We start from the raw sequence: 288,358 nt of genomic DNA on the forward strand, positions 1-288,358 counted from the left end.
TGCCTCAGTCTTCAGCATCCTGGATTTACAGGAATGCACCACCACACCTGGCACTTCTAATTCATTAATGCTTTGACCTGCCTGTGGTTTAGATTTGTTCTGTTTTTTTTTTTTCACAGTGGTAAAATTTCATGTAATAAAATGTAAAAATCAGATCTGGCCTAGGAACTCATACCTGTAATCCCAGAATTTAGGAGGCTGAAGGAGAAAGATGGGAAGTTTGAGACCAGTCTGGCCAGATTAGCAAGTTGCACACCACCTTGAGCTTCATAATGGACCCCTGTCTCCAAAAATATATACAGAAAAATTCACTCTGCCCTACAGGTCTTCTCTTAGCAAGGCCACATTAAACTGACTCTGGCTGCTAGTCTTATGACACCAAGCTAACTAACTTCTCAACAACAACAACAAAAAATTGAATTTTGAATTCTTAGGACTTCACTTACTAACAACAACAGATTTTTAGATTTCTAGGAATGTTCAGGCACTTTGTGTTTACTGAATTGTTTTGACATACCAGCTGTTTTCAATCAGGCCTAATCTATACATTTATCATATATACTATCAATATTTTTAAATGCTACAAAAAATTAGATATTACCATAAGTCAAATTTCTTTTTAGAAAAAATGTGATTGTAAAGAGCAGAGGATATTTGAATATGTAAATCTGACATTGGACTCCAAACACATTAATCTTCTTATAGAAATTTAGAAGGTCTTGCCTGATGTTGCTAGATTTTACTGGTTGACCTTTAGTTCTAAGGAAGTCTTATTTTCCCAATATTTAGCCATGTTTTGCCAAATGATGTTTTTGTTGGGACTTGCATATAATATGGAACAGGACAGAAATAGTCAGGCCCATTCTTTCTAGGCTGCACATGGCCTTCTTGAAGGTCTTCCATTTTAGGAACAGCTGATAAATTTCTGTTTTTCTGTAATCCTTTATACCACTTTCATTCTCAACGTATTTCCAAATTAGAGAAAGACACATTGAAATTATGTTCTTTATGACATTTTCATATTTTTCTTTTACTGGTGACATTAATAGACATCTTAAACCCTTATAGGCTTCTTAATGTTTTAAGAAACTGAAAAATGATCCCAAACTTTCATTTTGAAAGCTTTGTTTGAATTTTAGGGGTAAAGCAAATACACTTCTTTTAGCAGAGTTATACGCTCTGTGTGTGTGTGTGTTTGTGTGTGTGTGTTTGTGTGTGTGTGTGTGTGTTTGTGTGTGTGATTTAACAGATTCTATTTTCATCCTCTTCAAGTGAATAAATGTGCATCTTCCCAAAAACAAAGAAGCTTATAGACTGAATAGAATCATCCAGAATTTATATTCATACTGTCTCTTGAGTTCACAGATAAGACGAGTCAAGTCTGTATTATTTCATGTTTTTGTGGTTTTACTAATATCATTTTAGACCATTTGAAAAGACAACATCACACTCCATTTCCTAAAGATCCAAGTACATAATAAGTAGGAGTAACACTTTCCTTGCTGCAATGTACTACAACCATTAATAAAATGTGGTAGTACGACTGCTGCTGCTTAGATCTGACAGCATCTGCACTACAGTGGAAGGAACCAACGTAAGTGTTGTCAAGATTTCCCCCTACAGGACATCTCAGTGATAACCTCTAAGTCAGGAAGTACAGTTTCAGGATTTAATCCATCTCATAGAGCCATCAAGGGAATAACCCTGCGATGCTTGTTTGTGTGGTATGCTCAAGCTAATTCTGCAGTCATTAGTTTCAATTACATTGTAATCTTTGGGAAGGAGGGCTTTAGGTTGATGTAGAATCTCTGCTGATCTCACCCTGGACTTGTGAGAGTCAGCATTCACATATGCTTTCGTGTCACCTTCTCTACTATGCTTATTAGAAAACCCAGTGGGTTTTTTTTCTATTCAGTAATTTGCCGTGTTTAAGTTATTTGTCTCTCTAATGCACTTGTAAATGTTCTCTGTCATCAAGATAACACAATTGTGTGTCCTTTTTTTAATTAATTTTTTTTTAAATAATGGTGTGCTATAGTCTTCATCTTCGTTACCTGAATGTTTACAGAGCATGGTGCTGTGGTCTAAATTGTGTCCCCTCAATATTCATATGTTGAAAGTGCAAGTCAGCATCTCAAAATGTGACTGCATTTGGAGACAGGGCCATAAAGAAGTAATTAGTCATTCAGATGTTCCCTAACCCAGTTGGTTCAATTGTTCTTGTAAGACAAAGACATTTGGGCATGCAAAAGATATATCTGAGGTGCAGGTTCAGAAAGGGAACATTACATGAGGACATAGCAAGATAAAAAAAACAATCTGCACGACAAGAGAAGAGGCCTCAGAAGCAACCAAATTTGCCAATTCCTTGATCTAGGACTTCCAGCCTCCAGATCTACGAGGAAAATAATTTCTGAGTTTTTGTTGTTGTGGTGGTGGGAGTAGGGGTAGGGGGTTGTTTCATTTTGTTTGTTACACAGTCTGTGATATTGTTATGATGGCCTTTGCAAATTGATGTACATGTTCACAATATTTGTGATGTTCACAGTTAATCCAGACCAAATCACAACTGATCCATATGTGCGGCAGTTTGAATGAGTAGTGTCCCCTATAGCCCCAGCATTTGAACACTTGATTCTTGGTCAGTGACACCATTTGAGATTATTTTTGTGGTGCAGCCTTGCTGGGGGAAGCATATCACTGGGGGCGGGCATTGAGATTCAAAGCCTCAAGCTACTTCCAGTTTGTTCTCTCTGCTCTGGGCTCACGGTTGAAGTGTGAGAGAGCAGCTTTCTGTTCTCATGCTTCCATTCCTGCCACTTGATGCCATGACTCCTCCTCCACACCACTGTGGACTGTAAGCCCAAATGACCTTGGCCTTCTATAAGTTGCTCTCTTCACGGTGATTTAACACAGCACCAGGAATGTAACTAATACAATAGGCAAAGTAAAAAAATGGACCTGCTAATGCTCACAATTTCAATAGAAGTGATACAGGGATGGGTGTTCCATTCTTGTAAACCAGAAACCATGGCTGTTGATATCAGTCAGGAAAGAAAAAAAAATCAGTCAAAGAACTAAAGAATGTACTATACTTTCCAGACCGTAAGACACACTCTCCCCCACCCCCAAAAAGTGAGGTGGGATTAGGGTGCGCCTTGTGGTCTGACTGCTGTTTTACTGTTTTTCTTGTTTTACTGCTCTAAAAACTGGGTGTGTCTTATGCTCAGGGGCGTCTTATAGTCTGAAAAATATAGTATAACCTATATCATATTCATTTCACACAAAGCTATGTCATTTTCAATCTCTGTTTAAGGCTACCACGTGAGTTTGGGTTTCCCCTTCCTCAACCTTCGGTACCGATGACAGAAAATATAGACAACTTGTTGCCTAGGAGTTAAGACTTTTTATGCTTGGAAGGTACCTAGGCAAAGCAAGACCTTTGGCCATCCCAGAGGTTATTCCTGGGATGCTGAACAAACATGGGTAGTTGTATGAGGTTTACTTTATAATGACTGTTGGTTGTTCATATGTTCTGTGTATTCTTATGTACGTATACTAGTTTTCAAAATACTTATATTTTAGAAAAAATATCATCTAACTTATAACCCCTGTATAATTCAAGATAAAAATGATCCTAGGCTATAAAATAAATGGAAAGAAATCAGATTTCTGGATGTTTTACATATAGTTGATTTCTCTTTAGAACAAAGGGGGGGGCTAGAAGATGGAGTCTGGGAAGGTCTAACTAATATTAAAGCTGTTTGGGAAGGCCATATGGATCTACTAGTATTATAACCTTCCTAAAAATATATTTGTTGAAATACATTTAAACAAATGGCTTCCTGTGCAAAAGTTGCACAAGACTAAACCAGTCAACCTTCCAGCAGGGATGGAGGTGAGGCTCTTGAGACCCCACTCCTAGCTAAAGAGCTGTTGGCAATCAACAGCTAGCTGCTAAGGGAGGGAGGGTCACTTTTTATTAAGGTATCTGGCACCTAGTAGGATGCCTATGCTTCAGTGGATGACCCTAAACCCATAAGCACATGGACAGCACTGATTGGATTTAGTTGATTAAAAAAAGAAGACATTAAGTTGGGAGGGGGATTGTAAAGGAGTATCTAGAAAGAGTTCAAGGAGAAATGGGGATAAGTGTGATTTAAAAAAATACATTGTATGTATGTATGTTTATGAAATTCTCAAAGACTACATACATAATTTTAAGTGACTTTGGATTTCATGGTGCCCCATCTTTCTAGTGCCTTAGACATCTATACAGGTGATCCAATATTTCCCCAGGTGAATGGCATCACATTATAAGACATTCCTTATATATGCCCAAGTCCACATATTCTGTTGCTTTATATGACTCTTGCAGGTAGAATTATTGGTTTTGTTAAAGAAAATTTAATGATCCTTGTAAGGTAGATTTTATTCAGGACCATGCCTATAAGCATAAGAACAATAAACAGATTTTGCCCTGAAGTGGATTGTATTCAACTCTGACTACAGTGTGAACAAGTTGGACTATATTGCTCAGAAATAATGTAGGGTCAGAGCATAGAAAAACTACTAAGCCAGGGGCTGGTGATGTTATCAGTGGGTAAAGGTGGCTATTGCTAAGCATGATGACTTGAATTTGATCCCCAGGACTCACATGACAGAACAGAGCTAACTCCCAAGAGTTATCCTCAGGCCTCTGCAGAGGGAAGTGTGGACACACACACATGCATGTATACACACACACACACACACACACACACACACACACACACACACACAAATAAGTGGAAAACAGGAAAGAAAAACTACTAACAGACATTAGAGGTAAAAGAGGATTCTGGGTAATTATTGAAGATGGACCATCTGGGGATGATGGAGGATGACAAACTCCATCAGATAGTGAAGGGAATAAGGTAGTGAGACTGGTGACTTTCTTCTAGTAAGGAAACATTACAGGGGGCCTAAGCAGAAGATTCAGACCATAAATGAACCTTAGCTTGTCAATTAAATTTTTGAATGAGAGGGGGATAGTGAAACATCATCTCACTTTGTAGCTCAGGCTGGCCTGGAACTCTCTCTGCAGCCCAGGCTGGCTTCAAAGTTGCAGGAATTTCCCTCATTCCAGCCTCTTGAGCACTAGGACTGCAGGTGTGAACCACTCTGCCTGGCTTCAGCGATGGATCTGTCACTTACTTCCCACTGCACTTTATGATTCCACTTACTGATCACAGATCAGAATTCAATATGTACTACGTGTATCCCGACACTGGGCTAAACTTATAAGAAGAATTATGCCTTGTTCACTTCTGCACCATCAGCGCTTTGTGGCTGTCATTTGGTAAATGCTTGCTAAATGAATAATGAGCTTTTATTGGGACTATCTATCAAAATTACCCATTTCTCATAGCCTCTTCCTTGCAACTACACTGAAAGCCTGGATATGTTGGCTGAATCCTAGGGCTTGGCTCTGTCTAGCTCACATTTGCTTTCTGAGCAGGATGAGCATAACCTTCACCCTGCAAGAGATAGCTGGTACAAAATTCATTCCTTTAGGCTATATTTATTGACTGTCCACTACATGTCCTCACCTGTGCCTGGAGTACCAAGAAGCAAAAGCTAAATTGAAAGTATAATCAAATGCTGGATTTCTGGCAGGGGAAAAAATCATTCTGCATGACTCATTTAGTAAGGTTTCTGCATTGATGGTTTCTGGAAATGACTGTTTGGTATCATCTTTTCGAGTCAAGCAGAGCTGAAATTTGTGAGTCTGATCAATGCTTGGAAATGTTCGAATTGCAGAGGCATCATGCTGACCCCTCCGACCTCCATAATTCTCTTTGCTGGTAACAAGAATGGATGCGCCTCAGTCAGGAAGCCTATTATAGAAGGCTAGAGTTAAAGAAAAATGGCAGCAAAAGAATAATGACATTAAGCTGTACAAAAACTATTCAAGATAAAGAAGTTACGCTATTAGAGTTGAGATAGGATAGATATTGAATCTCATTCGGAAATCTAGACCCAACAAGACAGGAAAGACACTTACTTCAAACGAGATGAATGCAGATGGCCAAGTCACTAGGAATGTAACATGTATAGAACTCACTATTCTCATGATTGTCACATGGTTCTCCCTGCTGTCTGTCGTTTGTTTTATACGTGTGTAATAAAATAAAAATATTTTTTTAAAAAACTATTCATAGGCCACCAGACTGGATTAGGACTTGTCTAGACAGGTCAGGAAAAAAAAAAGCAGTCTTAGCTTTCGGTGGTAGGGGAGGCCTAACTATCTACACCTCTACACCTAGAAATGAACAGACTTTTAAGCTTCTGCTTTATTTCTGCCCCATAATTGGGCTTTCATGACCCTGCACACAGTGTCAAAGGTTTAGAAGCTCCTCTATGACCAGCGTTTCCGTCAAGAACAGAATCATTTCTACCTCATTTCAACACAAAAGCATTTGTACTATTTGGTTTTGTTTCTTGGGGGTGGAAGTTGTTTGGGTTTTGTTTGTTTGTTTGTTTTGTTTGTTTGTTTGTTTGTTTGTTGAGACAAGGTTTCTCTGTGTTAGCCTTGGCTGTCCTGGACTCACTCTGTAGACCAGACTGGCCTCAAACTCACAGCGATCCACTTGCCTCTGCCTCTCAAGTGCTGGGATTAAAGGAGTGTGCCACCATACCTGGCCCGTTTGTGGTATTTGAACAGCTTGTGGTATCATCAGTAGGGATAGAAAAAGGGATGTAGATATTGCTTTTAGAAATGCCCCAATTCCATACCACAGAAAGAGGCCACCAAGCAGCTGTTACTCCTGCCAATCAGAGAAGCCACCACCCTAGCAGCCTATTGCCAGAGTGCGTCATGCCCACAACTACGGAGTGGACATAAGACCTAGTTCTGTCCCAGTTAGTTCATCTCCAAAGTCAAGTCTTTTCTTTCTGTTTTTCAAAAGAGAGGGTGGATTTTACCCTGGAACCAAATTTTAGCCCACTTTGGTATTACTGAGGCCTCAATTTTTTTATTCAAAACAACAGTTCTTGACAATGACTTCCACTGTGCTTGTATAAGCTTGTACTCTTCCCAGGAAGAGGAGTGTCCCTCTTGCTCCACGTCCTCAACAGCATGTGCCATCACTATCGTTTTTTATCTTAGCCATTCTCTCAGGTGTAAGACGGAATCTCAAGTGATTTTGATTTCCTTTCCCTGATGGCTAAAGATGTTGGACATTTTGTTAAGTCCATCTCGGCCGTTATGGATTCTTCTGTTGAGAATTCTGTTAGACTCTGGACCTTGTTTGATAAACTGGATTTTTTGTGTGTTCATGTCTAATTCCTTGAGTTCTTTATATATTTTAGGTAGTAGCCTTCTGTCAGATATAGGGTTGGTAAAGATCTTTACCCATTCTGTAGTGGGTTGTGTTGTCCTATTGACAATGGGCTTCCTCTTGCAGAAGCTTTTCAATTTCATGAGGTTCCTTTCTTTCATTGTTGATCTTAGACCCTGAGCTGTATTTGGGAGTGGGGGGGTGCACACAATGACAGAACAACCAATACTCCTCTTACTGGTGTGAGTGCTAACTTGTACAACCATCCTGGAAATCACTCTGGAGGTGTCTCAGAAAACTGGGAATTGTTCTGCCTCAAAACCCAGCTATATCCCTCCTGGGCATAAACACATTGAAAGTGGGGAACTTTGACTCCCTGTTCAGATGGAGGCTATGGACAGCTCATTGTCCACGAGGGTGGAGGGTGCCAGGGAGAGGGGGGACTGACACTGACATGAACTCTGGTGCCAGAGATTTGATCAGTTCCCCTTGGCAGAGCACAGTGGCCTTGCTGGCACACAGAGGAAGGGTGCTATCCTGATGAAACCTGAAAGGCTGAAGTCAGATGGTGGAGGAAGATTTCCCCCCCCCAAATTCCAGACCAAGGTCTAGGGGAGGGGAATTAGGCAGAAGAGGGATTGAGGGAGGGTGGTAAAATGTGAGATAAAGCAAGGGATAGTAATCTGGATGTAATGTGAATACATGATAATAAATAAGTTTTGTAAAGAAGTGAGAACACAGACAATCTTAAATGAAAGTCTCTCACAAAACAATTTCTACATTCTTTTGACAATTATTGAGAACTAACAGGATTATTTAAATTTTTCTCTTTTGAGTGTCCTGTATGCAGTAGTATCAATTAACTGTACCTTGTCTAAGAACTAACCATAACAATTTCTTTTATGGAAGCTGTAAAATGAAATACCCATCTTACTCAAAATGCATTGGTTTTCTTCCATTTTAATGTTTCTTTTTGAATATGTAAAGTGAAATATTTTAGTATTAAAAGCCAACAAGACAAGAAGGAAAGCCTTCTGTAGCCCTAGTATTCTCCAGAAGACAAACCCAGATGGTCAGTATTCTGCTTCAACTTCCCAGATTGTGTGCTCCAAGTTCCTTCATGTCCCTTCCCCATTGTCAAGAACTGGGGTTTGGAATAAAAAAGTTGAGGCCCCAGTCCCACCAAACTGGGGTTAAATGTGGTCCCAGGCTGACCACATTGTTCTCTCGTTTTTATCCATTGGTATTACTTTGAGATCCTTGTGGTTAGCCATAGGGGACCCTGGGAACCGAACTCGAGGCTTTGGGTTCTTCTGCTAGAACATTCCATGTTCTTAACCGCTAAACCATCTCTCCAGTCGGAGGACCATGCCCACAAAATGAGCCTTTATCCTCATTAGGGGCTGGACCAGAAACAAAAGGCAGCTTCTCAGTGCCAACTTTACACCTTGCTTGCACTCACATGCAGCCCTGCAGCCATGTGGGGAAGCTGACCTGAGGAGGGCTCACCCAGGACCAACAGCACAGCTCTTTCCCTCTTACTACCTTCAATAGAGTTTCTTTGTTTGATTATATTATGGATGTCTATTCTTTTCTGCTTCTTTTATGCTTTTAGCCTGTAGATTTGGCCTTTCCTGATTATCATATGTACTGTGGAATCATTTGTCTTTGTCACATTCTTCCAATTCCTCTGCCTTGTCTTCAAGCTCGATATCATTGATGTAGTCTATTTTTAAAAGTTTATACAGAATATTTTTATTTAGTTTACTGTGTTTCCCCCTAAATACAAGATTGGTTTTTCTTTTTTCAGCAGTTCTAGTTTATTGTTGATTTCTCTTTCCTAGCATCTTCCTTATTTTGTTCAGCTATTTCTGTCTTTGAATTGACTTTTCTGTGTTGTTAGTCCGAAATGTTATCTAATTCACTCTTACTAAATGCTGTTAGTGTAGGGTTAATCGTTTTTGGATTAGATTTTGTGTTTCTTATGTTACTGCATTGGGATTTATGCATCTGTTTTTATTTTGTTACTTGCTTTGTTACTATCAGCTGTATTCCTTCAGTTGCAATGTTCAATTGGGACTTGGATCTAGTCGAATACAGGGTGTAGTTTGGAAAATAATTCCTCAGTCCAGGATCTCAGTGTCCCTGGTGTAAACTCTATATTATTCTCTGAGTTTAATATTACCCACAGATGTTCTGTATTATCACTGTGCAATTGTCATACTAGTCAATTAATAATGGTGGTCTCTTTAACTTTAATAACTATTGGAGGAAAACATCTAAGGATAATATTGAGGATGCAAAAAACTTTAGTTAATAAGATTAAGAGTCGGGGCTGGATAGCTGGTTCAGCAGTTTAAGAGAGTATACTGCTTTTGCAGAGGACCTGAGTTCAGTTCCAAGAGCTTATGGCTTGCAGCTAACAACTGAATGTAACTGCAGCTCCAGAGAATTCAATGCCTCTGGCCTCCAAGAACACCTGCACTCATGTGAACATACCCACACACATACGCATACTTCAAAATAAAATAAATCTTTAGTGGGAAGGAAGAAGTGTGAATAAAGGTAAGAATTATTAGATACACTTCAAAAGAAAAAGTGAAGGCGGGTAGTAACGTAGCTAGGAAAGGAAGGCTTGGATACTGTTACAGTTTATAGGTTTTGAAACCGTTCAAGCTGAGGAGGATTATAATCAAGAAGTAAACTGAAGAGGGATAAATATATAAGAGAAACAAAATGTGTAGGAATAAGAGGGGTATCCACTAATTAAAACAGTCACATTTTAGACCCAGTTAGCCTTGTGGTTGACTTTTAATTGGGGCACATTACTTGAGTGGTGTGCCATCAAGGGTTCCTGTGATCCTTCTGTATGTTGGCCCCTTTAGTTTTTCTGAAGTTATTTGAACCCTCATATATTATGCTTTTATGCCCATCAGGACAAAACAAAGCACCTACTCTGATTGGCCTGAAGTAGCTTAGCGAGAACACCAAGCGGCAGCTCAGGGGGGTTGGGGTCATCATGCTGGGCATGCTGGGCATGCTGAACCTGGGGGTATTCAACAGTTCTCTAGAAACCCCATACTACAGTTCTGTGGCTGTGCTAGGAAACTACCTGGGTCGCCAGATTCACATTCTACACATCCACAGACCAGAGGAGTGTTGGGGTTAAATTCACCTCCAACCACACAATTCATGATTTCTAGGGATGGTCCTTGGGAATCTGTGGAGAGAAAAGAAGATAGAATAGAAAGTTAGATAACGGAGCTTGACATTGTATGGTGTTTATAAACATGTTTTTGTTTTGATCCCAAGTGTGAACTGGGGAACAGATTTGTGAGAGAGCAGATGATGCTTATCTACTAGAAGACAAATCACCCTGTGGGGGAGGGGGAGCTTAGTTTTTGCCAGCTGAAACACATCTTAGTACAGACTCTGAGTGGTGACGTATATATGAGCCCAAAAGAGGAGGCTGGGACTTTTGGGGTCTTGGTATTGCTTGACTGTTCATTGCTCCACTTCAAGATGCTCCTAGAGAGACAACTCCAGAGAATACTCCAGGGCTCCAGGTTCAGCTGCTGTTCCAGGTTCCAGCAGCAACTTTGGTTGAATTGCTGGTCTGTTGAAATCCTGCCAATGATGCCAGGGGAATCCCTCCCAGGAACTGAGTCCAAAAAGGTCTACCTCTCTTGTTCCCATTAACTTCTTCTCTCCTGTCTAGGGTAGGTGGGTTGGAAAAGAGGTGTAAGAATTAAAGAACCCTGAATAAAGTAAGTTTGGAAAAGGGAGAAGCCTACAACACTGTACTCAGCAAGCAGAGGCAGGGGAATCATGTGTTCAAGGCTAGCCTGAATGACTTAGTGGGACCCTGTCTCAAAAAAAAATGGCCAGGATTGTGGCTCAGAAGTTGAGTGGATGCCAGCCATGAAGCATTCTCAAGGGTCTTAGTTCTCACCCTAGTAAAGAAAGTTTACCAAGGAATTAAAACAATTTATAAAACACCCTTGGGGCTTGTCATCACGTTGTTGGATTTGGGCAATTGCTCTGTTAAAGCAAGAAACATACTAGTGTTTGCTGGATTTAAGTGCAGCTGTTTCCTGGCAAAATCCTTCACTGTCACAGCACCTAGGGACTCTCAGGGTTAGGGTAGACCTCGGTGTTTAAGTGATGCAGCCTTCTGTCCCTGTCATTATTTTTCTTCATTAATTTATTTATTCATTTTACATCCCAATCCCAGCCCTCCCTTCCTCCTCTCCTCCAAGTCTCACCCTCACACCCCTTCCTTCTTCCCCCCTCCCCTTTTACTCAGTGAAGAGGAGACTCCCCATGGGTATCAACCCACCCTGGCACATCAAGTCACAGCAGGACTAAGTGTACCCTCTCCCAGTGAGGCCAGACAAGGCAGCCCAGCTAGGGGAAAGGGATCCAGAGGCAGGCAACAGAGTCAGAGATAGACCCTACTCACATTGTTAGGGGCCCACATGATGACCATGCTACACAACTACTACACATGTGTAGGGGGTCTAGGTCCAGCCCATGCATGCTCTTCAGTTGGTGCTTCAGTCTCTGTGAGCCCTCATGGGCCCAGGTTAGGTTACTCTGTAGGTCTTCTTCTGGTGTCCTTGGTCTCCCCGGCTCCCTCTTTCCTCCCTCCCACTCTTCCACAAGACTTGCCAAGCTCAGGCTATTGTTTGGCTGTGGGTCTCTGCATCTATTTCCATCAGCTTCTGGATGAAGCCTCTCAGAGGATAGTTATCCTGTCTACAAGCATAGCAGAGTATCTTTAATAGTGTCAGGGTTTGACTCTCTCCCATTGGATTGGTGTCAAATTGAGCCAGTCATTAGTTGGCCACTCTATCAATCTAGGTTCCATATTTATCCCTGCACACCTTGTAGGTAGGATAAATTTTGGGTCAAAAGTTTTGTGGTTGGGTTGGTGTCCTCTCCTTCCCCTGGAAGTCCTGCCTGGCTACAGGAGGTTGCCACTTTAGGCTCTCCCACTTAGTTTCCTCCTTCCATCCACCTCTGTTGTCTATTTTATTTCTTATTCTGAGTGAAATTCAAGTATCTTCCCTTGGGTGCTCTCTGTTACTTAGCTTCTTTGGGTCTGTGGAGTGTAGCATGGTTATCCTGTAATATATGGTTAATATCCACTTATAAGTGAGTATATATTATGCATGTCTTTCAAGAGCTGGGATACCTTGGTCAGGATGATGTTTTCTAGTTTCATCCATTTGCCTACAAATTTCATGATGTCCTTGTTTTTAAAAGCTGAGTCATATTCCATTCTGTAAATGTGCTACAGTTTCTTTATCCATTCTTCAGTTGAGGGGCATCTAGATTGTTTCCAGATTCCGGGTATTATGAATAAAGCTGCTATGGACATAGTTGAGCATATGTCCTTGTTGTGTGGTGGAGCATCTTTCAGGTATATGCCCAGGAGTGGTATAGCTGGGTCTTGATGTATAAATATTCCCAATTTCCTAAGAAAGCACCAGATTGATTTCCAAAGTGGTTTTTACAAGTTTGCTCTCCCACCAGCAATGGAAGAGCGTTCCCCTTTCTCCACATCCTCTCCGGCATGTGCTGTCACTTGATTTTTTTTTTATCTTAGCAAGTCTGACAGGTGTAAGATGGAATCTCAGAGTTGTTTTGATTTGCATTTCCCTGATTACTAAGGACATTGAATATTTGTTTAAGTGCTTGTTGGCCACTTGAGATTTCTCTGTTGAGGATTCTGTTTAGTTCTGTACTCCATTTTTAAATTGGATTACTTGGTTTGTTGTTGTTTAATTTCTTGAATTCATTATATATTTTGGATATTAACCCTCTGTTAGATGTACAGTTGGTGAAGGTCTTTTTCCCAATCTGTAGACTGCTGTTTTGTTCTGTTGACAGTGCCTTTGCCTTACAGAAGCTTTTCAGTTTCATGAGGTCCCATTTATTAATTGTTGACCTTAGAGCCTGAGCTACTGGTGTTCTGTTCAGGAAGTTGTCTCCTGTGCCAATGTGTTCAAGGCTCTTCCCTGTTTTCTCTTCTAATAGATTTAGTGTTTCTGGTTTAATGTTGAAGTCTTTGACCTACTTGGACTTTAGTTTTATGCAGGGTGATTAACTATGGATCTATTGGCATTTTTTCTGCATGTAGACCTCCAGTGAGACAAGCACCATTTGTTGAAGATGATTTATTTTTTTCCCCTCTGTATGATTTTGGCTTCTTTGTCAAAAATCAAGTGTCCTTAGGTGTATGAGTTTATTTCTAAGACTTAAACTCTATCCCATTGATTGACTTGTTTTTATGCCAATGCCATACAATTTTTATTACTATTGCTCTGTAGCACAAGCTTGAAATCAGGGGTGGTGAAACTTCCAGATGTTCCCTTATTGTACAGGATTGTATTCTCTATCCTGGGTTTTTATTTTTCTGAGAATTGCCTTTTCAAGGTCTGTAAAGAATTGTGTTGGAATTTTGATAAGGAATGCATTGAATCTGTAGATTGTTTTTGGTAAGGTAGCCATTTTTATTATGTTAATAGAACTGATTTGCAAATACTTTATTATTTTTATATCAATGGTCATGAGGAAAATTGCTCTGAAAAAAATTTTTGTGAGTCTTAATGTAGTTTAAATATAAGGGTGACTGGAGCCTCATTGAATGAGTTTGGAAATGTTCCTTCTGTTTCTATTTTGTGAAATAGTTTGAGGCGTGTTGGTGTTAGCTCTTTTTGTTTGTTTGTTTGTTTGTTTTTCAAGACATGTGTAACCTTGGCTGTCCTGGACTCCCTTTGTAGACGAGGCTGGCCTTAAACTCAGGTCGATCCTCCTACCTCTGCTTCCCGAGTGCTGGGATTAAAGGTGTGAGCCACCATGTCTAGCCTGCTATTAGCTCTTATTTTAAAGTCTGGGAGAATTCTACACTGAAACCATTGGACCTGGGCTTCTTTTGCTTGGGAGACTTAATGACTGCTTCTGTTTCCTTAGGAGTCATAGGACAGTTCAAATTGTTTACTTGATCTTGATTTAACTTTGGTAAGTGGTATATATCAAGAAAAATTCCCATTTCATTTAGATTTTCCCAATTTTGTGGAATACAGGCTTTTGACATAAGACCTAATGATTCTTTGGATTTCTTCAGTGTCTGTTGTTAAGTTCCCCCTTTCATGTCTGATTTTGTTAATTTGAGTACCATCTCCCGCCTTTTAGTTAGTTTGGCTAAAGGTTTATCTATCTTGTTGATTTTCTCAAAGAACCATCTCTTGCTTTCATTGATTCTTTATATTGTTCTCTTTCCTTCTGATTCATTGATTTCAGCCCTAAATTTTATTATTTCCTGTTGTCTACTCCTCTTGGGTGAGTTTATTTCTTTTTGTTCTAGAGCTTTCAGGTGAAATGTTAAATCACTAGGATGAGATTTCTCCAATGTCTTTATAAAGACACTTAGTGCTATGAACTTCCCCCTTAGCACTGCTTTCACTGTGTTCCATAAGTTTGGGTACATTGTGCTTTCATTATCATTGAATTCTAAAAAGCCTTTAATTTCTTACGTTATTTCTTTCCTGACCCAGTGGTCATTGAATAGAAAGTTTTGGGGTTTTTTTTTAATTGCTTCCATTTCCATTTTTAGGTCTTGAACTGTTTTATTCATTTCCTTGACCTGTTTGATTATATTTTCCTATATTTCTTTAAGGGACTTACTCATTTCCTCTTTAAAGACATCATCATTATAAGATTGGATTTAAAGTCATCTTGTGCTTTGGCTGTGTTAGGATAGTCATGATTTGCTTGTAGTAAGCTAGCTGGCCTCTGAGATTGCCATATTGCTCTGGGTCTTATTGATTGTGTTCTTATGCTGGCCTTTAGCCATCTGGTTGTCCCTGTTGTCAGCTGGATGTTCCTGCTGCTGGCAGGACTCCTCAGGGAGGCAGACAGAGCTGTAAGCCTGAGAGTGGAGCTCGGGGAACAGCATGAGATTCAGGGCTTGGTGGGGAAAGGGTATATCCTGAATGTTCCTGAGACCTAGCAGGCTTCCTTGTGATGTCAGGCAGAGATGGGCATGCAGTGTGAATGATGGAGCTCAGGGGACAGTGCCCAGCTCACCTCTGCTGGCTGTGTCCCAGGTGGACCTGACAGGCAGGAGATTGGGGGTAGGGGTAGGGAATGTGTATCCTGGATGTTCCCGGGCCCAGCAGGCTTCCTCGGAAAGGCAGGGAGAGCCATGGCCAGACCATGGAGCTCAGGAAATAGCACAGCTTTCCTCTGCCGGCTATGCCCCGGGTGGACATAGAAGACAGAGGATTGACTGGTAGGGGTCTAACCTGGATGCTCCTAAGACCCAGAATGCCTCCTTGGGAAGGCAGGTGAGAGCTGTGGGCTAGACCATGGAGCTCAGGGAACAGCCAGCTCACCTCTCTGTCCCTGTCATTCTTATCTGAAGTTTTAGAAACTGAGTTTTGGGCACTTTAGAAAAAGATCTTAATGTGTATCTCATCCCATTAATGATTAAGGAGAATCACAATATGCTTTACTTTGTTTTTCACTAATACAGAACGTCTTTGGGAAAATTTGGGCATATTATCTGTTACTGTGATCTTTACTCATTGCCAAAGCCATCATTCAAGAGGCCTTTCTGCTTCTGGATGTTTTATAAATTTTTAATCAAATAAAATGTATACCAATTTTTAAAATGCTCTATTGCATTCTTTTTTAAAAGTGCTAGCTAGAAGCCGGACACAGTAGTATATGCCTATAATCCCAACACTTCCAGAGGCAGAGACAGGGGCAGGCAGATCTCTGTGAGTTCGAGGCCAGCCTGGTCTGCAAAGCAAGTCAAGAACAGCCAAGGCAGAGAAACCTTGTCTTGAAAAACCAAAAGAAAGGACTTGCAGGTTTTTCTGAGATCAAGAAGAAACTAGTAACTAGAAAGCAATGTACAGTTTCCATTGTAACGTTTATCTCCTAAAAATCCATTTGCTTAAGAGACAATAAATATGTGAATTAATCAGTGGAAGGAAATGAGAAGTGGCGGTATGCTGCTGTTGGCAGATATGGAGAACAGGAATTTCGACAGTTGTAGTTTTTAGAAGCAGGGTTTCTCTATGTAATATCCCTGGCTGTCCTGGAGCTCACTTTGTAGACCAGGCTAACCTTGGACTCACAGAGACTCGCCTGCCTCTACCTCTAAGTGCTGGGATTAAAGGCGTGTGCCACCACTGCCCAGCAACTTTAGACATTTTAAGTCTTGGGGTTTTATTCAGTACCTTGGCATTTCCATATGTATTTATTGATGAAATAAAGATCTCAAAATCAACCACAGTTTTAAATCTATTCCTTATCATCAAGATAGACGTGGAAGGTGGAGAGAGGGTGGAGAAGACACCAGAACTCATAGACTTTGGACAAAGAAGACGCAAAGCCAAATGTAGTGGCTCATATTTGTAGTCTGAGCTATGCAAAGGGAGGCTAATGTAGGGGGATCATTAGTTTGATTGCAATGTAGTCTACATAGAGAGTTAGTTGTTGGACAGCCTGAGATAAATAGCAAGAGTCGGCCTCAGAAACCAGAGAGCTCAAAGATGACCGTTGCACTTTTGATAAAGCCACTTAGCATTTTACAAACTACTTCGTAAATTCTCTTTGCTCCCAGGGAGCTCACGTTACGAGCGCCTCTAATATGCTTTTGACTGCTGTAAAAGCACACTTTCTCTCAGTATGAGACCAGGGCCCAGAGAGATGGAATATTTTGGAGAAGGACTCCATAGCTGATTAATGGCTGAGCTGGGGCCAGAGACGGGATCTTTCCACCAAAGTATCATTATGCCTATAAGCAAATAAGGCCTGGTGAGAGCATGCCACAGGTGTACAGGCCTTTCCTTTCCCTACAGGCTAAATTGGTACAAACCCAGGAACAGCTAGCACTCACTGTTCCAGCTCAGGCTTGGTGTTCTGTCACCTGGGAGCTTATGTCATGATGCTTTAGAACTTTTGTGTGTGGGTTTTTTTTTTTTTTTTTTTTTGGCTATTGCTTTTCTTTGTTTTAGTTAAAGAGCCAAGCATTTAAAAGTTATGGAAAGTTTCAATGTTAATAGCTGCTCAAAACCCTGCCCGAAGAGTCCCAGCTCCTGACCAGATGTTCTTCAAGATTTTTGGCAGTACTGAGGCCTATGTGCCTTCTGGGAGTAAGTGACCTGAGAATGTTGGCAAGCTGTCTGATAAAACCAGTCCCCTCTTCCTTCTATCCCATGTCCTCTGACTCCAGTGGGGGTGCCGGGGGTGGCGGGGAGGGGGAGGGTGGACATGGGAGTGTGCTAGAGAGAAGAAAATAATCTCACAACTGTCTTGTTTTCCTTAAAGGAACTGGTCAATTCTCCACTGGGGAATTCAGAAAGATGAGTTGCTTCCCCAGGCACTCGGGCCAGAGTTCCGAGAATGATGGATTATTTCCTGAATGCTCCAATTACCTACATGTGTACTTTAATGTCTACAGAAAAACGTAGTAGTGTAAAACGCAATCTTATCACTCCTTTCAGGGAAGGAAGTAGCTGACGGCCTGCGGATCCTCCACTCTCCTGCTCCTCCACTCCCAGTCCCCCCCCAGTCTCATCCCCAGCTCTGTAGCAGACTCCCTGCTATGGACTCCAGTTTCTCTCGGACCACACCAGCACCAACAGACCACAAATATCTTCTCCTCCAACCCCCAACTACGATTCCATTAGCTCAGCCTCTGACGCCAGCAGGAGGCATTCCCTGTCAACGCACTGGCTGAGCAGGCCAGGGAAACAGGCAAACTAACTGAAGACCTTCACTACCCCTCCTTCCCTCCTCCCCTCCTCCAAATGCATCCCGGAAGTCCCATCCCTAGTTCAGCAACAGAGCACTTGCTCCCTACATACAGCCTTCCTCCCCAACAGACCTTCCCCCTCCTAACCTCTCTCCCCCACTTGTTTTATCCCAGCACCCAACTCCAGTAGTCACCTCCTGATAACTCGCAGGCTGCTCCTACAGGGCAGCAAATACGCTGACCATAGATCTCTCCTCTCTTTCTGTTCCTCCAGATCCAACCCCCCCAGTCTCATCCCACTGCTCTAGCAGGCCTTCTGGGTGACTTCTTTTCACTGTCTACCTCCATTCTAAGGAGACTAAACAAGCAGATTCTGGTTGAACACTCTGTTTTGTCCCTCCTGTGAAAGCCCTGCGGACCCCCAGCCTATTCCTGTTCTTAACTGTCAAGTCCCAATACCCAGAAACACATTTTATCTGGAACCTTCAGTGGCCACACCTGTCAGGTCCACAGAAAATTTCCTAATAAGCAATGCACAGCCATGGCTAAGAGACTTGCTTTGTGTTTAAGTATTTAGTCAAATCTGAACAAAGTTCCATGAGGTGCCAAGAAAATGTATTATCTTGTGTTTAGGTAAAATGTTTGGTCAGTATCTGTTAGGCCCATTTGGTTTATAATAGCTGTTGGCTCCAGCATTTCTGTTTTGTTTTTTATTGGATAACCAATATATTTGTGAAAGTTCGGTACCAAAGTCTCTCACTATCAGTGTATGAAGGTCAATACGTAACTTAAGCTGTAGTGGTGTTATCTTTTACAAAGTAGGGTGCCCTTGTGTTTGGGGCATAGATGTTAAGAGTTGCAATGTTCTTTTGGTAGATTTTCTTTGTTGAGTATGTAGTGCCCTCCCCTATCTCTTCTGGTTAGTTTGGGTTTAAATTCTATTTTGTCACATTAAAATGGATACACGCGCATGCAATTATTTATTCCCTCGACAATTAAGCCAGTCAACATCCCTGCACTTGTGAAGCTTGTGTCTTCAAGGGGAGACGCAAACTAGCAGCAAAATCAAAGAAGTAGCTATATCGTTTGCTGATTCACTTTTTTGCCATGGCAATCACAAGTGTAAGTGGTGAAAAGAACATCGGGGTTAAAATGGAGAGGTCAAGAGCCCGTGGGAAGTTGAATAAGGACTTAGAGATGGGTATCTTTGCTGGGTAGGCAAGGCGTTAGGTGTGGGGGAGCAGAGCAAACCTGCAGCTGTACCTTGATAACTGCATCTGAGGGGCAGAATGCCCCGTTGTGGCTAAATATCCCTGAAGCTGCAGTTAGATGCTTCCCAATCCATCACCCATGCATATAAACAAAAAGGGATCTGTGACCTCAAAACATCTGGCGTCAGTCCAGACAGCCCTCCTTTTTTGTGGGGACCGTGGGAGGAAATATTCTAAAAGGGAGATCCGGTCCACCAAGATTCAAGATAGAAAAGGGGCACCCTGCCCTATGTATATGCCAGCATCCCATAAATATTCAAATATTATCGTAAATATTTTAAAAACATGAAACGCTAGAATTTAGAACATATACAAGGTTGCTTCCTGCCTTGGGGCAGCCACTCTAATCTCTCTTTGCAGTGTTTGTTTGGTGAGCTTTGCTAAATAATCTTCTGTTCAAAATATCTGTCTCTTGGCTGAATTAGTTTTTCAAGAAGACAAAAACTGAGAGACCCCATAACATTGCTAGATTATTTCGAGTTTCCAGAAGTGAAATAAAGGCTGGAGCAAGACATGTTGGGATGGAAATGTGAAATACTAGACACTGTGGCTAAAGTTCCACTGAAAACCCGGAGAAAGTAAATTTTGGTTTAAGACAGGAGGAAATAAACCCATCACTTATACATCTGATGGCTATTTGTATACATTTATACAAATAGTCATTTATGTTTCATCTTCAAGGAATTGAACCCAGGGACTATTGTTTACCAGACAAGTGCTCTGTCACCGAGCTACGTTTCCAGTTCTGTGATGTTTTAATTTTACTCTTTTTGTTTATCTATCTATCTATCTATCTATCTATCTATCTAATTTATTGGGGAAGGGCATATGCCATATATGTGGAAGTCAGAAGACAACCTACAGGTGTCCAAACCCGCACAGCTTTGCAATTGACCTGACAATGATGGCAGGAAATAAAGAGACAACAGAAACGACAGGTGCTCTCATGGAGATGAACCAGCAGCTTGGAAACTCAATTCGTGTTTAGTATGTACAGCTGAACAGGAAGGTGGGCTAGCTACTCTCAATGGGGGGGGGCACTACAGAGGAGCAGTCTCGGGCTGCAGTCATCTTCAGGGAGGAAGCTGTTGAGACTTCCTGTGCTCACTGTCAACAACTGTGCTCAGACCTGAGGAAGACTCTACCATTTCACTTGAACAGGACCCAGGAAGGCCTTGCCAATCCCATGGGTCTGAGACAGTGGTGTCCTTGACATGGTCCTTCCTGTTTGTATCATGAATGATCACTCCTACAGGGTTACACAGCTCCCCACATAGAAGTCATTTCTTTCTTTCTATCATGTGGACTCTGCGGCTGAAATGCAGATCAGGCTTGTCAAGAAGTGCTTTTATCTGCTGAACCATCTTGACAGCCTTGTGCTAGATATTTGAAAAAGAATAATTGGGCTGTTCTATGGAGGGGGGGAAAATTAAAGAAAACCAAGGGCAGAGGCTAGAAAGATGGCTCAACAGTTAAGAGAGTTTGATGCTCTTCCAGAGGACCAGAGTTCAGTTCCCAGATGTTGGGTGACAGATTTTTTTCTGAGGAACCACAATAAAACACACACAGACACACAGACACACATTCGCACACACATGCACAAAGGCACACACACACATGCATACAGGCACACACACACATATGCACACAGGCACACACACAGACACACAGACACACACATGCACACAGGCACACACATACACACAGGCACACACATACACAGACAGACAGACAGACACACACACATAACACACACACACACACACACACACACACACACACACACACACACACACACGCCACTACTAACTCCAGAGAGAGAGAGAACCCAGGTCAGACTGAAGTAATGATTGCAGCAAACTCCACCTTTGTGAACTGCCGAGGGTTTGGGGAGGTTAGTGACAGGAGTGTGGCTATAGGTTACTAGCAGGATGACTCAGAGAAGCAGCTTCAGCACGGACATGGCTACCCCACCCAACACAGGCAATGACTCACAAGAGCCACGCCTACCCTGGACAGAGCTCTGCAGGCAGTCTATAAGTCTGAAAATGTCTTCTCTCTAAGCTCAGCTGGTCAATCTTCTCTCCCAGCAGGGCTCTACTCCTTTTATAAAACTGGGGAGAAAACTTTAAGAATCTGGCAAGTCTCCATTTTCTGGCATATTTGATGTGTTATTTATTTCAGGAGTTTCAAGAGCCCTCCTCCTTCCCAGAGGGAAAGTTTCAACTAAGAGACAAGCGCTGTAGAACACCAGCACCTAAATCTAAATGGACCTCTCAAAATGGGCTGCAGCTCCAGCTCTAGGGGATCGATTTAGCTCATGCTTTCTTCCAGCTTCTATGGGTACATGCATGTGTACACACACACACACACACACACACACACACACACACACACACACTGCATACACACACACACACTACACACACACACACACACTACACGCACACACACTGCATACACACACACTACATACACACTACACACACACACAGTACACGCACACACACTACACACACACACACTACATACACACTACACACGGGCACACACACACACACACACACACACACACAACATACACAGAAGTAAAAATAAAAATAAAATCAAGGGCAAGACAAGGGACCCAGTTGACGGGTTCTTGCGATCATTCAAAGGTGATTTGTGTTTGCTTGTAGCAAAGTGCTAGCCATTGATTAGCATGGTGAAAAAAATGGTTACATTCTGGATAAGTTCTTCAAAGGCAGAAGAACCATCAGGGCTTGCCAGCAAACTAGAGGTGTAAGGGCGAAACAAGTACAAAAATATGACTTCCTCTGTAACTCCAGTGAAATCTCAAGTTTTCTAGAGGAACAGAACTGAAACTGATAGGAATACACACACACATACACACACGCGCGCGCGCGCACTCAGAATCACCTAGGAGACAAGTGGCTGGCCGATGTTAGATTATGTTAGCCTATAAGGCTATTTGCACAGAGTTATCTATAGTAGACTGATTACAATGGAAAAGACCTACCCTGAATGTGGGCAGTACCATTCCTTAGGCTTCTGTCTTAGATTGCATAAGAAAAAGAAAGCTAGCTGAGCCTGAGCATCCATCACTGTCTGCTTCCTGCCTGTGAACACCATGTGGCCAACTGCCTCCTGTACCTGCCACTCTACTCTCCCTGCCGCAAGGAACTGTATCTCCAGAACTATAAGTCAAAATAACCTTTACTCCTCCTCTAAGGTACTTAGAGGTACTAAGGTTGTTAGAGTAGTTTATCACAGCCCAAGGAAAAATTAGTTAATATAGGTATCTGGATAGCATGTTGCCTGTGACACATTTTAGTGGAAAGATTCAAAAAAAAAAATTCTGTAGCAAGCCTCTGAATAGGCCCACAAGAGGCAGCCCACAAGATAATTAGCTACTTGATTGCCTAGACTCTTGTAACCCGTGCAGGTAAACACCGAAATGCCTGCATAATAACTTTAGCCAAGTCACAGGTTTTGTACTTCATCATTTAAACATCGTTTCACCAAAGGTTTAAAAAAAAAAGGACTTCTGATTCTCATTATGCTATTTTACAATCTCTGGTATGAATATATATAACCTAAGTGGAGTATGAGATTCTTCAAATAACTTATCCACGAAATGTAAATCCATCATTAAAACACCAGATGTTAAGCAACAGCCTTAGGATTTGGGATGCTGATTAACACTAACCAGATGCATTTATATGCTACGGACATAAGACATAAAGCAGCCGCAGTGTGCACGTATCCTGTTACATTCTCTTTGCTAAAATATTTAAATACAAGATTAACTTCGGTTGGTATTCTAGTTTGCTTTCTATTGCTATGATAAACATCACCAAAAGCAACTTGGGGGAGGAAAGTTTTATTGGACTTAAATATCCTGAGGGAAGTCAGGGCAGGACCTTGAGGCAGCAACCACAACGGAGGCCATGCCAAAGCACTGCTCCTTGCCTTGCTCTCAGAGCCTGATCAGTTCGCTTGCTTATACAAGGCAGGACCACCTGCCCAGGGATGGCACCACCTCCAGTGCTATGCGCTCTGCTACGTCAGTCAGTAATCAAGAAAATGACGCTAAAGACCTGCTCACGGGCCAATGTGACAGAAACACTTTCTCAGTTGAGGTTCCCTCCTCGAAGATGACCCCAGTTTGTTTCCAATTGAAAAAAAAAAAAGTAAAAATAAAGTTGGCTTCTCTGTAAACTTTGAGAGATGCCCTGGTTTTACACCCAAGTGTCTTAAATTCTTGCTGGGAGAGCATGGTCCCATTAGCTAGCCAGGCCTACATTCTCTTCTTTGTGCCAATCTAAGGTCACAGAGATCTCTGAGAGAACTTTTTTTTGAGATTTATTTCTTTATTATTATGTACATAGTGTTGTTCCTGCTTGTACACCTGGTCACATTATAGGTGCTTGGGAGCCACCATGTGGTTGCTGGGAATTGAACTCAGGACCTCTCTCTGGAAGAGCAGTCAGGGCTCTGAACCTCTGAGCCATCTCTCCAGGCCCTCTGAGTGAACTTTCAAGTGCTCCTTTTCTTTTCTTTCCTTTTCTTATTGGTCTTTTTGAGACAGTGTCTCACTTTGTAGCCTAGGCTGGCCTAAAAAGTGTACTCCTCCTGCCTCAGCCCCCCTGAGTACTGGGATTACAGCATGGGATAGCATGCCTGGTCCAAATGCTCTTTCCCTGTGCCAGTGTTCCACCTCAACCCTGTGCCCATCAGGATCGGGGATTGTTTTACAGTTTCATTGGCAAGATCTAGAATGACCACCACCAGGGCATGCGGGCAGCACGCCTTAAGTACCTCTGTTCACAGATGTGGCTTTGTTTCCATGGCAACATTGAGAACCCCCCTAGGAAGCAGCTGCTGATGCAAGTGCATGAATGGCTTCCTTGAGCACAGTCTTTCTGTTCTGCTGCTCAAAGAGTGGCCTATCAGGTGTAATGGCAGCCTATGGTTTTCATTACAGCTGGATGTCTTTGAGCTCAGGATTGAGGAGAAGTTCTTGTTTGGTTGGTTGGTTTTGGTTTTTTCCACACAGGGTTTCTCTGTGTAACAGCCTTGGCTGTCCTGGAACTTGCTTTGTAGATCAGGCTGGTCTTGAACTCACAGAGATCCGCCTGCCTCTGCCTCTCCAAGTACTGGGATTAAAGGCCTGCACCACTACTGCCTTGCAGAGGAGAGGTTCTTTATGTTTGTCTTATAGTCTTCCTCCTCTTCATTTACTTCTCTCTTTCGCCGTTTCCTGTGTTGACAGGACATGCAAACTGGTTGGAGGTTTTCCATTTGGCTGTCTGAGCAAGCTCTGCCAAGTATAGAAGCAGAGACCGGCTAGTCTGGCTCAAACACACTTCCGACACTGTGACGCTGAGTATGTGACGATTCAAAACTATCTAATGTCCTTCAGGCAGGCACTGAGGGGCCCTGCCCCTATCAGAGGTCTAGGGGAGGGGAATAAGCAAAAGAGGGAGGGAGAGAGGGAGGGTGGGAACGGGAAGATCAGAGGGAGGAGATAACAATCCAGAGATAAAGTGAATGAATTATAATAAAATATACATTAAAATAAAATAGGGTTTTTTTTTTTAAAGAAAGAAAACGTTAAGAGCCTGATGCCTCCTTTGCCTATGTACAGCCTGAAGGCCGGAGGGACTAAGCCAAGGAAAGAGGCCAAGAGGAAGTGAGTAATTATTACCTTGTTAACCACAATGCTAGAGAGCATAACCCAGGCCCAAGAACTACGCTCTCTGGGGATGGCTAAACAAGTTGTGACTCTATGGAGCCCTTTCTGTTTCAGCACAAGACGCAGCACAAAGCACTGCTCCAACCCGTTATGGGGATAGAGAAGGCAGACTGCTGGAGAAACTGCCATTGCTGAGGGCCGACCAGAAAATCCTGACTGCTGCTTGTGAGCTGGAGGACTGTCCAATCTTGTTGTAGCTCTTCATTGTCTTATATTATACACTTTTAAAAATACAATTCTTTTTTTTTTTTACCTTAAAATAACATTTATTTATTTGTATGTGCAGGGGACAGGTTGGGGGGCGCGTAGAGTATGTTTGAAGGTCAGAGGGCAGCTTGCAGGAGTCAGCGCTCTTTCTTCCACCATGTGGGTCCCAGGCATTGAACTCAGGCCCTCCGGCTTGGCAGCAAGCGCCTTTACCCACTGAGCCATCTCACCAGCCCTATATCTATTGTTGCTTATTTGTGTTAAGTGAATATGGAAAGCTACTGAAAACCCCTTTTTGTCCTTTCTCTCTTCCTTTGTACTTTATTAGGTCTTTTCCAGCAGAACAGACTAGTCCTCAATTTTTAACCACTCCTATTTCCTTTCTTTCTTCTGCAGTTCTCTCTAGGCCTCCAGGGACCAATATTGCTACAAAGGCTCAGAGTCGTGCCCATAACCCCACTTATTATTTAAGCAGTTTTCTGAGACTAGGATGCTCTGGGACCCTCTGGCCTCTGAGTTGGGTCCTAACCCTCTGACAGGCTTTCACTGAATTCTTCTGCTGTGGAAAAGACCTTGCTCCTATCTTCCCATTTCCCTCCTGTAAATGGACCAACAACTCAAGACTTTCCCAAGCCTACAGCTTGCTCCATCCACACTTGCTCTGAAGAGGACATCATTGTGCTTCAAGATGCCCAAATGGTCATACTAGCCACCCAATTCCTGGCCGTTCAGAAGCTTAGCCATTACGAGCACAGTTCCCTCCGGCCTGGCTAAATCGAACAATTCTAAGGCTGACTACTAGGAATTTCTCCATCTATACATGCTTTCAGCTTTGCAAAATGTTTCCTTATTCTCTGTGTCATGACTTTGTCCCAGTAGGTCCATGAAATGCCAGCCGAGGCTTGTTCCTGCTTAAGTGGAGTATAGTGACAAAAGATATTGAACATGTCCCCATTTAATACTATTCTTCAGTTTCAGGATTATATTGGAGATGAATACTGATTTCAGTTAATACAATTTCTACTGTTAGGGGTGGCCAAGATGGCTCAGCAGATAAAGGGGTTTGCCATCAAACCTGGTGATTTGAGTTCAATTTCCAGGACCCACAGGGTGGCAAGAGAGAACCAATCCTGGCAAATTGCCCTCTGACCTCTGCACATTGTCTGTGGTATTCCCCCACTCCACATAAATAAAAAAATTCAAAAATATATAGTAATATACTCTGATTCCCAAAAACAATATATTTTAACCTTTCTTGGTTTTTACTATCTTTGAAAAGTTTGTGAAATGTATTTTAATCAAATTGACCCTCCCAGCTCTTTTTAGATCCACCGCTCCTTCCATCCCCACCTAGTTTTTTTTTTTTTAATCAATCAAGGCCAATTTGTGCCCCTCATAAACTCTTGGAAGTGTGCCCTTTCACTGCAGTGTTGTCAACTTACCAGGGGCCAGAGCCTCAAAGAAAGTGCCTGCTCACTCTTGCGCTTTCTTTCTCTCTCTGCACCTACCAATTGCTAATAGCTCCCCATTAAGAATAGACCTTCATGTTCTTCTCCCCTCCTGCTCGGGACTTTTGTCTGGATTGAGCATGCACGGGTCCTGTGTGTGCTTGCTCTCCCCCACAACGTCTGTGAGTTCATATGTGCAACTGGCATGCTGGATCTGAGAGGCAGTGTTTTTCTGTAGTCGTCCACTGCCTGTGGTTCTTACAATCATTCTGCTCCTTCTTCTGCTAAGATCCCTGATCCTTACAGGGAGAGCGTGTGTGAGATAGATCTCCTACAGCCTCTCAGTGTCTGCATCTTGACCTATTGCAGGTCTCTGTTGATTTCTATCTACTGCAGAAAGCAGCTTCTCTGATGAGTGTTGAGAGATGTACTAAGCAACAGAGTCTGTTTAATGCTACATCATTTTAGCTGAATAACAGTAATAGCATGCTTAATATAAGATGTTTGAAAAATATAGTTTGTCTCAGCAATGAGGCTGCCTTAAAGATCTGCCCTTTTCAGCTGGGCGTGGTGGCGCACACCTTTAATCCCAGCACTCAGGAGGCAGAGGCAGGCAGATCTCTGTGAGTTCGAGGCCAGCCTGGTCTACAAAGCAAGTCCAGGACAGCCAAGGCTACACAGAGAGACCCTGTTCTCTGTGAATTTGAGGCCAGCCTAGTCTACAAAGCAAGTCCAGGACAGCCAAGGCTACACACAGAGAGAGACCTTGTCTTGAAAAAAAATCTGCTCTGCCAAGGACAGCAGACCACATTGACTTCTTCAGCCCTTCCTTGAGCCTCTAAATAAAGTGTTTTGACTCAAGAAGAAGAAGAAGAGGAAGAGGAAGAAGAAGAAGAAGAAGAAGAAGAAGAAGAAGAAGAAGAAGAAGAAGAAGAAGAAGAAGAAGAAGAAGAAAGAAGAAGAAGAAAACAGAAAAATATAAGATAGGACAAGGAAGAAAAATTCAATTCCCTGAAATCTACCATTTTGCATAAGCATTGTTTCCTTCCAGACTTTTCTAATGGCATACATAATAGCTGCAGTAATAACTGGCAATATTTAGTGATACTTACTATGAAGCACTACAGTAAGGAGTTTGTATTTATTATCTAATAAACCCCTATGCAGCACATAGCAGCATTGTTCTCCTTATTAAAACTGATGAAATGAGGCACAGAGCATTGAAGCTGCTTAACAAAATTTGCACAGCTGACGTTAGAATTTGATTGCAGGAAACGTGTGTGTGTACCATGTGCTATAAATGTTTGCTATCTATTTCTCCCTGCAGTAAGGTAGGCAGATGACGTCCAATTTGTCTTGAAAATATTCACTTCGTCTTCCTCGTCACACACATTCTGGTTCAGCAGAAGTACAGGCTCTTGGACATGTTTTTCCTTTAGGAAGTGGAGTAGAATCTGCAAATGTGCCTCATGGTATACAGAAAAGGGGAGATGGGAAGAAAATTAGGGGGGGGGCAGATGAGAACATCCGTGAGTTGGAGAAAGCCAGGACCAGACAGAGCAGACCACAGTAGGCCTATGTCCTCTTCCACCCTATAATTTGCTGTAAACAGTTTGGATAGACGTTCACCTATCTTGTGTTTATTAGAACTCTAACACTGACCAAGTGACCAGAAGTCATCTATCTGCTGGTCTCAGAGAATACAGACTAGCACTAGGAGACCAACCATGGCTTAGCTGACAGCGATGACAGCAATGTTCTTCTCTCCATGGCTAGCCCCAGTAGAACTGACGATCGTCTAAGAGACTTCTGCGAAAGCTTTACATCCCCACCTGGTGACCCAGGTGACTCCCAAAAGACATTTCTGTATGTCTCGTTGGGGATATGAGGTTCAGAGTCCGCAGAGAATAGGAAACCCTTCGTGGCTGGGTGGGACAGGTGAAAATCACCACTAACACCGTATATAAAGCCTAAAAGTATGGGAAGAGTTAGGTGGACAACCCATGGAAGGGGAGAAGGGGTTCACAAAGATGCAGAAGTAAATGGCAGAAGTAACTGAGCTTGGGTAGGGCATAAAGTACTGTGATCAATCTATCGCAGGTCATGTGCACACCAGTAAGAAGTTTGGAATGGAATCTATTACTGCCAGAAAAAGAGAGAAAGGGCGCTAGGTGGATACGAAAAAGCAGGTAGCTATTATTAGGATTGTCCACTCTTGGTAGTTTTCATTTGAGAGCTGTAGCAAGCACCCACACGCTCTTTCTCCAAGAAGTACATCTCTTTCAAAGAGGCAGGAGACTGAGAGACATGCTATACAGGCATGCTGTAACCCTCACCCTGGGCCAAGCCAACTAAACCTCAGTAAACCCTTAGTCCAAACCAGGGAAAGTAGATTCCATCCAGATGGTTTGTAATCAGAAATCCTAATCGGTCTCAGTCGCTTTCAGAAATGGAAAATCTAATAGCGGTGGGAAAGCTATGTTTTGTCAGAACTCATGGAAAAGGAAAGACATCAGGAGTGCAAAGAAAAGATGAGTAACTATGGAGAGACAAAAGGCCACATGGAGCAAGGGGATTAAAAGCAACAGACCTACCTTGGTTCCTGATGACTTCCTAGTTTGGGGCTTTAGTCCCTCCCAAAGTATGACTTTTCCTGCTGACCTTGTGTTCCATGAAGCTCCTGGCTGAAGCAAGGCGTGGTGGCACACACCCTTAATTCCAGCACTGGGGAGGCTGAGGCAGGCAGATCGCTGTGAGTTTGAGGCCAGCCTGGTCTACAAAGCGAGTGCAGGACAGCCAAGGCTACACAGAGAGACCTTGTCTTGAAAAAGTTAAAAAAAAGAAAGAAAGAAAGAAAGAAAGAAAAGAAAAGAAAAGGAAAAATAGAAAAGCCATGAAGCTCCTGGCACCTTACAACTTTATAGTGAAGTTAGCTCAAATAGGTTTCTGCTAACAATCCCCCTGCAACCTCGATGCAGATACTACAGTGTCTAGTCATCAGAGCAAATGAAGTCACTGTGCTTGTTTTTCCAGGTGAGGAAACAAAAGGCTTCTGGAGGGCTTTGGTGGCTGTGTATGCCCAATGTGCTCTGCTATCTTGGAAACTCACAGATCGCAACTGGTTCTAAGTCTGAAAAATATTTTGGTGTAATCTCTGGGTTTCTTTCAAGATCGTTGAATTGAAAACCCATTTACAGCCTCAGGAATGGGCATTTTCTTTTTCTTCCTAATAACACTCCATGACAATAAGCAGGCTCGGTAGGAGCCTTCTCGGTACTCCCACAGCCCACCTGGGACCCTCGGGCTCTTCTAACACTACAGTATTCCCATTAGGTTGAAGTTTCCGTGTGTTCACACATTGTGGCCAGTGACCTTCCTACATCAAGTGCTCAATAAATACACACTGAATGAAACCAGGAATGGTGAGTACATGTTTGTACTCACACCTGGGAGACCGAGACAAGAGGATCGCCACAAGTTCGAATCCAGCCTTGCTATAGATCAAGATGGAGGGAAGGTAAAAAGGAAGGAAGGGGGAAGATAAATACATACTGAGTGAATAACATTATAAATAGGTGCAAACCTGTCACTCCAGGAATCAGGAGGCTGAAAAAAAAAAGAAGACTGGGAATATGAGATCAGTGGTGGCTGCTTAGTGGGTTCAAGGCCAAGCTGAACTACAGGTTAAGATTTTATTTTTTTCCCCTGACTGATAACATCCTGTGTGAAACTTCCACACGGCAGTGTTAGCACCATGAAGAATAATGCCTATTAGTTCACAGTACAGAATTCACACATAGGATCACTGGGATCACCTCTGTCACTAATGACAGAGCTGTGTGATATTAGGAAAGTTATTCCCTATTTGAAAACATAACAAGTCCGATTATACTGTTTCTGTGGTGGAAATGTGTTGCTTTATGACGTCTTCGACCTCTCTTCCTTTGGCCATATCTTTACTTATGAGTCTACATTTTCTCAAAGCAGATACCAGAAAACCAGAAACCTGCATTGTCAGCTTTCTTCGTCACTGGATAACAAGCTTAGCCCAAAGAGTCTGCCAGACATCTGAACTCAATTGTGACTTGGAAAACGATTCCCTACCACAGCTTCCCATGTGTTTGCATAGGTCCTATGTAACTGGAATTTAATATAAAGATCTGGAGTCTCTGGAGACTGTGGCTGTCTGTGGAGTCTTAAAACCAACTTCCTGGGTTACTAAGGGAGGAATGTACTATGAAACATCCTTGAGTAGGTGGCATGAAGGAGGAGGGGGAAGGCACATTTCCAAAGCATACCAAACATCAGCTTTGATGACAGTCCTACCACAACTCTGAGTTCAACTCAGATGCCCCACTGAAGCACCATCAGGCCAGACACTAACTGCAGTGGCATCCATGCTTATAAGAAGGACTGCTGGTATAATCTTTTCAGTGTACTTGTTTATCTTAGAGAACGAAAAGCAATGAAAGCTGGTGTCATTTCAGCACAAAACACAGACTAGGTCCTTGTTATGTGTTCAGCATTGCTCTAGGCACTCTCCTGTACATTATCTTTAATCACTGACTTACCCTGACCTTTGTACCATCTGTGCAGTAGATGCTGGCAACATACAGGGAGAACAGCGTGTTCTCTTTAAAAAGATGCAGGGAGGAGATGGATGCTCGCTTCATATTTGTTGACCTTATCTTCCACTCAGACTTATTAAAGTTACCTTTCACGAACAAGATATATGAGATGAGTTGTCTGCGGAAACAGACCTTTTGTGTGTTGTATTAGACAGGATATCATTACAGTGTCTATAAAAAAAGAAAAGAAAAGAAAAAAGACTGAAAATAACGGTGGCTTGAACAAAATGGGGGTTGATTGTTCTTACAAGTAATGGTCTAAGCTGCAATGGCAGCTCCATTCTTTGAGGTTGTCATGGTGCCAGGCAGCTTCTGTCCTTCTCTTCCGTGGGTCTCTAAAGTAGTCTTGCTTACCTTTGTGTTAGATTGGCTCCTGCTTATCTTCCCTTCAGTCAACAAGACAGTGGAAAGAGGACAGAATGGACTTGTGCCTTTCTTTAAAAACACAGTTTGTGGCACTTTCTTTAGTGTTATTTTCCCCCTTCCTTCTATAATGACCTCTTTCTCTTTCCCCAATTACCCCCACCACCATTTTTTTTCTGTAGCCCCTTTTATATTATTTGTATCCTGCCATTCCCCTCTCTAGCACATTCTCTCCCACCCCCGCCCCCGTACTGTGGTCCCTTTTTATTTTCCTGAACCAGAATTCCAACCTGCATCCTACTTATCCCTACATCCACAGATAAGTATAGCGCCCAACCCTCACCAAAGAAGCTTCTCTTTGCAATGGACAAAGACAAGTACTAAAATCCACACTTAGCCAACATGCAAAGAACAAGTGATTTGTGATGGTGGTGGGCAACTACAAAAACTACATCTACAACACAACTCCTGGGCCTTAGGTCCAGGGAACATTTCAGAAAAGAAAGAATCTAAGAGCCAGGGACCAGGAACTCTGTTGTGAAATTGTGTCTCCTAGCCATGACAGGGAAAGTTCAGCCATGATACCTCCACACTGACTAAACAAGACCCGAACGATGACAACACCAATAGACATGCTAACATGGGACCTCGCCCTAGGCAAGTAAGGGATGCTGAGGTTATCCAATATGATGTGGTCATTCCTGAAATCACGTACGGAAACAATATTGAGAGGACTAAGAAGTTTGGATTTATGTATTTATGTGCATGTGCGCACATGCACACATTAGAAAGAGGGCATGGGAGGAGTTGGAGGAAGGTGAAGAAATAGAGGGAAATTATATAATTATATTTTAAAAATTATAAAGTAGCTCCCCAATGGCCCATATCAATTCTGTTTGCCTTTCATTGGTAAGTCTTATCTTTCCCTCTATATTTGTTGCATCACTATACCTAGCTATAAGGAAGGATGAAAAATGTCTTTATACTGTGCATCTATATGTCAGCTAGGTATATTACTGTGAGGGAGAAGGAAATAACAGATTTGGAATAGCATCCAGTGGTTTCTGCCACAGGTACCAATTCAACAAGTTCTAAGAAGTGATATTGCCAGGGACCTAGAGATCAGACTAGAATATCTTCTGACTTTTGTAGAAGAGCCCAAGGGAATCCCTAAAGCATCAACCACATGATACCAATCTACAAAGAAATTAAGCTTCAACTACATTGATCATACGGTTATTTCATAGTGACTAAAAATCTACCGAGAGAGATCTGTTAATTGCCAAGTGTGAAGCAAGCTAACGCATTTAAATACTTGGAAGAAACACACTTGGAGTAGAGGTGGGTAAATCATATCAGTAACACATGGTTATGATCACTGATCACATCACCCAACTTCCTTTGTTTATTACTGTACAATGGAAGTAGCATTTGAGATTTCCTATATACTCATTTTCTGGACAAAATGAGCCTAACAATGAATCCATGGGTTCTGTTAATATAGCAAGTAAGTTTCCCAACATGGCTCCTTGCTCTAGTAAAGCAGTATCCTGGGATTTTGCCCAGTGGGAGCTATGACAGCTGTAGCCTTTTACCTATTCATTCATTGAACCAATACTTGTTAAGTATCTACTATAGGCCAGATGTTGTACTAATCACTGGTCTCTTATATGATAGGATAACTTACAAATTTTCACCTACAAAAGTGAAGCTGTTTCTCAAAATGATCATCAGAAGCGTGGGCTATGTGGCTGAGGGTGTGGCTCAGTGGTAATGTGGATACTTAGTATGTATGAAGACCTGTGCTCCATCCTAGCACCAAAACAACCATGACTTCCTCTGAGATTTGGCATAAAAAGAGAGCTCTATCAGTGTGGTGGCATTAACCCATCACAACCACAAAGTACATCTCACAACCCATAATGATCAAGCAAAGTGAAGTAACCTAAATATTACCCTCTTCATAGCCATTAAAAATCTGAAAGCTATTCCATAGCTCTAAATGACTTGTTAGAATAAATAAATGCACTCAAAAAAGCCATTTAAAAATTATGCACAGTTGCAGCCCAGACAAGATAAGATGGCATTTTACAGCATCCAATTTAGGAGATTTATCTAATGAGTTTAATGCAGCCAGCAAGTGAAAAAAAAATCTATTTCTTCTGCATAAGTGAAAAAAATGGGGACAATTATCTCACCAACTCTAAAACTGTATACATATTTAGAATATTCTACCTTCATTACTGCTGGCTAGCTGCTCTGCCTCAGCACTCAACTGTACTCTTTCTCTTTTCTTTCATGTTTGCTATGATTTAATCCTGAGGCTCACGTAAGGGCATCCTTAGTGTGGTGGTTTGAATAAGAATGGCTCCTATAGGCTCATATATTTGAATGCTTCATCATCATAAAGTGGAGCTACTTAAGAAGGATGAGGAGATATGGCCTTGCTAGAATGGGTGTGGCCTTCTTCAAGGAAATGTGTCACTAGGGGTGAGTGGACTTTGAGATTTCAAAATCCAAGCCAGGCCCAGTGTATCTCTCTTCCTGCTTCCTGTGAATCAGGATGTAGAACTCAGCTATGTCTTCAGCACCATGTCTACCTGCACGCCACCATGTTCCCTGCCATGATGACAATGGGCTAAACCTCTGAACCTGTAAGCCAGCCCCAATTAAGGGGCTTTCTTTTATATGAATTGCTATGATCATGATGTTTCTTCATAGCAATAGAACACTGACTAAGACATACAATATTCTAATTTTAGTAATGACAACAATGTGTAGAAAAACTATTTCAGTAAATTTATGGTCAGATAGTTTTCATATCATTTATACTCCTTTCTTTCATTCTCACTTAGGAAAACTTAGAGAGATTTAATTAAACGTTATTTTCCAGAACAGATCCATATTCCTTCTCACAATGAGATGGGTAAGGGATAACTTTATTTGTTCTAAGCATGTTCTTGCATATGAGGTATGTTAACAATGAAACGATTTAATGTATTTAAATGAAAACTGTACAAACAGAACACTACACGGATTGATAGAGTTACTAGAAGTCACTATCTTTTACTACTTAATTTTACTTGGGATCGAGTTCTTAACTTTGCCAATTATGTAAATGAAAATATGGTCAGGTGTGTTGTCATGTGCCTGATATCCTGACATGCAGCAAACAGAGGCAGAAGGATCACTGTGAATTCTGAGCCAGGCTAGGCTAAATAGCAAGACCTTTTCTCATAAAAAAAAAAAAGAACAAGAAAAACATTGCTTACTCAAGCAAGCAGGGATAATAGTGGTTTTGTCAAAAAATAAATGAGGTTATACACACACACACACACACACAGAGAGAGAGAGAGAGAGAGAGAGAGAGAGAGAGAGAGAGAGAGAGAGAGAGAGAGAGAACATGGTGATATGTGCTTTAAAATATTAGCTATTCTTAAGTGGGGTTTACTACCAATGGCATTCTAGTCAACTCTCCAATTTAAAGCAATGCAGAAATTGCCATTCATACAGAATAGGAAGCAGAATGCCTCTGTGGGCCACTGGGAACTAATATATAGGTTAGGGAAATGCTTTCCACCTTCCATTTACCTTTTCCAACTATTCTATAGTTGCACCACAAATCTATGAGGAGCTATTGTTATCAGCCCATGTAACAATGAGGAAAACTGAGCCATGGGGCACTTCATCCACATAGCTAGAAAATATTGGGAGCATGTTTTCAGTTCCGAAGTGTTGGCTAGTTTTGTGTCAACCTGACTCAAATTAGAGTCCTCTGGGAAGATAGAACCTCAACTGAGGAAATACTTCCACCAAATTAACCTGTAGGCAAGTCTATGGGGGCAATTTTCTTGATTAATGATTGGTGTCAGGATCCAGCTCACTGTAGGTGGTACCTGGGTTCTATAAGAAAGCAGTGATGTATTTACACAATAGGATAGTACTCAGCTATTAAGAAAAAGGGCATCAAAAAAAGAACAAGGGTATCATGAAATTTGCAGACAAATAGATGGAACTAGAAAAGATCATCCTGAGTGAGATAACTCAGACCTAGAAAGACCACATGGTATATACTCACTTAGCCATTTAGTACAGGATAAATATACAATTTACAAACCCAAAGAAGCTAAGTAACAAGGAGAGCCCAAGGGAGGATGCTTGAATCTCACTAAAAAGGAGAAATAGAATAGACAGAGGAAGTGCGTGGAGATAGGGAATAGAATAGGAGAGGGAGTGCTGAGGGAAATGAGGGTGGGGACCAGATGCAAGGAGAGCATGTCAGAGAGGACAGAGGGCTTGCAGAGAGAAAAGAAACTGTGGGTAGGAGCGTCTCTGAGACAAGCTGGAGACCTGTGACAGGGAGGATATGTGGGTTACTCTAGCTGAGTTCCCTACTATCAGCAGACACGGAGACTGAAGAGGGCACCCTCTAACCAGACAGGACTCCCAGTAGAGAGAGGGGAACACCAACCCACCCACAAAAATTTCAACCCCAAATTTACCCAGCCTACAAGATGTGCAGGGATAAAGAAAGAGCAGAGATTGAGAGAATGTCCAACCAATCCCTGGCCATACTATGAGAGAAAACCAACCCCTGGCACTATTAACAACATTCTAGTATGCTTGTGGATGGGAGGCTAACATAGTTGTCCTCTGAGAGGTTCCAGCCAGCAGTGGATGAAAACCAGATGCTGAGACTCACAGCCAAAACACTGGGCGGAGCACAGGGAGCCTTGTGGAAGAGTTGGGGGAAAGATAGGGGGACTTGGAGGTGACAGGAGCTCCACAAGAAGACCAAAAGAGCCAACTAACCTGGGCCCAGGGTCTTGCAGAGACTGAAGCACCAACCAAGACCATGCATGGACTGAACCTAGGCTCCCTACACAGATGTAGCTGATGGACAGCTCAGGCTTCATGTAAGTTCCCTAGTAAGGGGAACTGCGGCTGTCTCTGACAGGAACTGTTTTCTGCTTTTCAGTCACTTTCCCCTGGCAAAGCTGCCTTGCTGGGCCAGAGTAGAAGAGCATGCACTCAGTCCTGGTGCAACATGATATACTGCAGGGCTGGGGGTGGCTCCCCTTTTCTGAAGGGTAGGGGCAGGGAGAGGGGGGAAGAAGGAGGAAGAGAGTCCAGGAGGAGAGGAGGGAGGGTGTATGTATGACTAGGATGTAAAGTGAATACATAAATTAATAAAAATATTAAATACTAAAAAAAAAAATAAAAAATAAAGCAGGCTGAGGTAACCATGAGGGGCAAGCCAGTAAGAAGCATTCTTTCTTGCTTCGAGCCTCTGCTCCTGCTTGAGTTTCTTGCCCTGACTTCACTCACTAACGGGGATGTATAAGGCAAGTCTACCCTTTCCTCCTTAAGTTGCTTTTGGCCACGGTGTTTCATCACAGCAAGGGAAAAGAAAAAACTAGGACAAAGTCCGATGCCAAAGGCTAGTCTGTGGCAGCCCTGTGCAGATCTGGTAACATCAAGCCCCCACCAGTGAAGCATTATTTTTTTCACGCCTCAGCAATCCCTGTGGCTTCTGGAGCCTCCCGTTCTCAGCATGCTCTCTAGTGCTGGCTCCTCAGCACCCCACCTCAGCCCACACTCTCCTCCCTTCCCTCCCTTCCCTCTCATTCCGTCTTCTCCTTCCACCCTTCTGAGAAGTAAAATTAAGTCTTTTTTTTTTTTTTTTTTTTTTTTTTTTTTGTTCTTGTGAAGAGAAATATCGTGAGGGGAAAAGAGAAGTGCACAGAAAGGCATATTTATCATTTTTATGTAATTTATCTTGATAGGATCTTAAAAAACTTTTTATAATTAGTAATTATAAAAACAATACATGCTTACTTCCTCCCCCAAGATATAAAATAATAAGTGAAAATATTGTCTCAATCATCTTCTTTAATCCTACTTTCTAGAGGGAAATTCAGCCAGTTGTTGAATACGTGTCCTTGGAATATCAATGGGCAGATTTCCCTTCCTCTGGAGCTGGGAAGCTTCCAGTTCTGCCTATGGTGTCTGTAGTCTCCAGGGTCACTAGCTCTTTCTTGACTTGGAGAACCTCATGTCCTGGTGAACTATTTTTCCTGTTTCAATATTTTCTCCTTTCACTGAAACACCTTCATTTCTACTCAAACCATTCACAACAGGTAGTTTTGCAATTGACAGACATTACTGAAAGCTTAGAAGAAGGGATGGGGGGCAATACCACGGAGATACCCAAACCATCTCCTTTTGATATTTAATTTCCTTCTCCTTAAAATATTTTATCAATTCTCTAATGGAAAATTTCCACTTTTTACCCTGATTCCCAACTTCCCAGGGTCCCAATGTCCACATCACAAGAGACTTAACAAGGTATTTTCCATTAATAATGGATTCTTCTCCCTAATGGTATGCTATTATTAGGCTCTATTATTACAAGTACAAACATTCAGCCCACAATGTACGGAGAGGTTTTTGCTTCATTTTCATTTTAGAAAATGGAATTACAATGCACTCAATCTTCTGCAAACCGCTTCTTTCATTAAGCCGTCATTATTGATTATCTACACCAGTTCACACCGCTGCCTTCTTCTAAATGCATAGTTGAGCCATAATAATGCTCGGTACCTCCTATAGTGGTGGGTATTTCAGTCATAACCATTCTTCCGCATTACAGACAACACTGCAATAAATACCTTCTTACACAAAGTTTTGCACAATTACCTGGTTATTTGGGCAGAGATGTTTCCTAGAGGGGGCATAACTGTGACAAAGATGATATGCAGATCATGCCTACCTGATGGACCCCCATAAAGGGCATACCTATATATATTTCCATTTACAGTGTCTGGGGGGGTGTCTCTTTTGCTGTGTTCTTTCCAACATTAGATAGCACTGTTTTTTTTCAGCATTACTTTGTATTTCTTTGATTATGAAAGCAATTGAATCGTATTTTATGTTACTGGCCATTTGTGTTAATTATTTGTCAATTGCCTCTAGTGATTTTCCACTAATTCCTTGCCATTTGTGTTCCCTTATGTAGTTCAGACTTCCAAACCAGGCTTAAAACACAATTCCACCACTTGAGTTTTCAGGACACCTGAGATGGTCTATATTACTCAATATATTTCTAACATTGTTACTATGAAAAAGAAGTTAGTCTTGCTAAAATAATTAATACAATGGAGAACCCAAAGGAATGCCAATATAGTTGTTTCTCAAGATTTTGGAAAGTACCAGTAACCGCTTAGTGTGACTTATGCATGCTTTGCTAAAGTTAAAATCACAGACGCAGGGAGAGTGAGCTGGTGGTTCACTTTAGTGGTGGGGGATTTGCTTGGTCCTCAGTTCTGTCCCTAGCATCCAAAGAAGAAAGAGGAAGCACACCTGGCATATGACATACAACTGGATTATACACACCTAGGGTATGATGTACAACTGGATTATAGTGTGATCCTTTGATGTTGATTAACCTTGGGCATATCTCAGAAGCCTGGGGCCCATCTGCCTTGCCGTATGCCCTAGACACAAATTTCAGCCTATGGTTTGGGCTCCTTTAACATGCTTTCGTAAAAAAAAAAAAACTGGATTCTATGACTCAAGGAGGTCACAGGTGCTGGCTTGCTCCTTTAACCTGTCCTAAGACTCATCTTTTCCTTTCCCCTTCCCCAAGGAGGTTATAGGTGACAACATAATTCCTACGAAACCATATGGTCTGAGACGGGTCTGCAAAAGGAAGGAGCCTTCCAGCTTGGAGCGAGGGCCTCAAACAAGCTGGAGCTGGCCCAGGATCAGCTGGAGACCAGGAAGTCTAAAACCCAGGGGGGAAATCATTATGATGGAAAAGACATCTGCAGAAAGCTCTCTGCTGCAATGAATGTTAAGCAAGAAGGGGGAGAAGTGTTTAAGTTGCTATGGTGCAGCATCTTTCCAGTTCTGTTTCTATACATGATTTCTCATCTCATACAAGAGACTGCTTTTTTTTTTTTTTTTTTTTTTTACTTTTGGAAATCTTTACTGTGATTCTCCAGGTTCTGAGAAAGCCCTCCACATTTTCTAGCTTTTGAACAGTAATTACAGAAAAATGAACACTGTTTTGAGACCAGTTTAAGCTGGCCTTGAACTCAGATCCTCCTGCCTTGGCCTTTTAAGTGCTGGGATTACAGAATTGTGCCACTAGGCCCAATTCAACACTATTGTTTTAAGAAGAACATGTTTTTCCTGGGCTAACCAGGGCTATCGAGTAAGCTTGTGTATCAGCAAACATACAAACGAATCAAAACTAACCAAACAACAAAAAAATAAGTCTTTGCTCTCCACGTTACCACTGTCAACCTGCTGCATAGTTAGGTATTCAGAGTAGAGAGGAGCGGTCTTTACATTTTAATGGCTTCAAGCAAGAAAGATATATTAGTTAAGTAAGGTTACCATGGCAAAATACCATCCATCAGGACTGGGTTAAATAATAGACAGCTATTTTCTCACATACCTGAAGACTACAAGTCTAAGGTCCACGTCCATACTATGAAGGTTATCTTCCTGATCTACAGATTGTCACATTCTCACTGTATCCTCAAATGGGGACACAGGGCTGAGAGATTTGTTGTTGTTGTTGTTGTTGTTGCATGGCAGGAGAAAGCCTGATGAGATTGTTTACTTCCGTCATGCAAAAAGCGGAAGGTGCAATTGAGGAGCATAGTGATTTCATTAAGATCTCTAAGCAAAGTGTGAAAGTCTGTTCTCTTTTCCTTAATGCTTATTGCAAAACATAGAAAGAGACCAATTGAGAGACAAACTGTCAAACCACAAACAGAGCAGCACTTCTGGGTCTTTGTCTCCAGAAGTGAAAGAGAGCTAAAATGTAAGAAAAAAAAATGGCCTCTAAGCACTGTTAAGGAACATGTGACATAGAGGAAAAGAGGAAGGCGCCATTTGGCAGCAGTTAATGTTAAGTCCCAGAAGGATAGAAGGACTTGAGTGGTAGTCAGTCCCTATGTGCCTAGATGGTCCTTCAGGAAGCATAAGGCCTCCATCCCTCATCCATCTCAAATACTAAGCGGGGGAAAAAAAGAATCCTCTCTAACAGATCTGTGGGCAAGAATTTTCTTTCAAGAAATTGAACCCTGGCTAAATCTAACGGAATATTCAAAAAGGATTGGGGAAAGTTATTTAAGCAGAAACACAGCACGGACCAAGAAAGGGCAAAATTAAAGAAGGCCACTCTTTAAGGTCTCCATGCTAAGTCTCCTTACCATGATGGTAGTGATGGCAACATATGAGCAGATCCCTTGTGTTCTTTTTTCTTTTTAAAAAAACTGTTTGTTTGTTTGTTTGTTCACTTTACATCCTGATTGTAGCCCCCTCCCTCCTCTCTGCCCAGTCTCTCTTCCCTCCCTTTTCCCCCTCCCCTCCTTTCCTGTTCCTCAGAGAAGGGGTGCTCCTGCTCATCAAGTCCCATCAGGACTGAGCGGGTCCTCTTCCCCTGTGGCCTGGCAAGGCAGACCCGTCTCAGGGAAGTCATCAAAAAGCTGTCAACAGAGCCCCTGTTGGAGAGAGCCCCTGTTCTTCCCTTTTCTCTTTTTATTATGGCTCAAATGTGTGTTTAGAATGAGCCAGTTAGATTCAGTTGTGATCAGCGGTTCTCAGCCCTCCTAATGCTGCGACCCTTTAATACAGTCCCTCATGTTGTCGTGGCCCTCAACCACAAGATTATTTTCGTTCCTACTTCATAACTGCAATTGTGCTGCTGTTAGAAATCATGGTGTAAGTAGCCATATTTTCTGATGCTTTTAGGAGACCTGTGTGAAAGGGTCGTTTGACCTTCCCCGTGGGATCGCGACCCACAGGTTGAGAACCACCGGTTTAGACGATCCCAGTACTTTTGGTACCATTCATAACTAGGAGCCAGCCAAACACATGCCTTCCTCTCTCCATCACACCTCAGTCAGATTTTAACATTGGACACACCACTGTTCTAGAACTTCTCCTCAAGCCTGTTTGACCGGGTGCTTGTTGGCCATGACACCCACACTAAAGTCATCTGTCTTCCCCATGTCTGACTCAGTGGTCAGTGGCGAATTTAATGATGGTGTAGATTGTTTCTCCTGAGCTTGTGCCTGCCCGGATATTTGATCTGCCCCTGAAACTCTAGGGTCTTAGGTCACTGGAAGGTAGGTGACATGTGGATGTATTCTTTTTGTAGCTATGGATACCTTTCAGCACTGCCTTCTTGGCCCTCAATGCCTTTGTTTTGGTTTTGATTGGGGGGGGTGTGTGATAGGAGTTTCCTTCTTCATTTTAGGCCTGGAACTCTCTATATAAACCTGCCTGGGTCCAAATGCACAGAGAACTATCTGCGTCTGCCTCCTGGTATATTTATTATTTGATATTTGGTTTTTGCTTTTTGGATTATTTGTTTGTTTTGGCTTTTGGTTTTCAAGACAGGGTCTTTCTGTGTAGCCTAGGCTGTCCTGGACTCACTTTGTAGACCAGGCTGGCCTCGAACTCACAGAGATCTGCCTGCCTCTACCTCCCGAGTGCTGGGATTAAAGGTGTACGCCACCACTGCCCGGCTCTTGATATTTGTATTTGTATTCTATTTAGAGGTGTGTGTGTGTGTGTGTGTGTGTGTGTGTGTGTGTGTGTGTGTGTGTGTTTAATGTACATGTGGGTGCCCACAGAATCCAGAGATCCCAAGGAGCTGGAGCTACAGACAATTGAAAGCTCTTTGACATGGTTTTTGGAAATTGAACTCTGGGCCTCTGGAAGCACACCAGGTGTTCTTGACCACTGAGCATTTCTCTAGTCCGCTTACGTAGTTTTTCCTGCCTGTAAACGGTCTGAGAAGAATTTCACCAGCTCCACCTGGACCTGATTTAGAGGCTGAGATTCTAGACTTTCAGTAGATTTCTGTGGTGGATGAGATTTTAGGGCATGTTGGGAAGAAATCAATGCATTTGGCATGTGCAAGGGACATGAAGTCTGGGGGTAGATAGCTGTGGAAAGGCTTGCATGCCCACCTCCCATGATCTCCACCTCCTGGAATTCACACTCTAGGGTCATCTTCCTCCAGTTGAGTGTGTGTGGGACCTGTGACTCCATTTTAGCCCACAGAATACAGTGGGATTCTGGGATGCCGGTTCTGTGACTATGTTATATAAACTTGTGAAGTGCTACAACTAGGAGACTTTCTTCTTAGCAGACTTTGATAAAGTGAGTGGTCATGTGGCCCTATAACAGTAAGTACAGTGGTTAGTGTTGTCAGATTAACTGTTCTCTGGTGCCCAGATATTTGGTCCAATATTATTTTGAATGTGTTTGTAACAGTGTTCTAGGTGAGGTGGACAACTAAATCAATGGAATTTGAGTCAAGAAGTGTATGTTGTATAATATGGGTGAAGGCCTGACTGAAACTAAAGACTGGACTTCCCTGAGCTAGCCTGAACTTTGCCAGGAGACAGCCTCTGACCACGAACTGCAATAGCAGCTTTTTCCTGAGTCACCTTGTGTCAACCCCACCCTGCAGGTTTTGAACTTGCTAAGTTCACAGCCACATGAACCAATTTCTTAAAAACCAGATCCTCAAGTCAAAGCTATCTACGTCAAATTCTTAGCTGTGCTTCTCAGCAGAATACTACATAGTACAGAACAGAGAGGGGAGCAATCTCGGAAGTATTTTCTTACTCACTTGAGCCTCAAAGGAGATACTTGCCCTGAACAACAACTTAACTTCAGCCTTACAGAGAACCCACCTAAGCCATTATAAATGCTTGTTGGTTTAAGTTTCTATGTTTGGGCCAATGGTGTTGTGATATTCCAGGAATTGAACCCAGGGCATTGGCATACCAAGTAAATACTCGGACACTGGGCTGTGTAAGCCGCCTTTGCACCCACAGTAATACACAGTATATTGATAGTTCAAGAGAGTTTTGGACAGTCTTGACTGTGCATACATGGTTGATCCTCCTCCAAAATGGCTCTTCTGCCTTCAAGTAATTCAGCCCTTTGTAATGTCTCCTTAGCAGAAGCATGCTACGGAGACATGGAAGCATTGTAGCATCATAGAAAGACGCTCACCAGGCCTGCTGATGCAAGCATGGAGTCCTGGCTACTTGGGTGGCTGAGACAAGAAGACAAATCCAAAGTCATCCTGGGCTCCAGACTGAGTTCAAGGCCAATTGTGGCCATTCAGTGAGACCCTGTCTCAAACAAATGAAAACTGAATGACAAGGGCCCAGCCATGTGAGGGCCTAAGGAAAGTACCTTTGAGAAACAGGAAACAGTGCAAAGATTACATGGCAGTTGAATTGATGATGTGTGAGGAAATAACCAAAAAAAAGATAGTGTGGTAGGAACAACTGTGAGAACAGGATGGATGGTAAGAGATGGTGTGTATTCATTTGTTCAAGCTACTCTGACCAAGTACCACAAACTGTGGGCTTTATAGAAGTGTATACTCTTACAGTTCCAAAAATTCCAAGTCTGACTGAAGAAGAGGTAGGGCTGGTTCCTTCTGAAAGATGTGAGGAAGCATCTTTTTACAAACCTTAAGCTTTTGATCTTTGTTTTTATTTTCATGTGGTGTGTGTGTGTGTGTGTGTGTGTGTGTGTGTGTGTGTGTGTGTGTGTGTGTGTGTGTGCCTGCTTGTGTCCAAATGTCCGCTTCTTACATTTGGGAGCCCACCTTCCAAAGTCTGACCCTTCTACCTTAACTATATCTGCAACAATCACATTTCCAAATGAGATCACTTTTTGAAGCACCAAGAGTTAGGATTTGAACATGACGTTTTGGAGGACACAAGTTAATGCCCAGTGCAAGGCTGGTCTGCCATCTCTGATGAAGACCAGAGGAGGCCTCAGAGACCAGGGGAAAGGGTTGGCTGTTCTCTGAACGTAATGAGAAATAATCAAAGAGCCTCAAGTCAGACAAGGGCCATGATCTGATTTGTTTGAAAAGGGTCATACTGGCTGCCGGGTTAGATTGTGAGACAAAACAGCACCGTATGCTGCATGACTCATATTGCTGCCCTGCGAGAGATGGGAATTCTCGTCAGAACAGCCATTTCCCGGACCTGAGGGTTTGGGTTTCATTGTTTATCATTAGTTCACAGGGAAAAACAAATTTAGCTGTCAAACGAGAAGATGAACACATCCTGACGACCACATATAAACTATTGTCCCTCTTCAATGTTTACTTTGAAAATATGAATGTAATATAAGATCTTGGTAAAAAATATTTCAAATGACACCAAGAGACTAAACATAAAACACTAGGCCCTGCAGTCCCAGCCCTGCTCCATCCCCAGCTCAAGACAGGTTTCACTCAGTGGAGATCCCTTATTCATCTTTATGCATTTTATTAGAGCAGTATCCACCGTAATATGCTAACAGTATGCTAACTGTCAAACTTCATCCAGACAGACTCCTGCTTTCTTCTTTCTATGCCATGGAAACACTTAGGATGGAGAGGAACCCTGAACTGCAAGATTAGTAGAAGAAATACCCCCGGAGGGCTGGAGTGGAGTCCAGCGGTTGGAGGCCTTCCCTAGTATATACACCAAGCCCAGCCACATTAAAAAATCTCACTAAAGAATATCAAAACCACCATGTTGTAATTTCTGTTATTTCCTGCCTCTGAGATGTGGAGACAATCACAAGCAGGAAAGTCTCATCCCCTCATATTTTCCTGATTCCATGGGGTTATCATATAACTCAAGTGTGTGTGTGTAGTAAAACATTAGTATACATATACAGACAACCCTCTGCTCCCAAGATACACGTAGACGCATGTGCTGGTATCCACTTACATGGGGAGTTTTTGTTTTGTAATACAGGACTAACAGGAGGAGTGTCACTTAATGACAGACAGGTAGCTGGAGTGCAATTGACTTTGACAGGCCAAGGGATGGCTAAGGTGAATCTTGAAGGGCTTTGAAAGCTGTGGCCCAGTGGGAGATGAAACAGGAGGGACATCACAAATGCATCCCTGTAAGTAACCATAGGAGACAGCCTGCTTTGGTGGTGCCGATGGCATATTCCGAGTCTCAGAAACAGAACTTCTCAGGAAACATGCTCATGGGAGAGGACTATCTAAGATGGGTGAGAAAACAGCTTGCAGGAGCTTCCAAGCACACACAGTTTTGGGGAAGTTGAATTTTTCTTCACTATAAATAACTATTGGTTTATGTCGTTTGAAATCGTCTGTGGTTTAGAGTGTCACCAGGGTATGGGTCTGATTTTTTTTTTTCCTTCATTGCTTTCCACATCCCTACCACAGTATATGGCTACAAGTCAGTATTTAATAAATGTTGGTTAAATAAACCAATTCTTGCCCACACATTATCATTTTGGGGCAGTAATTTTTAGTAATCGTTTCATTATCCAGTGTGGTGGTTTGAATAACCCCATAAACTCATATATTTCAATACTTTGTCCCCAGTTGGTGAAACTGCTTGGGATATATTAGGAGGTGTGGCCTTGTTATAGAAGGCATGTCACTGGGGGGCAGCCTTCAAGTTTCAAAAGCCTTACACCATTCCCAGTTAGCTGTCTCTGCTTGTGCCTGTGGAACCAAGATGTGTTACGTCAGTGCCATGCCTGGCTGCATGTTGCCTCGTCTGCCTGCTGCACGCTCCCTGCCATGGTGGTTATGGACTTGAACCCTCTGAAACTATAAGCCATAATCAACTCTTCTTCTGTAAGTTGCCTTGATCATAGTGTCTCTTCACGGCAACAGAAAAGTAGCTTAAGGCAGCCCTGAACACACATGATGCTTGGATAGCAATGCTTTATTACGCCCTAGAACACACAGGCTACTCAGATATTGACTGTCTCTAGAAGAGCATGTCCTGAAGACCCACTCCCCCATCATTGGGAGGCACAGTATTATTAAGATGGCCTAGTTTGGAAGTCTTCAGGTCACGGAGGGTGTGCTCTTGAAGAGGACAGTGGACTCAAGTGCCAGCTTTTCTCTCTTCTGCCTCTTGTTCCTTTGTTCACTGTGTAAGCATCCTTGTGCTGCCACATGATCTCCCACCATTACCACCCAGCAACCCAACCGAAGGTCCAAAAGTAATAGGTCTGCCTGATTTTGGACTCGCACCTCCAAAACTGTAAGTCAATATAAACAATTTCTAAGTTAATTGCCTCAGAAGCTTTATAAAAGTGATAGAATGCTGCCATATACGTACATGCATACACACTATCTTTTCAGCCTTCACAACCAAATAAGGAATGGTGATGCTCACATAGGTAATTTGCAAGGTCAAGTTTTCATATACAATTTTGACTTGATAATGCCAACACCCCAATGAGGCCAAGTATTCCTTTTAAAGATTTAAAAGTTATTTGTGTGTGCATGTGTTTTAGGGAAGCATGTACATGTGAGTGCAAGTGCGCTACAGACTCAAAGAGGTGTCTGGCAGATCTCCTGAAGCTGAGCTTAGAGGTAGTTGTGAGCTACCCAATGCGGGTGCCAGGAAACAAACCGGGGTCCTCTGCAAGAGCAGCATATACTCTTAACCTCTGAGCCATCTCTCCAACCCTTCACCTACTTTATAGGTAGTTAGTGGGTCCAGAGAGATCAAAGCTTAAGATAAAATCACCTGATGACTAAGTAAAAGAGCAAAATATACCCTTCGTCACTGACAAAGGATTGTGCTAAGAAGGCAGTAATCAGGTCGAGGTTGGTCCTGCTACCATGAGCCACTACTGGCCTCTGTGCACACCTACACTCATACTTGCGCACACACACCCCAAAACAAAAAAAAAACAAAAGCAAAAAAACCTAACAAGACATAGTAGGCATCTTGATGAGACAGAATCTTGCTCTATAGTCCAGGTTAGGCTTAAACTCAAGTCCTCTGCTAAAATTACAGTAATGCATCACCACACCTGACTCTGAAGTCTTTTCATAAGAAAATCATATATTTGATTGTGTACGATAAAGTGTCTAATAAACCAAGAGTTATGACTGAATTGAGCATCCCCAGAACTCAGCTATAGATCTGAATTTACTACTTTTTGCACTACCCACCTTTCAGTTACCTCTGGACAGACCGTAGGCACATCAGGATCATGACTGCACTGACATCTGGTGGCCGTTCTCAGGTTTTTCTCTGGGCACACCTATACCAAATGATGGATCAGTCCAATTTGTATCAGAGTCCTACACTAAAAGCCCTGCAGGCTCCTCACTTTCTTCTTTTATCGAGAGGTAATCATGTTAGAAGTAGGAACGGCGGTAGTGTGGAAAGCACCACTGGTGAGTTGATAAATAATGTCAGGAAGCAAAATACTGTAATTCCAGTACTCAAGAGAGGTAGGAGCAGTTCAATGTCACTCTTGCCTAAGTGGCAAGTTTGAAACCAGCCTGGGCCACGTGAGACCCCGTCTCATAAAACAAAACAAAACAAAATGGTGAGACTTCAAGTTCTTAAAAAGATATTTATTTTATGCATGTATGTGTGGGTGTTTGTATGTGTGTGCATCTGTAGGTCAGGACAATCTGTTGGAATCAATTGTCTTTTTCTACCGTGTGGGAAAACCCAGGGGCTTGAATTTGCGTCTTCAAGCTTGGTGACTGATGCTTTTCTTTATTTCACCAGCCTAGGATTTCAGGCTTATAAGACTTATTTTTATGCAGAGAAGTCCTTCCTGAAATGATACCAGGTAAGGCCAAGGATAGTAACGTTCATGGTAGGAACAAAATGCCAACAGGTATTGTACAGACATTTTCAAATATCACAATGGAGAACTTTTTAAAAGATATTTTGCTTTTGTGTGTATGTGCTACATTAGTACAATGTGCTGGGTTGAGTAAGAATGCCTCCCCCATAGGGAGTGGTACAGATTAAGAGGTGCTGGAGGAAGTGCGTTACTACAGGTGAGCTTTGTGGTTTCAAAAAAGCCCAAGCCAAGCTCAGCGTCTCTCTCTGCCTATGGATCAGGGTGTAGCTGTCAGTCCTGCCGCAGTGCCTGTCTGCGTGCCACCGCGCTCCTGCCACGAATATAACGGACTAAAGCTCTGAAGCTGTAAGCCCGCCCCAATTAAATGCTCTCTTTCAGGAGAGTTGCTATGGTCATGGTGTCTCTTCACAGCAACAGAACAGTGACTAAGATAATTAAATGCTCTCTTTCAGGAGAGTTGCTATGGTCATGGTGTCTCTTCACAGCAACAGAACAGTGACTAAGATAATTAAATGCTCTCTTTCAGGAGAGTTGCTATGGTCATGGTGTCTCTTCACAGCAACAGAACAGTGACTAAGATGGTATAGATACCTACAGTGTCCAGAGAGTATTGTATCCCCCAGAAACTGGAGTGCCAGGGGGTCATGAGCCACTGACATGGGTGCTATGAATCAAATTTTGGCCTTTGCAAGAGCAATGAAATGTCTTAATCCCTGGGCCTTCTCTTCAGCTTCATCACGAGAAAATCTTAAAATAAAACCGGGATGCATGTAAACTGCCTTACAGGTAGTGTCTAGTAGAAAGAGGGAAGGGAAGGAGTCAGCTGCAGGCAAAAGAGAAAGAACAACCATACTTCAAAGTATAGCCTTCCTTTGTTTTCTAGGTTTCATACAGGTGTGGGAATGACTGTTGCATCCCAATCACTTTTCCATGCCTCATCTCACCTGAATTTACATAATTTCTCACCAAAGGCATTTTATTGTTAACATACCATAAACAGGCTACTAAAAAGGGTGGTTCAGATTGACTGGAGAACACTGTTCAACACTTTCAACAGTATTTATTTTTAAATTGTGTGTGTGTGTGTGTGTGTGTGTGTGTGTGTGTGCGTGTGTTGGAACTTGTGCACACAAGTGCTGGTGCCCAGGGATATACCAGAGGCATGGGATTGGAGTTCCAGGTGATTGTGAGCTGCCTGAAGTGGGCGCAGGAACAGAATCAGAATCAAATCCAGGTCCTTAGCAAGAGCAGCACATGCTCTCAATTACCAAGCGACCTTTCAAACCCTGGAGGAAGATTTTAATCACCCATCCTGCTCCTCACTTGAAACAATGATAAGCAATAAGTCGGCCAGAGTTTATGATGCCACACCATGAAGAACTCAGAGAAAAATGCAGCTCCTAGCTCATGTCATCAGGAAAGTATTACAAATCCGCACAGCATGGGAGCAGCCAGAGTAGACGCGGTATCCGGGTATCTGCAATGCCTCAGAAATATCAGGTGTACTCCATTTGTCTCCTTATGGTAAAAATCACTACTGTAGCTCAGGATACAGCTCAGTAGTAGACATTTCGCTAAGAATATTCAAGGTCTTAGATTCCATCCTAAGAAGCGGGGTGGGGGTAGGGGGTGGGGGTGGGGCGGGGCAGAGCATACCACTGAATCTCTTAAGTTTGATAATTAGTATTTCACAAACTTTTTGTGTATGTGCGGTTTTCAAGACAGGGTTTCTGTGTAGCCCTGGCTGTCCTGGACTCGCTTTGTAGACCAGGCTGGCCTCTGCCTTTCGAGTGCTGGGATTAAAGGAATGTGCCACCATGCCTGGCCCACAAGCATTTCAAAAGAAGTGAGCCTGTACTAAGAAGAGACTTGATACCCTATGAGCATATACAGGGGGAGGAGGTCCCCCTCAGTCACAGTCATAGGGGAGGGGAGTAAGGGGAAAATGGGAGGGAGGGAGGAATGGGAGGATACAAGGGATGGGATAACCACTGAGATGTAATATGAATAAATTAATAAAATATATTTTTTTTAAAACGTGAGCCTGATAGTGGTTCTCAGTTGCTTTTAAAAGTTGTTTTAGATTTGTTTTCTTTTTTGAATGTTTTTTTCATGCATGGACGTATGTGCACCACGTATGTGCCTGGTGCGTGCAGAGGCCAGAAGAGATCAGCAGATCCCCTGAGGCTGGAGTTGAGATGGTTGTGAGCCATCCTGTGGGTGCTGGGAATTGAACCCCGGGCCCTCTGCAAGAGCAACAAGTATTCTAAACCACTGAGCCATCTCTTCAGACCCCCCCCTTGACTTTTGAAACTATTCCCCAAACCACACACCCTGCCCTCACATTTTTTAGGACCCAAAATCAACACTCAAGAAGAGGTCTTCAAAAACATACCAGTATCAAGTTGGATAAGGCTGTGCTTTATTACATGCATAATTACAAATCTGTGCTAAGTGAGAATGTAGAAAGCAATGGCAACCTAGGTTTAAGCCACACAGAGAAAGGGCTGGACAATCCCGTTAACCCTTCTGCTAATGTCCATTCCATTTCCTGGAACGTGATTGTTTCCACTTCTTCCAAGTTGCATAGCACTCCTTTGTCAAAGTGCTTTCCATTCATTGTCTCAGTTTATCCTCACAACAACCCTGTGAGGTAGGTAGGGCAATTTACACTATCCCCATTTTGCAGATGGGAACACCGAGGCACAGAGCGGTTAAGATCTTGAGGCTAGTTAGTAGAAGCATAGGGAATACAAACCAGGTCACCGAACTCCCCAATCATTTTTCCCTTTTCACACTATGTCACTATACGTGACCAGGGAGCAGAAGGAAGTGAGCAGTAAGCCGCAGCTTTGGATCAGGCTGTGTCCATAAGCAGGTGAGGATAAAGCTAGAGAAGCATGGCTGGAGGGTTGGCAACACTCTGGTAAATGACTGCTCTGAACAGCTCAGCGCCAAGCCTCCCGCGGAAACTCAGACTGTATTAGCTTTGGTTGAAGCTCATTTCTGGATGCCAAGCTACTACAGGTATCTGTGCGTTAGCTTCATCTGAACTTTGACCAACTCTTAGGAATTCAAATGTCCAGTCAGACAGATTTTCTTTGGCTACTGCGACTGAAGCCAGCCCTACAAATGAGCTTCCTACAGAGAAATTCACATGGTGCCCATGGGCTGGATCCTGGCCCTTCTGATCCTCCCAGCTTCAATGGCTCACCCAATAGCTGGTATATTTCCCATGGCCAGAAATGAATGGGCAGAGGTATAAACAGAAGGTTGGCCTTGGTCAAATCAAGAAGAGTCATCAAATCATGACAGTATAGTCACCCCCTGGTGACAATGACCAAGAAGATGCTGTCAGGCCCGATTCCTTTCTGGCCTGTACCTGGGTAGCAGCATAGCTTCAAAAGACAAGTTTAGAGAATAAAATATTAAACATATAATTTTATCTTGAATGGAATACAGTTTAATCATCACACAGTCCCAAAGGACCAAATATACAGTTAAAAAAAAAACGTAAATACTTATATAAAGAGCTGAGTACTAAAAAGGCAGGACAATGGGGAAGAAAGGAAAGTAAAAGGTGAGAAAGTGAATGGAGGGGAAAGGATTATATATTCTGAGGTACCCTCTACTTGACGGCAAGGCTGAACACTTCTAATTTGATTTAAAAAAAAAAATCACAGGTCCCGTTTTCTTCCCCATTTCACAGAATGACATTTTTCTCATTAAATCTTAAACTTCCCCATATTCCAGCACATTCTGACTACTATATAATACAGCTAAAGCCCTCGGCACTCCCAGCAAGGGTTGCTGGCTGTAGCTCCTCACTGTGGAGTGCACAACCGACCATGGCCTCTCCTCAACTGAGGAGTTTCCATTCTCTGTCCTCAGGATCATCCTCTCCCTACCCACCAAAGTCCACATTCAAACAACATGCTCAGAAAAATGGGGAGGAGTTGAACTTAGGATATATATGGTAGGGGGAGTGACAAAAGAGGCAGGGGGCAGAGGCAGATTACCTTTCTGCCTTCTACGTACCAGTACACAATTTCTCCTCAAAAGGCCAAACATTAGTCAGGGCATTCATTTGACAAGTGTGCACATGCAGGCCAAAGACCCTTTGGTAGTAACTTAGAGGTAGGAATTTTTGACTGTAAGGTTGGGCTGGACTGGGTAACCTGATAGGCCCCATGGGAGAGAGGGAGGGAGAGAGAGAGAGGGAGGAAGGGAGGGGAGAAAGGGGAGGAGGGGAGGGGGGGCAGGACAGACTCCACGTATCTCGTCCTTCTTGGAGGATTTGGCAAAATCATAGCAACATCATGGAAAAAGCTCCTTTTCTCCCCTTCACCTCACCCTCGCTTTGCCTAGAAGCAGATGCTCGAGAATGAGGCTGTGGCCAGCGTATGTACAGGGAGTGGCTTGAAACTGTTAACACACACAGTTCCAAGAACCTCTCTCCTTGGAACACATGACTGAAAGTGAAGCAGAGCCCAGTAATTGCCCTCTCATCTCCAAATGCACACAGCTCCTGAGCTGCAATGGGAGAAAACAGGGGATCTTCAAGACAGAATACGGACATGGTAGGGAGGCTGAAAACAAAAATGGCCAAACGTTTCTCATCTAGGCATTCAGATGGTCTGTTCTTCCTCGAGTAAATGTCTTAGGTTGACCCTCTCCACAAGACTAGATCCATAAGACTAGACCGTCCTTAAGCCAAACAGTGTTTTGAGGCTCTGGTTCGTTTGGGAAACCTGGACTTGCGGATGATTTGCCTTTCTCTCCCTTTGTGGCACATAGTTACTTCTGCCTACCTTATGTTAGGGTGGACTGGGAAATGGGATGGCTTTCTTCATGCTATCAGGCACCACCCATATCTTGTTAAGCAGGTCTCTTCTACTGTCATCTTTTTCAATGCCTCTCCCCTTCCCCTAAAGGGAATCCCAGACAATCCCAGAGGTGGTTGCAAAGATTAAGGTTTTAGAACAACAATGTTGAGCCCGCACATTCAGAGACTGATCTTTTTAGAGAGGCCCCCTGTTCTTCCTATAAAGAGTTTAGATTTAGACTTTAGTGCCAAAACAATTGGCCTGTGTTGCAGTTAAACCAGCAAATTAATTGTTTGCTCTGCCAGATGGCCAATTCAGAGTAGCATCAATTTCAGCTAATGCAGCAGAGGCGCTCTGTTCTGTGGACTACATCACTCTGCAGCCGGGCTGAGCCAGGGCCAGGGACCAGAGAGAAGAGGGCATTATAATTTGGCTGTTTCTAACCAAATATCATAGTAGAAATGCTCTTTAACGGCTATTATTTCACAGTGCCAGTCCCCTGTTTGCTATCTCCAATTGAGCTCACTATGCAATCTCCTATTATGGCCTTTTATTAATGGTGTAAAGATATACATTTTAGCAGTTACGAGTGCTACAGATCCACGAACTCCCTGCATGGCTAGACTTCCTCCAGTTGTATTTCCCTGGAAAATGCACACTCTTGAGGCATTTACTGGTGTTCTTCTGTAAACATTTTCCTTACACCAGGCTACTTTCCTTTTCCAGTACCAAAATAAACTTGTCTCAACTCATTTGAAAACTCTTAAATTATCCAGTATTTTACCATTGAGGTATGTAGTCATTTGAAGCTACTGACAGACTTTCCTATATTGTTTTCCTTGGTTTTTTGATTTTACTGTTTTCCTTTGAGGAATATCTAACTGATAGAATGGAATGACAATGACAAGGAGGACTTTCCTTTGACCCAAGACAAGAACCACTATGTGTCCAGGCACTAGGCTAGCAGTCTCGTAGAGCACTCCAGTCAGAACTAGCCAACCTTTGAGCTAAACCATAGGATTGGACATCCAATGGACACCACACACTACCGCTATTTCTAGCGGACAAGCTACAAGGATTCCTGAGAAACTAAGGTGAATGAATGGTATTTCTAAGGAGTGAGGTATCAAAGGAATATTGCCAATTAGCTGGAGGGCCCATTGGTGCTTAACATCTAGACAGTATCCATTTGCACAGTGTTATCCGATTTCTTAGATTCTCTGAAGTAGCACCTTAACACTGGCTCATCTGCGTACAAGGAAGAAAACAAAACAAAACAAAATGAAAAAAAAACAAAAAAACAAGAGACACAAAGGCAAACAAGATACTCTCCATGTCACTGCTGCTCTATGAGATGGGACCAAACTTTCCCTTGCCATCAAGTACCAGACACAGGAATGTTTCCTGTTTCACAAGGCTTACAGAGGGAAGATCACTAGTGAAAGGTACTGACTGGACCTGAACTATACAGACAAGAACTTTGATCTCCACACAATACTCTGGGTGGTCAAGCAGAGTCTCATGTGATACCAAGAACGCAGTGGTGCAGAAGGAAGAAGACACAAAGTCACAGAGCCACGATTATGATACCATGTGCCCTGAAAGCATTCCTTTTCATTAAAATGCCAGAGCAATATACTTAAAAGGAGGAACTCTGGTGGCTACCTTGATATAGTAAAGATTAAAAAAAAAAAAAAAAAAAAGCAAATGATACCTTGGCTCCTCAGCCCTAGACAACAAAGGAATTTCTGATTTTGGAACGATTAAAAACTGGGGGGTAAGAAAAAAAAAGTCCTTGACTTGGGGAATCAACAACTTTTAAAATGAGGTACACTGAGTTGCTTGGGAGGCGTGGGTTACACGTGGGAATGTGCCAAGTGTCACTGAGCCTGGACTAGAAGGATAGTAGGAAGTAGCAGGAACAGACCTGTAAGATGAGCAAGGCTGAACCCAACACTGTGGTCTCATTGCCATGGGCATCTGAGACTGAAACAGAGGCACAGCAGGAGCAACGGGACCACATGGCAAACCAAAAGGCTGGGCGGCACCCCTAGTCCACGTGCTGTGAGACTGCTGAGCCTTGCCTTCCAATCTAACTAGCCCTAGTCGGTATTTTTGTTCTTAGGAATGTTCAAGCATACTGCTCCATCCTAAAGAGGATTCAGTGCTGACAAGAAAGGCAAAGAGAATGGAGGGAGAATCATTGCACATGGAGAAAAATGATAGAAAATGAAAGCGTGCTCAGAATGCTGGTGGTGGCTCTTTACTTCCACCAGGGCTTTCTATAATGTGAGATTTGTTTTAACTGCCACCGATGTGGTAGGAGATTGAGTCAGGCACCTTTTGAACTGGGTACAAGCACCTTTGGTGTCATCAGGCCTCATCCATACTAGGTTTTTAGGATGGCTCTGCACTTTAGTTGGATCGCTACCTCAGGGTAGTTGCAGTTACCGATCCTGTTCCAGTCCCTGCCATGCACATGGAAGCACCTCAGGCCTACCACATGCTCACAGGAACAGTGGCCTGTTCTGCCCACTCTACATTGGGCGGACGGTCCAGTTAGTTTAGTACTGGTGCTCTGTTCAAAGGACCGCATCAGGACACTGATGCAGCTGCGATGATGCCCTGCTTTGCCAGCATTCAGCCCAGACTCAGTGCCATATACTATTCTTATTCCAGAAGCCTAAAGCACCATCATCCATGAAGGTGGCATCTGGGTAAGAGATTTCCTTAGGACCTCACAAAAATGTGAAATCCCTGGTCACCGACTTTTGCTCAGAACTTGACTTATCTTCATTTCAAGAAAACCGGAAGAAAGAATTCCTAGCTATAACAATTTCCTAACCACGTCCTCGTCTACCAGCTAGCATTTGCCATTTGGAGGAGTAGCCTTTCTGCAGCCAAGGAGAAAGCTCTCGAACTCAACTTTGTGTACTTCAGAAGACCAAGACTGGCAGGCTCTCAAGGGCAACCCCCAACTTCACTTGGAGGAGATTTACCAAAGCAGCACTGTCTTCTAACGAGAAGGTAAACGTAACAAAACTAATAACGCTAAATACTGTAACAGGAGTAAGAATTTAAGTGAATCTTCACAGTCTAGAAAATGCCATTGCTATGTCCTTCTGACTTTCCTTTCTGTGGCTTGAAAGGTAAAGCCCCTTAGTTCACACTTCATGTCCCACCAATGACGGTTAGAGTCCCCCCTTCACATATGACTTTTTTCATACGTTTCCTTCAGGCTATATGTCAGAATAGTTGGAATTTTTCTTGCATAGTTTTCAGTGATTGCATATTGGCTAACAATTAATTTTAAATTAAAACAAAATTGAAAAAGAAGAAACAATTAAATCATAGCAATCTTGTTTACTCTTCCGTGAACCCTTCCTAATGCAGTATCACATAAGCCTTACTGTATTTTCTCCTAGAGAGATTAATTTCCAGAAATTATGTAGTGCAACTGATTAACTTGTAGGAAACAGACAACACACTAATATGACTTCACCATCCAAATATGGGAAATATGTTTTGGGTACCCAGTTAGTAAAATATATCCACAGTCCACAATGCTCTTGCTTTATATCCAAAACAACCCAATGATTCTAGTTGAAGAGAATGGAGTCAGGATCTTGGTTGGCCATCTGTGCTATATGCTTTAACACATCCTTTTTGGTAATGATTCCAAGTAAGCGCCTGAAAGACAAACACATAAAAGAAAACCAAAATAAATGTACAAGGAAGATAGTGTTCTTAACGAAAAGTGATAGTTGTTCTCCTTAATCCTTCTCAACTTTGTCTTTCAACAACTGTCAGTTCTTGAAAAAAAATAATGAGCTAACTGTAGGATGTGGGTGTGTGTGGGTGTGTGGGTGTGTGGGTGTGTGGGTGTGTGGGTGTGTGGGTGTTGGTGTGGGTGTATTCACACCCTAGACAAATGGAGCAATGCATGCATCCCTAAATACATTGTCACCTCTCCACCTAGGTCTCAGGTCCCATATTTTTCCCCAGTTTAAATATTGCTCTCCACACCTATGACTCTTATCTCCTGGCTGAAGCCTTTTTCAAATGCTCTCTGAACCCCCAACATCCCTGGTCCTGTGAGGCAGCTGAGCCCTTGCCCTGCTCCCAGAAACAACATGCTCTGTCCAGGCTCTCCACAGCCCTTGCTCTTTTGGCTTTTGCCCTATGATCACGTGTGTGGCCCTGCCTTCCCTGTAACTGTGCACACTGCTCAAGGACAGGGAAAGGCTTATTCGCTTTCACTTCTCCCTGGAATCTCATCAACTCTTATATAAGTTAGGGATTTCAGCAAATGCTGAACATGTACCTATTGGAGAAGGTCTACTTACTGATTTAGCTCTTGTAAGATATTTATTATGTCGTGTCCAGAGTTTAGAAGCACGAGAATTTCTGAGAGAGTTGTTAGGTTACAGCAATAAACATAACAAAGCCCTCCAACCCCTTGCCTCAGCCTGCACTCTTTCCCAGTAGTAATAGCAGGGAAAACATATATTCCAGGAAGAAAAGTGTCTTGGGCTTGGAAATTCAAAGACTTAGGATTAAAACCTACCCCTAGCATCCATTTAGCCAGGGGCCCTTGTAGAGGCCATTAGACCTCACTGAAAGAGCTATTTTTGTCCTCAAGTAATAACAAAGGGATGATAAGGAGCAAGTACAATACTGTTCCTTTCTTTTGAAGGCAGAGGCTCATGTAGACCAGGCTAGCTTACACTCACTACATAGCTGAGGGTGGCCTTAAACAACGGATTTTCGTGCTTCTACTTCCCAAGTGCTAGGACTACAGGCATGTGCCCCACCCTGGAGAGCAGTCTCCTGTAACCAAGGTTTTGGTTCCTCAAGATCAACCATAGTCTGAAACCACAGAACACTACAATAGGATATTTTAAGAGGAGGGGAACTCTGCAGTCACAAAACTTTTATGACATCATTTAGTTATATTTGCTCTCCCTGACAATTACTGTTTTTACTTACTGAGTCTGACTTATAAATTAAGCTTTCTCATAGGTGTGTGAATATACCGTAAAAGAAAACAAAACAGTATATATAAAGATCAGTATACATAAAGCGACAGTTTCAGGCTTCCAGTGGTGATCTTAGAAGGCCTGCCAAGGGTGGGAGGCATCACTGTACTATACATTTCTGGTGCCATCCCAATTTCAGCAATGCCTGTGCACAAGAGCAGTGTCTTTCTTGGTTTGGAAACCGAGTTACTGATACCGTCCAACCAGAAGTTTGCACCTCTCAAACACACCCTCTGCCCCAAGGGCCCTTGAATCACACATCTACCTGCTTCCTGGAGCTTCTTCAGAGGGGCCTAAAAGCGTTTGTTTAGATCTGGGCTCTCCATTTTCCCTCTCCATTCAGTGCCTCCCTCACTCCACACTCCCTTCAGGCCAGGGTGCTCACCCGTTGTGTGTGACCAGGCACTGGCGCAGTCCCAGCTTGCGGAAGATATCCACGACGATCTCCATTGGTGTAAGGTCTGTCACAGTGAAGGGGCTGAGATCCAGAATGTTCCGAAGCTTCAGGGTAGGGGGAGTGTATGGCGGCATCGGAGGTGAGTGCTCAGTGAAGTAAATGATGGACGTGCTCACAACCCCATCCTGCTTCTTGCGAGCATTTTCTGGGCAAAGAGAAGAAAAGGCCAAGCTGAAGTGCTAGCTTGCCATTCAGCCCTTTGACCAGATCCCCTCCCATCTCTCTCTTCCCTCCGCCTCCCTGACATCATGCCCATCCATCAAGTTGCTTTATCCCTTTTTCTGAAATCCTTACCAATTGAAATAATCAGATCTCTTCGAAGAACAAAGCCCACGAGTCTCTGCGACTCTCGGGACACTACCACTGGGAAGCCACTGTAAGTGGTTTCACTGATTATGGTCTCTACATCTTCCACAGTCATACTGTCCTGAGTAAGGACAGTCAACAAGGGATCATTTCTCCGGGGCTTCATCACATCCATTGCCAGAGTCTTATGAGCGAATTCTTCTTTGGCTTCAAGAAAGGGGTATCCATTGAGACGAATATGGGCATCATAAATGCCCTCTCGCCCAAGAGCATCTGCCACCCACTTGCTTGTCATGGCTGCAGCCATGAGAGGCACGATATATTCCAGGCCACCAGTCAGTTCAAACATTATGACAACAAGAGAAACAGTCATCCGAGTCACCCCACCTACAAAGACGACAGGGAAGAAAGCACAGGAGTCATTACGATTGTCTGCCTGCTGCGGGTCCAACTGAGAAAAGCACAAGGAATGAGGCTACCCCAGGGTCTCACCAACAATTGCACAGATCCAGATTGCATTAAAGCAAGGCTGCACAGTAGGCATGACTTAGATTTCTCAAAAAAAAAAAAATACAAAAACAGCCTTCTAGTTTAAAAAAAACTCATTGCTTTCCCCCTGTAATGCAATACATGCTCATTATAGAAAATTTAGCTATCTATAAGCAGAATACAAATTTAAAGTTTTTTCCTAATAAAAAACCATGTATTTTTATATATAAGCACAGTAAATTTTTCAAGTTTTTATTCTAATACAAAATCATTACATATGTGAACTCATATTATGTTTAGTTCCTTAGCATAGTTTTCTCCTATTGTATATTTGGAATATTTGACATTATTACCTGTGTAAAATTATATTAACAAAAAACTTAAGGGGTAGGGGCAGCAACATAGCTCCATTGGTAAGCACAAAGGCTACTTGTTGCCAAGTCTGATAAACTAAGTTTGATCTCCATGGCCTAGGCTTCCCCTTCTCCCACCATAAAATAAATATAAGAAAAAAATTAAGTATCACATTGAAAGATGCTAAACATATTGGCGGCCATGTGGCACAGGCCTAAATTTCGTTACTCAAGAGGTGGAGGCAAAAGGATCAATCGCAAGTGCCAGAAGAACTTAGTAAGATTCTGTCTTCAAAATAAAAAATAAAATGAAGGCTAGGAATAGAGCTCAGTGGTAGGAAGCTTGCCTAGTAAGTAGGATATCTTGGGTTTGATCATTAGCATTATACACTTACACACACAAAAATAGGTTAGACATAACAGCATCGTGCTTAAGGGCTGTATAATATAATATACAGATCAAGCATAATTTATCTTACAAGTCACTTAAGGTTCACATTTAAGTTGCTTTTTATTGGCCAGCACGGGGACAGGTTTGATGTACAGACAAGGTCTTACTATGTAGGTTAGGCAGGCCCAGAAGTTGAGATCCTCCTGGCTTAGCCTCCCAAGGGCTGACTACACACATGTGCCACCACACCTGAACAATTTTTGTTCTTATAAATAATACTGTGATACACATTCTGATGCAGCTATCTATGTCCAGATTTCTGATGACTTCCCCTATATGAGAGATTAGAATGACCTTTCTCAAACTGTTTGAGAAATAGTGAACCGATACAAAATGGCTAATCATGAAAAAAAGATAAACAAAACAAAACAAAAAACGATTCTGCAGTCTACTGTGTTTATTACTCTTCATTTGTATGTCACTGGCAGGGTGACTTCTTTGAGGCCAATGCAAGCACTACTCACCTAAGCAGGCTGCGGCCCCAACCATGGCATAAAGGCCAGGCGTGATGCAATCAGCTCCCTGGCTGCACCAGCTATTGAAGATGCCCCAATCATGGTGGTAATAAGCCAGCTGCTCCATTCCAACGCCCAAAAGACGGCCAGCTATAGCACCAACAGCCATGCTGGGGATAAAGAGGCCAGAAGGAATCTGCAAAGAGAAAGTGAGAGGGGCTTAGTGAGAAATGATGTGGTGCTTAGCATACGGTAGGGTAGAGGACTGACCCTCTGCGAAGCAAACAGGCCAACGACAATTTAACTATGCACTACGCTACCAAGTGGCTGCAAAGATCTGTGTAACACTACAGGGACTAGAGGTTCTCTGGAACGTGCAGGCAAGGATGACTTCAAAGGAGCTTACCCTGATTCGGGGTCCATCAGGCAAGAGCCTGAACTCTCCAGACCAACACAAAACTGGAGGCAGAAATTAGGCCTTTCCCAAAGAAAAAGGAAAATAGATGGAATTTCTTATATATTCAGACATTTCCCCCAGTTCTGAATTTTTATTAGTAACAATCTACCATTCATTGACTATTATGTTCTCTGAAGGATGGTCTACCTATAAGACTTTATAGATGCTCTACAATAACCCCAGGAGTTAGACATTATTATTACAAAATGGCAGACCCCATGGCTCAGAGAGGTTAAGTCATTTACCCAAGGTCAAGAGTTAGTGAGTATTAGCACTAGGGTGTAAATAGAATGCTCATAATGTCTGGATGTGGTGGCATACACCTTTAATCTCAGGCAGATCAATGTGAGTTCAAGGCCAGTTGGGTCTACAAAGCATGCCCAGGACAGCCAGGGCTACACAGAGAAACCCTGTCTCAAAAAACGATATATATACACACTTAGATATTGCATCCTAACCCATCATTAACTCAAAACCAAGATGGTACAGGAAGTTTCCATCTACCTTCTAACAGCACAATAGAAAGTTAAACAACATTTTAAAATGAGGTAGTAGTTATAGCTGCATGCTTAACCAAAAAAGGGAATATGCATCTACCTTCCTGTTTTGTTTCTTCAGTCCTGGGAATTATTAATATTAAAGGAAGGAAATGATAGTAAACACGATTAGAACACCTTATGGGTGTGTATATGACATTAGAATGCAACTGAAGTTGGTTATGTCTGAAGAGCTATAGATTCCCTTTAAATAAAACAATGAAACAATGTTGGAATTAACCCAAGAAGCACCAGAAACTTTTCAAGATCTCCATCCTGTCCCTGGTTCAAGTATCTTTCTATGGAGAAGAGGGAGAATGTTTTGGTAGTAGGGCTAGGGCTCTAAGAAAAGAAAAACCTAGGATGAAGAAAGCAAATGCTTTAACCGATTTTCCATTTTTTGCTTTTTCTAAAACGTGGAAATTGTAATAGGTATTAAAGGTAAGGAATAGCACCCTAAGATCAGCTTGAAGTGAGACACAATGAATATACATATTCATTAAGTACAGAATAATATTTGGATATATGTATACAACAGAGAATGATCAATCCAGGATAATTACCATATCTATCAGTTGAATAGTTATTATATCTTTGTCTTAGGAACAGTAAAAATCCACTCTTCTTTTTGAAATATGCAATAAATTATTGGTATTGTCACTTTGCTTTGCTATCGGGCACTAGACTTATTCCTTGGATAATTCTAGTCTCAGCATGTCCAAGATCAACTTCTGTAGCTTCTATATGTAAGAATGTGCTTGGAATTTTTGTGATTATTGTGATGCATGAATGTGTGTGTGTGTGTGTGTATGTGTGTGTGTGTGTGTGTGTGTGTGTGTGTGTGTGTGTAGGTCAGAAGACAGCTTTCAGAAGTTGGTTCTTGCCTTTTACCATGTGGGTTCTGGGCAATGAACTCAGACTTACAGGTGTGGTGGCAAGTACCATGATTGCAGAGCCATCTCACTGATCAGTGTTGGCTGCTTTTGATAGTTTAAATATTTTCATATTAACCTGTGAAATGGATTCTGCTCATTAACAAGTAAGCAGTGATACTAACTGTAAAAAAAAAAAAAAAGGTCGCTTAGCTGTGCTGGGTTGAACTCGGAAGATGCTAAAAATTAAACTGTGGTCAAGATGGTAAAGCATTGGTAACCTTGTGGAGTTCAAGCCAACATTGTGCTTCTTCGACTAACTCTAACGTGAACCCTAGAAAGACTAACAGCGATTGTGCTTTGATAGAAAATGCTCTAGCATTAACACCTCACTAACCTTTTTATGAGGGAAACGTTGTTTTGCTTTGTTTTTTAAACTCATTGGAGAGGCTTGCACTTGCCCTAAATATAGATTATCATTGTCCACAGTTATTATTGCTCACCAAGCCATGAGAACATCTGGGGGCAAAGAGGCTTCTGGGGAAATATGACACCACCCGAACCACCAAGATTGTAGGCTACTTTGGCTTTGTCCTCCAAAGCCCACATCCATATAGAACATTCACATAGAATTCACCCACAGAATTTCTCACCTTCATGCCAAAGGTGAATATAGTAATGACTATTTTCAGTATGAGTGTCAACGCCAGCTGCCACATGGCACTGTAGACTCCCGCGCCAGCAGGTCGGTCAGGCAGCTCACCGCCTTTGCTTGTGTTGAAATGGTTCTCGTAATCACAGAGCTTGGAGGAGTCCAGAAGGCCACAGTCATTGAATAGCTCAGAAATGAGCTCACTTGTGCTCATCCGGGTATATTCATTGGGGAAAGCCAAGATGGCAGTGATGGCTGTCACAATGAGTACCTCAACGACAGGATACTTGCCCAACTGTGTGGTTTTACGCTTCCGACACCAGGCAATGTTTGTGCGGATAAATAGAGCTCCCCAAAGGCCACCGAATATGCCTAGCACAATGAATGGCACAAGCTCAAAAAGATGCCATGGGGTGTGAAACTCCACATAAAATAGAACTAAGCGGCTGTTTCCAAATGGATTGATGGAGCGGAGTGTGAACGCTGCCACCAGAGCAGCAAAGAATGAACGCCATAGGGTTTTGAGAGGAAAATAGTAGCTGACCTGCAAGAAAGCAAACTTAGTCAGTACACCAGAACTGTTCCAAATGAAATGCTGGGGCCCCTGACATTATAGTCAAGGTTGAAACCTTTCCAGAAATTTCTGGTTACATGTCAAAAGACCAAGTTGAGCAGAACACCCAGGAACTACAACATACATAGATACTGGACAAAATTTTCTAATACAAAGGCATACACATGCTCTACAGACAGGAGTCATTACCTCTTCCAGACTGAACAATACTCCACCAATAGGTGCCCCAAAGGCTACAGATACGCCAGCAGCTGCTGCAGCTGATAAGACCTACAACCCAAAATGCAAAGTCAGCAATAGAATAATATGGCTTTCTTACATTCAATCACATTTTTAAAGAGATGTAGATAGGCACTAAAAATAACAAATGGCTGACCACTTTCACATAAGCAACATTAAATGGGCTCAGTGGGATGGAGATATATATATATTTGGTTCTCCGAGACACAGTTTCTCTGTTATAGAGTCCTGGCTGTCCTGGACTCGCTTTGTAGACCAGGCTGGCCTCGAACTCACAGAGATCTGCCTGATTCTGCTTTCCAGATGCTGGGATTAAAGCTGTGCACCACCATGCCCGGCTTAGTGGGTTATATTTAAGTGTGTGTGTGTGTGTGTGTGTGTGTGTGTGTGTGTGTGTGTGGTGTGTGTGTGTGTGTGTGTGTGTGTGTGTGTGTGTGTGTGTGTGTATTCAATAATCAAAGAAAAAGATACCATCAAATTGAGAAGGAGTGAGTGGGGCATATGGGAGAGGTTGGAGAATGGAAAGGGAAGAGGGGAAGTGGTAAGTGGTGTAATTATATTTTAAATAAAAATCTTAAGAGAAAAAAACAAACTTTACATGTTTTATATCATAAAACGTGAGGTTCAATTTGTATTTACTTGGAGAGCAAATACTGTATGCTAGATGTTGAATACATACACGGTTCATATGTTTAAACAAATTTTAAAAATGCCCATTACTTTGTGAGTGAGGCATGTGCTTAATTCTAAACCGAGGCCCCACTGACAATCCTTCCAGAGCACTAACTAACCTTGAGTTTGGAGACCAAGATAAAGTGCTTTGCAGTGAGGTGTCTCACCAGCATACTTTTCCATTTCTTTTATTTTTTGAAATTATAATTACACCATTTCACCTTTCCCTTTCCTCTCTCCAAAACCTCCCATAATACTCTTCCTTGCTCTCCTTCAAAGTTATGGCCTCTCTTTTCCACTAATTCTTATTATATGCATATACGTCTATGTACATCCCTATATATTCCTAAGTATAACCTGCTAACCCTGCATAATGTTACTTGTATATATGTTTTCTGAGCTGGCTGCGTGGTATTGGATAAGCAATTGGTGTGTTCTTCCCCAGGGTAGACTATTTCTCCCGCTTCTCAGCATTCCTGAGTTGTATGTCGTTCTTTGTGTAGGGCTGAGGCTTCACGGGCTTTCTCCCTAGGACATTTTAGGAAACATTTTAATGAGATATTACAGAAGGCTCTAATTATATCAAAAGCAACATTACGGTTTAGAATTGCCCACACACTGTAGCCTACTCCGGTCTCAATGGCCTAAAGAAACATAAATAGGGAGAGAACTGGATTTGTAAAGGCAAAGAAGACAGGTGGCAAGGAAAGGGGCGGGAATAAAGCGTCATCAGGAAAGAGGGACCAAAGAGGGGAAAGATAACAAGCGGTGTTCAGAGAGGATAGCCTTGTGTGTGGAAGCATGGGCGTGGAAAATGTGCAGGACACACACTAGTGATGCACACAGACTAGAATGAACAGGAACAAGTCACCTCCTTGAACACCAGCAACTGTGGAGGCAGATGACTGAGAAGCATATCTTAGAGGTAAAATTGAGCAAAATTGAGATTTTTGAAGAATAAAATATTTCTTGGCAAAGTGAGTGGGCTAGTTTCTCTAGGACTGGCAGACCAACTAGGGAAATTAAGGAGGGGACTGAGTGAAACCTTTGTTGCCTAACCCTTGAAGAGTGAGGGCTTTTTTATTTTTAATATTTTTATTTAATTTGAATTAATGTGCATTGGTGTGAGAGTGTCAGATCTTGGAGTTACAGACAGTTGTAAGCTGCCATGTGGGTGCTGGGAATCAAACCTGGGTCCTTTAGGAAGAGCAGGCAGTGCTCTTAACCTCTGAGCCATCTCTCCAGCCCCCCCCCCTTTTTTTTTAAAGCCATAGCTCAAAAGACAGTCATTTGAGAAGGACGGAAAGCCGAAATCCAACTTGTGAAAGGAGATTTCATAGGATCTGCTTAAGATGAAATAGGAGGGGGAAATCTTGAGTTTCATATTACACAGTGGAATCTCTGCATCCCCTCTCTGCACTCAGCCCTGCTCTGTTTCCACCCATCTGCTCATTGTGAGGAGGCAGCTAGTCACAAACAGGTTGTGCTGCTTTTGAGAGTCACAAGATAAGATAACTTTCACAAGCCCCCAGGCTTAGGCCCCAGCAGCCCAGAAGAAACACTAGGGATATCTATGTTATAAAAAACAGGCCGACCATCCAGATGTTCATGAGAGAGAAATCCAGAGAAATGTTTGGCAAGTTTCAGACAAACGTTTCAACTTTTTATAAGGAATCGAGTTTCAAATTCAACTCGTTCCAGGAACTGTTCTCACTTAATACTCAAACTTTATTCCATACTTAAAACTTCAGCATTTTCAGTGGCTAACCTTTCTGTCTGTTTGTTTGTTTGCTGTTTTCAGGAGCACCCACTGGGTTCCAGTTTTACAAGAGGTGCTTTTTAATGAAATGATCTCGGCCTTGACCTAGTCCATCTGTGATCTTTAGGCCCTTCGAGGTCAATAAAGCAAAAACCGTTGCTTCCTTAGGTCCTTGATTATTAGCAAAATAAAAGTAATCAATGACTTGAAACATTTAAAAAATATTCTTCCACCTCAAAATAGTACACATTAACATATGGATAATTTGAGCAAAGAGTAGTGATGCTACAGTGGAAACAATTTAGCTGCATTGAATCAAGAGGCAGGCAGAGAGAGGTCTACCCCACGGAGGGACTGATTCAAGTGACATTTAGTGGCAAGAAAAGATGAAAACCTCTGCCATCTGAAATACACTGTTTATATCTACTCTTCCATAGCAAGTTGCTCAAGGTCTATTATTTTCTGTAACCTCTTTTTTAAGAGGTAACACATATAAATATAATAAAAAGTTCAAGCCCTCACTTCTCCTTTCCTTCTGCTTTATTTTCCCACCAACCAGAAGTACATGCTTTTCACAAGTTTAGAAAAAACCTCATTTCCAGATCTTTTGAGGTTTTGTGTATGTTCATCTTCATGCATACAGGTATGCATATGTGAGTCCAGGCACATGTATGTGCAAGGGGAGGTCAGGCAGCAACATGGAGTACTGTTCCTCAGGCACTGTCCACTTTGTTTTTTGACAAAGTGTCTTCTCATTGGCCCGGTACCAGCCAAGCCGACAAGACTGGCTGGCCAATGAGTGCAGAGATCAGCCTGTCTCCACCTCCCCAGCACTGAGATTACAAATCAGTACCACTTTTTAAAAAATGGGTTCTAGGCCCTCGTGTTTGCAAGGTAACTACTTTATCAACTAAGGCATCACCCCAGCCCTAGATATTTTCTTTATGTGCACAGCAACACATTTTAAACAATTACTCAAATTATCCCATAAACAACAGTCACAGACTAGCTGTGGTGGTCTGTTGTTAGGAGTCCATGTCAATATAACTAGGGCCATCTCATTCTTTTAAGTGGCTGCAGTTTTCTATGATAATGCACAGAACACATTTTTTAATCAAGCCCCCATTTAATGACATTTTGTTAATTTCAGACTTTTGCAATGTTAATACGTTTGTCTTGAGCATCCCTAGACACTTGCGCGCACACACATGCTAGGATGGCTATAAGACGGACTCCTAGAACTGAGCTTCTGGACCCAAAAGCTATTTGAATGTACATGAGTGAAATCCCTCAAATTCTAACCCCTGAGATTGTAGTACTTCTGCTCCTGAGGGGAGAAAAAACAATTAAGGCCACGTGTCATTACCTCTCGGCGCTTGGCTTCATTCTTCCTGTATTTGTTGAAGCAGTGGCACAGGATGTTCCCACAGCAGCAAGCCACGTGCACTAGGGGGCCCTCTTTGCCCAGGCTCAAGCCAGATGACACGGCCAGCACCAAAGTGATAGTTTTGATGATAAGGGTCCACTTGCCCAAATAGCCCCTAATAATAAAACCACTCAGGATCGTTTTGATCTGCAGGCCAAACACAGTGATTGATTACAGACAAAATAAAGAAACAGGGCCAAACAGCTCAAATCTGCACCTCTTACAAGGACTAGGTAACTCCTCAACAAGGGACATATACACACTTGTCCCAAGAGGGACCTCGCTATGGGAGGGACTAGGAAAGCCAGAGGTATTCTGCAAACTTCCACAGACTTTGGGAGAATCAAGGGCTGTGTGGCAGCTGGGACAAGTCTATTGGCAGGAGGAGAGCATGTGAATGGGGGAGCACGAGCAGCAGAGGAGGACCGGGTATACCCTCTGGTTATAAAATGTTCTGAGGATTAAGGTCAGTGTTCAAGAAACAACCTGAAAGAGCAGATGTAGCCTGGCGAATTTGCCAGAGAAAGTTGTGACTATTACTCCATCAGAGAGCAGACAGGAGCAAGGTCATCTTGATAACCCAAATAGGTAGCAATGGGGTTGGGGCCACCAACTCCCCTCTTCTAGCCCAAATCCTGGGACCCAGGCAGACAAAAGACTCAAAGGAAAGTTGAGATGGACTGTAGATGCCCTTGGGCTCTGACCCTGGTTAATAGAGATGAAGTAAATATGTGAGACTACACAGAAGGTGTTGGCAATACACGCTTTATCCTGCACTCACCTCAGGGATTCCAGACCCACAGGCATACGGTGCAAACGCCTTGACAAGAGAAACGGCAAGGAAAGCAAACAGGAGAGCCCACAGGACGTACATGAAATAATTGACGATGTAGGCAAAGGCTCCCTGGAAAAGGACACAAAGACAGATGGTGTTTTGGTGTAGATACCTGGGTGGGGAACACAGCTCTTCTCAATGACATTTTATCAGGAGAGTGGGCCGGGAGGAAAAAGAACAACTGTAAATTGCTTAAACATATCGTTGGAGGCCATTCATCAGGGAAAGTACTGAAACATCCATTAGGCCCCTTGGGACTGAAAAAATCACATGCCTTGCTGCAATCAAAGGAGTCTGAGAGTTCATATGCTGGAAAGGAAAACTGAAAACCTTCAAACACAATTCCCTTTTGCCTTTGAAACCTCTTACTACATGGCACTGGATGGCGTGGACCAGCAGTTCTTAGTTCCTCATGTTGTGGTGACCCCAAACCATGAAATTATCTTTGTTTCTACTTCCTAACTGTAAGTTTGTTACTGTTGTGAAGCGTAATGTAAATACAATTTCAACATTTCACGTTTCAGCATTCCATTATGCTTACCTAGCTGGTATGCCGATGGTCTTAGGCAATCCCCATGAAAGGGTCATTTGACCCCTAGAGGGGTCTTGACCCACAGGTTGAGAACCTGCGGCCTAGACCTTGCTATGTAAACTGGGCTGACCTGAAGGTCACAGAGATTCAACTGCCTCTAGCCTGAGGCAAAGACCAGGAGGCCACATTCAGAAGGCTCCTTTAGTTTGCAATGCAGGATCCTGACATACAACCCTGTCTGGCCTCTGCCTCCCAAGTACTGGGACAACACACTAAAAACCACTACTAACTGGTCACAATTTGCTTTTTGTTATTAGTGTTTTTGCCAAGTTTGCTGTCAAATACATAGGATTCTATGTCAAGTTAAACAAAGAGTTACAATAGCCTCCCCAGTTTCTGGACTGGGTGAACCCTGAGTACATATTTGAAGTGATAGCAAGCTTCAACGTTCCATCACCCTGACCTGTCTTAGTGTTAAATTCTCACAGATGATAGTAACTAAAAGTCCTAAACACTACTTTTCGTAATAATCGTTGACTCTGTATGGTTAGGGTAAGTAGCATGATATTTGGGGGGAGGGGTCATTTTGTGTCAGTTTTTAATTCTGAAGATTTAACCCTGGGTTTCACACATGCTCGACCACTGAGCTATATTCCCAGCCTTTGTGTTTGTTTATTTGAGTTGTCTTTATCGTTGCTTTGAGACAGGGTCTCATGTCTTGATATCACTATGTAGCAGAGGGCATCCTTGAAACTGTTAATCCTCCACTTCCCAAGTGCTAGACTTATAGGTATGAGCTACCATGTCCAGCTCTAGGACTTGCGCACCTGGGTGGGTATGTAACATGTCAGTGCAAGTGCCAGTGGAGGCCAGAATGTGGCATTAGAGCCCCTGGGGCTGGAGTTACAGGCAGTTATGAGCTGCTGGATGTGAGTGATGAGACTCAAACTTTGGTATTCTAGAAGAACAGCAAGTACTCCTAACAGCAGAACCAGCACTCGAGCCCAAAAGCCTTGATGCACAATGAAATGATTACTACTGTCACAGAAATTTACAGTCACCCTCCATGATTATGCCTCTTGGAATGAATAGTAAATTTTCAGTGCTTAGTATTCTCTCTGTTGTTGTTTCAAGACCCCAAAAGCCTTGATGCACAATGAAATGATTACTACTGTCACAGAAATTTACAGTCACCCTCCATGATTATGCCTCTTGGAATGAATAGTAAATTTTCAGTGCTTAGTATTCTCTCTGTTGTTGTTTCAAGACAGGGTTTCTCTGTGTAGCTTTGGCTGTCCTGGACTTCCTTTGTAGACCAGGCTGGCCTCGAACTCACAGAGATCCACTTGCCTCTGCCTCCTGAGTGCGGGAGTGTAGTCTCGCCAACTACAGTTCTTACGTGGTACATTAGATCTCTAAAACTTATTCATCCCACCTAATTACCAATGTATACATTTGGCTCCCTTCTCACCATTTCTTACCCCTCCCGTTCCTGAGCAACCACCATTATAGACTGTTAAGCCTTTAACATATTCCACATGTAATGATTACATCTTAGAGAGATTGCTACCACAGACACAGCAAAAAGGATGTGTGAGTAGAAGCTATCTGATCCTGATAAGTCCAGGTTCTCCAAAGAAAAGAGAATAACTATTTTCATATGGACAGACTATACTTTTGATGAGAATGAAGCGTAACACCTAGGAAATTTAGTTTTGAGAACAAAGTGATCCATTAACATTAAATATTACAAAAACCAAAAAAAACATTAAATATTACATAGTGATGCACTACCAAAAAGCAATACTGATCACCAGGGGTTATAGTTCAGATGATGCAGAATCCAGAGCTCAGTGGACTTCTGACTTTGCAAAACCTGAAAACTATGAGAATGTAAAGGCCTAGACAGGGAAAATCAGGACTTGACGGTTTTCTAAATCGTGAATTTGACACAACTTTTTCATGATCTTAGGTGCTCGGAGAACAATTATTTCTTTGTCCTTTAAGAAGAGCTTGTGAACAAATGGACTCCAGAAGTAGGAAACAAAGAGTAAAAGGCAGTGAAAAGAAAAAATAACAGAAACTGGACAGAGGAAGAGAGCAGGAGGCCAAAGTGTTGGCAAGAGAAGGCGTCTTAAAGCTTCACAGACTATTTCCCCAGGCAATGATTCCATTCATAAAAAGAGCCAAAGAAATCTGTTGTTTGAGCAAATCTCAAGCTCTGCTTTACAAGGAACTCTTGGAACAGACCCCTTATAAAGGGCTAGTTATACAGGAACAGCACAAGGGAGCATCTTACATCATCAGAAAATGGCAGCTGTCTGTCCTTCTTCCTTCTCTCCCTCCTGCTTTGGGTTATCATTTTGTATGTAGTGTTACAGAAACGAAAGGGGCTGGTGATGTTGGTCATGGGTAGAGTTCACCTATTATATTCAATGCCCTAGGCTCAACCTTCAGCACCAGAAATGCAGAAACACACCAACAAAAACAGGGAAATAAGTTCTATGAGTTTTAGCTATATCAACTTCCTGTACTATTGTTATGCAAACTGTTAACCATAGGAGAGGCCAGATGAAGGGTAAAAATTTTTGATTATGCAACTGCCTTAAAAATAAGTGGCTAGTGCCACTGGCAGTGACACATCCCTATAATCCTAGCACTTGGAGAGGCAGAGACAGGTTTGATCTCTGTGAGTTCGAGGCCTGCCTGGTCTACAAAGTGAATCCAGGCCAGCCAAGGCTACACAGGAAAACCCTGTCTCGAAAAACCAAAACAAACAAACAAACAAAAAATAAGTGGCTGTCAACATTGCGTAGTGGTTAAAGGTGCCTACTGCCAAGCCTGAAGACCTGAGTTCAAATTCCAGAACACACATGACAGGAGAGAACCATCTGCAAACTGTCTGACCTCCACACATATGCCATGCACACATGTACCCACATACATACACATACGCTATATGAATTTATTTTATAAAGTGCTTCCTGGAGCTGGAGAGACTACTCAGTGGTTAGGACGTGCTGCTCTTGCCCAGGGCCTGGGCTTAACTCCCAGTCCCCTCATCAAGACAGCTTTCAGTCATCCGCAACTCCAAGTGCACAGGATCCAATGTCTTCTTCTGGCCTCTGTGGGTACCAGGCACACCTGCTACACATATACATGTGTAGACAAAACATCCATTTGCATAAAATAAAAAGAACTAAAATTTAAAAAAAATCAAAGCAACTGCTTCCTCCAAAACAAGAGAAACATATATTCTTCCTCTCTCTCTCTCTCTCTCTCTCTCTCTCTCTCTCTCTCTCTCTCTCTCCAAGTTGAAAGACTTTGTAAACTTGTTTGTTTGTTTGTTTGTTTGTTTTTTACCAAGATCTTCCAAATACATAAATAATGATGTTAGGGTAGAAGGTGGAAGCACTCAGGAACAAAGGCAAAACAAAATTTTGTTTCTGCTTATAAGCAAAACAAAACCCAGTGAAGAGTATGACAGCTCAAAGGTCTAATTCCAGGATTAGAGGGAGGCCAAGATAGGATTCCTCGGAGCTCTAGACTAGACGAGGCCAAAGAATGTGGCTCTGTTTCAAACAAATAAAAAGCTATGGAGCTACCCAACAAGCTGAGGCAGGAAGATCACAAATTTGAGGCCAGCAAGTCAACTTAACAAGATCCTATCTCAAAACAATTTTAATTTAATTAACTTGTTTGTTTGTACATTTATTGTTTTCTTGAGACAGGGTCTTACTATGTACCCCTAACTGCCCTCAAATTTGTAGTGACCCTCCTTTTGACTGACTTTCAAATACTAGGAGTATGGGCATGAGCCACTAAAACCAGCTCAAAAAAGTGTAATGGTTTTTCAGGGTGAACAAGACTGACAACACAGGTTCAGTCCCCAGGATGTACATAGTAAAAGAAGATAACTGATTCCCATAACCTCTGACCTACACACATATGCTGGGGTGGACACACACACACACACACACACACACACACACACACACAATAAATAAATAAAGAAAGAAAGAAAGAAAGAAAGAAATAAAGTGATTTTAAAATTTTTTAATGTTTGCTTTTGCTTTTTGTTGTAAAATGTTTGTTTTGTTTTATTGTTTGTTTATTTTTGAGGCAAAGTCTCATATAGCCCACGCTGCTCAACAATGTAGCCAAGAGTGACATTGAACTCCTGATTCCCCTGCCTCCACTTTCCAAGTGTGTCCAACCAAGCCTGGCTGTCATAATACAGATGTAACTCCGTTGTAGAGTACTTGTCTAGCATAGGCAAGGCCCAGAGCTCAATCTTTTTTTTTTTTCGAGACAGTGTTTCTCTGTGTAGCCTTGGCTGTCCTAGACTTACTCACTTTGTAGACCAGGCTGGCCTCGAACTCACAGAGATCCACCTGCCTTTGCCTCCCTGAGTGCTGGGATTAAAGGTATGTGCCACCACACCCAGCTCAGAATTCAATCTTGAGTACACAAGATAAAGAAGAAAAATTGCATAGGGGAGGGGAATAAGGGGAAAATGGGAGGGAGGGAAGAATGGGAGGATACAAGGGATGGGATAACCATTGAGATGTAACAAGAATAAATTAATAAAAAAGGAAAAAAAAGAAGAAAAATTGACATTCCATTTTAAAATCATTGTCTATGGAGGTAGAAAGATGGCTCAGTGGTTAGGAACACTTGTTGCTTTTGCAGATGAGCAGGGTTTGATTCCCATCTATCTATCTGTAACTCCAGTCCCAGGAGATCCAAAGCATTCTTCTGATCTCCAGGAGCACCTGGCACACATGTGCTGCATATACACACATGCAGGCAAAACACTCAAACACAGAAATTAAATAAATCTAAAGAATGTTTAAAAGCATTGTTTATACTTAATTAAACAAATTATTCCAAACATTCAGGAAGAATCGGTGTGCTGTGAAGTTCTATATAAGTTATAGGTCTGTACACATTATAAATCCTAGAATTTACTATATTGCAGTTTGAGAAGCTTACATGTCTTAGGGTTTCTATTGCTACGATGGAACACTATGGCCAAAAAGCAAGTTGGGGAGGAAAGGGTCTATTTGGCCTACACTTCCATATCATTGTTCATCACTGAAGGAAGTCAGGACAGGAACTCAAACAGGGCAGGAACCTGGAGGCAGGAGCTGATGCAGAGGCCATGGAGGGGTGCTGCTTACTGCCTTGCTCCCCATAGCTTGCTCAGCCTGCTTTCTTATAGAACCCAGGACCACCAGCCGAGGGACAGAACCACCCACAATGGGCCAGGCCCTCCCACATCAATTGCTAATTAAGAACTGCCTTACAGAGATCTAACTTTCACACAAACTCTGGTGCCCCATATTTGAACATGTCCCTTGGATGGAGATGCCTGGTGGCACTCAGAGGAAAGATAATAGGTCACCAAGGAGAAACTTGATACCCTATGAGCATATACAGGGAGAGGTAATCCCCCTCAGACACAGACATAGGGGAGGGGAGGGGAGTAGGGGGGAAGTGGGAGGAAGGGAGGAATGGGAGGATACATGGGATGGGCTAACAACTGAGATGACTTGCCTTCAGCCAGATCTTATAGAGGAAGTTTTTTTTTCTGACTGAGGCTGCCTCCTCTCAGATGACTAGAGCTAGTGTCAATATGACAAAAAAAAAAACAAAACAAAACAAAAAACTAGTCAGTACTCTATACATAAGTCTCTGCTCCCCAAGCCAATATATATAGCTATATATGGGTATAAAATCTCTTTACTTCTGACTTTATTATTTTCCTATCCTTTTCAATTGACTTATTATGGGATATGTGTGTATGCTACCTCAAAATTTTGTGAACAAGGTGGATGATAAAATTATTTTAAATTTATTTTTAATTGACTTATCATGATTATACATGTTTATAAGGTATAGGATGATACTTTGATACATGTACATATAATGTCTAGTGATCAAATCAGGATAATTAGCATTTTCACTTACTTAACTATTTCATATTTCTTTATGTTTGAAGCCTCCTAACTCCCTCCACTGCTTTATAAAATAACTAAGAAGGGGATATGGCTTACTATTAGAGGACTTACCTAGCATGCACAAGGCCTTGGACTCAGTACTCAGAACCTCAATCAATCATTAGCTGTTGTAGGGTACAGTTATAGTACTGTTGCTGTTTGAACTGTAGAATCTCTTCCTCCTCTCTGTTTGCTATTCATTACACAACTTCTCTGTGCCCCTCGTTCTCAGGTTCTAGCGACCTTTACTCTACTCTTTACCTCTATGCAATCAGACGAAAGACAAAACTGAAGAGCGCAAACATATATTCTGGTCTTTTTTCTACCTCACCATCAATATGGATGAATAGGAAGGGGCTTCAAGAGGGTACCCGTTTCTGCTGCTGGGCCTGGGAAATAAAAGGTTTTCTTGTTTTGTGTGCTTCTTCTGTGGGAGAGATCTAACATATAGCCAAGTACTGAAAGATCGGAAAGAAGCTGAAACATAAAATTATGATTGTTGAAAAATACTTGCTTAGACACTAATGGATATACTGAGAAAACTGCAAGAGAGACTGGGCAATTTTACTCCCTGGATCTCTGTTGTGCTGACATGAAGCATATCGTACCTTCTGCTTATTCTAATTCAGTTCCCAGGGATAAACAACTTCGAGTTTTTATGTGGTAGACATATTTTAAACCATTCCATGATCTTTTGTTAGAACTTACATCTTACCTGCTGTCTGCCTCTGACATTTCTATCAAAATCGTCACAGAAAGACAATCTTAGGTACACTATGTACTAATGGCTAGGAACTAGAAGAAATATAAGACTTCTTTAAAACAAACCAAACTTTTAAATATAAGCAGAAAATGCTTCCAACATGTCATAAGAGATAGAAATACGGCTGAACTGAAACCACAAAAGAAGGCAGCTGGTTCCACTTTCCTTTCCATGAAAGAAAATAGAGGAAGACTTCATAATTGCCAGGAGTGCAGTACAAAATTGCAATAAATACAAGGATAAAATTTGGTGGTACAGAAGTCAGCACTGCACATACCTGATCTGTGTTGATGATAAGCTGGGACCAGCTATTCCACTCTGGACATTTGTCTCTGTCTTCAAAGGTAACGTGTTCAGAGTTCCAGCAACAGTGCTCGTGGTTAAACCAGAATCCCCCTGTGCAGATCCCTTCTTTTAAGTCTGTCATCCAGTGAGCAGAGATGTCTATCAGGCCAGCCAAGGAACCTGATTTAGTGGGGGAAGGGAGAGAAAGCCAAAGTTAAACTCCACTTCTGGAACTCTCTCTTTGGTAATTAGAACAACCTTTATCCCCCAAAGTGAGAGGAAATAAACTGAAGTGACCAGGAAATACATACTTTCCTATTCCTCCTCTCCCTTGAACTTCTTTCTGATTGTTACCTTGCTTGATATTTCACTTACTGTCTACATTAGCACCAGTGTTGGCCTGAAGGGATGCTTAAAAGTGCATACTACTCTTGCAGATGACCCGAGTTCAATTCCCAGCACCCGCATTGTGTAACTCCAGCTCTAGAAATGCTTCTTGGCTCCAAGGGCACCTTTGCTCACATATACAGACCCACACAGAGAGACACAAACGCATATACATGATGAAAAACACAAATAAATTCCAGTAGCTGCAAAATATGTATACTGGGAGGAACCAGGGAGAAAGCAAATTATTTAGGGGAGAGGGAGGAGTTTGGTCTTGAAACTCACTTGACATAATGAAGGGATTGCCGATGTGTAATTCAGGAATGGCACTCCATAAAGGAAGCAATTTGTTTAAGATTATGTGACTTGCTAGGCATGGACTCTGATAGTTCAAGGCCAGGCTGGTCTACTTAGCATGCCAGCTAGCGTTAAATAACGAGACTCCATCTCAAACCAAAATAGCAGCTAAAACAAAAAGATTATGTGACTCTCCCTATATACATCAGGCTGAGTAAATATAAACTGCCCACACTGTCGACTCTACAACAGTTACAGAGGGAAGCTGATGACAATTATGGGTGACAGGCTAATCCTAGACAGCACCATGAACAAGAAGAACTTGCATAGTGGCAGGGTGACGACATCACATTTATAGCAGCATAGAGTGTTATGGACAAAGACGGCTGGAAGGAACCGGAGACACTTTGGGTGCTTACTAAGCCTAGGGTATGAATGCACCAAAATTGTCTCAGTATAAAAGAGTAAGCATCTACAGAATACTCCTTAAAGAAAGTGATGAGAAAGTCCACAAAATAAAAATTGGGACCATAAGTACTATGACTGGTAAGCTGATAAAAGCTAAGGTAGTTAATATACTTTACTCCTGGTTGTCACGTGTTACTTAAATGAAGAAGCTCTGGCCAAGGGAAATTCAATGGCCCAGAATTGTGCTTCAGAGAAATGGAAAAGCTGTTATAAATCTCACAGCCCCTGAATCCCCAGACTGTTCCATTCAGACACACTGTTTCTGTTATGGGTCTCTAATGTTTAAAAACAAAATACCCTCTGTGTGCAAAAGGAAAAGAGTCATTGATCACCTAATGAAACACATTAAACAGCTGAGGCTATTGCACCTACATTCTGTCTGGTGAGAACAACCATGCCACGTGTGTGTTTTGCTGGTACGTGCTGCAAATGTTCCCACCTACTTCAATGCTCTAGTCAAGTCGAGCATTTTCTGACAGCTAGTTTTGGCCACTCGAGCCGCCAGATTTCTGTTCCAAATACATTACATTTACTGCCTGGATTCACAAAATTAACAAGGCCTTAGGGGTTCATACTTTGTTCTATCCTCTGGTTGTTTCATAAGTGCATTTTGTATTTTATCCAGCACTGCTAGCTTCAGCCCTGTGTTCCCTTCTACTTCTCCATCTCCCACGTCTCACAGATGGCCCTTTCTTCTCTAGCTATAAGTTTTATTAATCTTCCCTACCTCAAAGAAGAGAGTGTCCTTGCCCTACCATTTCAAGGCTTTGTTTTCTTCCTTTCTTTCCAATAACAATCAAACCTCGAAATCTGGCTCCCAACAGATAGCTGAGGTTTCTTTGCGAGTGCCGCTAAGTTCCTAATCGCCAGATTTATGACCTTTCTTCCTCTATGTTCTTTCCATTGCTTTCTCTATAATACTGGGCATTATAGACGATCCAATCTAATATTAAGCAAGCCCAAACTGTGGTCTCTCTCCTGGAAGCGCCAGAAGGCACAGTTGAGTAATCTCAACCATGGGCTTACAACTTGAGGGCCAAGTCTTGCCCTCCTTTTTTATTTCAGTCAGTAAAGATGTCACAGTGACAGCCAGAGTCATTTGTTTCCCTACGATATACAGCTACTTTGGTGCCACAAAAGCAGAGTGGAGTGGATGCTACAGATTTAATTCATGACTCCTAAAATATTTAGGATTATTTATCCCCTTTAATAAAAAAAAGTTTAGGTAATTCTTTTTTGTTTACATTTTTATTTTATCTATTATTTGTGTGTACACTCATATGTCCATGCAGACTCATACATGGAGGTCAGAGGACAACCTTTGGGAGTGGGCTCTCTCCTTCCACCATGAGTTGCAGGGATCAAAGAAAGGTTGTGTCAGGCTTGTAGAGCAAGCTCTGTCTCCTAGCAACTCTTAGAAGGTCAGGATGGATGAACCATTACGTGTTTAAGATAGTCATTTTCTATTCCATGGCTCATGGTAAGAACAGCATCAACAACAAGGCACCACGCCAATTGCGTTATCTCATGTAATTCTCAAAGAAAGCATGTAGTAACTCCATTTTACAGATCACTCACCAAAGTCTGCAGGAGTTAAGAAACTTGCCCATAGCCACAACAACAACAACGAAAAAACAAAAACAAACAAACAAAACAGAAGCAGGGCAGGGATTTAAATCTCGACACTTGGAAACTAGCCTGTGCTGTGAAGTGTGATCTTATACCATCTTCTCCAGCTTTCCAACTAATGTCCTTTTAATCAAGAATCCAGAGCTTCCTAGGTACCATCTTTAATGCTACATGGGTACCTTTTATTTATTTATTTATTTATTTATTTATTTATTTATTTATTTATTTATTTATTGGTCTCTTTGCCTGGTATCCCTGGCTTTCTGCTTCCCATATAGGAGAGCAAGTTTAGATTGGAACTTGTTGTAAGCTCTATCTGCAGAAAGTATACAATCATACACTCTTTGTGTGTGTGTGTGTGTATTTTGTGTGTGTCTATTGAGCATCCCTAACCTGAAATGTTCTATGATCCTTAACTTTTTAAGCATTGACGTGAAGGTACATGTAGAAAATACTACATCTGACCTCATGTGAAAGGATGTTAGTCAAAATATACGCAGAAAGATGTGCAGTGACTAAAACCTATTATTTGGCTCTGGGAGGCTGAGACAGGAGTGACTTTGAGGTCAGCCTGAGTATCATTAAGTCAAATGAGACCCTCCTTCAAAATAAAAAAATACAAGTGAATTTAACATGTAAAAATACCTTCAAGCTAGGTATTATATATATAATATAAATATCATATGTACATGATATATGTATATATATATGAAGTAAATTTTGTGTTTAGATTTGAGTCCTTTCCCCCAACTATTTCATTATATAATATGCTAACATTTCAAATATGCCTGGCTCTAGTCATTTTTTACATTTATTTATTCAGTGTGAGCACCTGTGTGCGCCCCCCACCCCCACCCGCACTCCATATCTGTGTTTTGTCCTGGTGCATGTGTGAAGGTCAGAGGACAATTTGTATAATGGTGAAAGGCTAACTTATAAAAATTGGTCCGCTCCCTCCATTATGCAGTCCTTGGAACCAAATTGGGGCTTGGCAGCAAGCACCTTTATCCAGCGAGTGATCGTACCAGCATTTTGGATAAGGGATAGTCAACCTATAATGTTTAGAGTGGCCAGAAAATGTTGATGGAGCTTATAGGAAAAGATGCTACTATAATACCCTTCAGAAACCATGAAAGAATGTGATACATTTCTGAGAGTAGGAGCCACACCTTAATATGCTTGCCTATAACCACCATGAAAGCGGACAAAAAATTTAAGAGACAGTATTAGCTATTTGGTAGTGGGTTTGCTAGTTATTGTAATATCAGCACTCAGGAGGGTGAGGCAGGTCACAGTGCCACCTAGTCCGGATTGTACAGTGAGTTCAAGAACAACCTGGGCTAAATAATAGACCTTGTCTTAAGAAGAACAAGGGCACCAGGTGCAGTGGCGCACACCTTTAATCCCAGCATTCGGGAGGCAGAGGCAGGTAGATCATCTGTGAATTTGAGGCCAGGGTAGCCAAGGCTACACAGAGAAACCGTGTGTTGAAAAACAAACAAACAAGCAAACAAACAAGAACACTAAAAAGAAGAACTGGGCTGGAGGAGTGACTCAGGGGTAGAAAGCTTGATTGCATGCACATTATTTAGTCTTGGGTTTTATTCCAAGAGCTTCAGAAAAAATAAAAGAACAACAAAAACTGCTATAAAATGTCTCAGGAAGTTATCACGGCATTTTCTAAACCCTATACAGAATATGGTAAAAAAAAAAAAAATGTGCCAACAACAAAAGCACTCTTCCACAGAAGCACAAAAAAACTGTACTGGCTTCCACTTTAAAATCATCGTGACATCTTACAGCATACAAACTGAGCTGAGACGACGTGTTTCTTCTTTGATTGGAGGAAGCTGATGCAGGCATTCGTTAGAACTCATTGACAGATGGAGTTACCCTGTGACTCCAAAAGGTTCACCAGGAATTCATTTCAGATGGGAGAACATAGCACTTGACGTCATTCAGAGGGGTACATTACAATTCTGGGAGAATAATTTTTAAAAACTACTGGAGGGATGATTGGAGGAGCCAGAGCGGTCAAGGGCACCATAAGAAAACCTACAGGCAAGGGATGGGATAACCACTGAGATGTAACAAGAATAAATTAATAAAAAATTTTTTAAAAAAGAAAAGAAAAAGAAAACCTACAGAATCCACTAACCTGGACCCATAGGGGATCAGAGAGACTGAACCGCCAACCAGAGAGCGTACATGAGCCGGACCTAGGCCCATATATAACAGATGTGCAGCTTGGTCTTCAGGTGGGACTCTTAGCAGGAGCAGGGGATGTCTCTGACTCTGTTGCCTGCCTTTGGATCCCTTTCCCCTAACTGGACAGCTTTGTCAAACCTCAATAGGAGAAGATGTGCCTACTCTTATTGCAACTTGATATGCCAAGGCTGGTGTATATCCATGGGAGGCCTGCCCTCTTCTGAGGAGAAAGGAAGGCGGGGGAGATTGGTGGGGAGGGGGTGAGAGGAAGAACCGGAAGGAGAGGAGGGAGAGGAAACTGTAGTCAGGCTGTAAATTTAAAAACAAAACAAGAACTATAGTTTACTATACCTGATAAAAGTCCAATAAGGAGCATTAACAGCCAGCCAGAAAAAGCATCGCTCACACTGTGGATTAAGGCCCATGTCGACTCTTTGCTTTTATTGGTGATCTAGGAAAAAAAATAAGAAAACATTTATATACTCTACACATATCTTTCCTTCATTTCAAAAGTGTACAGCAGGAAAATGCAAACTATCTGGGAAGAGATAGTAATTGAGAATTGGTTAACTGAACCAGTTTACAAAGACTTATTGAACTCTCAATTTATAGTAATGTCCAAGGTACTGTTGACCTGTTTTGTGTATTACAGGGGCCTTTTTGTGCCCCCAGATAATAGCTGTGTCAAGAAGAGTTGATTCACAGCAAAAAAAAAAAAAAAACTTGATTGTTTTGCAAACAATAAACAAAAGACAACCAATCTGAGGGGTGATTTGACATTTACTATCCCTGGCTGTGATTATGTCAGGAAATTCCTAAGCTTTGATTGCACAAAACTCTAAAGGTGCAATGATCACAGATACTAAGTGAAAGTGCCACCTTCATTTTCAGAATCCGGCAAGTGTATCTGAGAGTACCGGCATGAACACGAAGTTTGACTGTTTAGGTTTTACCCTTGTCAACGTAAATCCACAGTGTTCATAATTTTATTCTGTTTTATTTTAGCTTTATTTTCTTATATTTAGTGAGTGAATGACTCTCTCTCTCTCTCTCTCTCTCTCTCTCTCTCTCTGTGTGTGTGTGTGTGTGTGTGTGCACACGTGTGTGTGTGTGCGTGTGTGTGAACATGAGCATGTGCACACACACAGGTGCATATGTGAAGGTCAGCCAACAACTTGCTCAAGTCTGTTTTCTCCTTCTCCCATGTGGGTTTCAGAGATCAGACTCAGATCATCAGGCCTGGCAACAAGTACTTCTTTACACTTTTCCAACTTACTGGGCCATGTCCATATTTTTAAAATCAATATTCTGCCAGTAGAGTTACTGATGCCTCCCCTTTTTTCTACCACTATTTCTTATATTCAGAATGGCCTTATCTCACCTTCACTGAGGCAACATCCTAAATAAGAACAAATTATAAAATATCAAGAGGAACTTTAAAACATTATTATGAGGGCCAACACAATGGCCCAGTGGCATGTGCACTCGTGCGTGTACACGCAGGCACACACATACTACACTACACTATACTAAATTACAAGATTACAAAACAGAATATGAAGATAGAAGACCGAGCCAGGTGGTGGTAGTGCACATCTTTAATCTCAGCATTCAGGAGGCCAGCATACAAAGCAAGTTCCAGGACAGCAAGGGCTGTTACAAAGAGAAATCCTTTCTGGGAAGGAAAGAAGGAAGGGAGGGAGAGCAAATGGAGTGAAATTAGTTGGGAGGCTTTGGTTAAACCTGTGAACAACTTAAGTTCGAGGTCAACCTGGCTAACAGTGAAACCCTGTTTCCAAATAAAAAGTGAAGAGGGCTTACATTACACCTCACCAAAAGAGGACTGCCAAGCATTAGCGAAGCCCTGGCTTCAGAAACCAGTACTGCATTCCCTACCACCACCACCACCACCAAAAAAGGGACATTTTCAAAACCTGTACCTGGGACAACCTTACTCTGGGGTTTGTGTGGTTGTGAGACTACCTGGCAGAATCTGAAAAAGGCTTAAAAATGAAGAAAAAATAGGGCTGTGCATAGTTGGCCCTGGGTTTGCTCACAACCATCAAACACACAAACTGAAAATAATCTCTGCCTGACTCTTACAGAGGTTTGTCTGTCTCTGACAGGAAGAAATCATGAACTCTCTAGAGAATGGGGTTGTGTTAGGCAGAAACTTAAGGGGGAAAAAAAACCTATTAATGTGCCCCAAAGATGTAATTTGCCAGAGGGTCAACCTGTTGAGAGTATAAGGGCAGGAGCAGGGCATTAACCTTTTCAATAAGTTCTCTACTGCTGCTCCCACATAAACTAGAAATAGTGATTGTCTAATCTGAATGATACTGGGCAAGTTCAAACCCAAGGCTCTGGACAATGGTAGAAAAACATCTGTAAGTCCAGCACTTGGGAGTATGGGAGGAAGAGTTCTGCAAGCTTGTGACTAGCCTGGGCTATACAGCAAGACTCTGTCTCACACACACACAAAAAAGCAAAGGATTCTCAGCATGTGTGATAGCACATGCCTATAATCTCAGCATTCAGGAGACTGAGGCAGGAGGATAAAGAATTCTAGCTGTTTAGATGATCTACCCAGTGAATTCCAGGCTAGCCTGAATAAAATCTCAATAAAACAACAAATAATAACAACAAGAGAAGAATCAAAAGCTCTTGGCACACAGCTCTGAGAAAATTTCCGGTACTTTGAAAAGAGAGGTGAAGAAATTCTTTTGTCAAGCTACACCATAGCTCTAAATAGCTATCACATTAATTTGATGTCTTGGATATGACTTTGATCAGTCTTGTGGTTTTATTGGTACTAAATGCACAAATTTACTTTAGTTTTACTGTTTAACAAGCACTATCATTACACAGAGGTGAACTAATTTTCTCCAATACAGTCTAGGGTTGGGGTGATTTGGTTTTCATTCCTTTGAAAGAAACTCATTTACTTTCCTTGATTTTTAGAGATCCTGCTTTAAGAGAAAAAAATAAATAAAAAAGGAGATGAGATGGGAGAAGAAAAACTTGAACATTTATTTTCACTTATGCAGAGGCAGGTGTATCTATTTCAGAACTGGGAATGCCCCTTTCAACAACATTCTACAGGAAAATAAATCATTAGAAACAACTTTTTAAAAAAGATTTATTATTGTGTACACAGTGCTCTGGCTGCATGTACACTTGCAGGCCAAACGAGGGCACCAGATCTCATTATAGATGGCTGTGAGCCACCATATGGTTGCTGGGAATTGAACTCAGGACCTCTGGAGGAGAAGTCAGTGCCCTTAACCTCTGAGCCATCTCTCCAGCCCCTAGACACAACTTTTAAAATCAAGGATGAAAATTATATACAAAATATCTTTTAAAATAGAAATCTATATTACAAAATGACGTCAGGTGTGGTGGCTTTCCTCTGTTCTCAATCCACCACTGGGGAGGCAAAAGGGCATCCAGGAGTTTGGGGTCAGTGGAGGCTACATAACTGAGTTCCAGGCCAGCCTAAGTCACAAAGTAAAACTTATTTTAAAAATTAAAAATTAAGAAAGAAAAAAGAAAAGAAGAAAGAAACCCTATCTTGCCAATAGAAGCCAGATTCCCTCAGCTCTGGGGCTGAGGAAAGGAAAGTGTAGAGCACATTTATCAATGTAACTCCCCATCCCCACATTTTCTAACAGTTACCCATGTCCCATCATTGCCTTACCTCTCGGTGCCTATCTCGGTCTCGAGACTTCTCTCTCACCCAATCAATTGTGTTGAAATCATCGTAGGTCCCTACCCCAGGGATTGGCTCCTCCAAGAAGTCCATGATCCTATTTGAAGAGCTTATGCCACCACCATTGTATGACTTGTTCCCTGTATTGAAGAACAAGACAGATAATCTGAGTACATCCGACAGCCAACGTTTTTAATACTCCCAGAAAATATCCAGTGACTACAGACTGGGTGTGGTGATGACGCCATCCAATCACCTACTGGGAATATCCATCCCGTTCACATGTTTCTGTGACCTAGGCTCAAATGAGGAATAGCTAAGGCACTGTGAATGGACAGGGACCCAGGACAGTAATAGTATAAAGAGAAATAACAGAAGCTGAATGAAGTGGAATGAAAAAAAAGCTATCTACAGAACAAAAGACAGGAAGGAGCCTGGAGCAGTTTAGGCATTTCAGTTCATGGAAAGGGATGAAAGGCTCCAAGGCCCTTGCAAATGTATCACATAAGAACCATCTTATATTTTGTAATGCAGTAATTCAATCCTATAAGGTAGCTTTTACAGAGTTGAAGACTTGAAAGAAAGAATGCTAGCCACTTCAAGAGTTAAGCTGGTTGGAATGTACACATTTCCCTCTAGTAGAGAGAATGCTTTGATCTCCAATACAATGGGCTGGTAGAAACTTTTTCACAGTATGTTCGAAAGTCGAATATTTACAAGTAGAGATTCAGACTACAATGCATGGCTTAGCAATGAGTGGTCCATCGTTGATCCTTCAACTAAACAACATCCGAGTATGCTCACTGTGCAAGCTTCTTAGTCTGCTTGGCATTTGGTTTTTCTGTTCCTGTTACTTACGTGTGCATATGCTTTATCTGCCTTTTCTAGACTAGCAGCTCTTCAATGGTTCCTCTATATTGAATTCATCATAGCCTTCCCTGAAATGTCTTTTTTTTTCCTTTGAGTCATCTTACTGTTACCCAGGCAGGCCTAGAACTTGTGACTGCCCTATCTTAGCCTCCTGAGTAGCTGGTTTTACAAGAATGTGTCACCATCTCTTACTCTCCACACTGCCTTAGCACATATGTGATAGTCAGTAAACATCAGATGATCCAAAATGCATTCAACAAATGGCAAGGATGAGGGAATATGTAAACTAAGCAGTTGTACTGACACATGGTAAGTATTGCTTATAAACTTGCTCAAAATATTTTGGCAACATCATCTGATGGAACGCTATTTTGCTAGTAAACTAAAAATGTAAAAACTGCACTGAGGAATCCATATAAACGCACACAGGGAGAGCGCAGAGTAACTCCATCCTGTAACCCACACAGTCAAATCTCAAGCTTGCAGCAGCAATCTTGTCGGGGGCAAGGCTTCATCCAGACTCGTTGGTACCGAACTCCTCTTCAGGAAAGGTCCAGGTTGGCCTCAGCTCACACAGGCTCTCTGTCATCTCCCTGCCCAAGTCAGCTAGACAACTTAAGCACTCTCGAGGTGTAAGTTTAAATGAACAAGATGAACGGAGCCCCTTTTACTAACTGGAAGTCTGTGGAATGCCTAATTCGGGCCACTTTTTACAAGCAGTTCACAGGTTTGAGAGGAAAAGCTCAGGAGAGTCCTACTCGCCGCTGCTGCCCGCTGCTGGGTGAGTCACTGAAGTGACAGGGAGGGGGGCGAGCAAGTTAATCTTAAAACCTCAAACCAAAGTCCTTTCCCTATCTCCTCTTGTACCTGGCTGTAAAATGGATGTCTGCTGAATCACCACCCAAGCCCTTCCCTAGCCTGTCAGTGTCCGAGTGAGAAAGATGAAAGCTGCTGTGTTTGAGAGCTTGGACAGGGGAAGGCAGCTATGAAGCAAGGGCAGAAAGAAAAGAAAAGCCATGTGGGAAGGAGGGAACTGACTCAGGCTGTCCCCCTTCGCAAGGGAAATGCTGACATGAACACAGGGCACAAACTGCCTCCTTGGAGCAGGTTACTGCTTCCATTGAATTTCTAGTTTCAGAGTTCTCTCTCCTTTCCGGAAGAAGAAGGGGGAAAAAAAAAAAGGACAGGATTCTGTGAAAGATTCTAAGAAGCATCAGATGACTGTCTTACGTTACATTACATATCAAATGAGCTCCTCCACCACCCCCAGCTTTAAGGCAAAATGAAGATACAGCAGCGTCCTGGCAGGAAAAAGAGAATCCTATTACATCACTAGGTAACATGAGCACCACCGCATCCTCCTTTGTCGTCTGTCTCCAGCTAGAGACGCAATTATCAGGCCCCTAGCACAGGGCAGGCAGTGATTAGAATCCTACTACAGACTGCTTGCAATTCTCCAGATCCCCTGCTCCCGGAGCATGCTTCAGTCCTGGGCTGGGCTCAGTCTGCTTACCTTCGGTCACAGTTTTCTTTTTTTCTGCCTCAAGGAAGAAATAACCTTGGCAGCCCGCATTTGCTCATTTAGGTGGAGGTGCTTTTACAGAAAGAGGCCCGCTCTGGGGTGCTTTAGAAGGGCACTTGCTGCTTTCCCTGCTTTTCACAGCAACACACGCCGCCACCTAAAGAGCCACCAGTGCACCCGGTTGGTCAGGGTGTGATGTCACCGTTGAGATCACGTGACCAGACCCTTGGACCGGCCTTGGAGAAAGGAAGATTTTCTAACCCAGCACAGAAGCCTTAAAGATGTAGTCTCATCTAAGCAAATGCCATCAAATGGGGGGGGGGGGCGCTGTGTCAGCTGAGAAAATTAGGGTCAAGACAAGTTTTACACTTCATACCTCATTTAGCAGAAAAGAACCAGGCGTCAAAGGAGAAATGTCCAAAAACTTTAGAATTACTCATTTAAAAAGGGGACAAAGGCAAATACAGAAAAGTATCTTTTTAATGCACCACTGATGTGGGCTTAGTGGCATATGCCTGTAGCACCTGGGGAGGCAAGTGAGTTTGCAATTGACTTGGGTGAGATAGCAAGACCCTGTCTCAAATAAAAATAAAAATAAAAATAAAAATAAAAATAAATGAATTAAAACTCACGGCAATAACATGCATAAAACCTCACAGGCGTAATGCTAAAAGATTCCAGACATAAAACAGCTCATATTCCTGAACCCAATTATGAGGAAGCCTAAATTTTAGGGTATACATGATTGTGTTACAAGCAGAAGGAAGAAAACGACAAAAAATAAAAAATAAAGACAGGATTTACTAGACAAAGGTGCAGTCTGTGAAGAACATGTGCAGGTCATTTGGTGGGGGGAGGTTCTGGTGACAAGTGATCATCTTTCAATTATTCTTTAAAGCACACACATATGTATTGTGTGTCCTTTTATATGTGTCCATGATGACTAAAGAAAACTGTAGAAGCAGGTGCACTGGCACATACCTGAAGTCCCAAATCACTTTGTGAGGCTGAGGACTTGAGTTAGGATTCTGGGTCAGTTTGGACAACATAGCAAGACCCTGTTTCAAAAATAACATTGTTTTGGGATAGGGGAGGTAACTCAGTGGGTAAGAATGCATGTTTCACAAGCGTGCGGACCTGATTGTAAACCCTCAGCATCCACGTAAAAAGCGGCATGTGGCTGTGCATGCTTGTAGATTTAGCCTAGAGGACCAGAGCAAATGGATCCCAGGAGCTACAGTCCAGCCAGCTTAGCTGAAATAAGCTTCACGTTAAGTAAAACCCAGTCTCAAAGGGAACAAAGCAAACATGAACAGAGGATGTCACTTGATAGCCTTCTTCTGACTTCCATGTGCGGTGTGTGTATGCCTGTGTGTGCGTGTATGTGTGTGTGTTCATGTGTATGTACACGCATGCACACACATACCTACACATACAAAAACAGAGAGTTGTTTGGGGGCCAGACATGTACTTCCGAGGTAGAATCCATGTTTGGCATGCCTGAGGCCCTTAGTTAAATCCTCAGTACCATTTTTTTTAATTTCAACAAAAAGTAAATTGCATATCAAATTACCATGAAAGAGATTTTAAAAAAAAATACAGCCTTTCATGTGGCCCAGGCTGACTCTCTAACTTCCTATGTAGCTAAGAATGGCCTTAAACTTCTAATCTTCCTGCTCTACTTCCTTAGTACTCAAGTTACAGAGTGCTGGGATTACAGATATATGCTACCACACCCAATTTTACATTATACTGGGGATTAAACCCAGGGCATCATGCACACTAGGCACTCCACCAACTGAACGATATCACCGGCCCCAAAGTTAGTTCCTGAAAGCCTGGAGTACAAGCAAGAAGAGCTGTGGAGCACTTGTCTGGCAGGCCATAGATTCAATACCCAGGACTGAAAAAAAGGTCAGGGCAAGCAACACATAACTGCAGTTCTCATACTCGGGGGTGGGGGGTGGGGGCCTACGGCAGAAGGATTGCTGCAAATTTGAGGGCAGTCTGAGCTATGTGGTGAGGTCATGTCAAGGAAGAAAGAAGGGAAGAAAGAGAGATGGGGAGAAAAAGAAGGAAAGAAAGAAAGAAAGAGAGAGAGAGAAAGAAAGAAAGAAAGAAAGAAAGAAAGAAAGAAAGGGAAGGGGAGAGGGAGGAAGGGAGAATGGTGCAGAGGAAGATGGGGGAGGGATAGACAAAGTTGGGAAGGAAGGCCGATAGGAAGTAGGTAGGTGGAGAAGGAGGAGCCAGGGGTCTCTTAGTCTAGTGTTCTCAAAGAAAGCAGCATGCTCTGTGATCATTAACCCAACCTGGCCGAGTAGCTACTGCAGCCCCAACAATACACTCACTACTACAGTTCCATGACCGGAAAGGCTTTCCCTTCTCTGGCCCTATTCCGAAGGCTATTTTTAAGCAGGTCTTAATTAATTGTGCAGTAAGGCCAGTCCAGCAAAGAAGAATGAAATTGTCATCTCCCAGCTCCGTAAGTGAATCAGCAGGCCAGGCACCATTTAACATTAACCCAGTTACAGGGCACTCCAATCATCAGACCCTACGTGTAGTGCTTTGAAATGGTATTACTCTGCTCAGTTCTTTAGGCTCAATGCAGCCTGAAATGTTAGTGCAGCAAAAACCTTATGACGTGCAAGGCACTGCGTGAGGTTTACACTCTTTTACTTCATCACAATCGTACCTTGATGAGCTAACAGAGCATTAATGAACAGAATTCAAATGGGGTGGAAATTCCTCTTAAGTGGCAAGTAGTTAGAGCACTGCAAAAAGCCAACAGTCATCTGTAAGCCCAGGGTGACCCTGTACACAACTAAATGTTTAGTTTATCCGATTAAAGGGAAATTTTATGCCCAGCCTCAAAGGCCTCCCACAAGTTAATCCTTATTAATCATAATTTTACCGGTAGCAGCTGAAGACCACTGACCACCACCTGTGTTATTAAACAGGACTTATGTTTTTTTTTTTATAGAATTTCACATTTCAGCAGACAGAGAATATAGCAGCTAAGTTAGCAAAGAGAACATATCTGGAGCACTGGAGTAGTTTATATTTCTCCATCGTCTGCATAGTTATTAACAACTTTAACAATTTTTTCATGATGTTCACAGGTTTTACAAAAGGCACAGGCAGCACTTCACAGTGGGAACTTGCTTCCAAGTGAAGCTCTTTCTTTTGAATACTAGAGGGTTAGTAGGCATGGTGTAGTTTTCATGCTGAAATGAGATTTAATTACAATTTAGATTAAGAAATGAGTCACCAGGTTCAGTTTAACGTGCTGAACATTTAAAAAAAAAATTCTTTTCTTGCCTCTACTCCCTTCTCTGCCAGGTTTGTAATCTCTAACATATGTTCCTCATAAGGACTGCTCGGTGAAGATCAATCAAAAGTATGGAAATAACACACAATGCTTAGCAATTTTGATGTGTCATATGATTAAAAACACAATACAGTAAATATTTAGAGGCAAGCAGAGCTTTTTTTTTTTCCTGGAACATAGATCTAGCCAGATCATTTGGTAGCTTCAAAGTTGTGACTCCTGCTGTGATGTTTTGAAAACTTTTCAGCAATGGTGACCTTTTAAAAGAACGTTCAGTGCAAGTGTGGACAAGGGACTTATAAATATTCCTCAGAAGGTTCAGAATAGGAAGGACAGCACATTTAAGATGTGGTCATGATGATGGCAATGGTAGCTCGCACTCTGTCACTAACTACCTGCTGCATCTGAGCTGACAAACACCTGAGGCTGCTGCGCATACCACCCTGCTGGCTGACTCTCTCCTAAGTGGTTTTAATCTGCTGCACAGAGGAAACTCAAAGCTTGCGGTTCAAAGGGGGCAGCAGGAGCACCTAGCAAGGTATAATTAAGGCAGCAAAGTGCAAATGCATTTTTAAAAACAGTGAGTTAACCTAAGGTATCCATATACTTACAAGAAGGTGGCTTAAATTAAATAATCTACATTCCAGATTAGGGGAGAAAGGTGGGTCTAGATTTTTGCCTCAAATAAGAACCTTCAAAGACTAATTTGCATTGCCTGAGTCTGGAGAAAACATAAAGTAAGCCAATCAGAAAAAAAAGGGAGTGAAGTTTGAAACAGCTGTCTCTGTCAGTTATATTTAGGTCTGAAGACTCGGGGATGGTCTTTAGAAACACTGCCTGAATAAGGAGCCACACAAAGAAATCACTGAACCCGCTTTTTGCTATGGAAAGCCTTTCGCAGGCTTCCCCTCCCAACAAAAATCTCCTTGTGTTTAAAACGAGAAAGCCTCTTACAGTGCAAGAATATAAATTCTGTTTTGGAATCCCTAACCAACATGCCATTAGAAAGTTACCTGGGGGGCTGAGCAGTAACTGATTAAGTGAACTAGTTAAACACTAACAAAAACACAAGAGGGGAGGGGGGAAACCCTCTTGTGTAGACCTTGAAGAGTTGTTTCAGTAACATCACAGGCTGTAGAAGGGCTAACGTCTTCCACTATCAAAACAGCACACAAAGAAATGGAACAGATTATTGGTATGTGTCAAAGAACTTGGAAACAGTCCTTTTTTTAAAAAGTGTCTTTTCTGGTTTGTTGGGATATGTTATATTTCTATAAAGGTACGGCTCCTTCTACAGATATAAATTCAGCGTGGTCATTTAAAGGACTCCCATTCAACAGTAAAGTCTTTACTTACCAGGAGATTGGGATAGTTGTGAGGGCATCCTATTGGGACTCTAGGTGAGAAAAGTATGGGAGAATGGATAAGGATCCAGAGGGTCCTAGAAACCTACCAGAAGAACATTATGACGGGCAGATCTGGGCCCAGGGGTCCTGCTCAAACTATGGCACCAGCCAAAGACAATACAGGCCATAAACTTCGAACCCCTACCCAGATCTAGCCAATGGGCAGGACATTCTTCACAGTTGAGTGGAGAGCGGGGACTGACTTTCACATGAACTCTGGTGCCTCATATTTGACCACATCCCCTTGATGGGGAGGCCTGGTGGCACTCAGAGGAAGGCTAGCAGGCTACCAAGAAGAGACTCGATACTCTATGAGCATATACAGGGGGAAGAGGTCCCCCTCAGTCACAGTCATAGGGGAGGGGAGAAGGGGGAAAATAGGAGGGAGGGAGGAACGGGATGATACAAGGGATGGGATAACCATTGAGATGTAATATGAATAAATTAATAAAAAAGAAAAAAGGGGGAAAATGGAGGCCCTAGCATGGGCCACTTGTCACTTCCACACTGACTTCCTTTTTCAATTCCTGCACTGGCTCTTCCACTCAAGACCTGTCCATAACATACTTTCTGTCACATTTCACTTCATCTCCATGCTTCAGAACCTATTACAGGTACAGCCCGCTCCATCAGTCAACTTCTGTGGTACCTTTTCATCTGCCATGCATCTTGCTTCCCATTTTGTTTTTCCACTTACCAAACTCAGTGGCCAAAAGCATATGTCAGCCAACTGGGCCTTGCATGTAAATCCTGAGGAGTACAGCTAAATACATAATACTCTGAAATACTTAGATGGACCTTGCAATACTTATGCAGGGTGGTTCTCTTGCTGTGCATCTGTACATGTGATCCTCATTGTTAAATATGAAAATGCCATAACCTCTTTCTAGATAACCTCTTTCCCAGTGAGTCCCCCTCACCATCCCTGGGAAACTCCTATGTTTTCCCACAGCCAAGAAGCTGGCATCGATAGACAGCACATCAGTACCAAATCCAACAAGCAATCTGACTCTTTTGCAGTGTCCTCTTTTGATTTGAATACCACCCCTGTCCTCACTTCGTGCAGGAATCCTCAGCTTTGGCTGAGTCACAGTGCAGATTACAAGTGTCAAGTATTTATGACATGGGAAAGACAAGGCAGACGAAACTGTGAAGAAAAACAGACAAGAAAAAGAGTGACGGCCATAAAGAGATAACGGAACTGCAACATCTCCTGTATGTACTACCTAACCGCAAGGATCGCTGAGAATCATGGGAAGAAACTGAGAATGCAAAGCATAGCAGAAAGGAATAGGGGACGCCTGGAGACAAGCAGGACTCTAAATTCTGGTACTTCTACCCTCATTCTTTGTTTCCGCTGGATGCAGCCAATTCCCCCAAATTCCCCGAAACGTTAGACGCTTGTTAGGGTTTGCGTGTTCTCTAGCCCCTGCTCCTGATATCTGCTCTAATCTGGAAGTACCTGACCCGACATGGTTTCACTAACAGTAGAGCCAGGGTGCTAATTGCTAAAGTTAGAGAAAACAACACGAGGATTGCTATCTGCATTCTTCTACCTAGTGGAATGCCACATAAACTAGAGCCGAGCCGGAAATTACGGAGCTTGACTACTAACCCAGGGCAGCACACATGTGAGACAAGTATTCTACCAGGGAAGCCCAGTTTTCCTTAGTTTGAGACCATATCTCACTGGGCTGCTGAGGGTGACTCTGAACTCCTTTTGCTAGCGCCAGCAGTTTGTACCTAGTCCTGCCTCAGCTTCCTCGGGCGTTGGAGATTACAGGCCTGCTGCACTAGACCTGTTACAAACACTACCCTGTTTCACCACTTGTTCTTTATCCATTCATTGCCAAAGTGGGGCTGACGTAAGGATGGGTAATGTAGTAGACAGGGAGAAACTGTCTTAGCACTACAAACCACGATGCTACCAACTCATCCGGGTAGCACGACTCTGCCTAGTACCTTGTAACTAAGTCTATACTGAGCTTTTTTCTTTCAAGATTCAAAAAATAAAAATAAAAAATAAAAAAATAAGGGCAAGAGATTGCCAATGAATTCTATAATGGGGGAAAATACCTCAAGAGACCCTTCCTAGGTCCATGGGAAGAATGTGATATCATGTACAGGAAAAAGGAGTATTAAACACCAGAATTGGTGATACAGGTCAGTATCAGAGCACTTACGCTAGCATATATACAAGACCCTGGATCCAGTCCCCAGTACCACAAAAACAAAGAGACCAACAAGCTAGTCATGTTGGCATGCTGCTGTCACCTTAGCATTTAGGAGGAAGAAGCAGTTCAAGGCCAGACTCAGCTACATAGCAAGTTCCATACCAGCGTGTACTATATGAGGCCCTATCTCAAAAGCAAAACATAAGCAAACAAGACAAGACAAAAAGTCACATATATAGCTCATCTAAGAATTACTCTTAGAGCCAGATCTACTTGTACATACAATACATGTGTTACTCACTACAGTGCTGCCTAGGGTAGTACAAGCCTGGGAACAAGGAAAGTGTCCCATCTCATGGGACTGATGTGCTTTGGGACACAAAAGATCCTCCAGATACATTATGTGACTAAAACGTGTCTGAAAAGCCTACATAGGACTCAGTGTGATAACTCTGGCCTATAGTCCTAGCACTTAGAAGGCTGATGCAAAGGGCTATTATGAGTTGAGGCTAGCCTAGGATACATAGAGATACCTTGTCTCAAAAAAAAATCATAGAGTATGTTTCTTTTTAAAATGTATGTCTGGCCTAGGGATGCAGATGAGTGCCTCATGTACTTAAGGCCCTGACTTTGGTCACTATTACCATGGGATAAAAATAAGAAAAAGAGAGCCCAGCACTATGATGCACGCCCTGTTAATAATCCCAGCATTTGGGAGGCTGAGGCAGGAGAATTGCCACAAGTTTTAGATTAAGACCCTTTCTTAAAAATTAGAGAGATAAGCTGGGCATGGTGGCACTTCTTTAATCCCAGCAGAGAGCAGGCAAATCTCTGTGAGTTCGAGGCCAGCCTGGTCTGTAAAGTGAGGTTAGGCGAGCCAAGGCTACACAGAGAAACCCTGCCTCAAAAACAAAACAAAACAAAATCAGAGACACTGAGAAAGTCAGGGACAGTCAATCAGTATATAGGCACGACTAGATACAGAAAGAACTGAATGGAGGGGGTCACATTTCATCCCTGTTAGCAGTTCTATCTGGAGTAGGAAGAAGAGGAGAGCTTCTGCATGGTATTAAAACAGGTTTTATTTTTGTTGAATATATATATATATATATTCATATGAATTTATTTATTTTAAGTGCTGGGAGATGGAAACCCATGGCCTTGTACACACTAGACAAGTGTTCTACCTACCACTGAGCTACTCGAGCAACTCTTCCAGAGTCCACAGAAATGATTTAAAGGAAAAAACTAGCCAGGTGGTGGCGCACGCCTTTAATCCCAGCACTCAGGAGGCAGAGGCAGGTAGATCGCTGTGAGTTCGAGGCCAGCCTGGTTTACAAAATGAGTCCAGGACATCCAGGGCTACACAGAGAAACCCTGTCTCGAAAAAACAAAACACAAAATAAAAGCAAGAAAAATAGTAACACAGAAGAATAGAGACAGGAGCTACAGCTACATGATAACACAGCATACTACAGTATGCGTTGTGAGGGCCTACGGACCAGCAGTGATTTCTGCCCCCAAGAAATATGCCGTTTGTGTCCCTGAGCAGTACAATACCCTTTTCCGTTACCGTTGAGCAGGAACTGAACAAGGGAAGGTGGGCAATTATCTCACAAATGTTAGTCCTACTAAAGGATTGCAACAGTAGATTCACTGTTCATAAATAAATCGGAGGCTGGGGGCTAAATACAAATGATGGAGGGTCTGCCCAGCACCCCGACATTCCCAGCTTCAATGCACTGGACTGAAAAACAAATCATCTAGAAGTAATGTCTTGTGCTTAGATTTCAAGTACCCCAGACAGTAAGGCATGACGACAGCCACGAGTTCAAAGGCAGCCTTGTCTACATAGTGAAAGTGTGGCTAATCTGGGCATAGGGTGAGACATGGTGTCAAAAAACCCAAAACTCAACTTAATAAAAATAATAAAAACATAGAACTTTCACAATCAGTTTTACTAATTAAACAGTTTAGAAACTCTTTTTTGTTTTGTTTTGTTTTGTTTTGTTTTGTTTTTCGAGACAGGGTTTCTCTGTGTAGCCTTGACTGTCCTGGGCTCGCTTTGTAAACCAGGCTGGCCTCACAATGATCCTCCTGCCTCTGCCTCCCAAGTGCTGGCATTAAAGGCATGCGCCACCACCACCCGGCTCAGTTTAGAAACTCTCATTCCTATCTTTCGAATAAGAAAAGGCTAGAAAATACAAAAATCAATTATTTTTTTTTCCTGGACCCATCAGACAAATAAGGCCCCAGAAGAAACTGCCACTCTGAAGTCTGAAGAGAGAGCTGATCTAAAGACTCCCAGCTGAGATCCGCTTACCTGGAATATACCGGAGTAGGGCCATGAGAACAGCAGCTACAACAGTGAAAGGCAGAGATGCTCAAATGGTGCCGTGAACGAATGACCTGCTAGAGCTGTGAGCACTAGCATCCGTCTGAGAAAGCCACCGTCCCCGGAGGAGTCCCACACCAAAGTGCTGCTTCCAGAATCTTCACCAAGTAAGTTCTCCCAGTGAAGATCTCCCAGTGAAGATCCCTCCCCTTGACTAGGGGAGGGAGGAGTAAGCCTTGTGAAACATGCCCGGAGGTCTCCTCACAACAAACAAATATGCTCCAGGGAAAAAGACTTTGCCTGAGCTTGATTCCTGGGTGGGGGAAGGGCATTCCTCCTGCTCCAGCCCCTAAGCTTTCAGTTTCACCTGAGGGGGAACACATCAAGGCCAGGGCTTCAAGGAAGTAGATTGTGAATTCGAGAGGGCAGAGAAGGTAGGAAAAATCACTTGGAGAACTTGTGAAGGTCACAGCACAAGACACAGTCCTGGTAAAACACCAAGGATTAATCCACCTGTGATGCTGCCTTGTCCCTCAGCTTTTAGCACTACACCATCATGGCTCTGGTACCCTAAGAGGAAATTATAGTTGAAAGAGTTGCAAGACACATCATCTCTAGGGGAGCTAGATGTAGGCAAACCCAGAGTCAAAAAGGGAAAAAAAAAAAAAACAAATTCACCATAGAAATTCAACCCCTGTTGATGCCTAGTTATCCCAAATAACAACTCAATGCCTAGCTACTTTACCATAAATATACAAAATTAAACTATAGCACAGCAATGGGAAAAAAGAGCTGAACTCTACTCCCCTCCCCCAGAGAAATTAGACATCATACTTTCATCTAAACTATGGGTAAACAACTCTCCAAATAAATTTTTAGATTTTTTCAAGTAAGCTAGGCATGGTGGGAGAAGCATGGAATCCTAGGACTTGGGGGGCAGAAGGCTACGGAGTTCAATGCAAGCCACAGTCACATAGTAAGTTTGCAGCCATTAGAGGGCATTTGTATGAGATTGACTCTCAATATTACACACATGCGTAGCTACTTAAGTGACAGGAAAGAACGTATCAATATCATAGGAGGGGCTAGGCATGCTCTTCTGAATCCCAGCTACTTAAGAGGCTGAGGCAGGAGGATCGGAGGTTTGAGATTGACAGAAATTACACAGTGAGTTAAGTTAAATGTCAGCCTGAATGACTTAGTAAGATTGGTCTCAAAATAAGGAACAAAAGGTGCTAGGGAGAGAGAGCTGAGACAGGAGAGTTGCTTGATTGGCATGTATGAGTCACTGGCTTCAGTCCCTAGTATCAGATAAGTAATAAACACATTTTTAAGCAGATACAATTCAATAGCACAGCGATTGCCTAGCATGTATGAGATCCTGGTGTTCTGTCCCAAGTACTTCAAAAGTACACACACACACACACAGACACACACACACACACAGAGGGAGGAGGGAAGGGAGATTTTAAGGCAGTGTTAGAGGGGAATTTATATCATTAAATTTAGAGCCTCTGTTAGAAACAGAAGCCAGGCGTGGTGCTTCACCCTTGAAATCTCGGTACTGGAGAGATTGAGGCAAGAAGAGGGCCACAGGTTCAAGGCCAGACTGAGCTCTGCAAAGAGACCCTAACTCAAAATAAAAACAACAGTAAAAATACAGAGCAAATGTTTGTTGCCATTATAACCTGATCTCAAAGCTTATGTGGAAAAGGAAAACACCTAGAACAGTGAGCCAACAGAGTACTGAAGATAAACCAAGCTCAAAGACTCACAGTAACCAGTTTTAACATTTACTGTAAAGTTATAGGTAATCAAAACAAGGTGACTTTTTTTTGACATTAAAAAGATCAAACTCGGGGATCAAAAGAAATGATGCAGAGATCAAAGGAACAGAATACAGAGCCCAGAAAGACTCATAGATATAGTAGTCTAATTTGTGATGAAGGTAGACAGGCAACTGAATCAATGGCTAAGAGATTGTTTTCAACAACCTGTACTGCAAAGACTGGGCACACATAAACCACACACAGCTGTACTTGGTTTCCCAGGTACACTGAAAAAGGTAGGAAAAATTATATATCCTGTTAGCATCAACCTGGGCTATATAGAGAGACACTGAGTCAAGGAAAAAAAGATGTCACAAACATTAATTCAAACCTTATAACAAACCTAAATGAAAGATGTAAAACTTCCAGGAGCTAACACAGAAGAAAACCAACAATAGTCAGGGGTTTAATAATTTGTTTTTACCTACAACACCAATAGTATTATCTACAAAATAAGTAATAAAGATGAACAATAAAAATAGATTATATTGCCAGGTGTGGTGTTACATGCCTGTAATCCCAGCACTTGGGAGGCAGAGGCAGGTGGATCACTGTGAGTTCGAGGCCAGCCTGGTCTACAAAGTGAGTCTAGGACAGCCAAGGCCACACAGAGAGACCCTGTCTCAAAAAACAAAACAAACCAAAAAAAGGATTACATTAAAATTTGCAGCCTACAGGGTAATGTAAGGGTGCAAAAAGCTTAGCTTTGATCCCTCATATGACAATAAAAATGTTTTTAATTTTTCCTTTTCAAACACTATTGGAAAAAAAATAATACTTTTTTAAAGCCATGGACTTGAAAAACATGTTATCTAATAAAAAGGAGTGGTAGTCACAGTACAAAGAGCCCTGGAGCCTCAACCCTAGATAAGGCAACAGGGAGATGCTGAAAGCAGACGGCATGATGCTCCCTAGAGAAAAGCCCTGGAAAGGGTTATCCAATGCCAAGTAGTCATATGCATACAGGTAACAGGTGACATACAGACTGAACAGATTGTAACTATGTATTAGGAATACACACACACACACACACACACACACACACAGGGGAGGGAGAGATATATCAAAGTATAAAAAAAGCCATGAATTTCAGAGTTGATAGGGGTATGGGGGGATTAGAGAGAGGAAAAGGATGAGTGAACTCGTCTGATTATAATTTTAAAAATATAAACATTTTTATAAAAATTGCTGTGGGATAGTTCACATTGCATGAAACAATTAAAAAAAAAAAAGCAAACTACTGCAAGGCAAACCTCAATGGTAAGAAAAGAACCTGCAGTCCAGACAAGGAAGCAGGTAAGCTGGCTGCAGACCTTCACCTCTCATTCTGCTCTTCCAAATCCAATCCCTCAGCCCCATCCCCAACTCTGCAACAGAATACCTGCTGAAACCTCCTTTCCCACCCAGCCCTACAGCCTGCAGAGCACACAGATCTTCCCCTCCCAGCATTCCTCTCCCCAGTCATTGCTCTATCCCAGCCCCCAACTCCAGCAGGCTAATTACTACATGCCTGCAAGCAAGAAAGTGTATGACAGAGCTTTAGTTCTCCTCTGTGCTCTCAGCAATGCTGCAGTCCTGCTGTGAGCTCTCCTCACTCTGGAACGCCATCCCCAGGAGACTGACTAAGCTGGTCCTTGTGGAACACCCTGCTTTCCTCCTTCTTGGGAAGACCCTCCACAGCCACGAGCCTCTCCTCATTCCTAAGTCTCAGGGGAGCAATACCCAGAAATGCATTTCACCCCAAACCCCAATGCCCACACCTATCTGGACCCTAGGAGATATTCCCACAGGCAACACACAGACAGAAAGCATACTCTCCTAGGAACCAGAGAAGAAACAGAAACCAAGGAACAAGACACTCACCTAACAACGACAAGACTAGACATCAGCACCTAGAATTACATTCTTCCCAAGCCCAGATGCCTACATGCCACGATGAAAACACAATCAATAATAGTCAAGACAGTGTGTCTCCACCAGAGCCCAGCAACCCTACCAGAGCAGGCCCTGAGTGTTCCAACATAGCTAAAGTACAAGAAAAAAAAGACCTTAAAACAGCCTTTATGAATGTGGTAAAAATCCCTTAAGAGGAATAAATCCCTTAAAGAAATGTAGGAAAGCTAGGCATGGTGGCGCATGCCTGTAATCCCAACACTGAGGGAGGCAGAGGCAGGCAGATCTCTGTAAGTCCAAGGCCAGCCTGATCTACAAAGAGAGTAGAGAACAGCCAAGGCTACACAGAGAGAGACCCTGTCTCAAAAAACAAAAACAAAACAAAAGAAACAAACAAAATAAGAAATCCAGGAAAACACACACACACACACACACACACACACACACACACACACACACACCCCAACAAAACAACAACAAAACAGTGGAAGGAAATGAATAAAACCACTCAAGACCTGAAAGTGAATATAGAATCAACAACAACAACCTTAATGAAATCTGGAAATGAAAGTTTTAGAAACTCTGACAGGAAGCACAGAGGCAAGCTTCACCAATAGACTACAAGAGACGAAAGAGAGAATCTGAGGCATTGTAGAAACAGTAGAAGAAATGGATGTCTCTGTCAAAGAAAATATAAGGGCTATAGAGAAGGCTCAGAGGTTAAGAGCACTGTCTGCTCTTCCAGAGGTCCTGAGTTCAATTCCCAACAACCACATGGTGGCTCATAACCATCTATAATATGATCTGGTGCCCTCTTCTGGCCTGCAAGTATGCACACAGGCAGAGCACTCATATACATTAAATAAATAAATAAAATCTTAAAATAAAAAAGAAAAGAAAATGTAAAACCTAAAAACTCCTAGCACAAAACATGCAAGAAATCTGGGACACTATGAGAAGACCAAATCTAAGAATAATGGGGATATAGGAAGAAAACCCAGGTCAAAGTCCAGAAAACATTTTCAACAAAATCACAGAAGAAAACTTCCATAACCTAAAACAGAAGATGTCTCTATAAATGTACAAGAAGCACACAGAACACCAAACAGACTGGACCAAAAAAGAAGTCCCCTTAACAATAATAATCCAAACACTGAACGTACAGAACAAAGAAAAGAATATTAAAAGTTACAAGGGGGAAAGATCAAGTAACATATAAAGGCAGACCTATTAGAAATACACTCAACTTCTTGATGGAGATTCTAAAAGCCAGAAGAGCTTGAACAGATGTGTTACAGGCACTAAGGATCACAGATGCCAGCCAGCCAAGACCACTAAACTCAGCAAAGCTTTTGCTAACAATATATGGAGAAAACAAGGCATTCCATAATAAAACCATATTTAAGCAATATCTGTCTACAAATCTAGTACAACAGAAGGTGCTTCTTAGAAAGTAAACTCCAACCTAAAGGGGTTAACTGCATCTAAGAAAACACACGGAATAAATAATCTCAGACAAGAAAAGAGGAGAGAGACACAAAGAGACAGACAGACAGACACAGAGACAGAGAGACATATAAGACAGATAGACACAGAGACAAAGACACAGAGACAGAGATAGAAACAGACACACACACACACAGAGACAGAGAGAGAGAGAGAGACAGACAGACAGACAGAGACAGAGACAGAGACAGAGACAGAGACACAGAGAGACAGACAGAGAGACAGAGACAGGAGACAGAGACAGAGACAGAGAGACAACAAAATAACAAGGATATCAACAATTGAATATCAATCATTGAAATCTTTCAAAATCACTGCTCCCCTAATAAAAAGACAAAGACTAGAAACACACCATAACATTAAGGATACACACTACCTTAGGGTTAAAAAATGGGAAAAAGATACTCTAAGCAAAAGAACCCAAGAAGCAAGATGGTGTATCCATTTTTAATATCTGACAAAATAGAATTCAAAGAAAAATGAATTAGAAAACATAGCAAAGGGCACTAATTCCTAACAAAATAAAAATCCTCCAAGAGGACATTGCAACTCATAACATCTATGCCACAAATACAGGGGCACTCAAGTTCATAAAAGAAACACTTCTACATCTTAAATCACATATTGGCCCTCACATACTGAGGGTGGGAGACTTTAATACCCTACTCTTGCCAGTAACAGGCTTCCAGACAAAGCCTAAACAGATAATTGTTGGAGCTAAATGATGTTATAAACAAAATGTACCTAACATGTTTACAGACTATTTCACCCAATCACAAAAGAATATACCTGCTCATCAGCACCTTTTGAAAATTTCTCCAAAATTGACCACATGCTCAGACACAAAGCAAGTCTCAGTAGATACAAGGAAAGGACACCCTGTATCCTATCTCACCACCATGGATTAAAGCTGGATTCCAACAATAGAAAGCTTACACAACTCATGAAAACTGATCAACTCTCTACTGAATGAACAATGGGTCAAGACAGAAATGAAGAAAGAAATTAAAGACTTTCTAGAATTGAGTAAAAAATGAGTAGACACCATACTCAAACTTATGGGACACAATGAACATGGTTCTAAGAGGCAAGTTCATAGCACTAAGTGCCTACAAAAAACAAACAAACAAAACTAGAGAGATCTCATATTAGCTAATTAACAGCACTGCTGAAAGTTTTGGAATAAAAAGAAGAAATCACTCCCAAAATGAGTAAACAGCATAAAATAGTCAAACTCAGGGCTGAAATCAATAAAACAAACAAAACACAAAGAATCAATGAAACAGAGAGTTGGTTATTTGAGAAAATAAATAATAGCATTAGGAAAGAGAAATACAATTAATAATTATGGAGGGATGGGGAGGCTGAAATGGGAGGTTCAGATAGGTGTGGGGCAGGGAGACTAGAAAGGGAATGTGGGGAGAAATAGCTAAAATTAAGGGCCAGCTGAGGGGTAGTAGTTAAACCTAATATAGTAGAAGCTTCCTAAAACACACACATATATGAAGATGATCTAAATGAAATTGCCAAATAATAGAGAAGACAAAGTGCTAACTGGCCATCTCTTGTCACCAAATGAAGCTTCCAGTAATGGGACTGGGTTACATCTAATTGAGTTATTGGCCAAAGGATCCCATGGGAATCCTCAAACAACCCAGGCTATTGCCAAGACAATAGATTGCTTTCCACAAGCTGACAGCAAGGCCGCATTGCTGAAGAAAACACCTACACAACCCATTGAATATGAAGAGGTTGAACTGGTGCCTACCTAGAGCCCCAATGTCCCAGTGTCTTTGGTACAGGAAGGTAGTCTGCCCACCATAAAAAAAAAAAAAAGAAATGCAAATATCAACCCAACCACAAAATCTTTGATCTACAATGGAGCAGTGTCTGCAAGACATGCTAGGGCAATTAATGGTGGTACAGAGCTCATGGGAGTAATCAACCAAAGTCTTATTTAACTTAAGGCCCACTGTACAAGATAGAAGCCATATTGATGCTGCTTTGGTAACCAACAACCTGAGACTAGATAGCCCAGGGACCTACAGTAAAGCCAAATACTACTGGTCAAACAAACAAATAAGATTTGGCAAAAAAAAAAAATGACCCCTAATAACATTCTGCTTATACTTATAGATCAGTGCCCTGCTCAGCCATCATCAGAGAAGCTTCCTCCTGCAACAGATGGGAACAAATACATAGATCCACAGCCAGACAGTATATAGGATAGGGGACTTTGGAACATTAAGCTCTGAAATGTGTCCTCTGAAAATGAGCCCCACCCTCATGGCTCAGGTCTTGTTATGTTGCCCAGGCTAGCCTTGATTCTCATGACTTAACCCTCTTGCGTGTTGGGATATCAGGCATACACCAGTACACCCAGAAGCATTGGTGAATCTCAACTTCATAAGTCAAAAAAGCCAGTCAAGATAGGTTACATGGTACATGTGATTCCAATTACATGACAGCAAAACAACAATGACAACAACAATGACAACAACAACAACAACAACAAATTCTAGAAGCTTAGAGTGTAAGGGGTAGAATAGGTAAAGTACAAGAGGCTAATTTGTGTGAAACTGTTCTTCAGGATAGCGTATTATGAATACATATCAATGTGCATTTGTCCAGCTCACAGAAATTCAGCTCAAAGAATTCTGTGTGTGGCTTCATGTATGCCATTTTGAGAATTATTAAAATGTTTGAGGATCCCAGGATGGGATGGAGTAAGAAACAAAAGAATCTATCTACATCACAAGTTTGTGAAATAGCATCACTAAGGGGGATTAAGAGAGGATGGTTCTGACTTAAGTGAGTGTAGAAACGAATAGAACCTCTAAGACCAAAGACAAAAGGATTGGTGTGTAAATCCTGTTGGTTGTAAGGTTGTTCCGCATGGTGGGTACTTGTTAATAATTCTGAAACCACTATACGTTTATACTAGAAAAGGAGAGCTAAGTAATGAATGACAGATAATGCAAGGTGGGCTTCTCACTGTCAGAGTAAAAGACTATAGGCAAGCAAAGGTGGAAGGCTAAAATATCTGTGTGGTAATAGATTTTTAAAAAGTAGAGACAAGAATCAGCTTGGTCTCATGTTCAGCTTAATAAATATAGACTAGATAAAGGTGATTACACACACACATATACACTTTATGCCAGCAGACACATTATGTATTCAGTCGGCCTTGGTAGAATGCTAGGTACAGTGGTACATACCTATAACCCCAGCCTCTCCACACCCTGTCTCAAAAAATAATGCCTTTGTGGAAATGGGCATAGCTAATGCCCTGTCTTTGTTTCTAATTCAGGGCTAGAATGAAAGGAAAACAGGCTCCTTGACAGATAGCTAGGATGTATTTCCTGCCTTGGTACTAGAGCAGCAAAATAATAACAGAGCAGATTAGTGTCAAAAAGTAAGAGGGGGGCTGGAGAGATGGCTCAGTGGTTAAGGGCACTGCCTGCTCCTCCAGAGGTCCTGAGTTCAATTCCCAGAAACCACATGGTGGCTCACAACCATCTATGATGTTATCTGATGCCCTCTTCTGCAAATAAAGCACTCATATACAATAAATACAAGTGGTCAGAACATTCTCCACAGTAGAGTGGAGAGTGGGATATGACTTTCTCACATACTCTGGTGCCTCACATTTGACCATGTCCCCTGGAGGGGGAGACCTGGTGGCACTCAGAGGAAGGACAGCAGGTTACCAAGAAGAGACTTGATACCCTATGAGCATATAAAGGGGGAGGAGGTCCCCCTCAGGAACTGTCATAGGGGAGGAGAGTAAGGGGAAAATGGGAGGGAGGGAAGAATGGGAGGAGACAAGGGATGGGATAACCATTGAGATGTAACATGAATAAATTAATAAAAAAATAAAAAAGTAAGAGGTACTAAAGACAACCCCACAGTGACAGAAGAAACACTGTCGACTCAATGACAAAACTGGAACAACTTAAGAAACAAAATTAAGTAGGAGTAGGTGAGACCCCAAAGTATAAAACAGTGCAAATACAAATATAACTGAATGGGAGAAACAGTGCAAACACAGATATAAATGAATGGGTGAGAGTAGACAAAACTCCCATGTATAATATAACAATCTCAAGAAGGTGGGCATGATTCTTGTGCCCTTAAGTAAGGGCTTTTCACTCCTTTCTGAGGAGTGCAGAGTGGAAAGGAAGGAAAAACAGTAACTGTAAATGCAGAAACCTGAGGAAAATCAGTCAGGTGACCAAAGTTATCATCAACAATATGTCATGCTGATGGCCCCACAGCTTAATCATGAGAAAACATCAGATAAATTTCATTTGGTGGCATTTTATAAAATACCTGACCACTGCTCAAAACTGTTAGGGTCATGGGAAATGGGAGAAATCCAAGGATGTGTCACAACTAAGCGGAGCCTTAAGGGGACATGATGCCTTTGTGTAAGTGATAACCTGGATGAGATATGAGGTAAACACTAAATAAACTTTGATAAAGAAATGGAAGAAACACTAGTGGATATGAATTCTGGAATCTGCCCATTTTCCTTATGAAGTACAGGGAGCGTCTAAGCCTGTCAATATCATCATAGCTATCATAAAGCCTGGCCTGGGAGGTTATATCTATAACCCAGGACTTGGGAAGTTACGGCAAGAGGGCTGCACTGGGTTCGAGGGCAGCCTATACCACATAGTAAGTACCAGCCCAGCCTGGGCCACAAAGTGAGACCCTGTATCAATACTACCAAACCAAAAAACAACAAAGAAAAAAAGAAAGAAAGAGAGAGAGAGAGAGAGAGAGAGAGAGAGGAAGGAAGGAAGGAAGGAAGGAAGGAAGGAAGGAAGGAAGGAAGAAAGAAAGAAAGAAAAAGATTTAGTATTTCAAGCTGATGTGGTTTTTGGCCCCAAGGTACTTTTGACTCTGGCCTTTTCTTTTCAGCTCACAAAAGCACCAATAACCTCCGGTTTTCCCAGACCAAGTGTTTAGCAGAGTTCCGTACAATTGCTCATAGCAGATAGCTTGGGGAGCCCAACTAAGGGCTGCTTTTCAGACAGTCTTCCCATGAAGCTTAGGCCAGCCTAGGCTCCACTATTGTCTTCTCTGCCCTGAATTCTTTACAGTTTGGAAGAACCAAACAGCACTGCTGTGTCGGTCTCCTTGGTGGATTTCAAGCCCTGTTATGCTTTTCATTCTATCACATTTGACTATTACAGTTATTTTCTGCTCCAACACATTAGGAAGTGGCCCTGAGACACAGTAGGTGGTATGGGAGAGCACAGCCTTCTCCATAACCAGCCTCTAAAGTTACCCCTGATTCTTTTCTAGCTCACCCCCAGCACCTCATTGTGCTTTTTAATTTCCCTTTTGCAATTTCTCGAGAGCCCACTATCCCTTCCTCTTGCTTCCTGTTGTCTTCACCAAGCCTTCTGATCTTTTGCCCAGAATGTTAAAGCAGTAAAAATTTCGCCATCCCCAAATTTGCCCTCAATTTGCCCTCTGCACTGTCAATTTTCCCAAACACAAATCCGATCATATCACTCCTCCGCTTTTAAGTCGTCTGTTGGTGCTTTGGCTCCAAGATCAGATCACAAAGTGTACACAACATTACGCCATCTAGACTTCTGGCTAGCTCCCCTGCTCTGTACCTGCTGTGCCCCCCTGCTCTTTTGACTGCCACCATCCACCCACATACCTTACCCTGGGAGGCTTAGACCTCAAAAAGACAGACTCACACTCTGGGATTCAGTGGCACTATGAGACAATATAATGCTAACCTTCTCTGTGAATGGGTACTCCATAAACACTGATGGGCGGATGGATGAGAGAATAAATGAACATAGTGCCGCCCTTGCCCAGGCAAGTGCGAACAGACGGATGACGAGAAGAGCTCTGAATGTTTTCCTGTACCTAAAACTCACTTTTCCCCCTTCCTTCTCCCTGAGTGTTAGGGTTCTTTTTTTTTTCCTAATGTACAGACTATCTCAGATGCATCTAGTTTTGCCATGCATCTAGTCATTCTTCAGAAATCAGTTCCTACACAGCTATCTGCAAAACAAGAACCACTCTTCCTAACTTGTAAGTTCCATGGAACTTACTTTTTAGTCCACGCTACCATGCCCAGTACAAAATATAGCATTTTATGTATAATTTCACCACAATGTTTCAGTGACTTGTCTTTTCTTCTATTAATGGTTTCTTTACTAGGAAATCCTATGTGAAGACATTATATAGGGACACAACAACTTTAAAAACAAAGTAAGAGAAATGCATCACTACAGAATAGACACAGTTTTGCATGTGCCTCATAAAAAGAAGCCTCTTAGAATATCGAGTCTCTTCTTGGTAACTTGCTATCCTTCCTCTGAGTGCCACCAGGCCTCCCCATCCAGGGGATGTGGTCAGAAAAGGGGCACCAGAGTTCGTGTGAGAGTCAGATCTCACTCTCCACTCAACAGTGGAGAATATCGTGTTTGTCGGCTAGGTCTTGGTAGAGCATATATAGGGGGAGGAGGTCTCCCTCAATCACAGACATAGGGGAGGGGAGAAGGGGGGGAAGTGGGAGGGAGGGAAGAATTGGAGGAAACAGGAGAAGGGCTAACAATCAAGATGTAATATGAATAAATTAATAAAAAAAGAAGCCTCTTTACTTTGTGGACAGATATTAATAAACTGAAAGCAATAAACCTTCTAAGAAACTATTGTAGAGTAGTAGAGGACTGCTTAGTTTAAAACACATTGCATTATCACAGGCAATGCCAAAAATCTTAGCCGGCTTCTGTTTTCTAGCCCATGAAATGGAAACAATGAGCAATTACTTACCCTGATTATGTACTACCAGCAAAATGAACCCACAAAGGTACTTGGTGAAAATGCCATAAGCAACCAATTTTTTACTAGAAGCAATGATTGATAGGTGATTTTTTGGTTTGGCCGGAAGGCATATATAAAGGCCCCATTAGTAAAGCCAGTTACTGCTATAACTAACATGCTGTACATGCTTTAAGATGCATGTGCAGGGCTGGAGAGATGGCTCAGCGGTTGAGAGCACTGTCCGCTCCTCCACAGGTCCTGAGTTCAATTCCCAGCAATCACATGGTGACTCACAACCATCTATAATGTGATCTGATGCCGTCTTCTGGCCTGTAGGTCTGTATGCAGGCAGACCACTGTATACATAATAATAAATACATTAAAAAAGATGCATGTGCATACAAGTGACATACAAATATACTTTCCTTTTTAGAAGTGTGCTAATAAGAAAAAACACAAAAGCTGGGTGCAGTGGCACACTCAGGGCAGCAGAGGCAGGAGGATCACTGTGCATTCCAGTCCAGCCTGGTCTACAAAGCAAGTCCAGGATAGTCAAGGCCACACAGAGAAACCCTGTCTTGAAAACAACAACAACAAAACCCCACAAAATATAGAGGCACAAATACCTCTCTTTTATGAACTTTAAATTCATAGGCTATCTTTTAAGGTACCATTCCTACTCAAATTTCTTGTCATTCTCGCTTTTGCTTTCATCTTGATTTTTGAGACAAGATCTTCTTATGTAGCTTGAACTGACTCTGCAGCCCAGGTTGGTCCTGAACACTCCATCCTCCCGCCTCAGCCTCCAAAGTGGTAGGATAACCAGCGCTGAGTGACACATCCTGCCTGTTGGTATCCTTTTGAACCCATGGTTTTATTAGCTTTCTCTTCACTTTCTTCCCTTTTGGGAGGAGGGGAGATCGGCTATTTTAGACAAGATCTCATTAGTGGATCTTAGTGGACCTAGAACTTACTATGTACACTAAGCTAGTCTTAAATTTCTGGCAATCCTCCTGCCTCTGCCTCTCAAGTGCTAGGATTACAGACATGTATCCCCCACACATGAAAACTATTTTCATACTCCTATGTTCTTTCCAACTTTGTCATGTCTTCAGAGTCCTTCCATGTCATTCTTTAAAAAAAAAAGTGTTGGGTGTATTTTTTTTTCAAGATAGGGTTTCTGTGTCACCTTGGCTGTCCTGGACTCTCTTTGTAGATCAGGTTAGCCTCGAACTCACAGCGATCCGCCTGCCTCTACCTTCTCTAGTGCTGGGACTATTGGCATGTGCCACCACACCTGGCAGTGCATTATTTTTTAATGTGTGTGGGTCTTTAGCTGTATGTAGGACTGGTGCCAACAGAGGCCAGAAGAGGGCATCAGATTCTGTGAAAATGGAGTTACAGATAGTTGTAAGCTGCCAGGTTGGTGCTGAAAACTGAAACCAGATCCTCTGCAGAACAGCAAGTACTTGTAATCACTATGTCACTCCTCTAGCCTTGGTGGATTTTATTTTGTGTTTGTTTTGCTTTTGTTGGCATTTGAAATAGGGTCTTCCTATATAGCTTGCTCTCTGACATTGAACTAGTGATCCTCTTGGCTCAACTTCCTGAGTGCTGGGATGACAGTTATATGTACCCTCATGCCCATCTGACTAACTAAAGTGTAATTCCAAGCCTGACCTTGAACTCTTGATCTTCCTGATCTATAGCCTCCAGAGTGATAGGACGACAGGTATATATTACTATAAAAAGGGAAAAGGGAACTGGGCATTTTGGCCTGGTGATAACATGCTTGTTCAGCATGCATGAGGCCCTAAGTTCAATCCTCAATACTACACACAAATAGATAAACTGTCATTCTCCACTTATCTTCGATAATTTGGTTAATTTCCATCCACTCCAGTATGTATCATAATAGATAATTCACTATGTAATAGGTATTCTATGAGATTTCTACATCCACACATTCTTATAGCTATAGATTCTATTAATGAAATAAAGATTGAAAATATCTGTAAAATGCCAGGCATCTTGGCACATACCTCAGCTACATAGTGAGCTCAAGGCCAGCCTTAACTATATGAGATTCTTTTTCTGAGACAGGGCTTCTCTGTGTAAGCCTGACTGTCCTGGAACTTGCTCTGTAGACCAGGCTAAATTTGAACTCTGAGATCTGCCTGCCTCTCTGTCTTGAGTGCTGGGATTAAAGACGTGCAACGTCATGCCTGGCTGACTATATGAGACTCTTTTTCAACACAATAAAACAAAACAAAACATCTTTAAAAAACAAAAAAAACAAAACTCTACCCATGTCTGGGGAGATGGATCAGTGATTAAGACACCCTGTTCTTGCAGAAGACCCAGTTTCAAGTCCCAGCACCCACATGGAGGCTCACAGCCATACATAATTCCAGTTCCAGGAGATCTAACACCCTCTTCTGGTCTCTCTATGTCTCCCTCAAGCTAGCTGTCTTATATGGAAATAATGCCACCTACAGTGGGCTAGGCTCTCTCACATCAATCATTAATCAAGAGAATTCCTCACAGATACGGTCACAGGCCATCTGATCAGGTAAGTCTTCAACTGAGGTCCTCCCTTCCCTGGTGGCTCTAGATTATGTTACGTTGGCAATAAAAGCTAACCACCACAACATTCAAGACTATAGAGTATGGTTGCTAACACCTCTACAAAAGTCTGCTTTCTGTTTGTCATTTTCTTCTTCCTACTAAATAATCCTTCATGGCCCCGCTGCTATGTGGCAGTTTTCTCCAAAATCAAAGCCTTCCAGTTTGAAGGGAAGCTTGTTAAGACATAGGATGTTTATGAGGAGGTGAAACACCAGGATGCTCTAAGGCAGTGGTTCTCAACCTTCCTGATGCTGTGACCCTTTAATACAGCTCCTCATGTTGTGGTGACCCCCAACCATCACATGATTTTGTTGCTACTTCATAACTGTCATTTTGCTACTGCTATGAATCATAGTGTAAATATCTGATATGCGACCCCTGTGAAAGAGTGGTTCAACCTCCAAGGGGGTTGTGACTCACAGGAAGTGTAGTGAGAATCTTGGAATTTTGGTTTCTTTAAAATAAGAACACAGCAATATTATAAAAATATGTTTTCGTTTCACTCCCAAGTGTGGGGATATGAGGCTGCTTCACTGCAGCTGACAAGGATTTGCCTAATGCTCTGGCAGGGGTGTGTGGTTTTGCCAGCTGCAGATAGTTTCTGCGAATGTGTGACATTTGGAATTCTGGAGTATATAATGCTAGGATCCTGAGATGTGGTGGGTCATTGGTTGCGGTTTGTTAAGTAGTCATGTGCAAAGAAGAAACAGGAAGAGGAGGAGGAGGAGGAGGAGGAGGAGGAGGAGGAGGAGGAGGAGGAGGAGATTGGATATCCTGCCAGCAAAGATCAAAGTTGCCCCAAGGTGCTCAGCACCAGAAATCAGCAGGAAATCATCTAACAATAGTGCTGACCCCTTTCCTCTCTATCTTACTTTCTCTCTTATCTAGAGTTAGGGGGTTGAAATGATGGAAAAAGAGTGGAGGAGGGAGGAAAAGAACCCACAAAGTAATAAATGTTGGCTACAGGGGGGAAGAGAAACAGTCCATCATGCAGGAAAGCTCCTTAAACTCAGGAAGTAAACAACTCAAGAGCTTAAAGGATGTCTCCAAAACTGACCAGCTGTACTATGTCTCTCCCTCCCCAAGCACATATAAGGTGTAAGACAAGCTGGTATCTGCCTAGTAGAGGATCAGACCAGCCAAACTGCCTTGGCAGAAGCAGCAGAAAACAAACAACCCATCTAGATAAGGCAGAGACCAGCCAAGTCACTTGGAAGAAACAAAGGGCAGTCAAACCACCCAGAAAAGGCAGAAAGCAGTCAAGCATCCTCGAAGAGGTGAGGTCCAGCCAAGCAACCTGAAAGCTCAGACCAACTGAGTACCTGAAAAGGCCACTCCCAATCTGTTGAGCTGCCTGTATGTCATGCACTGAGTTCCAGCTTTCATAGGCCATGACCCATGCTGGGGTGGGCTTTAGTGACACAATTGTCACTGAGCCATGTCTTCTCCTGTAAGTCACCCCTCACCCATATCTCCATAAACCAATGAAACTCATGGGTTCATCGAGTTAGACTTTGGTGGTATCTATCATGGGCTCCCTATCTGGGCTAAGTAGACATTTGTTCAAGTCTCAAATATACTTTACTGAGAATTCTGATTTTTTTTTTGAGACAGGCTTTCTCTCTGTGTAGTCTTGGCTGTCCTGGACTCGCTTTGTAGACGAGGCTGGCCTCAAACTCACAGCGATCCACCTGCCTCTGTGTCCCGAATGCTGAGATTAAAGGCATGTGCCACCACCGCCCAGTGAAATCTGATTCTTTACACAGACACATGGACATGAAATAATTCTCCTAAGAGCCATAGCACTTATAGGATTATAGTATAATAATTATCATATAATAATGATACCTACCGAGTTTCTTTTAAAATAGGGCCTCATTATGTTGTCAAGGGTTAGTTAGCATCATACTCCTAGGGCCTGGCTCCTTCTTAGTACAAGAAACACAGACTTCAACAGAAAATACTAATAAAAAAAATTCTTGCAGATTAAAAAAAAAAAGTTCAGGTGGGCATGATGGCACACACCCATAGCCTCCTAGAACTCCAGATAGGAAAGCACAAAGGTCACTAATTCAAGGTCCTTCTTAGCTACACCATAAATCAAAAAGTTTGAAAAGACAAACCAGCTGGACGTGGTGGTTCACTACTAAAAGAAACACTGGGGAGGCTGAGGCAAAATGATTGCCACTAGTTAGATGTTAGCCTGGGATACATAGTAAGTTCCAGGCCTCTCTGGGCTAAAGAGTGAGGTTCTGTCTCAAACAATAAGAAGGAAGGGAGGGGGAGGGAGGCAAGGAAGGAAGGAGAGAAAGGGAAAAGAAAAGAAGGCAGAAAAGGAAAATTTATTTTAAAATATCAGACAGAAAATTAGTGATACTCAAAGGGCTCAAACAAGAACATCATATGAACAGAAAATGTTAAGGAAAAGAAGTTAAACTTTCTCAGAAACAGAAAACTATGTTTAAATTCACTAATTAAAAACTGAAATTTGAAACAATAGATGCCAGACGTGGTGGTGTACACCTTTAATTCTAGGACTCAGAAAGCAGATCTCTGTGAGTTCAAGGCCAACTTGGTCTACATAGAGTTCCAGGTCAAGCAGAGCATCACAGTGAAACCCTGTCTCAAAAAAATAAAAGCAAAATAAGGTAATAATGGAAATTATTTCGCCAAGGTGGTGAAAGAAATTAACACTCATACATTTATGCTATAAAAATATTCTCGTATATGCTTAAAAGATACACATATACACACACACACTGTGGTGGTTTGAATAAGAATGGCCCCCAAAGATTCATAGTTTTGACTATTTGGGCCCCAATTTGTGGAGCTGATTGGAAAGGATTAGGAAGTGGTATGGCCTTGTTGGAGAAGGTGTGTCACAGGGGGCGGGCTTCAAGGTTTCAAAAACACTCCCAGTCTGCCTGTCTCTGTCTCTCTCTGTATGGCTTTGTCAGTCTGTCTCTCACTCCCTCTGTCTCAGTCTGCCCCTCTTTTCCCTGTCTCTGTCTTTCTCTTTCTCTTTCTCTTTCTCTGCCTCCTACTTGTAGATTAAGATGAGAGACCTCAGCTGTTGCTACCACCATGCCTTTGCTCCACCATCATGGACTCCAGCTTTCTGAAACCTTAAGCCAATTTAAAAAAATTTGTAAGTTGTATTGACTATAGTGTTTTGTCACAGCTACAGATAAGTAACTAAGACACACAAACACAGACACACACACACACACACACACACACACACACACACACACACACACACTATATGGTTGTTCACTGTAGTGTTATATGTAAAAACAGAGGCAGGGAATAACTAAAATGTGTATCAACAGAAGCTTGGTTGTGACAGTGAAGCACAGCCATACCACGGCCTTGTACACAGTTATAGAAATGATAATGTAAGTAGATGATTTCCTGTTAATGAAAAATACAATTATAAAAAGTATAGATTATAAAAATATAAAATTTGAGTGACTACTTCATCAAAGAGGATATACTCTCCTGACAAATAAGCATATGATATGCTATTTAATATCATATTAATTAGCCATTGAGTTAATAAAACTGAAACCATGAGATAATGGCATATGCTTGCTAAGAAAACTAAAATACAAATTACTGATAATAACAAGATCTGCCAAAGTTGAAGAACACTCATATAGAGCTAATTAAGATGCAAAATTTTATAAGTACAGAGAACAATGTTTTGGTATTTTCTTTCTAAATCAAATACACATTTACCATGTGACCCAACGCTTCCACTCCTGTAGCAAGAAAATGACAAAGCTCCAAGACACTGAGCTGGGTAAAAGAATTCACTCTCTACAGAGGACACAGGACGGAGGGCTAGTAAGGTGGGTAAGGGCTTGTTGCTAACTTTGGCAGCCTTAGTCCTACCCATAGAACCTACATGGTGTAAGAAAAGAACTGATCCCTTAGGTTAGCCTCTGTGTTCTACACATACAGCATGGCCCATGCACACCCCACCTTCCCCACACCCCCAAGCACAACAGTAAAATGATATAATTTCATTAATATAATATCCTTAAAGGAAAAAACCTACTAGGGGCAGAGGAAAGATCAGCGGTATCAAGGACTAGGGAGGACAGATGTATAAGGGCAAAGGCATATCGAGAAAGAATTTTCCTATGGGTCAAGACAATTCTATATCCCATCAGTGGCATCAGGTACTAGAATGTATTAAAAGTTACAAAACCGTGTACCCGCTGTCTAAAAATTAAAACTGCTCTTGAAACGAGCAATAACGATACCTTCTATTTCTCGATCTAAAGGAGGCACATCATCTCTCATGGAGAAATCCATAGCAGTCCCTGGGATGTCCATCAAGTCTTCATCACTGGAGCTGCTCTGGAAGCTACTAAAACTCCCCTGCTGAAAGCCTCTGTTGTCCATGGCTCCTGTGTAGAAAGAAAAATATTGGCCTTATAGCAACGTACAATTAGCCCCTGACCAATTTTTCTTTTTCATTGTGGTAAGTACACATAATTGCATGGTAAAATTGCCAACCTCAGAACTTATTTCCCTTTCGTAGCTTCTTATTCCTCTAAGCACTCACACTATGCATCACACACTTACTACTATTTATTTTATTAGCAGCAGAGAAGGGCATACAATATATAACTGTTGGGGCTGGACAGAAGGCTCAGTTAAGAACACTTGTGCTCACAGTGGACCTGACTCAGGTTTCTAGTATTCACATAGTAGTTCACAACCATTCTATAACTCTAGTTTTATGGGGGCCAATGGCTTCTTTTCACCTGTGTGGGAACCAAGCATGGATGTGGTACATATACACCAAGCATGGATGTGGTACATATACATACATGCAAACAAAGCACTCACGCAGATAAAATAAAATGCAAAAATCTAATATATATAATAAATTATATATATATACACCACAGCTACAATCAAGGGTAATGGCTTAAATCATGACTTTTCCTTTTACAAACTCTGCGTTCTCTGTCATCACATCATTAGCCATTATTAGTCTTGGTTGTCAACTTGATTGGACCTGGAATTAATTGAAAGGCAAGCCTCTAGCCATTTCTCTGAGGGATTTTCTTGATCTGATTATTTGAAGTGGGAAGACCCACCCTAAACTGTTTTCATGTTCAAATTTCTCAAAATAAAATTAGGAGGAAATATTTCATACTGGCTCCACCTTGCTTTCCTTCAATTTCATGTCCTTTTCCCCCTAATTGTTGTTCCTTGCATATATGTGTAGACTCCAACACCCCAGGCTACCTACCTTCTCACATCACTTGGGCTTGCTTCCTTAAACCAGGCCACCTACACGCACACATTTACTTCATAAACAAGAAACTTTCAAAACAGAAAATAAACAACCCCCATCTTTAAACCAGATCTCAGCTCCCATCAAACTGAGATAAAAGATGCTTCCCAGCCTGAATCTCATTTACCTTAGTTCATCCTTTAAGGAAACCTACTGTACATTGACTATTTCTGATCCAAAAATCTTCCATGTGAAATGCTTCAAAATCTGAAAAATGTTGAATTCCAAGGAGATACCAGAAATGGAAATCTTACATCTGGTCTCCTCTGATAGGTTGTAGTCAAACCGAAGTATATTAAAATATTATATAAAATGGTCTCTGAACTACATAAAAGCTATATATAAATGCAACTTAGTGTCATATTTAGACTTGAGTCTTATCTCAATGGTATCTTATTACATACACAAATATTTCAAAATCTGAAACTTCTGGTCCCAAGCACTTCTGTTTTTGTGTTATTTTTGAGACAAAGTTCTCACTCTATAGCCAAGGAACCTGTAATTATCCTTCCTCCATCTCACATGTAATGAGAATATATGCATCATGCTCTATTCCTCTCAAGCATTTTTGACAGAGGATATTATGTCTGTAGATATAGACCTGATTCATCTCTTTCTCAAATCCCATTCCTAGCTTCCTAAGAATGTCACCTGATACCTTTGTTGCCACTTCAAACTCAACAAGAATGGAAGAAAAGAACAGGAGTAAAAATAAATATTAAGCTGGGCGTGGTGGCGCACGCCTTTAATCCCAGCACTCGGGAGGCAGAGGCAGGCGGATCGCTGTGAGTTCGAGGCCAGCCTGGTCTACAAAGTGAGTCCAGGACAGCCAGGGCTACACAGAGAGACCCTGTCTCGAAAAACCCAAAAAATAATAAATAAATAAATAAATAAATAAATAAATAAATAAATAAATATTAAACTACACATAAATCATAAAATCCCAATAAAGCATGATCTTTGCCCTCATCTCACCCCGACACCAATGTTCCTTTTAAATAAAAGTGTCGTCAATATTTATAATTAATGGCTATCTGATTCTAGAATTTGGTATTTTCAACAAACCTACAAAAACTCCCCATTAGAAATGAACTCTGGGCCAGGCGTGGTGGCGCATGCTTTTAATCCCAGCACTCGGGAGGCAGAGGCAGGTGGATCGCTGTGAGTTCGAGCCCAGCCTGGTCTACAAAGTGAGTCCAGGACAGTCAAGGCTGCACAGAGAAACCCTGTCTCAAAAAAAAAAAAAAAAAAGAAAAGAAAAGAAAAAAGAAAAAGAAAAAGGAAAGGAAAAGAAAAGAAAAAAGAAACGAACTCTGTTTTAGTTAATGAGAAAAAGAAAGTGGACTAACAAAGAAGTATATTTCAATTTCTCTTCCAATTTAAATGTATTAAATGAAGCCAGGAAAGAAAGTAATTCCAGCATGGAGGATCTGGAGTTCAAAACCAGTGTGAGATACACGATAATCAGCCCCCCAAAAAAGAAGGAAGGAGGGAGGGAGAGAGGGAGAAGAAAGCAAGATAGATGGATGGATAGATAGATAGATAGACAGACAGATAGATAGATAATGCATGGGAGGCACATATGGTGGGTAGCTCTGAAAGAAAACAAAAGAATTTGTATGGTAACAGAATCCTTTCCTTCTTTCTTTCCCTGTGGTTAGTATTTCATTCAGAATGTGATTTAAAATACCCAGTTCCAGCAACTCTATTAACCACACAAATCATGGAAAGAAAGTATGAGAAGTCCAAAAATAATTTATGTTTGGCTTTGCAATGCATCCTGTATTCGGTTTCAGATGTGTGTACCTATTGTGCTGAGAATGCATTAGAACAAAATAATAACACAGAAGACTCAGCAAAGGAGTAGCTGGGAAACCTCTCATTTTCCCCACAGGGACCGTACAAACTCTTTCCTGTAACCCACTGACATGGAACAATCCAGCTACACTGCGCTACCTAATATTAAACAGTTCCTGAAGCAGCCATTTGGCTCAGTGTTTGTATTAAGAAGTGTTTCTTTAGTGAATGCACAGAAAGATGGAGCCAATGAAAGAAGCAGCTAGTAAATCACGCAAAACACATGAATGAGTAGGAGTTCAACAAAGGAAATAAATACCATCAGTAAACGTGAATGTGGAACTCGCCTGTGGATAATTCATTTTGGCACAGCATTTACAGTTAGCTTGAAGATATAAAGATGTTCAAAAGAATAAAAAAAAAAACCATCAGAATGAATAAACAAAACCCTTCAAAGTTGACACTTGAGTTGAGCCAGATGGTTGAAGCCTATAATCCTAGCTACCCCAGGATAGCAGGATTGCAAACGCAAAGCCTGTAGGTACAACTGGAAAACTTAAGAGAGATACGTGTCAAAAGAAAAAGTATTAGAAGGAGAATATGTCAGTAGTATAGCCCTTGAATGCCAGCAGAGAGGTTCAAGGTTCAAGCCTCAGCACAGATAGATAGATAGATAGATAGATAGATAGATAGATAGATAGATAGATATTTCTCATGCCTTTTAACATATTTTAATCAAAATACAATTACATCATCTCCCCCTTCTCTTTCCTCATTCCAACCCCCCCAAGCCTACCTCACTCTCTCTCTCTCTAACTGGTTTCTTTTTTGTCTTATTATTGTTACATATAGGCTTAGATCTACAAATATATAAACACAACCCTGCTGAGTCTATTGGTCATCCAATACAAAGTGGTCATCCCCACACACAATCAATAATATTTTTAAAGTTGATATCTGAGCTCATGTGCAGTAGAACTCCAAGCCAAGGATCTTTCCATAATACCTCGTGGCTTCATCATGATGTTTCAGTCCCAAGAATGGTATATCTGGAATCAATTAAGCCTGTAGATGGCTAAAAGCCCGAATTAGGGGCATGCCAGGAATAACCTTAAGAGGAGGGATTGCTTGTTTATTTTCCCATGTAATTCTGAGGTTACAGATAGAACTTGTCAGGCAATGAAAATCTAAGGAGAGGTAACATGTTGAGAATGTTACCTGGTTGATATTTTTGTAGCAGAACTGACATGTGCCCACTGTTATGCCCACAAATTTGTTATACCTCAAATGGGCCACATCAGGTTGGCTCTCTGTATCTCAAAGTGTATATCTGCCACTTCAACCAACTATAGAACAAAAATGTCTTTAAAACATAGTTTCTATGGTGATGAAATGACATAATTTTACTTCTTATAATTATTACTTAAACAATATAGTGTAACAAATAACTTCATAACATTTATATTTTATTTAAGTATCACAAAGAATCTAGAAAAGATTGGAAGTAGATTAAGAAAGATATATATATATATATAGGTTGTATGCAAGTACTGTATTTTATATTTCATATAAAGAGCTTGATATCTTGGGGAGGGGCTCTGAAACTAATTCTCTATAGATATGGAGGAAAAACTGTCCTTTTATGCCTCTGTGTCTTTAAAAAAAAAAAAGCCAGCTCCTTTATGTGGAATCCTGCCTATCCCCCATCCCCATTCCTTTTCAGTCTGGTGAAATGCTATTGAATCAATCTAAAACCAGCTCAAATGGGCTTTTCCTTCAATACTCCCTTTGTTCAGACTCCCATGTTGACAACATAGTCTCTTTCACTTTAGTCTTGTGATTACACTGTGTCTCCATTTATGTCGTTCAGCAATTTCATGTTGCCTCAGAATAGGTGTTCAATAAATGTTTACTGCAGTGAATTCCAGTTGAGGACGAAGGGTTAGCAAGCAGCTCATCAACACATGTATATGGCTGACCCCTAGCAAATCTTTACCTTGCACTAACAGGGAAGCAAACTGGGGCTACAAAGGGAATTTACGACTCTGTCACTGACTCTCAAGGCATTTATGATCTAGGTGTGGGAAGGCCTTAAATGACACAACAGTTGTGATGGACTGTTAGCATAAGAATACAGTTGGCATTTGGAGAACAGAGGGAAGGTAAGAAGCTATAGAAGGCTTCATGCAAGAGAAAGGTCATTTCAGGCCCAGGAAATCAAGCCCTGCCCCCCCACCCCCCAACCCCTCAACCCCCCCACCCCCCACCCCCGGCAAGCCTTGGAGACACATGTCAGTCTAGCTTTTCCTCTTAACTAGAATACAGGTAAGGTGTCTAGGAGAAATTGGAGGATTGGGATGCCAAATGGAGTCACTATGTTTTCCAAAGACAACACGATGAAAATATTATTTTAGGAATAAAGTGTTGAGCTGTATGATAGAAAAACACTTTGCTACTTCTACTTTCAATGCTGGTGGTTTAGTTTTAAAAGAAAGATGGATTTTGTTTCTTGATTCATTCCGCCAGATCGTGTCCTTTGATTGGAGAATTGAAGCCATTGACATTAAACTTTTCTACTGACTTTATATATTTGGGAATATGTATATACATATACATTTATGTATGTAACAATAATTAATGAAAAAAAGAGGGCATGTATTTGAAAAAAGAGCCAAAAGGAATACATGGGAGGATTCTGAGAGTGAAAAGGTAAGGGAAAAATGATTATATTTTAATTAAGTTATATTAAAACCATAAAGAATATGAAAGAATTAATTTTTTTACAAAGAAGAAGAGGGAAAGGGAAGGAAAATACCTCTTAAATTTGTACCAAGACCAATAGAAGAGCTAGCTGGTGGGCATGGACATGGTGGTGTTAGTTTGTGGTATGACTTGCTGTCATCCTGTTTTACTATGAACACTGATACATGTTAGCTCAAATAAGTTAATATTGCTATATCAACTAACTTATTTATCAAAAACAAATATATAAGCCAATGTGTGGGTTAGCCAACAACACACATGACCACTTAAAGAAAATACTGAGTATGTTATATATTTCAGCACTAACCTGCAATGAGAAGCGGTAGACTTTTTCATTTCTCCTTTTTGTTCTAATAAAATATTTGTTGGCCTGTGAATGACATTCTGGGTAAGCGCAGGCACTGGAGAATGTGATTAGAGGAGGTAGAGTGAGATGGCCCCCTAGAATCACGTATTTCATTGCTTGGTCTCCAGTAGGTGGAACTGTTTGGGATGGATTAAGAGGTTTGGCCTTGTTGGAGGAGGTGTGTCACTAAAGGTTATCTCTCTGCCTCCTGCACATGTGGATCAAGGATGTAAACTCTCAGCCACTGCTCTAGCACCATGCCTGCTTGTCTGCTGCCATGTTCCCTACCATAGTGTTCATGAACTCAACCTCTGAAACTGTAATTCCCAATAAACTCATTCCTCTATAAGTGGTTTTGGCCATGGTGTCTCTTCACAGCAATAGAAAATCAACTAAGACACAGGGAAAGAAGAATTACATATATTTTAAACAAAGCAATAAGGATACTTAAATGAACTCTTAAAATTCCCTGTGATAATGAAAATAATAGCAGCACAGACAGGAAACCATGTGCTATAAGCCCACTCTATTCAAAGCCTGGGTTGAGAAAGAACAGGCCAGAGTGGGGGGGGGCACGGTGTCTCGGAGGTATCAAGTTTAGCATATGAATGAAATCACTGACATGGAAAAACAAACAAACACAATCGAGAAACTCCTCTATGTCACAGAACATGTACAGAAAAAAGTGTGTCCTACGCAAGTGACCCAAAAGCCTCTGGTACTGGGAGTAAAAATCTTAATCCTTTGCACAGCATTTGACATTAGGGTTTCTCCAGCTCTGGACCACTTGTACTCTCTGAAGGGTTTGTTTTTGCTTAATAAACTATGTCTTTTTCTGTTATCTTCCAGGTGTCTCTGTCCAAATCCTTGTTCAATAACACAAGAACCCAAACCCTCCAGCAAGGGGCCTCTAGACTCCAACATCTTTCTATTACAGGGTTCATAAAACCTGTGTTCTCCAATGCCTGCCACAGAGGGCTCAAAGGCACGCTAGTTTATGTTCCAATGTCTGTTTTAATTATCTTCTTTTGAGAAGCAGAACTGAACCGTGGATATCTGATATTAATCCCTGAGATACCAGAAAAGATTCTTATTTCAGAGGATTATCTTTAATCCAAAGACTTGCCTCAACCTATCAGAATTGCAAGTATAAATTCCCAGGAGGAACCTGCTGTGCTTCTCCTCACAGTGTGGTCTTCATTACAGGGTCATCCTCATAAGTGAGCAGCAGCCACACCAGAACAGCAGTTCTCAGATGTGTTTTAATCTCAAGATCCCTTTAGTGTTCAAAATTATTGAGGCCTCTAAAAAGTTTTTACTTATACGGATTATATCTATAAATAATTATTGTATTTAAAGAGAGAACTGACAAGTGCTTAAAGTATATATTTATTCACTTATTTAAATGTAAAAAGTTAGGTGTGATAGTTCACATCTTTTTTCCTAGCAGTCAGGAGGCTGAGGCAGGAGGATTGCTATGATTCTCAGGCCATCCTGGGCTACATAGTGAGCTCCAGGCCAGACTTGGAGATCCTATGTAAATAAACAAACAAATGAATAAATATGTAAATAAAATATATAATTACTCAACCCAAAACCTTACCATGCTTTGAAAAAATAACTCCATTTTCCCCAAACATAAACTAACCACTAGAATATTCCAATGTGTGCTTGAGTTGAAAAGACAAGTAATAGCTAAACACTAACATGAAAATACTTTTGACCTTGTAGGTTGCCCCAAGAGGTCTCAAGAGCCCACAGACCACACTGTAAGAACTTGCTGACAAAGACAAAGGGCTAATCTGGGAGAAGCTGTACTTGGACACCAAATGATAAGAAGGAGGAAGAAGTCACATCAGCCAGAGAGAGTTACGAAATGAAGCAAATGACAAGCTAATCTTTTCTGTAAATACTTTTAAAAGAATTGAAAACCTGGGTGTATATCTTTTGAGTCGTTCCCAACAGATAAATACCCAAGAGAAAGTTTACTTAAAATGGCTTTAAAATGTCAGGTAAATCAAAACAATATGCTACCTTCTCTTAGAAGACCAGCCTTTCTTTAGTTTTATCTCAGAGCTCTTCAGATAACGTAACAAATGTTTTGTTATACAGACTTTCAAAGGTATAGAAAATGAGCTGGGGATGGGCTCGTGTGCCTGGTAAACCAGAGCTGAGGCTAAGTAAGGCAAGAGGATGCTGAGGAGTTGGAGCTAAGTGTAGTAAGATCTGGAAAAGCAAAAATAAAGTAAGTGTGATCATGAGGCATCTAGAAAAGCACCCTAGAGGGTCAAGAATAAGGGGCTGTCGGGCCTGACAATGATGACACTACGTTTTTTTTCACTTTGAAATCTACATACAAAGTTCCTATTGACCTTTAACAAACTGCACATCAATTCTCATTGAAAGCCTCACCCGCTCTATCTAAGAGGGAGTTAGTTCAGGAATGCAAGACTGGGATCACAGGAAAGAATGTGAGCATCACTTATCTGGCAGATACAGTGTGAGCAGCTGGAGGCTGACTCCTGCCACCCTGCCTTCCCAAACAAGGTGGAATGATCATATTGTAAGCCAGAAGAAAGCCTTCCGCCCTTAGAAAGAAGAATGCCAACACCTCAACGAAAGGTCTTAAAAAGATAAAAAGATCAAATTCATTTGGGTGTGGTAGAATGTGCCTGTCATCTTAGTACTTGGGAGTCTGGGACAAAAGGATTCCCTCCAAGTTTGGGGCAAGTTTAGGCTACACAGCAAGACCCAGTTTCCAAAAGGAAAAATGGAAAAGAACCTCCAGCAGATGTTAAGAACAGATTGTTAATTTACTTTCATCCTGGGTTAAAACTTTGAAAACAGCCCATGTAGAGTTTCTTTTTGGACATGAAATAGAATATTGGAATTTAATCCAAGAAGCAAAATACCATTCTTTTTAATAGAGGAAGGCAAGCCTGGAATTCTATGCCTGTAATCGCCTCACGTTAGAAGAGTTAAGGTAGAAGGGTCAAGAGTTTACCCACGGCGGCATGAGCTTCTGTCTTTGTCAACTATACATCCAACAGAGGATTAATATCTAAAATATACAAAGAACTCAAAAGCCTAAACATCAAGAAAACAAGCAACCCAATAAAAAATAGGCTATAAATCTGTATAGGTAATCTTTTTTAATTTTTTTTACATATACATTTATATTATTATACATATATACAATAAACTACCTAAAGCAAGAAGAACCACAGAACAATCAGGTTTATATAAATGTTACATTCATAGTGTTTTGGCTTTTGTATTTGGCAGCCTATCTTGGTGAATCTAAAATTCTGAATGTAAATCAATATCTATCATATCTCATCATTATCAGCTTAAAATATCTATCTAGACCAATTGTTAAAACAAGATATACAAGTGGTTAATAAAGGTTTTCTTAATGTTCAACATCATTAGACATAATGTAAATGCACATTAAAATTTCCTTGAGGCTGCCTCTCATATTCAGTCGGAATGGCTATCATAAAGAAATCAAATAACAAAAAGTGCTGAAGAAGATATTGGGAAATATAAACATTTAGTCACTGCGAGGAGTGCAAACTATTGCAGCCACTATGGAGATCAGTATGGAGGTTCCCCAAAAAGCTAAAAACAAATCTATCAAATGAGCGAGATATGTCACTCCTCAAAACATACCCAAAGGATTCTATGACCTCCTAAAGAGATAGATACTTCCTCAACAATGTTCCTTGTTGTTCTAGTTACAATAGGTAAGTAATGGAAACTGCCGGGCCATCCATCAACAGATGACTGGAAAATGAAAATGTGGTACTTACACTAAGGAAAAATGAAATTATGAAACCTGCAAGTCAATGGGTAGAACTGAGTGAGATAACTCAGATCCAGAAAGACAAACACAGCATATTGCCCCTCATATGCAGATCCCAGCTCCCAATCTTTAGATTTTTTTTGTGTGTGTATTTAACTTAGGACAGCTACAAAAGCCAGAAAACTGGAATACTGTCATTGAGGTAGAGCATGGTTCAAGGGAGAAGGCATAAGAGAACATAGGCGATGCAAAAACAGAGGGGAAGTTTAAGTAAGGGAGGGGCAGTGGGATGGAAGTGATAAGGGAGTGAGGAGACAGGATTAACCAAAAGGAAGGGTATGAAAACCTACTACTTGGAAAGCCAACTAAAAATATAAAGGGTGATAGCCATTATGCCTGGCTAGATAATGCCATCTCTAATAACCATGAAAGAGTAAGCAAAACTTCTAGTCCCAGATATGGAGTACCTCCTCATAAGTGGTTGGTCAAGGAGGCCACAGGGGCTCCTAAAACAATGCAGGCTGTTGCCATACCCTTTGGTTGCCCACCAGAACTAGTTGATAGGATTCATTGTTGAAGACACCACAGACCTTGTGTGTAATACAGAGAAATCAAACTGTAACTGTCCTGGAAGCTTCCTCTATGCTAGCCAGCTCTCATCGTGCCAGATGCTTCAATATAGACTAACGGGGAAAATATATAAATGGTCTTACCCAAAAAAGGACCCTAAGAACTACGATACCAACCTACCAGGAAAGATGTGTCTAGTGCAATAGTGCAATAACTGTTAGAAATGAGACCAAGTACTCTCCACTTAGTTCTGAGGACTGCTTCCCCAAAGGGAATTCATGCATGATTAAAAATGCAGTTAAAAACCCATGGCTGAGGAACAACAAGTGCTAATGAACACGTAGATACAAGACTGCCTGAGGTACTTGAAAATAAGATATAGCTGAGCTTTCATCCCCCAAACCCTCTAAGACTCAAGGAACAAAGTGAGGGAAGGAGTGGAAAGCATATACAAATCAAGACATAAGGAAAAGGGATGAAAATGTCATCTTCTGGGCATGACACTGCCAATGCATTAAGTCTAAGTGTAGCAAGAATAAAAGCATCTAATTTGAATTATTTTAGGTCTATATATTATAATTTTGTTTTTTGTTTTGTTTGAGATAGGGTTTGCTATGTAACCTGGTCTCATTATGTAGACCAGGCTGGCCTTGAACTCATGGCTGTCCTGCTTCCACCTCCTAAGTAGCTAGTATTACAAGTGCATACCACTGTGTCCAACTTAGATTTATATTCTAACCTAAAGTCCCCACAGCTACCATTATATAACCTGATATCATGCTATTGAAAATCATCTACATGTACAAATAGGCAGAGATATTAATGTATTACTTTGGTCAATAAAATATAACAGGCTTACTCTTGCAAGATTTTATTCTTCTACAAAGAAATTATAATAAAAATTTATTGGCATTGGATTAAAAAGAAATTGTCACAGTGGATTTTGAATATTAGGAAAATTACTGCTAAACTGGAAGCTATATATATATATATATATATATGAATCACTTTTAAGTTAGTAACTGAGGGAATGCTAGATATCACAACAGAAAATATAGCACTAGACACTATATCATATGACAAAATGGCAGGCTTTTAAAACGCTGATAAGAACACAAACCTAGATGTGGTACACACCCCAGTACTATAGCTAAGGCCAGAGGATTGCCAAAAATTCAAGACCAGCCTGGAGTACATAATAAGGCTCTACCTCACAAAACCAACCAGAACCAGAAAGAGGCAAGAGGGTCAATCCAAACCTAAGACCAGCCTGGGCTACATGGTGAGCTCTAGTGCAGCTTGGGCTGCGGAGTAAGAGCACGTCTAAAAAGTAAACTACACCACCATTTTAAAAACACAGACTATTGTGTGTATCCCAGACATGAAGAACATATATCTCACAGAGAGGCAGCCCATGCCTTGCACTGCAATTTCCATTACAATCGATGTGTTCTGGGAGCCATGTTGTCCATCCAACCAGAGTAATTCCACTTGAACTTTTTAGGCAAGTGTTGAAATCAGCTTCGTGGGCTTCCACGAGGCTTTTTCACACATCTGTAGTTCTAGTTAACCTACCCACTACCCCTTAATCTCCTTCACCTCACCAATCCCTATTTCATCCCTTTACTCTCATTTTCTTTCACTTCACATGTATCCTACTGTCTTCCAAGTACTGTTTCAATTGGGTTGTAAGGTAGTAGGCTTCCATACACGGTTTATACACCCTACCTCTGTGCTAGCCCTCTACTCCACTTCCTACCAAGCCCCTACATTCCTTCACCTCTTGCCTTTACACCCCCAGTATATCACCTCCCTGTTTTCATTTTACCCATCATCTATTATCTTCCCTCCATTATCATTACCCCAGCCTCTAAAAGGCTCCTTTCTCCCTCTCTGGCTTTTGCTGGTGTTCTAAGTTAACATGGAAAAGATTTAGAGCTAGATCTATATATGACAGTGAACATACAACGTTTGCCTTTCTGGACCACAGTAACCTAACTCAGTATAATCTTTCCAGTTCCATTCATTAACCTTCAAATGTTATGGTCTCATTTTTTTCCAGCAGACTAATATTCCATTGTGTGCATGTACCACATTTTTCTTGTCCACTCATCTGTTGATGGGTATCTAGGTTGGCATCATTCCCTAACTACGGTGAATAGAGCTGCAATGAACACACTAATAAGCGGCTAAATGGCCAAGCAAATTTCCACAAGAAGGAAGAAACCAACAGTCCTAACCAGCTATGACACCTATGAACCACAACAACGATCAGGATGGTTCAAGAACCTTAAGAGTGTAGTCACAGCTTACATATCTTTGAGGTAACCAACAGCTCTCTACTTTGACTTGAGACCCTCTCCACAAGAGGGAAAGCATGCCTGCTTCTGGAAACACAGTCAACCACCCAGGGCCAGTGAAATCATGGATCTTGGGGAAGAATTTAAACTGCCACTTTACCAAACCAGAATAATCCTTAACTATACTCTAAACTTTCTTTTTTAAACCCACAGATAGGGAAGATTTGGAGGAAAGATAAGGAAGGGAAATGATATAATTACAATCTTTAAAAAAAAGATAAAGGAAATATTTTAAAAATAAAAAAACCCTTTCTTGCAACCCAAAACTCATTTTTCAGCATGGATTTTGATACATATAAGAAGGGGTATGATACAGAAAACAATTCAAAAGAATGACAGTGTTGGAAATGAAACTTGTGGGTTGGACGTGGTGGCGCACACCTTTAATGCCAGCACTCAGGGAGGCAGAGGCAGGCAAATCACTGTAAGTTCAAGGCCAGCCTGGTCTACAAAGTGAGTTCAGAACAGGCAGGGATACACAGAGAGACCCTGTCTCAAAAAACTTGTCTCCAGCATGAGGGCAGGAGTTGAAGATGCCTATCTTACCACGAATGGATGCTTGTTTCAGTGTAGCCCTGCCATAGTCTACCCTTATATCCATAGTTGTCTGAGTCTGCTAAGAATGAGTATGATCTAAATCCAATGCGATGTCAGGAAGTGAGAGGCATGCCTGTCTTACAAATAATTCTGAAAGAGAATTGCTTGAAAAGAGTGAATTGCCAAATCCCTGCAATAGAGAACTTTGAAGTGGTCATTAATACATCTTCAACTCATGGAAAGAGAGATGAAGGAAAGAATTATGGGCTGGTCGCACACCTGCTTAAACATCGGTTCCTTGAAAAAAGGGCTGTCTTGAGAAGCCTTAAACTTCGGTGACCTCGCTGGAGAGCAAAGCAATTGCATATGAAATCCCTTCAATAAGAATTTACTGACTTTTCAAGAAAAGGAAATGCTAGACATCAAAAACATTGTAACAGAAATTTAAACACTCCTTAGATGGGTTCATGAATGGGTCAGACACAGGAAAGGAAAAATTGGGTAAGCTTACTAAATAAACTTGCCAAGCTGAAGTGCAAAGAGGGAAAAAAAAACATTTTTTTTTTAAAATCGGACTCTCCAAGAACTGCAATATAAATAGGGAAGATGCAATGCATACACAGTGGGGCTATGGTGGGGGGGTGTGGGGGGGTGGGATAAAGAACAGAAAAAAATGTGTTGACATAATAATGACTTGAGATGGGAAAAGGGTTCAGTTGGGTAAAAGTGCTTGCAGAAAGCATAAAGACCTGAATTCAGATCCCCACCATCCATGTGAAAAAGCTGGATATGGCGCTCTCTCTCCCTCTCTCTCTCTCTCTCTCTCTCTCTCTCTCTCTCTCTCTCTGTGTGTGTGTGTGTGTGTGTGTGTGTGTGTGTGTGTGTGTGTATAGCCCCAGCATGGGAGGACAGAGACAGGCAGATCCTGGGAGTGTGCTGGCCAGCCTCTGTAGCCGAATCAGCAAGCCAGGCTCAGTGCGAGATCCTGTGTGAAAGGAGAAAGGAGGAGGGTGAAAGAACATAACATCTACGTCCTCCTCTCGCCTCTCCAACATGTGAACATACACGCACGCACGCACGCACGCACGCACGCATGCACAAGAAGTAATAAGGACCATGAATTTCCTAAAACTAAGGATCAATACTAAACATAAGTCCAGAAAGTTCAAAACACGCTAAAGAAGATAAATGCCTCTACACCACAAAAAAAGCCTGCATCTAAATATATCAAAATCAAACTATAGAAAAATCAAAATGAAAGAATGGAAAGAACATGGTGGTATGTGGTAAAAAACTAAACTTGTACATCCTGATTGTAGTCCCCTCCCTCCTTCCCTCCCTCCTCCCCTCTCCCTCCCACCCCTAGACCTTCAGAAAGGTCCCCCCACTCCTCTAACATCTGATCTCAGCTCATCAAGTGTCACCTGTACTGCCAGTATCCTCTTCCTCTGTGGCCTGGCCAGGCCACCCAGGCAGGGGGAAGTGATCCACCTTGGGGGACCAGAGGCCATGTCAGAGGTAGTCCCCACTCCCCATAATGTGGGACCCACAAGGAGACTGTGCTGTCTATGTACTGCCACTGAGCAGAGAGTCTAGCTCCTCGCCATGCATGGTCCTTAATTGGTGCATCAGTCTCCTCCGTCCAGATTTTGAAGTGTATATTTTATTTATTATAAGTTATTCACATTACCTTCCAATTGTTATCTCCTCCCTCTTGTCTTCTCATTGCCATCCTCCCTCCTCCCTTCCTCTTCTGCTTATCCCCTCCCCTAGACATCTGGGAACAGCCTATTACATTAGGATAGCCTGCATCCCCTTCCTCTGTGTGCCCACTAGGCCATCTTACCAAGGGGCAGTGATCAAATAGTGGGCTCCCTAGTGCTTGTCAGAGGTTCAGCAGCAGATCCCCACCCATGCAGAGAATCCGCAGTTTATTGGCTACATCTGGAAAAGGGGTCTTGGTTCTCTCTTTAAGAGCAGTGGTACTAGACTGAACAGAAAGGGGAAAAAAAAAAGATCCTTTGACACTGATACTCATTGTTTTCTGCTTTCTGATTAAGGATACAATGTCACCAGGGACCTTAAGCTCCTGGTACCTTAAAGCTGTTGTCTTAGAGTGTCAAGGAAAAAATAACCTTTACTTCTGTTAAAACACACACACACACACACACACACACACACACACACACAACTAAAATTTTAACACTGGATAGATAAATCAAATGAAAGCAGAAATATCTAAACTCAATCACATTTGAACTTTAGGAAACTAGGACAAACTGACTGTACAAATAGAGTAAAATTAGAGAAGGGGAAGAGGATATGTGTTTGCATCTGAAAGCAGTAATGCTGACCGCCTGACTCACTCCCAAAGCAGTAGCATCATAGAGCTGGAGCTTGTGCCAGGAGATTGGACTGTGAGACTCTGCCCTCCTAAACAGATTAATCCATCAACAAGTTCATATTTTGATGGCATTCTTGAGAGGTAGCAGAAAGCATAGGAGGTGGGCCTGCTTCACCACATGTCCTGCAAGGATACAACATTTCTTTTCGGTGCTGGTGACTGAACCCAAGCCATCTTGCATGTGAGGCAAGCACTCTACCCACCGAGCCTGTCCCCTGGAAGTATATAGCCAGCATCCGGCTCCTTCCTTGCTTGCTCTGTTTCCCAGCCATCACAAGAGGAGCCATTTTGCTCTACCATGTGCTACATGCCATGATGTTCTGCCTTAGTTGGGCTCAAAAGCAGTGAGCCTAGCCAACTGAACTCTTTGTAATACGAGCCAAAGTAAACACTTCTGCCTTCCAGTCGATTTCTTGCTAATATATTGTCACAGTGATGGAAAGCTGCCTAACAGAAATCAACCGAAAAGGTCAACAAAATAAAAGAGCATGTTCTTTGAAAAGATTATTAAACTCCTAGTCAGATTTAAAAAAAAAAAAGGATACAAATCACTAATATCAAAGACAAAATAAAAGTTGGTTGTGGTGGTATATGCAATCCCAGAACTTCAAAGTCTAAAGCAAGAGGATCATTGAGTCAAAGGCCAACCTGGAATACATAGGAAGTTCAAGGCCAGCTTAAGCTATATAGCAAGATTGTATCCTAAAAAATAAAGAGCTCCACTGTTGATTAAATGGACATTTAAAACATAAAGACAAATTATTAACAGTTCTGTGTCTACATATTCATTATAGCCTAGATGAAATAAATTACTAATGCTTAAAAAGGCAATCAATCTACTGAAATCCATACAAGAAAAACTAGATTGTGAAAGCAGGCCTACATTTATTTAAATAAGCTGAAGCAGTAATAAAACGCTAAACTAGAAAAGACAAGTGAGTTCACCAGCATATTCTACTGTAGTACATATTTAACCAGACATCATGTTCAGTCTCCACAATCTCCTTCATTCTACGAAGCCAGCATTAGCCTAAGACCCAAATTACATAAAGGAAACTATAGGAACCCTATAAACCAGTATCCTTATGAATACAGATGTAAAAATATTGAACAGATTAGCAAATCAAATACAACAATATATAAAGACATATATATATATATAAAGACATATATGAAAAGACATAGAGGCACCTTAAATGCATAAGAATAAGTTTAAAAAAGAGATCTTGTGAAAAGGTGACAACTGTGTGATTCCAAGACATACAGTCTAGAAAAGGCAAAATTGTGGAGACGATAAAATGAGCAGTGGCTGCAAGAGAGGACAGGTAGGAGAGGCGAGGGGAATAGAGTGAAGAGGCAGGGTACAGATGATTGGTAAGTGGTGAATACATATTAATGTGTGTGTGTGTGTGTGTGTGTGTGTGTGTGTGTGTGTGTGTGTGTGTGTAGACCCATAGGATATACAGCATCGACGGAAACCCTGCCAAGCACGTTGGTGCCTGTCTATGTGCCCAAATACTTGAGAGCTCAAGCGCAAAAGCTCCAGTCCACATTAGACAACATAGTAAGAACATGTCTTGAGACAGGACGATCTTGAGGTCCAAGCCAGCCTATGCTCTACAGCAAGGCAATGTCTCAAACAAGTAAGTTTTTCTTAAAAAAAAAAAAAGGAACTCTAATATAAACCATAGAATTTTGCAACATATTACAATATATTAACATTGTTTCATCATTAGTAACAAGTGTGCAACACTAACACAAGGTGTTAAGAACAGGGAATGCTGGTGTAGGAAACATATCAGAACTTTGATATTTTCTAGTCAGCTGTTCTGATAAACTTAAAACTGCTTCCAAAATTTAATTGTTCATTAAAAAAAAAATTTAAACAAACCAAAGAGCGGCTTACTCATAAGAAAACACTAGTGTTAAAAAGTACCCTGGCAGGGCGCTGGAGAGACGGCCCAGTCATTAAGACAACCTCAGTTCAGTTCTTAGCATCCACATGGTGGTGTACAATCATCTGAGACTCCAACTCAGGAGATTCAATAACCTCTCTGGCCTCTGCAGGCATCAGGCATGCACATGGTGCACAGACATGCTCATAAATTAAAATAAATCAATCTATTTTTAAAGTACCCTGTGAGGGTGGGGCCAGAGGTAGAGCTAGGAGGATTGAGAGACCCTTGGCTACACAGGCAACTTAAAGGCCGCCTAGCCTACATGAGACTCCATCTCAAAAAAAAAAAGTCATCCTATAAAATGATCATCTGTGCAGATATTTCTCTACTAATTTAAGAATGGAAGCCACGAAGTGCCCATTGTGCTCACAGCTATGAACTGCTACCCTTTAATAGCACGGAAAGGACGACAGACTCTTACAAAGGTAATGTAGAGATAAAACAGTCATTCAAACTTATTACAGCAATAAATAGATGAATGGGTCAAGTGGTAGTGGTAATTGCCCATATAATCCCAGTACCCAGGAAGAATGCTATGAATTCAGAGCCAGCCTGGAGTACATTGTGACCCTTTGTTTCCAAAATACCAGTTCACAAAGAATGAACGAATGAGGGAGTAATCTAAGAATACTGTGTACTGGTCTACATCAGATAAGGCTCCTGTTCTTAAAATTCCTATCACAGAACACTGCGCTAAGCCCCAAGGATGCGGGGGTAGAAAAGAAAACCTTAGAATGGATGGTACAACCCTCTATGGAATGAAATCCTACGTAAGTACAATAGACAAAGAAAGTGATGGGCAGACAGACAGACCAAGACAGAAGTGAAGACAAAATATCCTGCTATATGTCTATAGTAAGATAATCTACAATTCTTTACTTTTCCATGTTATATGTCTCGCATGGAAAAAAAATAGACACTTCCCTGTTCCTCACTCCAGAACAAGCTGTGGTAGACATCTCAAGGTAGTTCATACTCTTGCCTGCAGGCCTTGAATGAGGCAGGGGTATGTTATAAGCCCAAACCTTGAAAATCTCCTTATAAAATACAGAGATTCTATAAGGATGAGAACAATACTCTTCCTCTAAGGGCATGGCGAGGGGAAACAGCTGTAGGGAAAAGCCTGTGCATTTGTGGAGAATTTGCATATTTTCAAGGTATATAGGCATTTGAGCTGCCACTTTATCCCTGTCACTATTTGATGTCTTCATCGCTGTGTCCCTGGACGCTATTGAACCAGAGGGAGTTTGTTCTCTGAAGGTGCCTACAGGCAGTAATTACCCATCCATCCCTGCATCCTCAACATTTAACTGACTGCTCAATACACAGTAGACACTAGACGTTGGGAAGGAAAGAAGGCAGGTCTAATAATTCTTTGTCCTTCTAGTGACCCCTTTGCTGGAAACCCATGCATGAGGCAAGGTTCACCTCTAGGCTGAAAGCAAGTAGGGGGACAAAATTGAAGGCTTGGGCTCCTGACCCCATCCTGTATAACCATACAGGACAGAATACAGAGAAAGCTCACCCGCTCATCTTCCAGGTATGTGTTTTTTTTATAATAATGATTAGTCTATAAAGAAGCTACTAGAATGCCTGAATTTTCTTAAATAAAGCTGATATATATCAAACAACTCTGTTACACAAGAGAAGAGGGAAGGGAGGGGGAGGGGAGGGGCGGGCACACAGGATCTCTGTCCTTCTTGATGCAGATGAGCTCACCTTCTATGAACCCTTGCCCAGGTGCATTGCATTGAGATAGCAGTAGCACCCAGATAGCAAGGATTAGAGAGGGGGAGCAGAGGAGAAGGATCCGGGCCTTGAGTGCGCTTGCTGTGGGGAAAAAAAAACCTGCTATACTATAAACCTATATGAAAGCAGGATAGAGAAGTCTTACACCTCTGTGTGTTTCCATAGATACGCAGTCCCATTTTGTAGCCCACCAGCAACTTAAGACATGGGGAAATTGCACTCACCTACACATCTCTTTTGAGGGTAAGTGCTAGTCTATCCTGGGACTCCCACCTGCTCAGTCAGCATAGGGTCAGCAAATCCTAAATGCTCAATCTGTACGTGTGGAGGGAGAAAGGAAGAAGCATTGGGTCACAGGTAGTTGCCCTTCTAGAAGAAGTAAAAGGCCCCTCTAACTGTGCTAGAGTAGGTGCGTCGCCAACACTCATAGCTAGAGGAAAATGGCAGCAAGCAAAGAGAGACAGCCAAGCAGAAGGCTCTGTCTGGATGCGCATACCACATGTGTGTGCATGGGTGCACACTATGTACGAAGAGATGAAGAAAAAGCCTAGACTCCCATACCCTGAGCTCATTTACCCACAGGAAGCTGGTGTCATGAGGCAGTTTAAGCTCCACAGGCCCAGCAGACAGTAAGGCCGACATCTCAGACACCTTAGCTCACTGCAGCACTACCAAACAGCAGGAAGTCAGCAAATCTGTTAAATGGGTGGATGACCAGAACAAAACACAAATACAAGTGACCCATTCAAAGAACAGGAGAAATGATGAAAAGTGGTATGTACGTTTTCCCTATACATACGCAAGGCTTAAGGTTTGTGTCTTTGCATAAGGCCAATGCAAAGCAAAATGGGACAGGCCTCTAACACCAGCACTCAGGTGACAGGAGCAGGAAGATTATGAACTTGGAGCCAACCAGACTATAGTGCAAGATTTTGTCTCGAAAGGCAAACATATGAAAAGCCAGACAACATTCATGCTGGGGGTTTAAAAACAGGCATGGATGAGTAAAACCTGGGGGATCAAACACCTAGACAACAAATGTGCATTTTAGTATGCAAGAAGAAAGCTCACACTCCTGCAGATAAGCATAGATGGTGGTGCTATGTCTCCTCTCCTGCCTTTTAGGTCTTCAGAGAAACATGTCTAAACTTCCATATGTCACACGGGCATGCGCACAGAAAGAACCATGCATATGTATGAGACAATGGGTGGGCTTAGTTCCTAGCTCCCTGAATGACTGTTCTCTCAGTAGGAGACCACCTCTCACCACACACCTCTCCTGTGGCGAGAAGTCCTGGAGAGCTACTTTCCTCAGGAGAACACTCCCACCACGATGCATAGCAGAGCAAGAGTGAACAGGAAGCATGTGCTACTTGAATTACCTGGCAGAAGTCATGAGGACAGGGCTCACTCTCCGGTGAGCCATGCACATAGGAGGGGTCTTCAGAAGTCACAACTCCTATATGCAATGGGGGGGGGGAAGGAGCAGTTTATTTTGTGTACCCCAAGCATGTGTCTGGTTGGAGTATTAGGCGCATGCCTACAGAAGCATGCCAAGGCTTTTCTCTTCTCTTTGTTATATATCCATTTACCCTCATGCCCTCACCAAGTGTGGGAATGTGAAGGTAGGAGGGATGACTTGATTCAGTGGTTCTAAAATCTGAGTGATGATCAGAATCAACTGGAAGGCTTAAAAAGAAGAGAAACTGCTGTTTTGTGACTTGATAGGTCAGGGGTGGAACTCCACATTTTGAAATTTTCCCCGCGTGATGCTGCAGGAGAATCACCAATGTAAATGGTCATTCAAAATATGACACATCTGGACGCCATGGCACACACCTATAATCCCAGCATTCAGAGTCTGAGGTAGGTAGATCAGGAGATCTACCGGTCTGGAACTTACAACAAGTTCCAGGCTAGTCTAAGACTACTTAGCAAAACCTCGTGTGAATACGGATAAGCTTCACTTCTCATTTTGGATCTCATGTCGCTCAGGCCAACCTCCAAGTCAGTGTCAGCAAGGATGACCTAGGGAGATGGATATGGGAGAACCCAGTTTGAGGGACAGAGCTACACAATAAGACCCTGTCTCCAAACAGGAGTGGTGGTGGTAACAGGGGAAGTCACGCGATCTACTGCTCTGCACGCTAACAGCAGGAGAGGGAATGGCACGTTAGGTCCCATATCCTCCCTTCCTGTGAGTGAGGGGGTCCTCTGCACATCGGTCTGTGTGTTTGGGTATATCTGGGGGCATGGGATGGGAACAATTTGGGAAATCTCATCTATCAGACCCTGCACAAAACCCATTCACACAGAATGGAAAGTAGAGGAACACATAATCTAGGTCATTCTATTGAACAGCAGCCTGTGAGTCTATAACAGTCAAGGATCTTGGTGGGTTTATTACGCTCCTAATAGAGTAGCATCTGTCCGTTTTGGTTCCTGCTGTATCCTGTGACCAACAGAACACCTACCTTCTAGTGGATACCGGAATATTTGTGAGAGGAAGGGAAAGAAATAAGAGCGTGGGCATATATATGGAACTCTGTCGTTTAAAATGCAGGTGAAGGGCTGGAGAGATGGATCAGAGGTTAAGAGCACTAGTTGCTCTTCCAGAGGTCCTGAGTTCAATTCCCAGCAACCACATGGTAGTTAACAACCATCTGTAATGAGATCTGGTGCCCTCTTCTGGTGGGCAGGTATACATGCAGGCAGAGCATTGTATACATAATAAATAAATAAAGTACAGGGGAGGTACCATCCCTTGGACTCCTTGGACAGGAGTTCAGGAGTTTAAAACAGCACATGTAGAGGCTGGAGAGATGGCTCAGCAGCTAAGAGCACTGGCTGCTGTTCCAGAGGACCTGGGTTCAGTTCCTAGCACCCACATGACGGCTCACAACCGTCTGTAACGCCAGCTCCAGGGGAATCTGACTCCATCACACAGACATTCATGTAGTCCAAACACCAAATGTATAAATAAATAGATACAAACTTGTGCTGAGAATTAATGTATCTGATGAACCAGGTCAGATGATCCACTCCGTGGGCACAAGTGTAGGAATCCTCTCCTCTGCTTAGAGTGCATTTATATGCGATTGTGTTAAAATATGCAAGGGTACACGCAAAGTATACATGGAGTCCCAGTCTGTGATCTACCCATGCAGGCATGACAAATCTGAAGCAGCTCACTTTTCCTGAACCATTTGCTCCCTGAAGGAAGGAACCATACGTGGCCGAGGACCTGCCCTACCCAACAAACAGACAAAGAAACAATAGGAGGCGGCTGGAGATGGATTCTGGCCAGTGTGAAGATGACTCACTGGCTGAACCCTGGCCCAGGTACACTGCATTTACAAGGCACACTCACTCAAGCAGCAAGTGCTAGAGAGGTAGAGACAGCACCTGGCATGCTCCTGGCATGTGGGTTCAACAAGGAGGCTTACTGTTCTTGCCAGTACATTCACCCGGAGTTGAACTAAAAAAAAAAAATTTGAGTTTATCTTATAGGTGTCAGTGAGAGAGTTAGAATGAAAAGCCTTGCACTTATGCACAAGATACAGAGGGCCACGCAGAGTTTACTATGTGCCCCACCTGTCTTCAATACCTGTTAGGGTCATAGGTGGCGACAAAGTTCTACCTATAAAATCTAGGTGGAGAAAGGCCAAATTTGTCCCTCTTCCGTGCACCACACCCATTGTATTTGGGGAAGGAAAGAAGGGAGGAGGGAGGAAAGGCATAAAGGAAGTCAGCAAGCAGCAAACAGAGGAGACATGACGCACAGATCTCCTGTCCTTCTCCGTGCAGATCAGGCTCACCTTCTCCAAATCCTTGCCCGGGTGCATTGCATATAAACAGCATTTTCACCCAGGGACAAAGGATTAGAGAGGATGAGCAGAACAGATGGCCCAGGCACCTGTACCGTGTTTGTTTGGTTCTGTGTATAAAACTTAATGTCCCTTGTCCTGGTCCAGCCAAGCATAGCCAAGACTGACACCCCTGTCTGAGATTTATGTATATACTGCCCCCATGAGACATACTCCCTCAGAGAAAACTTCTAACTATGTATACCAAATGGTTATCTTTCCCAGCTCATACTTGAGGGTTTCTGGTTGGCTTGATGCATGTTTGAAAGGTAGCAAAAAGGCTGAAATCTGACACGTGCTGAAAGAGGTACAGTGGGTGAGGACACACTTCATTCCTTTTCAATGCCTTTGTTCAATTCAGACCTTGTGGAATAGGGGTTATCGCTGAAGATAGCAAGTGGGGTGGCTGACTTGCGGCACCTAATGTGATCTGACACATAGCAAGCTGTGACTCAAGAAAGCTCATGCTCCAAAGTAGAAGCCTGTCTACAGGCCACGATGGCCTTCATTCTCTCGTTATCAAATGTGCATAATGAGTTCTGGCACCCAAAAAAAACCAAATGCGCATGTTGGGAAGGAGGAAGGGTGGAAGGCATGGGGGGGGGGCAGGTAAGGGCCATTCTGTACGAAGACAGCGCTCAGCCTCTTTGAATCCTTGAACAGGTGTGTTGCACTGAAACAGCACTCACACCTAGGTTCCAAGGATTCGAGAGGGGGAGCAAGCAAGAAGGCTCAGGAACCTGCCCTTCCTGTGTGTATGTATGTGTGCACATGCATGCATGTGTGTCGCCAACACAAAACCATCCAGACCAGCAGAATGGTCTCTCCTTCATAACTCCATGTACAAAATAGCACCGGCAATAAGAAGTCCGCACTGTGACCCCCCACACTCTTAAAGCATGTACATGGAATGGCTGATAAAGAATTCCATTCCTCTCCCTCAACTGTCAGCTTCCCAAGGGGCAAGGCAGAGAATGTGCAGTGGACAAAAGGAGAAGAGAGAGATGCTCTGTCCTTTAAGCTCTGGCTCTCAGAATCGTTGCCCAGGTAACACCCTCACCCAGGTAGCAAGAACCAGAGAACTGAAATAGGGCAAAAGGCTCACAGCAAATTGATGCACGGGTTCACCTTTTGACCCGAGGTACCTATTTATGATGAAAAAGAAGACAAGGTCCTGGAGCTTCACATGAATTATGTCTAGGCACCTGAGTTCAACACCCAGCCTCCACATGAAAAAGCCAGGCATGGTGGTGCACTTGCCATCATAGCAAGAGGCAGGCAGAGAAAAGTGGGTTGCTTGGCCTAACTGGTGAGCCTCAGGTCCCAATGAGACTGTTTCAAAAACACCTGAGGTTGCCCTCTACACACACACACACACACACACACACACACACACACACACACACACACACACACACACGGTGGGAGGGAGCATTAGTCCACAACAAGGTAGAAGTATAGATTCATATCCTTTCCTTTAACACATATCAGAATATTGTTAAAGTTACTTCACTGACCTTACTCCATTGACTTAGCAATATATAGCTTACAGAGATTTCTGTCTAGTGGGCTCAAGATTTTGGATTTCTAAAATGAGTTGGGGTGATGCTGGTGTTTCTACTCTGGGGACCTCACCGGTATCCTGGATAGGATACGGAAATCAGGAACTTTGGTATCTACTAGCCCTAGTTCAAATCTATACTTCACGGTATATTGGATTAAAGAACCAACCTGCTTTCCCCCAAAGTCATGGACTACTGAAAAATGGGAATAACAAATGCTCTCTCTTTAAACTGTGACAAGAAAGTTAACTAAGATGCAGACCTAGAGTAGCACAGTACCTGGCAAGTGGCTATTATTATTTTTAAACCTTTAGCTTCCCATTTCCACGTTCATGTGTCTGAATGATTATGCTTTTTAAGATAGTATGGTCATACTCAACATGTAAAAACCATGTGAAAGAGGTATGAATATCTGTGTCTGGAAGAGCCTACAAAGGACAGTGCTATGACCAATTCTCTGGTAATTCTCCTTCAATATTCCCAAGCCAATGAACTTCACACCCCTATCATCTGAGGGACATGAAAGACAACATCAGAAGTTTCATGCTTTCACTCTCCAACTCTATGTCGGGGGCAGCGGGGGAGGAAGGAGGATACTCTCCTAAGATTACATCAGCTAGTGATGTTCTGTCGTATTAGTTTAAACATATACTCCTGCTGTGGTTTGAGTGAAATTGGCCTTCACAGGATCATATACTTGAGTAATCGGTCTCTAGTAGGTGGAACTGTTTTGAGAAGGATTAGAAGGTGCTGGGGCTTTAAGCTTTCGGAAAACCCCAAGCCAGGCCCAGGCTTCTCCCTCTTTCCTCTCCACCTGCTGCCTCTGTCTCTGTTTCTGTCTCTGTCTCTCTCTGTGTCTCTCCCTCTGTCTCTCTCTGTCTCTCTCTCCCTCTGTCTCTCTCTGTCTCTCTCTGTCTCCGTGTCTCTCTCTGTCTCTCTCTCTCTGTCTGTCTCTCTCTCTCTCTCTCTCTCTCTCTCTCTCTCTCTCTCTCTCTCTCTCTCTCTCTCAGTGTAAGCTCCCAGAGCCACACCTGCCTGCTTGCTATCATGCTCTCTGCCATGCTGGTTATCGGCTCACCCTCTTTAGTTCTAAGAAGCCTCCAATTAAATGCCTTCCTTTATAAGTTTCCTGGGTTATGGTGTCTCTTCACAACAACTCCCTAACATCCACACAATGACAAAAATCTCCTAACAACCATCTTTCTCAGAAATTCCCATTGCTAAGCAATGCACAGCTATCAATGCACACAGGCAGACAAGAGAGGGAGGTAATATACACTTGCCTTGCATCTTTAATTATGGCGCATCTTTTCCGAATCCTGGCCCCATGTGCATGTAGAGAGCACTAGCAGCAGGTACCACCGGGAAGGAGCAAACAAGAAGGCTGGATCCCAAGGGTTGCATGGAGGAATTAAGACAAAATTTACCTTCTACAGCCCTTAACACATGAAATGAGGTTTTATGAGAAAGAGGAATTTCATCCGTCACTACAAACCTTACCACACAGTACATTCGTAACCCCTCATGCATTGCCTACTTTTGGGTATGCAAATCCAAGAGATGCTCGAAAATCTCTGCAGAAGTAACTAGGAGAGGTGATAAATAAATGCTTTCTTCTCTGTGCAGAGGATGCTTGCTCTCTGTGGGTCTGTGCACTAGAAAAACACCTGTATCACGGTGTCAAGGATTAAAGAGGTGGTACCCAGACATGCATACAATTCATTCATGAGAAAGAAGAAAAAAAGTCTTTGACCCCTTCTTTCATACTTCACATCTAATAGCAGAAAGTCCAAGTGGTTCAACCTTTGAAGTACATTCATATCGGAAGACTTCCCACAACCTTCAGCATTACCACCTTGCCCCAAGCCTCCATAAGACCTCACACCTATAGTATTTCAGTGGCTTCCTAGTCAGCCTCTGGATTTTTATTTTTATTTTTATTTTTATTTTTATTTTTATTTTTTTGCCCTTACTCTCTTTATTTACCAAACAACAGTCAGAATGAGGGTTGTGAAACAAAGGCATATCCAGCCCTTACTAACTCTAACTTTGAATTGTACGTAAGAGCTTGAGCTGAAAAACACGTTTTATCTATTATTTACAGTACTGAGACAAAGCAACTATAAGCATTTTGTTACTGCTGTTGCTCTGACCATGAAGAAACCAAAAAACAAGTACCAATCCAGATGCAATGAGCACCCTGATGCCCACATATAATATATGAAATCTAATATGTTATCTGACTTAAAGAATGCTTATTGGCATGTCAGATGTCAAAAGAGATGATGACAATGAGTAAAAAACATTGTTGCATCCCTGAAAGGCGGAGAAGTTTTGCATCCCTGAAGGCAAATAACTACTACTGAAGACTAATTGGGTTTGCCTTTCAGAGACAGGGTCTATATGTGGCCTGACAGAGACTCACTCTGTAGCCCATGGTGACTTCAAACTTGCAGTGGTATTCCTGTCCCCATACTTTAAAGTGCAGGATCACAGATGTGTGACACCATATTTGAAGAATCTCACACTGGCAGAAGATGGAACATTTGGGGTTCCCTGGGGAGTGAAAAACTATATAGATTTAAGTCCATATGTTTATCAATAAAGTTCGCGAAAAGATTGTCTTTGCAATACACTAGTGACCAAGCTCATTATTTTTGGTTCTGATAAAAGAACTAAATCAAGCATTTACACTGTCTTTCTTAGAAAAACTGTATTAGCAAGTAATCAAATAGTAAATGAGGGGAAGTTTCCTTTTACAAAAGTAACCCAGCTATTAAAGGGAAAGTGAATAATGGAAGTTGAGTGCCATCATTTTACAATGCTAATGAAATAATGGCTCTAGGATTTAACAATGGCAAACTAAGACACATGGAGACCCAGTTATCTCTTAATGGAGGCAGCTCTTCCCTCCCCCCAAATTAAGCCCGAGTCTAACCAGGCTTTTAGACACAACTCTCAATTAATAGGAAATGCAAAGAAAAGGAGCATGGAAAACTACACATCAGAGGAATGTGCTCATAAAAATCCCAGACCATGGAAAACCATGCAAATACATGGCCTGCTTTCTTCCAACAAATAATTATAAGGAAAAAAAAACGTAAAGACGGGGCGTTATAATTCAAAGGCATTTAAAATACCTGTCGTATTCTCCACTGTTGAGTGGAGAAGGAGATCTAACTTTCACACAAACTCTGGTGCCCCATATTTGAACATGTCCCTTGGATGGAGATGCCTGGTGGCACTCAGAGGAAAGATAATAGGTCATCAAGGAGAGACTTGATACCGTATGAGCATATTCAGGGGGAGAAGGTCCCCCTCAGACACAGACTTAGGGGAGGGGAGGGGAGTAGGGGGGAAGTGGGAGGAAGGGAGGAATGGGAGGATACATGGGATGGGCTAACAACTGAGATGTAATATGAATAAATTAATAAAAAATGTAAAAAATAAATAAATTTTAAAAAATAAAAATAAAACTCAAAAAAAAAAACTCTATAACTGAAAAAATAAAAAATAAAAAAATAAAATACCTGTCGGTCAAATCAATGCAAAGGCCTCACTTAGATAGATCAGAGTTTATGACATCTGTGAAAGAAATGGAAATTTGAACAACGGATATGTGACGTCAAGGACTTGTTGCTAATTATTTTTAAGCGTGCTAATGGCACAGTTTTGAAGAACGATCCTTTACCATGCACAGAGTCACAGGAATCATCAGTTCTCTTCCCTCCATCTATGACTGAGCCCTGTCCACACACTTCTGCTGCTGCTTCGATGGCTTTGCTGTTCTCAGAACACAGTAGACCTTTCCTACAGACCCTAGTTCAAACTGCTACTGCACCACTTTCCTGCTACCATTGCTCCGCTCATTCTGCCCCCCCCCCCACCTCTTCCTTGCTTTTTCATTCTCTAGGGCACTTATCACCAAAAGACACACTATGTGTTTTAATCATTTTGTTCACTGCCTTCCTCTCCCTACTAGGGCCAAGATAGTCTTGACTAGTGGTATGTGCGTGGTGTGTGCGGAAGGACCCAAAAATAAAATAGATGACACAGCAAGCACTTGCTCAATAGCCCACCACACAGATCAGCTGTGAGCCCTGGGTCTGGGATGAAACGAGTGAAAGCTCAAGCCTTCAAGGGAAAAAAAAAAAACAGTATCAAACAAAGAAAGAAAGAAACAAATACCCAAATAAATGTCTAAAAGTCATCATACAACTCCCCCATGCAAGCAAGTGTACATGTCAGGAGGCATGGCACAGTGAGGTTGCCAGTCCCTGAAAGGTAATATATGTGTGCATGGTAGATCAAAGGAAGCAGGTGTGAATTCCCTCACAGCTGAAGAACATGAAAATGAGCTAGAGGGCTTCCTTCCAACTACCTTGCCTATGAGAGTCCCGAGGAGGCTCTCTCTACTGCCCTATATACAGGAAAGGTAAAGCCAGGTCAAAAGACTTCCCTTCTTCCTAGGCAATAACTGTCACTGAAATGTAAGGGTCCGTATGCCATACAAAAATAAAAAATAAAATAAAGCCGGGTGGTGGTGGCGGCGCATGCATTTAATCCCAGCACTCAGGAGGCAGAGGCAGGCGGATCACTGTGAGTTCGAGGCCTACAAAGTGAGTCCAGGACAGCCAAGGCTAACACAGAGAAACCATAAATAGATAGATAGATAGATAGATAGATAGATAGATAGATAGATAGATAGATACATACATACATACATACATACATACATACATACATACATAATGGTAAGAAGGCTGGAAATGTAGCTCCCTTTATAGCGCATCCGCCTAGAATGGCCTAAGCCCTGAGTTCCATTCCCAGCACCACAGAAACCAGGTGTGGTGGTACATGTCTGTAAGCTAACATTCAGGCGGTGGTGGCATGAACATCAGACGTGCAAGGTCAAGCCAGGCATAGCCACTCATGCCTTTATTCCTAGCACTCAGTGGACAGAGGCAGGTGGATCTCTGTGAGTTCGAGGCCAGCCTGGTCTATGGAGTGAGTTCCAGACCAGCCAGGGCTACACAGAGAAATCCTATCATGGAAGAGAGAGACAGAGACAGACAGACAGACAGACAGACAGACAGACAGAGAGACAGAGAGAGAGAGACAGAGAGCAGAGACAGAGAGAGAGAAGTGCAAGGTCATCATCCTTAGTGGTGCAGGAAGTTCAAAGGCAGCATGAGACACATGAGGCCCTCTCTCAAAAAAGAAAAAAAGGGGAGAACAGTCTTCCTCCCTGGCAAAAAAAATGTGCATGCCAGAGGTAGGAGAAAGGACAGAGGGCCGTTTCCTTGGGGGTGTATCTTACTTTTGTGAAGTTGTGTCTCTACGCATGTGCACACCATTCCCAAGAGAGCAAGGAAAGCTGAAGCCCACCATCCTGCAAACCCTGCACGTGGGAGGGGTTTTCAGAGCGCTCACCCTCCACCATGCAAGGGATGTGAGAGAGGGAGCAGGGACAGGTTCACTCTCTCGGCACAACAGCTGGGTACTCTCCATGGAACGAGAAGTAGAAGGCAACCCCGGGATTGCAAAGAAACAACAAACCAGCTACATACACAAAAATGGATGGTGGGGAAGGCAGGATGGGCACACACATGCTGGTCAAGAGGGACACACACACAGAGGCAGGAGAGTGGCCTGGAAGAGATGGCAATGATATATGTAGATCCATCCCCCACACACAGAAGTCATGAGACAGGAGCTCCACGTCTTTGGCACAGATGTATAGGCACTCATGCCTGTGCACAGGAGAGAGAAGAGAAGGCTTGCTCTCCTGCAAGCCTTGGGTGTGGGAGGGTAATTAAGACGTCAACGGTCCTACACTCAAGGCATGGAAGAGAAAAAGCAAAGCTGGAGGCTAACTCTCCTGTGTACACACCAGCATGCGTGTATGTTTGTGTGTGTGTGTGTGTGTGTGTGTGTGTGTGTGTGTGTGTGTTGTATGTTGGTCCCACAAGGTGTGATGACTGCCTTAGACACTTAGACACAGTGCAATGAGAACATGCATTTGTGTACATTCATGTATACACCTTTACAAATGTCCACTTTCTATGGACGGTTTGTTTTTTATATTCTCCTTTCTCTTCTTTTTATTCTTAATGCCACTGTAGTGTTCATTCTTGGCAGAGTATTAAGTGCTTTTCATATATAACTCATTTGTCCTCACAGATGCCTTTGAAGTGATGGTCATGGTCCCTGTTCTCCAGATGAAACAATACCAGGCTACACATAAAGGACAAATAGGGAGGAAAAAAAAAGGTTAGGATCCGATCTGGGTGTGGCTGTATACCTCCATAATCTCAGGACTAGGAGGCTGAGGCAGGCGGGTGGCAAGTTGGGGGCCTGTCTGCTCTACATTTTGTGATCCTACCTCAAAACAAAGTAAAAGGCAACAAACAAAAAACAAAAGCTGACACTGTAATGTGAGCCCCTAGAAAGGGGAACTGAAAAGTGAGTTCTGGCTCCTGGGTGTATTTATGTGCTCGCACAAATGCGAGAGCACAAGAGGCCTTGCACTTTTGCACCCAGGGAAGAGGTAACTCACTCAAATATCCAGCACCCTTGGCTTGAGCAACTGGGGGATGCGATCTGAGTTGTACAGCACTGGAGAAGAGCTGGCCCTTTTGTAAAAAAAAAAAAAAAATGAAGGAAGAAAAGCAGGACTTCAGCTTTGGATGCATTCAAGTTTTAGGTCTTGTTAGATATCTGGGGCAGATACTCAATATACAATTGAACAAAAATGTATGGAATTCAGCAACATAGATACAAAACCCATCTATGCAGGGGGTATTGACTGACATCTGCAAGACGAAAATCACTCAAGGTTGGTGAGAAGTGCAAAGAAGTTCAAAGCGTAAGCCAGATATGGTAGTTAATCTTCATTATCTTACCAACTTGATTGGATTCAGAATCACCTGGGACACATACCTCTATACTGAATTAAAAAAAAAGAGAAAGCAAGTTGAGCACCAGCTTCCTTCTCTCTGCTTCCTGAATGTAGATGCCATGTAATCAGCTGCCTGATGCTCCTGCCACCATGTTTTCCCTGCTGTGATGGACTGTGCCCCTTCCAACCATGAGTCAAAGTAAAGCCTTTCTTCTTTCAGTTGCTTGCATCTGGTGTCACGACGACAAAAAAGGAACTGATATCTCTCTCTCTCTCTCTCTCTCTCTCTCTCTCTCTCTCTCTCTCTCTCTCTCTCTCTTGAAAGGCTTGGGAAATAATAGAATAACCAAGATGGTAGAGTTCTGTAAAGCATGATTTGTAGTTGATTGAGCTGTTTGTGCAGTTTATCGGGGATGGGGGGTGGGGGGTTGGCCTTGCTGGAGAAAGTATATCACTGGGAGGGAGGACTTTGGGGTTTCAAAGAATCACATCATTTTCACTTAGCTCTCTAGGTTTGCACTTGAGCTTCAAACTTAAGTTCTCAGCTTGCTGGTTCAGTCTCAACACCTGCTGCCTCTGCTCTGGCATCATAGGCTCTCACCTTCTGGAAACGTTAAGCCCAAATAAACTCTTTCTTCTATAAGTTGCCTTGGTCATGGTGTTCTATAACGGCAATAGAAAAGTAGCTTATACTGCAAGTAAGAAATTTTAAAGCAAAGGAAATGATCAGTTATCTGATGATCTATCAACTCAGATGCCAAAATGCTCTGACAAACAGAGAGATGCGAAAGGCAATGGACCTTACTTAGGGTAATTTTAGTAATAGGTAAAGGTTAAGCCTATTCCATGGGAGGTGTTTAATAAAGAGTAGGTAGTACTAGCCGGGCAGTAATGGTGCACTCCTTTAATCCCAGTACTCAGGAGGCAGAGGCAGGTGGATCTCTGAGTTCAAGGCCAGCCTGGTCTACAAAGGGAGTCCAGGACAGCCAAGGTTACACAGAGAAACCCTGTCTCCAATAAAGAACGGGTAGTGCTGGGGATGGTAGTTGAACCTACATGAGGTTGTCTAGCATGCATGAAGATCTGGGCTACATGGAGGAAGTGAGGCTGAAGGAAAGGCAGGTGGAAAGGGAGGCAGGAAGGAAAGGAAGAGGAGAGAAGAGGTGAAGAAAGCGGGAAGGGGGTGTAAAAAATAGAAATGGATGCCAGGCTTGGCAATGCACACCTTTAATCCCAGCACTCCAGAGGCAAAGACAGGCTGGACTCTATGATTTGAGGGCCAGCCCGGTCTACACAGAGAACTCCAGACCAGCCAGGACTACATAGCGAGTCCCAAATCAAAAACAAAAACAAAAAGAAAAGTAGAAATGGAGGCAGTGAGGGATTTCTATAAGGAGAACAAAGAAACGTGTAGAAACTATAGGGTTTGGGGGCTGGTTTTTGGTAGAGAAGGAAGTGCTTTTTTTTTTTTCTAACTTTTTGTTTTGTTTTGTTTTTTCGTGATAGGGTTTCTCTGTGTAACTGCCCTGGCTGTCCTGGGCTCACTTTGTAGACCAGGCTGCCCTCGAACTCACAGCAATCCGCCTCCCTCTGCCCCCCTAGTGCTGGGATTAAAGGCGTGTGCCACCATGCCCGGCTCCAACTTTCATTTTTAAGCAATACTTTTACTAATCCTTTGAGAATTTCAATGTATTTTGAACATATACACCCCAATTCCCCTCATCACTACCCTCCAAACCTTCCTCCTACTCCCCACCCAACGTGAAATGGCTTTTTCTTCTTTCCATAAGGAAGTGTTGTTTCATCTCACAACTTCTTTTCAGATGGGCAATGTGCCAGTACATTTAAATACAAATACACATAGAGGTGCAGCACAAGTCAGAAGAGGGAGCTGGCTGCTGAGGCAGCACACTGAGTAGGGATAGGGGCTGGGATCCACCACACAGGTGGAGGCTCTGACTGTGACTTCGTAGGTTCGCAGTGGAGGGGCTGGCCTCGGCTACTGCTGACAGTGGTAGCAGGCGGCAGAGCTCACTGCAGGCGTGTCTGTACAGTAACTGGAAGACACTGTGAGAGCACGGAAAGACCCGGAGTGATTCATTTTCTTCAGGGAAAGAGAAGGCTAGGTCAGCAGCTATGAGAGAGGAGGAAGGAAAGGAAATGACACTAGAGGTTTGAGCAGGAAAAGGGAGTTGTGAAATAGTTACCCAGGAAAGCATTTCTTAAACGTTTCCATATAGTGAGACAAGGCAGGTGCGATCCGTTTGCTGCTTTTAGCTAAAACCAGGACTTCAGTATGTGTTAACCTAGGCCATGTTGCAGTTTTTACAACCCTAGAAGTTTAGTACAACTAGTTGCCCCATTTACATATTGTGAAAACTGAGACACAAGGTAAATTGCTAATCCAAGATCAAAAGGCTAGTAATAAGACAAACCAGAATATTCCCTGGTCTCACCGTCAAGGCAATGGGCCTATCTACTAAACCCCAAAGCTTTGTATACTCGCAGGTAGATGAGAACCAAAGGTGATGTGGATCTCCTTTCTGAGACACTAGGGTCACACATGTGAGTGGAGGGAAGAATTGGAAGAGAAAAAACTACAATAGGAAAGCTGACGGTATCGGGGAATAGTTCAGTGGTAGGGCACGTGCCTAAAATGTGCAGGGCGATGAGTTCAATACCCTGTAGCCATCACTAAGATCAACCAACCAAACAATAAAAACCAATACAATAAAAGAAAGCTCAGGGACTGTTATCAGTGCATGTGTGTTCTATTCTATTGCTGTGAAATAACATCATGACCGAGGTGACTTATAAAAGAAAGCATTTAATTCAAGACTTGCTTATACTTTCAGAGGGTTAGTCCATTATCGTTATGGCAGGAAGCATGGCAGCGTGCAGAAAGGCATGCTGCTGGAGATGGAGCTGAGAGCTCACGTCTGATCTCCAAGTTGTAGGTTGACAAAGTCAGGCTGGGCCTAATGACAGCTTTTGAAAATTCAAAGCCCATATCCACTGACATAATTCCTCCAACAAGGCCACACCTACTCCAACAAGGCCACACCTACTCCAACAAGGCCACACCTACTCCAACAAGGCCACACCTCCTAATCCTTTGCAAACAGTTCTACTCGCTGATAACTAAGCATTCCAATATATGAGCCTATGGGGTTGTTCCCATTCCAACCACCATAATGCACGTGCATGTGTGCATATGTGCATGTGTATTTGGGGCAGGGGGCAGAGAAAATGCATATGTGTTTGTTTCAGAACCAATTTGATGTTTTCAGTTCATCATCCTACAAAGCATGTTTGTAGGCATGGCACTCAGAAAGCACACTAGGCAACCCTGGATCTATAGACCCTATGTGTGGGCGAGGATGGAGACAGCTGACACATCAACATGTAAGGCATGTAAGACAAGTGGGATCTCCTCCTGTCTCCCTCCCTGACAAAAGATGCACATGGACATGAGAATGAGGAGACATGGGGGTGATAAGTGGCCTCATTCCCCTATACCTATGTGTGTAGCATGTGTGTGCACCTATGCATCATAATAACCACGTCTACAAGACAGCCACTAAAACTTCCCGGTCTTGCTTGCTTCTAGGTAACAGAAAAGGGGCATGGACTCTGTCCTGGTGCTGTGTATTTTCTGTTTTGGTGGGCACATACCTGTGTGTGTGTGTGTGTGTGTGTGTGTGTGTGTGTGTGTGTGTGTGTTAGGGGACACTAGAAAGTTCACTCTCCAATAAGCTTCATGTAAAACAGGGGGACTGAAAAATACATTTTACCCCTCAAGGCATATGAGAGAATGAGTGGGTCAAATGCCTTAGACTGTATGTATCTGTGGTCCTACACACACACACACACACACACACACACACACACACACACAGAGGCTCAAACCCAGCAAACCCTGTGCTATGTCAGGAATATGTAAATAAATAAGAAAAGTAACAAAAATGTTTGCTGAGTCAGGAGGATTGCCTTGAGTGGAGCCATGCTGGGCTAAGTAGACAGCTGGCTGGAGGGATGGATAGATGGATGGACAGATAAATGGATGGATGGGATGGATGGATGGATGGAGGGATGGATGGACAGATGGATAGACAGACAGATGGGCAGAAAGATGGACAGACAGACAAGTGGACGGAAGAACAAATGAACAGATGGGCAGACATATGGATGGATGGACAGACGGACAGACAGGTGGGCATATGGACAGACAGGTGGACAAACGGATGGACAGATGGACGGGTGACAGACATATGGATGGACAGATGAACAGGCAGACAGAGAAGTAGACAAACAGATGGACAGATGGACAAATGGATGGACAGATGGACAGCCGGACAGACATATGGATGGACAGATGGACAGACAGGTGGATAGATAGACAAACATATGGATGGACAGGTAGACAGACAGACATACAGATGAACAGATGGATAGATAGACAGGTGGACAAATGGATAGAAAGATGCACAGATGGACAGATGGATGGACGGACAGATGGACAGACATATGGATGGACAGACAGACAGATGGACAGACAGACAGGTGGATGAACAGATGGACAGATAGACAGATGGATGGACAGACAAGTGGACGAACGGATGGAAAGATAGACAGATGGATGGATAGTCGGACAGACAGATCTTGCTCTCCTGCAACCTGCACAGGTGAAAGAAAAATTTGCAATGTCTACTTTTCTACAGTTAAAGACATACAGGAAGGATGGGAGGTTCTTTGTTCAAGCAGAAAAATACACCAAGACTCATTCACTCAAACCCCAGGTATGGAAAAGTGAAGATTGTTGTACCTCCCAAGCATGAGTAAACAAAAAGATGAAAGTGGGAAATAGGGCTGAAGCTTCCACACACCTCCAGCCTTTGTGTCACTCAAGCAGCACAATAGAGTCTAGGCTTTGTGACTCCTCATTCTGCTATTAACAGCCACATCTAATCTCTCCATACCTACATTTTCCATCAATGAAATGGACATAGCAATAGCCCTGGACTCTTAGGGTCACTGTAAGGACTAGCCAGAACACCATAGCCATCAATATCCGGAACACTATACATGCTAAATATGACCTATCAACATTGGCACCAGGAGCAGCAAAAGGGCTCTGGGGATTGGTCACTAAAAGATACCCATAAATGCCTTGTACCCCAAAAAGTTCACCTTCCTTCTTAACTACAAGAGAAGCTTGTAGTTGTGTCCACACTTTATGTTCAACCAATGCAGTTAAAGGAGAGAGGGGGTGCTAAGGAGACAGACACAGATGTGGAATCCTCAATTAAAATGCTCACTTTGAGGGAGAATATGGTAAAAATAGATGAGAGACTGAGAAAGCCTAGGCATGTGTTCAGGAGGTAAGATACTGGGTACACTGTAAGGATGAAATTATGCAACAGTGACACATGCCAGACAAGATATTAAAAATGTCTGCTTGACACATGTAGCAGGATCACATATCAGCAGAACAAGCCAAAAACTTTTGAGAAGCCAGGCAGTGGTGGTGCATACCTGTAATCCCCATACTTGGGAGGCAGATATAGATGGATCACTGAGTTTGAGGCCAGCCTGGTCCAGAACAGTCAAGGCTACACAAAGAAACCCTGTCTCAAAAAAAAAAAAAAAACTTTGAGATGATGCTACATCCAGAATCAGGAATACTGTACAAGACAGACATACATTTAGGAATTGATAGGTATAATATAATCACTATCACTATACTTGAGGAGCATAAAATGTCTCCTCAAGTGGTGGTCCTATGAAAAGGTAAGATTCAGTCTGATTTGAAGACTTTCTAAAACAATGAGGACAGAATTAGTCCATATAAAAGGATATGCTGAACAAAACTACTCACACAAAGCAGTAGGTAGTGTAGTAGTAGTAGTAGTAGCAGTAATAGTAACAGTAATAATAATAATAATAATAATAATAATAATAATAATAATAATAAAAGAATTTAGAGCTATTTGCTATAAACCAAATTGGTTTGAATAAAGACCAACCAAGAGGATGGGAAAGACCATATATGTCAAGAAAAGGAGATAGAATGCTGGCGGGTAAGGCAGGGCAACACAGCAAATGCAAAGGCACTAAATAAACTAGTTTGGCAGCAATGGAATGTTCTTCCAGAGAGAAGAAGGTGAATAAGGTCAACTGGCGACTCATTCTGCCCAGTTTTATGAAGATGAATCTTGCAATAGTCTTTGGAATAAGGCCTGAATAAAGATAATAGCCAAACCAATATATCTGAAATGAGTGTGAGGTGTACTTTCAGTGAGCTGCAGACCTTGAGTGGTCAAGCTTGAACATGATTATAGAACAAAATGCTAAAGACGGGACTGGAGAGATGGGTCAGCAGTTAAGAGCACTTTCTGCACAGACATGAATACCAAAGTCTGGATCCCAACATCCATATAAATGGATGCTCCCATATAGGTCTGTAACCCCAGCACTGAAGAGAATAGAAACAGGATCCTGGGGCTTGCTGGCTGCCAGATTAGGTGCATTATGCAAGATCTCCATTCAGGGAGCGACTCTGCCTCAAAAGAACAGGTGGGGAGTAACAGAGGAGAGCAATCTCCTCTAGCCTTCTCACCTGCCAGAGCACATACATGTGCACATACAACACACACACACACACACACACACACACACACACACACACACGAGAGAGAGAGAGAGAGAGAGAGAGAGAGAGAGAGAGAGAGAGAGAGAGAGAGAGGGAGGGAGGGAGGGAGGGAGGGAGGGAGGGAGGGAGGGAGGGGAGGGAGGCAGGGAGGGAGGGAGAGAGAGAGACTCCAGCATGAATGCAGAAAATGACTCAAGCCAAGAATTAGATCATCAGCAGAGGGTGGGGTGGTCTTAGCACCCTTCACTAAACTGGCTACACTGTAATGAATAAACAACATAATTCTGTATGCTGCACATACACCAAGGCGTTCATTCTATGTATTTGCTGCCCTTGGTCCTGGGCAGGCTACCTGTGCTGTGCTGGTGATTCCCCGCCTCCCCCTGACCCGTGCGCCAAAAAAGTATATGAAACCCTAATACTTTTCTCATTTCCAAATCCCAGTAATTCTAAAGCCAAGACATAACATGTGATAAAAATGGCAGCTGAGTGAATTTCATTTTTTATTGCTCAAGGGAAATTTCAACAAAAAAAAAAACTGACAACTTGGAAGGAGCTTACACATGAGCTCAAGTCCCCTCTAAAAATAGAGACAGTTACACCATTCATTTGGTACATAAACGTATTACATCTTGCCACTTGGCTGAGGGGCAGAATGAGGAGAGCCATTATCTCTTTGCTTAGGCTTTTCTTAGGAGCTGTCAGTCCTCTGCACTTCCCGTTTCCTTCAAAAGCCTCATCTAAGTATGTCTCTGTTACGAAGTTCTCAAAGAGCCTTTACACGCATCCTGCTTTGCCTCCAAGTTGTTTGCATTGTGCCTTATCTCTCACCCAAGGAAACAGGCTGACTACCAAATTCTCCAGGCCTCAGATACAGGTAGGGTCTCCTTCACTTGTTATGAAACAGATCTATTTGATCCCCATTTTGTTCTAAGTATTGCCATTTCAAAAGCCCCAAAATGTCTTATCAGCAGCTACTCCAATCACTTCTTATCCATATTGCACAATATGGATAAAGTGGTTACTAATTCAAGAGGGTTTCAGGGTGCGTCATGTTGAATGACACAAGCTCCATCCTTCAGTCTGTTCTAACCACCCACCTAGGGTGTGGTGGCCACTTGCATGACAAACACCACCCACAACTTACTCTGTAATGCTAAAAGTTTATGAATAAGTCTCGATCTGAAATTACATCCAACAAATAACGCTGAGTTAAAGATTTGTCTCCATTCTCTCACTTACCTAGAGAGAAAATGGACATATTAAAGAATCCGGAGACTTTACTGCCCTGTCTGATCTGAGCTATCCCTTAAGAGCAAGTAGCTGGCACTTTTGCAGCTTAATTCCTTCACACCAAAGTGCACATTAAGGGCTAGGGGTGTGGCTCAGTGCCCACACAGCACTTACCTAACATGTGTAAGGTCCCGGGTTCCATCCCCAACACCCTAGTAAAACCTGCCAGGCCACAGAGGAAGAGGATACAGGCAGTCCAGATGAAAGGACAGATGTTAGGGGAGGAAGGCTCCCCCTTTCTGAGAACTAGGGGGTGGGGATGAGGGAGATGGGGTGAGACTGAGAGGTAATGAGGGACAGGACTACAATCAGGATGCAAACTGAACAAATTAAAAATAAAAAAAAAATTGAAAAGTTATCGTGAACAAATATTTTCAGTAGGGGGAAAAAAACCTGCTGAAACTGTTTAAGAATTCCAATTTTGCTTAACTTTTGAGACTTGGTATTATACATTTTAAAAGACCGTGCACAGGCCTCTGTCATATACTGTTTGCCCCACAGCTGACTCAAGATGCCACCTTCTATAAATGGCAGGGAGACTACACCCAGGAAATCTCAACAATACAATTCTCTAAACAAGACCTAAAAAAAAAATGACAACACTAATTGACAAGCCAATGTGGATGGAGGAATTCTCACAAGGGTTTATCCCTATATGAAGAGCTACAAGCAATTAATGGTTACTGCGACAGAGAATAAGTCTTCTCCAGGGAGGAGCCACTAATAGGTTAGCTAGTCTCAAGGGGTCAACCCTAAACACATATGAGCAGCACTAAATGATCTCAGTGGGTTTATTTATAAACTTATATACATAAATATAATTACCATGAAAGAATAAAAGGCAGTGAGTTTGAGAAGGAATGGGAGAACATAGGAGGAATTAGAGGGAAAGAAAATGTTAATGCAATACTCGTATAAAATTCTCTGTAGTTTTTATTCTCTCATACATTATATGCTGTCTGACATTTCCCCTCCTTCCTCTCCTCCTGGTCCCTCCCCCCACCTCCCCTCTGTGCCCCATCCTATCTACACCTCCATTTCCTTTCAGAAAAGGGCAGGCCTCCCAAAGCTTTATAAAATACATAAATAAAATAAATTTTAAGCCAATGCAAAATAAAAATATGTTGTTTTCAAGGTTTCCGCAGCAGGTACAAGCATGGACAAAATATTTCTAGAAGTATCTACTCTCCCAGAATGTAATATAAGACGGAACAGGGCTGTATCAAATGATACACTATTATAAGTTGTGCTATAATAAGATTATAATTTTACAAAGAAGGCTTAATAAAGCACTAAAATTAATAAGCTACAATTTATAACAAACCAACCACCCTACTATTCATAATTTCTCCTTTGACTCTGGCATAAGGTGTCTCCCTAATTCTTGAAATGCTGTTATCATCATTTATCTAAGACTTCAAGGATTTCTGGGGTTCCTGTGTACCTCTCTAATTCGCTTTCCTTCCAATCTTTGCTGTCATCTTGCCCTCAAGGTTCCTAACATGCCCAGTCTGGGCTGAGAATACATTTTCCTAATCAACACGAAATTCTGTTAGGAGCTTCAGACATCATTATTCTCTCATGAATTCTAAACTCCGGATAGCTAATTCCTGCTCTCTCGTTCATGCCACAGCATAATTCAAGCCATTTGTCACTAAATAACAAGTTTGAGGCCTGAAGCACATATGCAAAAGCAAAGCCATTATAGTCCCTCAAAGGAGGAACTTTTTTTCTCTCTCAAAGTCCCCTGCAATCACTATTGTTAATTTTGTTCTAACTACTTAGGTTTGTTTTCCTTCTCCCTTCCCCTTTAGTCCCATAAATGTAATTTATCACTAAGACTAGGCTTGTTTGTGTCCAATACTTTCTGCTTATCCCTTTCCTTTCTTTTTAATAACTTATTTGTATGTGTATTGGTGTTTTGCCTGTAGCATATCTGTACATCATGTGCATGTCTGCTACCTGTAGGGGCCAGAAGAAATGAGGGGATCCCCTTGAGCTGGAGTTACATGTGGTTGTGAGCGGCCATGTGGGTGCTGGGAATCGAACCCGAGTCCTCTGGAAGAATAGTCCGTGCTCTTAACCGCTGAGCCATCTTTCCAGTCCCCATCTCCTTACTTTCTATTCCACTTTCCACTCGGATGCCTAGGACCTGATTGTTTTACCCCTTTTTCTCACTTACTCCCTATTGTTAGCTGAACTCCTTCCCTGCCTGGTAGCTCTCCACAGCCTTCTTCTCTAGTCAAGCCAATTTCCTTGCTCACCCCCACCACCAACCTCCAACCAGACTTGCATTTCTCGGCCACAGTCAACTGTCACCCCCATCCTTCCCCATGTCTGAATACTAAGTGTTAATTAAAGGTCAGCCCAAGTCTCATTTATTCTTTGGTACTCTTCTCTTCCTTTCCTAACCTCCCCCTGGAGTAACGCAGTTGCTATATTATACTGACCAGCACCCCTCTACTGCTCCTTGAACAATAGCAGAATTCAAAGCATAGTTCTCTGGCGTCCTTCACAGTGCTTTTGGATCCTATGATAATGATTGCTCAAACTCTTAGTTTTTTAGACAAAGTCTTGTTTGTTATCATGCATACCCTGGACTGGCCTAGAACTCACTATGTAGCCCTGACTGGCCCAGAAAGTGCTAGGATTACATACATAAGTTACTTAATTTAAAAAAAAAACAACCCTGACATTTTCTTTCTTTCCTCAGTGATCACATGCTGAATCCAGAAGAGCCCATGAGTTATGACACTTGTCCCACTTCCACTACTCTGGTTGCTATGGAATTCGACACATGAAAAACACACATGACATAATGTTAAACAGCTACAATTGTAAAATTTCTGTAACAAAAAACCACAAACTGCAACTAGATATTCCCCTAACACATGGAAAGACTTGTTTCTCCCCCACCCCATTCTGCTGGAAACAAAGCCCTTAAATTAAAAGGCAAGGAGAACCGGAAACCCTTCTACAGATCTCTGGAGAAACACTGCTCTAAAACTGACCCTGGTGGTGGAGAGGTGGGTGTGGGGAAGAGACCGGAAAGTCAAGAGCTCACATCAAGGGAGGAAAAGACCCAAATGTACTGGAGCCCAGCACATCTCTCTCAAAGGCCAGAGTTCACAGCAGTCTCATTTGCTAACTCGTCTTGCTAGATTCTTAAGTCTGTTTAAACTAGCCTGTTGCTTAATATCACTCCGCCACCAAATAACAAGTCCTCCATAGCTAGCTCAAGGAAACAGCATAGCAGCCACACGCCCTGCTTGTACTTGGCTTCGTGTAACTTCAGGAGCTGGCTCTTCATGGGCAAACAGAATTTAATTAACTACTTACGAAAACATGGAAAAGTTATAGCCCCACATATGCAAGCCTTTGTGAGTATACTATAGTCTTTAATTAATCATATGGGCAGGCAACCTCAGAAGCTGCTAGTGTTTACACCTCAAAGTTAATATAATATTTTAGTTAAGAAATTATTGCTGGGGTGTGTGTATGAAGAAAACAATGTGCAAAACCCACTCAACAGATTGGCCTAGCAAAATGTTTGAACTACGCCAGACTGTCAATGTCACCATTTTTCTCCTTGAGTCAAAAGCTAAGAATGACATTTAAATATGTCTTCCTTATTCCTAAACAGAGGTCTTAGAATTTTCTACCAGCCATGTACTCAGATCACTGTCAGGATTTTTTTTTTAAGATTTAATGTAATCTAAGCCCAGAGGTTGTGGCACACGCCTTTAATCCCAGCACTAGGGAGGCAGAAGCAGGCGGATCTCTGAGTTTGAGGCCAGCCTGGTCTACAGAGCAAGTTCCGGGACAAGTCAAGGCTACAAGAAGAGAAACCCTGTCTCGACCCTCACTCCCACCCCCAAAATTTAATGTAATCTAAATCCTTATCTTAGTAAGCTTTTAAATTTTATTTTGGTCTGTTTTGTTCTACGGCAAGGTCTCAAGTAGCTCAGGATAGCCAAGGATATTTTCAATTCCTAACCGTGTTTCATTTCCCAGTTAAAGGCATGGACAACCTAGCTGTGTGATCACCAGGAATTTTACTGTGTGCTGATTAAAAGGCCAACTCTATAAACCACATAATGTCTTTCAAAAGAAAGCAGGCATGTCTGCTAGCCACAGGAGCTTTATGAGGGTTGTATCTAACTCTAGGATAAGACACACATGGCCTGTGAAAACTCACCATTTGAAAGACAACAGTAATAGCTGGAAAATGGGAAGAATTTTGCTATTTTCTTCATATTGAAACTTGAGAGGCAAATATATCTTCTACATTATTTATTATTAAGTGAAAAGAGTAACCCATGTGCAGAGTGCCTACCTATCTGAATATTTTCATGCATGTGTATGGACATATGAGAGAGAAAAAAGACACACACTGAGAACCTTTTGTAGATTCGATGGCATAAGTCAAGATGTAGCCAGCCAGCTTGTAAATTTGCCACTAACCACAAACAAAGATAATTCAAAACACCTGGACGTCTTTTTTAAAAAATGAACTGAAAAGACTCCACAAATCTGGGCAGTTGTCAGAGTTTCTGCTGCAGGACAGATGGCATCAATGCTCTTAGGATAAAGAAGCAAGTCAAAGGCGTAATTCCTTCAAGTGAGCGGCACCTCGGCACATGGATTACCCTTTCCAGGTCACAGTATACACCCTCCCTAATGCCATGTGTTTAAGAAACCATCCTTGGGGCTGTGAAAGAAGGCAAACAAGGGTCCCAAGTAAAGTCTCACCGCTTTTTGGTTACGCACCTGTGTTCACTTTGCGGCAAGGCACTGAGCTATGACTTTGGATTTGTCCACTACTCTGCAAGTGCGTTACAGCTTAATTAGCAAGTTTGCCATTTTCTCAGTGTCCTTAGTCTAAAGTGGTAGCGTCAGTAAATGCCTTGACACACAGATGTTTAAATGGCATAGGAGAATTCACTGGTTGAGATGGACCAATGGGATACCAACAACAAATCCTGACCTTACAAGAAGTGCACAAAGAATAAACTACTGGCCAATCAATCAACAGGTGTGGAGACTGGATGCCCTAACCTGAAATGGGCTAATTCAGCTCTCTCTTGGTATATTGCTTTCTCTAACCTCTAAAAAAATTGTGTGTTCACACACACACACACAGGTTGAAATTAGACAAATAAAAAATATTTGAAGTCTCATAATACTCCTAACGCATGACAGTCTATAAAATTGAGACTCAATATATCTGGTATGAAGCAGGATAAAATGTCTTAAAAAAAAAAAAAGGTACCACACCCCGTGAAACCTTCCACCACAGTCAACTCTGCAGAGTGACCAACAAGTTCCGTAAGAGATAATGCTGGAAAGTGCTTTATATGTGCCTAGACTATAATCCATCAGTTTAATGTACTTTTAAAACATATGTTATAAGTATCTTTTTATATATTATCGAGGACACATTTTAAAGGAGATAACATAAGATATTTTTATCTGCAAAAAAAAAACTGCTTCACTTCTTTGGCCCATATGTATCAAAAGACTTATATGGCCAGCTGCTAAGATACAGTATGTAGCTTTCTGGAAGGAAGACATGTTTCATAATCTGTAGGAACTCAGTCTCCTTGCAAAAGCATGAATCAGGGGAGTCTAACAGAGAAAGGATGGTTGTAGAAAAAAAAGGTACATACAACAGTGCTGAGCAGTATAATATTAAAGGGATTCCAGCCAGGCAGTGGTGACACATACCCAGCACTAGGGAGGCAGAGGCCTCTCTGTAAGTTCGAGGCCAGCCTCATCTACAATGCTGGTACAGGACAGCCAAGGCTACACAGCTTCATGGAGTTGCAATGTGAATCCAGCCTAGATCTGTAGCCCAGGCAGATAAGGCAGCTGACAATGAGACAGGGCATCATGGGCCAGACCAGTGCAGAGGGAGAGACTCGGTAAAGAGCAAGGCAATGTGAGAAGGGATAAGATAAGGCAGGGCCATGTTACTCACACTATGGCTCAAGGCCTGTGTCAGCCCCAAGCTCCTTATTATCTACATTTAGGGAGACAAGTACAGACATCAGCAGGTACATATGAAGTTCTATAGCAATTAGACAGTGAGTTTATGTCTTATGAATCTAATAATAATGAAGCTTATGTTCATATGGCTTTATACGTTTAATTTGCAGTGATTTTATTATATTTTGCAAAGATGACAATCTGTACTGGTTTAAAGAAGCTGAAACTGTAATTAAAAATAAACAGGTTTTTCAGCACAGCTATTTCAAGAAGGAATGGTAGTGAGCGGACTGTGATACCAACTACAATTGAAGGGGCTAAGATATTTTGGAGTGCTAAGTGATTTAAGAAAAGATCAATTAGGTTAGGGGAGATAACAAAAGCCTGGAAATTTAAGGAAATTGCAATAATTTCTAGCTCAGGCCATAAATACTCATGAATAAGAAAAGGAGATGATGAAAACAATGACTTTGTAGGACATGTTTGTTGGGTTTGCTTGAAAGAGGAAAAAAAAATCTAGTAGGCCCTAATGGGATTCAGGTACTTTGGAACATAATGGACAAGAACAGCACTGGAGGGGTAACGCTTCCATTTGCTGCCTATGTGAGGATACAAAGGCATAATAGGAGCCCAGGGTTTCTTTTTTTTTTCCCCTGAAGAAACAGTAATTATTTTTTTAATTTTTAAAATTTTAATTTCATTAATTTATTCAGATTACAACTCAATTGTTATCCTCCCGTTCCTCCCTCCATTCAGCTTTCACCCTATTCCCCTCCCCTAGGTCTATGACCAAGGGGGACCTCCTCCCCCAACATATGGTCACAGGCTATCAAGTCTCATCTTGGTAGGCTGCTTATTCTTTCTTTGAGTGCCACCAGGCCTCCCCACCAAGGGAATGTGGTCACATATGGGGCACCACAGTTCATGTCAGAGTCAGTGAATGTCCTGTCCATTGGGTAGATCTGAGTAGAGGTTTGCCAAGGTTTCTTGATGAGCCAAAAAGGACTCAGTTTCTCTAAAAGCAAAAGCTAAGTCCTAAGGAAGGATGACAAGTAATAGGCAGGTTAGTAAGAAACTAGGAGATGCAAAAGGCCGGCTTGCAAGATGCAGGGGGATTTTCTGCGAGGTGAGATGGATTGGGATTGTAAACACAGAAAGCAAAGGGGTTAGTTAGAAAAGCAACAGTTAACAAAGAGACTGTAAGCAATCTGCAAACCAGTCTGCATGCTTCCTTCCCTGAAATCCCCTCACATTCACTGAGTGCATCCGAAAAGAGCCATGTGCCCAGCCTCCCTGGCCTTCCTTCTCAGACACAGGCAACAGAATGGCATCTGAGATTCTGAACAGATTGCCCCTTTGCATGAGGACTTCCAGGAAGAATGAAGAGTCCTTGGAAATACTGTCTCATAAAGTAACACCAGTGGTCTGGAAGTATTCAATTTGCAGTATGTGGATCATGCCAAAGACATCATAGTAGTCATTTTTTCCCCTTGCAAAAGTTGTACCTGGCAGGGCTGGATTTAATAAGCAGCATTTAATAGACTGCTTTTTTAACTTTTATTGAGTTTGCCCTCTGATAATTTTATACATGTATAAATACATACTAATTATCCTAGACTTCTTTGAACAGTGCTTTGCTGTTAGTAACTCAAAGGTACACACACAGATAAACTCCATGAATCTAGTGAAGAAATGGTCTTACCAGATAAGACACCATCTATCTTGTATAAGAACTGCACCGTTTAATCTCCAAAGGAGATGGCTGCGAAATGCAAGAAAACACCCCCATATAAGGAGACTATGAGCAGCTGTTGACCAGCTTAGCAGGTACAAACAACGATGTGGCCTCAGTTTCAGACAGATTGCCGTCTTGAAATTTCAATAAGCAGATGAGATTGATGGATTTAGGCCAATGAAATATTTTAGGCGCATAGGACAGGAACACAAAAACAGTTTATCATTTCTAAAGTGTGTTGGCAATATCACCCGGTTCCCTCATCTTCTTCCGCGTTCCTGTTAACTTTTCCAACTTGTCCTTGTTGTGTAATTTTCTGTTTGGGAAGATTACCAAGGTCATGAACCTTTGCTGATAAGTTTAAGCATATATTCTTTAGACCAGCTTTTTAAAATTAAGCTACAGAACACTTAGTTCTAAGGCATAGTTCTACATATTTGCATCTTTTTTTCCTCTGAAAATGTGATTGTTCCATAGTGAAAGAGAAGTAAACACACTGCAATGGTTCATTTTCATTGTCAACTTGACTGGCCTTGGGATCACCTAAAAATATACCTCTGGGGGTGCCTCCAAAGGTATTTCCAGAGAGGGTTAAATGAAGAGGGGAAGATCCATCGGGGATAGGAATAGTATCATCCCTTGGTCTGGGGTTCCAGGCTGAAAATAAAAAGAGGCACAGGATAAGACACACTGAGCATCAACACCAGCCTCTCCCTTCTTCTCAACTTCACATGGAACATGACCAATTTCCTTATGCTCTTCCGCCATGCCTTTCTCATGGTGATGAGCTATATTTCTTAAATGAGAAGTCAGAACAAACCCTTCCTTAAGTTGCTTTTGTCAGAGCAATGAGAAAGAAAGCTACCATGCACAAGTGCACATAACCATACACAGACGCACACAGAGACAGAATTAAAAACAATGTCAATGTGGTTTCAAGATTTATTTTGTGTGTGTGTGTGTGTGTGTGTGTGTGTGTGTGTGTGTGTGTGTGTGTGTGTTACAGGTGCCCACAGAAGCCAGAGGTGTCAGAACCTGGAGATGGGGTTACAGACCATTGTGACTTGCCTGACATTGGATGCTAGGCAAATGTGAATCCTTTTTGAAGGACAGTATAGGCTCTTTATGGCTAAGCCATCTCTCCAGCATCAAATAAAATGAGTATTCTTTTTTTAAAAAAATTAAGGAAGAGAGGGCTCATTTTAGCTCACAGTTCTAAATTACAGTTCTAAATTACAGTCCATTGGGGTAGGAAAGTCAAGGCATCAAGAGCCTGGAGCAGCTGCTCACATTAGGTCTACAGTCAAAAGCCAAGGGCAATGCAAGCATGCCAGTGCCCAGCTAGCTTTTTCCACTAATAACTCAGTCCAGGACCCCCTGCCTAGGGACTGTTTTTACTCACAGAGAACAGATATTCCTATCACAACTAATTCCCCCACAGACATGCTCACATCCTTTCCTGTAGTGATTCCAGATTGTATCAAGTCGGTAGCTGAAACTGAACATCACAGTGTTTGAAAAGATAAGCCAGTGGTGCACGCCTGTAACCCCAGGGCTCTGGGAGGCAGAGGCAGGCGGATCTCTGTGAGTTCGAGGTCAGGCTGATCTACAAAGTGAGTCCAGGACAGCCAGGGCTATTATACAGAGAGACCCTTTCTAAGAAAGGAAGGAAGGAAGGAAGGAAGGAAGGAAGGAAGGAAGGAAGGAAGACAGGAAGAGAGAAAGAAAAGAAAGCAAGCAAGGAAGGAAAGACAGAGGGAAGGAAGGAAGGAAAGAAGGAAAGGAAAAAAAGATAAGTTTAGCCTGGTTTAAAGTTTATACAGTGTATACATGTACAAAACACTACATGGTACCCTATTAATATACACATTTTATGCTTTTATTCATACTTTTTGTTAAGATAAAATTGGTAAGAATATATTGATTGAAAAAAGACAGGTGTCCCTTACAAACTAAATAAAAGGCACTTAAATTAGGGCATTCTATATGCAAATATGCTAAAATTCATAAACAAGAACTTTCTCAAAAGAAAAATAGGTACACCTAAAAGAAGAATAAGGAACCTAATAAAACAATAAATAAGCAATATTATAAACACATTTCAAAAGAAAATAAATTTATCAATAAATTTCAAAATAAAATACTGTTTTTTGAAAGATAATGAAGTGATCAATGAAGTCACCATACAAATGGCTCAATCAGGTTAATTTTCATGAGGCAGATGTCAACTTCATTATTAAACCCAAAAGTGTGTCAAAAAACTCCAAATGAAAACTACAGATTGGTTTTTATTTATGAACAGAGGTATAAAACTCTAACCAAAATGTTAGCGAATGATATATCAACTTTAAAGGGATTCTTCATTCATCTTCCCTAGTTAGAAACACAAGTAGTCAAAAAAAATAATAGCTGAATAAATATAACTGTTAAAACCTAAAACCTAAAGGTTCAGCATTCAATCTGATATTTTTTAAAAATAGAAGCTCTTTTCAGCTTGTCTTGGAGTCACAGGCACTTAGGAGGCTGAAGCAGGTCATCCTCAGCTACATAGTGCGTATGAAGCCCACTTGGGCTGCATGAGAGCCTCCTGCAGAAGTATGTTCTTTTAATATTATAGATGATGATAGAACTAAGGAAGTCAGCATTCTTCTGAAGACAGACATTAAAAAGAAAGATATGTAGTCACAATTCCTAATTAACCATAATAGAAAATTTGATCACTATATCCAAATATGAAAAGTAATGAGTGATGTAAGATTTAAAGAGCATTATCCTCACACTACAGAATTATCTAACCTAAAAGGTGGACAATATTTGAGAACCAAGACTAAAAATTATGTGTTCAGAAAGTAAAGCAAATTACAAAAATAAGCTACATTGCTGTTCCTATAATAAACATCTGCCAAATACTGAAAGGGGGGATGAAATCCCTTTTACCCCATCAACACACACATACACACACACACACACACACACACACACACACACACACACACACACACACACCCCACAGAATTATTCTAGATGAGCACATATATATTATAAGGACTAAATATTGAAAAGATGACAATAATTTAAGCCTTAGGTTTTACCATGATAGTTTCACATTTCTATCACTATTCCATGACAACAATATGATGCCTCAAAGCCTAGTTTCTAAATATCAAGTCAAGAGCTCCTCAAAACAAAGGTTATGGACAGACTGTTTTAATGAAGAACTCATGAAACAAAGCACAAGTAAATGGTTGTGAAGGTCACTGACACTACAGTGTTAGGTAGAAAAGAAGGCAAGATCACATCAACACATCACATGTCGACTGTTTTGATGCAGAACTCCCTATTCAGAGAGCATGCCTGCCCAGAAATAGCCCTTTCTTCTTTATCAAAGGTACTCTGTACAAAACATATTTCATATGTGAACATGGCTGTGCTCACATTTTTTTGTCCCCAAAATGTGATCAAATCATTACTTCCTTTTACTTTACTCATCGATGCCTCAATTTGAGGTATTTGCACATGAACAAAGCATATAATCTCTGTCTAAAATTATTTATGCAAATTATAGATTTTTTTCTCTGCGTCAATATGGTAGGGGAAGGTGCAGACTCTTATGGAACTTAGGCAACCCTTTAATTCATCCATCAAAAATATTTGTGTCCTACTGATGCATGGAAATTAATCAATAAATTAAATTAATAACATGTTAGTTGAAAAAATCTTCAACTAACACCTATAGTTACCTATAGTCACAGCACTCTAGAGGGTGAGGCAAATGGATCACCTGGAGATCAAGGCCAGCCTAGGCTACATAGTGAATTCCAGGCCAAAGGAGTAAGACCCTCAAAACAAACAGACAAATCAACACCAAACAAAGAAAAGAAGGAAGAAAAAGACTAGGCCCAGAGTGGTAGTGTACACCTCCAATTCCAGCATTTGGAAACTAGGGGCAGGAGAATCAGGAGTTCAAACTCATCCTTAGTTGTATAGCAAATTGAATGCCAGTCTAGGCTATGAGATCTTGTTTCCAAAAAAAAAAAAGTAAGATAATAACGAAAGTAAAATTTAAATGTCTAACAAGCAATAAAAATCAAAAAGAAGACATTCTCATTTGATACACATACAGGCGGAAGCAAAAGAAGAATCTGTGACAACGGACATAACAGTATCAAGAGTTGGGGTTTTAAATGCGTTTCTATAAGTGCACACATGCTTGAACTACAACAGTGAGAATGCTTTGGTGGGATTTTTGCCACGTGCATTCAAAATCTGTACTTCTGGGAGAAGGGCAGTCTTTATGTAAGTCACTCAGTGGGTCTCTGTTTTCCTCTCCTCTCTTTCTCATAATTGCCAGACGCATGAAAATGAAGTCCTTCTTGCAAATGACTTGCTGTACTTATTGAAAGGGGGCTTTATGTTCTCGTCTCCTAGCTTAGAAACCAGATGAAGGAAATACGGTCTATGCCTTCACTTTGTAGAAGTTGCTCCCCACTGCTCTTCCCCATGACCCTTCACTGAATTCTTTCTGTGATCAGCAGCCCTTGATAGGATTTTAAAAAAAAAATGCTTTTGCCATTCTGTATCATGCCGTTGTTATCTGTTGGAATTTAAAAAGAAATCCTGAAAGTAGACACCCGAAGCCTCCCCTCCCGCAACCTATGCTCCTTAGGGCCCTTTAAGACATTCAAAGAGATTTTTAAAAGTTTATTCTGACGTTTTTCCATAGTTTCCCTAAAGACCATCTATTTAGTAAAGGCAGATTTTAATCACTGTCACTCTGATTTAAAAAAAAAAAATAAGGAACAGCCCAAACTTAGAAGAGCAAACAGAAAGAAATGAGCATTGGTGATTATGGCAGATAAAGGAAAAAGGACCAACTGATCATCCCCGTACCTGCCAGTACTTAGCCTACAGGTTCTAAACATCTCAAAGCCATAAAATTGAAAGTCCAAGTATACTGGGCCCAAGGACTTAGGACTTAGACTAATTTCCTAAATGATGCCTCCAAGACCTTGATGAATTACAAATCCCTGCTACAGAGGCTCCGCCCTTAGCTTTACTGCAAGTGACTGTAGCACAAAGCGCTCCTCTCCGTACCCTTTAGCTATTCTGCTCAAAGGTTAACGGTTGCTATTTTCAGGGTGCTAGCAAGAGAAAGGAACACATCTGTTAATGTTTGGATTTCAATCGTGATTCTTAAAAGACACAACTTTTACACTTTCAAATTTCGTTTAACAAATATGTAAACAGAATGAAGACCCGCTAAAACTAAAGCATTAACACTGAGCATGAAACATTTGAATACCATGGTGGCTTTTGATGCAATTTCAACATCAGTTTGGGATTTTCTCTCATTTCATCATTTTTTTTGGGGGGGGGGTTAGGATATAGTGTGTGGATTCAGCTTCCAGAATAAAAATAAATGAAGTGTAGACAAGGCCAAAAGACTGAGCAATGCATTAATCATGAAATCTGAAATTAGGGTAAGATGCAAGTAACTTCAACTATATGGGTGACTGGATAGAGAAAACCAAGTTCACATCATGCCTTTGGTTCTTAGTGGAAAGGAATTGTTAATAATTGCTATTAGAAAAACGATTAAAAGTCATTCCACATGCAGCAAGGATTCAAACTATGAAAGGCTATCAAAGTGGAACTAGTGGGCTAGAAATGGCATAGTGGCAAATGCCTGCAACCTAGCTACTTAGGAACCTGTGGCAGGAGAATTGTGATGCCAAGGCCAGTCTGGATTATATTATGAGACCATAACCTGAAATTTGAAATTAAATGAAAAATTAAAAGCTGTATCTTAATTTCTTAATGCAATTTAAAATAAAGTACACTAAAATTAAAATGTTTTAAACAAAATAAGGATTAAAAGTAGCTACGATTTTGATTTAAAAAAATTTAATATAGAAAATTTTTTAAAATTCTAACACAGTCTCATAGTTGATAAGCTGATAATTTCCTCTGGATTAAACAAATAGATAAAATATATCTAAAACATATTTCATATTATTTATTTTGTGTGTGTGTTCCATGGTGTACATGTGAACGTTAGAGAAAAGCTTGCAAGAGTTAGTCCTCTCCTTGTTGGTTCTGGAGACCTAACTCAGGTTGTCCTTACCCACTGAGCCATCTCACTGACATCTAAATCATGCCTTATAGAAGCCTTTTAGGCTTCGAAAATGGTTTTGTGTCATGGCTGGGAATGTAGCTCAGTTGGTAAAGTGCTTGCTTAACACTCACAAAGCCCTAGGTTCAAGTCCCAGCACTGCATAAACTGGGTATGGCACATGCCTCTCAATCCAGCATCTGGGAGGTGGAGCAAGGTCATCCTCAGATACATAATGAGTTCAAGACCAACTTGGTTTCCTTGGAAACCTATCTGAGGAAAAAGAGATACCATAACCATGGCAACTCTTGTGAAGAAAAGCATTTAATTGGGGCTTGCTTACGGTTTGGTGAAGTCCGTTATCATGATGGGAAGCACACAGGCTGACATAGGGTGCTGGAGAAGTTCTACATGCAGATCAGCAGGCAGCAGGAAGAAGAAACACTGGGCCTGGCTGAACTTGAACCCTCAAAGCCTATCCTCTGTGACATACGTCCTCCAACAAGGCCACACCTACCTCAGTAAGGCAACTCCTCCTAATCTTTCTAAGTAGTGCCACTCCCTGATGATTAAGCATTCAAATATATGAGCCTATGAGGGCCATTCTTATTCAAACCACCATAGAAGTTTACACTTCAGCTGTTCCCATTAGAATACTATGCCTCCAGCAACACAATCTAATCATGCTATACTCTCTGGAACTCTACTATCTTTCCACATACATTTTACTCTTGGCTTAACTGTCCATATTGGCTTTAAAAATATCTAGGTTTGGGAGTTGGAGAGATGCCTTAGAGCTTAAGAACAGAATGTATACTGCTATTGCAAAGACTCTCAACTTTGATTTCTAGAACCCACCTTGGGCAGCTCACAGTTTCCTCTAAGTCCAGTTCTAGGGGGATGCAAGATTTTTTTCTGCCCCACCCTCCCTGGATACTTGCATTCATGTGTGTCCACAGGGGGGAGAGGGAGGGAGAAAGAGAGAGAGAGAGAGAGAGAGAGAGAGAGAGAGAGAGAGAGAGAGAGAGAGAGAGAGAGAGAGAGAGAACATGATGGAGGGAAGGAGAAAGAGAAAGAGTTAAAAATAGACTTTTCAGAAAACTGTGTAGGCCTGGTATGGTAAGATGCAACTATGATCTCAACATTCAAGAAAGTGAAGTAGAAAGAATTCAAGTAGAAATTACCTGGGCTTTGTATGCATGTGTAATAATATAAATGTATATGTAAAAAATGTTTAATAAACACAAAACAAATCACCTGGGCTACATAGAAAGAAGGTGTTCTCTGTCTCTGTCTCTCTCTGTCTCTGTCTCTGACTCTGTTCCCTCTCTCTCTCTCTGTCTCTCTCTCTCTGTTTGTCTCTGTGTCTCTGTCTCTCTCTGTCTCTCTCTGTCTCTTTGTCTCTGTCTCTCTGTCGCTCTCTCTCTCTGTCTCTGTCTCTGTCTCTGTCTCTCTCTCTCACACACACACACACACACACACACACGCGCACACACACACACACCATTTGGGAGGAGTCAACAGGCCAATTCTTTCTTTTCAACATATGACAATACCTAAACAAAAGGTACACTTAGATTAAATAGGGGTTAAAATTTTTATATAAGAATTTTCAAAGGAGATTTGAAGACAGGCAGATAGAGACTATAACCAAAAGCAATCAATGTGGACATGTATTTTAAAAGTCGAAATTGGCCCCAGGTTCAATCCCCAACACCAAAATTAATTAACATGGTAAAGAAAGGAAACGAGCACTTACATTTAAAGAGCAGGGCCACAGTGTTGCTCAGCAGCAGAGCATTTATCTTGAATTTTAAGTCCCTGGATTCCACCCCAGCACCACAATAACAAAAATATGAAGAGCAACCACTGTGCTTTTCAACGTGTTCCTATTAGTTAGCATTCAAGAAAAACTGTAAGCAGGTTATATTTATAGAGAAAGTCTTAGACATAAGCTAATCTAACACTTATTTTGCAGATATAGGTCAGGACCTTTTGCTGGCAATAGGTAACAGCCACACATTAAATCAAATAGATGCTTTGCAAGCCTCCTCTTGTCAAAAGCAAAAGGGAGGAGGAGGAGGAGGAGGAGGAGGAGGAGGAGAAAAAGCTGAATCTGGTGGCATAGACTTGTAATCCCAGCAACTCAAAGCTGTTGCAATAAGACTGCAAGCTCAACACTTACCTAAACGATAACGTGAGCTCAAGGCCAGCTGGACACCTTAGTGGAACCCTGACTCAAGTCTTTTTTAAAAAGGAAATAAAGAGTGAGATGTGGACCACTGGTAGAGTCCTTGTGCAGCATGTACTCAACCCAAGTTAATTATCAAGGAGAGAAACAAAATCTGAAACAAGCAAGTGTCATATTGACAGCCAACATGAACAAGCATACCTGGAAACACTTAAGCTAACAACATGAGCTCAAGAAAGGCATGGTTCTCTATCTGCAAAGGGACTGAACAGACTTTTTATGGTCCCAAGAATTAGGTAGGTAGAGTAATCAGGGAGGCAACCTATAAAAAGGTGAGGCAGGATATTGATGTAGGTCAATAGTAAAGCACTTGCATACCATGCACAAAGCCCTGGGTTTTATCCCCTACATGAAAGAAGAAATGGAGGGAGAGAGGGAGAAGGAATCCTTTCACAAGATTCAACTCCTTCCCAGCCTCATAATTACATGAAGATGCTAAACTAGATGCAGGGTTTGATGACAACTGGGTATCAAATTGACCCTAACAACTTAGGTTTCTTAATGTATAATACTTTACCTCTCCATGAGGCAACAGTGTTCTAATCAATAAAATTTAAATCATCTAGAATCTCAAAATGTAGCCTCTTTGAAGGAGCTTCAGTTTACATCCTCATATATGCCTGCAATACATGTCAAATGCCTGCGAAAGGAGCACTGGGTATACAGTTACTAAGGACTATGTGGCTTTAAATCAACCCACTTCCCTCAGATCACAAAGAGCTTCCGCTTGTACCCTCGACATACTCTGTCTCATTGGAGAATTTAAGGGGCCAACTTACCCCAGGGTCACATCGCTGGTTTGCAGCAGAGATAAAATCTGAAATGCAGGAAGCTTCCCTCCAGTTGCGTAGGGACACAAAAGAACCTTTCGTCCCTGTCCCTCCTCCAAGTGACTGAGATCAGTTGGTTGTGGGCAACTGAAGAGGAGCAGCTGTCACCCATCACAGCTGAACTGGCTCACTGCTCCTGGCCCAGCCCTGCCCACCACCTGCTCTACAACTTTAAAATCAGCCTGCTAGCTAGCATCCTAGATTTCTGGGAAAGAAAAAAGGCATGAGAGGGGTCTCCTCCTCCTTCTCCTCCACCTCCTCCTCATTCTCCATCCATCCATCCACCCATCCATCCACTCTTCCTCTCCTTCCCTCCATTCCTGGATCCCTGCATGGATGCAGTTAGTCCTTGAGGACAGAAATAACTTGAAAACGCTCTCTTGTTGGCCTGATATACAGTCTTCAGTAAGGACCACTTATTTAGTCAAATAATAAAGGGAAGAATGGAGGAGCTCATAGACTCTAGGGATGTACCACATGACAGCTGCATAACTGTGGAAGTTACACTAGGCTAAGAGAGACACAGAACAGTTTAAAATTCTAGCACTGACAATCACTTGACATCAGACTCTGGCATTCCCTGTCCATGAACTTCAGTTTCCCGCAGTTATAAACTGGGTAGGTGCCATCAGTTTCCCTGGGTCCTGAGGAGCACTTACACTCACTGTTACCGGATTCAGATCTTGAAAGGAGATGCTCTGAGAACAGCTACTGCACCCCTCCAAGTCTGTATTCACCATTAGGGTACAAAGTCCCTTACCTCTGGGACTACCCCCATTATAAAATGACATTCTAAAATCCTTGCCTTGCCACTGCTCCACCGTCTTCACAAACAGAAATGTTCTAGACTCCTTCTCTAGTCCCCAACTTCCACTCAATTACAACCTTCAGAAGATGATCTAAATGGATGAGCTAAAGGAAGCGTAGATGTGTAATTCCCATTTATGAAGCAAGCATCCTTCCCTAAAGCAGACCTATTGATTCACAGTCATATCTATGTTCTCACCTTCCTTAATTGGCCTTAGGGAAAAATATTTTTTGAAACAGGAGTATTTCCTACCTCTCCTCAGATGACAAAATTTGCCAAAGTGTACTTGCCTTGCTTTACCCAGTACATCAAATTAAAAATCCGTCCTAACCTTTGAGAATGCCTTGATAAGCACTGTCTAGCAACACGTATACACAGAGACCAAGCCTGGAAGAAAACACAAAGCATAACACCAGCTGTGTTGGAGAGAATCATACTGACAAGTTATTCCCACACGACTAATATTAAATATCAATTTTAAAGTACATTCTCTGGCAGATAGGACTGCAAACTAAAAGCTCTCAGGACCACTCCCTGCTCAAACCTATTGCTCCATAATGACATCATCCTTGTCTCCCTCCACTTCAGAAGTCTTAAGGAGGATCTCCCCTCCTTTGCTCTTTCTCAGTTTAGCAAATCTCCAGGAACTTTTGGGGGAAGGAGGGTTGTTTGTTTGTTTGTTTGTTTGTTTGAAGACAGAGTTCCTCTGTGTAGCCTTGGCTGTCCTAGACTTGTTTTATAGACTAGGCTGGCCTGGAACTCATAGTGATCACCTGCCTCTGCCTCCCTAGTGCTGAGATTAAAGGCCATGTGCCACCATGCCGGGCTTCCAGGAACATTTTCTAATAATGACCACTTCAACCTATAAAACATTGCTTCCTGTGGATTTTCCTAATATACTACTTTTGACTTTCTGATGCTGGCTAGCTTCCCTGTGGTTCCATTACGAAAAGGGATTATTTCTCATTTTCCACACGGTTCTCACACTTGAACATGCATCCTAACCCTCTAGAGGGCTTGTCAAAACAGCACTGGCCCCCACCCTGCCCCCTCCCAGACCTTCTCCCTCACTAGTTCAGGATTTGGCCATAGAATTTTCCTTGTGACTATCTCCTAGGCGGTGCTGCCACTGCTGAGGGCCAAACTTTGAAAACCACCGCTTTAAGGAAAAAAGATAAAGTAGATTCCAAGGCAAATTTCACAACCTCTGCTTAATAATGTTTGATTTGGAAGGCGATCTTGGACAAGATGCCATTATGTCCCTAGCTATCTGACAACCAGAAAACTCAAAAGGTCCCTGGAGAATGTGGACGAGTAGGTCTCTGTTTCTTGTGCCTTCTCTTGGGCTCTTTTCCTTCTGTTGGTTTGTTTTGTCCACTTCCAATGGGTCAGGGTTTTTAAAATCTTCTTATTTTATTATTCCATAAAAAGCCTGTTTGTTTTCTAATGAGAGACAGAAAGAAAATGAATCCAGATGGGAGGGGGGAGCTGAGAGGAGTAGAGGAAAGGGAAAGAGTAATTAGGATATAATATGTGAGAAAAGGAAATCTATTTTCACTAAAAGGAAAAACTTCCCTGCAAAAGCACCCCTGTTTAAGAAAAAATTAGTCAGAGGCAGGCAGATCTCTGTGAGTTTGAAGCCAGCCAAGGCAACACAGAGAAACCCTGTCTCAAAACAACAAAAGAGAGGAGAAAAGAAAAGACAGAAGAAAATATTGGTTGTGCTGACAATCTAGCTTTCTTTCTTTCTTTTTAAAGATTATTTACTTATTTACTTATTTATTTATTAATTACATATACTGCACTCTGCCTGCTTGTACCCGAGGCCAGAAGAGGGCATCAGATCACATTACAGAGGGTTGTGAGCCACCATGTGGTTGCTGGGATTTGAACTCAGGACCTCTGAAAGAGCAGTCAGTGCTTTTAACCACTGAGCCATCTCTCCAGCCCCCTAGCTTTCTTTCAATGAAGCAATGATGGCTCACTCCTTCTTTTGTAGCAAAAAAAAAAAAACATGAAAATTTTCTCCCAATCTGGTCCGTTTGAATTCGTCCATGCGTCCATATGTATCAGGCACTGTAAAGATACTTGGGTTGATGGCCATGTCTCTTTTCTTAGGATAATCACAAGTAACTGAAGTTGCAGTGCGATCAGCAAGTCCAGTAGACAACAGGGACGTGGAGCTGGGATTCATGGGATGCTTTCTGAAAGATGATAATAAAGGTAGAGCAGAGTCTACAGTACAGGAGTAATGTGACATGAGATCTCCAGACAGTAGATAAGATAGATTTAAAGGCACAAGGGGGCAAATAAAATGAGACTCAAGAAGTATCATTTCATCCATGTGGCTAAAGGCAAGCCTATCTCTTCCCTTGCAGGAAATGCAAAAGTGAAAGAGAATAGTATTAGCAACTATGCTTTCTTATGAATGCTTCCTAAACCTTTTTTTATCTCCAATTACTCGTTTTAATAATTTGATGTCTCTTCTTGTGCCTTAAACTCCTGCCACTGTGACTTTCTCAATCTCAGACACCCCCCCCCCTTTAAGGAATCACTCACTGTCTCAGAAGCCCGACTTCAAGCCCTGTCTTCTCTCCTCCCAGCAGAGCACTCTCTATACTTGATTATAATTGTTTTTATCTGTCTGCCTTACTAAAGCCACATGTTCCACTGTGGCAAGAATCGCGCCATTGTGTTCCTCAATGCACTGCCAGTATTCTGTACTGTCCCTGGTACAAAGGAATGCCTTGAATATCAATGAAATGAATGGTGCTCTCAAGTTCCATATGTACCCAATTGAATACTGTAAATATTAATTAACTCATCCCTTCTCTCAATCAAAAGTTCCTGTGTTCAGCACACAGACCTGCTTAATACCGCCCCTTCCACCTCCTGCACACTCCATTCCCTCCTCAGTGTCTTGGCATCCAGTGGCAGCCCACTTTTATTCCTTCATACTTCCATTTTTGTTGTCTCAAGTAAGACCTGTCTTGTGAGCACATGATAACATCTCCTCTGGGTCACAGGCTACATAAATAACATTAGCTATGGAATCAGGTGGAAGCAACATCATATTAGTCATTCAAGGAACAAAATACTACACAAGAAAAATAAAAGCATTTCTCCATCAAAAAAACCTCACATACAAATATTAATAGCAAATAATAATTTAAAATGAAAATAAAACATACTCCCACAAACAAACTATAATCTATCCATAAAATGGAACATTAAGCGATGAAAAGAATGAAGCACATGATACATATTACAGCACAGATGGACCTTGAAGACATTATGCTAAATGAAAAAAATCCAGACATGAAAGGCCACATATTGTATTATTCATTTATGTGAACCATCCAGAGTAGGTTATAGAGACAGTAAAGTGAGCTGGTGATTGGCTGTGGCTAGAAATTGAGTGCTAACAGATAGGGAGTTGGGTTCTTTTTTTTTCCTTTCCTTTTCCTTTCTTTTTTTTCTTTTGGTCTTTTGGTTTGATTTGGTTGGTTTTGCCTTAAAACTCAACAACAACAACAACAACAACAACAAAGCCACATGTAGACAGCTGAGAGTGTATTCAGCAAAGAATTGTGACTGGAAAAGTTTAGACTTAGGGATTAGAAATCCTTGGGTTGAGGCCTAGATGTAATATTTCCTAAGATTTTTATCTTTAGTAAATTCCTCAGTGTTTCTTCATATTAGATATGAGTGGGAGAAATGTATTTTGCCTTTTGTCACATATGATGCTGGCAGGATCTGCTGAGCTGATATGACAGTATTTCTGTCAACCTTTGGCTTGGTTGCCTCATATAATTTTTACTGCACATGTCTATCATCAGAAAAACACCTGAGTGTGCACACCCATGTGTGCACCACTATACTTACAGGATGTTTAAAATAAAACACAAAAATAAAGGAACAAATGGCACAAAGGTATGAAATTCCCAATAAAAACTTTTTAGTTAAATCTTTATGCTAAATGAAATCAGTCAATGCTAACGTATTAAAAAACCAACTTTACTATGGTTGTGTAAGAAAAGAGCTTCTATTCCTAAGGAATACACACTTATTAGCCACAAATGGTGTGCCTTTCTCTTCAGGGATTCATGATTTGTGTATCTATAACAGAAGAATTTATAGACTAGGTCACAGAGACCACAAAGCAAATGGGCAAAATAAATAGGTGAATCTAGGTAAAGGATGTAAGGCGTTCTTTGTTCATTTTGGCCAGATTTTTAAGTAATCCCCATTTTTTCAATTCTAAGCTCAAAGGCTTGCCTGAACCTTCAACAATGGCAGAGTAAGGAGCTTGGCAGATTGTCCTGCTAGAAGAGCAACAATTTAACTAGGGCTTTTTAGAGGTAACTTAAAAGAAATCACTTCAACTTTTTGGAGCTTTTTTTTTTTTTTTAAGGATATTCAGACAGTAGAGAAGCACAAATTCCAGGAACTCTAGTTAACTTCACCAGGAACAATGAACACAGCTGAAATCTGATCTTAACCTACTTTTATTTTGTAACCATCTCCCCTCATTTCTGGGTTCCAAAGATGCCAAGCTGAGCAGCCAACAAGACCCAACTATTTCTTTCTCCCAGCTCCCAATGAGCACGGCCATAAGCTAAATCACAAGGAGAGTGGGTTGCTATTGCTTCTGGTCCCTCCCCACATCCCAGAGCATCAGAGTTGCATTGTGGGCAGAGAGCAAAAAAGGCCAGATCGCCCTTCATCCTCCTACCTTCCACTTGTAGGGTACACAGGTGCCTCAGGCTAAGAACACTGAGCCTTGATGACACTCTCTGGGCTCCCTCTTATGGCAGAGGTTGCAATACCCCTTCACAATATAAAACCACTCAATTAAAGAGTGCCTCTGAAAAGCCTAGAGGTTTTTTTTTCATAATCAATGCGAAAGGACCAAATGCATCAGAAACAAAGCTGTATGTACAATCACATCGCTATTCGATGTGGTGCTACAAGTTCTAGCCAGGCCAATTAGGTAGGAGAAATAGTGAAAGTACTTCTAAGTATAGTTGCCATGGTCTTCCGTTGTTGTTGTTGTTGTTGTTGTTGTTGTCCTGTTTATGTTTGTTTGTTCTGCAACAGGATCTAACTAGGTAAGCCAGGCAGACCTCAAACTTGCTCTGAAGCTGAGGGTGACACTGAACTCCTGAAACTCTTGCTTTTGCATCCCAAGTGCTAGAATGACAAACGGGAGCCACCACACCGAGGCTGGAGTGATCTTGGTACACAGAGAGTCTGAAGAAATTTGCTTTTTAAAAACCTTATTTGAACATTCACTCAACAGCTCATTAGGACTGCGAGTTACTAGGTCAGTAGGCCAGTTTAAAAAAAAAGACCAAAAAATTTTTTACCCTACCAATGGACAATCTGATATGGCATTTTAAAAACAACTGTAGTTAAGAATTTCATGAAAGTCAATGTGGAAAAGAAATTAAAGAACGCCTACTCAAATGGAATAATAATATGAGAGACAGCAACAACTGTGAGCAAGGCTGAGAAACTGGAGCCCTCATACAAGGCTGCTGGAGAGGCAAAGTGTGCAGCTGCTGTAGCAGACAGCTTGGGAATTCCTCAGAAATACTAAACATAGTTACCACATGACCTAGAAATTCCTGTCCGAGACATACAGCCAAGAAAAATGAAAACCTATGTCCACCCAAAACTTTATAGGGGAATGTTCACAGTAACATCATTCATAATAGCCAAAAAATGAAGCAACTCAAACATCCATCAAGTGATGAATGGCTAAGCAAAGTGCGAGGCTGCCGCTGCTCAATGGGGTATTATTCAGCCATCAAATGAAGTACTTTGCCTGCTGCAGCACGGGTAAACCTGGAAAAAAATGTGCTCAGTAAAAGAAGCTAGTCACAAATGACCATATATTATATGGTCCCATTTATAGGAAATTTCTAGAATAGACAAGTCTTTAGGCAAGAAGTAACTTGGCACTTTCCTAGGATGGATTGAGGAAGTAGAAATTCACTGCTAACGGGTACAAAGCTTCTTTCAAAATAATAAAAATGTTAAGTTCTATTTTTGTGGTAGTTCTTCAACTATAAATGTATTTTAACTATTAAATTGTACATTTTTAATTGGGCATGGTGGCAGATACTATAATCCCAGAACTGAGAGAGAGAGAGAGAGAGAGAGAGAGAGAGAGAGAGAGAGAGAGAGAGAGAGAGAGAGAAGAAAACTGCTTTGAGTTTGAGTCCAGCTTGGGCTACATAATAAGTTCTTGGCCACATAAAATGATCTTGTCTCAAATGAATCAACTGTACACTTCAAATGGGTAAATTGTAAAATATAAAAATTACATCTAAATAAAGTTATTTCAAAATGTAGATGTTCCAAACAAATAAATTAAAAGTAGAAATCTGAAGGCTGGACTTAAAAAGCAAGAATGCACTGACTATATACTGTCTACAAAAAGGTACCTTAAATATAATGCCACAAATAATTAAAAGTAAAAGTCTGGGAAAGGATAAAGCACATGAATGCTAATCAAAAGAAAGCTGAAAAGTAGATTTTAGAATAAAAATGATAATTTCATTATATTAAATGAAACACTCAATTGACACACTAATCCTAAACTTGTAGACACCTAACAACCAAGCTTCAAATATTTGAATATAAAACAATGAACACAGATGAATAACTCTATAACATAATTATAGTTGGAGATTTCAACCCCACTGATAGAAAAAAATAGAAAATTGGAAAATATGTAAAAACTTGGAAATTTCTAGCAAACAACCGGATCCTACTGACAATTACAGAACACTCCATCCAAGAATAGAATAATTTATATTCCTTTCAAATGTACATGGAAAACTTATCATGATAAACTGTATCTTGAGCCAAAACACAAATATAAATCAACTTATTTTTTTTCTGAATGCGTTGAAAAGAATCCAAAGCATTCATAGTATAGTCTCAGTTCAAAATAACATTAAATGTGAAATCAAAAGCATAAAAGACAAGTGCTAAACCTCCAAATATTTAGAAACCATTAACAAGTTACTGTCATAAGGGTTCACATTGGTAAGCACAGCATTTGGGAATCTAAACAGGAGGACTGCCTCCACTTTGAAGTCAACTGCAGGCCTGTATGAGCTATAGCTCTCAAAAAAAAAAAAAACCAAAATTAGACACTAGGAAAATTAAAAGTTAGAGGATAGACTTTAAATAGTCCATGAAGGAACCTTTATACCACTAAACTCTAATTTCATCATCTCTAATCAATGTTCCAGCTGACATCTAAAGAAACTAACAGAGGCCAGGACAGTGAGGAATAGCTGCCATCAACCAACACTTAGGAAGTGGAGGCCTGAGGGCGAGGAACTGGCTTCTCCTCAACTACATATGGAATAGGAAGCCAGCCTGAGCTACATGAAAGTCTATCAACAAAAGGGAGGGGAAGAGAGGAGGTGGAGAGAGGAGAAAGAAAAAGGAAACTAACAGAGAAAGAGAAAGTAAAAGCCAAGATAAAATGAAAAAGCTAAAGTCTTAAACTATCATAGTGGAAGTCAATGAGAAGAAAAACAGAAAATCAAAGAAAACCAAGGACATGATAAGGTGGATGACTGAGCTCTCGATTAGCTGTATTATCTTCTAACCTTCGCTAGGGAAAATGAAGAGAGGACAAGACATTACTCTACCAGGACTGAGAAAGAAAAAAAAAATTAATGTAAGAAAATACTAGGATTACAATAGATTTGAAAACACAGATGAAACAGACAAATTTCACTAAAGACACAAAGTACAAAAGGAGAGCAGATAAGAAATAGATAATAGGAATGCAATATGCCTATTAAAGCATGTGGGTCTGTAGTTAAAAACAGACCCCTTAGCATCAATCACACCCGAAATCTAGCTGGCCTCACTAGGGAAATCTCCTCCATAATTACAGTAGAGAAAATAGCAGCTATACTAACTTTCACAAAATTGAGGAGGACAGAGAGAGGTTTTTTTCTTACCCATTTCATGAAACTGATATTAATACTTGGGAAACATGCTTTAAGAAAAGAAAATTGAAGGCCAATAGCACTTTTCATAAACGGACACAGAATAATTCCTAATAGAATCCTTTTTAATACAATATGTAAAACTTCTAACCAAGACCCAGTGAGGTTCACCTCAGGAATGTCAGATTGATAACACTTGAAAAAAAATTCACTTAATTAAACATAGTAAAAGATTTTTAATAAAGTATATGATCATAGAAATACAGAAAATCTAACATCGTTTCTCGTACTTCAACAAAAGCCTTCAACAAACTAGGAGCAGCTGAGAACCTTTACCTGAGAGATGGAACCTCTCCAACCTGATAAAGAATAAAGGACCGAAAGAGACAGACTCCCTTCTAGTGATCAGAAACAAAGCACGGATGAATACATGCTTTCATCATGTCTCAACATTGTACCGGCACTTCCAGCCAGTGAGATCAGGTAGGACAAAGAAATAAAAACGTGTAGATGAAAAAGAAAGAAAATCCTTACTCGCCGGAGGCGTGATTATCTTTTTGAAGAATCTATAAAACAGCTAGGAAAACTAGTGAGTTCAGTAGTGTTGCAGGATACAAAGTTAACAACTGTCTCAGTTATGGCTTGTGATCAAATACCACGAACAAAAGCGACTCAGGGCAGAAAGGGTTTATTTCAACTTACAGCTCTCAGGTCACACTCCATTGCTGAGGGAAGGGCCAGGAGCTGAAGGCTGGAGCAGATGCAGAGGTCATGGAGAACCACTGCTTACTAGCTTGTTCCCCATGGTTTCCTTATATCATCCAGGACCACCCATTCAGGAGTGGCCCAGCTCACTGTGGGGCGGGGCGGGGGCGGGCCCGCCCCGCCCCACCCCCACCCCGCCCACATCAATCATAAATCAAGAAAATGCCGCACAGGCTTGTCCATGACCCAATCCTGTGGAGGCATTTTCTCAAATGAGGTACCATCATTCCAAATGACACTAGCCCCAGTCAAGTTGACATAAAAACATGCCAGCACAATGTCTACAGATCAGTTATGTTTCAACATACTACAAATAAAACATAAAAAGACCATTGTAAATAGCACCAGGGCCATAAAATCCTTAATGATAAATCTGAAAGAAGATATTTAACACCCATACATACACTGAAAACTACAGAATATTGCTGGGAAATAAAGCACAACCTACAGACAGATACCTGTTTGCTGGATGCTATTATGTTTCAGTAAAGTTGATAAGAATAGATAAACCTCACGTATTATCAAGGCCAAAGCCTCAGAAACCGTCAGACCAACACTAGACAGACCCTTTAGGTTGTAACGTCCATGTTTCCAGTCTTCGACAGGATGAGTAGGACCTGCTATGTTTACCTTCCGGATAACAGACGATGTTTGACTGACCTAGCACGATCTTGCTGAACATTTAGAAGTCCAGACACTCCTGGGTGACATAGTATTCAGTCACTGTACATACTGATTAGGTTGAAGAAAGGCTTAGCCCTGGACTTTGCAGAGCCAGTCATAACAAGACAGAGGCAGGATAAAGTAAGATCTCTGAGAATCTGCTGTTCCGAGAGCCATGGAAACAGCAGGGCTCAGGGGACGTAGCTAATGTGCTGGTCTTGAAAGAAGCAGCCATGGTGACAAGTACCTGGTACATAGTGAGTGCACTACCCCCATAAAATCTAGCTAAATAATGTGATAAAATAATATAATTGAATCACATACCATTAACAAAGAATTTGTTATAATCTAAATTAGACTTGAGTGCAAAATAATATTTGTACAGTGATAAAAGAGTTTGATAAATTCATCAATAGTAGAAGCAAGATTTCAGGGGACAAAATAAATCTCTTTAAGCAAATTAACCTTCTAAGCCCTGCAGGAAGAAGTGGACTGCAGTTTACTCCAGGCAGCAGAGATTCTGAAAACAGCCTGAACTCAAACCTGAGCATCAAATCTTCGTAGCCATACAGACCACGGGCAAAATACTGCCTTTCTATGTGACTCGCCTGTAATCCCAGCACTCGGGAGGCAGTGGAGGCAGGTGGATTGCTGTGAGTTCGAGGCCAACCTGGTTACAAAGTGAGTCCAGGATAGCCAAGGCTATCACACAGAGAAATTCTGTCTCAGAAAACCAAAAACCAAAACAAAACATGGTGAGCAAGAGTGACCTGAGCGTGGTGGTACATGCCTGTAATCCCAGATATTAAGGAGGCTGAGAGGTAATAGGATCATAAATTTAAGACCTGCCTGGAAAATCCAAAGGAGGGCCTGCCTCCAAGAAAGTGAAACTAGAGGGGTCCTGGGGATACAGTAGAACAATAAAAATACTTGCCTAACATGAATGAGACCCTGGAGTCGATCCCTAGTACTGTGGAAAAATAGGGGTGAGGGCAAAATAGCACATTTCATAAAGTTGCCAGGAAGATTAATGACTTATGGTACCTAGAACATGGTCCATCCTACTTAAGCAAAGCAATGCCCACTGAAGCAACGCTGCCAAACACTTATCCAAGCTGCACTTCTCACTAACATGCACTGTTTACTCAAAACCACACTAAATGAATGAGATTTCCAGTCAAAAACTAACCTCTTACCTACTTCTGTGATGGTGATTCTTCCAAAAGAACATGATCCAGGAAGTAGGTGGCTGCTCTGTTTGGAAATGATAATAACTCACCCCCCCCTCCCCTTCCCCTCACCAAACTGAGACCAAGCTCAAAACCTTGGGCTTAAAAGCAACTCATTTTTTTGTTTGTTCTTTGTTTTATTCTTGTTTGTTTGTGAGACAGGGTTTCTCTGTGTGGCCTTGGCTGTCCTGGAACTCACTCCCTAGACCAGGCTGGCCTCAAATTCACATAGATAGGCCTGCCTCTGCCTCCTGGGTGCTGGGATTAAAGGCTTGCGCCACCATGGCCAGCAGAAAACAACTCATTTTTAAGAAACAATTGGCTAACACTTTCTAACACATGGTTGGAGCCCAACAGATGGGCTGGTCATTGGAAATCTTTCCAAGCCAAAGTAAATTGAACATACTTATTATTATTCATACAATCAGTTAAAACTTCAAGTAGGGAATAAAGGCTTCATGGGGGTAGTTACCACCCAACAGTTAACCAACTTTAATACATTTGCCCAAGATACTATTTTAGTGCTTTATAACTGCAGACTTACAGCTTCAATTTCAGTCAAAATGGTAGCGAACACTCCTTAGAAGCTAAAGACTGCCTCACTAGAAAATGTAACAGGGCTTCAGGGTAATTCTGACATCAATTCACTACTCAGTCTTCCTTGTAGGGAAGAATACTGAGATCATTGTGTTAAACAAAATAAGCAAGATTCAGGGTGACACATGTCACACTTCCTGTTGAGATAGGAAGCATGCTATGAGTTCCTGACCACCCTCAGCTACTAACAAGCTTAAAGCCAGACTGATCTATACAGTAAGGCATTTTTTTTTTATAAAAAGGCTGAACCATCCATCCAAAGATTGTCAGGGACAGGCCTGTAGTCTAACAAAGTCAGATTTGTTTGCTCTTCATAAAAGACCACACTCAGGAATGCCATTTAACAGGAGAGTAGAAGGGAGCTTCTGTGCTTTCCTGTTGGGGGACTATAAGGAGGGCCTAAGGAAAGTGGAATCTATTCTGGATTGGTCACTGGTTGAGGGCTAGGAAAAGCTGCCATACATGGGAGACTGGGTCTGTTATGAAGTACGAGGAACTTAGGAATTAGGAATTCCCACAACAGATACAAAAGCAAATCAGATATAGAGACACTCAAAAGAAAGAAAGGAATAGTCCCTGAGAGAGGGGGGGGGTATCTTTTTGGCATCTTACAGCTGTTGCATGCCTTTGAGAGAAATGACTTCTCTGGTAACTTCCCATGTGTCAGTTCAGTCAGTAGAAGAACTGCCCTCTTCTTTCCTGGTCTCAGCTGATTTTCACATCACAGACATTTCTTTATTCCTTCAGTGGCATAGGCATGGATGCTAAGAATCTTCTAGATTCTCTTTAGTCATGCAGATGTTAAGAAAGTTACATAAGCAACTCTATTTCTACTGATTTGAAATCTTAGGTAGGTGACTAAAGACTTTAGGGACATGTGGAAGATGTTCACTTCATTTATTTATTTATTTATTTATTTATTTATTTTTATCCCTTGATAATTTCATTCAACATATTTTGTCAGACTCTTTCCTCTCTCTCAACTCCTCTCAGATCCCCTCCTTACCTCCCTACTCACCCAACATCATGTTTTCTCCCTCTCATGAAACAACACGGAGTCCAGCTTGTGTTGGCTATGACTACTACACAAGGCTTTCCCTGCAATGTGGTTAATAAGCCTAGTGTCATTCCACTGAAGAAAACTGAATTTCCCAAAAAAGATTTTCTCTTTTTGGTGTTGAAAGTCATAACTGTGACAAGAAGAAAGGATAGGGGAAATGAACATCTTGCTACTTTGATGATGTTGAACAAGATATGATTTTCTGGATGCTGACTAAGATGTTAGCAGTGTGGATTTCTGGCAAGGGGTGGAGGATATTTCACAAACACTAGGAAATCATTTTGCTATAGATTTGCTAAAATGGTGAATATGGACTTAAATGAAAGTGTAGAGGGGAAAAAACCAAGAGTAGAAAGAAAACTTATAGTAGATAAATATTCATAATTTCTCAAGAGCAAATAAGACCAAAGACTTTAAAAGCAATCCTAGGAGTAGAGAAGTCTATATATCGAGTTCAGTGTACTGGTAACAAGGTCACTAGAATGCTTGGATTACAAAAAAAAGCAAAAGTGGGATGGAGAGATGACTCCTCAGTAAAGAGTGCATATGACTCTTGCAGAGAATCTGTGTTCATCCCAACACCCAACTGAGTGGCTCACAATGACTGCAGGGGTTTACAATGCTTTTGGCCTCCACAGGCACCTGTCCTCATGTGTACATACCCATACACAGATATACACATATACATATAATTAAAAACAAATCTTTTTCAAAAAGAAAACAAAGGTGACCTCACAGTTATCAGTGAAGTGGCATCTTGTACTTGGTCACGGAAGGAAGTAGGATACTGATGAAAGAGAGATGCCTTGGAGACACAGTGACCTGTGCATCTTTATATTTGTCATGTAATCTTAGTCAGGACATTGCTTTCTCTGAACCTTAAATGGCCCATCTATAAATTGTATATTAGAGTACATGCTTCACTAAATTGTTCACGAAAATTAAAGGTTAGAGTCAAACATCCACCACAATTGGTATTCAAAATAGGACCTGTGAAGAAAGCTCAAGCCAGACAAAATCCCAGCATGTAGAGAGATGGGCACAAAGTCCTACCCCTAGTTAAAGAGCTATTAGGAATCTATCAGTGTTGGGAGAGGGAACATCAGGTTTCTTTAAAGGCGTGGCCCTGGTAGGTTGACCACACTCTGGTGGAAGACCACACATCCAAGAATACTTGGACAGCACAAATAAGGCTTGATGGGCTTTAAAACCAAGAAGAAAACCAAGTTGGGTGGGTAAGGAAAGCCAAGTGAGTCTGGGAGGAGTGGGCGGGATGAATATGATCAAAATACATTGCTCAAAATTCTTAACAATATAATTTAAAAAAAAAAAAAACCATAAACACTAGCGTCATTATCACCAGCAACAACACCATCTGTAGTAAAAAGCTAGCTCTTATGGAACTTAACAAACCAAAGAGTGGAATCCTAGTAAAGAACATTTGGTTGAGAATGAAAAGCAAAGAGAAAGTACTGTGGTTATTGCAACACATTATGAACATCCTTGAAACTGAAGAAAAGTAGAGTATTGAATTCTACCCCTCCACCTCCTTCTCTTCCTTCCTAAACAGGAATAGACCAGCTCATGTGCACATACACACACACACACACACACACACACACACACACACACCCCTTCCCATCTGTGCCCTCTGTATCCTGTGACACCTACTCTAAATTTGTGAGCCATGATAACCTGTGAAAAAGTAACTCTTCCTAGAGAAACTAATGGAGAACCGTACTGGGTGATGAGAAGACTGAAAGGTGAGGAAATATAGATGATCCAATATATCTTAAGATAAAACAAAGGGAATAGGTATCCCATTTGTCTCTGGCATTGATAAGACCAAAAAGATTTGGAGGATGTGCAACCAAGAATCTTTGATATGTTCACAGTTCCAAAGAAAATGAGCTGCTTTTAAAAAAAAAAAAAAAGAGCAGATACAAGAGAGAAGAAGGGAGATTATCAGTGGAACATAATATCTTAAAGGCGCCATCAGTGGACAGGTAAAGTGAAAAGCAATGTCAGTCTTGGGAAAGATAACACAAAAACAAGGCAGCCATGGAGCTATCTGTTTGAAAGAAAAGAGCAGCTGTGACCAATAGGCTCTCTCTTTACAAGGAGGTATGTTAACTAGATTACGTGCTGATGAGAGTTGGGGAAAGAGAGGGCTAAATTGAAGGGCTGGAAGGTATGGTAAGAAAATGAAACAGCTGCTGTGGGAAATTGAAAAAGAGACCAACTAGGAATGTGTAAAAGGATTAGTAAGCGGCTGTTCAGGATCCAGCTGTGGTTAGAAATCATAGTTTGGTCATGGATATAATGAGCATGGTGAGGCAATTTTCCCTAGTATTTACTCAGAAGCCTGGGAACCGGACAGAAGAAAACAGATGCAAAAATCCACTTAGGTTTGGGGATTGGCAGGGCAGGTGCAGCGGAACAAGAGGAACGTGAGGGAATTGAGGATGCTGTGGGAATTCATATCAAATGGCTGGTGGAGCCAAGTGAATGTAGGAATGTTTGTTGGGTGGGAAAGGACATGGGACTGAGAGAGTGGAAGTCAAGGAGGAAGGAAAATGGAATAGGCGTGTTTGACTGCTCAAAGAATTTCTGTGAAAGAGAACAACAGATGTGGAACCAGTTCCAGATGGTGACGTGATTCATCAGTGTGGCCCAACCAAGAGGTTTGCCTGGGCCAAGGAACAATGGAGGTCATATGACCGGAAATCAAGAAGAGTAATGTGGGTCATCTGGGAACTCCTCAACGTGGCGGCTGATGAGGTCTAGGGTGGTGCCGGGAGTCAGTGGGGCACAGAAGACTACTTGAAGTACCAAAGGAATCAAAGGAAAAAGGCAACCAAGGAACCCAGAATCTGCTCCGTGCTTGCACAATACCTGGTAGAATGCATGTCAGAGAAAACAGGGAAAAGCAGAGCTGAGCAACACCGGCTCGAGACGCCTTCTTGAGAATGAGGAATTTGCAGGGACCAAGCAGCTTCCATCTGAGAGGGCTGTGAGGCGGGGTGGGAACAGTATCATCAAGGGTACAAGTTTCAGAGAAACGGTTGTAAATCCGTGGGCTTTTTTTTTTTAGGTAGCATTAATTTTTAATAAATTTGGACATTAAAGTTAACATGTTTTATTTAGTATTTATAGGACTTTTTTTTTTTAACCAAAGAACAGAGATTCTGGAAAAGGTACAGGAGATCAGAGGGACCTGTAAAAAAACAGTACCATCCAGGAAACGCTATGGTTATGAAGTGGGAAGGGCTATGCTGAATTTATGACAGAGCCATCTCATCCTTTAGGATGCTGAGGAAGCAAGAGAGGAACTAGAAACTCTGTGAGTCTGGCAAAGAAAGAAGAAGTGATTAGTGAAAAGTTGAAGTGAAAGAAACTAGGAAATGTGGCCAGATTGCCATAAACACTTCTCCGTAACATCTATAGGTCCAATAACAAGACTATAGGTACGCACAGACCCCACAAATATTGGGGATAAGAATTTCTATAAGTGCCTGCAGTGACCCTTCCGTGGATTAATGTTGAAGAGGAATGAAAGTTAGAAGAACAATCTCACCATGTTAATGTCCCCGAATTTGTAAAGAAATAAAAAAGCAGAGACAACCAAAGACAATGTGACTAGACAGAAAACGTACTAGGATGCAACAGGAACTAATGTAGCTATAACAGCTGCACATTCTTCAATGTAAAATAATCTACCCTGAGTAAAAAATATGTGGGAACAGGTGATGGAGAGACAGCAAGTGTGCAAGCAAGGCCGCCATGGAATGATTCAGTTCCTATTTATATCCCATCTTGAATGATAGGGCTAATTTTTCACACTGGTGATGGCAGAACAAACATTAAAAAGATGCTAAAATATAGGAAATAATGGGTGATTTCAAATGAATTTTTGGCTCCGTGGACCCAAATGAAGTATAGGCCATAGTCTTGAGGTAACCTACATTCCTGACTAAGAAGTTCCTGCTGGTGACCTCGGCAAAAATCCATGGTGGGCTGAAGAGGTAGCTCAGTGCTTTGTCACTTGCCTGGCACATGTGAGGCCCTGGAATTTGATGCCAAGTATGACCAAAAAAAATTATGGCAGACTAGAAAGTTGAAGGAAGGCTATAGTTTGACAACTAACAGCCCAGTTTTCTAAAGCTATAACATTTCCAAGACACCTTAGAAACAAAAAGTGCCCAGGTGTGGTGTTACAGGTCCTTAATGCCAGCACTCTAGAGCCAGAGCCAGGGGCTTCTCGATGAGGTGGAGGCCACTCTGCTCTAAATAGTGAGGTCCAGGCAAGGCAAGTCCACATACAAAGACACTATCTCCTGCCCCACCCCCACCCCCTGCAAAAAAAACAAACCCAACTAAACTAAACTAAAAAATACCAAAGTTGTTAAAATAAGACAAATAGTGAAATAGAGTATTATGAGCCATGCTCAGGTCATGAGAATTGTAGATTGTCATAATGTTACTGGCTCAGTGTTTTGACTTTCAGGATGCCATTTAAGATACTTTGTCTCTATAGAACACACTCATAACAGATGGTAAAGTACATCCCAGAGTATTAAACAAGTAGGTTGACCCATGATCCAGTGAATAACCTTACTCAGAGAGAATTCTAATGGAACAACTTACCACTAAATTCAAGAACTTGGATGGAACTTCAAGGAAGCCATGCTAAATGGAGGGGAACGCCAGCTTAAAAAGGACATAAGGTGTATGGTTCTGTCTATGTGATGTTCATAAAAATAATGCAATTTTAGAGCTGAAAAGCAGATTAGTGATTACCAGGATTGATTATGGGGAGTAAGAAGGGACGTGGCTATAAAAGAGTACCACAAAGGGGTCTATAGTGGCGGCAGTTCAGCACCTTGACTATGGTGGTGATTTATTTGTCACTTACATGTGACAAAACTGCACACAGCAACACACATACTAAAGCATGCTTTTGCTTGTGTCATCCCCATATAACCTCTGTAGATTGTGCCAAGGTCAATTTGTTGGTTTGATATTGTGCTAGAGTTTTATATAATGTTGTTATTATTATAGGAAGCTAGAGGAAGAAGTACATGAGACTTTCCTGTATTCGTCTTTGAAGTAACCATGATTATCTGAATGTAAAATGATTTTACAATAAAAGGGTGGGTTTTTTATTTGGAGGGGGTTGTTTGTTTGCTTGAGGAAAAGGTCTATGCAGTTCTGACTGGCCTGAAACTCAGTCTGTAGACCAAGCTAGCCTTAAATTCATAGAGCTCCGCCTGCCTCTGTCTCTTGAGTATTGAGATTAAAGGGCACTCACCATGCCAGCTTAAAAATATATTTTTTTTAAACAATGGTAGCTAACAGATCAGTGTTTAGCTCACAGGAGTTCTGCTTATAGGCCTCAGGACTCTCTGTACTTAGCACTATTAAAATACCATTTCCAACCAACTTAGGAGAAAAATTTATAACGCATATATAAGAGAGGGAAACACAACAAGTCTGCTTTCAAGAAAATTAGAATCCAAAACTTTTGACAGGCTAGATTAGGTGCTGCAAAGTAAAGGAGAGGAAGGTAGAAGCCACTTCACATCTCCTACCTATGGCACAGTGTCTGACACAAGGCAGAGGGCAAAACATCTGAAGAAAAAAATAAATGATGCAGATGACTGTCTCTAGCATAAAAAAAAAAAAAGCAAATGTAAGCTGCATGCTAGCTCGGTTGATAGAGTGCTTTCAGAGAACTCCAGAAACTTGGCTTCAATCTCCAGCACTGCATAAACCAGGGGCTTTGTGCAAACCTCTAATCAAGAACTGGAGACAGGAGACTCAAAGTCATCTTGGGATTCAGGATACCTTGTCTTAAAAAAAAAAACCCCACAGTAAGTGAATGAAAAGTTTTTAAAATATTCGAGGATGCAGGGCTGCAATAGCACACACCTTTAATCCCACTACTCAGGAGACAGAGGCAGATGGATTGCTGTTAGGTCAAGGCTAGCCTAGTCTACATAGTGAGACTCTGTCTCCAAAAAAACTTCAAGATTATTGGAAGTGCATTTTAAAAGGTTCTGTAGTCAACAGAAGGATAAAAGTCCTCAAACTGCTAGAATACTCAATTTCATTCATAAACTATGTATTCTTTTTCTTGAAGGGTCTTGCTTAATTGTTCAGGCCAGCCTCAAACTCAAAACCTTCTTTGCTTCAGCCTTTCAAGGAACTAGGATTATAGTCATGGGCCACACTACCTAGCAATAAATTATGTATTTCTTTTAAAGAAAATAGAGTGGAGTTAAATATTACACCATGAATGTGCTCTGAATATAGACAATAAATCAGGTCTTGGAGAAAAGTATCACAAATAAGTGTTTAAAGACCCTTTTATATGAAAAACATAAAAGCCACGTATAGCGACACATACATGCCTATAATCCTAGCACTTGGGAGGTGCAAACAAGAATCAGGAGTTTATGGCCACCCTTGGCTACACAAGCAAATTTGAAGCCAGACTGGGCTACAAAATACCCTGTCTCAAAAAACAAACAAACACAAAAAAACACAAATAAACAAAAACACACAAAAAAAATGGAGGGGGCAGGAATGGAGAACACTAAAAGTAGTACAAGCTATTTAGCCTGGTATATGCAAGGAGCAGAGATGACAAGTTAGATAGTCAGGGTCTGCGTGATGGGACTACAGGTGTGAACCATTACCTCCAGCTACAATCCGCTTCACACTCACCTCCTTACCGGTTTGGACTCAAAAACTCTGATGGTCTCAGTCTAGGGATAATAGTAGTTCTAAAGCCACAAATCATATTGTTTGAGAGTACACACAAGAGCATCAGGCATGTTAAGACAGACCCTTGGATGGATGGATACATACATGGGTAGATGGGCAGACAGATGTTTTTGTCAAATTGACACAATCTAGAATCACATGTGCAGCTCAATGAGGGAATTGTATAGAAAATTGGCTTGTGAACCTATCGTTGGGGATTATGTTGCTTAGTGAGTAGACTTGCCCACTGTGGGTGGCAGTGTTCCCTAGGCAGGAGATCCTAGACTGTGTAAGAGTGAGAACTAGCACACAAGCATTAATTCTGCTCTTGACTGTGGATGTTGCTGCTCCTGTTGTCTTGATTTCCTTGTAATGGTGAACTACAGCCTGGAAGCGGGAGCCAAGTAAACTCTCCCCTAAATTGCTTTTGTCAGGGTATTTTATTGCAGCAACAGGATGTGAAACTAAGACAGACAGAGACAGATCAAATAAAAAGATTGACTTGGGCTGTGCCACACTTTGCAACTTGAAAGTCCACTAATGCTATTTTATATTATACAACAATGGACTGCACGGAATTACAGGCACAGCTGAAAAGGCTCTATGTACTATTTCCCGTTCCAACCCTTGTTCCCACCAACTGATGCAACATATATTAAAATTCACAAACTACTTAACTACCAAAGCAAAGGTGAATGCATTTGGCCCCATAAAATGAAAAACTTCTTTGGTACAAAGGTGCACTGTTTGATTCCCAGCACTTGGGAGGGACAAGCACAAGTTTATGGTCAACCTCAGCCATATAGCAAGTTAAAGGCCAGCTGGGGCTGGACGAGACTCTGTCTTAAAAAAAAAAACAAAAAAAACAAAAAAAAACAACTAATTTTAGCAAGAGTAGATTACAATAATTTTTGGGTTTTTTTTTTCTAAAGAAACACACTATCATTTCTCACTAAGAGACAGCTGCTATAACAGCTCACAAGAGGACTCCCTTTGTAGCTTTAACACTTTAGGATTCTGTAAAAAGGAAAAATCAATTAGCTGAATACTATTCTCTGGAGAGCAGAAAGGAATCGATGTAGCATATTCTATATTAATGAGGCAAAACTCTATTAGCATAAAACCAACAAGCCAAAAAAATTAATAAAAATACACCTACGAATCAAATGCAACCTGCTTGTGGTTACAGATTCAAGAATGCCTACTACTTAGTTATCAAGTTTTTCTTCACTCCAAAGTTCATCTTGAAACCCATCTTATTTTCCAAGTTTTAAATTTTTATTTCTTTTATTTTATGTGTATGTGTGTACGAGACTATCTCTTTGTAGGCACACAATATGCATGCCTGAGCAGGAGAACACCAGGCAACTGGGAGGCAGCCTGGGATTGTTAGGGACTGAACCCAGGCCCTCTCCTGGCTCCTCTGCAAGAGCGGTCAGGGCTCTTAACCACTAAGTCTTTTCTCCTCTGGCCCCTCAAAGCTAGCTTTTTGTTTTGTTTTGTTTTAAAATGTCCTTTATTGCAAATATTAGCCCCAAAATGTAGTAAAAATAATTAATTTCTTTTTTATTAATTTATTCATATTACATCTCAATTGTTAGCCCATCCTTATGCCCTCCCATTCCTCCCTCCCTCCCTCCTGCTTTCCCCCTATTTCCCTCATATACAGGGGGAGGAGGTCCCCCTCAAAGCTACCTTTTAAGTGCTAAATATCTTCCACACAAAACGAAAGCAATCAGCCAGGCCTTGTGCTACATGCATATAATCCTGGTGCTTGGGGCTGGAGGAAGGAAGAACAGAAGTGCAAGGTCATCCTCACTACCGTGGTGAATGCTAGGCCAGCCTCGGCACATGAGACTGTGCCTCACAGAAAGAAAAACAGGAACAACTGAGCAACCAATTTGTTAAATGCCCGGCAGCTGGCAGGAATTGAACAAAGTAATATTAGTAGTGTAAGAGGCATATTTTTTTTCCACCCTTCCCACTTCAAAGTAAAGACCTTTCTGGTAGCGTGGCATTCCTGGCCTCTTTCTGCCACATTACCTACTCTTCCCTGTGGAGGGAGCTACAGTTATTTGCCTGAGAGATTAGACATGGGGCGGGGGATGGGGGGTGGATTTTAAGTTACATCTCATTTCAAGATGGAGCCATTTTAACTAGTTTTCAAACAATTCATCAGTCAGGCATACTAGTACATATCTTTAACCCAGGAGGACACTGCTCCACATCAAAGAACCCTGGGCCAGCAGCCAGGGTTACACAGTGAGTCCTCAAAAAAAAAAAAATGCAAGAAGAAACTATATGCTCAGCTGTCCATTTCTAGTACTCCCAAAGGAAGTGAAGCCATGCCTCGAATCAAGCCTTGTGGCCTGGCTGACCCAGGAGCTCAGAAATCTAAAAGGCTGTTTGCCATAGGAAGCTCCTATGTGTGTGCAAGAAAGCAGTGGGGAGCTGAGGAAGGTATAGCAAGCAATACAGGTAAAATCACCCCAAATTCACACTTCAAGCTATCTGACTTCTCTCCAATGTGTGCCGCACCAACTGTGTGCACAGCCATCCACACTCGGGGACCTGTCACCAATACCTGCATTTCCCCTTGACTACGGAGGATACCACTACCTTTTTTTTTTTTTTTTTTTTTTTTTTTTTTTTTTTTTTGTCAAGAAGCTGAGATGCCACCTCTTTGCTGGCCTTCCCTCCTTAACTAGCTGCAAATTGCTACTGTCCTCTGAGGAGTCTTAGCTCTTTGTGTCTACTACTCATTACAGAACTGTAATCCTTTTACTAGATTTTAAGTTCTTAATGGAAAGATTTAAGTCAATAATTTTGTATGAGACACAATATCAACACAGCGCTTGCACATGGCTGTTTGATAGATGGGAGTCAAACACTAATATGTTCCTAAAGTTAAAAGCCCCCTTGCTCCTCACCCCTTAATAGCACAGGCATTAGAGAGGAAATATAATAGCCTGCCTCTAAGACTGGCTGCAGCAGCTGACTTCAGTCCAGTGTATGGAACTTTTTCTGGCCTCCTCTGCATTCAGTCTCATGTATGGGATACAAGCATGAGGCATTGCACATTTCTAAGTGGTGCCTTGATAAAACACTCTGTGGCACTACTAACACAAATAAAAGCCACGCGGGCAATTTTAAATCTTCTAAACGCTGCATTAAGAAAAACAAAAGTGAAGTGAGATGTAACATTGTATTTTATTGAATCAAATACATACAAAATGGAATCATTTTATAGGTATCCAATGAAAACACTATGACGGTATTTTAGATTCTTCTTTATATGAAGTCTTTGAAATCCACTGTACATTTTTTATTTATAGCATATACACATTCATACCAGGAATTACGTATTAGCTATGGAAGTTATTTAATTAGTTTCTCTTTGCCCCACCTTCTTCAGTTTAAAAAGAAGAATATTAATACTAACCATATACAGATGGATTACAGTGGGAAATGTGTACAAAAGCTTTTAAAATGGTCCCTGGGAGCTGGTGAGATGAGTCAGTGGGTAAAGGCACCAGCTACTAAGCCTGTCCACTTGCTTTCATTTCTGGACCCAAATGGTGGAAGGAGAAAACCAAGTGCAGCAAATGTACACACACACACACTTAATTGTAATTTAAAACAGTACCTGGAAAGCAATAAGGGCTTAGTAACTATTAACTACTATGATAATCATCCCATTTATTTTTTTAAAACTATGTCTTCAAAGTTCATAAAGCAGATCAATGTCAGTTCTACTTTTCCATCTTTTAAGCAGTTATCTATTAAGCCAAGCAGGGCCCCTGAGAGCAACAGAAAAAACAAATCTTATTTTACACATCTAAAAATCCAAACTACTAAGCCAGGTGTGGTGGTGCATGCCTGTAATCCCAGCACTTGGGAGGCAGAGGCAGGCGGATCTCTGTGAGTTCGAGGCCAGCCTGGTCTACAAAGGGGGTCCAGGACAGTCAGGGTTACACAGAGAAACCTTGTGTCAAAAAAGAAAAAAAAATCCTATACAAAAAGAGTTTGGGAGTCAGACCAACAGGCATTTTTCAAAATGGAAGCTTAAAGCAAAACCATCAAGCTATGTTATACTAACTATTCCTTTACCCAAATCCTTTAAGCTCCATCCTTATTCGCTATAATGTTTCTTTTTAAGATTTATTTACTATTTATGTATTTTGTGTATATGAGTATTCTGTTTTCATATAAACCTGCAGGCCAGAAGACATCTGATTCTACTACAGATGGTTCTGAGGCACAGTGTGGTTGCTGGGAAATTGAACTCAGGACCTCTGTTCTTAACCGCTGAGCCATCTCTCCAGCCTCTGCTACAGTACTTCGTCTGCGTCAATAGGTGAACAATGTAACTTATGTTCACTGTGAAACACCTTAGGTTGTTTTCATGCTTTGCAAAATGAAACAGGTTGAATATTCTTACCTCTACTCCCACATTGTCCAAACCCAAGAATATCTGATCTTTGGTCAAACATTTGCTCGTGCTCTTTAGGAGACAGAGAGCAAAGATGAAATACAAGAAGCAAAGCCAGATATGGAAGGGAAGGAACAATGGCTTTGCATCAAAGACTTTGGGTTCTGCCTTCAATCTTGAGTAAATCACCATATAGCCTGGGGCACTCCAGTGCTCCTGTAACTCGCTCTTATGATATGATCTATTAAAATACAAAATCACTCAAGATAACATTTCATCAAGCCTTAGTTCCCCTGTTTAGCTCATTTTAAGTATTCTAAAAGTATGTTTCCCTGGGAGGGGAGAGTGAATATGGATAAAGTTTACACACAAGTCAATGGTAAATAACCATTATGTAACCAGAATACTTAGGAAAGCAAACGAATGGTTACTCTCCGTGATACTGATGTTGCTATCACTGAAACCTAAACAGCCGTCATACCCCGCAGCTTTCAACTAGGCAGCAAAGTTTAGAATTATAGGACATTGGCAAAAACACTAAGGACATCAAGAATCACATCTAAAATCTCCCAATCAACCCCAAATTCCCTAGATCTGGGTTCCTCGGCTCTAGCCAATATTGACACTATTATCTACAAAGAATTCTTTGTTGCAGAGGGCTGGCCTATACAATACAGAATATTTAATAGTTACCTGCCAGTAACACCTCTCCACTATTATGAGAACCAAAATGCTTCCAGATGCTGCCAAATGTCCCTAGAGCCTAAAACCATCCTTGCTTTAAAACTACTGCTGTGGATCATCTACTACGGCTACCCTCAGTTCCTTTGGAATTAAGCCGATACAAGCATCGTCAAATCTCAACGTGCCACTAGGACACAGACTCACATTAATACAGTATGCAACTTTCACAGGCCATCTGGGTTGTCAAGACGCAAAGCCTTTTGGGTTAATTTACATTTACTACGCACACAGTGAAATACACTCTTACAAAAATCAATCCACCCACGCATATTTTTCAGGCCAAAAAAAAAAATTACACGTTTCACACAAATGATGCCTTTTGTAGCTCATATTTTAGAGTAAGATATTTAGCTTCTAGAACTCATGGTGTATTTTTTTAATGTGAGTACACTGGCTTTAACTTATTGAACAAAGCTTCCTATATGTGCCACCCATCTCCCACGCCATCCTCCTCGTGCTTCCTAACATGTTCTGACCCTATACTCAGTCACTACTTAATCTACAAGTCCCCCCTTTTTTTAAAAAGGTTACACAGTAGGCTTCAAAAGCCACCTCTACACAACTGTCAAATCCCTATGGCATTTGTGTTACTTACCTGTCCACTGCTGGAACAAACACCTGACAAGAACGAATTTACACTTTATTCTGGTTCATAGTTATCGCATGTTTTAGCCAATGAATGGTTGGCCCGCTGTTTCTAGGCCTGTGGCAGCACAGTACACACACGGCAGGAGCATGAGACAGAGAGGGCTACTCACTTCATGACAGCAAGAAAGTGAAAGAGAAAAAAAGAGAGAGAGAAAGAAAGAGAGAGGGGAGAGGGGGCGGGAGAACACAATCTCAAAATTCCCTTCCAGGGCATGTCTTCAAATAACCTAATTTCCATTTAGACCTACCTCCTAAGGGTTCTACCACTTCCCTACTGCACCACAGTCTGAAACTCAAGCCTTCAAAATATGGCCTTTGGAGACCATTCCAAATCCTCCCCCAATCATTAGTCCAAAATGCTCCTGGAATGCATCTCTAACATTAATTTTGTTACAGTTATTTGTGCAGGTGTTTTAACTTCCTCAGACTACTTTTTTTTGTGTGTGGGGGGGTGGCATTGTCTGTTTCTGAATCTTCCTAGCCCCACACATGCTATGTACTGGCTGACAAGTACAGGACAGTCACAAAATTGCTTAGATTTAGAACGAATAAAGAATTTCGCCACAGAACTACAGTCCACTTATTCACGAACTTTGTAAGATCCTGTAGCCTTTCCTGCACACCTGAGCTCCTTTCATTTGCTACCGAGATCACAAGAAGATGGGCTGGAGATACGGCTCAGCTGTTAAAGGCTGGGCTCACAACCAAAACCAGAAGACCACAACAAGAGGGCTTTAATAGGAAGTTTACTTCTGTCATAGCTGGCCATCATCCTATTCAGGGGAAAGCAGTGGGAACGGGACTTCTGGCACCGCGCTCGTAGGAACACAAAGTAACTAAGAACACCGGTTCCACAAGGAGGTAGCCATGGGTCCATGCTCCACCAGCTCCAAAGTCAAAGTCAGGCTCAACCACGCTATGCCCTACACTTCCTGGCCCTTAAATAGTTATTGTGAAGATTAAAGATAACCCACACGAAGCACTTTAATTAACACATGCTATGTCTGCAATGAATGATAATGTTGTTTGTGTTATTGTTCCTCTTCTTCTTTCTTGAGTAATAATGCTTTGCTGCGGAGTGGGAAATCTAAGCAACATCCATTACCCAGGGCAGGTAAGAGTCAGCATACATAACATACATACATATATACATACATACATACATACATACATACACACACACACACATACATACATACATAACATCAGCACACTTACAGTTCAGATTTTTGCTTATATCCCTCTAAGATGTCTGTTTCCTTCTCGCAGTTCCTCCCTCCTTCATGCTTGGCCTACACTGGGGCCAAAAGCTTCTGCAATTGCTCTTCCTGTCCTTGTTCAGTGTACATAACGTCTAGGTTCAGTTTCAAGTTCAAGCCCCAAACCACCTCTGGAAATCTCCTCAAGTCCTCTTATTCCCCTAGAAAATGCTCGAAAGTTACACTCTCGTTTTATTGGTATTTTGAGACAGGCTCTCGGGAAAGCCAAGCTTGCCTCAAGCTTGCTGTATAGCTAAGGATAACCTTGAACTCATGATCCTCTTACCTCGCAAGTACCGCCATGCCCAGCAAAAGCTGAACTCTCTGTGTTCATGGGCTTTCTCTTCCCACCTACAACCTCAAGTGACTTCATGGTTCTCTTTTTTTTTTTTAACAACCATTAAACTCACCACTGGCGTTTCTAAGACCTGCCTGTTACAGAGCTTCCTCAATATACCGCAGTAAAGCATGTCCTGCTTCTTAATCAAGTCATTTAAGTTTCATCTCTTGGTCAATATTACAAAGAGAGAATTAGGGTCAGTTAGCACAGGAGAACCATTCCTGCCTCCGAATGCCCATACCTCAGCAAAGGACTAGTCAAATCAAAGGGACAGTCGGACAGACATCCCTTTGACTTCTTGAACCATAGGCCCAAGTCTTCTTTTTGAGGCAGTCGGGCCCCCTAAAAGCCCTGAAAGATTTGAAGATATAATCAAAATCTTACAAGGTAAATATTAGGCTACTTACATATTCTCTATGTCAAACATAACTTTATACATACATATCATCTCAGGCCCTTAAGCAAAAGGTTCAAAAAATTTTAACTTACAGTTCATGAACAATATTCAAGCAAGTTGAACAAGAACAGCAGCTACTACTCCAGAAATTGACACATTCAACTTTTAATTTTGATCCAGAATACCTTGACTACACTACTTACATATGAAAACACCCAGATAGCAAACTAATGATAGAATTACAATTATTTCACTTTTAAAAACTAATAAAGATGCAATCTTAACCATTTAGTCTTACTTTTTCTAAGCATTAATAGTTAATAAATGTCTCCCCTAATCTATCCAGCTACGATGATTCCTTGGTGGCTTTTCTAGAGGCCTTTAGCTTTTTGGACTTAGCTTCCTGGGCTTCAAACTGACCTCCCAGCTCAACCATTACACTCGCATCAGGAATAATTTTTATGCAAATTTTGTTATTTAAAGATATGGCAGATATGAGTGTTGTTAAGTCAAGTCATAAAGAGATGCCAAGAGAAAACTGAAAACCCCTAACCCTGTCACCTCTAATCACCAACACTGTACACATTTGCTAAGTGTATGTGTATACACACGTATTCAAACTAAGAGGACTGGAGGTGTGCCCAGCTCAGTGGGAGAGTGCTTACCTAGCATGGGCAAGGCCCTGGGTTCCAGGCCCAACACAAGGGAAGGCGGGAGGTAGTGAAAGGAATGGAAGGGGAACATAAATCGCTGTCTATCTCATAATTCCCCCTCGCCCCCGTTTCTTTCAGTTGTATAAACAGGATCCTGTAAGTCACAGTGCTCTGCATCTTTTCCCCCATTTAAAATGTATCATAAACCAGGCATCAGGTTGTACACTCGCAACCCCAGCTGAAACGAGAAGATTTAAGAGTTCTAGGCCATGCCGGGTGTGGTGGCGCACGCCTTTAATCCCAGCACTCAGAAGGCAGAGGCAGGCGGATCGCTGTGAGTTCGAGGCCAGCCTGGTCCACCACGAAGCCCTATCTGGGGGGTGGGGGTGGGGACAGTATGTCGGGTATCATTCCCTATCACTATATATATAGATACACTTCACTCCTTTTAATTAATTAAACAGCTTCCCATTGTGTATATAGACCACAATTAATCCACCCGGCCTCTAGCAATGGATATTAAGATATTGGTGTTCGTGAGCTGGGCACGGTGCCACAATTCTGGGGAGACAAAAGCAGGAGGATCCTGAGTTCAGGAAGTCACAGGTGTCCCACAGGTTAGGTCAGACCAAAGGGAGAGCAGTGGGAGGACTAGAAGGCGTAGCACAGACACGGGCAAAAGATGGCAATCACGCCGTAACCACCAACCGTGTAAGAAGTGATGTTCATACAGTTCCTTTTTAAAACAGAGTCACTGAGCCAAAAGGTCCTCCCAGTTTACATTTTCAGAACAACTTCTAAGCCAATGGAGTCTGACAACTCATGCTGCCCCCACCTGTGCACAAAGGTGGGCTTTTGCATCGGCCCCCAGGGCTGACCTTCCTGAAGGCGAAATAAGACACTGGAGATTTAGCACAACAGTAAAAAAGTGCAGACCGTTCGGTTCTGTCATTTAACAGTTCTTTTCTAACAGTTTACAAACCAAGTGTCAGCGCTGTGGCAGGTACACGCTGCAGTGATTTGCCTTGCCTGTGCCCATATGCAAATTCAGAGGCTGCTATTCCTCAGTACTAATCCAGCTCTTAAATGAGGCAATTTTGTTTGGACCCAAAGATTCAGACTAGATGAAAAACCTCATAAGGCTCCTGGCAACACCACCCATAATTATCTCTAACACCAGGAATGAAGGCTACATAATGGTGTGATACAATGTAATTCCCACTCACCCGTAATTAGTTATAACGGCGTTAGCCAAGGAGACACATTTTGAATATGGGAGAGCTTAATATATAAGTATACTTATGGCATGATGTGACCTAATTAAGAGATGCTGCTAGAGTAACGGAGAATAAGGTTTCCTAGTGACGGTAAATGTCCATAAGCATCAGTGTATAGAGTGTGGCGAATTACATGAAAGGAAAACACTTGTTCAATATTTCCTGTTTTAAAAAACACCTCAGCATACCTGATCTCATTTGATTACCATGACAAGGTGGTAGAAAGGCCAAGCAGCTATTACTCATTAAAGGAAGATTCAGGGAGCACGGCCTTCAGTGGATGGTACCAGTCCTAACCCCTCTCTGTCTTAGTAAGAGAAGTACCAGATAAATACAGCCAACACCCTTTAAGGCTATGCACTAGAGTACGAAAGACACCCGAAGAATTAAAAGGCTGTTTTACCAAAGGGCAGGTAAGTTTGGAAGGCTGATGGCTGAACGAAAGAACCCAGGGTCTAACGTCTCTCACATAGCTGGAGTAACTGTTTCACCTCTATTGGGTGGTCCCTGCCTTGGATTACTGTCGGATTAAGATGTGACTTCCATTTGCTCTACTTCTCATGGAAGTAGTCAGAACAGAAATCCTAAAGAAGTACAATAAGATGCCACTTAATGCCAAGCAGGTTGGGTTTTGTTTTGGTTTGTTTGTTTTAGTTGAAAAGCTCACGCCTTTAATCCCAGCACTCAGGGAGGCAGAGGCAGGCGGATCTCTGTGAGTTCGAGGCCAGCCTGGTCTACAAACAGAGTACCAGGACAGCCAAGGCTACACAGAGAAATTCTGCTTAGGAAAAAAAAAAACCAAAAGAAAATAAAAGAAAAGCATCAAAACATGACATTACAAAGATAATTAGCTCCTACTAACCACTCAATAGACTCTTTAGTCTTACCGTAGGTCTATAAATATCCATGGTAATAACAGAAGGTAGGAAGAAGAATCTGCCATTTGCTGCCACCAAGAGTGAAACTTTCAAGTCCTGCCTTCCCCTACCCATGTCACACAGAGCAGCATTACATGAAACAGGAAGTTCTGAATCATAATTCTTGCTAAAACCTTAGAACCTCAACTTATCTCAGAAATGCGAGCATAGTGACAAAAAAGAAAATCCCAGAAACCCCGTGAAATAAATTTTTTTTTTCCTCAGCGCTAAAGAAAAACTCCTCAGAGCAGCAGGAAGGCACAGTAAGGAAAGAAAAACATTGAACAGACAGGGCAGCTGGATGGTGGCTGTAGGCCTGCAATCCCAACGACTCAGGAAGGAAAATCAAAAGTTCAAGGCCCGCCTGGGCAACTTAATGAGACCTTGCCTCAAAAGTAAAATTGAAAAATACAAGGAGTTCTGGAGCTATAGCTCAGAGGTCGAGTGTAGAGCACTTGCATGGCATCACACACACACACACACACACACACACACACACACACACACACACACACACACATTAGCAGAACTTCAAAGGCAGACAGAACAATACTATAGGGATAAGTAGACAGATAGACACACACACACAAAAAAAAACATTATCAGAAGTCCAAGAACCTGGCCCTGCCTCTACGTACCATGCGCCAGCTGTGTGGCCTAGGCAATCTCACTAGGGCTCAACTTCTTCCTTTGCAAGATTAAACATGGGCACCAGATCACAGGGGAGATCGCTTTCCATATTAAGAATGCCCCTTCGATAACTTACTTGATTGTTTTATGCTACTGGCAATTCCATGGCTAACTCAATCACATCTAAACTCAACATGAAATAAATATTATCATATATGTCTTTTGCATAGTAGTAGCATTTGTGACTTCTGAACAATATCCAAGCAATGGTGAGAGGGCTGTAAATGTACATTAACTCATCCAATCCTTTTAAGTAACCCTTTAACAATTGTTACACTGATAGGCTAATTAGCAGCTGTTTTTGCTGACCCCATTTTCCAGGTGAAGAAGGCGAGGCACTGGGAGAGTAAATAACTTGCCCAAAGCCAACAAGCTAACAGTGACAGAGCCAGGACAGAAGGCCAGCGACTGTCTCCTAAGACTGTATCTGAGCCACAATGAGACAACTTAGTCTTTTGAAGTCCAGGTACTTTTAGTCACCAACTGGCAAAGCTGCATTCAAATCCAGTCACACCAGATACAAGCCCTGAGTTTCCTCTGCAGCTGTGCTTAGGAAAGAAGAGTTAGATTGTAACAGCATTTCTGAAAAGGTGTTTTTCTTTACTTCTGTTTCAATCCTTGTCTCCGCGGAGTTGTGGGAACTGATAAAGCGAGACAACAGTCCTTTATTTACTATTTGTATTATATTTATACCTTATTTGTATTTTTTTTCTCTCTCCCACTTTCACCCTATTCCCCTCCCCCCTAGTATTTTTTAATTGACAAAGACCTCAATTCTTAAGTGCCTGCCACAGGGAGGCAATGTGCCAGACAGAGGGGGAAATGGAGTGGATTCTGCTTCCTCGCTACAACTATAAAAGCCTGATTCTTACTGGAGAGTTAAAAGGATGCTAACATTTTGGTCAAGAGTCAGGAGCAGATGGATTTTTCGGGGTAATAATGGTCTAATTAGTAAGCCAGGCTACCCAGGCTTCACACCAAACCTCCTCCTCCGTAATCGACTCATCAACTGCTTTGTACCACTCCATCTTGGCCTACCATGTGTCAGTCAAGTCACTGGCGCATTAGAGTGTTTACAAATACACTAAGATGGCAAAGAAAAGACAAACCCACAAGGTCCAAACTTCTGGTTTCTTTGCATCCAAAGTCAGCCGGCTGATTTGTCATTGCAACTCTGCTTTTTATTATAATCTTCCTCTGCTTTCTTTTCACACATGCAGTGACATACTATGTTACCTGTCATTAGATGCAATGTAATTTTCCATTGTGTTTTCCACGGCCACTTTGTCTCCACTTCTACCCCATCAAAGTTTGTTTGTTTGTTTGTTTGTTTGTTTTTGTCGGGGTTTGGTGGTAGAGTTTTGTTGTTGTTGTTGTTTTTTGGTTGGTTGGTTGGTTGGTTGGTTTTTGTCTTTTTTTAAATCAATTATAGAGGCAGCCAAAAATCAAGAGTACTTGTGGAAGTATTAACAGCAAAAAGCCTGCTTTAACCAAACTCTCAGGGGCCTGACTTCTCTTCTTATAAGTGAAGCAGATACTCAAATTCTGTGCTAATTGTTATAGGCATTCTTTGGAATTCCACAGACTTTTTTTTTTTAATCTCATTTCCAAACCATTTGTTTGCTGCTTTTAAAAGTAATACACATTGGTTGGATAAAATTTGAAAAATAAGCTAACGTGTCAAAAAAGGAGAAAATGTAAGCATAGTGTACCACTTGGAGAAAGCCATTTTAAATACTTGGGAGCATTTCTTATAGTGTCCATCTCTCTCATAAACATTTGCCACAGCATTAGTCTTGATTTTTTTTTTAGACAAGTCTTGCTTTGTAGTCTAGAATAGCCTAGAACTCTTATTCCTCCTGCTTCACCACCCAAGTACTGAAATCACACCGTCGTTAGTCTTCATTCTCAGTGTCTACATGCTACACTATATAGACCTGCCATAATTTATTTGTATTCCCCCATTACTGAAACTATATCTAGTTTTTGTACTAGATATCTTAAGGTAAAAGGGGTGTGGGTGTGAGTGTGGGTGGGTGGGTGGGTGTGCGCGTGTGCACACGCACGTTTCCTTCAGAAATTAAGTTTTTAAATTAATAAGTAACCCATGTAATAAAGTAAATTTATAATGTATTTTGTTTTTTGTTTGCTTCAGTCAGGGTTTCACACTGTAGCCCAGGCTAGCCTCAAACTCAGTCATCCTCTTGCCTCAGCCTCCTGGGTGCTAGGGTTGCAGGCATGTTCATCTTAGTATCTTTTATTTAATATTGTTTTTGCAGTACTGGGGATAGAACCTAATACCTTGCATATGCTGAACATACATTCTACAATGAGCTACACCTACTAAATAATTTTGTATGTATCCTTTCAGACAATTCTTGTCTACTTTTCTTGTTTTGAAATAGTGTCTAACACTCTAGCCCAGTCTAGCTTGGAACTACGCAGCTCAGGCTATCTTGGAAATCAGGACAGTCCTCCTGCCTCAACCTCCCAAGTAGTGTACCACCATGCCTTGCTTTCCTTTCAGACTTTTATTGGTATTACCCATACATGGACACAAACATACACATTAAAATGGGATCACACTATTAATAATTCAAATCCAAACAATGAGAGTTATTTTATATTGAATCCACATATGAAACAGTTATTTTTTCCTATTTAATCCTTTCATCCACTACTTAGTGATTCTCAAACTTGGTTGTACATTGAAATCATGGGAGGGGGCTTTAAAAATACTAATTAATCTCCACTCATTCCCAGAGAATCAGATTTTTTTTTTGAGATATTGGCTCACTATGTGGCCTTGACTGCCCTGGAAGTGAGTACGGTAGACCAGGCTGGCCTTGAACTCATAGAGATCTGCCTGTCTCTGCCTCTCAAATCCTAGGGTTAAAGGTATAGACCACCACACCTGGAGAAAATCAGATTTAATTGGCCCAAATGAGGCTTTGAGAAAGTTATTTCCTAATATTTTATTTTATGTGTATGGTTATTTTGTCTGCATGTATGTCTGTGCACCACATTCATGCAGTGGCCTCAAAAACCAGAAGAGGTCAAATCCCCCTGGGGATGGAGTTACAGAGGGTTATAAGCCACCATGTTGGTAATGGAACTCGAACATAGGTCCTCTGGAAGAGCAGTGAGTGCTTTTGACTGTTGAGACATCTCTCCAACCCCAATTTTAATTTTTAAAAAATCAAGGTGATACTAATACACACAGGAGTAGGGAACTATTTGGTTAGCTACTATCTTATCAATCAATACTTACTGATGGTGAAGTAGAAAAATACTAAGAACCACAAGAGGCCAGACTTTTAACTATTAATCATTTGAAATCTGCTTTTCTTCCCATGTAACTTTCTAAGTCAATAAATAGGACACATTATCACTTTTAGGAGCTACAGTATTCCATCATATGACTGCAATAGAATGCAAATGTCACCAATTATCCCAATACAGAGATACAGTTAATATTTTTATTCATTTATCCTCCGAGCACCATTTTTAATTCTTTCCTTAGGATAAACTCATAAAAATAATAACTACTTGCCAGGCAGAGGCAGGCAGATCGCTGAGTTCAAGGCCAGCCTGGTTTAGCAGAGTGAGTTCCAAGACAACCAGGCAGCCAGGGCTACACAGAGAAACGTTGTCTCAAAAAATAAATAAATAAAAATAAACTAAAAGAAAAAGAAAAATGAGTACTCATTCAAAGTGAACGCATTCGTACGGTGTTTCTACACTGACATTCTCACTGGAGGTGTGTGAGAACAGCAGCTTCCTTGTGTTCTCACCAGCTCAGAGTTCCTTTTTAATCTTTGCAAAACTATACTGGAGAAAACTGCATGCCATTCTAAATCCCCTTTCACAACTACTGAGATAGTACATTTTTTTTTTCATGTTTACTGGTCAGTTGAATTTCTCCTTCTACGTGTTTTTGCTTTGTGTATTTCCCTCATCCATTGCACACTTTTCCAGTAGAATATCCACAGTTTTCTTCTTTCTGTGTTTAATACAATGAACCTTCCTGCAGTTCCCCCTAGGTTTCTCATTAACTTTATTTATGGCTTGTGCAGAAGTTTTATATTGTTACATAATTAATGATACGAATCTTTTTCTTTATTAAGTCTACCTTTGCTATTATGCATAGAAATGTCTACCTCGAGATTATATCATTCCCTCAAATTTTTTTGGCTCTTTTATCATTTCACTCTCTTTGCCTTTTTTTTCTTTAGTGCAGCAGTTCTCCGATGTGATTACACATCAGAACTGCTCACAAGGGTCCTTTAAATGCTGGGGTCTCAAGACTGAATTCCAATGGGGGAAGGGGAGACCTGGACAGAAATATGTTTTAAAGCCCAGAAATTTTATAGTCTCCCTCCTTTAGTACTAGAAACTGTTTTAACTCTTTCAATATTACGTAGATATAATTCTTTTCCAAGTCACTTTAGCACATTTGTGAAATAAACTATATTATTGATTTGAAATGTGTCCTTTATCCTAGTTAGTAAATTCCAGGAGGCCAGAATCTATTGCTGTTTTCCTAGACCACTGCAGAGTGGCCAGCATATGACTTGGGTTCAGTAAACACTAGTTATAAATAACTAACATAAGTCTCCTTACAACTTCAAACCAGCTAGTCTCCTCTTTACTATTTTCTAAATCATTACACCAAAACCTACTGACCTTCAGTTTAATGCAGCCAGACTGTGCATTAGAGTGTTCCATTGAGTGAGGTCAAAATAATAATGTTGGCCAGGCGTGGTGGCGCACGCCTTTAATCCCAGCACTTGGGAGGCAGAGGCAGGCAGACTGCTGTGAGCTGAGACCAATCTGGTCTACAAAGTGAGTCCAGGACCACTAGAGCTACACAGAGAGACCCTGTCTCGAAAAAACCAATAAATAAATACATAAAGTTGGCCACGTCCAAAAGTTATCTAACTTCTGATCAGATGATCCATGAAGGACTAGAAGGACATGACGACAGCAATGACTCAAGAAACCAAAAAGATTTTTGGTGGTTTTGTTTTGTTGTTGTTGTTGCTTTTTTGTTTGTTTGTTGTTGGTGGTGGTGCTTGTTTTGGGGGGGTTGTTTTGGTTTGGTTTGGTTTGGGGTTTTTTGATTTGGTTTGTTTTGATTTGGTTTGGTTTTGGTTTCTTGTTTTTTTTGTTTGTTTGTTTGTTTGTTTTTTAAGACAGTGTCTCTCTGTGTAGCCTTGGCTGTCCTGGACTCGCTTTGTAGACCAGGCTGGCCTCGAACTCACAGCGATCCACCTGCCTCTGTCTCCCCAAGTGCTGGGATTAAAGGCGTGCACCACCACTGCCCGGCTAAGATTTGAAATGTTTAGCTCTTAAATTTTCCCAACCAGTTGCATCCAAAAAACTCTCCAGAAAGTGATGCAAGCGCTTTCTTGAGCCGAAGACAGGCCCACACATTGCCTCATCTGTGGACCCACGAAAAGAAGAACAGAATAGAGAATCCAGAGACGGGCTTCCAGTCCTGTCACCAGGATCAACTAATAGCTCTCTGACCTTGGGCAAGCTGGACTCTAGCACAGATCCCTACGTTTCCTCAGAATCCCTTCAGATCTAAACCTCTGGTTGAAGAGCCAAACAGCCTATCACATGGCAGGGTTTCCAGAGACACCATGAAATTACCTCTACAGAGTGGGCTCCAGTCCCATCCAAACCAAAGGAAAACAATAGTGATAGGGGTGTTAGTAGTAGTAGTAACAGCAGCAGCAGCAGGCATCATAGTAGTAATAATAAATAGCTACTACTAAAGTATGAATATTTTGACACACTAAATTATATTGCGTCTCATGATTATAATATAGGTACACACTTATACGGTATTAAGTTAAAGTGCTCTGCATATAACTCAATGCATCTTCCCAAGCTTATGTAGTAAGTTCTATTCTCATCCTCATTTTACAATGGAGGACACTCAATCAGTCACAGAAGGCTCAAGTCAACTGCCCAACGCCTCACAGCTATCAAGTTATAAATCCAAGACTTCAATCCAGACTCACGCGGCTAACTTTGGAACTACCATTTTCCCTCCAAAAGTTGATGAAACCAGCCACTAAAGTGGGCCAATCCTACGTGCTTAATTAGGTAGAACCCTTCCCTCTTAACAAGTAACCAAACCATGAGGTTTCAGTCGACGGGAAGCTGAGCAGATCACATTTCACAGCCTCAGCTCGTAAGATATGGTACTAAGAAAATATGACATTTTCTTTATTTATTTATTTATTTATTTATTTATTTATTTATTTTTAACCATTAAACATTAAGATAGTTTACAGTCAAATAATACATCATTAACAACTAAAGACATCAGCACAATTGTACAAACTTTATATGCATCACCAGGAGCCAAAACAGATCCCCACCAGCACACACTCCAGGCTCGATACATTCTCAAAAAACGCCTTTGAAACGTCAACTTGACAGCCCAAAGGAATCAAAAGGAACAAGCAGGTCAAAAGTTTAGTGCGCTAGCTTTCCATCATCCCCTTGAGCCACCTCTCACGTTTCCCGTCTCAGAGAGCCAACCGCAGTTCTAGCTCCCATGCCCAAGTCAGTCCGGAGTCAGCCCTCAAAGTCCAGTCACAAAGCATTTCTGGAACTCACCATATTCTTCCCACCCCCCACAACCCTTTGCTTTGCTTCTCGGACCCTCACTATCTTTCCCCTAAAACACTCTTTCAGAAAACTTCTCAGTGCGTCCAGGCTTTTACTGTCTCGAGCAGCAGCTCCTCTCAGCAGTGCTGCCAAAGTAATCTTTCTAAAAACCAACTGTGCTTCTTCTGGTACTTGCCTGCGTGGAATTTCTGTCTGCAGGATAAAGTGTAAAAGCCTTCCTAGAACGCAGAAAGTTCTTTCTTTTTGCAGTCTCCAACTACTTTCCTTGCTTCATCTCACACCAGACAAACAAAGCTAGCTGGAAAGTTCCTGAACAGGGCTGCTCGGTCTGCCTAGAATGCAGCTCTCTCTGCATCCATATGGCCAACTCCTACTCATTTTTAGAGCAGCTCAAAAAACCTCAAAGCTCACCATGCTTTTCCTCTAGCCTTGCATCTCATTTTCCACCTCTCCCTATGGTACTAACCTACTTAATGTGATACAGTTTATTCATAACTCTTGTCTTTCCCAGATCATGAACCCCGCCCCAAGCTTCTACGTTTTACTCTTGCCTCTATTCTGTTTGTTGAATGAAAAGACGTTCTTAGGATTTAACTGCATATGCGCGTGCGCGCGTACACACACACACACACACACACACACAGAGGCACATGCATGCAAGCACACACTTATAAATGCACACAAGACATGACATACATGTGGGGGTCAGAGGACAATTATGAGAGTCTGTTTTCTCCTTCCATCATGCAGATTTCAGGGACACTAATCACGTTGTCTGGCTTGGTGGCAAGCACCTTTACCCACTGAGCCATCTCACCAGCCCTAAATTGTTCATGATAAATACTCATCAAAGCCAGCATGCAAGCCAAATCCCATTTCAAAGAATATCTTTAAATCGACAATCCATGTCTATCAAAACTGTTTGTTACATTCATATATGTGCATGGTTTAAATCATAAACACAATAGAACATTTTTAAAAGACTCATTAAACCCACAGACAAATCTAGCTTTTGAATGTTCACAGATATTGAAGCTATTTTACTCTATTCCGTGTAAGTAGCCTTGAACTTCTTGTATGTCAATAATTTCTTTTTTCTTTTTTTTTTGTTTGTTTTTTGTTTTGTTTTGTTTTGTTGTTATTGTTATTGTTGTTGTTTTGTTTTTTCCAAGACAGGGTTTCTCTGTGTACCCCTGGCTGTCCTGGACTCACTTTGTAGACCAGGCTGGCCTCGAACTCACAGCGATCCACCTGCCTCTGCCGCCTGAATGCTAGGATTACAGGTGTGTGCCACCAGGCCCAGCTGCTGTCAATCATTCCTTAAACCCACATTTCTTCTCTGGTGATTATACGAGTCCAGTGAAAATTATGAAACCGTTCTGAAAAGTGATTCGCAACCTCACTAAAAATAACAACTTTGCAGAAGACAGAAGCCCACAACAAGAGATGTAATTTATCAGCCAAAACGTTGTTGAACTTGACTCTCGGGTATTTTATAATATTAAAATGAGCATTTTCCTTCTAGCACCAAAATATAAGCCTAATATTCAATGAGCCTTGCAATTGTCAAAACCCCCAGGAAAGTCTTCATTGAGGAGAGGAAGCTTGAGAGGCAACAAAGAATGTCTCCTTTACTTTCGTGAGAATCTTACAATACAAATTTGCTCGAGATAAATGAGAACCGCAAATAGGGAAGAAATACCATCTCCATAATATGATCCCCAGGAATGCATGTTTAAGAGAAGGACGTTCTTTTCAATGCTGCTCGTATAGCATTTGTCTAATTCCCCACTAACGACCACTTGAGACGCATTTGAACCTTCCAGCTGACAACAGCTTCTCTTAAATGAGTGTGCATTGTCCTTGCAAAGAAAGGGTTAAATTAAAGAAACAGCTGGCTGCCAGCCACTGGCTCTAGGGATGGGGTGGGGGTGGAAGACAGCCAGAGGAAAAACCAGTTAGAGAAATAAGTGCTAATTTCTTACCCTGCCACATGGCCATCTTGTACCTATCTTCTCCCACGCTGGGGTCACAGGCTCAGAGCTTTGCAGAGGTCCCCCAGTTTTGAAGGGGGACTTAAAGGAGGGTGTAGATGGAAATGCAACTGTATGGTTCTGCTTTCTGCAAGGGTCTAAGGCCCCCAAACCTGAAAATGGAAACAGAAAAATGAGAATCTAGAAAGAAAACCAAGAATTTCAAAATCTTGAAAAGGACCGCCTGCCCCTCTCTGAACCTCTCTTTCAAAGACGGCAATACACAGGCAGGGTCAGTGTCCAGTTTCCCCCCCTACGCAGCAGCGAGGTATTGCTGGTGAAACAGCGGAGATCTAACATCAGTTCACGTTGTCAGTTGACGTTGTCAATCACTGCTGGAGGACTCTGTATGAATCACTGGGGCTTCAGTAAATAGGGTTGGACACTCATCAAAGGATGAGGTACTGCTTGATTGAGATAAATTGAGATAACCATTGTGTTTCCTATCTTAAAGTGCTACACTCTGGTGAATAAATTCTTCTAATGCTCATAAAGTATTCAGTGTTCCGTGAAGACATCAGTAGAAAAGAGAGCAAATTCTCCAAAATGAAGTATTAAAATAAGTCTTGCATACAAGAAAGAAAGAAAGAAAGAAAAGGAGCATAATAAAAAGTAAGAAGAGATGCTACCCTTTGGGAGGTGGGTCTGCCTTTCCACTTTATCTTGTACTTTCCTTGCTTTGCAAAATTCCTAGAGTGAACATATTATATTGTTAGTATAATGAGGGAACGAATCAAGGACAAAGAAAAATATCAAGCTAGAATAGTAGCCAATATGAACACAAAGTAATTTAGCTACCCCTCAGTGATAAATTTTCAAATGCAGTTCTGGCTCATCAGTTAGGAAGAGCTTGGTACCCAAGCCTGAGTTCATCCCTGGAGTCCAAGTAAAGATGGGAAGAAAGAACTGACTGCAGAATGCTGCACGCACACACACACACACACACACACACACACACACACACCACGCACACACAAACACAGTACTAATAAATTCTTAATCTTTAAATTCAGCCTTAAGACAATACTGTTTCCAAGTATATAAAAGGTGCTAAAACTCAAAGGGAAAACTAAAGGGGGAAATGACTGGTCTTAATTTGGTTTGGAAGTTTAACATAGTAAACACTTTGTCCATTTAAACAAATCTTTTAATGATTTATTTTCCTTATTGAGCATAAAAGCTAAGCTGCATTTTTTTTTCCCCAGAAAAGCCCTCACCTTTTTGGCCTAGTGTATATATCGAGGTGAATTTCTACTTCCATTGCTTTTAAATAACCAGCATCTGCAACTCTGAAGTGGAAAAGCTGAAGCACAAAACGCTGAAGGCTAATACTAGTTTGAGAATCATGTTGGCCCTCTTTAATGACCTCTTTTTCTTTAAGGAACAAAAAGGTTCGTGTGTGCGCCAGTCAAAAAAAAAAAGCGCCAACAAAGACTGGGCTTTGGATGAGGAAAGGCTCCTGAAGTCCAAGAAAAAGAGAGCTTAAGAAACTTAAACTCCGAGGATGAATTCACCAGGAAAAAAGTGCTACGATCTGGAACATGGCATGGTTTATTTTAAGTTTGTGCCTCCTCCCCCCCCCCCGCCCCACCCCCGCCGCCGCCAGTTTGCTTAGAGTTAAGAAGCGCGTCCTGGAGCAAGGGGAAATTTAACAGCACTGAAATTCAACCCGAGAATTTACTAATACATTTATGAAATATGTACAAAGAGGAGTCTTACTGGTTTTTAATGCTTCAACTTCTGGGTTCCCCTCATTTACTCGGTGTAGCTCCCACTGATGTTATCACACGGACACACGTCCAACTCCAGGCAACTGATTTGTTCTGAAACGTTCATAAAGGTTAAAAAAAAAAAGTACGTCAAAGTTAAGCTAAAGCTTTCTTTCCATTACTGGTAAAGGCGCTGGAGCTCAGGGCTCCAAAGGCTGGAAGCAGCAGCCCTGCGCGCTGGGCGGCAAAGGGGAAAATGCATACCAACTTCTTCGCCTAGACCGTCTGGACTGGACTTCTCTAAGACCCACGCGAAACCTGTGGCAGGTCCAAAGCAAGAGCGAGCAGAACCCGGCCTCGGCTGCGCTTTCCCAGCGAATGCCGCCCCAACCCAGTCCTCTGGAGAGGCTCCGCGGGCAGCCAAGCTCCCCGATTTCAAAGCTGGGCGGGCTTGGCGCCGCTTGACAAGGAAACTTCGTTCGGCAGCCTGGGGGGGACCCTGCTCTGAGAACAGGGCTGGGCTCCCGGGAAGATGCCGCCCCACTCTGGCTAGAACCAGCTGGTCCACCTCCCTCAGTGGTGGCTAGACAGGGAACGCCAGCTCCGGAGACCGCGGTGGCAGGCGATCGCTCTCCCCAGCTGGCTGTGCCAGGGGGCTCCTCGGGTGGGCCGGCGGCTGGCGGCCGGGGAAGGACCTGTTGGGGAAGGGAAACCCATTTGCCTTTACCTGTCACCGAGGTCCGGAGCGGCAGAGCCCGTGTCCACTGGCGTTAGGCAGCGCACTCAGTCGGCTCTGGCGTTCCACACAGCGAGTAGAGCTGGCGCCCCACGTAACCCGCTGAGCTTCATTCACACAGCCCAGCCGGGAGGAGGGGGAGCCGAGCGGGAGCGCGGCTCATGTGACAGGCGCCTCTGAGGATCAGCTCTGCCCAGACGGAGTCTGCGCATGCGCGCCACGGAGGAGCCTCTCCAGGTACCTTGGCCCAACCCGGTGGAAAGCGCCACCAAGAAGCAGCTGCTGGGAGGAGTTTCAACATGCGCAACCGCAATAGGGTAGCCAGGCTTGCAGCCATATTTAATGAGGACTGGGCGGGCCCAAAGCAAATGCTGGGCGTGTCGGTTGCTTTTGGCAAAAGCAATGCTCCATTTGGTTTCATTGTTTGCAGATTGCCTACCTTGGTTTTGCTTTTGTCTTTAGAACAAATTGTTTATCCTGAACATCTTGCCCATAGCACAATAGTAGAAATATAACACTAACAGCATCAGACCACAAATTTAAGCCTCCTATATGCCAGGCACTGTTCTAACTACTTTATTCATTGCATTTAATACTCACAAGAGCCCATGAAGGATGTATCATTATTTATTTTCACTCGTTAAAACACAGAGTCACAAAAAGGTTGCATAGTTTTTCCAGTCTCACCCTGCGGTGGCAATAGGAATAGTGATCAAATATAGTGATGCTTGCAGCAGCCAATTTAATCCAATACAGGAAAATCTATATTGCCGTTAGCTGTCAGTATTATTTCCCGTTGAATCATTACCAAGTGAAAACTCAAGGTGACACATACTTGTAATCCCAACACTTAGGGGTCGGAGGCAGGACAATCAGTTCAAGGTCATCCTAGGCTGCATGGGAAGTTTGAAGGCAGGACACGCTCTCAAAAGTGTACAAACAAAACAAAACACAAAGTGAAGGCTCAACTTCCAGCTAAGCTCTCAATGTCTCCAAAGCCACAACTAGAAGAAATGTTCTATCTTCGTTTGTTGTTGTTGTTGTTGTTGTTGTTTTGTAAGAATGAACAGAGTGAAAAACAAAAAAGAATGAACAGGGTAGATAAATAGAGTTCATCTAATTAATTTATTGGAAGAACTAAGACTAGAATCCGTATCATCTACCTAGAACCCCAGTACTCAAATTCAGATCTGCTGTAGTAAACAATGCTTTTTCAATTTTCTTGCAACAGGGTCTCACTGTTTAGCCCTGGATGGGGTGGAAACTTTCCGTGTAGACTAAACTGGCCTTGAAATCACAGATATTTGCCTGCTTACACCTCCCAAATGCTGGCATTGTAGATCTGTGCCACACCACCAGGCTTTTTAAAATTGTTTTTCTTTGAGAAGTTTATATATATACACATAACATATATTACATTTATTATATTATATATTGTTTTATATGTTATATACAATGTATTATATATTATATTATCTATATTTGTTATATATTATATTTAATATATATATATATATATAATAAACTACAATCCTATACAGTCCCATTTGCCTCCTCCAACCCTCCCCATATGTTCCCCCAACACCTCCCCTCCTAATTTCAAATGGTCTTTTTTTTATTAGTGCCCATATGTGCATGAGTGTGGGAACGTTCACCAGACCAGGAAAAACCTACTAGAGGCCACACCCTCAAAGAGGAGTGGTTCTCTCCTTGGAAAGCTATCAACTACCAATGACATCTCCGTAGGGAGAAGAGCCTGGGGGTCATCTCTCCCACCCAGTGTGGGGATTTGGGTGGCTTGATTTTGTCCGTGAGTATAGCTGCCCTGTGCACAGAAGACATTATTTACTAGCACTCCTCTCCATCCTCCAGCTTCTACGTGCTTGCGTCCTACTCTTCTAAGATGGTCCTTAGGCCTAATTGGGAGTGGGGTTGAGGATTATGTCATTTAGATTTAGGGCCGTTCACTCCATCTCTTCTCAGAGCTGTGACCAGTTAGTTAGGAGTCTCTGAACTGACTACTGCCCACTGCAAAGAGAAGCTCCTCTGACCAAGGTTGCGAGCAGGCCAGATCTATAGCTATAAACACTAATATTTAGGAGGCAATGATTTAGTCACATAAAAAAAATAGCAGGTTATACCCAAGGATCTATGGCCTCCCCTTATCAGGCATAAAATTCCCTCCTGTGGTGCAGGCTTCAAAGTCAATCAGAAAGTGGCAACTTATCCTATAGTGCGTATGCCAATTTCTGCAGTAGGCACGTCTTGCCTGGAAGATCAGTATTGTAGCATAAGGGGTCCAGAGCTGGGTAAAACCATGGATGTGCAGTGACCTTTGAGTGCCTACTTTGGACAAGCTAAGGGTTTGGAAATATAAAACCGTACCTGAGCCCAACCCATGTAAAGCCTCCAGAGTTAAATCTGTAATCTAACACAGTCAAGCTTTTGGCTTATTTTAATAAGAACCATAACAAGAAAAACATCTCACAGAAGAAAACTGATAGGGTCGTGGCAAGGTTTGGGAGAAGACTAAACTTTAGGTTTCAAAGGAAACCATGTTTTGATATGCTTTACCAGTAAGTCCAATAGTTAAAGCTTTTGAACAATGCTATCCTTTTGCTAGGAATCTTCCTTAAGATGATTAAATCATGGGTGATTGAGAATTTTCTTCCTCTGTTCTGTTCTGTTCTGTTCTGTTCTGTTCTGTTCTGTTCTTTCCCTCAGCGCTGCAGGATAAGAACAAGGGCTTACTTGTGGATTGGTCAGGAAGCACCCCCTGACCCCCGTGAACTACAATACCGATAACTTTGTCAAAAACGTTTCCTCTGTTAAAGGGGGTGTGAAAAGGGGCAAGCTGATTGGAAGCAAATGTATTTCTCAAAGGCAAGAGGCTTTGCTTAAAGTGTGGGATTATTTGAGAGGCCTGGGATCTATATAAAAATTATGAAGGGGCTGCAATACATGAAGATGACCACTTGGTGTCACCACTGACCGCCAACAGCTTGGAGGGCTCCAATAGGCGATCACGTTTAAACACACCCAAATATCTGTTTCTGTCTCTGTCTCTCTGTGTCTCTCTCTGTGTCTCTCTGTCTCTGTCTGTCTGTCTGTCTGTCTGTCTGTCTGTCTGTCTGTCTGTCTGTCTGTCTGTCTGTCTGTCTGTCTGTCTCTCTCTCTCTCTCTCTCTCTCTCTCTCTCTCTCTCTCTCTCTCTGTGTGTGTGTGTGTGTGTGTGTGTGTGTGTGTGTGTGTGTGTCTCAGAGAGAGAGAGAGAGAGAGAGAGAGAGAGAGAGAGAGAGAGAGAGAGAGAGACTTCATCTTTTGTGAGTTGAAAAAAGAAAAAAGTCATGACAGAAGGTTTTGAAGTCAGAATGCCTGGGCTCAAAACCAATCCAGCCTTAGACACCTATTAGCTGTTGTCCCTTTGTTGTTAAGTTACCAGGTTTCACTCTTCAGGCTTCATCCATGCCTTGGATGGTGTGGAGGAGAAGCAGGTAGGAAAAAAAACAACAAGAGTTGCTTGCTTGCTTTCTTGAAAAACTTCTTCAAGAGCGACTCTGGCTACTAAGTTGTACCAGAGGGCAAAGGTGGAAGGAAGAACAATAACTATCCGGAGACGGTTTTAGCAACCCAGGCAAGAGATAATGGAAAGCTTGGACCAAGACGATTGCAGTGATGTGATAAGAGGTTGTCAGAGTGCACATTTTTGTCCAAGGCTGCACTGTCAGGATTTGCTGATGGACTGGATGTGAGGTAGTAGACAAGAAAACAAGAGTGACCAAAGTCCGTGGCCTAAGCAACCGGGAATTGTGAAAAACAAGTGGGCTTGGAGAAGGAGGAAAGTCAGAATTTGGTTTTCTTTAACCATGTGTTTGTCATTAGATGGCATTGAAATCCATGAGACAAGATGAAATGGCAAAGGAACAAGGAGACATAAGGAAAGAACTGAGCCCTGACACATTCCAAGAGAATCTCAAAAAAAAAAAAAAGTTAATGGACACTAAGGTCCATGTGGCACAGAGGTTGCAACAACACTTAAAAGAATGTTGAAGTGCTCAATGAAAAAAAAATGCTTCCAACTGTAATCAGAAATAGGCTCAAAAATGAATAAAAGTAGAAATTCTTAGCAAAGGAATAAAGGAGAAGAATGAAATGAAAATTTTAGAAACAAACTATACAGTATTTCAAAGTTTAAAAACCATTGAATTGGCTCAAGAGCACAACGGATAATCTGGAGAAAACATGGAGTGAATTTGAAGACGAAACAATCGAAGCTATGCCGCTTAAACAGCAGCTAGGGAATAAACCTGAGAAAATGCACAGAGCCTCAGGAACTTGTGGGACTCTGTCAAAAGATCTAGCAGATTCCTGTGCTAGACCTACAAGGAGAGGAGGAGAAAATGTGGGGTTGAGAATAGTTTTGATCAACAACAGGGCTCCACTTAGACCTCATCAGAGATACTTCTTGCAAAAGATAGCAATTAACAGGAAGGACCCATAACTGCTCAATGTGCAGAAAACAGACTTTGGGATAGCTATATTGCATCTCTACCCTCAAGGTTTGCAGATACATGCTGAAAAATTTGTAGTAAGAGGTGGTAAGTGACTTCAAGGAAACAGCATTTTCCAAGCCCTGCATAAGAGCTATTGGCATTTGATTACTGCTGAGAGTGGGACGGTTTCTGTAAGTGGCCCTGGTAGGTCGACTGTGCTCCAGGGCAGGCCCCACCCCCAGGAGCAGTCAGCCAACACAAACTGCATTCCATGGGTTTAAGAGTAAGGGTGAGAGAAGGAGAGAGTGAGTGAGCAAGAGAGAGAGGAGAGAGAGACGTACAGAGAGACAAAGACAAAACGACACAGAGAGACTGAGATAGAAAGAGAGAAAAAGAGAGAGACTATGCACATGCGTAGATAAGGAGGTAGAGAAGAATGTGGGAGGAGTTATGAAAGAGGGGGTGAATATAATCAAAATACATTGCATGAAATTTTAAGAACATTTCTGACTCTTGCAGACAACTGGTGTTTGGTCCCAGCACCCGCTTGGCGGGTTAACTCTTGTTCAGGAGAATGTGCTGCCCTCTTCTGGACTTCATGCATATTGCACGTATGTGATACCTAGACATGCATGCAGGCAAAACATTCATACACATAAAATAAAATTTTAAATTTTAAATTAGCCAGGTTACCTTATTATAGAATTTCAGTTGTATAGCATTTTAATTCCTTTTTTTTTTTTGAAGACAGTGTTTCTCTGTGTAGCCTTGGCCTCAAACTCAGAGATCTGCCAGCCTCTGCCTCCTGGAATGCTGGGATTACAGGCGTGCACCACTGTACCCAGCTGCATTTTAATTCTTGAAGATATCATTTTGGGGTGGGTGTGTGTGTGTGTGTGTGTGTGTGTGTGTGTGTGTGTGTGTGTGTGTGTGTACAGGACATAGGAGCACATACCATAGCAAGGACATAAATGTCAGAGGACAGCTTTGTGGGGTCAAACTAAGGTTGTTAGGCTTTCTCAAGAACCTGCTAAACCATCTCTCTAGCCCCATGAAGCATTTTGTAAATCAGAAAATTGGAGCTAGAGAGCAGATCAGTTGTTACAGGGATCAAGAATGGACAGTGGGAAGGAAAGAACGTGGCTCTAAGTGGGTAGAGAAGGATAACGGTTTGGGCACAGTTGTGTCTTCTTTGTCATCAGCCCACACACATCTACATATGTGATACAGTGGCAGAGGACCATGAATGTACATCATTATCCTTGTTGATTTCTCAGATTTGACATCACGGAATAGCTGCCACTAATGTGCAACTGCTGGAACGGCCTGAGTGAAATTTACAAAGGGCTTCTCTGTACTATTTCTGCAACTTTCTGTGGACTTATGTAATTCAAAGTAAATAGGTAAGAAAATAAGAAAGGGAATAAAGGAATTATGGATATTGAATATAGACAGTTTTAGCAAAGAATCATGTTATAATAGGGGGTAGGGGATGTGGGGTGACTGGGAAGTAAAGCATGATGCCTCCAAAGATTAAAAATGCTTTTAGTGAGAGAGACCATAACATGATTGACGCTAATGGAGAAGAACCTGAAGAGACAGAGATTTTTCTCCTAAAACAGCAAGAGAAGAGAAAATGCGCAAGAGGAACTGTCCCGAGCAGTTCCTGGAGAGGTGGGCTCACTCACAGTGGCACCGGGAGAAAGGGGGAGACTATATGCAATGATTTGGCTGTGTGAGTAGATGCAGTGGCCCCCAATTTGTGAGCTTTGTTTTCTGATTGCCTCTATTTTCTCTCTGAAACCGGAAGCCAGGTCATGGCTGAAAAATGAGGCTGGATGCGGAGGTGTTAAAGGTTTGGAGGGAGAGGAGAAGGCATGAAATAGTTGTCTAGGTAACCAGCAGCACAAATGGACTAGGATAATACTATGTGATTTCCTGGCAACATTAAGTGCCCACTTGAGGTTTACGGGCTTGAATTTAAAGGGAGAGTGCACTTTTTTTGTTTGTTTGGGGTTTTTCCAGCTATGTTAAAGCCTTAAGAGCCATTGGTAATGGCAAGATGGATGCTAGGAGCTCCAGAAAGGTTGAGAAATGGCTTGAAGAGAGGACATTAAGGATCTGAGAGGGTTAGGGTTTGGAAGGATCAGATACACACAGAATTAATTAGAGATAGAAACAAAAATGCTTTGGTTTGTTTAGTAGGTCTCTGTTATTGTTACTGTTTGTTTGTTTGTTTGTTTGTAGATAAAGTCTCGTATTGTAGACCAGCTAGCTGGCCCCAAACTCATAATGCTCTTGCCTCAGCCTCTCCAGCGGCAGCACTAACATCTTTGAAACACAAGAAGGGCACCTATAGGCCAATAGATAATAACAGGGATGTCAAAGAGTGCACAATATATTCCATGGCAAAGAATGACAGGTGACGAAGTTAAGGGACAAAGGAGGGGGTGGAGAATCTGAAAGCACAGGTGAGGCACTCAGGCTCTGTCTGACTCTTGCTACATCAATCCAGATTTGAATTGAGTCAAGAAGGCAAGCAAACAAGGAGAGGCCACAAGTAGATGTTGGCGGTGGCTTTGGGCTCTCTTTCCATCTGGGACCCCTTTGAGAATGTGATGACTGACATGAGTAAAACAAAGAGCATACAGAAAGAATTCTGGTGCTCCTAGGAAGACAGCTATGAATGTCAAGTGGTTTCGGGGCTACTTAAAAATATCTAGTTGCAAATTCACAGTAGCTAGCATGGAGGGTTTTGAATGGTTGGTTTCAACATTAAAAAAAAAAAAATAACTGTTTGAAGTTAAAGACATGCTTATTACCCTGAACTGACCATTATATGTTGCACACGTGTATAAAAGCCACACTGTACCACATAAATATGTGCATAGGAAATAACTACCCGAACAAGAGAAAGTATAGAGTCCACCTCTTGAACACAAAAACTTAACTACACACACACACACCGTATTTTAAGAAAAGTCATAAGTAGCCAAATACTCAGCCTATGCTTCTTTTACTTTTCTTTTTTATTTTATTTTTTTAATTTTTTATTATTAATTTATTCATATTACATCTCAATGGTTATCCCATCCCTTGTATCCTCCCATTCCTCCCTCCCTCCCATTTTCCCCTTATTCCCCTCCCCTATGACTGTGACTGAGGGGGATTACCTCCCCCTGTATATGCTCATAGGGTATCAAATCTCTTCTCAGTACCTGCTCTCCTTCCTCTGAGTGCCACCAGGTCTCCCCCTCCAGGGGACATGGTCAAATATGAGGCACCAGAGTACGTGAGAAAGTCATATCCCACTCTCCACTCAAGTGTGGAGACTGTTCTGACCATTGGCTAGATCTGGGTAGGGGTTTAAAGTTTACCGCCTACACTTTTCTTTTTTAAAAAATACTTGTTATAATTGTGTGTGTGTGTGTGTATGATGTGTCTATGTGGGTACACACATGTTACAGTGCTTGTTCAGAGGTCAGGAAACAACCTGTGGAGTCGGTTCCTCCTCCCGCCTTTACCTGAGCTCCAGGTCTGGAATCCAGGTTGTCAGGCTTGTCGTGTCAGCACTTTACCCGCAGAGCCATCTCTCTGACAACCTCCTAACTTTCCTTGCACAGTCTTCAGTTGAGCTCATTAAGTCTCATAGATTTATTCGCTATCAATAAATAGATTGGGACACAGGCCACTCGAGCCAGGGAAGCCGGGAAACTAATAGCCACCCTTCACTTCTCCCTCTGCTCCTCCAGTCATATCGCCCAGTCACGTCCTCAGCTCTGCAACAGTAACCTGATGCAGCCTCTCTTTCCACGACAACAAAGCCCTCTAAATCAACATGAGCAGAATTCTGTCTGTGGTAGAAACCAGGACATTTTGCCCAGTGGCTTGTTTGGGTACAGGCAGAGTTAATGGCCAAACTCTGCCAAGACAGGGTAAGCAAGTCCTCAATAAGTCCTGCCTCACAAATATGTCTGTCAGATATACTGGGCCAGAAGGCTGAAGATGATGCTCCAACATTATGGAGAGTTTTGGGTGACTACTCAGGCAAGAAACTGTCTCTGTCATCTTCTCATTTGGGAAGCTGCTAACCTCCACTCCCTGTATACTCAGGTGATCAATTTTATTCCATCTCAAGTCTCTGATGGGGTTGAAGACCAGACAGTTTAGTTTTACAATTAACCTTAGTTGTCCAGGGGTTAAGATGTTTCTAGGTTTAGGTAGATGATTTAAGTTGATAATAATGAGATATGATATATATTTATTTACATTCAGAATTTTAATTTTTTAAGTTTAATTTTAATTTATGTGAGTTGCTATGAGGGTGTCAGATCTTACAGACAGTTGTGAGCTGCCATGTGGGTGCTGGGAATTGAACCCGGGTCCTTTTGAAGAGCAGGCAGTGCTCTTAACCACTGAGCCATCTCTCCAGCCCCTACACTCAGAATTTTAGACACACCAAGATAGGAAAGATGTTTTCTTCAAGGCTGCCAAATACAAATAGCCAAAACACTAAGAATGTAACATTTATATAACTCCTGATTGTTTCATGGCTCTTCTTGCTGTAGGTGTTTATTGTATATATGTGTAATAATCTAAATGTATATGTAAAAAATAAAAGATGTTTAATAAGAAAACTAAACAATAAACAAAAATAAATCAACATAAGCAAAGCTCATATGGACTCACAGAGACTATAGCAGCATACACAAAGCCTACGTAGGTCTGCACCAGGTCCTCATGGCTTCTGCTTTAGTGTTTGCATGGGATTCCTGAGTGTGTGAACGAGCATGTCTCTGTTTCTTATGCCTTCTCTTGGGCTCTTTTCCACTGTTGGCCTGTTTTGTCCAACTTTGATGTGACAGTTTTCATTTTATCTTATTCTGTTTTGTTTTATTTTTTAAAAATACATGAATGAGTGAGCAGTAAAAACCTAGCCACTAGGGTAAAGGTAAACAACAGAGCTGTCATTTGTACTTGCTGGGAGAGTGTCAATCATTTTTCTCCAATGAAGTGACACTAGGTATATCAAGCATTTCAAGATAGGCCTCCTTGGGCTGGAGAGTTGGCTCAGAGGTTAAGAGCACTGTCTGTTCTTTCAAAGGTCTTGAGTTCAATTCCCAGTAACTACATGGTGGCTCACAAACATCTATAATGAGATCTGGTGCCCTCTTCTGGCCTGTAGGCACACATGCAGGCAGAATACTGTATATACCTTTTTTTTAAAAAGATGTATTTATTTTATTTATTGCATATGAGTGCTTTATCTGCTGAAGAGGGTATCAGATTACATTATAGACGGTTGTGAGCCACCATGTGGTTTCTGGAAATTGAACTCAGGACCTCTGGAAGAGTAGGCAGCGCTCTTAACCACTGAGCCATCTCTCCAGCCCCCTGTATACACTTTATACATAGTAAATAAATCTTTACAACAACAACAAAAGATAGGCCTCCACTTCAAGAGTAGTTGACCAACAAACAATGTACTCCACAGTTTTGTTTGTTTGTTTGTTTTTGTTGACTGGTGGTGGTGGTGGTGGTGGTGGTGGGGTGTGTGTGTGTGTGTGTGTGTGTGTGTGTGTGTGTGTGTGTGTGTGTGTGTGTGTGTGTGTGTTGGGGGTTGTTTTTGATGTCTATTTTTTGTCATCAACTTGATCAAATCAGGATTAACTAAAATGCAAATACGGAGAGACATACCTGTGAGGGATTTTTGCTTAATTTGAAGTCAAAAGGTCTATCTCCTTTTTTTTTTAAATTGAAAATAGATTCTTCTCTTATACACTACATCCCAACCAGAGTTTCCCCTGCCTCCACTCCTCCTAGCTCCCGTATACACAACCTCCCCTCTTCCCTCAGATCCACTCCCTCTCAGTTTCCTCTTCAGAAAAGAAGAGGCTCTAAGAGACAATAGCCAAACAAGACAGAGCAAGATACAATAAGACAAGGCAAAAGCCCTCATACTGAGACTGGGCAAATCAACTCAATAGAAGGGAAAAGGTGTCAAGAGCAGGCAAAAGAGTCAGAGATGCACCCGCTCCCACTGTTGTGTCTCACAGAACACTAAGCTAACTGCCATAGCATCCACACAGGAGACCCTGTGCTTGCCAGTTCAGTCTCTGTGTTCCCATACTTAGTTGACTTGGTGGGCTGTGGTCTCCCAATGTCCTCCATCTCCTTTAACTCCCACAGTCTTTCTTCCCCCTGTTCTGTGGGGATCCTCCAGCTCTGAGGGAAGCTCAGAAGGGACCTGATGGAGAGAGACCTCTAATTTAGATTCTCTGTCCAGATAATGCTTGTCTGTGGAAGATGTACTTCTAAGCTGGATCTTTGAGGTAGGAAGACACACCTTTATTCCCAATCTCTTGAGCCAGAAAATCCCACCTCTAATCTAAGTACTGCCTTCTGATGGAAACGTAGAAAAGGACGTGAAGAAGGAAGTATGCTCTCTGTCTTCTTGCTATCTTGCTAGCTAGCCCATTCCTCCACTGGCACTACAGCCTACTTCTTCAGGATTCCAGTACTGAAGACCAGCTGAGACATCCAGCCTCATGGACTGAGCAAATACTGGCTTCTCGGACTTTGTATTCATAGCAAGTTTTTGCTGAATTAGCTGGACCAAAGTTAATTCTAATAAATACATTTTCTATATGCATATATAATTATAGACTCGTTCTATAAGTTTTGGCTAATACAGATTTGGGTACCAGTAACGCTTCTAGAGCGACAGAAGCATAAGGTTGAATCTTTTATGTATCTTTTACATGACTTTCCAACTTGCCAACACCTATAGTTACTGAAGCCTCTCCTGGGAGCCCAAAGAATACCAAAAGCCCACAGTGTGGAGTATTTTACAAACTTAAGGAGACAAATGCATTGGATTATCCTGACTCCCCAATTGTGGGTGGCAACTGGTTTGTTGACTCTGTATATAAAACTTTTGACCATTTGTGAAAAAGTAAGGAAAGCAATGATGCTGGTCTGTTGCTCTTAGCATCACTGGATAAACTGACAAGGGATAAGAATGAGTCCATAAGAAAACTAACCAATTAACCACTGTAAAGCACAGTGGTGAACTCAGTGGTTAGAATTGACTGGATCCTGATGTTCACCAATAATCTAAAGGAATCTAAGTGTTCCCTGGAAGAGGATCTCTTCTTCAGCAGCCACAGACCTCAGGTTTTAGAAAATCGACCCAAAGTCCTTAGTATAAGGTTGGCTGAATTACAGTGAAAGTTCAAGCCCCAGCCTTGGAAGGTTCCAGCAGTTGAAATAAGGGCATTAGTTGGTAAAGAATGGGCTTCCGTAACTTGGGATGAGGATGTGTGGGAGGACTCTACTGAAGCTGACAACTTTGAACCCTCAGATTCTCAAGGTTTTACCTCATCTAAGGGAGTAGCTTCACCCCCTTAAAAATATTTGCTTTTTCATCTTTGACTGAGGAAATCAATCCTTTCTCTGCTAAACCAGCAGTGACTTTCTCTCAGGGAGATCCCAGGCAAGACAATACTGATTCCCGTTGGGGTCCAAAAAGTTGCCAGACTTAAGGCAAAGCAAGCTCCTATGAGGGAGGTGGAAAGTGTGGTCCACTAGGAGGTGCACGGCTCCACTAAGGAGCTTCATGAGTTTGCTAATTCATTCAAGCAGAAGTCTGGAGGGATATGTGTGTGGATGGAAAGTTTGTTTGAGTGGCTGACTGAAGCCATAGACAAAGATGGCCTACTGAAAGGGGGTTGGAGCTGCCTGATAACCCATGGCTTGGTGTTGACGAAGGGACTTTAAGGCTCAGGGACATTGCAGTGTAAACCTAATCCTCCACAGTGGGAAGCCCAGAAGACAGGCCCTTCACGAGTCCTGTAAGACATGGGTGGGGCACCAGCACATCTGAAGAGCTTCGTTGTCACCTTTTCCTTTGTGTCAGATGGTGAGGTAGGAGACTCTGCTGCTCCATTGGATGAATTAAATGCAGCGGGTTTAATTGAGCCCCGAGGTATCAGGAGCCAGGTGGCAGCACTGGATCGCCAAAGGCAAAGTGATTGTGGTTGTCATAGTGGGCAGCACAGGCAAGGCAATGTCCATGGTGGCCCGACCTGCAATGGGCAGCACAGATGAGGCAATGTCCATGGTGGCCCGACCTGCAACGGGCAGCACAGACGAGGCAATGTCCATGATGGCCCGACCTGCAACGGGCAGCACTGACGAGGCAATGTCCATGATGGCCTGACCTGCAATGGGCAGCACAGATGAGGCAATGTCCATGATGGCCCGACCTGCAATGGGCAGCACAGGCAAAGTGAATTTCATGGTGGCATGGTTCATATGCACCTTTAGTACTGGCTAATCAGTCATGGTGTTTCCAGGCATGAAATAGATAAAAACCCTACTGCATGTGTTAATCCTTTTTTTGGGGGGGGGGAATCTCAAATAAAAGAAAGGCTACATTGGATCATGGCAAAGGGAATCTCCGTGAATCAGTTTCCAGACATGAGCCGGTTTGTAGACCCAGAATTCCTTGAATGAAGGGACAGCCAGGTTCCCTGAGAAATGACCTTAATAAAACACCTTAAAGTTTTATAGTCCTTCCCCAGAGTGGCCCAAGGCCTTTTACGAGAGTAACTGTACACTGGGAGAAAAGAAAACAAGCAGACTTTCTCAGACACTGTTTCAGTATTGGCAGTGATTCTGGGAGATCCCAAGAATCATCGAGGCCCTCCAGTAAAAACAGGGGCTTATGGAGGTCAGGTGACTAATGGAGTTTTGGCTAATGTTTGACTCACAGTAGATGTAATGTGTCCCCAAACTCATCCTGTGGTTACTTCTCCAGTCTCAGAATGTATAACTAAGGTAGAAACACCAAGGAGTTGGTAGAATTCTCCCAATGGTTCTCCGTCATGTGGAGTGAGGATTTTTATGGTTGGAAATGCTAAATAGAAGCCTTTATAGTTGCTTTTGCCAAAAAAAAAATATAGCGAATTAAAATAGTATCACATCCCTGGAAAAACTGTAAGAATTAATGCCACCTTCAGAGACATGAAAGATACCATGACATCTCCCTTTAACTCTCTTATCTGGCCAGTGCAGAAGATAGATGGATAGTGGAGAATGACAGTTGACTCTTGACAACTCAATCAAGTGATGACCCCCCCAACTGCAGCTGCTGTACCAGATGAGGTGTCCTTACATGAGCAGATTAACTCTTGGGAGGCTGAGGCAGGTGGATTTCCTGGTCTGTGGTATACTGCTATTGATCTAGCAAATGCCTTGTCCTCAACACCTGTCCATGGGGACCACCAGAAGCTTTTGCTTCTAGTTGACAAAGCTGGAGCTGTACATTTACAGTTTTCCCTTGAGGACCTATTAACTCTCCTGCCCTGGGTCATAACTTAGTCCAAATGGATCTTGATCATCTGTCTCTTCCATGAAATATCACATTAGTCCTCAATATCGATGGCACTGTTCTAATTGGACCAGGTGATCAGGAAGGAAGCAGCAATCACTTGGGACTCATTGGTAACACATGCACATCAGATGATGGGAAATAAATCCAACCAAACTTCAAGGGCCTTCTATCTCAGTGAAATTCTTAGGAGTCCAACAGTGTGGGGCATGCAGAGCTATTCCTTTGAAGAGGAAGGATAAATGATTACACCCAGCCCCTCCCAAGAAACAAGCACAACATTTAGTGGGCTTATTTGGATCCTGGAGGCAGCACATTCCTCATGTGGGTGTGTTGCTCTGGCCCCATATACCAAGTGACTCTGAAAGCTGTTAGCTTTGTGTAGGGCCTGGAAGAGGAGAAGGCTCTGCAACAGGGTCCAGGCTGCTGTGCAGGCCGTTCTATCACTTGGACCATATCATCCAGCAGACCAAGTGGTACTTGAGGTGTCAGTGGGATGCTGCTTGGAGCCTTTGATAGGCCCCTATAGTTTACTCACTGAAGAGACTTTGGGGATTTTGAAGCAAGATTCTACTATCATCTGCAGACTATTCCCTTTTGAGAGACAGACTCTTCAGGAATGAGGGTATTGCTCATTTCTTCAAGAAATGAGACAAGGCCTGCTGAGGTGCTTGCCAATGGTAGAGGAACAACATAGTTACATATACCAGCTAAGGCCATGAAACCAGTTGCAGAAACAAGGCTTATAATTAACATGAGTTTTTCTATCACATTTTCTTAAAAAGACATTTGTTACAGATGTTTGTGTTTTCTTTCCCTGATTTTTTTTATCATGATGTTACATCAATTAAGATAATATCAAAGCTTATTATATTTTAGTTTGAAATACTAAAAGAATGCCTCAAGGGGCATTGCCACCTATTCTAAATAGATAATGCATTTGTGGTTGTACACGGAATAGTGATATCAAAATGTTATGACCTGCCTATTGTTTCCATTAGGAAATTAACTGTGACATAAGGAGGTGTCATCGTGTATCAAGTGGACAAGGGATGGACTTGTGATGGCTATCCTTGGCACCAGATGGCAACTTGATTACACTTGGAATTAACTAAAAGCCCAAAATAGAGGGCACACCTGTGAGGGGTTCTTGCTTAATTTGAAATCAGAAGATCCACTTCTAATCTAGATCTTTGAGGTAGGAAGACTCATCTTTAATCCAGATCTTTTGATCTGGCAAATCACACCTCTAAACCGAGACACGCTTCTGCTGAACCTGCAAGGACATAGAAGAAGGAAGCTTTAGCTGTTGCCTCTAGAGCAAGTTCCTTCCTTCACTGGCACTAGAGCCTACTTCTTCAGGATTGCCGTGTATACTGAGGACCAGCCGAGACATCCAGCCTCCTGGACTGAGCAATGACTGGATTCCGTTCATAGCCAGCCATTGCTGGATTAGATGCACCTAGAGTTGGCAATGGTGGCACACATCTTTAATCCCAGCCCTTGGGAGGCAGAGGCACATGGATCTCTGAGTTTGAAAGCAGCCTGGTCTACATAGTGAGTTCCAGGACAGCCAGGACTACACAGAGAAAGCATATCTCAAAAAGCCAAAGGAGAGAAAGAAAAAAAGTGGGGGTATTAGCAGACCACAGCCTGTGAGTAATAAATCCCATGTGTGTGTGCTTGTGCGTGCGTGTGCATGCGTGTGTGTGTATGTGTGTGTGTGTTTGTGTGTGTCCATTCTATGAGTTCTGCTACTCTAGAGAACCCTAACTAATGCAGTGTTTTATTTTGTTTGCTTGTTTTGGAAGGGTTGTTTTTGTAGGTTGTTTATTTGTTTAAGACTTTAACGTGGATAGGAATGGTGAGAGGATCTGAAAGAACTTGGGGGCGTAGAATAATATGATCAAAATATATTTACATTTTTAAATTTTGTTTTTGTTTTTTGGGGGTTTCTTTGGGGTTTTTTGTTGTTGTTATTTTTTGGTTTTGCTTTGGTTTGGTTTGGTTTGGTTTGGTTTTTTGAGACAGGGTTTCTCTGTGTAACAGCTCTGGCTGTCCTGGAACTTGCTCTGTAGCCCAGGCTGGCCTCGAACTTACCGAGATCCACCTGCCTCTGCCTTCCAAGTGCTGGGATTAAAGGCATTCGTTACCACAGCCTGGCTAAATTTTGTTTCAATAATATAAATATTAAAAAATAAATAAATTCAATTGTAACAGAGAGTTGAATGGGTTATTCCAGGAGTATATAAGATGAAAGAAAGGGAGTTTTTTTTTTTTTACTCAAAGGGTACACAAATTTAGGTATATGATGAATAAGTACTGGAAGGCTACTACCCAATATGACTAGAATTAATAATAATCTTATTTACTTTAAATTTGTGGGAGTAGACCTCATATATTCTTGCCAAAATGAGAAGGCAACTATATGAGGTGGTAAATATGCTACCTAGATTGGGTGTGATAATAATTTTTTGTGTCCGTGTAATCTTTTTTGACAGTCAGACTTTAATTAACTTGTGGACTTTCATATTAATTTAGAGAAAATTATATATTAGTGTGAGAGAGATATTCATTATAATTCAGCTTTAGTAAAAGGGAATTCTGCCATCTATGACACCTGAAATGAACTTAGAAGACACAGTTCTAATAAAAATAAATATTGTTGACCACCTGCAAAAAAAAAATAAAAAATGTGTCTGTCTAGGCCCAATTTCTCCTCTAAACTCCATATCACATACCTATCTTAATTATTTTTAATTAATTTATTTATTTATTCACTTTACATCCCAGGTCATAGCCCCCTCCCTCCTTCCGGTCCACCCTTCCTTCCTCATCCCCCCTCCCCTATTCCTCAGAAAGGAGGACTCCACCCACTCACCCACCCCAGCTCATCATGTTACATTCGGACTAAGCACATCCTCTTCCTCTGTGGCCTGGTGAAGCTGCCCCGCGGAGGCGGGGGGGGGGGGGGGGTGTCAGGCGGTGATCAAAAAGCAGGCAACAGAGTCCACGGCAGAGACAGCCTTGCTCCCCTTACTAAGGGACGCATATGAAGCCTGAGCTGCTCATCTGTCCAGGGGACCTAATTCTTTTTCGTTGTGTGTTTACATGAGTGCATTGCCTGAGGAGGACAGAAGAGGGCATCAGATCCTCTGTATCTGGAGTTATAAATGCGAACCTTTGTGGATACTGGGAACTGAACTCCCCCGTCCTCTGCAAGAACACTACGCACTTTCAACCACTGAGCCACCTCTCTAGTCCCTCTGTCTTTGTTTATAAAAGTAAATAATGCTGTGATATTTATTATAAGAAACTATTGCGCACGCCTTTAATCCCAGCACTCGGGAGGCAGAGGCAGGTGGATCTCTGTGAGTTCGAGGCCAGCCTGGTCTACAAAGTCAGTCCAGGCCAACCAAGGCTGTACAGAGAAACCGTGTCTCGAAAAAAAGAAAAAAAAAGAGAGAGAGAGAGAGAGAGAAACTATTGCTAAAATACTTCACATTATACTCTAAAGAAACAACCTTTAAATTTTTCTTTGTTTCTTCTAAGGAATGTCCTTAGGCTTTCATTGTAGATATTTCACTTTTATTTACCCTGATATTTTTTTGGCTAGTGTATATTGACTATACAAAATAATGAGATTTATAAGGACATTTTCATACATGAATGCAATGTACTTTGATTATTTTACCCTCTCTATTGCTTTCTTGTCCCTCTTTCCCCTTTGCTCTTCCACATTCCTAACAGTCTCCCTTTTGCATGCCCTCCCTAGTCTGCATGGAAGAGAAGACACAGTATTTGTCTTCTTTTAAATTATATCTAATTAACTGCTACTATATAAGAAGCATGTGTGTGTGTGTGTGTGTGTGTGTGTGTGTGTGTGTGTGCGCGCATGCGCGCCTGTGTGTTGCTGGGTGCAGTGTCACATGCCTGTAATCATCCCAGCATGCAGGAGGCAGAGGCAAGCCAATCTCTGTGAGTTCGAGGCCAGCCTGGTCTACAGAATGAGTCCAGGACAGCCAGGGATACACAGAGAAACCCTGTCTCAAAGAAAGAAAGAAAGAAAGAAAGAAAGAAAGAAAGAAAGAAAGAAAGAAAGAAAGAAAGACATACACAATCTCTTATTCTAATTAAACTATATTTTTAAACTTGTTACATACTTGCTCCCTGTTTTCCCTTTTATCTCCTAATGCATGTCCTAGTTTCCTTTCCTATTGCTGTTATGAACCTTAGGACCAAAAACAATGTGAGGGGGAGAGAGTTTATTTCATCCTACAGGTTACAGTCTTTCTCTGAAGGAAATCAAGTCAGGAACTCTAAGCAGGTACTGAAGCAGAGACCATGAAGGAACACTACTTACTGGTTTTCTCTTTATGGCTTGTTCAGCTTGTTTTTTCATATAACTGAGGACCACCTCATCGGATGGGTGGCATCACTCACAGTGGACTGGGCCTCCCACGTCAATCACTAAATAAGAAAAGGCCCCGCTGAGTTGCCTAGAAGCAATCTAATTGAGGCATTTTCTTAATCAATGTGCCCTCTTTGGACATAAGCCCTCTAGCTTGCGTCAAGTTGGAAAAAAGAAAAGCCAGCACAGTGCATTTACTAGAACTTCTAGTATGATGTTTGAGCCAGTCATGCAAAACACACCTGTAATCCCAGAATTTAGAAAACAGAGATGATAGGAGGATGGCGAGTTCGAGGCTAGCCTGGCCTACACAAGGAGACTCTGTGTGGTCAGTTGAGGGACATTTAAGTTGTTTCTATTTTCTACTTGTTGTGAATAGAGCAACAACAAACATGCCTGAGCAAGTGTCTGTGGAATAAGAGGCGAAGTCTTTGTGGAATAAGGCAAGGAGTCACGTAGCTGGGTCTTAGCATGTGTCTTTTTGAGACTGTTCTACACTGGTCTCCAGAGTGCCTGGACCAGTTTGCATTCCCACCAAGGGTAGATAAGTGTTACCTTTTCCCCACAACTCCTCCAACATTTGTCTCTGCTTGTTTTGCTGATTTTGACTTCTGACTGGAGTAAGATGAAAACTCAAGGTTGTTTTGATTTTCATTTCCCTATTAGCTAGGGACAATTGACCCGGCCCACCGGGGTTCGACTAATGCTTGGGAGGAAAATTTTCCTGTATAGGGACAGAACACTAGACACGAAGAAGGGGGCAAGTCTGCATTCTGATCAAACCTCGTTTGTTGAGATTTTTTTAAAGAGTTTATATAGGCACAGAGGCATGGGTATTTGCGTAAGCAAGGGTTGCTATGGATACCTAACTCTGGAATGCTCCAGCAGGTAGGTATCTACCTTTACAGTTGCTGTAATTGCAGAGAGAGAAATTCCAGGAAAGTCGTGAAGGATCTGGTTAGTCAGGAAAAAGCTCCGGGAACTGCTGCTCGCAGGCAGCTGGCCTTTAATCTGATCTTATCAGTAGTCTTACTGGAAAAGGAGTAGCTCGGGGGTCTGGAATGAGCAGCCCCCACAATAAACCACAACAGGTGTCTAACTGCCGACCTACGACTAGGTCAGCTAGTTTCTGGTAAATGGCAGACTTCTGGAGAAATAGGAACCTAGGTTCTGACAAGATGACTGAACATTGGCCATGTAGCCTGTCCCCAACAGACAATGACCATTTTTTTTAGTCACTTTTAGTTCTTAGTCACTTTTGTCTTCATTTGAGAAATCTCTGCTTCAGGTCTGAGGCCCATGTTGTTGTTGTTGTTGGTGGTGGTGGTGGTGGTGGTATCTGAGTTCTTTATGTATTTTAAATATAAATCCCCTGACAGATGTATTGCCAGCAAAGGAAGTTAGGTCATTGTGGGCTGCTTGAAGGAGATATGGGACTCCCCCTCCCTTCCTCCCCCTTCCTCTCTCTTGCCTCCCTCCCCTATTCCCCTGCACTGGATAGTTTTACATCAACTTAATGCAAGCTAAAGTCATCTGAGAGGAGAGGGCCTCAGTTGAGAAAAATGCCTCCATAAGACTGGGCTGCAGGCAAGCCTGTAGGGCATTTTCTTAGTTAGTAATTGATGGGGGAGGGTCCATCCCTAGGCTGGTGGTCCTGGGTTCTATAAGAAAGCAGGCCGAGCAAGCCTTGGGGAGCAAGCCAGTAAGCAGCACCCCCCCACCCCCAATGGCCTCTGCATCAGCTCCTGCCTCCAGGTTCCTGCCCTGTGTGAGTTCCTGCCCTCATTGTTTTTGATGATGAGCATGAGACAAACAAACCCTTTCCTGCTCAACTTGTTTCTTGGTCATGGTGCTTGACTGTAGCGATAGAAACCCTAACTAAGACACCCCTCTCTCACCTTTTTTTGCCCCCTCTCCCTCCCCCCTTTTCCACATCTCTTCATCAGCCATACCACACATACCCTATGGTTCTAAATTCTTTATTTCAGTGCTTAAACATGCTTTTCCCCCAGCTTTATTAGAGTACGAATGACATGAGTGTGTGTGTGTGTGTGTGTGTGTGTGTGTGTGTTGAACACTTGAGATCTCTCCTAGTGAGTTTCAAATATACAGCGCACATTGTTAGCTTGTCAGTATGCTGCACATTGGCTCTGCAGTACGTACTCACTTGTGTTCCCTTGTAGCAGACTGATAGTTAGACTCTGGTTAGACCACCCCGCCTACGCTGTGCCCTCACACCCTCTCTAGGCAGTGAGCTCAAGTGGTCATGGGCTCACTTTATTGACATTTTCTCAAGTATTGGTATCCTTTCCTGCCTGATGCCTGAAGTCTTTACTATAACCCTTCTATTCTTTTTAATTGTTTATGGTAAGAAGATATATATACCCTGGTCAAGAGAAGAGAAAATCCTTGTGTCTTCTTTTAACCATGTTTTTTCCCCTTTCTCCCTTCCTTTTTAAAATCTCTATGAATAATCACTTAAGATTTTTGTATTTTTCTTAATTTATTTTGACATTGACATCAAAATACATGCCTTTTTTTTTTTTCTGAGACAGGGTTACATGCCCTTTCTTTAATTCCTTGTTGTCCTGGACAACTGGGAAACTTCATGGCCACTTTTTGGCACTGTAGTTAAAATGTTGCCTGTTTCCTTTGTAACAAAGGCGACTTAGTGGATCGATGAATGGAAATCATTTTTTCCTTCATAAAATATTTTCTACCTCTAAAAACATATTGAAATTCCAGTCCCAGTGGCTGGGAATATAGATCAGTTGGGAAGAGGTTTTTCTAACATGCACAGGACCTTAAATTCAATCCTCAGCACTACATAAGTAGGGCAGGATGGTTCATGTTGGTAATCACAGCACTGGGTAGGGAAAGGCAGGAAAATTAATCATTCAAAGTCATCCTTTGATACTTAGCTAGTTTGAGGCCGGCCTAGGCTATATGAGACCCTGTGTTAAAAAACAAACAAGCTGGGCATGATGGCTCTCGCCTTTAATCCCAGCACTTACTCGGGAGGCAGAGGCTGGCAGATCATTGTGAGTTCAAGGCCAGCCTGGTCTACAAATTGAGTCCAGGACAGCCAAGGCTACCAAAAGAAATCCTGTCTTGAAAAACAAACAAACAAACAAAATAGAGTAAAATTCTAGCTCTTAAATTTACTGCTTCTCAAGCTTTTTCATCTTAAGACCCATAGACACTTAGAACTTACTAAATTTCATTGAGGATAATATAGAGCAAGCAAATGTTGTACTGTCTCTCACACTGAATTCCGTAAAGCCTAGACAGAATGCATGGAGCAGCTACTGGAATAGTTTAGCAGTAGAGACTGGATTGAGGAAGAAGATAGATATCATAGTATCATGGGTTTTTTTTTTTCAGTGTGTTTACCACTTTAAAATTCTTGACAATCTAAAACATAAAAATAAATGCTAAAATTTGTAAAGTGCTAATGGAAAAAAGTCAGCACGGGCTGAAATAAATATAAGACTATGTTAATTTCATTTATTAAAACACTCAACATAATAAAGAAGTCAATGCTTCCCAAATAGATCTATGTTTAACACGATGAAAATCCAAACACTATTTCTATCACTATTGGCAGACTGTCACCAAAACTTATGCGGGAATGACAATGACAACAACAACAAAAAACCCATAAGACAATTTTGAAGAAAAAGTCAAAATAATCATACTGTCTGATTTTAAATTTTAGTTTGGTTGTAAAAGATCCTCAATTTGATCATGTGTTTGAGCCCTCTCTCCCTAGCTGGAAGTAGGTCTCAGGATTGTAGGCTGCTTCTGCTTTCTCTTTTGCTCTTCCTAATCAGCCAAGATATGAGGAAGCCTCCACACACTCCCACTGTCACGTGTCCCAGTCATTCTGTACTGTATCTGATAAAACTGTGAGCCAAAAGAAATCTTTCCTTTTGTAAGTTGCTTCTTGTCAGGAACTTGGTTACAGCAACAAGAAAAATAATGAATGTACTATGAACTTAAACAAACCAGGGCAGTGTTGTGCTGACAAAAAACACACACATAAAGATGAAGGCAAAATAGAGTCCAGAAAGACCCACGCCAATGGTAATTTAATCTTTGATGAAAATACAAATGCAATTTAGTGGAGAAAAGATGCTCTTTTCAACAAATGAACAAATGACTTCGGTACGGCTGAATTATTTTCTGCAAAAAAAAAAATTAACTCTCTGGCTCTTTCACTCTTTCTGCCTCCTCTTCTTTGGAGTATCCTGAGCTCTAAGAGGAGGGATTTGATGGAGACATCCCATTTCGGGCTGAGTGTTCTGAGGCCTCTCACTCCCTGCATACATCTGGCTGTGGGACTCTGTATTTGTTCCCATCTGCTGCAGAAGGAAGCTTCTCTGATGATGGCTGAGGCAGGCACGGAGTACAGCAGAATGTCATTAGGAGTCATTTTATCACCACAGGAATTTTTGGGTTTGCTTTTGTTTTAGACCAGTATTATTTGATAACAAGAAAACAAGGCCCTCTAAATCAAAATGATCCAAGTTCATATGAACTCACAGAAATGTATACAGGCTACACAGCACTTGAATGGGTCTGCATCTGGTCCTTTCCTATGCGCTATGAGTTTCAGTTTAGTGTTATCACGGGGTTCCTGGGTGTGTGGATGAGTAGGTCTGTCTCTTGTGCCTTCCCCTGGGCTCTTTTTCTTCTGTTTATCTCATCCATTATCTCATTCAATGTGATAGACTTTGCTTTATTTTATATTTCATTTTGTTAGATATTTTTCATTAACCCCAATCTTCAACTTTAACGCCATGTCTTATACAAAACCAATGCAAAAATCAATGGACTATTTAAATATAGACATAAAAAACCGTGAAACTTTCTGCAGAAAACAAAGAAACACTCCACCAACCTGGTGTTAGAGGAAAGGGTTTTGTATCAATACCAAAAGCAGGATCATAAAAGAATGATAAGATTGAGTTCATCAAAACCTATAAGTCTGCAAAAGACATTGTTTAAAGAAGAGAAAAGTTGAAGACAGGAGAAAATTTCAACTAGTACACCTGACAGAAGGCTTATTTCCAGCATATAATTAACAACACACCATAACAGGAAGACAATTCAAATTTCACTCAAATATGGCCAAAGGACTTGAAAAGTCTTGTAAACAAAAAGGACATGTGGATAAAGACAAGTACATGGAAAGAATATATAGAGAGTGAGATAGAGATATATTAAAACCATCTTGAGATCCCACTACATACTGATCAAAATGATAAGAACAAAAAATATGGTCAAAACCACCTGGCAGCAATAAGGCAGAGGCCACTAGAACACTGACATGCTTTTCAGAGTGCAGGATGATAAAGCCGCTCTGGATAACATTTTCAAATTCCTTCTAAAGTTAAACATATGCTTACCATATGATTTGGAAACCTCCCTCCTGGCCGTTTACCTCAGAGAGACAGTCACATGAGACACACAAAAATGTTCATAGTAGTTTGGTTTGTAACAGCACCAAAACAGAAACCATCCACATGGTCTTCTTCAGTGGGCTAAAGGGTAAGGAAACTGGTACTACTCAGCCACCGGAGTGGACAAATGTAGCAAACTGAATTCCAAAGGCACCATGCTGAAGGAAAGAAATAAGTCTCCGGATGTTCCATATTCTGCAGTTCCATTTATATGGCATACTCAAAACCATGGAACTATAAAGACAGAGAGCAGGGCCTATGGCAAAGGTATAGCAATAGGAAAGGAAAATGGAGCATTTCTTGGATAACACAAATTTCTTGAGTTGAGCACATCTGTAACCTCAGAACTCAGAAGGCTGAGGCAAAACAATCACAAGTTTGAGGATAGTCTGGGCTAGATAATGAGATACTGTATGTAAAAAAGGAAAAAAAAGAAGGGAAAAGGAAAGGAAGGAGAAGAGAAGATGAAAGGAAAGGAGGAAGGGAGGTAAGAAGAGAAAGAAGGGAAAGAAAAAGGCTTGTTTGTTTTACTTTCATTGTGGTGATAGTTACATGACCCTATACAAGGGTTAATTTATCAAACTGTATGCCAACAAAGTCAGAATTTACCATTCTAACTTAAAAACAAAAATTTAAAGGTTATTGAACACTCTAAAGAGCTTTAATTTTGTGGGTTATATCCATCGATATTCACCATAATAGAAGTTGAAAGTAATAACAACTTTAGATCTTATTTTATTAATTCATTTTAAGATGGTCATACCAGAAAGACATGACACATTATGTAAGTGGTGTTTCTTTTTTTTTTTTAAGAAAAACAATTATTACTCAGAAGCAAGCAGAAACTTTAACAAAGCTCTTTATTGTCTGGCTCAATAGAAGACAGGAGGATCCTCAATTTTTCATCTACATACAATCCGTTACAATATTGTTGGTCATTTAGCCTCAGAAAAACTCCTCTGAGCACTTGATAGAAAGAATGATAAAGTCAAATATGTCCCAGTATTAACATATCAACAGTTTTTACCTCATGCATTTCCAGGAGGATTTTGTGGTCTTTAAGAGGTTCCCAAAGTCCCTCCTCGTGATCCTTTCCAATGTGTTCTGTCTGATACTCTTTTGAGGCAGTTCGGCTTCATTACAGACTTTAATTTTAATTTCTGTGAGTTGCTGTGACCAAACTTCTGCTACCTGTGTTCTTTATCCCCGGAATGTGAGAGCTCCCTTTCTTGATTTTGAAGGTAGATTATCTCAAACTTGTGTTTTTCATGTGGGATGAGGGATGTGGGATGTGGCATGCATCAGCTTTATCTACTCGTTATCACTTGCAGTTTGTGTTACCGTGGTGACGTGAGTATTTTTCCAACTTCTTTGTGTGCGTTCCTTCTCCTTTTTCCTCATAGTTTCCATTTTTTTTTTTTCGATTGTGTTTCTGTTTGGTTTCTACTATGGCTTTGCAATTTATTTTTCTTCTCCTATTGGCTATGAGATTTCTCAATGTGATTTCTAAATATCTCAGTGTCTTAGCTTAGCTTTGAACCCTTATAATCCCACATTGGACTCTCCTACAGAGCCACCACATATCTCACTTTGTGGGATCTACAATGCTTCCAGAACTTTCTGGAGAAAATCCTCTCCTCATCTATGCTGCCCACTGTCGTTGCTTGGGCTGCTTTCTCTTTTCCTCATTGCCCACAGCTTCTATGCATGGGTCTTGAACTGTTTCCTTTTTGATTAGCACTCATATTTTGATGTACTCGGTACCTGTCTGTCTTAGTTAGGGTTTCTGTTGCTGTGAAGAGACACCACGACCACAGCAACTCTTATAGAGGAAAACTTCATCGGGGCTGGCTTACAATTTCGGAGATTTGGTCTATCATCATCATCATGGCTGGAAGTACAATGGTGTTGGGGGATTGAGCTGAGAGTTCTATGCCCAGATCCACAGGCAAGAGGAAGGCACTGATTCACTGGCCTGGCTTGAGCATCTGAAACCTCAAAGCCTGCCCCCATGACTCACCTCCTCCAACAAAACCACACCTCCTCCGGCAAGGTCGCACCTCTTAATAGTGTCACTCCCTGTGAGCCTAAGGGAGTCCTTTTCTTTTAAACCACCACAGTATCTGTTTTAAATATTATAAAATAGGAGCTGAGAGATAACGCAGCCATTAAAGGCTAGCCTTTCAACCAAAAATAAAAAGTTGTAAAGTCCTTCACATTCTTGATGGGGGTTTTCTAAAACAAATGCCCTGACTCAAATTCCACTAATTTATTTGTTCCAGGGGAATAGCTCTCCTTTATATTTGTCAACTCCTACTGTGGTTGTTTGGATGAGAAATGGTCCCTATATGCCTGGGTATTTGAACAATTGGTGCCCAGTTTGCGGCGTTGTTTGTGGAGGTGGAGGAGGTTCAGCATTGATAGAGGAAGCCACTAGAAGCAGGCTCTAAGAGTTTATTTTTTTAATACGTATTTGTGCGTGTCTGTGTGTGTGTGCACGCATGCGCATGAGTGTGTGTGTGTGTGTACATGTATATGCCTGAGTGTATGTATGTGTGACATGGGCACGCAGGAGCCTGTGGACAAATTGTCACGCACCTCCATGTGGGTACTAGGGACTGACTCCAGGTCCCTGCAGAGTAATAGGTGCTCTTGGTCACTGAATCATCGCTCCAGCCAGGGCTTTGAGGGGTTAAAGCCTTGTTCCACTTATGGTTAGCGTTCTGCTTCCTGTTTGTCTTTGAGGATGTGAGCTCTCAGCTTCCTGCTACAGAAGCCAGGCCTGCTGCTTGCTGCCCAGCTTCCCCCACCATGATGGATTCCTAACCCTCGGCAACTCCAGCCCAAATATGATCCCTTGTAAGTTGCAGCTGTTGCGTTTTATCAACACGAAAGAAAAGTCATACAGCTACCAAGGGCAGGGGTGCACACAACAACCTTCTGTGCTGGGCGGCAAAGCAATGGCGTGTATTGCCCTTAATTTAAATGTAATTTTAAAATAATAATGAAAACTATTACAAGTTGTCCTGGTTTTTATTATCACCAAGCACCAGCAATCCTAAATAATATCTACCAAAACGATTTCTTTCTCAATGGAGCTGCTCTATTGCCTTCATCCACATGGGCCACTGATTAAATCAGATCTATGTGGTCCAAGGTCCTGATGACATAGTTCATGAGGCATCCTCCAGTTTTTACTGGGCTATTTGTATGCATTTGGGATGGGAAGATGGGCAAGGGGCTCAACTAGCTGTTCCATAGACAGAAATGTACCTCATTTCTCTGTTTCATACCGACTTTTTATTCCTATCAACTGCCAAATCCTATCTAGGCCTATACTTGTAAGATGGTTCCGACCTCCTTGTACATGTTTTTCTTCTAGTTCTGGCCTTATCATCTTCCTCTCACACATAGGCTTCCCGAAGGCAAGGGTTTACATCTGTTTTGTTTACTGCTAGATCCCTAGAATCAAGTATCATGTCTCACACATAGTGAGTTTATTTGTCTACCTATCTATAAAGGAATTGGGCATACTTTGCCTTACTACATACTGCTTCTCAATAGATGGAGCCATAGGTAGCATTATGAATGAGTTATGTGTCCCAAATATGGCATAGAATTATTAGGAGGACACTAGGGTCATTTGAGCTGTAAGATCCAAGATCAGGTCAATGGTACACTATAGGAACAGATGATTGAAAACTGACTTTCGGTCTTTGACATCCTTGTACTCAAAAGATCTTCACACTCGGTTGGGATAGATCTGGAAAGGGTCACCACTGGGGGGGCGGGGAGACACAAATTGGGTGACTTGTTGAAAACAAAGCTGTTTATTTTCACTTAAGTATATGGACAGACATACCAGATACACACATATACAGCTCACATAACAGGAACCACATTTTAAAAATGTGGATGAAAAATACATTCACATGCGATAGTGTTGCTCCACGGTTACTCTTCTACACATTGCTTTTTGCAATTAATATACTCTATGAATTATTCCATATTAGTGATAGAGCCTTCTCATTTTTTAACAGCTGCATTTTCGTGCATGTGTAGAGGGGCCATAACTTATTTAGCCAATCGTCTTTCTTCATTTTTCTCCACATTTTTAAAGAGCGGGTCTTTAGTCTGTACCAAAGGGAGCCTAGAATTCTTTTTTGTTTTGTTTTGTTGTTGTTTTTCGAGACTGGTTTCTCTGTGCAGCCCTGGCTGTCCTGGACTCACTTTGTAGACCGGGCTGGCCTCGAACTCACAGCGATCTGCTTGCCTCTCCCTCCCAAGTGCTGGGACTAAAGGCGTGCGCCACCACACCCAGCTGGCCTGGAACTCTTGATCCTCCTGCACCAGCTTCTTGAATGCTGCAACTATAGGCCTATGCTATTGTGCCCAGCCCTCCTCCTCCTCAGAAGACTTGTACCTTTAATTTGATGAGCACTTGGGATGGTACCAGGAAGTGCCTTAAAGACTATATGTGTATCATTTCTTGGAATCTTCAAAACTCTTGGAGAAAAATTCTATTAGTGTAGTCTGCATTTTTAAATTGAAATAGAATACATATATATATATATATATATGCCATAAGACTCACACTGTCTTTTAGTATGTCTTTAAGGTTGTGTAAAAATCAATACTGATTCTGGAATATCATTACTCCCAAAGAAGTTCTGTGTTTGTTGCCAGTCACTCTTTTATTTTTTGCTTTGACATATATGGATGTTTTGCCTGCACATATGTCTATGTGCCACGTGTGTGCCTGGTACCCAGAAAGCCAGAAGAGGGTGTGGAATCTCTCCTGGAACTGGAGCTACAGGCAGTTATAAGCCAACAAGAGAGTGCTGGGATCAAACCCAGATCATCTGGAACAGCAGCAAGTCCTCTTAACCACTGAGCCATCTCTCTAGCCCTATTGTCAGACACTCTTATTTGGTCTCCCTCAGTGCTCAGCAACTCCTAGTTTGTAATTTGAAGCCGCTTGTGTTTAGCTTCTTTCTCTTAACAGGAGACTCTCAAGGTTCACTCCTGTTGTTTCAGTATGTTGTCCTTGATGTACCTGTTATTCTTTTACACAGGTCTGCCACATTTTGTTTCACTACTTATCAGCCAGTGGTTATTTGGACTTTTTCCACATCCTGGCTATTAGGGATTATGCTGCTATGAACATTCACATATACGTTTTGTGTGAATATATGTTTTCATTTCTGTTTGGAATATACCTAGAAGTCAACTTGCTAGACCATATGGTAACTCTGTGTTTAACACTTTGAGGCAACGGCAAGCTGTTTACTAAGCAGATGTTGTATTTATGTTCCCACTGGCAATGTCTTTCCATTTGTGTGTGTGTGTGTGTGTGGCTGGTTTGTGTTAAATATATTTCTGCATTTATTGAGATAGTAACATGTTTCCCTTCACTACATTAATATTGTGTATGATATTGACCTATTTCCATGTTACTTTTGTAGTGCTGATGTTTGAGCCCAGGGTCTTACATATACCAGGCAGTCAGTGTCTCTGCTAGTCAGAACTTGAACCAACCTTGTATCAAAGAATAAATTCCATTTTGCCACAGTGCACAATCCTTTTAATGCAATGCCTCACTTAGTACTAATATTTTCATTGAAGATGTTTACATTTATTTTTATAAAGTTTATTGATCTATAGTTTTCTTTTTGTGTGATTTCCCTGTTTGGATTCAGCAATTGTAGGATTCTTAGACTGAATTGGGAAGTGTTCCTTCCCTCTTTTTTAATTTTGAGTTTGTAGAGGAGTGTTAATTCCGTAATATCTGGTAAAATTTGCCAAGAAAATAATTTAATCTTGGGGTTTTATTTGTGTGCTGCTGCTGCTGTTGCTGGTGTGTGTGTGTGTGTGTGTGTGTGTGTGTGTGTGTGTGTGTGTGTGTGTGTGTGTGTAAGTGTTCATACATGCATGCAGGTGCATGTGGAGGCCAGAGGTTTATTGAGTGCTTTCCTCAATCATTTTCTATCCTATTCTTTGAGACAAGTTCTGTCACTGTCAGAGAGAGTGGCTGGCTCACCAGCAAGCTCCAGGAATCTTCTCTCTGCCTCCCCAGTACTGAAATTACACATGTGCTGTTATGCTCAGCCTCTTATGTGGATGCTGGGGATTGAACTCAAGTCCACATGCTTGTGACATGTGATGACTGAGCTACCTTCCCAGCACCAGAAGCCCTTGATGCCATCAAATTCTGAGACTTTTTTATTTATTTATTTATTTATTTATTTATTTATTCATTTTTATTTTTAGCATCCCAAGGTATCAGTCATCTCTCTACTTGATCCATGGCCATTTTAGCACCAGCTTCCTTAGAACTATGAAGATGGTTACCTATTCATGCACCGACTGTCTCTGGTTCCTTTCCATCTCTGCACTGTCTTTGGTTCTCTAGGTATTGCTTAGGTGTGAGCTTTGGGGGGGGGGTGTTGCTTTGATGCTTTATCCTTCCTGCTGTCCTCTGAGCTTCTTGGCTCTGTGGTTTGTTGCCTTTTGCTCCTTTTGGAGGCAACATAGCAAGTACTGTTGTTTCAAATAAGCCTTGATCTTAGTGCAAGCTTTCCAGGGAACCAGAATGAACAGGAGACAGGCAGTGGGTACACATTTTGTTTAATACTTGCTGTGCCTGAACTGACAAGAGTCTTCAAGTCCCTCAGTGTCCTTATTTTCGCCGCCCTTCTTAGCTTTGGGATTTCTTTCTCTATTGCTCCGCAGAGAGAATCTAGTCTATACTCTTCCGTCTACATTTTAGTCTCTTAGTGTGCCTGGGTCTTGATCACTGTGACCCACACAAATGTTTCTATGTTTTTCCTCAGGGGATTTAAATATCTTCCCTAATACCTTCCTTATTGTGGCATTTTAACTTTATTTCCAATAAGCCGTCTCCCTTTTAACTATGGGATTGTTCAAGAAGCCTGGGGTGTGGTAGAAATCATCTAAAACAAAGTTTCTGTGCTATAGTGTGGTAAGGCTTCTCTTCTCTCAAAGGAACACTTGTGCTGTATAGAAATACCTTGTGTTACTAGAGTCCTATAGGTTTTTTGTTGTTGTTGTTTTATTTTGGGGTTGGGTTGGTTGATTGTTGTTGGGATTTTTTTGTTTGTTGGTTTTTGATTTTTGTTTTTTTTTTCCTTCTTCAGATCTTCACAGTGCTGGCTAGTTTTATATCAACTTGACACAAGCTACCATTATTTTGGAAGAGGGAACCTCAACTGAGAAAATGTTCCTACCAAATTGACCTATGGACCTATGCATTTTCTTGATCATTGATGTGGGAGGGCCCAGTCCACTGCGAGTGGTGCCATGCCTGGGCTGGTGGTCCTGAGTTCTATAAGAAAGCAGGCTGAGGGCTGGAGAGATAGTTCAGAGATTAAGAGCATTGACTGTTCTTCCAAAGGTCCTGAGTTCAATTCCCAGCAACCACATGGTGGCTCACAACCATCTATAATGTGATCTGACAGCCTCTTCTGGCCTGCAAGTATACATGCAGATAGAGCATTCATATACATTAAATACATAAATCTTAGAGAGAGAGAGAGAGAGAGAGAGAGAGAGAGAGAGAGAGAGAGAGAGAAAGAAGGGGTGTGGTGATGCATACCTTTAATCCCGGCACTCTGAAGGCAAAGGCAGGCAGATCTCTGAGTTCAAGAACAACCTGGTCTACAAAGAGAAAGCCATGGGGAGCCAGGCAGTAAGCAGCACTCCTTCTTCACAACCTCCACCTCGTCAGTTCCTGCCCCAACTTCCTTAGTAAGATAAAATAAACCCTTTCCTCCCCAACCATGATTTCAGCCATTGTGTTTTGCCACACCAATCAACTCTCCAAGACACTCACTCAGCATGAAAACTTGCTGAGAGTATTGTAGGGAAAGTCTTCAGAAGTGTGTGGCTTCTGGAACTGTGTGCCGTGCCAGATGTTCTGTTTTAAGCAACTCCACACTTACTTTCCAGTAATTTGCCGAATTACCAGTCAAGTATATGATCTTGCTGGTCCTTTACAGATTCCAGGCGCTTCTCCTGCAGTTAAGCACATCTCAGGCACGGGATTTCTTTGGCAGTGCCTTCTCCAGATGTCAGGGAGGCATTTTGCCATGATGTCACTGCTCTGTTGGGCTCCCGAACAACAATTGCATCTCAGCTCTCATGCTGTAAGGAACCGAGTGATGACGGTGTCTAAGCGTCTTACATGGCAGAACTGAAGCCAGTGAGGTCTAGGGGTAGAGGAAAAGCTAACCAAAAGCCTCAATGTGTTTGCTAGTATTAAACTATCCTGTAATTTCTTGAAATAAATAAATTTTTTCATATACACCACTAAGTCACTTAGCTAGTATTTTTCACATTTTATTCTTATAAGTGAAATGAGTGGAAATATTCTTAGTATTTACACTTCTCACCCAGTTTTGAAAAGATCATAATCTAGTTGCATCAAATGATGTGCAATGGCTTGCTTCAGTTTCTTGGAATAGCTTTTATCCAAAAGGTTTGGCAGATATCAACTTAGAAAACTCGCGTTTACAGTTCCAAGGAAGACTACTGATTTGATGTTTTAAAATATTTGCCTTTTGGGCTTTGTATTTTTCAAGTTTGATGGTTATATTATTCTTGACAACTGTTCATATTATCAACTGTTTTAAACTTATTGGTAAGAATTTGACTGCAGTGTTTGTAAATTTCCTACTGTCTATGGTCTTGCCCTTTGCATTCCTTCTCCAGACTTTTCCCACGCGCCTTCTCTTTTGTTTTCTTGTGTAGTCTAGAACTGTGCCCCTTGCCCAGTCAGAAGCTTGTCTTTGTGTGCGTGTGTGTCGTTACCTTCTTTACTGCATTCCTGCTTCTGTCCCATTAATGTTTAATCTCACCTGGATTAGGCTCTGTCTTCAGTTTTCCTGAGACTTCAGTTTGTACCGATTTCCTAACTTCTGACGTTTGAATCCTTAAATAAGTAGCAATACTTCAACTATTTCTTACACATCTTGACATCTGTATTATCAGCAGTTCTACACTGTTCCTGTTTACATTACGAGTCTTTCTCTTATTGTTGCTTTTTGTTTATGACTTAGTCACAATATGGTTAGGGGATTGTGGAAATGAAGCCGCTTCTATGGTATGTGCTGAACTTTGCTTCATAGTAAAGAATGTGGTCAATATTCCCAGTGTGTTTGTATTAACTCTCAGCTACATAGAAAGTGTCTGTGTGTTCCCATTAGATCAAACCTGATAACTGTGCAGTTCAGACTTATGTTTTTTTATCACATTTTTGTCTGATTTATCAAACAGTCTATGAAGTAAGAATGTCAACATCTTCCATTGTGCTTATGGAAATGTTAGCTTTTTCTCCTTGTAATTCTGCCCATTTTGCTATATAATTTGAAATTATACTACTAAAACTTTATGGGTTTTGTTTTACATCTTCCTGCTGAATTCTTGCTCTTAACTATTTTGCATAGTTTAGAGCAGACTTGCACTAGCTTTCCTCCAGGTGGGACTTTCACACCTTTTTCCCCCCATCCCTTAATACTTTAAACCTTAGGGGCTGGAGAGATGGCTCAGTGGTTCCAAGCACTGGTTGCTCTTCCAGAGGCCCCAGGTTCAATTCCCAGTGCTCGACATGGCAGCTCACACCTGTTTATAAGTGTAGTTCCAGGGACTCTGACATTCTTAACTAAAAATATATAAAAACTTCAGATCTGTGATCTTATGTTTTGATTATTGGTGTCCCATTTGATTATATTTATTATTATTGTTATTATTATTACTTATTTGTGTGTGTGTACATGCATGTATATATGTGCCTAAGCATGTATATGTCACAGCATGTGTGTGGAGGTCAGAGGACAACTCTGCAAAATTGGTTTTTTTCTGTCCACCTCTATCACATGAGCTCTACTTAACACCAAGACAGCCTTCTGTGCACTTTTCTACACTTGTTGGCTGTGGGGGAGAGGCTTAGTTCTCTCTATCATACTGAATCAAAGCTCAGGCATGCAATATAGGTAAATGCCCTCACAACAAATTGCCACAGGCACCCCAATGGACATCTTACCTGCCTAGTTACAAGCTTTCATCTCATAATTAGCCTGGGCCTTTTTTTGTCATCTCAACGTTTCAATTTTTTGAAAGTGGTTTTGAAGGACTTTATCCAGCAATTTTCATTACTTTAGTAGAAAGGTTGAATCAAATTACCAACTATGCTTTTACCAGCCATAAAAAGTCCCTGCTCTTTAATGCTTAACCATTCTCGACAACACAGTGCAACCTCAGGCAATATTCCTACTGTCTTTCAAACAATGCAAGAACTTTAAAATGCTTCCAGTATTAACAATACACTACCGTCTGGCATGTTTTTGCACCCCAATGTTTTTAGTGGCAGCTTGTTTTTATTACTATGTTGTTTGGTTGGGGTTTTTTTCTTTTTCTTTCTTCTTTCCTTCCTTTCTTTTTTCAGGATCTCACTTTTAAGTCTAGGCTTGCCTGGGACTCACTATATAGCCAAGACTAGCCATGCCATCCTGAGCCACCTGCCTCAGCCTCCAAAGCGCTGAAATAAGCCACCACTACAATGGGTTTTGTTTGGTTTTGAGGTGGATTTTTGGCTATTTGCCCAGGTTGGTTTTTAACTTCTGGGATCCAGAAATCCTTCTGCTTCAGCCACCCCACCCCCCACCCCCGCCTCCCGAGTTCTTGGGACTTTGGTGCATATTATCGTAGCATTATTGTTTTGGATTCTTACTTATTTTGATTTCCTCACATTCATAGTTTTGTTCCCTGTTCCTTGTCTTCTATTTACTCCTCTCGACTTTCCATTTCTGTCCACCTGAGGTACATCTCCTGGTATTTTAGTGCGAGTTTATTATTGTTAAACTTTCAGAGGTTTGTTTGTCTGAAATTGTCCTTCTTTCACTCATCAGTAGTTCTTCTCCTTGTGCCAACTGGTGACTCAGAATTTCTTTGAAAGAACTGCCCCCCTCCTTTTATCCGTAGTGCTCTTTTCGTCTATTTTAGATGGTTTGAAAAGTTTATACTTGAGTGCTGCAGCTACATCACTCTCACCACTCCTTCCCCCTCCCAAATTCATCATCTCTTTTTAAAAGTTATTGTTGTATGTCTACATGCACATATGTGCACACATGTCTAGATAACCCATAATTTAGCTTTGCTCATATGTGCATGCATCCAGGGCTGAACACTTGGAATTGAATCAAATATTTAGGACTTGGTCCCAGAAGGCAGCCGATTTCTCTTACTATAACTATTAGCATATGTTAAGTGCTCTAACTAATGGGTTTCGCTGCAACATTTACATGCATGCATATATCATGCAGGGACTATCTGGTGACTGCTGCTTGATTCTAAGTACATCCTCAGTGGATATTTATTTTACTGTGGAGGTTACACCTGGCCAGGCTTGTTAAAATGGATTGCTTGATTTTGCTTATGTTCTAGATATTTTAATGATCTTTATTTGAATGTTTCAACATGCGAGTCCCGTAAGACACACTAGCCATCCACGTTCACACATGACAGGCCCCGGGGATTTTCTTTTTCCTGGTTGCTCCAGACAGAACAACTTATCTTTCTTTAGTGGCCTTGAGGCTACGTTGCTGGTACCTGCGGGACCACTGACTCACAGTTCTAAGCATCTAGCCCCTAGGGTATGATACCCAGAACTAAAACCACGTTGGATAGTTGCAGTGTTGCTGGCTTCTTTTTGTTTCTCTAGACATTTTACATATATTTTCGTTATAGTTCATATCATGTTAATATGTGTTTGTACTGGGGGAGGTGCTATTCATATCATCTTAGTGTTGCCAGAAGCCCTATTTTACACACATAATTTGCACCTTTATAATTACACTTTTTCCTTCTCGATTTTATCCACATAAAAGCCCACTTCTTTATGGGAGAAAGAAGTTCTCCCTCCCCCAGAAGCATCTAGATGACAGGTGTGTAAGAGGCCTGGTCTCTGTCGGATGTTGGATTATATTCCAGAAATACCATGTAGCGCAAGTATGTCTTTGACCTGGGATCTAAAATTTCTTAGCACAGTGATTGGCAACCTTTAAATATTTTAATATTTAGCCCTTGCTTCCTAAGATGCTCTCCAGAGCAGATTGTAGAATCCTTAGGTTTCAATTACCACTGGGTAAAAACAACTAGGTAATATCAGTGGCTCCCAAAATGTGGCCAGCATGGCCATCACCTGGCAAAGTGACAGACATGCACATTCTCAAAACCCCATTCCCTATCTACTGCACCTCAAACTCTCTGAGCGTGAGTTTATGATCAGTTCATTAAACCATCTTCTGGGTGACTCTGACACTTGTTACTTGGAGGAGTTACTTGAGCATAGTACCCTGCTTGGTTATCAGGGGAAACTCTGTAATGCTGCCCAAGATTGGCATTTCTGGATATTTAGCGAAGCTACTGCTGAAAGCTATGTTCTACCCACTGGTTGTGTGTGTGTGTGTGTGTGTGTGTGTGTGTGTGTGTGTGTGTGTGTGCCTGAGTGAGATTACAGAAACCCCTGAGATCCAACTTCACATTGACCTGGCTTCCTTGGAATTGCTAAAATCTATGTGAAACCACTATATTCCTATTCTCAGGTCAATGGATAAAAATGATGAACTTCCTCCCCATTTCTTTTTTCACGACAAAATAACCTGAAATCCTAGGCTCATCAAATTATCCCCAGCAAAACAAGCCCCATACAAAAGCACCTCCCCTCCCCCCACCCCACCCTACCCCCCACCCTGCCATCAATTGCTTCGATAGGAAGTACAAAGTCAGGTGACACCGACCAAAGTTAGGGCCAGTGCCTGAGTCGTCAGTATGCTCTGCTTCCCAGTCCGGATGCTGTTTACAAGGGATGTGTTCATTTTGTAGAAATCCATTGTGTTCTCAATACTATGCCCATGCTGTCCACTTATTGCACTTCTAATACAAAAGCTGCTTAATACCCGGGCAATTTTCAGGGGATGTTAACTGTGCAGTGACAAACTGTGACTCCTGAGCTACGGGACTGTCAGAGGAGCTGAGCCTTCGCGTCTAGGTGGGAAATGTGTATTGGAGCAAACAATTGCCCATTCTGGTTCTACCGCAGCAGTGATGGCCTGCGCTGTCTGGATGCCACTGTTTTCTCATCGGAAAGAGCTTTTGGTTGATGGCACTCAGAGAGTAGGGAGAGGCTGTCACCAATGTAACCCACAGGCCAGAGTCAGTTCTAGGATCTAGCAATTCTAGGAAACTGGCAGTGACAGAACTCTGGAACTCCAACCGGATTTAGGCCAAGAAACTGTAGAAAGACTGTGTAATGGGTGCTAATGTAGGACCCCACGATGTGGTCCTTCAGCCTCAGCGCCATGAGTTACTATGGGCCTCACTCACAAGCAGCCATCCTTTCCCTGTGCTTTTCTAGGCCAGGTCATATACACATAAACCAACTCTTTCTGCTGCTGTTGAGTAGATGTGGAGTTAAAGAAGGTGCTTTACTGGACTCAGTTCCGATGTGCTCACACAGAAACACCAGTGCAAGTAAAATAACGTAGCTGTATCTCATAACTCAATCGATCACAAGCCAGTCTGTTTTTTCGCCATCTCTCAGAACATTCTTCTTTATCCTTGGCCTCACTTTGTGTCCTCTGTCCAGATAGCTGCTTAAGATGTGGCTACACCTTCCCTCCCCTACCCACAGTATCACTACTTCTGTGCTCAACATTAAAAACTCTGGTGAATATGCGTGATCATTACCTCCTGAGCCCCCTGGGCATCCCCAGTGGTGAAGATGCCTGGTCATGTGCCAGACATGCCGATACCTGAATCTCAAGTCTGGAGTCTGGGTTAATACATACCGGCTGAAGAGATGATGTTTTCGTCCCATCATGCTGGCATGTCTTAAAAGCATGCCCTGGACCACCATCATATTCCATGACTCAGTTTGGGGGTTAGTAATGAACAGGGGCATAGGACTAGGTTTTGCAGCAGAACAGTTGCCCTGGTGCTGAAGGACAAGGTGTTTGTTGTTTAGAAACAGTTGTGAGGTTCAGTCAGGAAGCACCAGGCACAGATGCTCTGGTGCTCTGTGCTTTCCACCAACAGGAACAAGGTCAGCCCCACTGCTCACCCATCAATGACTTCCTCTTACTATTCCCGAGTGCAGGACATTTTCATGAACACTTTTGTAGCAGAAAAACTCCAAATGAGGGATTTTCTATTAAAGAACGTGTGTACCCTAAGCCAAAGCAGGGCTGTGGAAATGTTCCTCATTGCAGGACACTGAGGCTACTTAACAAACATACCACCATACTTTAGACCAGATCCTATAGTTCCTACAGTGGGAGAAATGCTATAAAGGGCATTTGCTGGTGAAAGGAGAAACTTGGCTTAGAAATGATAGATTAAACATTGTTAACAATGTTCATTTGTCTAAAGCTAACCATGGTGATGTATGGAACATGTCTAGGGAAATGCCCACTATGATAAAAGGGCCCTGATACATACTTTATCCATATTGAGTTAGTGTACATGCATTCACACACACACACACACACACACACACACACACACACACACACACACACAAGTACACACATGGGAAATGGATAAAGGAAATGGATCAAAATGTTAATAGGTAAACATGGGGAGGTGGTAAAAGAATGTTTTTTTGTTATTTGTATACCTTTTCTGTGGGTTTGATTTTGTTTCCAAATAAAATGTTTGGAAATGTCAAAGGACAATTTCTGTGCAAGCAGTCAAACTCTGCTGGCACACGTCTGGCTGAACTCTTCCCATGGCAGATATGAAGAATGGAGACATAGCTGTGCCTTCCTAAACTGGGTTACCAATCTCATCCCCCAAAACTTGGCCAAATAACTTAGTGGCATCTGGAGCTGCCCATTTATCTCCTCATCCTACAAAGCACCCAAAATAAGGGCAAAACATTTTCTTCTGAGGATGGTGGCACTGAAGACACTTGGGTAACGAAAGGAAGGAGTTTGTTTCATCCATCCACCCACCCACCCATCCACTCTGTAAGTGCTTTAAGTACCTACTCACTTACGTGCCAAGGGTTGAAGATGCAACCCAGGATCCAAGTCATTCTACCAACACCTCTAAGCTGATGGACCAGTGAGTTTTGTAAGTCTTTCTTCTGATCTGTTTGTTGGTAAAATACTTTCTGAAGGAAAAAAAAAAAAAGAAACAACAAAAAACCCACCAAACAACATTGTGTGGAAGCCTGAGTCATTAAAACACTGTCATTGTCTTTCAAACGGACAAAGCTCTAGAGTTGTTTTCCTCCACTTCCCACCCCCCCACCCCCAGCCATTAGTCTGAGGTGTGACACTGAATATGACGGCCTATACACAACAGCGCAGTCCACTGCCTTAGAGAGCATTCTTGGGATTGTTCGTGTGTTATGACTGCATGTGACATGGTTGTGTCATCTCTGCCCATAGGTCGCAGGTGGGACTGACGCTCGCCTCTTGATACATTCTGGCCCAGTCCAAAGCAGTTTCATATTCAGATCCAACAAAAGTTCACGGAGTCCTTACAAAGTTCCAAGCCTTTTACTTTGACACATTTTATATCATTTAATCTTTAACAACAACCCTTTAAGGTAGGCATTATCTGCATGTTACAGATGAGAAAATAATCGCAAAGAGGTTCACTGATTTGCTCAAGTATATCATACAGCTTTTTTTTTTAAAAACACACACACACATGCACGCAGACACATGCGTGCACTCATATACATACACGCGTGCACGCACGTACACACACGCACTCACACACATACGCAGTCACGTACACACATACGCACTCACACACGTACGAACTCACGCGCGCGCACAAACACACACACACACACACACACACACACACACACACACACACACACTACACTGTCAGCTGAGGCCTGTCCTTGCTAACTGCTTATCTTACAGCATTTCTAGCCTTCTCTACTTTTGGAGCACCTGCTCCCCTTCTACAAGCCCCTTTATCTCTTCTCCTTTTACTAGCCCATGTGGGCTTTCTTTTTTAATACTGCATTTAATAGCACAAAAACCACGAGTACAAAGAAAACTGGCAAAGGTGTTTTGTCAATGAGATATCCCTGCCTCCTCCTCCACTTTTCTGCCTTCACCCCCATGTACACAATGGGCTACATCTTAATAAACTTTTTTCTTTTCCTCCCACAAACATGTAACTGTTACATGATTGGTCACTTGAAGCGGAAACACCCATGGAGAAAGATGTTTTACGGTTACAAAGCACACACACACCCCAACACCACCCCCCCTCCCCCCACACCTTCCCACACAATCTTTTGGAGGAATATAGGCTATGAACCAGTGTCACAATTTCCCTGCTCTGCCTTCCTCGCCCACAAAATTCCTGCCATTTCATTTCCTTCCTTCACATCACTGCCTAGACTAGAGCATCTTCTCCCTCTCCTCCTATTTCTCTTCCGATCAAGACCTTTTGGACACTGGGTACTGTTAAATTCTTACTCTGTAAGGCCCATTGGCCTCAGTCAAGTCGATCAACTAAATCTCGCTGCCCGTTGTCATACGAGTTGTCATCATCTTCCATTACAGGTAGGCCCGTGTATTGCTTCAGTAGGCTTGTGTGTTCATTTCTTTCACCTTTTCTGACTCATGTTCCAGGACCTGTTTGTGATAGAAGAGTAAATACCCTTCACTGTCCAGTACATCCTTAACACTGGCCTTGGTGATGACGGCATCATCACACTTGAACCACTGGTCCCTGTGGTGCCGAATGAAGCTGGTGTAGTGGCCGCTCTCCAGGGTTCCTTGGTGATTAACCACAGCGAACAAGGAATACTTATTCTCGTTGTTCCCGCTATTGGCTGGCAGCTGCAGCTGCCCATTCATTCGGGTCTCTTTACTTGACGCCATAAATGGTGTCATATCCAGCTCCAGGGGAAAGGAAATGTACGTAGTGATCTTCCGCCTCTGTTTGGCTGAGTGTTCAAACCGTTTGAAGTGAAAGCAGGCCACAACTGGTAACTTCTTCATGGTGAGCTGTTTGGTAGATTCTTGGTAGCTTTGACAACTGCCACATTTGATTTTGGCACTACTTCCCAAGTGCTCTGGCCTCGTAAACCTCCGCAAGCAGTCCGTGAGGGAAGTAACGCCTGGTGTGTGGCTTTCGCCATTCACACTGCTCTCCCTCCCTGGACTCATGGGCCAGAAGGATGTGCAAGAGCCAGGCAAGTCCAGACTAATGTCCCAGCATGGGTCTATAGTGGTGGAGACACCGTGGCAGGCTTGGCAGGTGACATCGGACTGCAGGCCACCCGTGAAGATTTGGTCTATGATGCAGTTACAGTGGTTGGGATTGCTGGCCACCTTGCCAACATCGTCACCTTTGCAGTGCCTGTGCAGGACATCCAGGGCAGCGATGAGGAACTCGTGGGCATCCTGTTGCCTGTACCCGGCTAAATGACGGGCGTGTATCCACACCAGGTGCAGTAACTTATAGGGAACATGAGGTGATGGGTTCCCCGAATAGAGCTCTCGAAAGAGCGAAGACATCTCACAGACCAGACATAACTCAGGGCTGGGCATTTCACACCGGTGTCTATCAGAGAGAAAGAAATCTCTCAGTATTGGCGTGTGGGTCAGGGCCTGGACAATGCAGTTCATAAAGCACGTGTTGCCAAGATTAATTAGTCCTCGTAAGCCGATAGTAAAGCTAGAAGCGATTCTTCTTCTCCGAGGGTTGTGGCCCAGCAGTTCAAACTCAGGTCTGGTGGTCTCCCAGGTGGGATATTTCTCACCAAGGCCCCGAACTGAACACTGCTGCTGAGAAACCTCCGTCGAGGTGGAGGCTTGTAATTTCAAGGCTTCTCCTTGCTCTTCTTTGGCAATTTGCTCAATGTCTTTGTCATACACATAGTCTTTACACATGAAGCAGTATATACCTCCATAATAAAGATCTACCGCTAAGTTGTGCTGTTTTGTCTCAGCGTGCTCGTGGATGTGTTTCTCTGTGAAGCAGCCAAAGAAGACGCAGGAAAGGCAAGAGTGGAGTCTGTTTAAATGGGTGCCGCACACATGGCAAATGCAAGACTTTGCCTTGCTTTTCCTAGTCTCTGGGGTTCCACACCACACGAAGCACTGGTAGATAACCCGCAATTCCTGCCTCCAGTTTTCTCCCACCTTAAAGCTGTTCACGTGGGAACAACCTGGTGGCCCCACGGCAAAATCCACATCCAGGCATCCACCCCCGGGACCGCGACGGGGCCGGGACCGGGGCGGGGGCCGTGGCCTAGGCTGTGGTGGGGTACGGAGCCTAGTCTGGGGCCGGGGCCGGGGTCGGCGACGCGGGGCACGACTGCGACGCTGAGAGGAATCAGGGGGCCGCGGAGGATCGGAGGGAAGGATGGGGGGAGGAACCTCATCGCCGCCGCTGCCGCCGCTGCCGCCGCCGCCGCTGCTCCGCGCTGGGTTCTCATCCTTCGGCTCGGGCTCGGGCTCGGGCTCCCCCTTAGGCTCTGGCTCTGCCTCCGGTAAGGGATCGGGCTTGGGCTCCGGCTCTGGCTCCTGCTCTTGTTCGGGCTCCGGCTCGGGCACCGGCTCGAGCTCGGGCTCGGGCTCCGGCTCCGGCTCTGGCTCCGGCTCTGGCTCCGGCTCCGGCTCCGGCTCGGGCTCCGGCTCGGGCTCGGGCTCCGGCTCGGGCTCCGGCTCGGGCTCGGGCTCGGGCACCGGCACGGGCTCCGGCTCCAGTTCGGGCTCCGGTTCCAGCTCCAGCTTGAGCTCAGCCCCACGGCCCGGACTCTCCGCGGTCTCCACTTTCCCGGTGGCGTCCACCTTCCCTCCTGTCTCCACCTTCTCGGTGGCGTCCACCTTCCCGGCTGCCTCCACCTTCCCCTCCACCTTCTCCGCCTCCACCTTCCTCTATGCCTTCTCCGCGGTCTCTGCCGTCTCCGCCTCCTCCAGCCTCCTCCGCCTCCACTGGCTGCGGCTCCTCCCCCTGATCGCCGGGCTCCGGTGGCCACTGGGCGTGGTGGCGTGGGGGCCACGCAGACCTGGGGTGTCCCCCGTCCGGCCTGAGGGAGCGCGGTGGCTGTAGCAGCTGGACCCAAAAGAGACTTTCACTGAAGGAGGCGGCAGCGGAAGCAGGCGACGCCCCCGGGAATGCTCCCGCCGAAGCCCCCTAGCGGAGGCCGTTTCTGCAGCCAGGCCCCGTTTCCTTTAATTCAATATTTCCCAAACTTGCTGGTTCACGACAGTCACGTGGGGAGCGTGTTAAAATTACAGATTCTTCGGCTCCACCCGTAGGCCTACTGAATCAGACTCTGGAAGGGAGGCACTCCGGAACCTGGATCTCTAACTAGGGCCGGAGAGGCTGTTAGTGATCAGGCAAGTTTGGGAAACACTGCTCTAATTCATTGAGCCTGGCGGGAAGTGGGGCGGGGACCGCGCAGTCTCTTTAAGGCGCTTCCAGCTCTTAGCTCCAATCACTGCTCTGACCCCCTCGGCGGTCTCCTCCCCTCTAAGTACTGCCCCTCAAGGGTGCAGGCTTCCCTTACCGTGTGCAGCCAGGGCCGAATGGTTGTCTCGTCCAGAAACGTTTCTGAGGCCATGAAATATCCCTACACACGGTGGTCGTGGAGAATAAAGGCGGGAGCTCCGATAACTGTCATTCCAGAAGCTGAACCTGCCTCAGAATGTCCCAGTCTCCCCTCGGGGTCCAGCGCCTGCTCTCCCAGAAGAGAGAAAGCTCAAACTCCACTGGGGGCAGGCCTGGACCCCGGAACTAAGGAACAAAAGTGCTCCCAAGGCCACTCCACATTGAAGCCGCATGTTCCCTTGACCATCTTATCTGTTGTCTAAACATCGTGGGCTGCCTCCTCCACAGGCTCCAAAAGCCCTGGGCAGGATAACTGTTTGACCGCTGACCTCCACAAACAACACTCCCTGAGCAGCCTGTGGACAGAAACCATCACTCCAAGGCCAGCAGGGAAAACCCAGACACTACAAGGCCATCCCTACAGGTGGCACCTCCGTTAGGCTGAAAGGAACCCAAACTACAAAAGCTGAGAAAAGCTTAAGGTTCCGCAGAGGCCAGGTTGAGGCACAGATAGTAATAGAAGGGGCATCTGTCAGCTACCAGCGAGGGGAGAGGTTGGACACCAGTCTGGGAGCCTGCAGTGTGGGTAACAGCCTCATAGAGCGCAGGAAGAACGAGTCCAGAACAAACAGCTCAGGTCTTGGGCAGAGCTTGGGGCTGTCAGAAGCAGCTGCAACTGCTGCCTCCAGCGGGTGCAGCCAAAGGTAGTTATTAGCATGTGGGGTCAAAGAGTGAGCTAAGGAGAGTGCAGTGTCACAGTGTGACAGCTGGACGTGGTGCATATTGCCCTACACGGGGGGGGGGGGGGGACTGTGCTGCCTGCATAAGCACAGCCAAGTGGCCCTGGTCCGCCTTGAAAATCAACTCTACCTGAGTCATACTTCGTAGAGGTATCAAAGACAGACTCCTCTGGAGATGAATCAGGAATTCTGGGGCCCTTAGGGAGGGGGTCTGGTTCCTATCTAACCTAAGGCTACCTTAGTTGCCAGCCTTCCCTACGTGGGCTCTGTTTTCAATTCCTTGAAGCAGTTCTTCCAACAAATGCCTGCCCTTTGTTGCCTGCAATCAGAGAAAATACAACCAGTATGGCTGCTAAAAGAATGCTGCTGAGAAAAAAAAAAAGCTGAGCTCATGGGGCACAGGAAAAGAGGTCAAGGAGAACCTTCATCCTATCTCTACTGGCTACATCCAACAAAGAACCCTCCAGTTCTCCGTACTTAGATGTGTTGCCACTCAGTAATAGCGATAGGTGACTAACCAACGTAGGGTAAAGCCCACAGAGGCACCTGGACAGCACCCAGGCCAGCACATTCTGAAAGTGAACAGCTCTGCCAGCATTTGCCCCACCGATGGTTTTTTTTTTTCAATACCCATTCACTGCCAGGCATTGTACTAAGAGCTAGGGACCCAGCACTGAGCCAAAGACACCCCAGGATTAGGATCAGATTTGGCTTCCCTGAAAGGAACACACACACTAAAGAAGTGTCTTTAGGACAACTAGCAGGAAAGAAGCACCAAAAATATTTAAGTAAATAAGTATAACAACAACAACAAAAGAGTCGAGTACTTTTCTTAAAAAAAAAAAAAAAAGTTGCCGGGCTTCGTGGTGCATGCCTTTAATCTCAGGAGGCAGAGGCAGGTGGATCTGTGTGAGTACGAGGCCAGCCTGGTCAACAAAGTGAGTCCAGGACAGCCAAGGCTAGACAGAGAAACCCTGTCTCGAAAAAAACCAAACCAAACCAAACAAAGAACAACAAAACCCAAACTTGTCCCCCATTGGAAAATTTACAACCTAGTTGTTACTTTCTTACATTCATTTCCTCATCCTATTCTTCCTTTGCTCTCATCACTAGTGACACAAATCATCATAATCTTTAGATGTACAGAGCTTGTGTGTATAGTCTGGACTTAGTCCTGGGCAGATGTCACCATCTTCACCTCACAAAGACCTGGGAAAGGCTGACAGAAGACCTTTAAGAAAGACAGCTCGGGCCAGGCATGGTGGCACATGCCTTGAATCCCAGCACTCGGGAGGCAGAGGCAGGCAGATCTCTGTGAGTTCTAGGCCAGCCTGGTCTAAAAAGCGAGTTCAGGACAGCCAAGGCTACACAGAGAAACCCTGTCTCAAAAAACAAAACAAAACAAAACAACAAAACGAAAGATAGCTCTTCCTCACAGTTTGTTCTGTCCACAAGGTGGCAAAAAAGTAAATGACAATCCCTAGTAAAATTTGTATGTTTATATAAAACTTGGTTTATATGAAAATGCTCTCTAAAAATATTTTGAAAAACGTGGTCTCCTTCACACAGTTTTTGGTTGACATCTAAAATTTTGCGTCGTAAATGTCACTTGGCTGCAAAAACGTAATTTCTGACAAGTGTTAACCTTCAGAAATAAAACTGTTATGTCAGTACATTACACAAATCTGGTGAAACCTAAATATGTGAGTCGAGAGCCACCAGCATCTGCTTTAAAAATGCAAAACAGAGCTCTTTGACAGTTGCAAGTTGCGTCTTCTCCCTTTTCCCCTGGAATTCTTAATTCTCTATTCCTCCAACAACAACAAAAGATTACCCAGTAACGTGGGTTTGCACTTAGACTAATTAGATAGGGGATGTTTCCATAGACGAATGTTGCTCATTGCTAAAATGAGGCAAGACTGAACACCACGTTCTTTCTAATTTGTGGTTGGCTGAATATGAACACAGAGAAGCCTCTCTAACTAAATGAGAATAGGCATTTCTTTTAGAAACGCAATGCAAGCCTTTGAATCCTTTCGGAAATATCACACAATGGTTTAGCTTCAAAACTCTTTCTCCTGACTTCTCAGCTGAAACCTCCACTGGGATTCCCTTCCATTTTATTGGAAGCAAACAATTAGGCTCCATCTGAGGTGCAAAAAGATTCAATTCCCGTTCCCTGTTAGAGCAATTTGTTTGCTCATCAGAGATGTGGTGTTCAGAATTGTCTCTTCGGCACCCCGAGGATTTTCCACTGCAGGGTAGTGCGTGCAGGTGAGATTCAGGGTGGTGAAAGATGCTTTTCTTTTTTAAGTGCAAAAAGAAGCACATGACAGGGGAGATGGGAAAAGAGAACCAGCTTGATTCTTCTATCGTAACCATGTTCTCTGGCTGATCAATTTTAAAACACTACATATAAAATTGGAGGGTATAGAAATTGATTTCCTTCAGTTTCCCCTACTCCTGGGTAAGGCACACTTCCATTTTAAAGTGTCTCTATGTGTCTTGTCATAAAAGTTACACACACACACACACACACACACACACACACACACGCACGCACACACACACACACACACACACATTTGTGGGCTTAAAAATGTATAGAAGATGTGAAAAGTCAAAGCCTCTCTCTCCATTACCAATCACACCCAATTCTGTTTCCCTGCAATTTGTGAGAAAGTTTCTAGGTAATGTAAGCATTTTTGGGTTTTTTGGGGGGTTTGTTTTGGTTTGCTTTTTGGTTTTTCAAGACAGGGTTTTTTCTTTGTAGCCTTGCCTGTTCTGGACTGGCTTTGTAGACCAGGCTGGCCTCGAACTCACAGAGATCCGCCTGCCTCTGCCTCCCTGAGTGCTGGGATTAAAGGCGTGCGCCACCACGCCCAGTGTAAATGTAAGCATTTTATATATGTATATCCTTTTATGAAATGTAAATGAGACAAGGCTATGAACACCGTCAATGAAATCCCAATAAAATTACAATGAGTTTTTTAATGAGAGATTTTACAAGACAATCTTTAAATTAATATGGGAGACTAAAAGACATCTCCCCTTTCCCCTTTCTTCCTCCTGGAAATGAGGAGTTAGTGACTAGAGTGGAAACCATCTTGTAACCAATCACAGTGGACAGACCAAAAATCTGATTGCTTCTGAGTGTGTTCTTTCATGAAGAGGAACAGTGATTTATCAATGCTAAGAGGCATGTCTCTTTGTGTTAGAATATTGCTCGAATCTTTGAATGATGCTTCATGAATATGTTCAGGAGCAATTTGGGATGACTGGCATGTCTCACAGTCAGTAATAGCCTAGACTCAGAGGCTGAAGAGGTGGTTCAGCAGTTAAAACACTGGAATCCCCTCCTAAGGACCTGGATTCAATTCCCAGGACCCATGAGGCAGCTCACAAGCCTCTATAACTCCAGTTCCAGATCTGATCCCCTCTCTGGCTTCTGCAGGCAGAGATATACATACATGCAGAACATAAACATAAAAAGCATAGACATATACATGTGAAATAAAATAAATTTAAAAATAATAACATCCTGGAATCAATGCCACCTTTTGATGACATTGTTATTGGGGTCCAAGTTATGTGTTAAGTGACCATAGTTATTCTTTGTCATGCCTAGTTTAGTCTCTGGTCTTTATTCTGGCCTTTCAGGCTCTATGAAATCTCTCATTGGTTGCTTAGACTTCTTTACCTGTCAGCCTGGCCTTGTATCAAACAGATGATGCATACTACTGCTTCCAGGCCTAAGCTCCCATTTCTTTTTGTTGGAAATCTCTTCTCTTAGAAATCCCCATGGCTTGGGCCAGGGAGCTGGCTCAGTGGGTAAAAACACTTTGTCCCCAAACCTGATAGCCTGAGGTCGATTCCCGAGACCCACGCGATGGAAGGAGAGAACCACTCCCACAAGTCCTGAGACTTCCACATAATGCATACACACATGCACACATGCATGTACACATGCACACACGAGGAGATGAATAAATAGAAATTAACTAATTTTGGCCTCTGCTGCCATGACAGTCCAGGCCACGGTCGCCCAGGGACTTTGACTATGTTGGGGATTGCCCTCAGCCGACTTGCGCAGGACAGGAACGCTTAGAGGAAGGGACCACCCCTTCGGCTTTGTGGCTGTCCCAATGAGGAACCCTGATGGCACAATGGACCTGATGAACTGGGAGTGCGCTATCCCTGGAAAGAAGGGGACTCCATGGGAAAGGAGGCTTGTTCAAGCTACGGATGCTTTTCAAAGATGACTATCCGTCCTCGCCACCAGAATGTAAATTTGAGGCACCACTGTTTCATCCAAATGTGTATCCTTCTGGCACAGTGTGCCTGTCCATCCTGGAGGAAAACAAGGACTGGAGGCCAGCGATCACGATCACACAGATCTTATTAGGAATACAAGAACTTCTAAATGAACCAAATATTCAAGACCCAGCTCAAGCAGAGGCCTACACAATTTACTGCCCAAACAGAGTGGAATATGAGAAAAGGGTTCAAGCACAAGCGAAGAAGTTGGCCCCCTCATAAGCAGCGGCCCTGTGGCTCCATGACGAGGAAGGGATTGGCTTGTTTACAACCTTTTGCAGATCTAAATCCCTCCGTACAGTTACTAGTCGCCTGGGAGGGTTGAGCGGGCGCCATTTTCCATTTCCGCCATTGGCATATACAGTCTCAATTCGCTGAATTGCCCCATAGTTTTTCATGCAGGGGTCTCTTCCTTCAGTCTTTTGTATTTTTGATTGTTATGTAAAACTTGCTTTTATTTTAATATTGATGTCAGTATTTCAACTGCTGCAAAATGATAAACTTTTGTACTTGGTAAGCCCCTAGGAGCTAGTTTCTTTGCTCTGGGATGCAGGCATGCTTCCCACTGGTCAGAGCTCTGGCCTCCAGCTGATGGTATGACAGAACCACACTGTCCCTCCCTCCGCACCCTCAGATCCAAAATTGGCCAGCATCTCCTCCAGTCTGCACCACTTCCTTTGTGTCTATATGGTGTTTTGTCTGTGTTGCTGTTTAGAGTAAATAAACTATATATATATATATATATATATATATATATATATATATAAAGAAATTAACTATTTTTAATATAAAAGGGAAATCCTCATGCTATTCTCTTACTTGCTTCAGTTCACTGCTTAAATGTCCATAAATATCAGTTTATCTCAGAGTCCTTCCTTGACCACTATATAAAATAGTATCTCACTCCTGCTCTATTTTTCTTTAGAAAACCATCACCACATAATGTATTAAATATTAAATATTATACATGCATACACATTCACATAATTAATCTAACTCCTTGACTATAAATTGTTCATTCATCTAGCTTCAATATCTACTTTGAACTTTTGTATAGTTAATTATTTCTGGAATGAGAAAATTAATTTTTCTCATAAGTAAAGTCCTTTATATTTTCATATGTCTGTTGCCTCTTTTGTTTTACCTTTCCTTGTGAATTGCTTAATCACGCCGTTTGCTTAGTTTTCTTATGAATTCTCTGTGTTGTTGTTGTCTTTGTTTTTTTGAGACAGGGTCTCACTATGTAGCCCTGGCTATCCTGAACTCACTTTATAGACCAGATTGGCCTAGAAACTCATAGAAATTTGCTTGCCTCTGCCTCCCAAGTGCTGGGATTAGAATCATATGCTACCCAGCCTGGCTTCTTAAATTCTCATTAATCACCTTAAGTAATACTTAAATGGCCCTGGAGATAGGTCAAGTGCTAAGCTATTTAACTTGTTTAACTCTTGCCACAATTTGAAGAAAAAAAAAATGCTGAGACGCCTCCTTATCATCAAGGAAAGTGAGGCAAAGAATGATGCCCATCCTCACACACAGATGAGGTTAGATCTGGGAGTCAGGATTAGTGGCTGGAATAGAGTTTGCCCTCTTAACTCCTAAGCTCTTAGCTGTTTGTCTGTTTGATTACAATATATGCTTTCCACTTGTCACTACTGTGCTTCACTTTAACCACATGTTTAAGATTATTGTGTAGACACATTTCTCAAATGTAAAACATAGTTTCGTTTATTTCTTTTATTGTGCTGTATGAATGTTTTGCCTGACTGTACGTCTGTGCCTGTGCGCTACATCTGTACATGGTGCCTGTGGGTCTCAGAAGAGGGTGTCCAATGTCCTGGAACTGGAGTTGCAGATTATTGGGAGCCACCATGTCAGTGCTGGGAATTGAACACCTGTCCTCTAAAAAACAAGTCCTCTTAACCACTGAAATATCTCTCCGGCTTCCTTATGGATTCTTGGTTTTAGTATCTTATTTGGGGGAGTTGGAGGCAGTGTTGAGACAGGGTTTCTCTGTGTTAGCCTTGGCTTTCCTGGACTCACTTTGTAGACCAGGCTGCCCTTGAACTCACAGAGATCCGCCTGCCTCTGCCTCCCCCAGTGCTGGGATTAAAGGCGTGTAACCCCATACCTGGCTGCTAGTATCTTCTTTTTGAGAAAGTTATCTTTCCTGGTTATATAAAAGCAAGAGCAAAGGACCTGAGACAAAAGAAAGAATGAGAGAGAGATGGAGGAGAGGGAGAGAGTGGGAGAGAGAGAGAGAGAGAGAGAGAGAGAGAGACAGAGAGAGAGAGAGACAGAGAGAGAGACAGAGAGAGACAGAGAGACAGAGAGAGAGACAGAGAGAGAGAGAGAGAGAGAGAGAGAGAGAGAGAGAGAGACAGACAGACAGACAGAAAGAGAGAGACAGAGAGACAGAGAGAGAGACAGAGAGAGAGAGAGAGAGAGAGAGATATTAAATGAAATGAAATGGAAATAAGGCAAGAACAGGTTAAGAGTGGTACCAAGAAAGAGAAGAGTGGTATAAGACAAGGATGAGAGGTACAAGCAGGACCCTGTTTATCTGGAGCCTTGTAGACCATCACACTACACTTGCCTTGTATTGCAATTGCATTGAGACTTTTCTGTGCGTTGTAAAGCAAAGACATGGTATGATGTTTGGTTTTCATACAATAATTCCAAGCTAATAATAAAAGTAACACATAGCTAATGGTATGCCACGTACTGGTTGATAAGTCATTGACTATGGTATTTAAGTTCATAACATGCTGATGATATAAGTGTTAATATTATTGTGTTATTCTTGCTATTCATAGAAGGACTAGAGCACAGAAATATTTAAAGGTCTGGTAATGTAGCTCAGTGGCATTATTTAATATCCTTGCAGTAGGCTGGATTTAGGCCCCTGCCCCCATGTAAACATTTTTTACAAATTAAATATATTGAATTTGCTGATGTTTGTTCTCTGGATTCTATGCTTCTTCCCATTCAAAATACATCTAATTTCAACAATGAGATGTTTGACTCCTACTTTTTCCAAGCCATTGGTTTCTTGATAGTGGCTGGCAAGTCTTCTACAAGTTAAAGAAAAAGAAAAGAGCAAATCCAAACACAAAGCAGTCTTTCAGTCTGGGAGCTGACCTCTAGCCAGCCCATTTGGACCTTATCAAAATTCTCTCAGCTTAGGACTTTCCAGTCTATGAGCTCAGTTATGATGACCAAGGGTCAACTCAGCAGCTCCTGCATCCCATCATAGCAGACTAAGCCAATGTAGTCCCCTGCACACACACACACACACACAGAGAGAGAGAGAGAGAGAGAGAGAGAGAGAGAGAGAGAGAGGGAGGGAGGGAGGGAGGGAGGGAGGGAGAGAGAGAGAGAGAGAGAGAGAGAGAGAGAGAGAGAGAGAGAGAGAGCCTTAATACTAGCCAGAAAAACTGGAGATTGGGTTATCTGGTTCCACTATAGGCCTCCAAAACCAGCAGTGAGCCTGGAGTTACAGGAAAGGCGAAAATGGTGGGACATGTTTAGCACACATCTATCTGGCTCCAGGTAAACTGCACGCACGCAGTTCCAATAGCCCATTCCCTTCTCTAGATGGCTATGGGAGCTGCCACAAAGATGAAGATAGCACTGCATCCTGTTCCAAGCAGCCATTTCCTCAGTTTCTGCCACACAGTCCCACCAGAGCGTCTGTGTCTAGTCTCCACTCACCTTCAAGAGCTCTGATTGTAGTTCCGCAGGCTCATTTTCATTCTCTACCTACCTGAACTTTCATCTCCTCTAATAATCCCTCTGCATGCATGTACAACTACCTATCTTAACTTTGAAACTTAAGAAAATACTGGAGGGACTGGGGAGGTAGCGCAGGTGGTATGGTGCCTGCCGAGAATGCAAGAGAAGGTTTGATCTCCAAATGCTGTATAAAACAGGCAGGGTGGCACAGCACACAGAAATTCAAGGTTATGCTTGGAGAGTTAAAGACAAGCTGCCGCTCTTCCGGAGGACCTGGGTTCAATTCCCGCCGCCCTTGTGGCAGCTCACAGCTGTCTGTAAGTCCAGTTCCGGAGGATCTGGCACCCAATGCAGGCAAAGCATCGATGCATATAAAAATAAAAATCAGTCTAAATAATAAGAAGCACAATAAAATGGTTTCTGTAACTTTACTCACCTGTGGAATCGGGCTTCTTATTCTTCATTGAAGAATTGAGTAGACTAGTAGAGGTTGTCAGATTGCATACAAAATGGCAGATAAAAATCTTTTTTATTATGTATTTTTATTAATTTATTCATATTACATCTCAATGGTTATCCCCTCCCTTGTATCCTCCCATTCCTTCCTTCCTCCCGCTTCCCCCCTTACTCCCCTCCCATATGTCTGTGTCTGAGGGGGACCTCCTCCCCCTGTATATGCTCATAGGGTATCAAGTCTCTCCTTGGTGACCTATTATCTTTCCTCTGAGTGCCACCAGGCCTCCCCATCCAAGGGACATGGTCAAATATGGGGCACCAGAGTTTGTGTGAAAGTCAGATCTCCTTCTCCACTCAACAGTGGAGAATGTCCTGTCCATCGGCTAGTCTGGGTAGGGGTTTGAGGTTTACTGCCTATATTTTCCTAACCAAGCAAGTGAAGGATTTATTTGAAAAAAAAACTTTAAACCTCTGAAGAAAGAGATTGAAAATGACATCAGAAGATGGCGGGATCTACCTTGTTCATGGATCGGGAGAATCAACATAGTAAAAATGGCCATCTTACCAAAAGCAATTTACAGATAAAAATCTTTTTCTTTTTTTCTTTCTTTCTTTCTTTCTTTCTTTCTGAGACAGGGTCTCTCTGTGTAGCCTTGGCAGTCCTAAACTAGCTCTTTCAACCAGGTCCAGCCTCAAACTCATGGAGATCTGCCTGCCTCTGCCTCCCAAGTGCTTGGCAGATAAAAATGTCAATCACCACTTTCTCTGTTTAAATCCTCAAACAGCAACAGGAACAAAATTACACAACCGTAAGAGAGAGAAATTTCATTATTTGCAACAAAAAATTGTGCGCTCGTTATTCAATCCAGCAATCCTACCTGTAATAGTCAAACCCAACAATCTACTGACTAAAGGACAAACTGACACATGAGCACAGGCTGCAGGGGGAAATGCCACTATTAAGGAACTGGTTAAATAAATTAGGATGGAAGCATAAATACATGTAACATGGAGAACAAAATGAATTTTTTTATATTTAAAACTTCTTTGTTTCATTGTGGGTTTGGGGGTGGGGCGGGTGCACGGGCCATGGAAAGTATGTGACGGTCAAAAGACAGTCTACAGGAGTTAGGACTCTCCTTGAACTCAGGCATCTTCCAAGTGCTGAACTCAAATTGCTGGGATTGGCAGTGAGTGATCCACCCACTGAACAATCTTGGTGGCCCGGAAATAAAGTATTACACAGTGAGTAGGAGTAAAATGTCTCTGGGAGGTGTTAAATGTCCTTGGAAGATACAATCTTCTCCGGTTGAGAACCATCAGTCAAGGACAATACACATACATGAATTTATTCAATAGGTAAAATGATGTGGGAAACTTTCCAACTTGAACCATTTTTCAAGGTTGAATTATCACAGAGGATGAGACAGACGAGTATTATGTACCTCCTGGTACAATGCGGTAGGGAACACACAACACCTCCTATTAGGCATCAGTGCCAAAAGAAAAAAGAAAATGGAAACTAAGTCCAATCAAGTGTCTAACACCAATAACTCATGGTTTATGGTGAATATAGAAAATTAAAAAAAATTCAATGTTACCATTATAAAACTATCAAACAAATCCAAAATATGTAATTTTTTTTTACCATAAATTTATCTGATTTACTCAATGATGATGACATTTTAAAGGAGTGAGGTAAAAATGCTAAAATTTCAGAATATTAAAGAAATTTAACAACCAAATGTAATATTTTGCTTGGATACTATTTTGAAAAAAATCAGCTTTTTCAATCACTTCCTAAGCTGGTGTGGTGGTTCATACCTATAATCTCAACATTCAGGGAGCTAAGACTAGAGGCCAACTTAAGTTACACAGGGAGTTTAGGACCAGCCTATCTCAAAAATAAAAACAAGGAAACCCACTTCTTGAGACTTTCAGTATAAATTGCTGCTTTGCTATACTAAAGAGTTACTATTAGTAATTTTTTTGTTTTTTTGAAACAGGGTTTTTGTGTAGCCTTGGCTGCTCTGAACTCCATTTGAGACGAGGCTGGCCTGGAACTCACAGTGATCCACCTGCCTCCACCCCCCAAGTGCTGGGATTACAGGCCTGCACCACCATGCCCTGCTAATTGTTAGTAAATTATAACAATGATAATACAATTGTACAAAAAAAAAAATACTTTCCTGGGCCTAGCGTGGTGGCATATGCCTATAATCCCAGCACTCAGGAGGCAGAGGCAGGTGGATTGATACAAGCTTGAGGCCAGCCTGGTCTACAAAGCGAGTCCAAAACAGCCAGGGTTATAGAGAGAAACCCTGACTCAAAAAAAAAAAAAAAACTTTCCTGTTAGAGATGCTGAGTAAAATAATATATCTATGGTTTGAATTGTTTAATTACAATCAAAATTTGTGTGTAGTGGATATAGACATGTTTTTGTTTTGATCCCAAGTGTGAGAAGGCACCTGATGTTTATCTGATAGAAGAGGAACTGCCTCATGCGGGAGCATGGTCTTTGCCAGTTGAGAAACATCTTGGTACAGACTCTCAGAGAAGATCAATATGAATCCACAAACAGAGGCTTGGCTATTGGCTTTTGCATCCCTTCACATTGCTTGGCTGTTGGTTGCTTAGCTTCTAAACATTCCTAGAGAGAAACACTCCAGAGAGTGCTTCAAGGTTCTGGGTTCTGGCTGCTGTGGTTGTGGTCGCTTTTGCTGAATTGCAGGGTTTGCTGTTTGATGGGTCTTCTGGAATCCTGAAGAATAAGAGGGAATCGACCTAAGGAACTGAATGTTTAAAAAGGTCTACTTCTCTTGTCCCTTTTCAACTTCTTTCTCTCCTACCTAGGGTAGGCGGGTTGGAAGGGAGGTAGGTATAGGCATTAAAGAACCCCAAATACCATACATTGGTATGTGAAAGATAAGTGAAGCAAAGGTGGCAAAAAATTGAAAAAAGTACAGCTCAAAGGTTCTCAGTCTGCAGGTCACCACCCCATTGGGGGTTAAATGACCCTTTCACAAGGGTCACCTATCAAGACATCCTGCATACCAGATACTTACACCCTACCCCACCATCACTATGATGTTGATGGAGGTCATGAGGTACCTAACAAGGGACTTCTACCTCTCTCACCTAGGAGTGGGTTGGCAGAGCTATAGGAAGAAACTTAGATTCTCTCTTGCCAAGTACTAAAGATGAGTCTCTTTGCCCAGGTGTCAATGGAAGCCGAACAAGGGAACGGTGCTGGCTAGTTTTTGTTAACTTGACACAACCTGGGAAAAGAAGACTCTCAGTTGAGGAACTGCCTCTGTTAGATTAACATGTCAGCCTGGCTGTGGGAAATTTGTCTTGACTGCTGGGAGGGCCCAGCATACTATTGCTGTCACTGGCATCCCTGGAGGTGGGGGGTGGGGGGGGTGGGGGGTGCTTGGGATGTATAAGAAATCTAGCTGTGCAAGCAATGGGGAGCAAGCCGGTAAACCACTTTCCTCCATGGTCTCTGTTTCAGTTTTTGCCTCTGCCTCAGTTCCTGTCTCCAAGTCCCTGCCCTGGCTTCCTTAGATGACAGGCTCTAACCTGTAAGGCAGCTGAATCCGTTCATCTAGTCGGATTCACAGCAACAGAGAAGTAACTAATACAGGATCCAGTCACTATTTTGTTCTACTCCTAAGTAGTAGCAAAGAGGCAGTTCCCCTCCTGCTGCCAGACCAATAAAAAGATGAAAAGTGATGCCACTTTAAAGCCACAGCGAGTAAATAAAATCCATTCTTAAAAAAAAAAAAGTTCTAAAACCAGAGACACTAAGTCACTTAGAAGAAAAAGTGGGGAAGAGCCTGGAACATATTGGCACAGGAAACAACTTCCTGAACAGAACACCAACAGCCCAGGCCTTAAGGTCAACAATTAATAAATGGGATCTCATGAGGCTGAGAAGCTTCTGTAAGGCAGGTAACACTGTCAACAGAACAAAGAGACAGCCTACAGACTGGGAAAAGATCTTCACCAACCCTACATCTGACAAAGGTCTAATATCCAAAATATATAAAGAACTCAAGAAATTAAACACCACCAAACCAAATAACCCAATTGACAAATAGGGCTCAGAACTAAACAGAGAATTCTCAACAGAGGAATATCAAATGGCTGAGAAATACTTAAAGAAATGCTCAACCTCCTTAGTCATCAGGGAAATGCAAATCAAAACAACTCTGAGATTCCATCTTACACCCATCAGAATGGCTAAGAACAAAAATTCAAGTGACACCACATGCTGGCGAGGATGTGGAGAGAGAAGAACACTCCTTCATTGCTGGTGGGAATGCAAACTAGTACAGCCACTTTGGAAATCTATCTGGTGCTATCTCATAGGGGAGGGGAGTAAGGGGAAAATGGGAGGGAGGGAAGAATGGGAGGATACAAGGGATGGGATAATCATTGAGATGTAACAAGAATAAATTAATTTTTAAAAAGGCAAAAAATGTTCAAGTAACTCACAATAAGACAGCAGGAAAATGCAGAGAAGCAAAATTACACAGACAGCCAACAAAAATGAATAAATACAATTAGTGAGATTTAAGCCTCAACATGCCAATATCGCAAACTAGAAAGAACTAGAGTGTGCTTTAAACAAATTGTGGTACACTTTTGCCATGGAATACCAGTTAAGCACTAAAAATGGAGCTGTAGATTGGAGTGGAGTGTGTGCTTGGCATGTGTGATCTTAGTTAGCAGGCTTAGCTTGGACTAAACTCCCAGCCCAACCCCTTTCAATCATTTCTCACAGTTTTAGAGAAGAGGAAGGCCAAGGCCAAGGCATTGTCCAGTTTGGTGTCTGGTCTTCTTGCTACATCCCACAGGGCAGAAGGTATAAAAATAAAAGGTGTCTTTTCACAAGGTACTGAGCCTTTCATATGAACATTGCCTTCACAAATTCCCCACCAAAGACATCACCTCCGAATACTACCAGCACAATGGTGATTAACTCTCAGCATGAATTTTGGAAGGAGTGTGTTCATCCTATAACATAGAGGACTCCCCAGACTCTATGAGTGCTTGCTGAATTTGTCTCTGCAATGAGAAGACATAGAGAACCAATTCACATCTTTGATGTCCTCTAGACCATGAACCATCAGCCACATCACCACCACTTCCACCAAAGCCTAACTAGCAATTAGTAAACATGAAGCTTTTAATGTCAGTGTGATTCTTCATCCGCCGTTGTAGTAAGAATTTTGCTTGCCAAGAGGGACATCCAAAGCAATGTCTTGCAATCAGGAAATGGTTTGGGCGTTCCAGATCAAGACCAGGCTGCAAAAAGTACAAGCTGTTTCAGACAAGAGCAGCCGAAAGTCATTAGGTTATAGAGAAAAAGAAAACCTTGACCATTGATTTGAAAAGCATTTAGGTCATTGAAAGTGTCTTTGTTTATAATTTCTCACTAAACAGTACAATAAATGGCATACAACAGAAAGAGGGGGGAACAGAAATAGGGAAATGCAGTGAGAATTTTGGTGTCTTTGGTTTCTTCAAAAACCCAGTTATGAATGGAATAAGCTCTATCTCTGACTCCACTGTCTGCCTTTGGATCCTTTCCCTTAGTTGGGCTGCCTTGTCTGGCCTCAGTGGGAGAGGATGCACTTGGTCCTGCGGTGTCTTGAGGTGCCAGGGTGGGTTGGTACCCCTTAGGAGCCCCCCTTTCTCTGAGAAGGAGGAGAGGGGGTATGGAGGGAAGGGATGTGAGGGTCGGACTGGGAGGAGACAGGGAAGGGGGCTGGGATCAGGCTATAAAGTGATTAAATTTAAAAAAAAAACAGTTATGTTATGTGAATATGTCTTTGTTTAAATCCCAGATGTGGGATATGGGGCTGCTTCACGCTATCCACAGCTGCCAACTCCGATTTGTTTCCCATCCTAGGAGGGGCATGAAATTTGCCAGTTGCAGATAGTTTGTGTTTGGAATTCTGGGGACTCTTGAGAGGATATAAATGTGAGAGAGCCTGTGGGGGTTGCTGCTCCCCCTGCTGCTGCTGCTGCTGCTGCTTTTGTTTTTGTTGGATTGCTGGTTGGAGACAGTTTGATGCGGGAGATTGGGCTTACCCCAAGAAACCCAAAACCCATAATCAACAGGAAGTAGTCTAAAGAGATCTATGTCCTTTTCCCCTCTAACCTTTTTTCTTGCCTACCTAATGTTAGGGGGTTGGAGGGCATTGGGGTGGAGAAAGGTGGCAGATATAAGAACCCAATAAGAGGGCCAAAAAGTCCGTGTACACCCTGTAGATGATTTGTGTAAATTGAATATAACCCCCATATTTGCTGTCTCTTCCTTCTAAAATTATTCTTTTATATGTATGGGTGTTTTGCCTGCATGTATGTGTATGCACTACTTGTATGACTGGTGCCCATCAAGTCCAGAAGAGAATATCAGATGCACTTGGACTGAAGTCAGACAGTTCTGAGCCACCATGTAAGTGCTGTGACTCAAATCCAGGTCTTCTGATAGAACAGAAAGCACTCCTAACCTCTGAGGCATCTCTCCAGCCCCTCACTCTGCTATTTCTTCATACTAAACTTGACATTGGATTTATAAAAAAAAATCTTTTACATGCTTTATCAAGCAATCACTAATTTTAGCAGGGTTTTCAAAGTCTCTAGTTTCTTTGAAGTTTTGTTTATATTATTATATATTAATTTTACATACAAATTAAGTACAATGTAATATTTTATCAGATATGTACAGTGTGCACTGATCAAACCCAGCTTCTTAGGCTCAGGGGTCTGCTTAGCATTTGAAAGGCCCTGGTTTCAGACCCCCAGCACTGCGGAAAGAAGAACTCCAACCCCCCTTTATCAGCCATCCCCAAACTCTGGTAATCACTATTCTTCATTTAGGCCAACATTTTTTAGTTCCCACATATGAGGACATGCAGTACTTGTGTTTCTGTACCGAGTCTGTTCCACTTAATGTAATGATTGCCAGTTTTATTCAATTTGCTCCAAATAATGTGATTTCACCTGCCGTTAAGGCTGCAGATACATTTATCTCTGTTTTATCTCAGCCTCCAGATTGGACATGAATTCTGAACTTAATATGACTTCAAATGGAGAAAAGATTGCCATTCTGGAGGCATTATTTGCACACAGAGAAAAATCCTTGAGTTGTCAAGATGTAACTCTTCCTAGACTGCAATGAAAATTTAAGTCACTTTTTTCTTTTTTACTACTTACATACAATGAAAGTGTGCTTAATTTTTAAGGGGATAAAAGACAGTTTAGTCTAGAGACAAATATGAATAAACACAGATTTTGGTTTACTTTTTAAATTTATTATAATTTATCCATATTACATCCAGATTATTATCCTCTTCCTTATATCTTCCTGTTCCCACCCTCCCTCCCTCTTCTGCCCTATTCCCGTCCCCTAGACCTCTGACAGGGAGGCCCTCCTCCCCTACCATATGACCAGAGCCTATTAGATGCCATCTGTATAGCCTGAATCCTCTTCTTCTGTGTGCTCGCAGAGCCTCCCTGCCAAGGGGACATGATCTAATCTCAGGCACCAGAATTCATGTCAGAGGCAGTCCCACTCTTCCCCCCACCCCCAGTCTTGGAGAATGAGCTGTCCACTGGCTATATCTGAATGGAGGCGGGGGCCTAGGTTCTCTGTATGCATTGTCCTTGGTTGGTGCATCAATTTGTGCAGGCCTCCCTAGGTCCAATCCATAGGCCTTGATGGTCTCCCTGTGCGGCTCTTGAGCAACAGTAATAAAAATAGCATGGTACTGGCATAGAAATAGGCTGGTTGGTCAATGGAATCAAATTGAAGACCCAGAAATAAATCCACACACCTATGGACACTTGATTTTTGACAAAGAATCCAAAACCATACAATGGGGGAAAAGGCATCTTCAGTAAATGGTGCTGGTCTAACTGGATGTCTACATGTAGAAAAATGCAAATAGATCCATATTTATCACCCTGCACAAAAGAAAGTGTGCATAATTTTCTTTTTAAATTAAAGTTAGTTAGTTACTGCAGATGTATACATACACCATGGTGCAAAATGTGTGACATTCAGAGCACAAATTTTGAGTCCCTTCTCTCATTTCATGTAAGTTCCAGGAACCAAAGTCAGGTCAGCAGGCTTTGCAGCAGGTGGCTTTACCTGTTAAGCCATCTGGCTGTCCTCACACCTTTGTTTTTTAAAGGCAATGTGCTCGAAGACATTTCATCTTGTTATTCATGGCATGATCAAATATTTATTTGCAATACATATAAACTATGTATCAAACAGAATATTGAAGCATTATATATTAGCTCACTGAGTATTTGACACTGCTTGATACCTTGTAAATGTGCACCACTGACTCACATTAGGACCACTTGAACAGTCACCTAATTAAAATTTAGCAATATTCTCATATTTCCTTATACCACAAAAACCAGTATTACTAGAACCCCACTAATAATAATCTTACTTGTACTAGTACAGATGGCCCCTGCTTTACAATAGTTTGGCTTTCCGATGGTGCAAAAGCAATATATAGTCAATAGCAGTACTGCATATTTTGGCTTTTGCTCTTTTTCAGGCTAGCTATCTATAGTGTGATACTCTCTTGTAATGACCAGTCAGTCCTGGGTACTAGGGGAACCCCCAAAGACCCAACAATGCACTGTGTCTTTAATCTTGTTTTCAGTAGTTACTTGGATTCAAGGATTTTGTTGTTAGTTTTTGTTTTCTTTTATTTGAGGGAGTCCTCTTGTAACTTAGGCTAGCCTGAAGCTGTCCAGTAGCCTAGGTGGTCTCAAATTCATGGTGTTCCTATTTTTGGCCTCCTGCTTGCTAAGATTTGTAGGCATGCCTCATCACTAAACCTAGCTCATTTAATGTATTTTATTTACAAGACTTTCACTTAAAATGTGTTTATTCATATGTAACTTCAGTATGAGTCAAAGAACATCCTTACAGAAGTATAGTAAGTAGTTTCAGCACATGTCTCATGTTTTATTTTTCCTTTCACTAAAAATAGATTTCCTAAAAAAGAAAAAGAAAATAAAAAAGAAAATAGACTTCCTCACATAATGTAGTTTGATTATGGTTTCCTCCGTGTACTTCTCCCAGTTCCTTCCCTCCTCCCCTCCAATATAGATCCATTCTCTTTCTGTCTCTCATTAGAAAAGAAAGTACTTCTGAAAGATAATAATAAAATATAACGCAATAAAATAAAATGAAGACAATCACAGTGAAGTTGAACAAGGCAAACCAACAGAAGAAAAAGAGCCCCAGGAGAAGGCACAAGAATCAGTTCACATGCTAAGGAATCCCGTAAAAACACTACACTGGAGCCAAAATATATACACAGAGGATGTGGTGCAGAACTATGCAGCCCCGTGCGTGCTGCTTCAGTCTCTATGAGTTCATATGAGCTTTGATCATGTTGATTTATAGGACCTTGTTTTCTTGGTGTCCTCCATGCTCTTTGGTTCCTGTACTCTTTCCACCTCCTCTTCTGCAAGGTTCCTTGAGCCTAAGGGGAGGTTTTTGATGGAGACATCCCATTTAAGGCTGAATGTTCCAAGCTCCCCCACTCTCTAAATAATGTCTGGCTCTGAGTCTCTGTATTTGTCTCTATCTGCCACAGGAGGAAGCTTCTCTGATGATGGTTGATGTATGAATAAATCAGGTCATCATTAGGCATACTTTTATCACTATTTTTTTAGGCCAGTATTATTTTGTTTTACCCTAGGTTCTTGAGCTATCTAGGCTCATGTTTTTAGTCACCCAAGCAGTATCAGGTATGGGTTTCCTTTCATGGAGTGGGCCTTTTAGATCAGTTATCTGTTGGTTACTCCCACAAGCTTTGTGCCACCATTGCCCTAGCATATCATACAGGCAGGACACCATTGTAGATAAAGGTTTTGTGTCTGTCTTGGTGTTTACGTTTCTCTTTTTACATTCTTCAGGGTCCCGAGTGCTGGAATTACAGGCATGCGCCACCACACCCGGCAGTGTCTTTTTTGTTTTGTTTTGTTTTGCTTTGCTTTTTTAACAACTGAGTAATAGTCTATTGCATAAATGAACCACATTTTCTTTATCCATTCTTCTGTTGAGGGGCATCTAGGTTGTTTCAATTACTGGCTATTATAAATAGAGCAGCAATGAACATGGCTGGGTAAGTGTCTCTGGGGTAGGATGAAGCAATCTTTGGGTACCTGCCCAAGAGTGGTACAGCTGGACCTTGGGGTAAATCAATTCCCATCTTCCTGAGGAACTACCACACTGATTTCCATAGTGACTGTACAAGTTTGCAGTCCGACCAGCAATGGAGGAGTGTTCCCCTTACTCCACAGCCTCACCAGCATGTTCTGTCACTTTTGTTGATCTTAGTCATTCTGACAGGTGTAAGATGGAATCTCAAAGTAGTTCTGATTTGCATTTCCCGAATGATTAGGGATGTAAGTGTTTCTCAGCCATTCGTTATTCCTCTGTTGAGAATTCTGCTTAGATTTGTACACCATTTTTAAAATTGAGATATTTGTCTTCTTGATATATGGTTCTTTGTGTTCTTTATATATTTTGAATATTAGTCCTCTATCAGATGTGAAGTTGGTTAAAAAAATAAAACATTTCCCATTCTGTAGGCTGCCACCCTATCCAATGATGGTGTGCTTGGCTGTGTAGAAGCCTCTCAGTTTCACAAGATCCCATTAATTAATGGTTGATCTCAGTGCTTGTGCTAACAATGTTCTCTGTTCAGAAAGTCCTTTACTGTGCCAATTCTCTACTGTCAATTTCAGTGTATCTGGTTTTATATTGAGGTCTTTAATCTATTTGGAGTTGAGTTTTGTGCTGGGTGATAAGTACGGATCTATTTGCATTGCTTTAAAATTTTTATTTATTCTTCTCTCATACAATACATCCCAACCAAAGCTTCAGCTCCCTTTACTCTTCCTAGTTACGCCAACAAACATCCCTTCTCCCCCAGATTCACTCCCCCCCACCCTGCGTCCTCCCTCCCAAGAAAAGAGTAGGCCTCCAGGGACATCAACTGAACATGGCACAACAAGATACAAGAGATGGCTCAGCTGTTAAAGGCTAGGTTCACAACTATTTGCACTCTTCTATGTGCAGCCATCCGTTATAACCAGCACCATTTGTTGGAGATGCTGTCTTTATTTCGGTGTGGATTTCTAGCCTCTTTATCAAAATCCAGGTGGCCATAGTTGTGTGCATTTATGTCTGTGTCTTCAATTTGATTCCGTTGATCAATGTATCTGTTTTCAGGCCACTACACTGCTGTTTTTATTACTATGGCCCTGTAGTACAACTTGAAATTGAGGGGGTTGGGAATGGAGATACCTCCAGAAGCTCTTTCATTATGCAGGATTGTTTTAGCTGTCCTGTATTTCCATATGAAGGTGAAAACTGTCCTTTGAAGATCTGTGAAGAACTGTTTTGGAATTTTGATGGGTGGAGATTGTATTGACTCTGTAGGTTGCTTTTGTTATGGTGGAAGTTTTGAATATATTAATCTTACCAGTCTACAAGCATGGGAGATCTTTCCCATCTTCTGATATCTTCATTTCTTCAATGATCTGAAGTATTTTATCATCAAAGTCTTTCACTTCCTTGGTTAGAGATACTCAAGATATTTTATACTATTTGAGGCTGTTGTGAAAGGTAGTGATTCTCTGGTTTCTTTCCAGATCATTTATCATTTGTATATAGGAGGGCTACTTACTTTTGTGATTAATTTTGTATCCAGCTACTTTGCTGAAAGTATTTATCAGCCATAAGAGTTTTCCAGTGGAATTTTTCATGCCACTTATGTATACTATCACATTGTCTACAAATACAAATGTGTTGATTTTTTTCCATTCCAGTTTGTGTCCCTTTGATCGCCTTCATTTATTGCTCTAGCTAAGACTTCAAGTATTTTATTGAATAGGTATAAAGAGAGTGGGCAGCCTTGTCCTATTCCTCATTTTAGTGGAATTACTTTGAGTATGTCTCCATTTAAGTTGATGTTGGCTATGGGCTTGCTGTAAATTGCCTTTATTATGGTGAGATATGTAGCCCTTGTATCTCTAATCTTTCTAGGACTTTCATCATGAAGGGATGTTGGATTTTGTCAAAGGCCTTTTTCTGCATCTAATAAGATGATCATGTGAGCCAGGTGTGGTAGCATATACCTTTTAATCCCAGCACTTGGGAGGCAGAGGCATTCAGATAGCTGTGAGTTCTAGGCCAGCCTGGTCCACAAAATGAGTCCAGGACAACCAAGGCTACACAGAGAAACCCTGTCTCGAAAAACCAAAAAAAGAAAGAGAAAAGAAAAGAAAAGATGATCATGTGGTATTTCTTTCAGTCTATTTATTTGGTGAAATACATTTATCGATTTATGTATGTTGAACCATTTCTGAATCTCTAGGATCAAGCCTACTTGATTGTGCTGGAAGATCTTTTTGATGTATTCAATTTCCAAGTATTTTATTGAAAATTTTTTCATCTATGTTCACAAGGAAACTGGTCTGTAATTCTCTCTCTCTCTCTCTCTCTCTCTCTCTCTCTCTCTCTCTCTCTCTCTCTCTCTCTCTCTGGGTCTTTATGTGATTTGGGTATGAGGGTAACAATTTACTCATGTCTAAATTTGTTAACTTGGATATTAACTCTCTGCCTTTTAGTTAATTTGGATAAGGATTTTCCAATCACATTGATTTTCTCAAAGAACCAAATCTTTGTTTCATTAATTCTTCATATTGATTTGGGGTTATTGTTTGTTTTTATTTTATTGAGTTCAGGACTGAATCTGATTATTTCTCGCTGCCTACCTCTTTTGCTTGTGATTTCTACTTTTTGTTCTACAGTTCCAGACAGGGTTTCTTTGTGTAGCACGGGCTGGCCTCAAACTCACAGAAGTCGGCTTGCCTCTGCCTCCCTGAGTGCTGGAATTACAGGAATGCATCACCCTGTCCAGCTGCAGTTGTGCTCTTAAATCACTAGCATAAGATCTCTCCTTGTTATTTGTTTATTTACATAGGCACTTGGTGCGCCGAGCTTGCCTCTTAGCACTGCTTTCATTGTGTCCCATAAGTTTGGGTATGCTGTGCATTCACTTTCATTCAGTTCTAGGAAGTCTTTAATTACTTTATTTCTGTCATGTTCCATTTTTCATTTAGCGGTGAGTTGTTCAGTTTCCATGAGTTTGTAGGTTTTCTGTTGTTTCTGTTGCTGCTGATATTCAGCTTAAACCATGGTGGTCTGATAGGAGGCACAGAGATATTTCAGTTTTCTGTTTTGTTTTGTTTTGTTTTATCTGTTGAGACTTGCTTTTGTCCAAGTATGTGGTCAGTTTTGGGAAAAGGTTGAACAGTTTTATTCCTTTCCTTCCACTGTTTGCGTTTTCAATTTTTTCCTTAAAGGATTTATTCATTTCCTCTTTAAGGATCTTTATCTTGTGCACAAAGGCTGTGGTAGGCCTGCTGGTCTCTAGTGCAGAAACACTGTCCCGGCTGTTGATTGTGGTTTTACGCTGGCATCTGGGCATCTGGGATTGGGAAGAGTGTAATTCTAGGTGCTGGATGTCTGCTATTGTCTTTGTTGAGTGGGGGTTTTGTTCCTTGGTTTCTGTTTACTCTCTGGTCCTTAGGAGGGTGTGGTGGCTGTGTGATGCCTGGCAGGAAATTCTTCTGGGCTACTGATAGGTGTGGCCATTGGGAATCCCAGGAAAAAATGTGCAATTAAGGAGGGGGATAGGCTCCAGGAACTGAAGGACTTTACAGGAAGGAGGAAATACAGATGTTCCACCAGGATGTGCATAGTTAATCCCCAGGGAATGGGGGCAGGCACTGTGAAAAGGCCACAGCAGAAGGTCTGCTATAGATCTGAGGATGGTAATGGGGACTAGGGGAGAGGTGAAGATCTGCAGTCAATCTAATTGCTTCCTTAGTCAGATTATCCAGTGGGTTCCTAGGGAGGGGCCTGCCGGATTTGGGAGCTGAGACAAAGCGATGGGTAGAGGGAAGGAAGTTTGGAGGGGGAGGAATCTATGTGATTCACTGGAGACAAGTAGATGCGGTGGGGGAGGGGAGGCTGCTGCAGGTATCCTGCTGCAGAGCTGAGGATGAGCCTGGAGGGAGGGGGTTTGGATTTGGATTTGCAGAGGGCGAAGGGCTGCTCTGCAGTGAGCCTATCTGCTTCCCTGGCAGGAGCGGCCCAGGGGATGTCTCGTGTTTACAGTGACTCCTACTACTTGGAAAAGTGAATTATAAATTCCAGAGACTCAAATTAATGTTGCATCTATTTAAATAATATCTAGGAATACAATCAATATGAGCAGAAGAGTTTAAAGAAATCAGGAAGTCTATCGCTTATGAAATCAGTTCCTTTTTCTGGATCCTGCCAAATGCCCCCATGAGGTTTGTATGGTGGGCCAGGTTTGGAGAGGCCCTCGCTTTATCAAGGCTCACATCATGACTATATAATGTCCCCTGGTACTCTTTATTATTGAAAATATTTGACTTTTAACCTGTTGCTTATATGAATAATCAAAATAGAGGAAGAGTTTCAAACCAGTGGCAGGGAGTAAGAGAATATGTCTGATGTAGTAGCGGGGCATTTCTATTGATCATTTTTCCATGCACACAGCATATGAGTTTCCTTCAAGTTTCAAGAGTTCAGTTTAGAGAGTGTGCAATTCACTGTTATGACTGCCTAGGGGAAAGGAAATAGGCAGCTAACTCACGAATCCAATTGTTCTATAAGAGGTTGAACATACAGCATAGGGCTTAAGAGAGGAAGAAGGCAGAAAGGAGTCCGGCTGGGCTATGAAGAAGGCTCCGTGGATAACTAGTATTTGACATATGACCAGAAAACACTTATGTTTGTGAGGCAGACAAGCAAGGTATTTGGGGAAACTTATTTCAGGCAGAGAGAAATGTAAGTCAAGTCTCTGGGGCCACAAGAGACCTCAGAGAGTTTATCCTAAGAAACTGCTAACAGAGCAATATTGCCAATGGAAAGGGGGGGAGGGGAGAGAAAAGAAGTCTGAAACCGTAAGCTAGGTCCAGGACACAGAGGGCTTTGCAGACCGTGACAAGTTGAACAGTTATTCTGCAGACACTGGGAACCAATGGAGATATCTACATGTGGCATGCATTCTAGACATATCTTTTGCCTTCAGCCTTGGAGGAGGTGGAAGCTATCCAGATCATTTCAATGAAAGACAGTAATGAATGGCTAGGCTCTACATAACAACGTGGCCATTTACAAGGACTGATTTTTATGTAGATTGTGACTAATGATTTCTTTTCTTTTTTCTTCTTTTTTTTTTTTTTTTCCAAATCAGGATTTATCTGTGTAGTCATAGCAGTCCTGGAACTAGCTCTGAAGACCAGGCTGGCTTAAAACTCAGAGATCTGCTTGTCTCTGCCTCCCTCAGAGCTAAAATTAAAGGTGTGTGCTACCACTGCCTGGCTGTAGCCTCAATTTCTTTACTGGCCCATGGGAAGAGAAGCAACGGGGGCAGAGAAATATGTCACAAGGTTAAGGAAGGTGGTTTGGTGTTGTCATCTGTTAACACTGGCCAGGAATGGCTTTATCTACTTTTCCTGAAGGAAATCTGTCCGCCAGACAAGAACTCTCTCACTCCAAATCTCCAAACATCCTCGGACCAGAATATTGACCTGTAATCCCAGCACTCGGGAGGCAGAGGCAGGTGGGTCACTGTGAGTTCGAGGCCAGCCTGGTCTACAAAGTGAGTCCAGGACAGCCAAGGCTACATAGGGAAACCCTGTCTGGAAAAAAACAAAACCAAACAAACAAAACAAACAAACAAAAAAGAGTAGAAACTTTAAATTGTAGCATGCTCATCTTCATGACATTCCGCATTTTAGTGGCTTTCTTCCTAGAATCTTTATGATAACCCCCATTGGTAACATATATGTAGCAGAACTATAAAACATTGCTTTTTCACTAACCAAGGAGAGGTGTGGTCTGCCATTCTTTAAGTGGTCCTGCTGGGAGGATGGACTGGGGGGCCTGGTTTTATGAACTTACACTCTCTCACTCCAAATCTCCAAACATTCTCGGACCAGAATATTGATCATTTTTTCCACAGCTTAACAGCTTCTGAGCATGTTTCATCTCTGCCTCATGAAGTGAGCGTAGCAACAACGTGTTCAACACCAACCCCACTGCAATTTGGGCCAAGAAGCAAACATCCAAAAAGGACATAGCACATTTCCCCACATATTAGATCAGAAAGATTTAGTGGAGTGGATTGAAGAGCTGCTCTTTCTACTATCACAGAAGCCTCTGTGGCCTTACTTTTTTTTTTTTTAATGAGAATTGCATTGCTACAAAGTAACCTTGGGTAATGCCTGACTAGAAACGACAATGGTAGCAGATTAGAACGAACCAAAGTCTGAGTTGACTAATCCGACTGGCAGGAACCCTCCTAGGATTGGAAAGACATGTTCCCGTTGTCATTACACATTTGGAGAGCCCTAAACATACCAGATAAGTGGACTGCTAAGAAATGTGGCATGGGTGCAAACCTATGATTTTGGAGGTATTTTAGGCAGAAGAATCTGGACTTGTATTCTATTGGATAAAAATGTTTGTTATTCCTAGTGGATTAACAGAAGGAAATCGTTATGATCTGCATTTGTGACAGAATGTTCCCTTTCATGAGGTAGACAGTGTATGTACTGACAAAAGTGTGGGACTTGTTTTGGTCTACTGATCAAAGTGGCAGGTCAACCAATTTCACATCTCAAAGATCAAGAAGTAGTAGCTTTAACAAATGGAGGGAAAGTTGTGGAAAGAGTCATGCTGACTCACCAGAGGCTCCATTCTAAGAAATCAAGGGAAGGAAGGAATCTGTCTAGAGGGATAAGGCATTCATTCAGAGAGTGCCAAGAGACAACCCCCTGTCCTTTACAGTGTGTCTATCTTCGTACAAGTTCCACTAAAAGGGGAAGTTGACAAATGTGACCCTCAAAACAAAACAAGCAAGGGAGACAACTTGCGAGAGAGAGGGGGCAGGAAGTTTGAGGACCTCACAGTAACTTGCTCTTCCCAGCCACCCACCTACCATGAAGGAGGAAGAACATTAGTCATAGAGAACTTTAAAATTCGCTTGACCCCATGGAAGTTTCCCATGTCAGGGACGATGTCCTAAGTACAGAAAAGCTTTCCAAATGGCTCACGGAGATGAGCTAACGACTGGAGTGACATAACAGTGGAGGCAAGAGGAAATTGTTGGGTCTTTTGGCTCGGGCAAGTGATGGAGGATATGTAGAAGGAGGTTAGGGAACACCTATAGAATGTTTGGGAGTGGATCAATCAGAAGGTAGATAGTAAACCATGAAAGAGGTCATCGTGAGAATCACTTGGAGGCCACTTTACTAGTCATTATAAGGGTGTCCCACTCAATTTGGATGGAACCAGGAATGATAATAATGAAAAACTGACATAGCCATTAAGTGAAATATGGACAATATGGCTTTTCAATTATTACACCTGAATACATCTAAAAGTCAAACAAAATGTTTACTGTTGCCAGGAGAGGTAGCACACACATAATTTAAATCCCAGCACTCGGGAGGCAGAAGCAGGTGGATCTCTGTGAAAGTTTGAGGCCAGCCTGGTCTACAGAGTGAGTACAGGACAGCCAAGGCTACATAATAAAACCCTATCTCAAAACAAATAACCATAAAACACAAGAAAAATGTTTGTTTTAGATGATTTGTAGAAACAATCTATAAAACAAAATTTGTAGAGATGTGAAGGTTATTTTGAGATGTCAACTTGACTAGATCATGAATTAACTTAGAAACCCGGATGCTTTTATTTTTGAATGGACTGGTTGAGGAAGACCTAGCGCCAGTGTGAGCAAGCACTAGCCTTGCTTGCGGCTGCGCTATTCACGACTGCTAGGAAGTGAAGCCAGTCTAGATAGCTACCAGCAGATGAATGGGCAAGGAATATATGATTCATGTGCACAATGGAATTGTATTCAGCCATAAGGAAAAAGGAAATCATCCCACTGCAGGAAAGGGAGTGGCACTAGGAATGATAACATTAAGGAAAATGACAGTCAGAAAGACAAGTACGTATTTTTCTCCCATATGCAGTCCTAGGTTTCAATCTTTGAATATGTTAAGAGATGGGAGGAATTGGGGATGTGCCATCAAAGTAGAAAGGGGACTATGAACACAGAAAAACAAGACCCAAGGGGGAAGGGAAGACTAACAGGATTCATGTGATAAAAACAGAAGGAAGGCTGCTGGGGAAGGGAGGGCCCACTGGACGGGTGGCAGAGGTATGGTGGGAGTCAGGGAAGAGCAATACTTCCAAAGTGCATATAAAAGTAGCATCGTTTAACTGACTGTTTGGCATGCTAAGTGTTGAAAATGAGTTAATAATTTTCACTAATTCCCTAAGTAGGACTGTGTCAGTGGAGAAAATGCCAATATGGCTGATTTTCCTCTGGACCCAGTTTCAGCTCAAGGGCATAGTTCATCCTCAAAACATGCGTATAAACCCACCTCTTATTTTTGGAGACCAGTGTCTCTCCCCTTCAAGCATTAGGCCCTGAAGCATATGATCAGAATAAAATGTGTGTGCCTGTTACTAACTTCACATATGAGACACTGCATCTAAGAAGAAAGGGGAGTTGGCTTCATTCTGAAGCAAGGATATCCAGATATCTGATCATCCCCCCCATTACAGTTTTCAACCTAAGAAAGCAGAAATACAAGGTCCTCGGTGCATAATTATTTCCCAAGGCTACCCAGGAGTTACGAGATGAAGTTAAAAGGCACAAATACACACTAAAATCTGGGTCGAGGCCTAATATATTACATTATTTTCTCAGTATGAATTGTTTATGAGATGGGGAAAATGTATACAAGTGTCTGACATCCCACAGATACAGACCAGGGCTACCTGAAGCTCCAACAGAAACAATCCCCATTGACACTGATATCACAGAAGAAATGAGGGAAATAACTGAGAAACGGTCAGCTCTAAAACAGAGCTATTACCAGGGTTCACCCACAAGCATTCCTGGATGATTATTCAGAAACCACGTAAATCTTGTTGGAAGGAGGATTCTCTGTTATTTCTCTTTTGATTTGAGCCTTCCATTTGTCCATGAAGTCCTCTGCACTAGTGATAACCTATGACCATTTATTGAGTGGAAAAATAGTTGGAAAAGCCTCCGTTGTTTCCATAGAAATAGCTATATGATATTGATATGCCTGTCTTATTTATTTATCATTATTCTCTGACTAATCTTAAGTGATAACTACTTACTAACCACAGGAGAAATCAAATTATACTTTTAAGATTACCCTTTCATATTAGTAACACAGACTTTTGTCCTTCACATGAATGTGCACATACATGCATCCACTCCTGAACATGCATGCACATATTACAGAGAGAATCTCTTAGTTTCTTAGGTCTTCTGTGGGAAATAAGTCACAAACATGATGGCTTTAAACAAGGGAAATTTATTCTCAGTTCTGGAGACTAGGAAAAACAAGATGGTGGTAGGCTATGGTCTCTCTGAAAACTGTTCCATGCATTTCTCTTAGATTCTGGTGTTTGGGGCAGTCTCGGGCATTCAGGGTTTATGGACTGACACATCGCTTTCAGCTCTACTCCTGTTGTCATGTGGTATTCTCCCTACATGTCTATGTATCTCTTCTTCTAAAAGCAGCCATGCTGGATAAAGGCCCATTCATAACCTCATCTTCACTGCAAAGGCAATGCCAGAAAACTAAGGTCACCTTCACAGGTACTATAGAGCCCAACAAAACCACATCAGAGACCATAAATACTTTAGTACAACCTTTTGACCAATAAACATTTTAGTATGACCATGATGTTGTCATAAACTAGACAATGGAGAGAAGTGAACATTGAGAGAAATTCCAGTTTCTATTTGTCCAGTATGCTTTCTCCAGTAGACCCAAGCCAACGACTTTATGAAGAACTTTCAGCTGAATCTCTACATAGAGTCATCATCATTTTAGGAAAATTTTGCCAAACACATCTCCTTGGTTCAGTTGTTAAGTTGAGGTTATTCTAACAATGGGAGAAGATGCTCCTAAGCCTGGAAACACCCAAGATAGTTGAGCTCTAAGGCAGGAGAGGTTCTTGAAACTCAGAAATTTCCTAATAAAGTGTAAGCCTCACAGGATCACACAACTTACGTCTGCACTCCTGAAGACACCGTCACATGGCCGATATGATCTAAAGACCAAACTGCCTAAGGCTTAACACTAAAACTAGGACATCTTGAGACGTGACTGACAGAATGTGGAGACTCTGCTGACGGTTCCAACTGTTTTTCTTTCTTTTTTTCTTTTTTTTAAGATTTATTTATTTATTATTATGAGTACAGTGCTCTCTCTGCATGTACGCCTACACACCAGAAGAGGAAATCAGATCACATTATAGATAGTTGTGAGCCACCATGTGGTTGCTGGGAATTGAACTCAGGACCTCTGGAGGAGCAGACAGTGCCCTTATCCTCTGAGCCATCTCTCCAGCCCCCCAACTGTTTTTCAAACATTTTAGTAGCATGAATTTTTTAAAAAAGATTTATTTGTGTATACAGTGTTCTGCCTGCATGTAACACCTGCAGACTAGAAGAGGGCACCAGATTTCATTGTAGATGGCTGTGAGCTACCACGTGGTTGCTGGGAATTGAATTCAGGACCTTTAGAAGAGCAGGAAGTGCTCTTAACCTCTGAGCCATCTCTCCAGCCCCTAGTAGCATAAATTAGTTAAATGTGCTCATGAGTTTCATTGAAACATGTTCATACCTGTATATAATATATTTTATCATATTCTATCCCACTCTTGGTAAGCTCCTTCCTCTTTCCAACCAGCCTCCCCTTATATTTTCCATTCTTTAATGTATGCATGATCCAGTAAGTTTCATTAAAGCTGTTTACAGGAGCACAGACACATTACCAGTGGCTACACCACTGAAGAAAATGTCTTTCCTCTCTGTCATCCACTGTTAATTGCCTATAAATCTTCAGAAAGGAACCTTTCCCTTCTGTGGCAGGGCTTTATGACCCTGTCTTATGTAGTTCTTAGGCAACTAACCCCAGCTGCTATGAGCTCAAGAGTAGAGGGCACAGGTGTGGCATGTCTG

The 288,358-nt window shown here is 42.0% G+C and overlaps 2 protein-coding genes and 1 pseudogene across 9 annotated transcripts; 1 reads left to right on the top strand and 2 right to left on the bottom strand.

Moving 5' to 3' along the window:
* Positions 1-50,833: 50,833 nt before the first annotated feature.
* CLCN5 (chloride voltage-gated channel 5) lies at positions 50,834-214,757 on the bottom strand. 7 transcript variants are annotated; one of them, XM_084790027.1, is made up of 17 exons: positions 214,544-214,757; positions 213,827-213,930; positions 212,737-212,797; positions 212,060-212,220; positions 163,560-163,661; positions 115,673-115,819; positions 85,101-85,252; positions 81,755-81,854; positions 76,407-76,594; positions 68,779-68,901; positions 67,938-68,144; positions 64,090-64,170; positions 63,328-63,870; positions 60,819-61,005; positions 59,050-59,448; positions 58,684-58,900; positions 50,834-56,949 (listed from the first exon to the last, which is right to left on the bottom strand). In XM_084790027.1, exons 4-17 carry the CDS (start codon positions 212,073-212,075, stop codon positions 56,859-56,861), a joined length of 2,553 nt encoding a protein of 850 aa, XP_084646153.1. In that variant the 5' UTR covers positions 212,076-212,220; positions 212,737-212,797; positions 213,827-213,930; positions 214,544-214,757; the 3' UTR covers positions 50,834-56,858. The 7 variants fall into 7 exon arrangements, with proteins under 7 accessions (XP_084646153.1, XP_084646152.1, XP_084646154.1 ...); XM_084790026.1 differs by lacking the exon at positions 212,737-212,797; XM_084790028.1 differs by lacking the exons at positions 163,560-163,661; positions 212,737-212,797.
* A 38,907-nt stretch (positions 214,758-253,664) lies between these two features.
* USP27X (ubiquitin specific peptidase 27 X-linked) lies at positions 253,665-257,245 on the bottom strand. Its single transcript, XM_084788857.1, has one exon. It carries the CDS (start codon positions 256,260-256,262, stop codon positions 254,946-254,948), a length of 1,317 nt encoding a protein of 438 aa, XP_084644983.1. The 5' UTR covers positions 256,263-257,245; the 3' UTR covers positions 253,665-254,945.
* Positions 257,246-262,728: 5,483 nt separating this feature from the next.
* LOC311602333 (SUMO-conjugating enzyme UBC9-A-like) lies at positions 262,729-263,612 on the top strand (annotated as a pseudogene). Its single transcript has one exon. The product of its transcript is annotated as an SUMO-conjugating enzyme UBC9-A-like (transcript).
* Positions 263,613-288,358: the final 24,746 nt, after the last annotated feature.

The sequence above is a fragment of the Acomys minous genome (genome assembly GCF_964271855.1).
Source record: "Acomys minous genome assembly, chromosome: 7".
NCBI classification, from domain to species: Eukaryota; Metazoa; Chordata; class Mammalia; order Rodentia; family Muridae; genus Acomys; species Acomys minous.

Bases quoted from the DNA above. Each gene is read 5' to 3' on its own strand.
- USP27X (XM_084788857.1), bottom strand. From the start codon at position 256,262: ATGTGTAAAGACTATGTGTATGACAAAGACATTGAGCAAATTGCCAAA.
- CLCN5 (XM_084790026.1), bottom strand. The intron at 81,855-85,100 runs GTAAGGCAATGA...TTTTTTTCCTAG, and splicing joins ACCGAGATAGGCACCGAGAG to ATCACCAATAAAAGCAAAGA. The intron at 68,145-68,778 runs GTGAGTGCAGGA...TTTGGCCTGCAG, and splicing joins GTGGGTCTGGAATCCCTGAG to ATCAAAACGATCCTGAGTGG.